At 41.3% G+C, this 288358-nt stretch overlaps 2 long non-coding RNA genes across 4 annotated transcripts; one reads left to right on the top strand and one right to left on the bottom strand.

The window, feature by feature from the left end:
• Positions 1-30960: 30960 nt before the first annotated feature.
• LOC124519883 (uncharacterized) lies at positions 30961-219625 on the bottom strand. 3 transcript variants are annotated; one of them, XR_006964213.1, is made up of 3 exons: positions 219530-219625; positions 162321-162410; positions 30961-31875 (listed from the first exon to the last, which is right to left on the bottom strand). It is a non-coding gene; the product is annotated as an uncharacterized LOC124519883 (long non-coding RNA). The 3 variants fall into 3 exon arrangements; XR_006964211.1 differs by lacking the exon at positions 219530-219625 and adding an exon at positions 219069-219403; XR_006964212.1 differs by lacking the exon at positions 219530-219625 and adding an exon at positions 218235-218551.
• An 11543-nt stretch (positions 219626-231168) lies between these two features.
• On the top strand, positions 231169-239407 carry LOC124519882 (uncharacterized). Its single transcript, XR_006964210.1, has 3 exons — positions 231169-231697; positions 236324-236495; positions 236780-239407. It is a non-coding gene; the product is annotated as an uncharacterized LOC124519882 (long non-coding RNA).
• Positions 239408-288358: the final 48951 nt, after the last annotated feature.

The raw sequence follows: 288358 nt of genomic DNA on the forward strand, positions 1-288358 counted from the left end.
TGCAAAGGGCTGCTGCTGTGCTCAAAATTCATCCTCTTGTTTGTCCTGAATCTCTGCTTCCCACTTGCAAAAAAATCATCACTAAAACCAAGCTATCCTTTTAGAAAAAGAACTTTCAGTTACCCATAAAAGGGCTTATCAGTTTTATGAATTTTTCTAGGCATCCAACCTGTTTGATCTCACCTCATATTCTGTTAGGTTAATCACAAGGCAAATCTGAAGAAGGGAAAAATTTATATACATTGTATTTTAAAGTCCAATGTAAACCAATAGCTGTAATTTTGGACTTCCTATAGCCTATGCTTCTATGCTTTAATGCAGATGATCAAGCAAGACTAATAAACATTACCAAAGCTATATGTTCATTTAAGGGGTATAAATATCCATGATGAATTTCTTAAACTTGTTACTTGGACATAGTTTTAGACTTACAGAAAAGATGCAAAAGTACTTCAGAGTTCCTGCATACCTTTAACCCAACTTCCTTTAGTGTTATAATCTGACAACTATAGGACATTTATCAAAACTAAGAAATTAGCATTGGTATAATACATTAACTAAAGATATTTTCCAGATTTCACTAATTTTTCTCAATAATGTCCTTTCTATGTTCCAGGATCTAATATAGGAGCCCAGGTTTCATTTACTTGTCACATCTCTTTAGTCTCCTCCATCTGTGGCATGTCCTCAATCTTTCCTTGCCTTCAGAGCCTTCACACTTTTAAAAAGTATTGGTCAGGCAATTCACTAAAATGTCTTTGATTTGGGTTTGTGTGGTGTCCTATCATGATTAGACTAAGATTATGCATATAGGGAAGAATACCACAGGTGAGAGGTGATCTTCCCCTCTCATAGCATCCTATCCAAGGATATAAAATGTGAGTATGTTTATTACTGCTGATGTTGACCTTGAGCACTTGATGTCTGCCTGTTTTCTCTAACCATAGAGTTATTATTTTTCTCTTTGTAATTAATAAATATTTACCTTATGGGAGATACTTTCAGACTATTCAAATATGCTGTTTCTCCTTCAATTTCATGTACAGCAATTATTATTATGGTATGCTAATGATGAATTTCCCTTTTCCTCATTTCGTCTACATGTATTAACTGGAATTCTTCTGTAAGGGAGAGTTGTTCCTTCCCTTCCATCGCATAACGCTTTTTATACTTGTGAACTGTACCTAATGCAAGAATTAAGCGAGGGGACACTCATATTGCAATATGTAATGCAAAACTTCCATATGTTCTAGAACTAAAGGATGAAATATAGGTTGCAGACAGAGTTCTAAGAATATAAGTCCCACGTAAGATATAATAGGTTAATAGTTTCACCTACCAACTTCCTATTTGTACCAGCAGTAAGTAAGATGCAAGGTTATTTCATAATCCATAGCCAAGGTAACCACAAGTGGTACAGTGTAGAATTACCTATAGTTGGGGAGCCTAGATGGCTCAGTCGGTTAAGCGTCTGACTTCAGCTCAGATCATGATCTCGCAGTCTGTGGGTTCAAGCCCCGCCTCAGGCCCTGTGCTGACAGTCTGGAGCCTGGAGCCTTCTTCAGAGTCTGTGTCTCCCTCTCTCTCTGACCCTCCCCTGCTCATGCACTGTCTCTCTCTCAAAAATAAATAAACATTAAAAAAATTAAAAAAAAAGAATTACTTATGGCCAAGGACAGATCCCCTAGAGGGCAATTAAAAGCATTTTACACAGTATCGCCAAGGGGACCCCACACAACTTTCCCCTTCCTGGGCTCTACTCAATCACTCACTACCAGGAGGCATGTCTCGTCTACATTATGAAGGTGGCCCAGTTACTTCCCTGGTGAGAGAAAATGATGTAATTATTTCATGTAACATACCTAAAGCTGGAAACAAGCAGAATGGAGTTCATTAAGGGCAAACCTATTTGGGGGGTTAGGGTGGGGCTATGACACACAGACACAATCTCACAACTCCTCTGAACTCAGTGTGCTCACACATCTTTGCTTTCTGCACACTAAAACAAAAATAATCATCACTTTCTGAAAAGTGATTTTAAGCTAATTTCCATTGCTCAAAAAGGTAATTCATATTCATAGTACAAAATTTAGAAAACTTAGACAAATTAGAAACAAAAGAACAAGGAAGAGAAAGAGGAAAAAGAAAAAGGAAAAGAAAAAAAAGGAAGAAAGAAAAAAAATGCATCCCAACCTCACAAACCAGAAGAAAGCACTATTAACAAGCTTGCTGTGTCCCTTCTATTGACAATTTTTTAATATGCAGGTATTTTCTTTTTTACAAAAATGGACTCACAATTTACCTACTTTATATCTAATACACTACATTTAATTGAATCAAAGGGGATAGTAACTGTAAGACCCTATTTTGTGTGTCAATAAGAAAGAAAAAGAAAACACAAGCAATTTTCAGATGTGACTATATCCCAGTTTGGAAGATATCACAATGGGGGGGGGAGGGTAACATGCTTCAATTAGACTATCTACTTGGGGTTTCTTAAATACTTCTCATGTTATTTATGTGGATCCTGAGAAACTTAACAGAAACCCATGGGGGAGGGGAAGAAAAAAAAAAAGAGGTTAGAGTGGGAGAGAGCCAAAGCACAGGAGACTGTTAAAAACTGAGAACAAACTGAGGGTTGATGGGGGGTGGGAGGGAGGGGAGGGTGGGTGATGGGTATTGAGGAGGGCACCTTTTGGGATGAGCACTGGGTGTTGTATGGAAACCAATTTGACAATAAATTTCATATATTGAAAAATAAATAAATAAATAAAGGTATAAAAAAATAGGTTAAAAAAATACTTCTCATGTTATTAAAAATGCCTTTCCCCATCATTTTAATAGCTATATATTGATATATATACACTGCCAAATTACCTCCAAGAAAGTTCACCCATTCACTTATTTACTCAATATTTATTGAGCACCTACTTTGTGCTAAGTGCTGGAAGTAGACCAATTAGTACATTAGAAGCGTCAGGGACTTGGGGAGACAGACACTAGTAAAAACAATCACATAAATATATCATTAGAAATTATGGTAAGGGGTGTGTGCCTCATAGACAGGCAGCCTACTCCTGCCAATACCCAGGGTACCCTTTTGGACAGTGACCAGCTGCATTCCTATCATTTGGCCCAGGGGTAGTTCTCTGAGCTCCGAACAGCCATCTCCACTAACAAAGGTCAAAACCTTTTGGACACAGAGCACTGGCACAGTTCCTCCCTCGGGCAATCTGGGGATAGATGGGAAGAGTCAGGTAATGTATAAAAATAACTGGATGGGAGACATCTTCTCTTGTTCCTCTTCACACCTAATCACAGTGTTAATGCAATGCCTCACCACTGTAGTTCTATAAATACAGGGCAAAAATTATTCAAGATAATTACACCACTCTCAATTAATGCACTGTTATAATGAGGGGGAAATGGCATTTTCCTATAAGCTAGATTATTTGCATGTCTCTAATAAGAAATGAAATTTGAGAAGCTGTGCAATCACAGATTTGCCTTTATGAGTGAAGCACCCCAAGTTAAGCAGGTGATGTCAAAGAGTAAAGAACAATATAATATATATTTAAATTAATCATAAGAATCTACCAAGTTCTTCTCTCTCACACACTTATTCTCAGATTATCCAAAACACTCTGCAAAGAAAAAAACAATCAGAAAAAAATCTTAAAATCCATACCACCATGTGCCTTGTTTATTATTCTGTTCCACAGTATGTCAGACCATGTTAAATTTATGGGACATATGAAAGGGCAGAGGCCAACAGGCCTGGACTTAAATTGCCATTAATAAACAGTCATTTTATTTTATTGCTGAATCAGTGTCTGGGCTCCAAAGGTCAAGGACTCAAATCCACCTTCAATTGCCACACCACCCAATCTTTAGCACTCTGACAATCGTATTTCATCTCACAGACAGCAGGCCTCTGGAGGACATACACTTCACCATGTGTCCATGCGGAGACCCCTAGCCATCTATTTCCTTCTGTGTCCTCTCACCCAGCACATGCCAGGACTGCTATAGTGAGGTCCCACAAGCAATCAGGGGCAATGTGCTATGTGTGAGTCAGCCCCAGTGCCACAAGAAATAGTGTGCTACACAGCTGGCTCTGTGTTACATTCCATCAGGTCCTGGGGTCTGCCCTAGCTCCACTCCAATTGCCCCTTGCAGAGGCAAGCAGAATGATTAAGCATGAGGGGAATCTGGGTAGCTCAGTGGGTTGAGTGTCTGACTCTTGATTTTGGCTCGGGTCATGATCCCAGGATGGTGGGATGGAGCCCTGAGTCAGGCTCCACACTGAGGGGGAAGCCTGCTTAAGATTCTCTCCCTCCCTCTCTCTTTCTCTCTCTCTCTCTCTCTCTCTCTCTCTCTCTCCCTCTGCCCCACCACCATGCTCTCTCCCTCTTTCTCAAAATAAATAAATAAATGTTTAAAAAAATATTCTATCTCAAAAAAAAAAGAATGGCTAAGCGTGAATGGAAATTCTGGAGCAGACCAGTTTAGCATGACAGGGAAGCATGTTCCCCAGTACGCATAGTCATCATGTGCTCCATGACGTGGATGGGACAAAGAGAACAACGTGTCATCCTTAATATATCATCCTCTCTTGGTCCTACATGATCTCAAATCCTTCATCTTCTCTGTAACAACAACAAAAAATGCCTAGGTAGCATCGTTCATGTCACTTCTTAATAAAGATGGATCCCTGCTTCTTGTTTACAGGTTACTGTCATTTTCAAGAAGCCAACTAACTTACAAAATCCAGCCCTTAGTACCTCAGCATCACTTTCCCAATTGAGACATGTGAGTCTTACCAGCTGGAAGTTGCCACAGTCACTTGGGCTTGGAGATTGGCCAGGTGTCATCAGTCAGGAGGGTTGGTTAGTAAGAATCCAGGGCAGATCTGTCTAGAAGTCCTGGGCATACCACTGTCATGAGGGGCAGCTGTCATGGCATACAGCTCTGTTAGACCACAGGATGAAATATGCTGCAAAACTAGAGGTGACTGTATCAGTCACCATAAAGACTGTGAAATTGATGTTTTGAAAGGTATATAGTAAGAATCTTCACAAAAACTTTTGCTCAGTCTAAAGAAAAGAAATTAGGGAGGAACCACCTGCTTTAGAGGAAAGGGTCCAGGAGCCCCTCGGTGCTCGCTCACACTCCCAGCACCATCACACACACTCCCACTCAGTGAGGGGCAGAGCACCATGCATGCCCAAACAAGTCAACAGTAGAAACTCTGAATGGCAAAAATGCTCACACATCCACATTTCAACATTTCAACATTTTTTTTTCATTTAAAAAATGAATGCCCATGGTTCTGACATATGAGGAAAAAAGACCTGTGGTGGAGATCAAATTATTGTGATAGTGTTGTCTTTGAGGAGGTGGTGACGAACTTTAGTAGTTTATAGCCTCCATTCTCAACATGGTACTTTAAGAAGATCACATATACTAGTTAAGGCAATGGGCCTGGGTACAAATTCCAACTGTGCCATCAATAAGCTGTGTTGCATTGTCTCTTCAAGCCTCAGTTTTTCACGCATAAAACAGGTTTAATACCTACTTCTTAAGGTGCTATGAAGATTACACAAGATGCTACACATGAAGTGCTTACCACAGTGTTTGATCCATGATTCACATATAATAAAATGGCAGCTAATAATATTGTATTTCATATTATCATTAGTCATTATCATCATCTGTTCATCAAGAAACAAATGTGAAGCCACAGTTAAGACAACCAAGCCATTTCCCAGGGGGTCTCACTGCATCAGGGAATAGCGGCATAGTCCTCATGAAAGAGGGGCACTTCAGGCTGCTATGGCACATCCACTTCTGTACCAATATATCTTCATTAGGTTTCTCTCGCACTACATTTTTTTCCATTACTTATATAAGATACATATTAGATTTCTGATTTCTGTTCTTTGCATGCATTTCTGAAATATCACAGACAACTGAAATGGATGTTAAAATGGGTCCTGAGTTTGCATAATTACTTTTTAAAAATCTAAAACAAATTTAAAATAACAACAAAAAATATTATTTTGGGAGAAAATCTTGCTTAGCAACAGTTCCCCATGAAAAGAATTAGGAGTTTTCATGTTCAGTAACTCAGCATGTCTCTCAACTCACACTGTGACAAGCACAATGGCTGGCACAGAGGATACTCACAGGAAGTAGATCATGCCAGGGAGGGAAGGTTGCCAAAAAGATTAATATAATCTCAGGCTGAGTGGTAAAGCCTAGAGCCCAGGTTGAGGTCACATATCACTGCACTTTCTGCCTTCAGACATCTGGACTTGGGAGTATAATGTGCACACATGGACACCAGCTTTAGGGGGCACTAGAAACAGTGAGAAAAGAGAGCAATGTGACAGCAAAGCCACCACAGAAAAGGGTGGCTTGTGACACAGCACACACACCTGAATGGAGGGGTCAAGTTCAGGATGTAAAACCACGTATCAGAGATGCTCGAGAAAGAATTCCAGTCTCCAAGGCACCTGTAAACCCTAAAAGACGTCAATCAAGAAATAGCAGAATATGACATTATTTGGCCTCTTAGTAAAATATACTTTAAAGGAGATGTAAAAGTCATTTCCCAGTCCATTTCCTACCATTAGCGTAGGGCGTGGGAATCATGATACTGTGATTTATAATAAGAAATACATTATATGATCTTAGTCCCTGTTTTTGACACAGAGCTCCTAAAAATCTTGGAACTTCCTAAGTGATAAGAGAGCCATAAAGATGTCTTTTGTTATTCATAACAAGCCCCTTTCAACCACACCTGAGTATAAGTTAATGAGGTGACTTTTGGAAACCCCTAAAAATGGGGACTGATTGCCAGGGGAACTAACTGTGTGATTAAGGAGGTAGAACTTTCAGCCCCACCTCTCAATATTTGGGGAGAAGAGAGGGGTTGAGATTGATTCAATCACCAAAGGCCAATGATTTAATCAATCATGTCTATGCAATGAAGCCTCCATAAAAACCCAAAAGGACAGGATTCAGAGAGCTTCCAGGCTGGTGAACACAAGAAGGTTCTGGGAGAGTGGCCCCCCAGACAGCATGGGTGCTCCACCCCTTCCCACATACCTACCTTGACCTGAGCTGAAGTCAGCGCATTTTAACCAACTGAGCCACTCAGGCACCCCTCATCATATTTTAATATTGCTATCTTTCTAAATTTTGACTGTGTCAGCCAAGGACTGAGCAATTCCTTCTAGCTCCCTGTCATTTCCAAATTTAATAAGCATGCTTTTTATCAACTTGACAAAATCCCTGAGATACAACCATTAGACAGTTCCCACCTGGTTGACACTTATTCATTTATAAACATTCTTTAGGACCACCAATTAGGAATTCAAATTAGAAAAAAAAAAAAAGGAATTCAAATTATGAGAGAGCCCCCAATCATCACAAATATTTGGTGTTTCATTCATTCAATATATGTTTACCTACTTCTGTCTATAAACAGCACTGACCTAGAAGCTCTAAAAATGTCTGCAAAGTGTTAGGAAGACTTATATAAATTAGAACTTTTATAACTCTTCTTGACAAAAATACACCTAGATTTGGCATCCCAAAAGTTACAGTGTTGTTCACTTTTTTTAAATCTAAGAGACTTTAAATTTTTTTGTAAGTTTCTTTTTAATAAAAAAAAATCACTGCAATACAAAAAACATGTTTTTGAAACTTACCTGGACTATAAAAAATTATTCAAGTTACTGGAGGTAAAAAAAAAATCTCACACTTCAAGATTTAGCTATTGGGCAACTATCATCATTGCTAAGCAATGAGTTTCTGAAAATGGGATGTTTATAATGAAAGTATGAATTCAGGTCACAGTAGCACAGTCCTGTAACAAGGGCAGCAGCTTTGGTTTTGAAGAAAGGACAATAGGCTGTACCTGACTTCTTCAAACAAACAAGGAAACTCATGTAGTTACAAGCAAAGAGGAACCAAGAGCTGAAAGCCTCAAAAGAAGAGTTGGAAGAGAAGGACAAAGGATATTTTTGGTGCATATCTTTTTAAAAGGCGGTATTTAATGCTGAAAATATCATGAAAAGTGCATCAGATGTTCTCATTTTAAGTGAGAAGAGACAAAGTATGGCAAGATTAAAAAGTGATTTGGCAAAGTGCCATTGGTACTGATTCCCATCGCTATTTTATTATATACTTGCCCCGCTTAAGGACGAACCACCCTTGGAAATTGTGCCTGTTAAGTAATCCAGAAATCTAAGAAAAATAAATTCCAACATGAACTGGTGATGATATTACCTGCTAGAGGGTGGCATTCTGAAAGGATGGATAATGAGAAATAGCCTTCGTCTTGGCTGAAGTGAACCCCGTACGGAAGAAAAGAACAAGGGCTGAAGACATTCTCTACATGTCTGGCCCCAAATGACTACAGCCTGCATCTGAGGAACAAAACTGTGAGCACTAAGATGCAAATGTCTGTCATGTCTTTCATGTTCCTCGACCTCCACTAGAGAGCACAGGCTCTCAGGCTCTCCCCAGGCTTGAGAAGCTCATCACGTGGAGTATCTTCTCTCCAACTAGACTGGCTGTTCTGTTTCACATTTCTCAGCCACTAACCATGAGAATTTGCTCCGCCACCACCTGCAGTTGTTTCTCTCACACTGTATCAAAACGTCTGAGCCACGTGCTTAGAAAGTGCCAAGAAATAAAAAACCTGAAGTCTAAGAACTGACCTTGAATATAGGACTGTCCTAGTGGACTCAGTGTTTGGAAGATAGACAATTTTTTAAAAAGCAGTGATTCAAAATAAAACATAATGTACTAAATATACAGCAAACAGTGCTACCTAAAATTTATAGATACTTACCCAGATTCTCTCCCCTTTTGGAGAGAACTTGAGAATCAAAACAAATTAAAACAAAAGCCCAAGGATCACCCATCTGCCCAGTCCATTCCAGGGCATGTGACCATCCAAACAACCATCTTGCCATTCAAACACCAACTTTGTTGTGAACCCAAGGCCTCTGTCCTTGCTGGGCCCTCTGCCCAGAACTCTCTTTCCATCTCCACATTCTTTCTCCCTTCCTTTTCCTTAGAGAGGCCTTCCCAGATCATCCTATCAGCAACAGCATTCCCTGTCACTCTCTCATCTCTGCCCCCCACCCCTTTATTTTCTATAGGATTTCCCAGCTATCTGAATCACATGATGTGTTTGTTTACTTCTTATTATCTGTCTCCCAGCCAACTTGTAAATTCCTTGAACGCAGGGGCTCTGTCTTATTCACCCCTGTAATCCCAGTACCTACTATGGCTCCTATTATATAGCAAGTGCTCAATAAATATGTGCTAAGTGAATAAATCTAAAAGTGGACCTCAGGTCATGGACTCATAAATAAACCACATCCATTCCTCAATCATCCTTAAGGCAAAAGTAAGGCCTCCTCCTGGTCACTGTTTTTAGAGGATATAAGAGAGAAGAGAGATTTGTTCCCACACATGCTCTCAATCCTGATCAACTTATAAAAAATACATGTGAACAGAGCTGGGTTTGTTATTATCCTGGTTCATTTCCAACCATGGACTCCCATCATAAATACTCTTTTCACCATCTTAGAGGGTCTCCTTCTCTGTTGCCACATTTAAGAGTCTTGTCTGCTCACCTGTGAATTGGGCTACACAAATAGAGGGACAAGCCTGGTGCCAGCAAGTCTGGGCTCCACACGGAGCACCAAGTACCAAGCCCGAGCTTCCCAAGGGGTGCAGCCCTACCCTCACCCCTCTGGACTTTGACCCAACTCCAAATTTCTGCTAGAAACAGAAATCCCTTAAGGCCCCCAGGATCTTAAAGGGATACAAGGAGACATGTAAAACACCCTTACGGTACTTTTTTGATATGCAGAAATAAAATCTCAAAGTCTTGCGTGCTTCCCTTTTTTTTTCCACACTAAAAATTAACTACAAGCAAATATGACATGAGCACACTGCCCTAACGAAGACTGCCATCTAAGTAAACTATGTCATGCTTTTATTAAATGAAATGCTCTTTTGTTTCTTTTTTTAAAAGTTTATTTATTTATTTTAAGACAGTGCATGTGAGCAGGGGAGGAGTGGAGAGAGAGGGTGAGAGAATATCAAGCAGGCTCCACGCTGTCAGCACAAAGCCCGACATGGGGCTCAATCTCACAACTGTGAGATCACATCCTGAGCTGAAATCAAGAGTCAGATGCTTAACCAAATAAGCTACCCAGGCACCCCGTTCTTTTGTTTGCTAAGTCCTTTCATCCTTATATTCCCAGCACCTAGCTCAGAGTCTAGCATAAAATTCAATAAAAGTGAACAAGACAATTAGTGCTGATTGTCTCCAGCCCCAAGAGTGTTCTTTATATCTAGCAAGACAACAAGAGGAAGATTAACAAAAAGATACAGAATTCAAACTGTTTAGCAACACGTATGTTTAAATTACATTTCTGCCTTATTATAACATATAGCAAAAAAAATGTATTTAAATGACAAATATGTAATAAAGATTCACACTCTAGTAGGAAATTAATCTTCAGTGAATGCATGGGGAACACTTAGTCACATGGTAATATTAAATTCAAATTACAAGGGGTATCCAAGATTCAGAAGTCTGTTTTCTTATTGTTGTTTGACAAATGAACTAGAAAAGCACATATTGACATGAGTTTAACCCATTAATTCCAATACTGTTGCAGTCATTCAAAACCCTTTGGAATGGCTCTTCTGGAAATGTCCTCAGAACCCATGGGCAAATATGATGCCACATATAAACCTGCTGATGGTGGACTGAGGTTTGCAGAGGCAGGAAAAATTCATCTGGGGACCAAGTTGTGTAAATGAGGTGAATCTATGCCTAACAATTGCTTGTTGCCATAAAGTAGTACCTGCATAAACTCATGTATTTTCCCAACAACTCTCTTAAGTATATTCTATTACCATTATTCTCATGTTATAGATGAGGAAAGTGAATCACAGAGTGGTTAAGTTACTCACCCAGTGCCATAAAGGCTGCTATAAAAGAGCCAGGATCTGAACCCAGGTAGTCTGGATCACAGACCACATGTGCTTAAGCATACTGCAATTCTATCTATCTCCACCACAAAATATATATAGCGTCTTAAGATGACTGCTATTTAGAATATCACTCATTTGGATAAAAAAGCTTTAGACACCTCTGGGAAGTGTCAATGTATAGGATATGTATATGTTATGATTGGGAATTCAGTGAAAGGAGCTCTTTCCTTCATAGGAGGACAGTAAGTTCTAGGTATGAGAACCCTTGGAAGGAGGTCACGAATCTAGCACCATCTCCATTGGTGGGCTTTACATCCTAGTCTTATGAGAGTTCATAGGACCAATCTTATAAGTAGTTATGAAATGCTAAACAGCGAAAGAAAACTGGAGAAAGAACAAAGCTAGAGGCATTACACACCCTGATTTCAAACTATATTATAAAGTCTTAGTAATTAATATAGTATGGTATTGGCATAAAAACAGACACATAGATCAATGGGACAGAAAAGGGAGTCCAGAAATAAACCCAAGCATATATGGTCAATTAATATACAACAAAGGAGCCAAGAAAATGCAATGGGGGCAAAGATAATCTCTATAATAAATGGTGTTGAGAAAATGGACATCCGCATGCAAAAGAATGAACCTGGACCACTATCTTACACCATAGACAAAAATTAATTACAATTAATGGATTAAAGACTTGAATGTATGACATAAAACCATAAAACTGGAAGAAAACACAGGCAGAAAACTCCTTGACATGATAAACATTTTGAATGACAAAATATATTTGTAAACCATGTATCTGCTAAGGGACTAATATCAGAAAAATGTAAAGAATTCATACAACTCAACAGCAAAAGAACAAACAATACACTTTAAAAATGGGCAGAAGATCTGAAAACCATTTCTCCAGAGACATACAGATGGCCATACACACATAAAAAGATGTTCTACATCATCAATCACCAAACAGATGCAAATAAAAGCCCCAATGAGATATCACCTCACACTTGTTAGAATAGCTATCTATTATCAAAAATATAAAAAGTAACAATTGTTGGCAAAGATGTGAAGAAAGGGGACCCTTATGTATTGTTGGTGGGAATGTAAACTGGTGTGGTCACTACAGAAAATTGCATGAAGGTCCCTCAAAAAATTAAAAATAGAACTACCATTATGACCCAGCAATTCCACTCCTGGGTACTTATGTGAAGAAAACAAAAACACTAATTTGAAAAGATTTCCCCCACCCCCCTCCCCATCATGTTCAAAGCAGCATTATTTATAAGGCAAGATCATGGAAACAATGTAAGTGTCCACTGATGGATGAATCAATAAATAAATTGTAACACACACACAGGGATATTAACCACAAAAAAAGAGTAAAATCCTGCCATTTGCAACAACATGAATGGACCTCAAGGGCATTATGCTAAGTGAAATAAGTCAGACAAAGACAAATACTACATGATCTCTCTTATATGTGGAATCTTAAAACAAAAACAGACAAAAACCCCACCAAGTTCACAGATGCAAGGAACAAACTGGTGGTTGTCAGCAGTGGGGTGGGGGTGGGAAAAATGGTGAACTGGTTGTTGGTGGGTTTCGTTAGCTTAAATAAAAAGAAAAAAACCACCTAGTTCAACTTCTTCATTTTAACAATAAATAAATTGTTCAGAGATGTTAACTGACTTCCTAGGTATTTTACATATGGTGGGGGGAGAAGAGATGAGGGGGATTTAAAATACATGATGTGTGTGTGTGTGTGTGTGTGTGTGTGTGTGTGTGTGCACGCGCGCGCATGTAATATCATTTCCCACTAAGGGCTTGTGATGAAGAGAAACAGATGAGGCTGTCCCCTATGACTGTCCTAATTTGGCCCTATGTATAGACTTTGACTTCTGGGTGGGTGCAGTCTACCCTTGACATTACTGACTCATATTTTCCTTCACTTTCTTACTCTCTTCCTTCTTCTTATAACTATTCCTTTCACTGTTCATCTATTTTTGTCCTTCCTTAAATTCCCTTTATTTCACAATCTACAATGCTGCACTGATGGAGAGATTTTACCAAGACCAGGTTCAAGTTGGGGACGGTGCTGGAAAAGTCAGAGACCATTTCTGGTACAACAACAACTCCACCCTGTGCCACATTCTCTTGCCATCATTTCTGTACTTGAAAACACAATAATGTTTTTCATCACAGACCTTTTCATCCTCCAAGTTCATTATCCTCTTTGTAACTAAATGATCTATATACATACTTCAAAGTATTAGGAGAAAAAATGTATCATGAGAAGTTGATGATACATACACCAGTATTTTAACAAACTCTTGCTAAGTAAAGCATAAAAGCAAGCATGCAAGCTGGGTAAACTTATTGTAAGGCTGATGAACAGCATGCTGAATAACCAGGTCTAGGAAAGCAAGGGAATTGAGCACTAAAGTGACATATATTGGGGAACTCCTGTGTTCTCTATGTTAGGAGCTGCCATCAGATGAGTCCATTCTACCTACCTCCTAGTCCTGTGTGTCCCTGCTCACAATTAAAGCTCCTAGAAGAGAGAGCCTGATCATTTTGGCTTAGCTTGTCTCTGGAATCCTATGATTGACAGATCACTAGAATCAAGTAGAGTGGCAGGACAGCTCCCACAAAGGCATGGATGCTGGGAAGGAAGCAGAAACAAGAGAAGTCTCTGCCTTCTAATTACTGGCTGTACAACATGCACACATGTCTTTATTTCTATAAACATCATTTGAAAATATTTCAAATATTATGCAAACATTTTGGGAAAAATCACTAAATAAAAAACCACTCCCCTCACCCCACACTTCCTGAACTTCCTACCCCAAGTTGTCCATGTAGTGAATTCCCACTAGTGACAATTAGCACAAAATCTTCTATTAAAATACAATCACTCCTAGCAAGGCCCTTTCAACCTCAAGCTGGAATCCATGGGAGCTGAGAGGAGTGGGAACCAGTGAGGAGGGCAGAAGCAAAGCAGCAGAGCTAGCCCAGTTCCTCTCTCTGGACCTGGATGGGCTGATGGACTGTTTCCAGCAAGCATAGCCACATGGAACCTCCTTATCTGTTCTAAACCAAGGAGTGGACTTTGGGGGTCCTCAGAGCTCAAATCCAGGTAATATCGGACTTTTTCCAAAAGAACCTGAGTAATCCTCCAAGGAAGCAGGCAGTAAGTGTGGAGGTTAAATGGAGGACCCAGAAACAAGGCATTGTGAGTTTGCCGAGGCAACCTTCTGCTAACTCTAAAGTCTAGCCGAGGATAGCCTGGGCTGGCAAAATACATAAGGCACCCATACCAAATTCCTTCTGTTCTAGCCCTGACTACGGTCTGCCAAAAGAGCTCCCAGATTTTCAGCTGGATGTTGGATAATATCAGTTAGATTTCTAGAATCTTTAGTTACTCCCAGAATCTGCTCTCAAGTCTAAATCATGTCTTTCCTCTCCCTCTGACCCAGAAACGGGCTTCATTTCCATTCCACAGTCACTCTTGCTCCCCTGCAGATCCTCCTCTGGGCCCAGGAGGAAAGGAAGAGGAAACTATCTGATCCCAAATACTCTCCTGGGCATCAGGACCACAGCATTGGCCTCACTGCCTCCCCTCGCTCTGTCATGAAGACAGCAGTGGCACTGGCCCAGCCATCTCACTGAGTTTGGATCCATTTTCCCACTGCTCTACCTTTTCTAATCTAACACATACTTTTCTGTCAGCTTGCTCCTTATACCCTCCTTGACCCACCTCTCCCTTTAGCCCTTTTCTCCTTTCTCTAAACTTCTTCATGCAAAGTTGTTTATACTCCTTGTCTCTGCTTCCTCACTGTCCATTCATACATCCACCCCTGACCCCTCAGGCCACATCCTGACGCCCTCCCCTGATTGGCTTCCTCCTCACTCTGGCTGTGCCCTCCACATTTCCAGTGTCCTTGAATACTGAATTCCACAAAGTCCTACCCCGATCCTCTCTTCTCAAGCTATATACCATCTTTCCATAACTGTGTTCCTTCCGTCTCTTGGCCTCAATTTTTACCCCCCCCCCCCATTCCCAGTTATAATGATGAAAAGTAGACCCAGGAGCTTCCATGTATTCCACTGTATTTCCACTAGAAATATGGTGAAGCTGTGTGAGACCCAAGATAAAAGAAGAACAACTTCTAATCCTGAAGCTCCTGCAGGCCTCTGTATCCATGGAGTAGATGGCCCCTTTTCAGAAAGGCCTAGTGATGGACTCTGCCTCTTGTATGTTAGTGGGTTCTGGGTTGGTCTGGAAGCAGAACACAAGAGGAGGCATATAATAAAGTGCAGCAATAGAACTCAAGTCTCTGGACAGGCTTTACTGCCTCCAGGACATAAAACGTGGGCTCCTTGGGAGATGTCTGTGTGTGAGCACAGTTGTACAGCAGTCACCAAGAGAAGTGAAGACTCAGGGAGAACACAGGGAATACAGCTTCAGCTCACACTGGCCCAGAGACCTCAAAGGGAAGTATGCTCTGGCGCATCATCCACCATGGACTAGGCAGCAATGTTATATACAGGGTTCATGGGTCCTGCAGCCTGCTCTGTGAGGGAAGAGGGTAAATCCTAGGGCAACACATGTGGGTAGGAAGTGGGGTTTCCCTAAAAGACAGGAAAATGGAGATTTACAGGGAAGGGCTTCATGAAGGAGGAAGGAGCTCTCATTCTGAAGAGATAAGAGAGGGGGCAGACCCATAGAAAAGAAAGGGTAGGAGTAGGCTGCCCCATGAGAAAATCATCTGTGAAGAACTTTGCTTTTCTCTCAAATTATGTAATTGTCTTACTTGATTTTAAATGTTTTTTCCCTAAACTGTAGCTCCTACTGGCTATCTGCAGCCTTTGGTAAAGCAGGCCACCCACAGTCTTATGTTAGTATTATTGCAGGGTTCAGATGGCAATGGAGAGCTGGCTTCAGTCCCTGCAAGAACAGCTCCGCCACAATGTTTTAGGGGAGGGCAGCAGTGCGGTTCTCACTATGGCAGACAGAGGGGGTGGGAGGCTCAGAGTGGAGCAGGACAAAAAGGGAGGTGCTGTGGCAGAGAGGCAGTGTCGGTGCACACAGAGAAGGAAGGGTTGTGAAATGTGCTCCTTTCTGCAGAGGTCGGCTGCAAGGAAGGGATGCAGGTATCTGCAGGACACACAGTGCTCTAAGCTACAAATGATTCCCAAATCCCCGCATCCATCCTTGATATGGTTGGATATGCAGGTTCATATCCAACTGTCTGCCTGTCTTTTCCACCATGATGTCCCAAAGCACTTCAAATTCAATACATCCAAGATTACACTTGAGGGCTTCCCCACAACACCTCCTCCTCCTACATGACCTGCCTGAGATCACTCACCCATTCTCCAGGTGCTTCAGCAAGACATCTTAGCATCAGTTTTGACTCTTCCTCTCCCTCATACCCTACTCCCAGCCAATCACTGTTCAACAGAACTTACCTCTGAATCGTCTCTCACTTCACACTGCCACTGTCTGGGGCCTGCTCACCCATCACGCGATCTCTACCACCATGTAAACTCTAACTCTGGCTGGACGGAACTACCACCCAGGCTCTTCCCACTCATCTCTGGGCTGTTGCTGCTGTTGCTCCTACTGCCAAGTCTTCCTGGGACTCCCTCCTACTCCATTCTACTCCCTCATTTGGCCAAGTCCTACTTCTGATCTCTGTTTCTAAATCATTTCTTATTGAAAGCCTTTCTCTGATACCATGATGTAGTGCAGGTAACAATACTACGTAGGCCATGGAAATGGGTCTTGATGACAATGGTTCAGCCCCTTGTCCAGGTCCTCTCTCAGGCTTTATGCTCCTTGGGGATCAGCTCCTACCATGCCCAGAACACACTAGAAACCCAACAACTACTGCAGATGGAATGGATGACTTTGGTTTCCACTTAGTGGCTCAGCCTCATCAGCAGAGGTCTATATAGCCATCATTTTTAGGTGCAGTGTTTAACATGGATGAAACAAGGTGACACAACTTAATTCTTCAATATATAATCCCTACTTCAGCTAAGAAGTTGTAGTATTTTGATAACTTCACTTGGCAAACATTTCCTTTATAAGGAAGAGACACAAGGTCTGCCAAGAAGGAAAAGAAAGGGAAAGGGAAGGGGCGCCTGGGTGGCTCAGTCGGTTAGGTGCCTGACTTCAACTCAGATCATGATCTCATGGCTTGTTGAGTTCAAGCCCCGCATTGGGCTCTGTGCTGACAGCTCAAAGCCTGGAGCCTGCTTCAGATTCTGTGTCTCCCTTTCTCTCTTCCCCTACCCCACTCATATTCTCTCTCTCGCTCTCTCTCAAAAATAAATAAACATTAAAAAAATTTTTTAAATGAGAGGGGAAAGGGAAGAGGATGGGAAGATGTGACCATCAATCACAACTTGGTTTTGGTCACTCCGTTCACCTTTTCCAAAACACTGAGTTGAGCAAATCCCACAAGGTTGTCCATGGTCGTACAGCCACCTGAACTCCACAGCCAGAAAAAAAGCACATAATGGCTTTTAAAACAATGCAATTTCAAGAAGAAAATAGCATTCCATAAGCTAAACTTATACAACTTGCTGTCTGCAGATTATTCTACCTCTTGGTAAAAACTACATTTATGATGTACATATCTTAACTTCTTATTTTTTTGTCTTAACCACTCTCGAAGGCTGGCAGGGGTTCACAAATCTCTCGACCATACTTCTGACTTTGAACAATAAGGAATAGGTTCTTTGTGTTCAAAAGGAGAGTGTGTGCCTTTGAGATGAACAGACAAAAAAGCTAGTGAGCCTTGTCCAGTCCATCAAGGGAGAAGGTGAAAGGGAATTTAAAAACATCCCCCACCCCCCGCCCCAGCTCAGCATTATTTATGACCAAGCACCAACTTCCTTCTGCCCGGCCTCCTTTGTGTCTACCCTTTCTGGGACACCGTCCTCTGCTGCCAGAGCAGCTCTGATACAGTCACTCCCCAGCTGGGAATCTTCAAAGGCTCTTCACCCAGTACCAAATAAACTCCAAATCTTCATTCTGACTCCGCGTTTCCTCACGCTCCTGGTCATGAGCCACTTGTGTCTGCACTGCTTCCACCTCGATTTCCCTCTTCCTCTGCTTGAAATCTCCCTACCTGGGCTCTGGGCTCAGCTCATATTCCCTAAGCTACCCCAGGAGCCTGCATCTTCTGAACTCTCAGAGAGTTTCACTGGTGCCTTCCTCAGCATTGAACCTTCTGCTTCACATGGTAGCTGTCCTGTCCACATGTGCTACATATCTCTCCAAATAAAACAGGACACCAAGGTTGGGAGACACACCAAATTAATTGACATTGCTCCTCCATTCCAGGCCAAGAGTAGGTGAGCAACAACAGATAGACAACAAATAAACAAGCAACACTTACTAAGGGTACTTCAGTGAAGCCAGAAAGACAAGGTATTCATCCGTGGTGCAACTGAAGACTAAGGCCACTATGCTGATTTATAAACAAAAAGCAAAAACAAGCTCTGATGAGTTTCTATTATTCATCAACAAAAACTTCTGAAGTGTCCCCTTCCCTCATCTCTCCCCTATACTCCACGGCCGGGCACCCAATTCAGCAGTTCAGTCAACAGCAGGAACATCATACTTCTTTTTGTTTATACATCTTAAATTAAAAAAACAACAGGCGAGGAGCTCTCGAGTAGCTCAGTCAGTTAAGGGTCCACCCAACTCTTGATTTCAGCTCAGGTCATGATCTCATGGTTTGTGAATTAGAGCCCTGCATTGGGCTCTGCGCTGACAACATAGAACCTGCTTGGGATTCTCTGTCTCCCTCTCTCTCTGCCCGTCTCCTTCACTTGCTCGCTCTCTCTCTCTCTCTCTCAAAAATAAATGAATATTTTAAATAGTAATAATAAATAAATAATAAACAAACAAACAACAGGTGAGAAGAGAAGATGGCAGTGGAATAAGAGGACCCTAGATTCATCTCATCCCATGAACACAACTAGATTACTTTCAAATCATCCTAAATACCCCAGAAATCAACTTGAAGACTGATAGAACAAACTCCACAACTAAAGGGAGAACAAACTCCACAACCTCAAACAAGTGTAAACATGTACAGTTTTGTAGTAATAAAAAATAATAAAAGTTACTTTTGACAAAAAAAATAAAACACAACAAACTTTACTTTCAAAAAACATTTACTTGCATGTACATGAGTTGGTGCGATGTGGTTTGCTGGCAACTTCAACAGACCTCATCAAGCCCTCACAACAGCCCCATGAGGGAGGTACCATGCCCTTAGAGACATAAGTAAACATCCATACTCATTGCCACATAGCTCCCCAGTGGGGAGACAGGGCTGATCCAACTGTGGGGTTAACACCTCTTCCACCGTGCCATACTGCTGCAGAGTTTATCTTCCAATTATAAACATTTCATGCAATAGAAAACCTCCACTGCTACAAAAGCCATACGCAGCTGTTGCAGAGATGGTACAGAGAGTGAAGACCATCCAAGTAAGCTTTCCCATCACTATTCAGAGCCAGAAAAGTCACTCTTTTAGTCAGGGCATCAGCCATAAGTAAGGTGATCATATATATAATTAATCGTTCAAACCAGGACATTCCTGAGAGTGAAAGGAAGCACCACCACAACAGGCATACATGGGGACACCTGGCTACCCTACCTAGAGCAAACCTCTGATGAGAAGAGCTCTCAGTTATCTAAACATAATTATCCGAATTATTCACTCTTGTGCAACATTTTAAAACTTACACAGCACTTTCCATATGCTTTTTAAAATCTGGCCCTGTATCCCCACCTAGGAATGTGGGCATTTAAACATTTTCCATCCTACAGATGAGGATGGGTTCAGAGAAATAAAACATCTGTGAAGGTGCATGGCTGCCAGGTGGAAGAGCCAGCCAGACCCAGTGCTTGCATGTCTACCATTCCTGTGTGCCCTGATGTGCTCTCACCACTCAGCTCACTTTCCAAGAGGCCATCTTCTGGAGGTAAAAGACAACAGCACTGGCAAGTGACAGGAAAGGGAGAGGGCACCATCGCAAGACAAACAAGAGGTTTCCAGCAGGGCACCTCTGTGGGACCACAAGGGAGAGAACAAACGACAAGGGTGAGTTTTCCCAGTGTTGGTTTTTACTTGACTAAGTCTAATGTCATAGACCAATATATTAATATTTAACATTAGAAAAAATTTGGGGCCAGGAGCGCCTGCGTGGCTCAGTTGATTAAGCGTCCGACTTCAGCTCAGGTCATGATCTCCCAGTTCTTGAGTTCGAGCCATCGCGCTCTGTGCTGACAGCTCAGAGCCTGGAGCCTGCTTCGGATTCTGGGTCTCCCTCTTCCTCTGCCCCTCTCCTGCTTGTGCTCTGTTTCTCTCTCTCTCAAAAATAAACATTAAAAAATTTTTTTACAAAATAGTTTGGGCCAAATAACTGCCCCACCTCCAAAACAGGAAAGTTGCTCAAAACTAGATGAAGAAACAACAGAGGTATAACAACTGCACATTAGGTCCTGTACTGTCTCTTCATGCATCACAAACCCACAGAAGGGCAGGATAGGGACAAAATTAACTGCCAAATACATCCATAATCCCCTCACCCCATTTTGGCCTATAGGGCCCAGCACCTCAACCACCTAAACGGTGTCCACACTACTTACATGAGACCACATGGCTAGGTTTAAGTTGTAATTTGCCCCCCTGCTCACGTCCATCCTCTGTGAATGTGCCCGACATATGAAATAAAGATTACAGGCAGGCACAGAGGAGGCCTAGGTCTAGCTGGAGAAGCCTCATCCCGAACAACTTGTCTCTGAGGCAGGCCAGGCCTATCTCCACATCAAGGCCTCAGCAGATTCCAGGGGATGTCAGAGCACAGCTAGGAGGGCTTTACATCACGGCATAGACACCATGGAAGGAAACAGGCAGCCTGGTCCAGCACTGTCACTTAGGTTCTCTCTTTAGCTATCAGTTGTATGGGCTGAGATCATAACTACTAATTTAGAGGGAAAAAAGCTGGGCTCCGGATTAAGTAACTTACCCAGATCTCACCCCAACAAATGGTAGGACTTACATCAAAACTCAGATCTTATGATGGGGGCACCTGGGTAGCTCAGTTGATTAAGCATCCGACTTCGGCTCAGGTCATGATCTTGCGGTTTGTGGGTTCAAGCCCCACATCAGGCTCTGTGCTGACAGCTCAGAGCCTTGCTTCAGAGTTTATGTCTCCCTCTCTCTGTGTCTCTCTTTCTCAAAAATAAATAAACATTAAAAACAAACCTCAGAGCTTATGAGCCTAAGCCCATACTCTCTCCCATCCTGTGTGTGAAGGATGATCTGCTATATGCTCACAAGAGGTGTTCGCCAGACTCTCTATGCTCTGGGTCCAAAAGAACCTCTTCCTACACTCTGAACTGTTACCCAATGTCTAAGCATTGAATGGAACACCACGGGGCAGGAGCAAACCAGAAGCATGAGGCAGGCAGATTTTTCTTCCATTCTAGAATATTAGCCAATATCTCCAAATAAATGGAATTTTTCTTAATGTTCATTTAATGTTTTTATAAGGAGAAAAAGACTTTGTGAGAAATGAGGTTTGTATTGAAAACATACCAGCTAGACAGTTGAACGCTAAATGTACTGCACTGGCTGCAAACACAGAGGAAACACAGGTGTTCCAGGGCTTCTGCACGTGCTTACTTGCAGACACCCTAAAAGACTATCACAGTGACAAGACCTACTCCTGTGTGGTCTGAGTCTAGAATTAGAGAAGGTAAACAAGGCTGTAAGCCCATATACTAGAAGCTACAGTTTATACACAGGCTATGATTCTATCATACTATGTAAAAAAAAAAAAAAAATGTCCTTATAGGCCAAGTTTTCTTAAATATACAACTATAATATGCATCTCTCCATAAACTAAACCACCTCTCCAAGAGAAGCATTTGGATCATAGATCTCTGTGGACATTGATAAGCTGGAAGGGAAACACTTCCTGACAAAGGCTGGCCTTGGCCATAGTCCAGTCATGGCATAGTCCAGTCATTTGTGTTGATTATGGCGGTTGTAGGTTCTAATCTTAGCTACTCATCTTATCAGAGGTGTTACCTTCGCTTAACCTGTGCCTGTTTTTCCTCATCTGTCAAAAGCGCTTCACAACAGCAACTATTTTGTAGAATTGTTTTGAGGCTCGAATAAGAGTATAAAGTGCTTAGAATATTGCCTGGCACATAGTAATAATTACTATCATTTACTCAGTCTCCATAACCCTCACTCCAACGAAGCAAGGATAAGGAATGCTTACATTCATGGCATACTCAGTCAAACCTGGATGACAGCAGAAAGCCATCAGTGAACGTGTAACGGGTTTGTTTTTTTCTTAAGTGTTTATTTTTATTGTGGTAAAAATATATATAAAATTTGCCATTTTAACCATTTTTAGGTGTACAGTCCTACAGCATTCTGTACATTCACATTGTTTTACAACCATCACCACCATGGGTCATTCTTCTTTCACTCCTAAATATTCCAAAAGCAGAATCACATAAAAACTGGTGAGGTTAAGAGGTAGGCATGTAAAAGATTTTCTAAGTTAGAAAACACACAACACTATCTGACAAACACTTACTGTGTGAGTTCAGTTTCAAGCTTCAAATGCCCGTCTCTCTCTTTCTCTCTCTATGTCCCTCTTGCCTTGCATTGATTTATAAAGGAGAAGGACTATTTCTCTCTGCATGCTTGGGATCCAGCTCCAGCACAGACAGACCTGTGTTTCAACTCTGGCACTGAGGCTTGCTAGACAATGTGGCCTCAAGCAGGCTTACTCTGGGCCTGTATTGTTCCCTTACAAATAGACCTGGCATAATACTTATACCTCCTAGGGCTGTTCCAAGGAGTGAATGAGACTGTATATGTGAAAGCACCTGGCAGAGCAGACAATTAATCTTCACTCCTTATGTCAGCTCTGTGAAATACCGCATCTGAGATCATGGATAAGCAATTCCAAAGGGCAAGGAAAACATCCTTAATTTTCTGAAATTTTATCATAAAAGAAAATAAATTTAAATAGTAAGACAGCATAGTTTCCCCATCTTACTACTGATACAGAGGAGCCCTGAGCCCAGATGCTACCTACAGGTATGCAGGGCCACATACTGTCATCCTGCATCTGTAACCAAGAGGTGTCTTCCTCACACTGCTCTGGAAATGCTCTAAAATACCCAAGTCAGCTGAGAGGGAAAAAATGTCCATGTTACCATATTCACTATTGCTGGTTAAAATTTTTTAAATAGAACCATAAAACATCTACACAGATACCAAACATGTTTATTTCTGCATCCCTTTCAGAGTTTTCACATTTGAACATAATGTTATGAAATAAACACATGCAGACCTGTAACTCCAACTTAGACCCATCAGGGCACACACTCACGACCTGTGATGACTGCACAGGATCACTGCCCCACAAACCATCACCCAGAGCCATCTCTGAGTAAGGCAGGTAGAGTGACTTGAGTGCAGAGACAGAAATCATATTGGGTAGAATATAAATGAGGGAGAGAGGAAGCTATATGCTGAAGATTTCCATAAGCAGAGAGGCCAGGGGGTCTCAGCAAAAGACAGCCTCTCTAGACCATGCTCCCAGGTCCACAATAGCAGTGATGCATCTGCTCTGCACCGAACATCTATATCCAGGGGGAAGGATCATATCAATCTGCTCTGAACCCCTCACAGGCATGGCATGAGCTCCCATCAAACATTTGCTAAATGAACCCCTGCTTTCTGAGGCCTTTACATGTAGCTAACCTCTTGAAGATGGTGATAGGAGAAGAAAACCACTTACTGAGCACCATCTATCTGCTAGGCTCTACAGTTGATACTTTACATATGTTACTTCATTTAATCCTTACTAAAATCCTACTGACTAGTTATTATGATCTCCACTTTAGTGTTGTAAAAGGTGTGCTTCAGAATAGTCAGCTAACTTGTCAACATCACTGAGTAGAAATTTGGGGGAAGTTCAACACGGGAATGGCTACTTCTACTGGAAGCCAGGCCTTTTCTGGCCTCTGGGCTCATCCTGCAGTGGTAAGCACAAGATAGTCCAAACAAAGGATTCCAAACCCTCTGCACACCAATACAGCAAGAATCTAGGACCCGAGAAAGAAATTCAAGGGGTCACATGTTGAAGCAGTAACCTGGTTTCTGTACAAGTCTTTGATTTCTCCAGAACTAAACCATTCTTTACAGGGGTAACTTAAACATCCAAGTTTCAGAAGTATGATGGTCAAAAGCCAACATTTTTTGAAGAACCCTAAGGAGATTTGTAGGTAGTTTTTGACCCTGGATATTCAAGGACAAGGAATTCTTCAAACCAGCCTTGTTGACTTTTGTGTGTATATCCTAAAATCCAGCAATGAGTGCCCATCATCACTTTGAGTCACCCTTTAGGATGCTCTGCTCAGAATTTAAAAGGCTGGGAAATGGAAAGGTTCAGCAAAATAAAAGTATGTCAGATTAAGCAGCAATTTGAGTGATTTCAACTTTATAATTCCTATATTTGTTTTGATGTTATAGCTATTTAAAAGCTATAAACATAAGGATTTTATAACTATATTTATGTTGTACATATTTAAGTAACCTTAAAATAAATACAGTTTCAAGCAATACTGACATTACTTCTTATCCTTATTTAAAATGGGTATATACACTCTTCAGGCATCAGGCTACCATAATGCCTCTAAAAAAGATGATCATCTTTGTCACAGTAGGAAAACTCTGGAAACAGTGCAGAATAGTTTACAGGAAAGAAAATGGAGATGCTTTAGGAGCTTATTAGAAAACAATTTACACATAGAAACAATGTTATTAAATAAGGGTTACGTTTGGAACTGAGGACCAGATGCCAGGCTAAATAGGGCAATGTAAAAACCAAGCACACACACCACAGTGTGTTCTGATAGCTCTCTTAGTAAATCTAACTTCCCTCAAGCCAGAGCATGCAAGATTTTACAAAAAGCTATTATTATCAATCATTTCTATATCTGTTAAATTACAAGTAGGAAGATCGTCTGGGCTTCTCTCACGCACATCACAAAAGATGTCATGGAACTGAGACAGACCCTGAAGTCAGAAAAATTGTAGAAGGATAAAGTCTAAGGGAGATGAAGAAGTGTTAGCAAAGGCATTGAGGTATTTAAAATGTAAAAACTATTTGAGGATGGGCAAGTAGTCCAGTTTGTCTGGAACTTCAGTCACAGCAAGAGAATGATGGAAGAAAACACAAGGGAACTTTGAACTCCAGGCTGAGGAGTCTAGACTCTTTTTAGGAAACAAGAAACCATGAAAAGTTTGAGGACAAGAGAAGGTATAATTAAAGCTGCATTTTAAAGTATGCTGGCAGAATGAGCCAAGGGGGAGAATGGAGGCAGAAGAAAGATTGCCTCCTTACCTTCTTTTCATCTGCAGCACATTACACACGTCTGGCAAGAGCTCTGCTTCACTAGTGCCGTGGGACAGTGACACCCAAACCTCAGCTAGAAGGAAAGCAACATCACAGACTGGCAGCATGTGTTGTCCCTCTGTGTTTTGCTTTCTAAAAAGCCTTCAATGTCTTGTCATTTGGGAAATGCTGCCCATTATCGCCCATTAGGGACCTTCATATTCCAAGTTTCATATTAAACACTTTGAAAAGTTCTACAGTAAAGAAACCAATTAAATTTCTTCCTCCAAAATTTGGCCATGAATCACTCCCCCCCCCCCAGCCCCACCTCCCTTTAATTGATAAACAGCTCTCACTATCAACTAAAACAAGCATCCTTCAGGCAGATATGGAAAGTGTGAGCTAAGGTCATCCATGGTCGGCACACAGGCACAGCCTCAAAGGGGTGAGTAATAAGCTCAAAGTCTAGGTGGCTCAAGATCCTTCGGGGCTGTTCAGAGCCCTTGGAATAGTGTAGCGCTGGTCAAGCCTCCAAGTAAGGCCACGTCCATCCCACACAGGGTCCCAGCACTCAAGCTAGTGTGAAAGATTTCCATGGAAAAATAAGCATCACAACAACTCCATTTAAGTGATTCTTTCAATTTTTTGGTTCTTAGTGGCTAAGAAAACACAATCACCTAAATTCATAAAATAGCTCTGTTTCGGATATCTGAAGACTATTAAATCAACTCTCATTCTTCTCCTTTATGAGTGATATAACCTTAATTTATTTAACAACTAGGTCTGACCATCCTTTTCACAAGAAAGACTTGTAAATTCTATAGGAATTTGGTTCATTTATTTAGTCATCCAAGGATATATGTTTCTTCTAACACTGAACGAAATGATTCCAGAAGCCCAAGAAATTTAATTATGCAAAACAGTATTTAAGGGTGTCATTAGTGGTGGGGAGGGAGCAGAATCCTAACACTGGCATCTTCTTTAGGATGTAATGGTGATAACCCAGGCAGGATGCTTTCCAAGTCAGGAGAAAGTACAGCAAACCTCAGATGAAATCTCCATCACTATTAGGACACTTCAACAGAGAGCTGACTGACCCAGCCTGAAAGGATTCCCATTTCTCTATGCCCAGAGGCACCAGGGTTGCGGGGGGGGGGGGGGGTGTTCTTACAAAAGTCTTATCTTGCTGGCATCTATTCATCTACATTATTGCTTCCATGAACTAAAGCCAGACAGAGACTATCTGAAAGAACAAAAACAATGAACTTAGGATGCTTGAGTTTTCACTGCCAAAATGAAACATTAGCATCACTGTTGTAATGATGGCACTCAGGTAGGCTCTACAGCATCATGCTGCAAAGAGCTCCATAAACATGCATTAATCTCATGACACCCTGCAGTGCAAGCAGGGCTGCTCCATCTCACAGCTGAATGGCAGGAACAGGCCACAGTAACTGGGAACAGGCACCTGGAAGAAATGGAGCTCAGCACAGTCTCAGAAGCTAGGACCAACCAATCCCTTTGAAAATTCAGTCACAGGGGTGCCTGGCTGGCTCAGTCAGAGGAGCATGTGACTCAATCTCGGGGTTGTGGGTTCGAGCTCCACGTTGAGTGTAGAGATTATTTAAAAATAATAAAAATCTTTTAAAAATTCAGTCATAAACCTTAATAAAGTTCACATCTTTGAACTCCATAATTCTAATTCTGGGACCTTAACCTAAGAAAATAGCCCAATACACAGAAAAGCTTTTTGCACAACAGTGTTCATCAAAGCATTATCTATAAGGGCAAAAGCTGTCAAAAACTTCAATATCCAATAATAAAAGCACAATTTAAAAATTCAAGTACACATACATAAAGAATATGATGTAGCAATTTTAAGGCATATTTCTAAAGAAAATGCTCGTAATGTTAAAGGGGAATGATCAGGTTATAAAAGTGAACACATGTTATAAAAACAGTTTATAGGAAGAAATGTACACAGGAAAAAAAGATAGAAAAGATGTAAGCCAGATGTTAACAGTGGAAAGCTTCATATGGCAAGGCTATAGGATGGGTAATTATTTTTTTCTTGCAATTTGTCTGAGCTTTCCAAATTTGCTTACAATGAATAGGTATTACTTGTAAAAGAGAAAATTAAGTCTTTTTTTGTTATAAAATAGTGCCTAACTGATTAAAATCATTTCCAAATTACATGTGCTGAGAAAACTTACAATAATGTGTAAATTCTTATATGCAAGAATAGAAAATCATAATTAGGAGGATGAATTTGCAATATGTATCCATGGGTGTACACCTATATTCACACAGGAAGCAAAATGTAAGAGGGGATTTGAAAGACACAGGCAAACCAGCAATGGCATGGGGACAAAGGGGCTTCCAAGCTCCCACCAGCCGTCACAGTAATTGCACTCACTGCAAAACAAGCAGTGGGCTTGCCATGCAAACACAGCTTCATACTGGTCTACCAGGCTTCCCTCCTGGCCAGACTGCAGCCCCTAAGTACTTCTTTAATAGGCATCCTGAGCCCTCCAGACTCCCATCACCAAGGGAATTGAAACCTAAAATATAAACTAACAAATTTTTTTAAGTGGAAATATGGTTAACTGTATAATGACTTTGTCACACTCTAAGACAAGATTTAAAGCCAAGGACAAATGCTTTAACCCCTTCACCGTTTCAAATATCGAAGGCAAGACTTTTTTCCACTGGCCTAGAAAATCCACAAAATCAGTGCATCTTCAATTCCAGAAACTAAGACATCAGCACCTTTAGTTGCCCTGGGATAAGAAAAGTCTAAAATCAAGAAACATAAGAACGGCAAACCAACTAAGTGGGTGGGCACCAGCCTCTGACTCACCTCTAAGACTACAGCTTTACTGCATTGCTTGGGCAGGGACAGAGGATCGGCCCTTTCATCCTACATCATAAGTAACTATTACCAACCATGTGGGGAAAGAAAGATGAGAAGAGCAGGCAAAAAATAAAAATGATGAGCCCACTCCACAGGGACCCACTCCAGAGAAGGCTGGGTACTTCTATCTCCTTTATTCCATCACTGGTTATTTCCCTAGAGAAAGTGGGGCACTAAAACCATTGTCCTACAGGTACTTGTGCGCCTGGCTCTTATAACTAATATCCAACAATCCACAGCTTCCTTGAGAATGTGCAGATTATTCAATCACCTGTGTTGAGGAAATGGGACAAGTCAGTTCCTTTTTTCAAGTACTGACTCTCCCAACCCACCCTCTCCTCTAAACTCTAACCACCACTCTTTGTACAGTGTTGGCTCTCACAGCTTGCCAGACTTTCAAATGCACCGAGCACCTGGGGATCTTGTTAGACTATAGGTCCTGGTTTAGCAGGGCTAGTTGATGCAATTAAACCCCACTCTCTGAGGGGGAGACCCAGGCAGTGGTAAGGCTCTCCAGGTGACCCGCATGTGCAGCCAAGTTTGCATACAGGGCTAAGACATTTCAAAAGGCCACCAGCCTGGTCTAACTGCTGGCTCTGAGTGTGCCCCTGCATCAACAATACCAGCACACACACACAGGTAAAGCACATGGTAAGCTCTCTAAAATATTGGCCATGGATATTATTTTACTACTACTACCAATATGATTATTATTCAGGTAGGCTGATGCAACTAGGAGGAGGTCAAATTTGTAAGGAAATAGAGTTCTTCAGTAAATTATAATTTAAAAGAAGTTCAGAAAATATGAACTGGGGAGGAGCCTTGAGAGGGTGGCTAAAAGCAAATGTAGGAGGAGGTGACCATGGTTCTGTGCCCATAACCAGGGCAGTAACAGTCATAATTACAGCTGCCATTTTCTCGGGCCTTAATGTTTCAGGCACTGTCCTAACTACTGTGAATTTTCCAGGCAGAACCCAGTGGTTTCCATTATTCAGAACCAACTGTCTCAAGGCCCCAGGCTCAAGATGGCCTGGGATCTTGACAGAAATGGGGGATGTCTTCATTTTTCCTCAGAAAATGAGGAAACTGGTGAGGACTGGACACAACTCTGTTAACTGTGAACCATGGCAGACTAATGTCAGGCTCAGGAGAGACTGTGTGTAGAATCCAATGGGGTGCCCCCCTCACCTCCACTCCCTGGTCAGGCCCCTCTAAAAGGCTGACTGCCCAAGAAGGCAATGGCAGTAAAGTAGGAGTCTCAAAAGCCATGCAGGGGGAGGCAACAACTACAGGAGCTTTTCACCTCCTGGGCAGGCATTGAAACAGCTGAGGAGCGTGAACACGAGGCTAGTCTACATTTTGAACCATGTGCTGCTCTTCCTCCAGTTCTTTTTGTTACCTCTTCCTCTCAGAATTGCTTTAGGAGCTTCTTTCCTTACACCTCCTGGTTGCCTCTCCTCCCCAGATGTCTTCCAGAGAGTGGGGAAGAAGAGTATGCTACCCTTCACACAGAATAGAGAAAGTGACATTCCATGAAGGAGCAGCTCATGTGACTGAAACAGCTGAAGTGGACCCATTAAGGGAGGACAGGAGGACAGGGTTTCCAATCAGCCAGACTGGAAGTCTGAGATGGTCTAAAGCACTCAACTTTGTATGCTTTTCTGAATCTACACTTAAATACAGTTTCATTCATTTTCAAAGGGCTGTTACCACCCCAAGAGGACCGTCCCCAGCACAGCCCCCAGGATGAAGGCTCCCATGTTATAGACACAGATGGTGACAGTCTAAGGAGCTCACTCAAAGTGTGAGCACAGAGTGCAAGGACTGGACTGGGCAGCCAGGCTCAACCCTGTAACTCCACATTAGGAAAGAGCCAAGGTCTGGAAAGGATCGAACTCCATACTCAGCACTCACATATGTAGTCTCATTTCTTCCCCAGAGCAGGGAAGTTGAGTCCGTGTCCATCTTCATTTAGAAATGAGCAAAAGGAAACAGAAAAAAGCTCAATGACTGTCCAAGAGCAGAGCTCTCATCAGGGGAGAGGGCAGAGCCCCAATCCAAGTCTGTGTGGCCCTCAGGCTGAGCCACAACCTCTCCAGGCACACAACAACCTGACCTGCTCTCTCCACAGAATTTGAAATGTTGCAAACTTTTAAGACTCACAGGACCAGAGAATGTGGTCACTTGTTGTGATTATACTACCATCTTTCCTTAAAAAAAAAAAAAGCCCAAAAAACTATCTTCTTATATAAAAATGTTTCTCCTTGATTCCATTAGTTTCTTTAACTTCACCGCCCCCATTTTATAAATAAGGAGGCAGAAGCCTGGGATGTTAAGTGAATCTGACAAGGAACAAGGACCCAAATTCAAAAGGCCCTGTGTTTCAGGCCATGGGTCTGGGGCGTCAGCCAGACTGAGTGGTTCCCTGCAAAATGTGCAAACTGGCAGCCAGTGGGCAAAGCAATGTCAAATAGTGATGCGGGGCTTCTCCATAAGCTCACTTACATGAGAAGAATCTCAACTGAGTGGTTAGTTCAGCAGAATTTCCACCCCCACCACCATTTGCACACAAATAAATCTGAGAAGGAAAACTAAAGATGGGGAGGGAGAAGTCACTCATCATCAATAACTTTATTCCCTCAGAGAGTCTTCCCACTTCTGTAAAGAAAAACATATCCTCTATGCATAGCTCTGCAAGTGACATATTTCCTTTAGAGAACAATGACTTGCAGAATATTGTGTGTGCCATATTACTCGACAAAAGTAGAATCATATAATGTCAAATGCTTTTTCAAATTTCTATTTAGAGAGAAGAAAAACATACTATTATTTTGTCAAAATCAGTCACCATGGCAGCCTGAGCCCCTTGACTCTGAATTGCCTTCAGTTCATAAACATAAATGCATACTCATTTTATAGAATTGTTTGTTACTTTATTACCTACCAACTAAGTTCAAATAAAGTTTTAAGCGTGGAGAATTCTCACCTGTGAAAGCATTTGTGGCCTGAAAACCAGCTTCCTGCATACTGCTCCCCAGACAAGCCTGTGCTCCAACTCTTAAGCTATCCTGTCAAGAGAAAACTGCCTGGGCGAGGCCTCAGGTCACTTCCATCTTAGCTTGTCGGAGTCCATCGCTCTGCCCCGTCCGGCTTTTGGTAGCATCTGATGCCCACCTGTCCTGCTCCCAGACCCTGAGAGCAGGTGGTACCTGGGACGGCACCCAGTCCAGCAGCGTGCACACTTGGGGCACACAGTCACGTCAGCCGTCCAGCCAGAGGGTGAAGGCCATGGTGAGCCCAGGAGCAGAGGAAGCTGTCCCGCTGAGACCTGCTTTCCCACCTTAGAGTGAGGCCCTCCTCAGCCACTTGGCAGCCAGCATCCTCCACGGGTCTCAGCCGCTCTAAGGGAGCTCAGTATGGTCTGATCTGCTGCTCTCTGTGCTTCGCCTCTCCCCTTGCTGAAATTAAAAAGAAAGAGATCACTTTCCTGATGACCTGTAGGAACATGAAATTTAGTAGACCCATTGAGGCCAAAAAAAAGAGAAAAAGAAAAAGCTACCCAGAGCAATGTTCATGGTCACGCTATGGGCACTGGAGGAGCTCTGGGGAGGCGGTAGGTGCACCACCTTTTCCTGAGTGCCTGTGAAGGGGCAGGGAGCAGAGGTAGCTTTTACTTGCACCCCAGAAAAAAAGACAGAAGACAGTATTCACTGCTCCGAGCCTCTCTAAGAATGGCTACAAAGGCCATACAATATTCAAATGTCTTTCCCTCAGTTACTTGTAGTTCACAGGTACCCTGAAGAAGAAACCCATTTCCCAAGCTTGTTCCTGAGGTCTTAGAAGTGAGGTCTGAGGTTCCTATCCACTGCTGTCAGTACTCCTAGAATGACTTGTGTTGAGGAGTTTTAAAAAATGACTCTCAAGGGGGAAAACAAAGGCCTATAACAATATTTTAAAGAGTGAGAAGGAAAAGCAAGTTTAATCTGAAATTTTGCATTACCTATTACACACCATTATATAATATAAAAGCATTTTACAAAATATTTCTCAGATACTTTAGTGTTGTTATAGTATACAAGAAGCAACACTAATAACAAGAACGTTAGAAGCCCAAAGATGAGACTTTTTAAAATAGAATCCGAATAGGACTCTCCAGTATTAGAGAAAAATCTTTTTTCCATTATCAGCACTTCACTCTAATCAATTCATATCGATCTTTCAAAAATATAACCTTATTCCTCTTTTTCACCATCAAACTAGAGGAAAGAAAAATAATTTCAGAAAATGGCACATAACAGAAAAGAACACTCTGTTAAGCCCTCTTGTTGTAAATATAAAGTAGTAAAGGAAACATCACTAATGCAGGCTAGCTATAAGGAAGACCTTATGTATTAATGAAGTGCTGTAATTATGTTAATAAATTCAATTGTATTGCCTTCATGTACCTGCAGTAACAATCACAGTTAATAAGGTGTAGTGTACCACAAGTCCTTAAATTTAATGAATAGGTGGAAAAAATTATTCCAATTAAAATAATTTATGCAAATGGTAGTTCTGAAGTGCTTGAAAATGTGACAAAACATTTTTTTCTCTGAATTGAAACATTCCATGTAAAATGACCAACACACACAGTGTGAGCATCCTAACGGCCTACACTAACTTCTAAAGTAAACTAACCACATGCACTATACCTATCAATTTGAGGAAATGGAAGTGCCAGAAAAAAACAAAACCACCTGCCCCTATAAAACCTCTATCTTCTTTGCCCTTTGCTATGGTGCTTTCAAAGCACAGAAACAATAGACTTTACTTGTTCTTTTTCTTTAAACTCAGAGACAAACGAAGCGTGATGAGGTTTTTGTTACTTTATCGTGGGCTTTCTGTTTATTTTATTTTGTTTCATTGCAAAAGGTATGCTACCTCAATTTTTAAAAACAAAATCAAGCTATCCTATATCACATTTCAAATGGCTATGGAAAAGACTGAGGCAGATGTGGACCAAAATGGAACAAACAACAATTTTTTTTCTTTTCTTCCTTTTACCATCTTCATCATACTCACCAATTCTTATAATGTCTATTTATTTTTGAGAGAAAGAGAGAGAGAGAGTACAAGCGAGGAAGGGGCAGAGACAGGAGGAGACACAGAATCTGAAGCAGGCTCCAGGCTCTGAGCTGTCAGCACAGAGCCCGCTGTGGGGCTTGAACCCATGAGCTGTGAGATCATGACCTGAACCGAAGTTGGATGCTTAACCAACTGAGCCACCCAGGCGCCCCCACGCTCACCAATTCTTAACTTTACTTCTAAAAGAGAAGTATGGTGACAGGTGTCTAACAGCTCAAATTGGGGTCTCAGGAATGGTATTGGTCAGAACTTTTAGGGCAATGTGTAAACTGATAAAGACCAGAGGAACACAGTATTATCCCATTAATGAGTAACTTTCAAATTCCTGCATATACTCAGTCTCCATAAATGCAATTTTTAAGTTAAAATGAAACTGTAACTTCCATAAAATGTTTTCTTCCTAACTACTAACACATATTCCTTTTGTAGAAATATACAAGAAAGTAGCAAGAGTGCCCAGGACCTGAAGACTCTGTTCTGTTCAGTGAGGGACCCACGCATCCAGGACAGGGCAAGGAACCCAGTCACGCTCAGTAAGAAAGTGTCAGATGACCCAACAGGCTGGGGAACAGAGGTGGATGACTAGAACCCAGAATTAGGAGAAGCAAAGCACATCTGCTTTCACAGCTTAACAACCAACCAAGAATCAGCAAAAAAGGCAGAGAAACAGAACAAATGGTGGTCTCACCCACTTTCCCCATCTAACCCTCTCCTATGGCTCTTGCTCATGATCCTTCTCACCTTCCAATCACAGCTCAAATGTCCCTGGTCAGAGAGGCCTCCATGATCATCCCCCAGGATAAATTCCCAGCCTATCTACCCAGCTTCCCAGTACTTGCCATAGTCACAGCTGCATGCAGGGGTCCTGATCACTTAGCACCCATCTTTCCTGCTGGACTCTAAGTGCATTGAAGACAAGGACAGTGACTGACTGACTTTCCACCTCCCTTCAGCAGCTAAGATACTGCCTGATGCCTGTTCTGCTGAATGAATGGAAGAATGGATGAAGGCCATTGGTGTTCGGAGGGGTACACACAGAAGAGCTCAGCAAACACTTACAAAACAAACCCACCCCAAGCAGTGAACAGAGGTAGCATTTCCTGAGAGACTATTCTGCACGGCTGGCTCAGAGCCTCTGAACTGGGAGGGTTCTCTGAAATGGTTTTCCTACCACCCACCGGTCAAGATGAGGCAGTGACTACCAGTGATCATTCCTACTCACTTCACAGAACGTCCTGTCCTATCAAGTAGAGGATAGGATACTGAGAAAGAAAAGAAAAGAAAAGAAAAGAAAAGAAAAGAAAAGAAAAGAAAAGAAAAGAAAAGAAAAGAAAAGAAAAGAGTAAAGAGAGAGAGGCAACTTACCCAGCTAGCAAGATCACAGAGTCATCCTGAGTCACACATTCAAGATCCCTTGCTACAGAAAGCAGGCTACCATCATCCTGTCTTTTATACACACACACACACACACACACACACACACACACACACACACACATTCTATTTATACTGGAAAGATGGACAGGCCTAACCAGGAAGTAAATTAATTCAATACTGCACTTGAAAAATGTCATTAAGTCCCTCCCACAACAGAGCAACAGTTACTAAGGAAATAGAGCACACCAAATGGAAAAACATCCCTACAGGAAGGGACTTTTTTTTAAAACATGAACACCCACAAAACCTAACCAAATAAGTTGTAGAATATGTTTTTGCCTTACCACTTATTCCTAAAAACTTACATGAAATGCAGTCCTCCTAGAAATCGCTGGGGAATGAAATCTTAACTGCATTCAACAGCTCACAGCTCTCACAAAACTACACTACAAAAATAGGCATATGCAATTCAGGAAACATTAGGGTTATACACTAGGCACAAAGGCCAAAACCCAGAAGAGAAAGCGAAACGAACTTTTTTAAAAATCTAGCAACATTCAAAAAATTTGTAGTGCATAAGAAATAAACACTGCAGCTTCATTTTTTATTTCCTCTCACTGTGGACAGACTGCTTCACTGGCCTAGTGTCGGTTACCTAGGTGATGGCTAGACTGAGCAGCCCAACGGGCTCCAGGCCGAAAAGACTCTGAGAGTTGAGGCTCTGTGCCTATGTCTGATGATCTGTCACTGTTCTAATCACCAAATAAGTCCTAGGAAGAAAGTCCACTGAGAAATGAAGAGACAGCTCTAACCTTGACAACACACACACACACACACACACACACACACACACACCATGAAAATTAATACATGAAGAGTCACTGCTTATGGGAAAAAAATCTCAATTACTGGCTGGTTCACTTAAGTTTAAAGGGGTAATGGACTTTCAGGGAGACAGATGTGACAAAAAGTAGACAGAAGAAACCTGAGGATCTGTTTCTAACCAAAGTCTGAATCAGGTGTCACCCTGGGAAAGAGATGTCACACTTACCCACATGAGCTCCTCAACCTCATGAACAGATAATCTGGACCTTGGCAAGTTTCCATGTCTCAACATTTCCTAATAGCATAAAAGGATGTCCTTGGAAAAAACACAGCCCCTGCCCTCAAGGCAGCCATGGGGCAGACAACACCAGATAGGACATCCTTCCCCTGGTTCTGGGCCCACTTACAGAACTTGGTCGAGTCCCTCAGCCTGTCAAACTCACACTTTCTCATTTGTGAAGTGAAGACATGAAACTTGAAGTCCCTTCTGAATAAGTCCCCCTTGAATATTCTGCTGTGGCCCTGTCTCTGGTCAAGGGAGACAGGACAAATGTGTATGAAAAGAACATAGTGACCAAATACAGAAAATCTGCACATAAACCCAAGTCTGAGAACAAGTCAGAGAAATGAGCTGCTTGCAACCAGGGAAGGCCAGGTTGGGTATTATAGATCCTTCATGCTACTATTAATTTCTATGATTCGGGGCTATAAAACAATTTGAAGTTGTATTATAAAAGCTATAAAGGGGCACCTGGGTGGCGCAGTTGGTTGAGCCTCCGACTCTTGATCTCAGCTCAGGTCATGATCTCACAGCTCGTAGGTTCGAGCCCCACATCGAGCTCTGTGCTGACGGTGTGAAGCCTGCTTGGGATTCTGTCTCTCCTTCTCTCTCACCCTCCCCTGCTCGTGTGTGTGCACACATGCTCTCTCTCTCTAAATAAATAAACTTAAAAATTAAAAACAAACAAACAAACAAACAAAAAAACATCCTAGCCCTGGGAAGCTTGATGGGCTCCAGATAATTAGGTCAGCATTTTAGGAAACAAGTGCAAAATCAAATATACACACAAGCTGCAAACTGGAAAATGCAGTAATTATATTAGAACATCCTTTAAAATGTCACTTTGACAAATACAACACCTGATAAATCTGAAGGACTATAGTCTGAGGTTCTACTCAAACCAGGTGGGAGAAAGTTCCCCTCCCACCAAATAAGCAAATAGGATACTGTCCCTAGTGAATCAGGAAGTCTGTAACTATCTCCTCATGCTATCTAGGAGCAAAGGAAGCAAGAGGTTGTCTATCCCACCCCTTCATTTTATGGAGGAGACTGAGGTTCATGGAGGAGAGGCAATGTGTTGAAAGTGACTGTGATGATAAAGGCAGAGCTGGGAATGAAACCAGGTATCAGTTTAGGCCCAAGCTCCCAAGTTCTCCCGTTCACACAAACTGGCCAAAAGGAAGAAGCTGAAAAAGGGATGTGGTACACACCTATACCACTACCAATGGGGACCAGGGAATCCTGAGAAGTTTTCCACTTTCCCAGGCCCACACCACAACACCAATGTGCTAAAAAGAAAAGTCAAGGAAGGGTCGGGAGCTTGGTACAGAATCAGAATGTACACTGAAGTTTCACCTGACACAGTCTGAGCACATCATGGTCACCTCAGCTGTGAACGCCAGGCAAGCAGAAGGTGGCTGCATGAGAAATGGTTACCCCTCCATGCCTGGTACAAGGGGTACAGACTGGCCACACTAGGGAGTTGGGCTTGAGATGCTCCACACTTAGCACTCTCCCCCATTCCAATTGTCTTCAGATAAAATTAGCTTGCAATGGGCATGACAGGCAAAGAAAAATGGGCTCCCACAGGGAGCTAACAAGTGTGAGCAATAAGGAGGAGGAGCTGTCCTCTGGTTCTTCGGTAAGAGTAGGAGAGAGTGAGGACTGAGGAGCTATCTGTGTGAAACAGTGTTTGTCCTGCCCATATGCACTCCCCACACCAAGCCACTCCCTGCCCCAGCTAACAGCAGCCTTCCATACAACACCTAGGCCTTGCCTAAGACAAGCCCTGCTCTCTGTCCTACAGAATGCTGTACAAGCTGCATCCTTTCATTCAGTATTTCAATAGCTCTTTGTGGATATTACTCTAGCAAGGTATTATTTTAGATGATGGGGAAACAGGAGTTAACAAAACAAACCAAGTTCCTGTCCCCATGGTGTCTATGCTGTTTATGGAGCTGTTTCCTAATGGAAACCTTTTCTTGCTAATGTTTGTATCTTTAGCATTGACCATGGGGCCTAGGATACAGCAGGTGTCCGATAAATACAGGTTATACTGCACTGAATCACATATGAGCTTCAGCTTGATCACCCCCTTGTCACTCTTACTACCTCTGCTCTATATTGGCTGCACAAAGTCCTGACGCATGGTACACAAAGAGGCTGCTAGCCACAGGGCACTCAAAGCCTAGAGGGCATTCTGTGAGAGAAGTTCCAACTAGAAGTCTGGAGCCCAGGCAGTGCCAACCCCTCCACTATGTAAAAGACACTCAAATGAGAGCTTTATACACCAACAGGCCAGAGGACAAAAGGCCAGGTTGAGTCAGACTGCCTTGGGTTCACCTCATTCTAGGCTATGTGTGATTTCAGTAGTTACTTAACCCCTTTGAGCCTCAGTTTCCTCATTTGTAAAATGAAAGCAACAGTGGAACCTACCTCATAGAATTCTTGTACATTTAATGAGGAAACATACACAGAATACTGGTCTCTAATAAATGGTAAAGAAGTAATAGTTGCTACAGTGATTATAACTCCCCTCAGCAGATTGATAAATTATGTCTTTAAAGAGTATTCCCTCCCACTTTTCCAGTTTCTAATTGACCTAATGAGACAAAAAATGGATTTTATCTCATAGTTCCTCAATTGATTTGTCTTGATTTATTTTTTTAAAGTTCTCAATAGATAAAAATCTAAGCTTAAAATCATTTTATATGAGCTAAAATTAATAACAGAAAGAATCAGGAGAAAGGATACAAAATTAGACAAAATGTGTGGGTGAGATATTTGGTATGAAATGTGGTAGAATAGTAGAAGAAAAAATAACAAAAAAGAAACTTGCCTTTAAAAGGCAAAAGATCCTCTTGATACTCAATTTTTTTCATGTTTCATATTGAACATCAAATTTAAAAAACAGCAAAGACAATAATAAATGAACTTAACCAAGGTTTTACATCTCTTTGCCAGAAAATAATCATGTAGGGTCCAATCTTCCAATTTGACTTTATTCCATCCTTTTCCCCATTTGGTTTGTTCCCTTTGTAAAGTGCTAACTTTTTAAGCCCTTAATGTTCATTTCTTAAGCTTCCAAAAGGCCCAAGAATTAAACTCTGCACGAGGATATCCTACCAACCCCTCCCAACAGCTTGATAAACCCAGCTCTCTTCTATGAAACAGCAGGTTTTGGAACAGAAACACCATCACTTTAAAAGCTAATAAAAATTGATCAATAATAGAGCCAATGCTCCCTATAGAAATGAAAGATCTATATAATTTCAGTCACTTGCATTAGCAAAGGTTTCCTAAACATCCCTTGTTTACAAAGCTCCAAGCCAGCTCCACATTTGCATCTTTAATCAAAACACATAGGGAATGCTGAAACTTTCATTATATAGTTTTGTCTTATTTGCTTGTATTCATTTTCTGACAAATATATTCCTTTAGAAAAAAGAAAACTTTCTGTTTTATCATTTTTGTAAAGATGTTATCTTTTTAAAGTAATCTCTACACCCAGCATGGGGCTCAAACTTACAACCCCAAGATCAAGAGTCACATTCTTTACTGACTGAGTCAGCCAGGCACCCCTCTGTTTTATAATTTTTTACAACTCAATATCCAGTTTGAGGTGGGTTGTGTTGGATAGAAATACTTTGACAATACTTTTCTTAAGATATTTCCAAAGAAAAGTCTATATCATCTGGGACAGATAGGAGAAAAGAGGGATGTATACTGAACACCTGACAGGCATCTCCCCAACACCTGGGGACTGCGACACTCTGACTAGTGGCCAGCAGACTCCACTGCTCAATTTAATGTAGTTGCAACTGTGGGATGGACACACACACACACACACACACACACACACACACACACACACATACAACTGTTGAGCAATTTGTGCCCTGGCAGAAAGACTCCTTATGGCCTAAATACGCCCATTACAACAAAATTTAGGGGAATCCCACTTACCTCCAGAAAGAGAAGACAGTTCCTTCCTATTGTCAGCACAGCAGACATAGACACAGACCCATCCCATATCCTTTTAGAACTTAAACTTCCACTCAACACAGTACTGTTTCTATCATTTAAGGAAACCAGAAAAATGATATGTGCTGGATCACACACCATCCTACTAAGATCACAGATTCCCTGAGTACCTTAGAGAAAACACATGTTGTCATATGAGAGTGAAAAGATAATCTCGAGAGCAACCTTTCAAGAATGACTTGGAATTCAACTGGAAAGCTGTCATTTGAGACATACCAAATTCTGGAAACAGAACTCATTTAGCCCAGTTAGCATTGGTGGAACAACTTAATCTGATCACAGAAATTCAAGGAGATGAACATTTCAGCAGATGTCTGAAGGACATAACACAAAATGGTACTGTCTGAGGTTGGCCCCCGGAGCTGATGTCACCGGCAGCAACCAGTCTGAGAGTGTGACAAACGAGCTCTCGGTGATACAGTTACGCACAATAATGAACGCTACATCTGTGAGAGGCCCCAGCACACCAAGCCATTTGACAAGCAGTGCCTGACTCCACATATATTAGGGAAACACTGATAGAGTTTCACGTCTTCCTGGAAGGCTGGATGAGGCAGAGCCATGAAAGTGCATCTGTCCTGAAGAGCAGCTGTTGAAGGGGACAGAGAATTCAGGGGAAAGGCTGCCTGGTATTTAACTAATGGGACTACACAAACCCTGTCCCTGTGTGTCTGGAGGCCTCCAGCCAAGCAGAAAGAGTTCATTAGACCAATTTCCGCTGCCTTGGTAACAAAGGCCTATGCGTGTGCTCTTACACAGTAAAAGCAAACGAGTGTTATTCATGGGGGAAAGCACTACAGACAGGTACTGCGTGTCCCACCCAGCAGCCCAGAGGGCAGTAGAAACCTGCCCTCTTGCAGTGTAGAACTGGTCCCTCCACAAGCCCAGTGTGACAGGAAGCAGTCTCCCATAGCACCTGACGCCAGGTGCTTGTAAGTTTGCTGAGTTTGCTCAGCTTTAGAAGCACTTCCTGGCAGCTACAGAAACTATCTCATTCTGAATAGTGTACTCAACCCAGCATCCTCGATGCTGAGTCAGTCTGTCTGTCTTATATGTACACCATCAGATCTGGACAAGAGAATTCTGCCACCAAAGAAAACTGCAGAACTCTGGCAGCAAGAGGAAATTCTAACTACCAAATTCAAAACCTGAAATCACTATTCATGTTCCCATCACTTGCCAAAGTTAGCTACACAGTGTCTGTGAGGCTTTTCATGATCTAAGTACACCATGGACCTCGCCAGCCTGACAGGCAACTTTCTCTGCATTTAAAATAGCATCTTCTTTCAGTTCTTCCATGTTCCTTCTTGAAATCTAGCCCTTATTTATTCCCTTCCCTTCTGGGCACATTCTAACCTCTAATCTGCAGTTGGGAGCCCTCAGCAAGCTTCTTCAGACAGAAGCCCGTACCTCCTGCTTCCACGTCCCCAGGAGGGTAGGAGGGAGGCACAGGTAAGAAGAGAACATAAGATGGGAGGGAAGGAAGAGACTTTTCCACAGTGTACAATAACATCACCCCACTCCCACCTTCCCATGGTCTAGTGAGTAAATGAGTTCCTTTAAACAGCAAGAATGAGGATTTAATTTTGTTCCTCCTATTGCTGCTTCTCACCAAAATATTCTCTCTAAACCACTGTTCCCCCAAATATTCAAAAGGAGGCATGCAATCATCAAAACTAAATTTTGTCCATTTTGACCTAAAAGCTAAATATATTGACAAATAAATTTAAAATAGGAAACACCCAAATGTAAACACACAAGGCTAATATCAAAAAGCATGAAGCTGCCTGTTTATCTGGGCTGGTTGGTTGGAAGAAATGATAGAGAGGGTGGGGCTGAGTGCTAAGACAGGCTCCCATTAAGTGATGAACTACTACAGTCAGGAGCTCTACAATACCCCTTGGCACCGACACAGCCACTCACTCTGTGGGCGTGCTGTGCTCAGAGAAGTAAGCACAGCTTTGGGGTCTAACAGAAGGAGCTTAGAATGACAATTCTGCTGAGCAGCCTGCTACACACTACTTGGGCCGGTTATACAATCTCTGTAAGACTCAGTGTATTCATCTGTCAAATGGGGCATTAATGTAACTGTAAGGCAGTGGCAATGACTAAGTGAGAAAATATAGGAAATGTACGTACATGGCACCAGAAAATCTAACAGGCTCTCAAAAAAAAGGTTAAGGCAATAATAGGAAGCAGCGAAGAAGGGCAGGAATGACACTACCTGTGGTTGTCTGACCCTTAGAAAATGCATCGAAGTTGAGGTCAGTTGACAAGACTGTAAGAGAGTTTAAAAAAAAAAAAAAGGACAGGGTAGGGGATAAGAAAAATAGAGAGCCTCAGTGGGACCCATTCAGCTCCACTCCGTGGCTGAATTCTCAAAGAGTTAAAATCTAGGGCCTGTTAGATTAGAAATCAATATTCTCATTTCCAAATACTTAAATAGGTCAACATCAGGGACATTTCACTTTGTCCTGACCACAGGCGAAAAGTCCCCCATCTAACCCAAACATTCACCTGACCCCTATTAATCTGCCCTACTTCACCCTACTACACCCTCATTCCTACCCCAACATGTAGAACTAGTCAATATTTACTGCACACCCACTAACCATAGGGATTCCCCACATCATAGAAATCACTCCTATTGAAGTGACTCATCTCTTCACTTCCTTTGGATAAAAACATGTTATTATGTTCAATAAAACCATACAAGAAATAATAGCTAAAGATGACATTTAAATAACTTATACCAACACCTAAAAATGGCTTCTTGGAAGAAAAGGAAATGATAGGCATTTTCAAGGATATTTTAAGAGCTCCATCTTTTCTCCTCCTTCTCCACCCACCTCCCCCCACAGATGAGTCACAGCAATATTCAGAGACACACGGGCCCCTGGCCTAGAGGTAAACTTGGGCAAAAGAGGGTTTTATAGTGAGGACGAAGGCTGCCATTGAAATTTAAAAGCAGTCTAGCTACTCTACTACCATCCTTTCCTTACTGGTTCCCATGGAAACAGACCTCAGATCGCCAAAAACAGGGTAAAGATAGCACCATGCCCAGTTTTCTTGCAATCTGTTTCCATGGGAACTGGAAGAGAAGAGAATGGAGGCTGGGTAGCTAGACTGCCTGCAAATCTCCATTCCCATCAGATGGAGATGCAGACAGTGTTGGCACACTGGTCCAACGGCCTGCAGGCTTCCATGGTCTCGTCAAGAATGATATTTCCACTCAGGGATGGAGTCTAGAGAAAGGGAACCTCACACCAATAGCAGCTGCAAACCTCCAGACACCCACTCAGCAGGTGATTCACCTTCTCGAACATTCCTTTACCAACCAGAGGTAATACATTTCAGACTAGTGGTTTCCATGTCTGGCTAGGCAGCGGGATCATCCCAGACCTAATGAAATAATATCTCAGGAGCTGGGACCAGGATTATGTAGTTTTTAATCAGCTCCAGAGGTGATTCTAATAGTTGGCCATTCTGGGAAACCAATGACCTAGACCAGAACTTCCCAAAGTTTACGGTGCTCATGGATCTTGTGGGGACCATGGTGAAATGCAGATTCCAATTCAGCAGGTCTGGGGAAGGGTCTGAGATTCTGCATTTCTAACTAGCTCCCAGATGATACTGATGATTCTACTACTTGAACCACATCTGAGTAGTGAGAATCCAGATTCTAGTGATTTGGCTCTAGAAACTTCTCAACTGACCAAAGATAGAGACTGCAGCCATTCCCACAGGAGCACCTTATTCCCATCTTCAGCCATCAGTCCACACCCAGGCAAGGCCTCTAAGACAGACAGCTTGGTGTTGGGGGCTAAACAGGAGTTGAGTCATGCTTTATATTACCATCCCTCTGTTTCCACTACCTCCAGGGACAATCCTACATGGATAAAATGGTAACAAAATAGTCAAAATTTATGTATAGTCCTTAGGGGAACCATGCTTGTCTCCTCCAAATCAGATTTCTCTAAAGGTAAAAAGCAAATTCTACATAGCTGAGGATCAATTTGTGGTGAAAAATGTATGAAATACTTAGAATATATTATCAAAGAAGAATGAAACTCCACATGTTGTTTTAAAAGAAATAAGAGATAATTTTGAAAAACTCTATAATTATAAGGAAATAACTCAGCTAGCCTTAAAATCCCTATTCTAGTAGAAAATGTACAGAGTAAGAGTAGGCTCCACATTTCAGCTAAAAGTATGAAGAGTAATACAAAAGTAATGTTGATTTCTATACTGAACCACAAAATAACTTTAAACCACATAAAATGCCAGTGTGTTATTCAAAAGCAAGTCACTGATTTTCTATTTTAAGAAATCTTCATTTTGCCTATGTATAAAAAGGGAGCTATTTCAGTTTGTTTCATTAAATACATTTTGAATCTCCTTCTTCAAAAAGCATAACATACATTAATCTTTGGAAATTAAAATATGAACAAAGAATTCAACTATAAATCATTGAATTATGTTACAAGCTTACTTGAAAAACAATCTTCTGATTCTAAAAATATAAATGGGGAAAAAGATCAATTCTTTGATTAGTCAGCACACACGTAACAAAGAGAGCTCAGCGTTTTGCAGAGTCCTGTAAGTCCTGCAGGCAGCCAAAGAAAACTTCGCACATACAGTCTGTGACACATTTTCATTCCAATGAGGCAAAAATATACATATATTTATTTATACATGCATATATAATGTCACACACAAACTTTAAAAAAAGCCATGAGTTAGTTTGAGACTCAGTTGCTTTTTAGGTTCCCAAAGCACATGAAGCCAGAGTGCTACAACTGCTATGATAAGAAAATAAAGTCATAATGAGGGATTTCTGCATTTGCTTCAAAGATAACAAACACACACACACACACAAAATAACAAATTAAACAGCTGCAGTAGAGGATGCCAAAAGGGTGTGAGCTGTTAAATGCTCCATTAAAAAATATAAAAATAATTGGGAATAAATGCAGAGTTGTTCTAATACAGCTCCACTGAAATCTGTTAGTCTGTGAGACCCTAGCCAGAGAATCAGTTGTAGGTATTTAGTGTGTACATGTGTTTGTTTACTTTGTGTTTACATGAAGAAGAAACTGGAGCTGGGCCAACAAACTTCCACCAAAAGGCCAGATGGTAAATGGCTTTGCGAGGCATACAGTCTCTGTCCCTGTTCCTCACCTCTATCATCACAGCATGAAAACAGCCACCACAAACACATAAACAAATAAGTGTGATATGTTCCAATAAAACTTTATTTACACAAACAAGTGCTAGCCAGGATGTGGCCTGAGCTACAATTTACAAACCACCGGACTAGACTATAAACTCCGTAGTTTGAAGGAAATGTCTTATTCAACACCCTCTCCATAGCTTTAGGTAAGGGAAGAGAAAAAAAGGCTGCAGGAGCTGTCTTGTATCCATTTTTCAGTCACCCCTAAGGAATTCCTTGGACTCTTCCTAAATGTTCTAGCATTTCCCAGCACTTATATTTTAGCCCTGTACAGCTGCTAGTAATTAACATATAATAATTACTTGTTGTGTGCTGTGTTCTCTGCATCTTGTCTTGTGCTTTATTGCATTTATCTTGTTTCCTTCACTAGATTCTAATAGTCCCAAGGGCAAGACTTTGTAATTTGCACTTTCCCTCAGAATTTAGTTTAATGTTCAGCAAAAGATACTGCTGACAAATCCTCCCCACCTCTCGAGGGGAGGTAAAAAATGGCTAAACGGGGGGAAAAAGACACTACCATCTTTTATGTTTACCACCAATATGACTGGTAGAGAGGACGATCTTCAGGTCTACCCTATGAAGACCAAGTACATAGTGAACATATTCATTAGAACTTCCTGAGGGCTAGGGCTGGCCTTACCCAATTGTGTCCTCAGACACTGCACATGGAAATATCTACTAAATTCAATAGTATGATGAACTGTATGGTGAACCAGGCTAATTTCTTACACTTGAACAAAACTGTGGAATATGGGAATAGGAAGTGCTTTTAGATATCATCATCCAGTTCAACTCGTCCCACATAAACAGAAATTATGGCTCAGATATCACCAAAAGTTATGCAGAGCTGGGCCTAGAACAGAGCATAAAATTGAGCTAGATCCCAGGCTCTTTTAGATACAATAGAGAAATTCCTGATGTTTTAGGGGATCCTATAACAAATCTTCCTCATAAATAAAAGCATATGCATTAGTAAAAAGATGTTTATTCCCTAATTGAGCAGTTCCTTGAATCTGGGTTCTCACAGACTCAATCTGCCTAGTGGAAGGCATACCAGTCACTACTTACAGTGTTCATACAGGAGACTATGACAGTCGGAAGTGACACAGCAGAGAGGATATACAGTTGTGGCTTGGGATCCAGGAGGAGCAGGGTATGGAACACCATGCCTCTGGAGACAGCCTCAATCTTAGAGCACAGGAGACACCATCTCGTGTCTCAGCAGCATTTCACAGACCTGGGTCCTCAATCTCAGTTTCTCTGTATGCTGTTCCCATGAAGCATCAAATTAAGATGAACACAGGCAGGGGCGCCTGGGTGGCTCAGTCAGTTGAGCGTCCGACTTCGGCTCAGGTCATGATCTCATGGTTCGAGCCCTACAACAGGCTCTGTGCTGACAGCTCAGAGCCTGGAGCCCACTTCGGATTCTGTGTCTCCCTCTCTCTCTGTTCCTCCCCGGCTTGCACTCTGTCGCTCTCTCAAAAATAGATGATGATTTAAAAAAACAAAACAAAACAAAAAAAGATGAACACAGGCAGCAATTTCCATGGCCACTTAATCCCAAAGGAGGAGAGTCTTTTCTGCAGCCATCTCTACCTCCCACTGCTGTCTCAAGAACAACACTAGCTCAATCGAAAATCTTGTTAACATAATCTGATAAGAAAAGGTAGAAGGATCAAAAACCATGAAGGAGACATGACCTACATCTGAAAACAAAGTAAGGTCTGATGTCACAGAAAATGGCCAGCTCCCTGGACCATTCCAAGCTGTTTTTCTTCCTTCCTTCCTTCCTTCCTTCCTTCCTTCCTTCCTTCCTTCCTTCCTTCCTTAATGTTTATTTATTTTTGAGAGAGAATGAGACAGTGTGAGGGGAGGGGCAGAGACAGGGGGAGACAAAGAACCTGAAGCAGGCTCCAGGCTCTGAGCTGTCAGCACAGAGCCCAACGCGGGCCTTGAACCCATGAACCATGAGATCATGACCTAAGCCAAAGTCAGATGCTCAACCAACTGAGCCACCCAGGCGCTCCCCCCCACCCCCCAGCTGTTTCTTTCAGCCACTCTGGCAGTACAGGAAATGGAAAGAGCATCATCTTTCCCATTTTTACTATTGTGCTTTATAGGAGTGATACAAATACTAAACTATGTAGGGTCCATGTAAAATGCCTGACATAGAGCAGGCACTTACTAGTATTACTATTATACTGAGCACCATCATAATGGGAATCATTAAGGACAGTCAACACAGTCAACTCAAGTAAATAAAAGCAATAAAACTAGTTTTCAACTAGTTTTCAAATAATGTGTTCACATGGGGCTCAGTGGTGACCATGTTCAATCCCAGCCTAGATTCTCAGTGATTCTAGTTCTCCATATCCACCCTTCACCTCTTCCCCTTTGTGTCCATTGGAACATGAACAGAGGCCACAAGTCCATTACACCCAAAACTGTAAGTTCCTATAGGACAATGTTTTTCAAACTGGGTTGTGACCCATTAATGGGCTATGAGATTAATGTTGTGGATAATAGCCAGTATATATACATTTTTTAACACAAAGTACATCTCAGAAAGTAAGGGTGAGTACTGCCTCAAGAAACTTCTGTACAGTGATAGATATTGTGGGTACTGGTATGTGTGCACTGGGTCACAATGTAACATTTACTTCTTACTGTGAATCGTGGTCAGGATATAAAATTCACTTCCTACTGAGGAATACTATGCTACTAACACAGATCAGCAACACAGCTCCCTGTGTGAAAGGCCACTTGTAATCAGGAATTTAATTATTGTGTTGGCTGAATACTAAAAATGTCCATGCACTAACTACTCCATACTAATGGAGACATATTCTAGTGAAAAAATCTCAAGAACTCAAAATCTCCCCAGAACCCCCCATAGTTCCAAGCCTGAGCCCTGCTTCTGGGTAGCCAGCATGGCTGGTCTGAAAGTGATGATCTTCACAATTATCCCTGATTTGAAGATGAGGCAGAAGACATGAGAGAGGCAGTCTAACTGTGTAATCCCACTCTTTATTTAAAAGAAACCTGTCATCAGAGGGGCGCCTGGGTGGCTCAGTCGGTTAAGCATCCAACTTCGGCTCAGGTCATGATCTTGCAGTTCGTGACTTTGAGCCCCGCATCAGACTCTGTGCCCGATGAGCTGAGCTCCGACAGCTCGGAGCCTGGAGCCTGCTTCAGATTCTGTGTCTCCCTCTCTCTCTGACCCTTCCCCTCTCAAGCTCTGTCTCTCTCTCTCTCTCAAAAAAGTAAATAAACATTAAAAAAAAAATTTAAGAAACCTGTCATCAGAGGAAAAGACACTGAAGGACAGCATATTTATCTATAGAACATGAAGTTCATTTTCAATATTTATTAAGAGGTAGTAAGAGCATTTACCAAAGATCTGGGAACCCTGAAGTAGCTCTCTGAAATGCCAATCTGATCAGGTTGCTTCCCTGCTTAGTATTCTTCAGTGGCTCCCCACTGCCTGCAGGATGTAGTTCAAATTCTGAAACATCTGGAGCCTTTTGTGGTCCAGCTGCTGTCTCCTTTTCCCCAACTCATCTCCCCGAATTCCTGTGCAAATCCCATGTTCCAGCCATCCTGAGCAACTCCACAAGATGCCACGGCCAGCCCAGTGCCTGCAGTGCCCTCACCAGCACCTCCCCCATAAACACATACAACCAACCTGAGCCTCTTTCTTGCCTCTGGGGGCTCCTGCCACATGCAGCCCTTTCTAAAAGCAACTGTCATCCCAGCATATTTTTCAGTTTTCTGTCTCTTTCAGGCTGAGTGGCTTCTTGAGGGCAATAAATGCCTATCACTTTGCCTCCAAACACAGGGATCCAGGGGTAAGAAGTGCTCCATAAATACTTAACTGAATGGAAAAAGACAAAACTACTCTTAGAGGGATGGGGAGTGGTCATTGCTCTTCAGTTTGCCTATGCCCTACTTTTATGAGCCTGGCATCAACATCTGGATAAAGTACACCGTCCTATAGCCAGCCTTGGCCTTTCCATTCGTGATTTTGATGTCCAATTTACTGCTGGACACACACAACTGACAGCTTCCTCTGGCAGAAAGAACTATGGCATATAACATTTTCCTCCTTCTCCACTGACCCTCCACCCCACCTAGACATAAAGTCAAAACACTAACCAGCAGGTTGACCACAAAAGGGAACAGATAGCACTTAATGCTGACAGACAGCTTCCAAGGTAAATACTCTGAGCTGATAAGGACTGTTACAAGTAACAGGTAAACACACCTTCATGATATATGAAAACTATATAGTTATATACACATTATATACATGTTATATGTTGTGCATTACATATTACACACAGTACATACATGAGGATATGTGTGTGGAGACAGACATAGAAACAGAGATAAGGAGAGAGACAGAACACATCTATTAATTAGGATGGATTAACACATGGCACTGGGCAGGGTTGGGGGAAGGCACACATAATAGGTTCATCTCAACAAGATGACGAGTTCACTCCCAAAACCCAACAGATGACTGTGCTTGTAAAGTTATAATAAACACTAGAAACAGCAGCAACTACAAATGACAAAGCCATTACTGGGAAAAAACAAAAACAAAAACAAAACATTTGCATCTGGTAAGCTCTCTGTAACAATGTGATGTGACTCCACCCAGTGCTTGAGCACCCAAAGCATTCTCTCCACTGCTGAGCCTGCTCAGGCCTACCCACCTGGGGTAACAGAAACTCATCACTTCATGAGTAAGCCAGGTCACTCACCTGCATGAGCCACTGGCAGGTACGTAAGGTGGGCCTGCTTCAGAAGGGATTGGGTGTGATGAAAAGACAGGAAAGCCTGTATCTTTGTCCTTGCCTTCCAAACTGGACCACTTTTGAGCAAGAGTAAATCTCATCTTCTCATATGGGGCAAGCCCACCCTTTTAGCTCAGGCCACAACCACAGGGGAAGTCCTATCTGTTTCTTCTTATGTACAAAGGGGATATTACCACCCAAGGAGACAAGAAGGAAGAGGAGTTGCCCTAGTTGCTGCTACTGACAAAACCTTGGCCCAGGTAAAGAGTCATTAGTGTTTTTAATCCAATAGTGTAAACTTGTTAGGACCTGGAAACAATGCTCACTGCTACAGTGGATTTGTCCTTGGAGATTCTATCTCCTTCTTCCTGTATTAACCCTCCCAGCTTCACATATCTAAGTGTTTCAGATGAAAAGGGAACTGTGAAAGATGGCACATGGCTATTCATTTTGCACAGCACTAGCAATATGATCAGTGGGGCTAAGGGCATCTCAGAGCCTCCACCCTGCCCCAAACCTGAACCTTAATGCCCGTCCCCAAACCCACTCCTGTTCATGGCACCCTTGGCTTCCTGCCATATTTGCTATCTACATACCCCTGTACCTCCAAGTGAGGTGTGAGGAGAGAAGGGTAACACTGATCTTTTTTCATGAAAGATGTGTCAAGAATTCTTTCTTAGCCATTGGCTCTGAATCATACTTCAAACCACAATAAACAGATACTAGCAGAACCCAAATGAAGTGTTTACTATCATTATCCATATTTGATAAAAAGTATACTGAAATTCGCAGGGAATTAACTTGTCCAAAATCATCTAATATCAAGTAATCATGAGTGAATGAGCCAAAAACACAAACAGAAGCTGAGAGGAGAAGTTCACTGAGGGGAAAACTTACAGAGAGCAGTAGTAGGCTACTTCAATGAACAAATCAAAGGACACCTAATGGAGGGTCCAAAGCATCACTACAAGTAGGGCAATAAAGCAAACAAAGTCACAACAACAGAGAGCAAGGAACACACACCAAAAAATACCTCTTGAAAGGCCAGGCCCTGGGCAGTATATGACCCCTCTTTAACATAGTAGTGCTCACAGGTGCAGGGCACATAACAAGCTTTTAAAACACATAAGGGACAGAGAAGTAGCCAAATGATGAAACAGAAGAATTCTCCTCAAAAGAAATTCCAGGAAGAAATGACAGCTAAATAATTGATCAAAACAGATATAAACAATATAACTGAACAAGAATTTAGGATAAGAGTCATAAGATTAATTGCTGTGCTTGAAAGAAGCATAGAAGACAGCAGAGAATCTATTGCTATAGAGCTCAAGGAAATAAAAACTAGTCATGATGAATTTTAAAATGGTGTAAATGAAGGGCAAAATAAACAGGAGGCAGTGACAGCAAGGACTGAAGAGGCAGAGGGGAGAATAAGTGAAATAGAAGATAAAATTATGGAAAAAGATGAAGCTGAGAAAAAGAGATAAAAAAAAATTCTAGACCACCAGGGAAGAATTGGAAAACTAAATGACTCAATGAAACATAATAATATCTGTATCATAGGAGTTCCAGAAGAAGAAGGGAGAGAAAGGGGTGGAAGGTATACTTGAACAAATCATAGCTGAGAATTTCCCTAATATGGCGGAGGAAACAGACATTGCACAGAGAACTCCCTTCAGACATAACTTGAATCAATCTTCTGCACAACATAGCATAGTAAAACTGGCAAAATACAAAGATAAAGAGAGAATTCTGAGAGCAGGTAGAGACAAACGGGCCTCACCTACAAGCATAGACACATAAGAGTAGTAGCAGACCTATCTACTGAAACTTGGCAGGCCAGAAGGGAGTGACAGGACATATTCAATGCATTGAATAGGAAAAATATGCAGCCAAGAATCCTTTATCCAGCAAGCCTGTCATTAAGAATAGAAGGGGTTATAAAGGTTTTCCTAGACAAACAAAAAATGAAGGAGTTCATCACCACTAAACCAACCCTATAAGAGTCCAAAGGGGGATTCTGTAAGTGGAATCTTGCAAAGACCACAAAGAACCAGAGACATCACTACAAGCATGAAACCTACAGAAAACACAATGACTCTAAATACATATCTTTTAATAATGACACAGAATGTAAATGGACTAAATCCTTCAATCAAAAGACATAGGGTATCAGAATGGATACAAAAAAAACCAAGATTCCTCTTTTTGCTATCTACAAGAGACCCATTTCAGACCCGAGGACACCTTCAGATTGAAAGTGAGGGGATGGATTGAGAGGAGAGAAGATGGCGGCGTAGGAGGATGCTGGGCTCACCACGTCCTGCTGATCACTTAGATTCCACCCACACCTGCCTAAATAACACAGAAAACCACCAGAAGACTAGCAGAACAGAGTCTCTGGAGCCAAGCACAGACAAGAGGCCCACGGAAGAGGGTAGGAAGGGCGGCAAGGCGGTGCACGCTACAGGGCTAGCGGGAGGGAGCTGGGGCAGAGGGACAGCCCGCCGGCCAAGCAGAGACCCTGAGTCTGGCTTGCAAAAGCAGAGGGGCCAGACGGAGTGTGTTCAGACAGTGAGCGGGACCTAACATCTGGAAAGTTATAAGTTAACGGCTCTGCTCAGAGAGCGGGAAGGCTGGAGGACAATGGGAAGGAGAGTTGCTGAGCCCCAGGACGAAAGAGCTCAGTTTGGCGGGGAACAAAGGCGCTTGCCAGCACCATCTCCCTCGCCCATCCCCAGCCAAACTCCCAAAGGGAAACAGTTCCTGCCAGGGAACTTGCTTGCACCGCGCAAACACCGAATGCTGTGCTTCTGCGGATCCACACCTCCCATGGCGGGTCTGACTCCCTCCCACTGCTGCAGGGCCCCTCCCAAAGAGGATCACCTTAGGAGAAGTAAGCTGAGCCTGCCCCTCCCGCCCCCCATGCACCTTGCCTATCGACACCAGATAATACACCAGATCCCCAGCACCACAAGCCTGGCAGTGTGCAAGTAGCCCAGACGGGCCACACCACCCCACAGTGAATCCCACCCCTAGGAGAGGGAAAGAGAAGACACACACCAGTCTGACTGTGGCCCCGGCGGTGGGCTGGGGGCAGAAATCAGGTCTGACTGCGGACCCACCCACCAACGCGAGTTATTCAAGACAACACAGGGAAAGTGCCCTGCAGTTCTACACCACTCCAGGGACTATCCAAAATGACCAAACAGAAGAATTCCCCTCAAAAGAATCTCCAGGAAATAACAACAGCTAACAAACTGATCAAAAAGGATTTAAACAATATAACAGAAAGTGAATTTAGATTAATAGTCATAAAATTAACCGCTGGGCTTGAAAACAGTATAGAGGACAGCAGAGAATCTATTGCTACAGAGATCAAGGGACTAAGGAATGGACAGGAGGAGCAAAAAAATGGGATAAACGAGCTGCAAAATAAAATGGAAATGTCCACGGCTCAGATTGAAGAGGCACAGGAAAGAATAGGTGAACTAGAAGATAAAATTATGGAAAAAGAAGAAGCTGAGAAAAAGAGAGATTAAAAAATCCAGGAGTATGAGGGAAAAATTAGAGAACTAAGGGATGCACTACAGAGAAATAATCTACGCATAATTGAGATTCCAAAGGAGGAAGAGAGAGGGAAAGGTGCTGAAGGTGTACTTGAAGAAATAATAGGTGAGAACTTCCCTGATCTGGGGAAAGAAAAAGGCATTGAAATCCAAGAGGCACACAGAACTCCCTTCAGACATAACTTGACTCAATCTTCTGCATGACATATCATAGTGAAACTGGCAACATACAAGGATAAAGAGAAAATTCTGAAAGCAGCAAGGGATAAACCTGCTCTACCATATAAAGGGAGACCTATAAGACTCGTGACCGATCTCTCTTTTGAAACTTGGCAGGCCAGAAAGAATTGGCACGAGATTTTCAGTGTGCTAAACAGGAAAAATATGCAGCCGAGAATCCTTTATCCAGCAAGTCTGTCATTTAGAATAGAAGGAGAGATAAAGGTCTTCCCAAACAAACAACAACTGAAGGAATTCGTCACCACTAAACCAGCCCTACAAGAGAACCTAAGGGGGATCCTGTAAGACAAAGTCCCAGAGCGATCGCTACAAACATAAAACATACAGACATCACAATGACTCTAAACCCATATCTTTCTATAATAACACTGAATGTAAATGGACTAAATGCGCCAACCAAAAGACATAGGGTATCAGAATGGATAAAAAAACAAGACCCATCTATTTGCTGTCTAAAAGAGACTCATTTTAGACCTGAGGATACCTTCAGATTGACAGTGAGGTGATGGAGAACTATTTATCATGCTACTGGAAGTCAAAAGAAAGCTAGAGTAGCCATACTTATATCAAACAAATTAGACTTTAAATTAAAGGTTGTAACAAGAGATGAAGAAGGGCATTATATAATAATTACAGGGTCTATCCATCAGGAAGAGCTAACAATTATAAATGTCTATGCACCGAACACGGAAGCCCCCAAATATATAAAACAATGACTCACAAACATAAGCAACCTTATTGATAACAATGTAGCAATTGCAGGGGATTTTAACACTCCACTTACAGAAATGGATAGATCATCTAGACACATGGTCAATAAAGAAACAAGGGCCCTGAATGATACATCAGATCAGATGGACTTGACAGATATATTTAGAACTCTGCATCCCAAAGCAACAGAATATACGTTCTTCTCGAGTGCACACGGAACATTCTCCAAGATAGATCACATACTGGATCACAAAACAGCCCTTCATAAGTATACAAGAATTGAAATCATACCATGCATACTTTCAGACCACAATGCTATGAAGCTTGAAATCAACCACAAGAAAAAGTCCGGAAAACCTCCAAAACCATGGAGATTAAAGAACACCCTACCAAAGAATGAGTGGGTCAACCAGGCAATCAGAGAAGAAATTAAAAAATATATGGAAACAAATGAAAATGAAAATACAACAATCCAAATGCTTGGGGATGCAGCGCAGGCAGTCCTGAGAGGAAAATACATTGCAATCCAGGCCTATCTCAAGAAACGAGAAAAATCCCAAATACAAAACCTAACAGCACACCTAAAGGAAATAGCAGAACAGCAAAGACAGCCTAAACCCAGCAGAAGAAGAGAAATAATAAAGATAAGAGCAGAAATAAACAATATAGAATCTAAAAAAACTGTAGAGCAGATCAACGAAACCAAGAGTTGGTTTTTTGAAAAAATAAACAAAATTGATAAACCCCTAGCCAGGCTTCTCAAAAAGAAAAGGGAGATGACCCAAAGAGATAAAATCATGAATGAAAATGGAATTATTACAACCAATCCCTCAGAGATACAAGCAATTATCAGGGAATACTATGAAAAATTATATGCCAACCAACTGGACAACCTGGAAGAAATGGACAAATTCCTAAACACCCACACCCTTCCAAAACTCAATCAGGAGGAAATACAAAGCTTGAACAGACCCATAACCAGTGAAGAAATTGAATCAGTCATCAACAATCTCCCAACAAATAAGAGTCCAGCACCAGATGGCTTCCCAGGGGAGTTCTACCAGACGTTTAAAGCAGACATAATACCTATCCTTCTCAAGCTATTCCAAAAAATAGAAAGGGAAGGAAAACTTCCAGACTCATTCTATGAAGCCAGTATTACTTTGATTCCTAAACCAGACAGAGACCCAGTAAAAAAAGAGACCTCCAGGCCAATATCCCTGATGAATATGGATGCAAAAATTCTCAATAAGATACTAGCAAATCAAATTCAACGGCATATAAAAAGAATTATTCACCATGATCAAGTGGGATTCATTCCTGGGCTGCAGGGCTGGTTCAACATTCGCAAATCAATCAACGTGAGACATCATATTAATAAAAGAAAAGATAAGAACCATATGATCCTGTCAATCGATGCACAAAAGGCCTTTGACAAAATTCAGCAACCTTTCTTAATAAAAGCCCTCGAAGTCGGTATAGAAGGAACATACTTAAACATGATAAAAGCCATTTATGAAAAGCCCACAGCTAACATCATCCTCAATGAGGAAAAACTGAGAGCTTTTTCCCTAAGATCAGTAACACGACAGGGATGTCCGCTCTCACCGCTGTTGTTTAACACAGTGTTGGAAGTTCTAGCATCAGCAATCAGACAACAAAAGAAAATCAAAGGCATCAAAATTGGCAAAGATGAAGTCAAGCTTTCACTTTTTGCAGATGACATGACATTATACGTGGAAAATCCGACAGACTCCACCAAAAGTCTGCTAGAACTGATACAGGAATTCAGCAAAGTTGCAGGATACAAAATCAATGTACAGAAATCAGTTGCATTCTTATACACTAACAATGAAGCCACAGAAAGACAAATAAAGAAACTGATCCCATTCACAATTGCACCAAGTAGCATAAAATACCTAGAATAAATCTAACCAAAGATGTAAAAGATCTGTATGCTGACAACTATAGAAAGCTTATGAAGGAAATTGAAGAAGATATAAAGAAATGGAAAGACATTCCCTGCTCATGGATTGGAAGAATAAATATTGTCAAAATGTCAATACTACCCAAAGCTATCTACACATTCAATGCAATCCCAATCAAAATTGCACCAGCATTCTTCTCGAAACTAGGACAAGCAATCCTGAAATTCACATGGAACCACAAAAGGCCCCGAATAGTCAAAGTCATTTTGAAGAAGAAGACCAAAGCAGGAGGCATCACAATCCCAGACTTTAGCCTCCACTACAAAGCTGTAATCATCAAGACAGCATGGTATTGGCACAAAAACAGACACATAGACCAACGGAATAGAATAGAAACCCCAGAATTGAACCCACAAACGTATGGCCAACTAATCTTTGACAAAGCAGGAAAGAACATCCAATGGAAAAAAGACAGTCTCTTCAACAAATGGTGCTGGGAGAACTGGACAGCCAAATGCAGAAGATTGAAACTAGACCACTTTCTCACACCATTCACAAAAATAAACTCAAAATGGATAAAGGACCTGAATGTGTGACAGGAAACCATCAAAACCCTAGAGGAGAAAGCAGGAAAAGACCTCTCTGACCTCAGCCACAGCAATTTCTTACTTGACACATCCCCAAAGGCAAGGGAATTAAAAGCAAAAATGAACTACTGGGACCTTATGAAGATAAAAAGCTTCTGCAGAGCAAAGGAAACAACCAACAAAATTAAAAGGCAACCGACGGAATGGGAAAAGATATTTGCAAATGACATATGGGACAAAGGGCTAGTATCCAAAATCTATAAAGAGCTCACCAAACTCCACACCCGAAAAACAAATAACCCAGTGAAGAAATGGGCAGAAAACACGAATAGACACTTCTCTAAAGAAGATATCCGGATGGCCAACAGGCACATGAAAAGATGCTCAACGTCGCTCCTCATCAGGGAAATACAAATCAAAACCACACTCAGATATCACCTCACGCCAGTCAGAGTGGCCAAAATGAACAAATCAGGAGACTACAGATGCTGGAGAGGATGTGGAGAAACAGGAACCCTCTTGCACTGTTGGTGGGAATGCAAATTGGTGCAGCCGCTCTGGAAAGCAGTGTGGAGGTTCCTCAGAAAATTAAAAATAGATCTACCCTATGACCCAGCAATAGCACTGCTAGGAATTTACCCAAGGGATACAGGAGTACTGATGCATAGGGGCACTTGTACCCCAATGTTTATAGCAGCACTCTCAACAATAGCCAAATTATGGAAAGAGCCTAAATGTCCATCCACTGATGAATGGATAAAGAAATTGTGGTTTATATACACAATGGAATACTACGTGGCAATGAGAAAGAACGAAATATGGCCCTCTGTAGCAACGTGGATGGAATTGGAGAGTGTGATGCTAAGTGAAATAAGCCATACAGAGAAAGATACCATATGTGTTCACTCTTATGTGGATCCTGAGAAACTTAACAGAAACCCATGGGGGAGGGGCAGGAAAAAATAAAAGAGGTTAGAGTGGGAGAGAGCCAAAGCATAAGAGACTCTTAAAAACTGAGAACAAACTGAGGTTTGATGGGGGCTGGGAGGGCGGGGAGGGTGGGTGATGGGTATTGAGGAGGGCACCTTTTGGGATGAGCACTGGGTGTTGTATGGAAACCAATTTGACAATAAATCGCATATATTGAAAAAAATAAAAAATGAACAAAAATAAAAAAATAAACAAAAATAAATAAATAAATAAATAAAGAAACAAACAAACAAATAGGGTAAATTCACAAGTTAAAAAAAAAAAGAAAGTGAGGGGATGGACAACCATCTATCATGCTACTGGATGTCAAAAGAAAGCTGGAGTAGCCATACTTATATCAGACAAACTAGATTTTAAACTAAAGGTTGTAACAAGAGATGAAGAAGGGCATTATATCATAATTTCAGAAGAAGAAATCTAGAAGAGCTAACAATTATAAATGTTTATGCACCCAATTCAGTAGAACGTAAATATATAAGACAATCACAACATAAGCAATTAATGGTAAGAATGTGGTAATTGCAGGGGACTTTAATACTCCACTTACAACAGTGTACAGATCACCTAGGCTGCAAATCAATAAAGAAGCAATGGCCCTGAATGATACACTGGACCAGATGGACTTGACAGATATATTCAGAGCTTTTCATCCTAAAGCAGCAGCATACACATTCTTCTCGAATGCACATGGAACATTTTCCAAGATAGATCACATACTGGGTCACAAAACAGCTCTTAATAAATATAAAAGAAATGAGATCATAAAATGCACACTTTCAGATACAGTGCTATGAAACTTGAAATCAACCACAGGAAGAAGTTTGGAAAACCTCCAAAAACATGGAGGTTAAAGAACATCCTACTAAAGTATGAATGGGTCAACCAGGCAATTAAAGAAGAAATTAAAAAATATATGGAAACAAATGAAAATGAAAACATGACACTCCAAACCATTTGGGATGCAGCAAAAGCAGTCCTAAGAGGAAAATACATTGCAATCTGGGCCTATCTCAAGAAACAAGAAAAACCCCAAACACAAAATCTAACAGCACACCTAAAGGAACTAGAAACAAAGACCCCAAACCCAGTAGAAGAAGAGAAATATTAAAGATCACAGCAGAAATAAACAATATAAAATCCAAAAAAACAGTAGAACAGATCAAGGAAACTAAGAGCTGGGTTTTTGAAAAAATAAACAAACCTGATAAGCCCCTAGTCAGACTTCTCAAAAAGAAAAGAGAGAGGACCCAAATAGATAAAATCACAAATAAAAATGGACTTAACACAACTAATCTCTCAGGAATACAATGATCAGAAAATACTATGAAAAATTATATGCCAACAAACTGGACAACCTGGAAGAAATGGACAAATTTCTAAGTACCCACATACTACCAAAACTCAAACGGGAAGAAATAGAAAATTTGAACAGACCCATAACTAGTGAAGAAATTGAATCATTTATCAAAAATCTCCCAACAAATAAGTCCTGGGCCAGACGGCTTCCTAAGGGAATTCTACCAGACATTTAAAGCAGAGTTAATACCTATCCTTCTCAAGCTGTTCCAAAAAATGGAAATGGAAGGAAAACTTCCATACTCATTCTATGAAGCCAGCATTACCTTGATTCCCAAACCAGACAGAGACCCCACAAAAAAAAAGGAGAATTACAGGCCAATATCCCTAATGAACATGGATGTAAAAATTCTCAACAAGATACTAGCAAATCGAATTCAACAGCATACAAAAAGAATTACTCACCATGATCAAGTGGGATTCATTCCTGGGCTGCAAGGCTGTTTCAATATTTGCAAATCAATCAATGTGATACAGCACATTAATAAAACAAAGGATAAGAACCATGTGATTCTGCCAATAGATGCAGAAAAAGCATTTGACAAAATACAGTATCCTTTCTTAATAAAAACCCTCAAGAAAGTCGGGATAGAAGGAACATACCTAACTATAATAAAAGCCATATATGAAAAGCCCACAGCTAATATCATCCTCAATGGCGAAAAACTGAGAGCTATCCCCCTGAGATCAGGAACACGACAGGGATGTCCACTCTCACCACTGTTGTTTAACATAGTGTTGGAAGTGCTAGCATTAGCAATCAGACAACAAAATGAAATCAAAGGCATCAAGATTGACAAAGATGAAGTCAAGCTTTCACTTTTTGCAGATGACATGATACTATACATGGAAAACCCAAAAGACTCCACCAACAGTCTGCTAGAACTGATACACGATTTCAGCAAAGTCACAGGGTACAAAATCAATCTATAGAAATCAGTTCCATTTTTATACACCAATAATGAAGCATCAGAAAGAGAAATCAAGGAACTGATCCCATTTACAAGTGCACCAAGAACCATGAAATACCTAGGAATAAGCCTAACCAAAGATGTAAAAGATCTGTATCCTGAAAACTATAGAAAGCTTATGAAGGAAATCGAAGAAGACACAAAGAAATGGGAAAACATTCCGTGCTCATGGATTGGAAGAATAAATATTGTCAAAATGTCAATACTACCCAAAGCAATCTACACATTCCATGCAATCCCAATCAAAATTGCACCAGCATTCTACTCAAAGCTAGAACAAACAATCCTAAAATTTGTATGGAACCACAAAAGACCCCAAATAGTCAAAGTAATATTGCAGAAGAAAACCAAAGTGGGAGGCATCACAATCCCAGACTTTAGCCTCTACTACAAAGCTGTAATCATCAAGACGGTATGGTATTGACACAAAAACAGACACATAGACCAACGGAATAGAATAGAGAACCCAGAATTGGACCCACAAATGTCTGGCCAACTAATCTTTTACAAAGCAGGAAAGAGTATCCAATGGAAAAAAGACAGTCTTTTTAACAAATGGTGCTGGGAGAACTGGACAGCAACATGCAAAAGAATGAAATTAGAACACTTTGTTACACCATACATAAAAATAAACTCAAAATGGATGAAAGACCTAAATGTGAGACAGAAAACCATCAAAACCCTAGAGGAGAAAGCAGGCAACAACCTCTTTGACCTCAGCTGCAGCAATTTCTTACTCAACACATCTCCAAAGGCAAGGGAATTAAAAGCAAAAATGAACTATTGGGACCTCATCAAGATAAAAAGCTTCTGCACTGCAAAGGAAAAAATCAACAAAACTGAAAGGCAACTGACAGAATGGGAAAAGATATTTGCAAATGACATATCAGATAAAGGGTTAGTATCCAAAATCTATAAAGAACTTACCAAAGTCCACACCCAAAAAACAAGTAATCCAGTGAATAAATGGGCAGAAGACATGAATAGACACTTTTCCAAAGAAGACATCCAGATGGCCAACAGACACATGAAAACATGCTCAATGTCACTTATCATCAGGGAAACACAAATCAAAACCACACTGAGATACCACCTCACACTGGTCAGAGTGGCTAAAATTAACAACCCAGGAAACAACAGATACTGGCTGGTGAGGATGTGGAGAAATGGGAACCCTCTTGCACGGTTGGTGAGAATGCAAACTGATGCAGCCGCTCCAGTGTGGAGGTTCCTCAAAAAATTAAAAATAGAACTGCCCTACGACCCATCAACAGTACTACTAGGAATTTATCCGAATATACAAGAATGGTGATTCATAGGGCCACATGTACCCAATGTTTATAGCAGCGCTATCAACAATAGCCAAATTATGGCAAGAACCTAAATGTCCATCAACTGATGAATGGATAAAGATGTGGTTTATATATACAATGGAATACTACGTGGCAATGAGAAAGAATGAAATCATGTCATTTGCAGCAACATGGATGGAACTGGAAGGTATTATGGTAAGTTAGTAAGTCAGTCAGATAAAGACAGATATCATATGTTTTCACTCATATGAGGATCTTGAGAAACCATGGGGGAAGGGAAGGGGAAAAATTAGTTACAAACAGAGAGGGAGGGAAGCAAACCTAAGAGACTCTTAAATACAGAGAACAAACTGAAGGCTGATGTGGGTGGGGGAGAGGGGAAAGTGGGTGATGGGCATCGAAAAGGGCACTTATTGGGATGAGGACTGGCTGTTATATGTAAGTGATGAACCACGGGAATCTACCCCAAAACCAAGAGCATACTTTACACACTGTATGTTAGCCAGTTGACAATAAATTACGTTAAAAATAAAAAATAAAGAAAAGAAAAAAGAAAAGTAAAAAAGAAAGAAGGGGAACACTTCCCACTCTTTGCGAGGAAGAAGCTCTACTCCTTTCCAATCCTTCCTCCCTGGTGATTAGCTCCAGGCAGCTACCTCCAAACACTCCTCACCATGGACTCCCTGAGTCACAGACCCTCAGGCTATCAAACAGTTCATCTTACAGACGACCCTGGGGTCACCTTTTAATCCTGATGGGTATTTCAAATAATACTTCAAAATGAAAATTGATATGTGTACATATTTACTTATACTATAATATTGTTTCATATCTATTATAAGGCTGGTCTTTCCCCCACAGTCAATAATTCTACTCATTCCTCCTTTATAGACAGGTAAGACAAATATCAGAAAGGCCAAAGGCTTTGCTGAAGGTTGCAAGGTTAGACTGTAACAAAATTTGGCTAATAGGAGCTCTTCCCAGTGGAAAGCCAGCATCTTTGTGCCAGGGCCGCAGCAATCTCAGACATCCCTACCACAAAAGAATAAGAGTAATAATGCCCCCTCCCCTGCCTGGGGGTTGGGGGTCTTTCCTGCCCTTAGGAGATGCTCCATGAAACCATGTCTGCCCAGAAGCTGGGCAGCTGGATCCAGCACCTATAATAATAAATAATAAACAAGAAATAATATAAAACAAAGAAAGCCAATCAATTTTTACTCCACCCTTCCCAATTAAAATGGTTCAGATAGGGCAAAAACATAAATGGGACAGAAAAAAACCATAAAAGAAAACCCTAGCACTTGGTTAAATGAATAAACTCAGGTTTTAAAAGGGAAATGGTGGTGGATAGATAGATAGATAGATAGATAGATAGATAGATAGATAGATAGATAGGAGGGAGGAAAGAAGGGATAGGACGGAGGGAGGGAGGGAGGAAGGAAGGAGGAAGGAAGGAAATAGGGCTTGGTTGGTAAGGAGTAAAGATGACTTAGTTCACTGAGGCCTGGGGTCCCACCACCCTCCCTGTGACCTTGGATAACTTCTCTAATCTCAAGTTCCTCACAAGTAAAGGGAAAGATTGAACTAGAACCCTAGCAGAGTCCCTTTCCACCCCAAAATGTATGAAAGAAGAAATCTGTGAAGAGCACAAATTAAACCACTTATTAATATTTTCTACAAGGTTCAAACAGGTCCTAGGCTAGGAACACCTTCTAAAACTTAGGGCATTCCTAAATACAAAGTATCTAGAGAAATAATATAAATTAAATAAAGCAGGTAAGTGCCATGGAAGCATCTAGAAGAGCACCTGGCACACAGCAGGCTCTCATCTACCTAGACAGATGAACAGGACAAAGGGACAACAGATAGATGACAAGTGAAAAAAACCATAGTTTTTTATGAGAAAAAACTGCTTCATATCTATGTTTTTAATATTTGTCCAATTTAGATATGATTTGTAAAGTTCTGAAGTAGGCCAGGCAATTAGTAACTGTAGCTCCCTAAACATAAAGTAGCCACAACTGGGAAGCTCTTGATAGGGAAAAGTCTGTTATAAGATGGCCTACAGGACTGACAGGGAAATTCCTGTCCCCAGCCGAAGACTCCCCTTCTGGGTTCTTCTTCCTACCCCGCTTGCCATGTGCGCACCAAATTACTACTAATGCAGAATGCGACGTAACAGACTATCAATTGTTCCTTCTGCTTATGCTCGGACTCAAGATCTCTGGAGAGTGATCTCCTCTGAGCCCATCAGTGTGAAATAAACCTCCTGCCTTCTAAGATCTCTGAGTGCCACTTGGTTCTTCCACCAGGTGATCCAGACCAGGTTCCATAACACTCCCACTTCTGATGGCCAGAACTGCCATGGGCACTCTCCCCATCCCACTGTAGCACCGGACATCCAGGTCTTCACCCTCTCCTGGTCCCCTCTTTGTGTGTCTGTTTTTCCTCTCTTTCTTTTGGTGCTTCTTACTCCTCGGCTCATCTCCTAAGTGTTGGTGTTCCCAAAGTCCCATTGTCAGGCCTCTCATCTCCCTCTAGAGACTTACCTTCATAGCCATCACTGATAACCCCAAATCTGTAACTTCAGCTCATAAAACTTTTCCTGAGATCCAATCCACTCCGTAGATAGTCTCACTTGCTCATCTCCCAAACATACCCAATTTTAAGACATCAAAAACAAACCTTTCCTCCAAAGCAAACCTGTCCCTTCTAGTTTTATACACCCTGACTTAAAACAAAAGGTATGGTCATCCTAAAAACTTTATGTTCCTGACTTCACTCTCAGCCACCCATGTGCCTACCAACCCCCTTCAGTCCACTCTGTTCACACTGCCATGGCTATGTTTCTATATCCCTCTCTCCAGGGCTTTCCTAGATGGAAGCTGACTGCGGTTCCCCAATACTTATGGTATGATGTGTAATTCCTGAGTGTGACTGACAGAGTCCTTTACAGTCTGACCTCTCCAGACTATTGGCCTGCCCTCTACCCAGGTCCTACAATCAGCCACACTGGGTCTGTTGCCTGTCCCTCAACTCACCAGGCTCCTTCCTGTCCCAAGGAATGACACACCCAAGTCTGAGCCTGTGACCTCTTTCATTCCTTCCCTGACTGCCAGTCCCTGTGTATCTGGGGGAGTCCTTCTTAAACTTCATGTGCCCTCCTCTGCCAGACCTACTACATCCCACCAGCTGTCCACACCACCTGACACACAGCCTTCTCACGCTGTCACAGGCCACTGGTCTCTCCCACCCACACAGCGATTCTCAGACTTTGCATGGATCAAAACCATCTGGGGAGTTTATTTAAAACTAGGATTCCAAGTTCTATCACAGGCTGTGGTTCAGTGGGGCTCGAGTGGGTTATAATGTGCATTCCCTCACATATCCAAAGGACTTTCATATGGACAGCAAATAGGATTACTGTACATGACGCTCATAGTCAGAACTAGGACCACTGAGTGAAAAAACTGGCTTCTACTCATTGACAGGGAATAAATTTAAGTAATTTAGAACCATGCAAAACTGAAGTGGACTGCTTTATGAGGCAGTAGGCTCCCCATCACTGCAGCTGTTGGAGAAAGGCTGAATGACCACATGTCAAGGGTGTTGAAGAGGAATTCATCCATCAGATAGGATTGCATCAGAGAGCCAGGAAATGCCCTTCCACTTCTGAATGATTTTATAAAACAGTAATTGTGTATGGGTTAACCCTTGTTGAATTTCACTCACAGACCTGTTGTTAACAGTGACCTTAAGGACATACCCTAAAAAGAACAAATGATTCTCTCAGATACCTACCATAAAGACCAGTCATTACCCAGACTCCCAGAGGAGCCATTTATAGACAGAGTTTCAGGAGTCAAGGCCAGTATTCATCAGCTCTGCCTTAAAAATGGGACTTGAATCTCAAGCATTCTTGCTACTAGAAGCAATGAGCTAGGAAGGTTTATTGTTTATTTTTTTATTTGTTTATTTGTTTTAGGAGGGATTAAACCAAAGATAAAATTTATTTTTTTTATTTTTCTTTCAAAGATAGAATTTACATGCTAAAGATCAAACCCTCATATTTATTCAGATGGATTTTTTCTCATGTTGAAGTTTATGATATCAAATAAATATATTTCAGAGCCTGCTCTCTAAGAGCTTATAAAAATGGTAAATCCAAGGATAAGGAAATACCAGTGTTCAAAAATCAAGTATTTAATTTTAGCTGAACATTCAACAAGCATGATTTCTCCACAGAAGAATCTGTGAATCATTCCATTAACTGTCTTTAGGGAGACAGTGTGAGAAAGAAACTATGCTCCAAATTATTCTCTCCTTTCATTTAAAAGTAAGCAGGGTCTCTTGCAGAACACTCATAGACTTTGAGATAAACACTCAATTCACTGTGAGTTCAGAACTTATAGGAACAGGGGCACCTGGGTGGCTCAGTCGGTTGAGCGTCTGACTTCAGCTCAGGTCATGATCTCATGGTTCATGAGTTCAAGCCCTGCATTGGGCTCTGTGCTGACAGCTCAGAGCCTGGAGCCTGCTTCAGATTCTGTGTCTCCCTCTCTCTCTGCCCTTCCTCTGCTTGCATTCTGTCTCTCTCTAAAAAATAAACATTCAAAAAAATTTTTTAAAAAAGAACTTATAGGAACAGATATTTACTTTGAATTTCAAATAATCAGTGTTTCCTTACAGTCAAAATAAATAAATAAATAAAACCTGCAGGGAATCTTTGTGATTTGAGACAGACAGCCCTTTTGAGTGAAATGACTTCAGTCTAATGGGTTTTTACAGGAAGTATATTTCAGAATCAAATCAATTTATTCTTATGACATTTCCCCATGTCTAGATACAAACTGAGTGTTATCAGAAAAGGAAACTGCCAGTGAAGAGTATTCAAATGCACAGGCTGTCTTCTAAGTAACACGGTTTAATTTTTCTTATGAGCAAAAAAAAAAAAAAAGTGGAGAAGGTTTTAATGAATTTTGCCACTCTCTACAGAGTACTACAAATATTGAAAATTATCATTTTTGTAACAGTGACTACAGAATTAAAAAAGCAGCCTGACTGTGGTAGAATTATCTATCTTGTTTCCCACAGCCCGGCTTCCATTCTCAGGTGGCATGAATGAAGACATGTGAGGGAAACAAAATTGTCCATGTATCTAGAAGAAGACAGCACCCAGATTTAGTTAAGAGAGCTTTCTATTTTAGTAACTCTTGTAGAGCCAACACTCAAGGTGAAGAGCAAAGGACTGATGCTGACGCACCGAGGGCACCACTATGCAGGAGACCTTTCCAAGGATGGACACCTGTCTTCCAGGGGGAAGAACACACAAAACAATACGACAAAGTTTCCTCAGTGGCTCCTATCTACATTTACCTTTCCCTTCCTATGTGCTTCACTCCCACTGTCTGCAACACACCATGAGCAGCTTCTCTAACTACTTGTACTGTAGAACTTAGCAGCACAGCACATACTATATCCTCCACTGACTGCTTTGAGGGTATGCCTTGTCTCCCTAATCAGACTACACACTGCTGAAGGTACAAGGACATTGCCCTACGTTCCCCCCATCTACTCCCTCTGAACAGTTCACACACTTCAAATGTAGCAGGTACTCTATCAAATACACAGTTTAATACTACCTGCCTTTGGGGTTACTTGCCCCCTTCCTTCCCGTATTCAGTGAGGAATTACTGAGAGACTCTTGCACACATGACACTATTCAAAGCATCGCTGTCTTCAGGTACGCAGGAAAAGGAGAAAAAAGTGCCTCCACTGAAGATTTTTAAATTGATGTGCTATTTGTATAACATATGCCTCTACACAAAAAAATCAAACAATACCTGTCATTAAAGACATTTCTAAAAAACAAAAAACAATAATGTTCACTGTGGGAAAGAATGGAAAATACAGGTAAGTAATTTAAAAAATTAATACTTAACCTCCCATCATCAAAGCTAACCAGTATTAATATCTTGGTATATCCTTCATATCAGTTAAATATGCATATATATTTTTTTAACAAAAACAGTGTCATACCACAGATTATTATATAAAGTTTTCATTTAATATATGTTAAAACTCATTCTATGTTAATTATTCTTTGGAACAGAACATTTATATGACCTCGGTATATTTGAAGACAATCTTCTAAAGTTCAGAATAAAACTCATCGTCACTCCTTGCTGATAACAAGATTAGGTCTAAAAGAGGGGCAACAGGGGCACCTGGGTGGGTCAGTCAGTTGAGCGCCGACTTAGGCTTAGGTCACGATCTTGAGGTTCGTGAATTTGAGCCATGCATCGGCCTTTGTGCTGACAGCTCAGAGCCTGAAGCCTGCTTTAGAATCTGTGTCTCCATCTCTCTCTGCCCCTACCCTCCCCTCTCAAAAATAAATATTAAAAAAATTAAAATAAATAAAAGAGAGGCAGCAAAGAACATGCACAGTACATGAAATTATTTAGAGGCTTTTAATGCTGACAGGCATCACAAAAAGTAAAGTGTCAAGTCATATTACTATTCCACCTAAAAGAGCACTCTAGTGCTGTTGATCTGGCAATTAAAATGTTGCACATTTTTTAAAATGAGACTCAATTATAATTATAAAGACTTAAGGTATCTATGAGATCCCAACCAATATTTATTTTATTTTTATTACAGTACTGTTCCTGACACTACATATTTTATTGTGGAAATGAGAACTACTATTATCATTGTCAGCTGTCAAAACACTTCCTAAAAGCCTAGGTCATAAGCCAACACTAACTCAAAGACAACATGATAGTTAAAAATGCAAAACTGTCCTCAGAGCTGACTCCTAGGCCTCTCTGACATAATGCCTAACAGGTTTTGTTCTGTTTAGACAAAGCTCTTTTTGGTGCTGGAATAATTAAACCACACAGGCACACTTGAGAAATCTGCATTTTAATTTCTACTATCATTTTCCTTTGGTGCAGTCAATCCTAAAGACTTTCATTAAGGGAAGCAACTCACAGCCTGCCCATCCACCCCCATTCTCCATTCTTCTTATTCTCAAGCCTTTCTGCTGGGTGACGTCTTTGTGATTAACCTGATAACTACACACACAGAACTGGTTAGAAACATGATTAGTTTTTTCCCAAAAGATGAGTCAAGCTCTCTATCTCAAGCAAAGAAAGAAAAAAATCGTAGTTTTCCAATTAAGCTCTTCTCTGAAGGCATAGAAGTATTCAACAAGCTCATATCCAGTGATCCACAGACTTCTCATGTAATTTTCATAATGGAAGCCAGAAGAAACCTTCCTGCCCTTAACACAAATAAATACTAAATCTCACTCAAGAATAATTTATGATGTTTATCATCTTTGTATTCCCCTTTTCATTTCTATTAAATTGGTCTCCACACTGTTAGATCTAGGAAGCTATTTTCTGCTACTTTTACCTTTTGAATTTTCTACTTGGTTTATTCAGTTTGTCTTCTAAAAGGCATTTATATTTCTACTCAGGTCCAGCTGGAAAGATGCAGGTGCATACCTGAAGCAAGTAGATTGAGATCTTAAGGTCACCTGGGCTGTCCTGCCACGGCAGTATTTCAGAATCAGACATCGAAACCAGGTGGACTCTGGGGTATTCCTAAATAGCAGCTCCCCCTACCTACAGACTTTATTGGTATATTTCAGAGTTCCACGTGGAAGGTTTATTTGGACTGCAAAAGACTCTTGAACGATAAGGTCACCAGAACACTATACTGGCATAAATACATGAAAGTAAAATGGTGACTCACATGCAGAAAAAACAAGAAATGTTCTAGTACAAGCTGTGAGAATATCACAACTGCTGCCAGACAGTCCTACATAAGCTAGTACGGCACACAACTAGCCTCAACAGAAATGTCAGTGTACAAGGCAAAGCAACTATGCAAATTCCAAGAATGGCCTTTTTTCTCTTAACACCTCTGCTAACACCATATTCCAAGTACATGTCTTTGCCCATCCACCTTCTCTGTGGGTAACAATCACAAGTTTATGTTCCCCTTACCCATTACTGTACAGTCAACATGTGCCAACTGTGTCAAAGCCTGGTGCTGACAGGAATAAGATCAGGCATGCCTGGCTCTGCCATGACCCTGTGCTCATTGACCAGGGGCAAAACCCTCATGAGGGACAACACAGTGTGTAGCTGACATCATGCTAGAAGAGAGATGCCCTTAATGAGAAACATGCAACTCATTATTTCTCATCCATCATACTGTTGTAACAGGCCCTTCTCATCTCTGTCAGTGTAGTCTTCACTATAGTGATAATACCTGACATGGATGAGGGTAACAATGATGTCATCCAGACAACCCATGAGATGACATGCATGTGAACTGATGAAAGAACCCACATGGAAAGGCCCAGAAAGGTGATACAAAGCAATACAAATCTGGCTCAGGGCCATAGTGATGTTGGCTCTCCTGTCTGAGGGATTGTGCTTAGAGCCCATGGAATCACCCCCCTAAGCGAAGTGCAAAAAAGAAGCACTTAGAATTTAAGGAAAGAAGTATTCACTCTTCCTCAAACCCACTATCTCTTCCCTACTAGAATTCATCACTAGAAGAGCTGGCACGCTGTGTATACTAAAATGACAGAAGAATAAGAACTTAGATTCAGAGGCATATTTTTTTAACTTTTTAAATGTTTTTATTTATTTTTGAGAGAGAGAAAGAGCACACATAAGCAGGGGAGGTGCGGAGAGAGAGGGAGACACAGAATCCGAAGCAGGCTCCAGGCTCTGAGCCGTCAGCACAGAGACCAACATGGGGCTCGAACTCATGAGCCATGAGATCATGACCTGAGCCGAAGTCAAACGCTTAACTGACTGAGCCACCCAGGAGCCCCATTAAATGTTAATTTATTTATTTTGGAGAGAGAGAGATTGTGCGTGCGTGGATGAGGGACCAGAGAATCCCAAGCAGGCTCCGCACTGTCAGCACAGAGCCTGATGTGTGGCTCGAACTCAAAAACCTTGAGATCATGACCCAAGCTGAAATCAAGAAGTCTGATGCTTAACCTTAACTGACTGAGCCACCATGTTTAGTGAACAACAAAAGGGAAGCCCTGAGGCCACATCTACTATCTCCTTGATGAACAATTAGGCTCCTTTCACAGGGGTTGCTTGGTACTCAAAACTTGAAACATGTACTACTATCTCTACTCCCTCTCTCTATAAGCCAGTAACTACAATGCACCCGAGCTGAACATTCAAATATTTTTTGCAAACCTAAAACGCAATTCCTTTTTTTCCTTCTTCTGAAAGGCAATTCTTTTTTTTTTTTTTAAGTTTACTTATTTACTTTGAGAAAGAGAAAACAAGCTGGGAGGGGGAGAGAAAGAAGATTCCCAAGAAGATTCCACACTGTCAGCACAGGGCCTGATGGGGAGCTCGAACTCACAAACTGTGAAGTCATGACCTGAGCCAAAACCAAAAGCTGGATGCTTAACTGACTGAGTCACGAGGCACGAAAGGCATTTCTTAACACAAAATTTGGTGAAGTTGTTATATTCATATCCCACCCATCTGCCTTCTCCTCATAGGGTAAAAGAGACCAAATTCAGTGGGGAGAAAAGGAGAAAAAAGATGGGACAAAAAATATCAGAGGGGTGTCTGGGTGGCTCAGTCGGTTAAGCAACCGACTCTTGATTTCAGCTCAGATCATGATCTTGCAATTCTTGCCTTCAAGCTGGCATCTGGCTCCACGCTGGCAGCACAGAGCCTGCTTGGTATTCTCTTTCTCCCTCTCTCTCTGCCCCTCTCCCACTTGCATTCTCATTCTCTCTCTCTCCCTCAAAATATATAAACTTAAAAAAATACATACGTATATGTATATATTTCAGAAATTCTCACTGGGGCCATGAGCGGACACTTTCATATCCCCTCTTACTTGCATTATGAAAAAAGCAGTGCATGTCAGTCAGTCTTTCTATTTTTACTCAGTTTCCACTCCTGAGAGGCCCTGTATGAGAAGATGTCCATCTACCCTTTCAGTGGCCTTTTCACCTTCAAGTAATAATACTAGAGAATTTTTTGAGCCAAATTATCTTTGTAAATAAATTTAAATGGCCAGTATGGGGCGCCTGGGTGGCGCAGTCGGTTAAGCGTCCGACTTCAGCCAGGTCACGATCTCGCGATCCGTGAGTTCGAGCCCCGCGTCGGGCTCTGGGCTGATGGCTCAGAGCCTGGAGCCTGTTTCCGATTCTGTGTCTCCCTCTCTCTCTGCCCCTCGCCCGTTCATGCTCTGTCTCTCTCTGTCCCAAAAATAAACAAACGTTGAAAAAAAAAAATTAAAAAAAAAATGGCCAGTATATTTAAAGACAGAAATTGGAAAATCCACATTATATTTACTTATGTTCTTTTCATGGCTAGGCATGGTCATTTTGTAAGTATGACTTGAAAATTCCATGAGTTAAAACTGCAGGCATCTTTTGTCATACTTACTTATTTTAGTACTGATATCTATAACAGAGGCCCAAAGTCTAACAGGGCAAAACACATGATAACACGGAGACCAAAAACTACACAGAATTATCACTGAGAAATATTGATAACTGTCCTTGCAAGGTACACTGTAATGCTGCATATCTCTTCACTTGTATTTATCCAGCTACATACTCAATTAAATTACAACCTTCCTGAGAGCAGAGAACACACTTTTCTGGAAAGAGAAATTCTACAGGTTATTTATTCTTGGTCTGACCCTAAAATAAACCTGCTTCCACAGTGGCTCAGAGATGCAATTTTTTTCTCCACTGATAACAAGAGAAATCAAGAAAGTGGAAAGCCTGGGTCTTGGATAAAGAGAACCTGGCTGAGAGCTTGGGAGGCCACACCTTGTTCATCACTCCAGAGAGATACCATTCTCCAAAACTGGCTACAGCGTGAAGTTTAAGTCTTTTGATTCCATGGCCCACCCACAGCTCACATTCTCTATGCTCCATCAGAAAGTGCAAACACCTTAGTCTCATTGATTTCAAAGGCTAACAACAGTCAGAAAAAAATTAATCAATTTCCAACCGTGTCTTAGCTATATGCCTATTGGTTGAAAGGAAATCTTTGAAACACACATGCCGATCTCAAGAATAGTGTCATGTGAGGGTTGAACAGGTTGGAGGAATGTGTACCCTTTGCAGCTGTTGTGTCTAGTTTTCACCAAGATGTGTTTAATGTAGCTGTCACCAGAAAGTTTCCTTCCTCGGGATAATATTTCTGATGACGTACCAACGTTCCTATCATTCATCATATATGTGATTATAACATCAAACTCAACTGGCAGTGTCTCCTTATTAGGTATCTGTCCACAAGAGACAACTCTCTGATAATTAAATTCTCAAAAATGAGCTCACAATCATGTTTATCTGCCATAAAAAATGCCTTCCCTGCTATTATTACATAGTAAATGGAAAGCAGAGTATTAAAGTTCACAGGTAACAATATGACTTTGCTTGTAAACTAACTTAAACAGTTGTAAAGACAGGTACACTCAGGACACCTGGCTGGCTCAGTCAGTAGAACATGCAGCTCTTGATCCCAGGGTTGTGAGTTCAAGCCCCACATTGGGTGTAGAGATTACCCAAAAATAAAATCTTAAAAAAAAAAAATTAAAAAGACAGGGAAGTTCATTACTTGACAAGTCCATCCCACTGTTGGACAACTTCAACTGTCAAAGAAACAACCTTCCAACGATGGAGCAGAATTTTGCTTCCCTATACCTTGTACTCACAGGCCCTAGAATGATAATTCCAATGCTAAAACCCCACTTCTTTCACCAAAGAGCCACTCCATTTATATAAGGCCTCTGTCTTACAAATATGGAGTCCTCTCCATCCTTGGGCTCCTCAGTTTACTTCTCGTGTGACATCATGTCCAAACTTTTTAGTGTATCATCATCCATACTTTAGCATGAAACCTAAAACTGAAAATAAATGTGGCCTAACCAATGTGGGTTTCCATGGGGAAATGACAGGCACTGATTAGACACTAGTCTTCTATGAATGCAGCATGAAAATCCATGGGGTTTTGTTTATTTTCAGCTGCCTCATATTCTTGATATATATCATAGTTTTTAGTTTTGCTGTGTTCTGTTTTACTACTAACCCCTTCTCCATCTAGTCCTTTTCATTTTCCCATCCTAAAATTATGTAACTTGGTTTCTGAACCAAAATACAATTCAAACCTGCATTTTCACCCATATTAAATTTCATCATATTTGTGTTAATTAATGTTTCTAGCCTATCAATGCCATTCTAAATTATGACCCTTTTATAATATATTTACTGTTTCCAGATAGAAAGCAAAAATAATATAAAAACAGGGAGGCGGACAAAACATAAGAGACTCTTAAATACGGAGAACAGAGGGTTACTGGAGGGGTTGTGGGAGGGAGGATGGGCTAAACGGGTAAGGGGCATTAAACAATCTACTCCTGAAATCATTGTTGCACTATATGCTAACTAATTTGGATATAAATTTTAAAAATTTTAAAAATATATAAAATATCTGTCTTAGTCTACTCAGGCTGCTATAACAAAAACCCTATTAATTGGATGACTTATAAGCAACATGTATTTCTCACAGTTCTGGAGGCTGAGAAGTCCAAGATCACAGTGCTGGCAGATTCAGTGTGTTGTGTCTGCTGAGAGCGTACTTCCTCACAAACAGCCATGTTCTCACTGTAACCTCACACAGAAGGCACAAGCGAACTCTCTGGTGTCTCCATTTTAAGAGCAATAATTCCATTCAGAAGGCTTGGCCCTCATACCTAATCACCTCCCAGGGGCCCCACCTTTTAACACTATAACCTTGGAGGCTAGGATTTCAGCATATGAAGTTTGGGGGCACATTCAGACCTTAGCACCATCGTTCAAAACTTTAATTGCTGAAAAACTCTAAATGGGACAGGGCAAGAATATCCCTTCCTCCGAAAACAACTATTTTTAGTAATCATAATTGGTGGTTATAGTGTTAGTATTTTTCCTCTAGCTCTGCTGTACATGTAAAATGAGATAAATCAAAGGAGTAAGCATGAGATATTCTAATTCCATCATTCCTCATATCCTTGAGAACCAGGATTTTTAGTATAGAAGAAAGGAGATAATGTAATACAGAAAAGGTTAGGTAAAAACCCAGTAATCCTGAAATTCTAAATTTGAATTGAACATATTAAGATAAATTCACAAGGCCTTTTTAATCTTATACTGTGTATATATGCCTAGCTCTATTCACTGAAAAGGCCTAAAAACAAGAACGTAGTATCAGTGAGCATCCCTAGTATTCAGACTATGCTCTTAAAATGCAACTTTCCGGTGCGCCTGTGTGGCTCAGTCGGTTGGGCGTCCGACTTGGGTTCAGGTCATGATCTCACAGTTTGTGAGTTCGAGCTCCGCTGCAGGCTCTGTGCTAACAGCTCAGAGCCTGGAGCCTGCTTCAGATTCTGTTGTCTCCCTCTCTCTCTTCCCCTCCCCGACTCATCCTCTGTCTCTCCCTCTCTCAAAAATAAATACACATTTTTAAAAAAACTTAAAAGAGTAGACAAGCAGACATTACATGCCTCCTGATAAAAGAACACAAATCATCTTCTAGACCAAATTCTGAATCTTCCGGATATAGCTACCAATTTACAGGAATTATAAAGGACAGAGAAACGTGCTGAATTGCATGATGACTATGCAAGTACCAAAATCCAGAGTGAAGGAAACTATAGGTCAATAGGGCCCAGGTCTTTAACAAATAAACTTAAAGGAAAATAAAGGTATAAAGGGAGAACTTATAAATTAAAAGAAACTTAAAAGACTTATCCAGTTCTTTTTAAGTATTAAAGATTTAATTATAAATTTGTATGATAAAATCATAAAGAAATGCCAATAAGCCATTATTATAAAAGACAAGATAGCAGTTACTTTCGGAAGGAAGAAGGGAGAAATAAAATGAGATAGGAAAGGGGTGCATATGGGGACTTCTTGGGTGGGTGGCAAAGCTCTATTCTTGTTGTCAGTGACAGTTACAGGTATATTCACCATAGCATAATTTACTTATCTATAAATTTGTTCCATATGTTTCTCTTAACTGTGTTTTATCTTACAGTAAATTAGTAATTAGAAGTATTATTTTTAGTATTTTTAGGTGCACCTGGGTGGCTCAGTCAGTTAAGCGTCCAACTTTGATGCAGGTCATGATCTCACTGTTCATGAGTTCAAGCCCTGCATCGGGTTCTGTGCTGACAGCTCAGAGACCAGAGCCTGCTTCAGATTCTATGTCTCCCTCTCTCTCTGCCCCTCCCCGACTCACAAGCATGCTCTCCCTCTCTCTCCCAAAAATAAACATTAAAAAGAAGAACTATTATTTTTCATTTTAAATAAAATGCCTGTCTTGCTTTTTTTTTCCTTCTATAACCCTACATCTTCTCCACTTGACTTATGATAAAACACATAATAAAAGTGGATAATTAGAGGATTTTTTTCCTCAATTAAGTATGCTAAACTGCCTGAAACAATGCATTTACATTATCTGAGTCCGTTGCATGCTTGGTTTATTGGCATTGCACCCATCCTGAGGCTGTGGGCACTGTCTCCCAACAGTTTACAGATATCTTGGCTGAATGGGAGCCACCACCCTCAGAAGTTGTGCCCAATGGCCCACCCCCATACCTCAGCACTTCCAGCCCTCAGGCAACCAGTAGCCAAAGAGTGACTGTAATGAGTACAAAAGCCCTACCACCTTCCTCAAAATAAGAGCACTTCATGCTGAGGAGACCCCAGAGGATGGTGCCGAAGTAGACTCTGGCTGAAACTACTTATGTGTTTAGCTCCTCACCCTATTGTCCAATCCTGCTCTCCCTAACCCCCTGTTCCTGAGCATATGTTCTCAATAAATCATTTGCAACTGTATTGCTGTCTCAGGCTCTGCTTCTAGAAAACCAACTTAAGACTTGAAAATGAAAAGTCCACTTTTGCAATGACCAAAGTGACTTTGGCATAAAAGAAGTAAACTACTGATAGGTATGAGAAGTCTCAGCAAATCATAATGAGTAAGCATTTTGTCATTCTAGAAACACTAAATGCCATCAGCATGTCTCAACATTTTTCACTACTTAATGTGGGTGATTAAGTAACTCTCTCATAAGACTCCCTAATAACTGGCATCTAATATCAACTCCTTAAGAAAGACAAAGAGCAAAGGGTCTTAATTTCTCTTGTGAGTTGATTACCAGAGCCTTCTGTTAAACAGCATCTGGAGAACCATCCAGGTTATCCACATGGAAAGATCAAGTCAGCTTCTCACTAGATCTCCAGATTCATCAAGTCTCCAAGTGCTCCTAAGTTTTAAGCACTGCTAGGAGTATCCAATTTTAGATAAAATGAATAGGTAACGTCTGATTAAATGAAACAAACAAACAAAACTTGACAACATAGACCTAATTGGAGGAGCACTCACAGCCTCTAAAAGTTTCCCTGTGCCAAACATTCTTTGCCACAGTGTGACAGTATGACAACTTTAATCTGTATATTTAACATATTACTATCAATGTGTCAAAAAGGCATGGAAGTGAGGTGGAAACAGCCACCTCTTTCCATTCATTTTAGTTTCAGGGGTCCAATTCAGTCACTCTGTGTTGACACCAGGTTCCAGACTAGACAACCATAAAGATGGATATTGGTGGGGCGCCTGGGTGGCTCAGTCAGTTGAGCCTCCGACTTCAGCTCAGGTCATGATCTCACTGTCTGTGAGTTCGAGCCCCACGTCGGGCTCTGTGCTGACAGCTCAGAGCCTGGAGCCTGCTTTGGATTCTGTGTCTCCCTCTCTCTGCCCCTCCCCTGCTCAAGTTTTGCCTCTCTCTCTTTCTCTCTCAAAAATAAACAAAAATTAAAAAAAAAAAGGTGGATATTGGTGATATTGGAGATGGCCTCTGGAAACAAGGTACACCCTAAACTGCCACGAACTCACTAAAGGCCTATAGTACATCTATCAGTATCTAACAACATGCACCCTTGCCTTTCGATCAGTATTGAGAGGCAAACTGTACACTGAGGAAGACTTCAGCAAATCCTCGGCAAAATGATTTTGGAGTATATTTTACAAGAAAGTTTGCTTTAGATCTATTAACAGATTCTGGGTTCAGAACACCAGATGAATAGTCTCCGAATCACACAATCAGAAGGCTCAAATGGTCATTTACTGATTCTCCTTCCTTCAAGAAGCACAGTATCTAAGTCATCACAGGCCCAGTTCCATTTGCACTTTAACAGGCTGTGTATACATCAGTTCAGACTACCTCTAGTTCTCTACATCTTTCCATCACAAAAATAAATGTAATTTCTAATTGACAGTACCCTATGTGAAAACTAAAGACTGGAAACCCAATAGCAGTTGGAAAAGATTCCCATATTATGGCTGATTGCCCAAAATCAGACAAAAATTCATATCACCACTAAGAGCAAATTTCATTTTTGTGAATAAAAGGAAGTGGCATTGCACTTATATCAGCAAAATGAAAACTTTGATATGAGAAATTTTACTGTAAAACGTTGACAACTTCATATTGCATTTTTAAAAGTAGTTAAATAAACTAAATGTCTATAGTCATTTGAGCTAAATCATTGATGTATTACTTGGGCAAACATCTGGAGAAGTGATGTCAGCAACACAGCAAACTAAGAGACTCCAGGCCCTCATTCATCCACAGAAACAAAAAACACACAACTTCAGACTGGCTACATTAATTTTACAGAAGCTGCAGAAAACAAAAGTCTACAGCAATCAAGCAGCAAAGGACTGATCAAGAAGCCACATTCAAAGTAAGAAATTTCCTGGCACTTTTATTCACCGTTGTCCCAAAACCTTCTAGCTTGGCATGGCCTTAATCTGGAAGAGGTGGCAACCCAGTTCTCAATTTCCTCTCTTGAAACAGAAGGAGCAGATGAGACCTATTTTGCAAAGTTCTAACCTGTCTGGACACTGGATAATGAATTAGTCTCTGTGTCACCTAACTCAAAGCTCCAACAGCACAAAACCAACACAGCTTGGATCTAAGGCTAGGAAAATTGCTAGGAAATAGAAAGCAGCAGTAAAGGCTGCAGGGAGACTATAAGATGCATAGATGCATGTGGCAAGAAATTTATAGAGAGGCATATAATAGAAAATGAAAGGTCAAGAGAAAAAAATCAAGGTGAGAATCTTAGAGAATTAAGACATTTACAAGCAGTATATATGGAAAAATCAAGAAAGCATACACACAGGCCCAGGCAAGACACATATCCAGAAAAAGCCCAAAAAGCATTAAGCCTTCACAACTTAGTAATCCCAAATTCATAACATGCCCAACTAATCAATGAAGGTCTTCCCTAGGAATTAAGCCACTATAAAAAGACACGGGGAAGTGGCTGGGATTTTTTTTGCCAAATGCATAGTTTTATTTTACTATTTTATTTAAATATATATATATATATATATATATATATAAATTATGTATATATTTATATATATTTAGATATATATTTATTTTATTTTACTATTTTACTTATTTTATTGCATGCAATAAAAATAAGGCATGCAAAGAAAGCATAACTTACACAGTGATGTCTGTCAACTATATCTCAATAAAACTGGAGAGGGAAAAGCCAGGAAAACATGGTTCATTTGAAGGAATAAAATTAAATGGTAAAAACTTTCCTGAAGAAACACAAGAAGTACACATACTACATAAAGAATTTAACACAAATGCCTTAAATATGTTCAAAGAGCCAAAGGAAACCATGAACAAAGATCTAAAGAGAATCGAGAAAACAGTACATGAAAAAAAAAAACAAAACAGATACTATAAAATGGAACCAAAAAGAAATTCTTAAGTTGAAAAACACAATAACTGAATTGAAAAATTCCCTAGAGAGATTTAATAGTGAACTCCAACAGGTAGAAGAAAGAATTAGATAACTTGAAAATAGGTCATTTGAAATTATTGAGCCAGAGAAGGAGAAAAAAAATTGAAGAAAAGTGAACAGAGCCTAAAGAACTTAATGACACCATCAAATGGACCAAAATATGTACTATGGGAGTCCCAGAAGGTAAGGAGAGAAAAGGCAGACACTATTTGAAGAAAAATGGCCAAAAATTTCCTAAATTTGAGAGAAAAAAAACATAGACCTATAACTCTAAGTAACTCAACAAACTCCAAACAGGATAAATACAAAGACACTCACACCAAGACACATTATAATCAAACCACAGAAAACCAGAGAGAGAATCATGAAAGCAGCAAGAAGAAAACAACCTATTACATAAAACAGATCCTCAATAAGATTATCAGTGGATTTCTCAGCAGAAATCTAGCCAGCCAGAACACCGTGCAATGATAAATTTAAAATGCTGAAAGGGGCGAAAAAGTGTCAATTAAGAATTCAGTATCTGGCAAACTGCGTTATTTAAAAATGAAAGGGAAATTAAGACATTCCTAGATAAACAAAAGCTAATATAATAGATAATAGAGTTCATTACCACTAGACCTCCCACTCCCAAGAAATACTAATGGGAGTACATCAAGCAGAAATGAAAGGACAACAGATAACTCATGGCCATACAAAAATATAGTTTTCTGGTAAACACATGGACAAAAATAAAAACCAGTAATATTGTAATTTTGGCTTATAACCTTTTTATTTATCAATAGGACTTAAAAGAAATGTCTAAAGAATAAGTACAAATCTATGTTAATAGGTACACAACATAACAAAGGTATCATTTATGACATCAATAACATAGACTAGGAACAGAGGTTTGTTTTTTTTAAGTAGAATATTTATATGCAATGGAGTTTAAATTGGTACTAACCTAAAACAGATTGTTATAACTTTAGGATATTATATGTAATCTTCATTGTACCAACAACAAAAAAAATCTACAGACTATTTACAAAAGTAAATGAGAAGGAAAGTAAAACACATCACTACAAAAATATCAACCAACAACAGTAATGGAGGAAATAATAGGCAAAAATGCTATAAGACAAACACAAAACAGAATAAAAAGTTCTTCCCTATCACAAATGGATTAAGCTTTTCAATTAAAAGACATAGACTGTCAGCGTTTGGAATTTCAAAAAAAAAAGATCAAACTATATTTTGTCCATAAGAGACTCACTTTTGTGTGTGTGTGTGTGTGTGTGTGTGTGTTTAAGTTTATTTATTTACTTTGAGAGAGAAAGAAAGAGAGTGCATGTGGGAGGGACAGAAAGAGAGGAAGAGAGAGAATCCCAAGTAGGCTATGCACTGTAAGCACAGAGCCCCATGTGGGGCTCAAAGTCAGATCCATGACCTGAGCAGAAATCAAGAGTTGGATGCTTAATTAACTGAGCCACCCAGGCACCCCCATAGGAAACTCACTTTGGATCTAAGGACATACACAGCTGAAAAATATTCCATGTAAATACTAATGAAAAGAAAGCAAGAGTGGGTATACAAATGAGACAAAAAAAGACACTAAGTCAAAAATTGTTACAATAAATAGAGAAGATAAAACAAACAAACCAAAAGGATGTAACAATTATAAACATATATGGAACAACATCAAAGCTCAAAAGTACATGAAGCTATATTAACAGAATTAAAGAGAGAAATTAGGTCTAAAATAATAGATTTCACTACCCCACCTTCAATAATGGATACAAAGAAGACCAATAAAGAAACTCAACATTACAACCAACAGCACCCTTAGCAGACATACACAAAACACTCCACCCAACAATAGCAGAATACACTTTTTACAAATGCACATGGAATATTCTTCATTACACAACATTTGTTAGAACACAGAACAAGTCAATGAATTTTTAAAGACCGAAATCATATAAAGTATCTTTTCAACCACAATGGGAAAAAAAAATAGAAATCAATACCAGAAGGAAAAGTTAGATTCACAAACTTGAGGAACCTAAATAATATGCTCTTGTTTGGGTCAAAGAAAAAATCCTAAGAGAAATTAGAAAAGCTCTTCAGACAAATGAAAATAAAACACAACATACTAAAACATGAAATGCAGCAATGTTAAGACAGAAATTTATAGCTATAAACACTTATATTTAAAAAAAAATTTAGGGGCAGTGTACCTGGGTAGCTCAGTTGGTTAAGCATCTGATTTCAGCTTGGGTCATGATCTCATGATTCATGAGTTCAAGCCCCATGTTGGGCTCTGTGCTGACAGCTTGGAGCCTGCAGCCTGCTTTGGATTCTGTGTCTGTCTGTCTGTCTGTCTCTCTCTCTCTTCCCCTCCCCCACTTGCTCTCTCTCTCTCTCTCTCTCTCTTTCTCAAATATAGAAACTTAAAAAAAATTTTTTTTAAGATCTAGGAGCACCTGGGTGGCTCAGCCAGTTAAGTGTCTGACTCTTGGTTTCATCTCAGGTCATGATCTCACAGTTTCATGAGATCAAGCCCTGCAGCTGTGCTGGCAGCACAGAGACTGCTTAGAATTCTCTCTCTAGCCCTCTATCTCTGCCCCTCCCCTACTCACGCTGTCTCTGTCTCTCTCAAAATAAATAATAAACTTTAGAAAGATCTAAAATCATCAATATAACTTTACACCTTAAGGTACTAAAAAAAAGAACAAATTAAACTCATAACTAGAAGAACAAAAAATAATAAAGATTAGAGATAAATGAAATAGAGAATAGAAAAACATTAAAGAAAAGTTAACAAAACCAAGAATGGATTCATTGAAAAGATCAACCAAATTTTCACACCTTTACCCAAGAAAAAAAAGAAAAGATTGATACTAAAATCAAAAGTGAATGTGGAAACACTACTTGTTTTACAGAAATAAAATTACATGCCACATAATAGACATCTAGATGGTATCCAATTGGATACCTAAATGGATTCCTAGAAATACATAACCCACAAAGACGGAGTCATGAAAATGTAAAAAATATGAAAAGACCTATAACAAGTAAGGCAACTGAATTAGTAATCAAAAAAAAAAACCTCTCATAAGAAAAATACCAGAACCAGATGTCTTCACTGGTGAATTCTACCAAACATTTAAAGAATTAACACTGATCCCTCTCAAACTCTTTTAAAATAATGAATATGAGCAAACACTTCTTAATTCATTCTATGAGATCAGAATTACTCTAATACCAACACCAGACAAAAACACTATAAGGAAACTATAGACCAATATCCCTTATAAACACTGATGCAAATTACCAGCAAACCAAGTTCAACAGCATATTAAAAGGATTATACAACATAATGCAGTAGGATTTATTCCTTGAATGTAAGAATTATTTGCATAATCAAAAATGATGTCAAGGTAATATACTATGTTAACAAAATGAAGGATGAAAAAAACATGATCATCTCAATTGATAGAGAAAAAAAGTGACAAAATTCAACACTGCTCATGATAAAAACACTCAACAAACTAGGAACAGAAAGAAAACCCTGTAACATTATTGAGATCCATTTATGAAAAACCGCTAATATCATACTCAATGGTGAAAGACGGAAAGCTTTTCCTCCAATACTGGGATCAAGACAAGGATGCCTACTGTCACTATTTCTATTCAGTATAGTACTGTAAGTCCTAGCCAGAACAATTTGGCAGGAAAAAGAAATACAAGGCATCCAAATTGGAAAAAAAATAAAATAAAATGATCTCTGTTCACAAATGAAATGATCTTATATGTAGAAAATCCTGAAGATTTTTCACAAACACAAATAAAGAAAGCCTGTTAGATAAGTGAATATGGTTAAGTTGCAGGATACAAAATCAACATGGTAAAATTTATACACTAAGAATGAACAATACAAAAAGGAAATTAACAAAACAATTCCATTTACAATAGCATCAAAAAGAATACAGAATACTCCTAAGCTGCAATGCAAAGGAGGCCCTGAAATAGGGAAAATAAAACTATCAAATGCCTCTGTCTTTCCTACCAAACTATGCTGCTATGTCACAGGTATTATAAATTAAGCATAAACAAAAGTTTTAACTATCTTATGAATTCTTCAGAAAGAATATCTTTTGCTTATCCAACCCCAAAGCAGACCAAAAAAAAAAAAATCCCCTAGACTCACCAATGTCCTCTTCAGAAGAAACAAAGTCAATGGAAAGCATCATTTGAAAACACCATCATCATCCTTGTCTACTCTCCACCCTCAATCTCCCACAAATCTACCCAGCTAAAAACAAACAAACAAAAAAAAGCACATAAGCCAGAAATTGTGTATAGGGCCCATATGCACAAACAACTAAGTCTGATCCTAAGATGTCTTAAGAGTTAGCAATTAAGCCTTTAAATACACAAATACACACACACGCGCGCGCGCTCATATCTATCTATCTATCTATCTATCTATAGATACAGACATATATCTATATATAGATATATCTACAGATAGATATCTAGATACAGACATATATATCGTCTGTATCTATAGATAGATAGATAGATAGATAGATAGATAGATAGATAGATAGATATCTACCTACATATATAGAGAGGGGAGGGAGAGAGAGAGAGAAACAACCATTAATAACCTCTGAAAACTAAACTGTTCTTCACAGAAATATAAAGATGGAGAACATGGCAATTCAATTCTATTTTTACCAGAACCTTATCTTGACAAAGTAAACACATGTGTGAGAGTAACCTTTACACTCTCAGAAGCATTCACAAACAAATCCACAAATGCTATATTCAAGAAGGGCACAGCAGTGTTCAGGGCTGAGGATCCTGTCAGAGTCAACAGCAGCAATTACTGTTTTTAGATCTGTTTCAAAAAGTACAACCACCCTAAACTTGTGAAACTAGGAAAGATTAAAAAAGAAATCATATTTTACCCACTCATCCCTTCTCTCCAAAGAATGTCTGACTGGAGGTCCCCTTAAACAAAACAAAGGGAGAGCACATATTATATTAGTGAGTCTACTTCTAAAAAGGAATAATCAAGGTAGAATAGAAAGGAAGAATGATGGGTAATATAAAACATCATCGTGTTCAAAGAAGTTGCAAAAAAGACAGCAGAAGAAATAGAGAGCCTTATCTATCTATAGTCTTCTTTTGGGGCCACAGAAAGACGGGGGGAAAAAATGGAAGGGAGGGAAGATACTTGAAGCTGTAGAAGATCATGAAGTTCTTAATGTTCCAGTAAATTAAGCTTCAAAAATTTTCCAGGACCATTACTTGCTACTTAAAGGCACCTACCTCTGTGACAAATATCCAATGAGAGTAAGATTTCTTTGACCATATAACTACTCTCTGTTGTGAGTATACTTCCAAACCTGAGGACACATAAGGTTGTAGTGACAAAACATAAGCTAAATTTTAAACTTAATTTTGAATCCTCACTCTGCCTTTTGCTGGGTGGCAATTTTCAAGTTCCTTAACTTTCAAGAAACTATTATCCATATCCTTATCCATAATAATGGAAACAACAGAACTTTCTCCTCCTCTGGATATTAAACAAACACAAAAGACAATGAAAAAAAAAGTTACATGGAATTTTCAAACATTATTTTCCTTGCAACTAGGAGATAGGTGCAATCTACAGACTTCAAAATATCTGTAATAACTACACAAGCAGGTGAGACTAGCCAGAAAGAAACAGGGGGAAGTGAAGAAAAGAAGCACAGAGAATTACAAAGGACTCAGTGTTAGAAGATTCCAAGCATCATACGTGAAAACATACTTGAAAAGGTGAAGAGCACATCCTGAAGAACAAAAGCTATATCCTACATTTGCAACAATGGGTGCAAGAAATGGTAGGAGCCAGGTGGTAGCAGAAGCTCTCCAGGACTTACAAAGGTTCAAAGAATCAGAAGAGATGAGACTATTCAAAACATTTCACAGCTGGAAAAAAAAATCTCATGAATGAGCCATATTTATTGGAAATAGCCCTATCTCTGTTGCAGCAGAGATGGAGGGAGGCTCTGGGTTGTCAAACCTGGAAAGCTATACTGAAAGCTTCCCCATACCACAATACATCTTGAAAAAAACCTGGATTCAGAAAGTCCAGTGTACTCAGTGATGAGTAGTAAAAAAAAAAGAACTGGAGAAGCAATAAAAAAGGTATTCTACAGAAAAAATGTAAAACCATAAAACTTACCAACAGACAAGGAATACTCCCTAGAATGTTGCCACAGGTCAAAATAGTATCCAAATATTTTCCAAAAATTTTTAAAACTTAACAAGGAAATCATCTCTATGAAAACCAAGGGGAAGGAAAAAGACTACAAAGTACAAATGGAAAAATTCAAGATAGATATGGTAAGAATCAAGAGGAAGGAAATAAAATATGGCTGGCAGAAATCAGAAAAGAAATTTTAGGGGAAGAAAAAAATCACAGAAATGAAAATAAATTTGAAATGAGCACAAAACAGAAAAGATACCTCAGAAAATAAAGGAAGGGGCAGAGGGTAGGGATTTAAAAAAAAAAAAAAAAACTGAACTGAAGAAAGACTTAAGAAGAATTGGGGAGAAAAATGGCAGATTCTGAAAAATGGCAAATGAGATTCAACATATGTCTCTAAAATATTTTTAAAAGATAATAGAATGAAACAAATACTTAAAGACATGATTCAAGAAAATTTTCCTGAATACAAAGATACTTAAATGGATATAATAAAAGGACACACAAGGCAACCTATGTCACAAGGAAACTGACCCAGAATTGTCAACCATCAGGCATAACTTAGTAAAACTGGACATAACAAATTTGGACTTTCAAAATAAGAAAAAAATCTTTATGGCAGCTAGACAAAAAGAAAAAAGCCAAGTCACCTATCAGATGTAAACACATTAATCTTGCCTGATAGTTCTTTACAATAATAGCCAATCTCATAAACCAGGAGAATAAATCTTCCAAATACTTAAAATGCATAAGCAAATAAAGTATGAACCAAGGATTTCATATCCAGCTAGGTATTCCTTCAAGTACAAAGCCCACAAACTAATAGTTTTGTATACCTCAGAACTCAGGAACTATTGTCCCACTGAATCCAAGAGACAACTGGGCAAAAGAGCTGTCAAATTCATTTAACTGTAGAACTGAGATTAAAACAAATATAAAGATTAAAGGGATAAGCCAAAAGTAAATTTTATAATGTATGACAGTGTAAAAATGATACAACCAGCAAAAATTGGGGCAGTAAAGAAGAAGCAGTATAAGATGGTGAGATATAATGTAATGTCACTGATTGCCTAGTGGCTGAAACTCAAAAGATATCATTCAAGTGTAATGAAAAAAGTAATATGTATAACCTTATCTAACAATACAAAGGGAAACACTATTAGACAATATGATTGACTAATATCAAGTGCCAGAAGGGAAAGAGGGGTCAGAGAGGAAGAAAGATATAGGCTAAACAGCACTGCTCACTTTAGAAGTTTCTCTCAAACAAAAGAGAGGAGTAAAGGTATTTCATAAAGCTGTAATAAAAAAAATTACTACTAGAAAAAAACAATTATAAATAACAAAAATAAAACATAAAGTATAAAAAGACCCCATAGTAAGACTTACAAAACTCTGAAAACAGAAACCATAAAATAATATGAAAGAACTCAAACAAAACATGTAAGCATAAACAGTAGGTCACATAATGAAAAAGACTTAAGGTAAACTATAAAAACAGAAAACATACAATGTAACAGAATTTATATCAAACATATCTATCATGTCAACAACAAGCTAAAATCCAAACTAAATAAGCTTAACTCACCAAATAAAACTTATTCAGATGAGGTCATAAAGTAAAAATCAATTCATCCTCAGCAAAACAGAAATAGAGGGGAACTTCTTTAACTTGACACAGAACATCTACAAGAAACCTACAGCTAATATCATACTTAATGGTGGGAAACTAAATTTCCTATTAAGATCAGAAACATGGCAATAATGTCCCTTCTCATCAACATCGTACTGAAGTCCTAGATAATGCAGTAAGACAAGAAAATAAAATAGAAGGTATATGATTGGGAAAGAAGACATAAAACTGTCTTTTTTTTTAACACATAACATGATTGCCTTACAGCAAATCCAAACAAATATAAACAAACAAACAAACAAAAAACTCTTAAACCAAATGATTAAAGTAAGGGGGGGGGGGCCTGTGTGGCTCAGTCGGTTAAGCATCCAACTTCGGCTCAGGTCATAATCTCACAGTTCATGAGTTTGAGCCCCTCATTGGGCTCTGTGCTGACAGCTCAGGGCCTGGAGCCTGCTTAAGATTCTGTCTCCCTGTCTCTCTGCTCCTCCTCAGCTTGCACTATGTCTGTCTGTCTGTCTCTCTCTCAAAAAAAATAAATAAATAAACATTTAAAAAAACCCAAAAACCTTTAAAGTAAGGTTGCAAGATACAAGGTTAATACAAAAAAGTCAATCACCACCCTACTACCAATAATAAACAAGTGGAATTTGAAATTTAAAACAGTATCATTTAAACTAACACCTGCAAAAATGAAATTAGGTATAAATTTAACAAAATATGTATAAGATCTATAACAGAAAAACTACAAAACTCTGGTGAATGAAATCAAAGAAGTAGGTAAATCAAGAAATATTCCATGTTCATGGATAGGCATACTCAATGTTTTAAGATGTCAGTTCTTCCTAACATGATCTATGGATTCAATGAAATCTCAATTAAAATCACAAGCTAGTTTGTGAAAATCAAAAAACTGATTCTAAAGTTTACATGGAGAGGCCAAAGAATCAGAATAGCCAACACAATACTGAAGGAGATGAAAAAAATCAGAGGACAGACACTATCTGACTTTAAGACTTAGCATGATACTGATGAAAGCATGGATAGACAGATCAAAGGAACAGGATAAAGAGCCCAGACAGACCATTTAAATATAGTCAACTAATCTTTGACAGAAGAACAAAGGCAATACACTGGCAAAAAAGCAGTATTTTCAAGAAATGATGCTGGAAAAACTGAAAATCAACTTTGCAAAAAAAAAAAAATCTAGACATAGACCTTATACTTTCCACAAAAGTTAACTCAAATTGGACCATAAACCTAAATGTAAAATGCCAAACTACAAAACTCATAGAAGACAACATTTAGAGAAAATCTAGTTGACCTTGAGTATGGTGATGACTTTTGAATATAACACCAAAGTCACAATCCACCAAAGAAATAATTGATAAGCTAGACTTCGTTAAAATTTAAAACTTCTGCTCTGTGAAAGACAATGTCAAAGGGATGAGAAAACAAGTCATACACTGGAAGAAAATATTGTGAAAGACATGTCTGATAAAGGATTGTTATCCAAAATATACAAAGAACTCTTAAAACTTGACAGTAAGAAACAAACCAACCTGACTAAAAAATGGGCAAAAGACCTGAGCAGACACTTCATCAAAGATTCACAGATGGCAAATAAGCCTATGCAAAGAATGCTCCATATCATAAGTCAAATTAAAATGAGGTATCACTACACATGATTGGAATAGCCAAAGCCCCAAACACTGACAACACCAAATATTGGTAGAGATATGGAATAATAGGAATTTTCATTTATTCCTGGAATGAATGCAAAATGATATAACCACTTTGAAAGACAGTCTAGTATTTCCTTACAAAATTAAACATACTCTTACCTTACAATCCAGCAACTGCACTCCTCAGTATAAACCCAAATGAATTGAAATCTTACATTCACACAAAAATCAGCACATGGATATTTACAGCAGCTTTATCCAACATCACCAAAACTTGGAAGCAACCAAGATGTCCTTCAATAGATGAATATATAAATGAACTATGGTGCATCCACATAATGGATTATTAGTCATCACTAAAAAAAAATGTGATTTTCTTAAAGCCATGAAAAGACATGAAGAACTATCAATGCACATTACTAAATGGGAAAAAAAAAGCCAACTTGAAGAGGGTACTTACTATAAGATTCCAACTTTATGACATTCTGGAAAAGGTAAAACTATGAAGACAATAACAGAATCAGTGCTTACCAAGGGTTGAAGAAGGGAGGAAAGAATAGGTAGAGCACAGAGGATTTTTAGGGCAGTCAAAATGTACGATACTATAATGGTAGATACACTTTATTACACATTTGTCAAAACACATAGAATGTATAAAACCAAAAATGGACCATAATGTAAACCATGGAGTTCTGTTGAAAATCACACACCAATGTAGGTTCATCAATTGTAATGAATATTCCACTCCACTATGGGATCCTGATAATGAAGCTGTGCTATATGGAGACAGGAAGTATATGGGAAATCTCTAACATTCACTCAATTTTCTGTGTACTTAAAACTGCTCTAAAAAAATCTATTTAAGGGGCACCTGGGTGGCTCAGTCTGTTGTGCGTCCGACTTCGGCTCAGGTCATGATCTCGCAGTTTGTGAGTTCGAGCCCCGCGTCAGGCTCTGTGCTGACAGCTCAGAGCCTGGAGCCTGCTTCAGATTCTGTGTCTCCCTCTCTCTCTGCCCCTCCCCCACTTGTGCTCTCTCTGTGTCTCTCAAAAATGAATAAATGTAAAAAACAATTTTTTAATCTATTTTTAAAAAATTCAACCCATAAAGGGTTGTTTTGCTCAACTTGAAAATATTTGAAATTTTGAATGAAATAAGTTTCTAGGAAAATATAACCATTTACCAAATTCATACCAAAGATGTATTAATTGACTGACTGCCACATAAAAAAAAAAAAAGAGAAAGAAAGGTGTCAAAAAGCTACCTGCTTAAATAGTGCCAAACCAGTTCCACTACAGTAGTCAATTATTTGCTCCAGAAGACAGAAAATAGAAACTATTTTTTATAAGAAGCAAATATAACATTTGATACCAAAACAAGTGTATATTCACTTACTACATTCAATTTAAAAATCATAAATCATTATCCAATATCAACTAAAAAGTGTAATATGATCAACTGCCATTTATTTAGGAAACAAAAACATATTTTAATATCATACATTTATTATTATAATTAATTATATTGGTCACACTTAATAAAGAAACACAAGATACAAGGCTAGGAATAAAGATACCTCCTACCACCAATACATTTAGTTAACACTGTACTGGAGGTACTAGCCAAAGTGATCTAATAATTGTCAGAAAAGAAACTGAAGACCCTGTTAAAAACTGGAAAACAGAAGGTAAATAATGGCTATTTGCAAATAAAATGACTGTATACCTGGAAATTCAAGAAAATGGTGGGAAATACTGCTACAAATAATCAGATCTTAATCAGTAGCAATAAAAAAAATATGTATCCAAATTAAATACCAGTAAGATTTATATATAGAAAACTTTAAAATGTAACTGATGGACAAAAAATAAGACCTGAACAAATGGAAAGATATACTATGATCTAGAAAAGGAAGACTCAACACCATAAAGATGTCAGTTCTCAAAAATGTATACTTTTATCATATCCCAATAAAAAATACCCACTTTTTTTTCAACTACACAAGTTTGATTCTAAAGCTAAGATGGAAGGGGCACCCGGGTGGCTCAGTTGGTTGAGCGTCCGACTTTGGCTTGGGTCGTAATCTCATGGTTTGTGGGTTCGAGCCCCACATCAGGCTCTATGCTGACAGCTCAGAGCCTGGAGCCTGTTTCGGATTCTGTGTGTGTGTGTGTGTGTGTGTGTGTGTGTGTGTGTGTGTGTGTCTGCCCCTCCCCTGCTTGTGCTCTTTCTCTCTCAAAAATAAGCATTATAAAACTTTAAGATGGAAAAACAAAAAAATACAACCAAGGAAATTGGAGGGGAGTAGGAAACTATCAGATATTGACACATGAATAAAGACATAATAATTAATAGATTAATTAAATGAAGAAAAATGAACAGAGATAGACCAATGAATTTATATAAAAAGTCCAAAACTAGATCCAAATACAAATGGTAATTTACCGTATGATAAAGGTAGAATTTCAAATCAGTAACAAGTAGACTGTGCAATAAATTGTATTAGAATTGGATAACTATCTGGAGGAAAAAAATGGATCAGTAATTTATACCACAGCAGGATATATCCAAATGGATGAAAGAATAAATTTTTTTAAGCCTTAAAATTAAAAGAATGCATGAGAAAATTCCTTTGTAACTTCAGAAGACCCTCCTAACTATGGTTCTAAAGCCAATAGTCACAAAAGAAAGATTTGATGGACAGATCTGACCACAGGAAATCAAAAACTTACACATGGAAGGGGGAAAAAAACGTAAGTAAAGTAAAATACAAATGAAAAAATGGAAGGAAATTTGTAATGCATATCACAGCAAAAAGGTTAACCCTTTTATTATATGAAGAGCCCCTAGAAATCAATTAAGAAAGATGACCAGGACTCTAGTATATTGCTAATTATGATGTAAATTGGTACAACCCTAAGGAAAAGCACTAGTACTAACTACTCAATATTTAAAATGCATACACTCAGGGTGCCTGGGTGGCTCAGTCATTTAGGTGTCTGACTTTGGCTCAGGTCATCATCTCATGGTTTGTGAGTTTGAGCCCCACATCAGGCTTTGCAGTGGCAGTACGGAGTATGTTTAGGATTCTCTCTCTTTCTCTGTCTCTCCCAAATAAAAAATTTTTTAAAAATAAAATAAGTGCATATAATCTTAACCAGTTCCACTCTGGGAACGCACCCTAGAGATGTACATTTACATGTAGGAAAATATGTATATATAAGATTATTCATGGGGCGCCTGGGTGGCTCAGTCGGTTGAGCGGCCGACTTCGGCTCAGGTCATGATCTCGTTGTCCGTGAGTTTGAGCCCCGCGTCGGGCTCTGTGCTGACCGCTCAGAGCCTGGAGCCTGTTTCAGATTCTGTGTCTCCCTCTCTCTCTGACCCTCCCCCGTTCATGCTCTGTCTCTCTCTGTCTCAAAAATAAATAAACGTTAAAAAATTTTTTAAAAAAAGATTATTCATTTTAGCATCATTTGTAATAATACTAAATGACGACATGCAAATAGACACTTATCTATTTATATGGCATTGAGTAAATAAATTCTGGTGTATCCAGTCAATACTATGAAGCTGTTAAAAAAGAATGAGGCCGGGGCGTGTGGCTGGCTCTGTTGGAAGAACATGCAACTCTTGATCTTTGGGTGTCAGGGTCCTAAATTCAAGCCCCAAACTGGATGTAGAAATTACTTAAATAAAAACTTTTTTTTAATTAAAAAAAAAAAGAATGAGACCACTCTCTGTGAACTAATATATAAGGATTTTCAAGATAAACTGTTAAGTGAAATAAAGCAAGGTGTGCATAGAATCCACAATTTGGCATAAAAGGTGAATAATAGCATATTCTATATTTGATTTATATGCTTAAAATTTTAGGATGTGTATACAAGAAAATAAAATGGTTAAATACTGAGAAGTGGGAGAATTTGATGGATGGAGAATAAGGATGGGAAGGAAATTATTCAATAAATATGTTTTTGTATGCTTCTGAGCCATCTGACTACAAGCCATATTCAAAAAATTAAAGTTAAAAGTGAACACAATATATTCCACAGAGCTGTGAAAATATTAGAAAGACGAGTCCCTAACACAAAGAAGATGCTCAATAAATGTTAAGTTCTCCTGCTGTTAGCAGGATAAGGATAATACTACAAAGCATAGTAATGACAAGCCCAAAACCAAAGCAAGAGGGCCATGAAATGATGTTGGACTCTCAACATCCCATATGGAAACCCAGTGAGGCCTAGGAGTTGGAAAACACTTCTTTTTTTCCAACCCTGTGTTCCTCAGCTCTCTGGGCCATTTCAGAGATCCAGTTTCCAGCACCTTCAGTTTCTCATAATTCATTAGCCACTTCCTTCTCATTAAAGTGACAGGGTGCCTGGGTGTCTCAGTCAGTTTAACATCTGACTTCAGCTCAGGTCATGATCTCGTGGTCCAAGAGTTCAAGCCCCATGTTGGGCTCTGTGCTAACAGCTCAGAGCCTGGAGCCTGCTTTGGGATTCTGTGTCTCCCTCTCTCTCTGCCCCTACCCTACACTCTGTGTCTCTCTCTCTTCCTCAAAAGTAAACATTTAAAAAGATCTTTTTAATAAAAAGTAAATAAATAAAATGAGCTCATGTCCCCCTATATTTAGAAACAAACTTTCCTGGGGGTGCCTGGGTGACTCAGTCAGTTAAGCATCCAACTTTGGCTCAGGTCATGATCTCACAGCTCATGAGTTCGAATCCCAGGTTGGAGCTAGAGCACGCTTCAGATTCTGTAACTCTTGCATCTCTCTCTGCCTCTCCCCCACTCATGCTTGCTCGCTCTCTCTCAAAAAAAAAAAAATTTTTTTTAAATAAAAAAGAAGCATGCAGTCAATGTTAGTCACTATTATTAAAAAAAAAAAAAAAAAAAACAACTTCCCTTCATCCTACTAGGCCATCTAGTACTATTTCCATTTGACACCAAAATCTTTAATTGAAAAAAGAAATGCAGGATGCCTGGGTGGCTCAATCAGTTAAGCATCTGACTCTTGGTTGTGACATCAAACCCGCATCAGGCTCCACACTGAACGTGGAAACTGCTTGGGGTTCTCTCTCTCTCTCTCTCTCTCTCTGCCCCTCCCTCCACTCTTGCTCATGCTCTTTCTCTCTCTCTCTCAAAAAACAAAACAAAACAAAACAAATGCAAGCACCACAGGACAGGAAAACTCCTTTTTCTCCATCTTCCTCTTCCAACTTCCTTAAAATTTGGCTTTCTTGGGGCGCCTGGGTGGCGCAGTCGGTTAAGCGTCCGACTTCAGCCAGGTCACGATCTCGCGGTCCGTGAGTTCGAGCCCCGCGTCAGGCTCTGGGCTGATGGCTCAGAGCCTGGAGCCTGTTTCCGATTCTGTGTCTCCCTCTCTCTCTGCCCCTCCCCCGTTCATGCTCTGTCTCTCTCTGTCCCAAAAATAAATAAACGTTGAAAAAAAATTAAAAAAAAAAAATTTGGCTTTCATTTTGAAGACTTGACTAAACTTGCTCTTCATGATTCCCCTCTTGCCATGAGGACAACCTGTTCTCAGCCAGTCCTTATCCAATTTTAATCTTTCTACATGGTGATGCTGTTGCCAGTCCGCTTCTTAAAGTTCCTTCCTTAATTTCAGCAATACCATATTCTTCACTGATACAAGTACTTGTTATCAATTAAGGGCTAGACACTGTGTTCCAATAACCTCATACAGCTGTGGTGACAATTCATGGGTTGATACTCACAAATGTTTAGAAAAGTGGTTCAATCACCATCATCATTGTTACTATCAGCATACTTATAGCATCATTTATTTAGAAGACAAGAGGATAACCAATCAGACTCAGGGAGATGAAGATCTACACCTAAGTCCTCAGCCCACAGATGAGAGTCAAACAGAAAAGCAATGGGCCCATAACAAAATGCTAACTTTTAAGGTAAAAGAAGGATCCCTGATAAAGGGAGAATCACATATCAAAGAAGTAGTTCACTAATGACAGCAATAATGATGATGACAATGATGATGATAATACAGTGCCTACTGTACTATTATTATTGAAGCACTTGCTAGGTATGATAAGCATTTTTTAATATATTGTCTCATTTAACCACATATAACCTCCTGAGGTATGTATTGCTATCCCCATTATACAGATGAGGATATTGAGATTTACTCCAAAGCACATGGAAGTTTCAAGATGACTGAGTACTCAGCAGAGTTGAATGCAACAAGTAAGTCCAGCTGAACAGGCCTAAAAAGTATACAACATGATCTGCCAACATGAAGGTCACCATGAAAGCGATTTCAGTGAAGTGCACAGGAAGATGCTAAATTGCAAGCCACTAAAAAGTGAACAAGATGCGGGAAATAAAGACAGCCCTAACCATCCTTTAAGGAGGTGAACTACAAACAGAAGGACAAATTGGCCTACAGGGTGGGGGGCTAGGGGTTGTGTCAGTTATTGGTTTGGGATCTGGGGTGCCACTGGGTTGAGCTGGGTTTGGTGGAGTTGGGTTTTTTTGGGGGGAGGGGTGTTTGCTTGTTTGTTTGTTTTTAAGTAGGCTTTATGCCCAGTGCAAAGGCCAATGCAGAGCCTGAACTAATGACCCTGTGATCAACACCTGAGAAGAGATCAAGAATCATAAACTTAACCCACTTAACCTAATGAACCACCTCAGGGTGGTGTTTTGATTAGAGTAATTTGTAGGCTTACTGCACTCTCCAGATCTTCCATCTCGGTCTTCTCTCAGTCCTCTTTGCTGGTTCAAAGACCTAACATCAACCTCCCACAGATATCCATACCTGTTATTTCAAGTCTCACTTTGCATGATAGGGACTCAAGGTTTGAGACTATTGGCTGGGTTCCAGGCTAGCCCTTCCAAGTGGCCTAGTAACATGCACCTGGTTGTCCCATCTTCACCTCAAAATCAAAATGCTCAAACCTGAAGCCAGCACTGAAACCCACGAGTCTGTTCCTTTTCCATCTTCCCCAATTTCTGTCACTGTTCTTTATATATTGTAGGTGTTCAACAAATACTAAGTAAATCATTTCTAAACCTTGTTCCCTCAAAAATACACTGAGCCCAATGTGGTTAGTGGAGCTAAAGGTATACAATTCTTTTTCAAGATATGGCATGTGAGCTCTGACAACTTTTAAAAGATTACATCATTACCTGAACCTAAGTCTTTCCTTCTTTATTATAAATGGACACTAAGGAAGAATATCCATACAAAGAGGTTAATAAAATATTCAAAAGTAGTCACTGGAAACCCTATGTCCCATATACATTTAACATCATTCCCAAGAAATCTGACCCCATATGCTAAATATTTTACATCTTATCAGAAATGGAATCCTCTTTTTTGCTGATACACAATTAAGAAAGAATTCCAATCATACAGCTAAAATAGAATCAAATATTCATCTCAGTATATCCACGAAAGTATAAATGCTACAATTTATAACAATATAATACATTACCAGAAGTTTCTGTTTATGGTGATATATTAAGATATTTTCATGAAATGTATTTAAACACCCCAAGAAAGCTTACATGGTAAAAGCACCTCACTATTTTTTATTTCTCCTAACTAAATATAAAGAAAGGCATACAATTCAGATCCTTTAAAATCCACATACAAATCATCCACCAAAAAAGAAAAACAAAAAAAATTGAGATTAAGGTAGCTTAACAAAACTGGTACAACAAACAAGGTGTTTCAGCATTTTTTTAAGTTTATTTATTTTGAGAAACAGGGCGAGAACATGAACACGGAAGGGGCAGAAAGAGAGGGAAAGAAAGAATCCCAAGCAGGTTCCCTGCTGTCAGCACAGAGCCTGACACAGGGCTTGATCTCATGAACCATGAGATCATGACCTAAACTGAAATCCAGAGTCAGAAGCTTAACCACCTGAGCCAGCCAGGGGCCCCAAGTTGTTTCAGTATTAAGCCATATTGGAGCTTGAAGCAAAAGGATACCAGCAATACTAACCTTGTGTCTATTTAAAATTTTAATATTTTGTTCATCATGGGCTTTGGTAATAATTTTGATTTTTTAAAATATTCTTTATCTTGACCACTGATAATAAACTTTTGGTACCTTCTTAAAGTTGGTGCCTGACTCTAGTCCTAGCTCTTGATACATGATTTAAGGGGGGAAAAAAAAGAGCAAAGAGTACTAACATATTGTATTTCCTGCTTAGGATACAAAAATGATCTACTTATATAGCCCTTGTACCTTTGCATTAAATTGCCATTTAAAGACATCCATCCCTCTCCTAATTGCTGGTCCTGCCATTTTACACAGTACAAGTTCTCACTTCTAGGAGCTTATAATAAAAAAGGAACATCACTAGTAGAAGCAAACACACAAAGAACATGTAGTCAGAAAAACAAAAATGCACAGAGATATATGTCTTAAAAAAACATTCTCTTTTTTTTTAATATGAAATTTATTGTCAAATTGGTTTCCATGCAATACCCAGTGCTCATCCCAACAGGTGCCTTCCTAAATGCCCACCATCCACTTTCTCCTCCCTCCCACCCCCCATCAACCTTCAGTTTGTTCTCAGTTTTTAAGAGTCTCTTATGCTTTAGCTCTCTTCCACTCTAACCTCTTTTTTTTTTTCCCTTCCCCTCCCCCCTGGTCTTCTGTTAAGTTTCTCAGGATCCACATAAGAGTGAAAACATATGGCATCTGTCTTTCTCTGTATGACTTATTTCACTTAGCATAACACTCTCCAGTTCCATCCACGTTGCTACAAAAGGCCATATTTCATTCTTTCTCATTGCCACGTAGTATTCCATTGTGTATTTATACCACAGTTTCTTTATCCATTCATCAGTTGATGGGCATTTAGGCTCTTTCCATAATTTGGCTATTGTTGAAAGTGCTACTATAAACATTGGGGTACAAGTGCCCCCATGCATCAGCACTCCTGTATCCCTGGGGTAAATTCCTAGCAGTGCTATTGCTGGGTCATAAGATAGATCTATTTTTAATTATTTGAGGAACCTCCAGACTGTTTTCCAGAGTGGCTGCACCAGTTTGCATCCCCACCAACAGTGCAAGAGGGTTCCCGTTTCTCCACATCCTCTCAAGTATCTATAGTGTCCTGATTTGTTCATTTTAGCCATTCTGGCATGAGGTGATATCTCAGTGTGGTTTTGATTTGTATTTCCCTGATGAGGAGTGACGTTGAGCATATTTTCATGTACCTCTTGGCCATGTGGATATCTTCTTTAGAAAAGTGTCTATTCATGTCTTCTGCCCATTTCTTCACTGGATTATTTGTTTTTCAGGTGTGGAGTTTGGTGAGCTCTTTATAGATTTTGGATACTAGCCCTTTGTCTGATATGTCATTTGCAAATACCTTTTCCCATTTCGTCGGCTGCCTTTTAGTTTTGTTGACTGTCTCCTTTGCAGTGCAGAAACTTTTTATCTTCATAAGGTCCCAATAGTTCATTTTTGCTTTTAATTCCCTTGCCTTTGGGGATGTGTCAAGTAAGAAATTGCTGTGGCTGAGGTCAGAGAGGTTTTTTCCTGCTTTCTCCTCTAGGATTTTGATGGTTTCCTGTCTCACATTCGGGTGCTTTATCCATTTTGAGCTTATTTTTTGTGAATGGTGTAAGAAAGTGGTCTAGTTTCATTCTTCTGCATGCTGCTGTCCAGTTCTCCCAGCACCATTTGTTAAAGAGACTGTCTTTTTTCCATTGGATACTCTTTCCTGCTTTGTCAAAGATTAGTTGGCCATCCAATTCTGGGTTCTCTATTCCGCTGGTCTATATGTCTGTTTTTTACGTGACACAAATATACATTATCCAAAAACAATCTGGAAGGTATAATGTTAAATACAAAAAGCAAGAGCCATTTTTCAAAAGCAGGTTTGAAATAAATTCCTTTTATTAAAAAACAAGAATTCAAATACGAAAATGCAATTTTTCACAGAGTATTTTTGGAAATAAAGTCACTGTTATAATTATCCAAAGCCAACAGCTGTAAAATTGTATGGAAAAGACTAGAAGAGAGAAGACACAAAGAAACTAATTCAGAGCTATAAATAACCACTTAAAATTTGAGGGCAATTAATAGAGTACAAAAGAGAATAATTAAATAGCCACTAAAAGCCAGACAAACTATGGCTTTTATGAATCATGCAGTCATAGAAACAGGTTTTGAAAATGTCTGCTACTACATCTGAGATCACCGAGTAGTAACTTTCAAAGAAGGAAGCTAAAGAGGGAACCAAATAATAAACAGATTTCTGTGGTGAAAAGCAGTTCCTAAGCACGCAGACTCAGAGATTCAGGGGTAGAAAATAAACCTGCTCTTCAATGAACTACCTGTTAGGCCAGGTAACAAATGGGGAGCCAAATCTCTCAGAACCCTAAAGGAAGCTCGGGATGAAAATTACCTTCTGCTTGCTGACTTTATAAACATGCAGGGAGAAAGGGGGACAAAAGATTGCTTCGAAAAGAAGCTGCGAAATCAAATATCTCAAATTATGCTCTCCTTACAAAGCTCACTTTGGCTCACTAAAATACTGTGTTTACTCCTGTCTCCAATTTACTTTTCCCTGCTCCCACTAATTTATCAGAAATCATTTTATCCACAGACACAGGCAAGGCTTCACAGGTCCGGTAACAGAAGGGTCAAGTCCTAAAGGATTCAATACAGGACAGGACCCAAAACCATTCCTACTGAGCTATATAATGCTGAGCTTTACATTTGAATACAGTCCACCTGATGCTGTGGGCATTCACACTATGTCAAAGGAAACAATGAAGTCAAGAAACATCTCAAACTCAGAATTACCCTACTTCTCACCCTAGTTTACCCCTTCCTGCCATGTTACCACCTGGCAGCAGTATTCCTCAAACCTTGACTGTTCATCAGATGAGAATTACAAAAACAGACTTTTCACCTCCATATAAAGAAGAGGTTTCCAAAATTAGAACTGTCCAGAAATAGGATTATGCTCCCTACTTAGGTGGTGAATTCTCTAATACTGGAAGAGTTCAAGCACGGTCAAGGGTAACCACTCGTCAGAGTTCAACTGCAGAAAACTAACTATACCAAGAGATTCAGTACTGTTCCTGCTAACAGTTCCTGCTACAATTCTAGGAGGAAAGAAACATTCACATGATGTATTTAAAAACCAACAAGAGCAACAACAAAAGATCTTTTCCCTAAACTAGAGGATGCATTTTAAATATTTTAATTTAAAAGGTTCCCTCCTGGGTGCCTGGGTGGCTCAGTCAGTTAAGCTCATGATGTCAAGGTTTAGATGTCAAGTTCTGTTCCCGAGTTCGAGCTCAGAGCCTACAACCTGCTTTGGATCTTGTGTCTCCCTCTCTCTCTGCCCCTCTCCCGTTCCTGCTTGCTCTCCCTCTCTCTCTCTTTCTCTCAAAACAAAAAAATAATAAACATTAAAAAAAATCTAAAAACAAAATCTATAAATAAATAAATAAACAAACAAATAAATAAATAAATAAATAGTTCCCTCCTAGGATAGATATAGCATAAAAGTAAAAATAAAGAAGAGGCTATTTGTTTTATTTTTTTAATGTTTATTTTGGAGAGACAGAACAGTCTTAACCATAAGAGACTCTTAAATACAGAGAACTGAGGGTTGATAGGCGGCGGGGGGGGCGGGGGAGGGGGAAGAAATGGGTGATGGGCACTGAGGAGGGCACTTGTTGGGATGAGCATTGGGTGTTGTATGTAGTGATGAATCACGGGAATCTACCCCAAAACCCAAGAGCACACTGTATATACACTGTATAGCTAACTTGACAATAAATTATAATAAAATATGAAATATCAAAATAAAATAAAGAAGAGGCAACAGGATTATGTCAACACAAGACTTCCTATGGGGTACCTGGGTGGCTGAGTCAGTTGAGTGTCTCACTCTTGATTTCAGCTCAGGTCATGATCTCACAGCCGTGATCAAGCCTGAGATTGAACCTTGTCAGGCTTCATACTGGGCATGGAGCCTGCTTAGGATTCTCTCTTTCCCTCTCTCTCTCTGCCCCTCTCCTCTGCTCATGCTCTCTCTCTCTCTCTCAAATAAAAAAGTTTTAAAAATTAAAAAAAAAAAAGTCATAGCATATTCTGCCTAATTAGATTACCACAATCTTGAAAGCAAAATGAGCAGACTCAGAAATGTAGCTAAGAGACTTGAAAATGAAAGCTACTGAAGAGTTTCTAATGCAATATGCAATAAAGTTCATTATTTCATCAGAAAGTTGGTGTCTCAGGATACCATAAGAAGTAAGTATGGTTCTGCAGCAATGTAGACAACATTGTTCCTAAGTCAATACAAAAATGTTTTTATGGTATGTGAATCAGCCACTGGGTTTGGTCTTGTTTTTCACCCCTTCTTACATTTGGGAATATAAGTCAAGAACTCTTTCATTATAAAATTATTATTTTTAAAAAATAACAAAAATTCACCATAGTGATCCTGAGTAATGCCTCCTAACTTGAGCATTAAACTTACAAGTTTTAGAGCCAGAAGTCAATACCCTAAAATGCACACATTTAGAAGTCACTTCATTCAAAGTTACCAAAACTTCAGTCACTTGAGTGCCCTCTTCTGTTTTTGCCACAGCTACAGACCAGCTATAGCATTAAAGTTCTCATTGTCATCCAGTGTCATTTTAAACTCAGATGAAGGGGGAAAAAAAAACAGGAAATGTTAGACTATTGTTAGGCATTTATTGTAATTTCTGAGGACACACTAAAGATCCACCATTAATGCAAGCTCCATGCCAATCAGAAGGGGAAGCATCATGTGGTGCTATAAAGTGGGGACTAACGGTAAGGCATGGCCTCACCTCTAAGAAGTCCAACTCCTATGTCAGTGAATACTCCTAACACTGACACATTACAGGAACAATCACCTTACTTATGGACAAGCTTTAAAAGGCCAAGTAAACTGGTATCATATGATGAATTTTTTTCTTCAAATAACTTTTATTTTTACCATATAAATAATAAGTATTCACAGGAGAAAATACAAAAGTACAGATAAACAGACAAAATAAAATCACCCATAATCCTTTTATTGACAGAAATATTATTTCTATTTTGTTGTATTCTCTCAGATTTTTCCTATATGAATATAAACATTCACATTTTTAAGTGAACCAGAATCATAGTGTACATACTGTTTTGTAACTTGCTTTCTTTAACAGATCCCATGTTCAATGACTACAATTCAACAGTATTGTAAGATCTTCTAGTGGCATCACAGAAAATACACAGGTGTACTACCAATTACTCAACCGGCCCCTAACTGTTAGAATTGACAAAAAGATGGGAGGATGACCAATTTCAAATGTTAATTTTTTTTAAATGAGGGATGCCTCCTAGTGAAAAATATTTGCAAATCCACCAAAATGAATCCAGACAAACATGAAACACTCTTTCTTCTTTAAAAAAAAAAAAAATCTCAGTAACCAAGCAGGCAAGCATCTTCCATCCAAGTTGCTCTTGGGGATGTGTAGAGTTGAAGACGTTGGGAGTCTTCACTCTCCACTGACTGAAATGGTCCCTGAGACCTTTGGGTACACTTGGAGGTAACTGAAGGACTATCCCTTTATGGTTATAGATTCTGCTTTTATAATAAATTATCTTCCTTAGGAATTGACTTTATCATTATGAAATGTCTCTATCTTTAGCAATGCTCCTTGCCTAAGCCTACCTCATCTAATATTATATATAGCTACACAACTTTCTCTTAGTTGGTGTGTTAGCATGATCTATCTTTTTCCATCCTTTTACTTTCAACCTTTCTCTATCCTTTTATTTAAGTTATGTCTACTGTAAGACACAATTGGTTTTTTTTAATACTCTGAGCAGTAATTGTTGTCAGTTAAATGAAGTACCTAACCCAGTTGCATTTCATGTGATAATATATATAGGGAGAAACTGACCATGTTACTATTTATTTTCTGTTTCTCCCACCTGTTTTCTCTCACCCCTTTCTTACTTTCTTTTTGACTCTTCAAATACTTTTCATCATTTCAATTTCCCTTTTAAATCCCCTACAACTTATACATTATTATTATTTTAATGATCACTTTAGAGTTTATAACATACACTCTAAATTTAGAGATACCTCATTTTATTGTGCTGTGAAATTTTTTCAAATTGAAAGTTTGTGGCAATCTTACATCAAGCAAATCTATGGGTGCCATTTTTCCAACAGCATTTGCTCACTTCATGTCTCATGAAGTCTCACATTTTGGCAATTCTCACAATATTTCAAACTTTTTCATCATTATTACATTTTTTAAAGTGATCTTTTTTTTTTATTTAGAAAGCATGCAAGTCGGGGAGAAGGGCAGAGGGAGGAGAGGGAGACGGGGAGGGGGAGGAGGAAAGGCAGGGAGAGGAGGAGGGGGAGGGAAACATGAGGAGGAAAGGGAGGGAGAGGAGGAGGGGGAGGAGGGAGAGGGGGAGAGGAAGGAGAGAGAGAATCTTAAGCAGATTCCACGCTCAGCACAGAGCCCAATGCAAGGAGGGATCCCACAACCCTGGAATCATGACTTGAGCTAAAATCAAGAGTGGGACACTCAACTGAGCCATCTAGATACCCCTATGATCAGTAATCTTTGATGTTATTACTGTAATTGAATTACTGTATAAGAAAGTAAACTTGACTTGGATCTCTGCTTCTCTCACTATAGGATTATTCTCCTCACCTCCCCCACTGCCCCTCACCCATGTGTTTCTGTCTTTGTGTCTGTTCTCCACTTCTTCTAAAGACACCAGTCATACTGGATTAAGGACCAATCATCCTTCACTATGACCTCATCTTAACTAATTACATCTGCAAAGACTCTATTTTCAAACAAGGTCACATTCTGAGGTACCGACCATTAGAAATTCAACATACCAGGGCTTCTGGGAAGATGGCAGCGTAGGAGGACGCTGAGCTCACCATGTCCTTCAGATCCCTTAGATTCCACCCACACCTGCCTAAATAACCCAGAAAATCACCAGAAGACTAGCAGAATGGATTCTCCAGAGGCAAGCGTAGACGAGAGGTCCACGGAAGAGGGTAGGAAGGGAGGAGAGGCGGTGTGCGCTACACGGACTGGCGGGAGGGAGCGGGGGTGGAGGGGCAGCCCGCCCGCAAAGCAGAGCCCCCAAGTCTGGCTGGCAAAAGCGGAGGGGCCAGACGGAATGTGTTCTGACAGCAAGCGGGACTTAACATCTGGAAGGTTATAAGTTAACAGCTCTGCTCTGAGAACGGGATGGCTGGAGGACAACGGGAGGGAGAATTGTTGAGCCCCCAATGACAGAGCGCAACTTGGCAGGGAACAAAGGCGCGTGCCAGCGCCATCTCCCTCACCCATCCCCCAGCCAAAATCCCAAAGGGAACCAGTTCCTGCCAGGGAACTTGCTTGCACCGCGCAAACACTGAATGGTGTGCTTTTGCGGATCCATCCCTCCGGCGGGGCTGACTCCCTCCCGGTGCTGCAGGGCCCCTCCCGAAGCAGATCTCCGAAGGAAAACCGAGCTGAGCCTGCCCCTCCCGCCCCTGTGCACCTTGCCGATCCACCCCAGATAACATGCCAGATCCCCAGCACCACAAGCCTGGCAGTGTGCAAGTAGCCCAGATGGGCCAGGCCACCCCACAGTGAATCCCGCCCCTAGGAGAGGGAAAGAGAAGGCACACACCAGTCTGACTGTGGCCCCAGCAGTGGACTGGGGGCAGACATCAGGTCTGCCTGTGGCCCTGCCCACCAATGCAAGTTATTCAAGACAGCACAGGGGAAGTGCCTCACAGTCCCCCACCACTCCAGGGACTATCCAAAATGACGAAACAGAAGAATTCCCCTCAAAAAAAATCCCGGAAATAACGACAGCTAATGAACTGATCAAAAACGATGTAAACAATATAACAGAAAGTGAATTTAGAAAAATAGTCATAAAATTAATCGCTGGGCTTGAAAACAGTATAAAGGACAGCAGAGAATCTAATGCTACAGAGATCAAGGGACTAAGTAACAGCCAGGAGGAGCTAAAAAATGCTATTAATGATCTGCAAAATAAAATGGAGACAACCACAGTTCAGATTGAAGAGGCAGAGGAAAGAATAAGTAAACTAGAAGATAAAAATTATGGAAAAAGAAGAAGCTGAGAAAAAGAGAGATAAAAAAAATCCAGGAGTATGAGGAGAATATTAGAGAACTAAGTGATGCACGAAAGAGAAATAATCTATGCAAAATTGGTATTCCAGAGGAGGAAGAGAGAGGGAAAGGTGCTGAAGGTATACTTGAAGAAATAATAGCTGAGAACTTCCCTGATCTGGGGAAGGAAAAAAGAATTGAAATCCAAGACACACAGAGAACTCCCTTCAGACATAACTTGAATCGATCTTCTGCATGACATATCATAGTGAAACTGGCAAAATAAAAGGATAAAGAGAAAATTCTGAAAGCAGCTAGGGATAAACCTGCTCTACCATATAAAGGGAGACCTATAAGACTCATGACCGATCTCTCTACTGAAACTTGGCAGGCCAGAAAGGAATGGCAGGAGATCTTCAATGTGATGAACAGAAAAAATATGCAGCTGAGAATCCTTTACCCAGCAAGTCTGTCATTTAGAATAGCAGGAGAGATAAAGGTCTTCCTAAACAAACAACAACTGAAGGAATTCGTCACCACTAAACCAGCCCTACAAGAGATCCTAAGGGAGATCCTGTGAGACAAAGTACCAGAGACATCGCTAGAAGCATGAAACCTACGGACATCACAATGACTCTAAACCCATATCTTTCTATAATAACACTGAATGTAAATGGACTAAATGTGCCAACCAAAAGACATAGGGTATGAGAATGCATAAAAAAACAAGACCCATCTATTTGCTGTCTACAAGAGACTCATTTTAGACCTGAGGACACCTTCAGATTGAGAGTGAGGGGATGGAGAACTATCTATCATGCTATTGGAAGTCAAAAGAAAGCTGGAGTAGGCATACTTATATCAGACAAACTAGACTTTAAATTAAACGTTATAATAAGAGATGAAGAAGGGCATTATATAATAATTACAGGGTCTATCCATCAAAAAGAGCTAACAATTATAAATGTCTATGCACCGAATACAGGAGCTCCCAAATACATAAAACAATTACTCACAAACATAAGCCACCTTATTGATAAGAATGTGGTAATTTCAGGGGACTTTAACACTCCACTTACAGAAATGGATAGATCATCTAGACACACGGTCAATAAAGAAACAAGGGCCCTGAATGAGACATTGGATCAGATGGACTTGACAGATACATTTAGAACTCTGCATCCCAAAGCAACAGAATATACGTTCTTCTCGAGTGCACACAGAACATTCTCCAAGATAGATCGCATACTGGGTCACAAAACAGCCCTTCATAAATATACAAGAATTGAGATCATACCATGCATACTTTCAGACCACAATGCTATGAAGCTTGAAATCAACCACAGAAAAAAGTCTGGAAAAACTCCAAAAGCATGGAGGTTAAAGAACACCCTACTAAAGAATGAGTGGGTCAACCAGGCAATTAGAGAAGAAATTTAAAAATATATGGAAAGAAACGAAAATGAAAATACAACAATCCAGGGGCGCCTGGGTGGCGCAGTCAGTTAAGCGTCCGACTTCAGCCAGGTCACGATCTCGCGGTCCATGAGTTCGAGCCCTGCGTCAGGCTCTGGGCTGATGGCTCAGAGCCTGGAGCCTGCTTCCCATTCTGTGTCTCCCTCTCTCTCTGCCCCTCCCCCATTCATGCTCTGTCTCTCTCTGTCCCAAAAATAAATAAAATAAAAAAAAAAAAAAGAAAATACAACAATCCAAACGCTTTGGGATGCAGCGCAGGCAGTCCTGAGAGGAAAATACATTGCAATCCAGGCCTATCTCAAGAAACAAGAAAAATCCCAAATACAAAATCTAACAGCACACCTAAAGGAAATAGAAGCAGTACAGCAAAGACAGCCTAAACCCAGCAGAAGAAGAGAAATAATAAAGATCAGAGCAGAAATAAACAATATAGAATCTAAAAAAAACTGTAGAGCAGATCAACGAAACCAAGAGTTGGTTTTTTGAAAAAATAAACAAAATTGATAAACCCCTAGCCAGGCTTCTCAAAAAGAAAAGGGAGATGACCCAAAGAGATAAAATCATGAATGAAAATGGAATTATTACAACCAATCCCTCAGAGATACAAGCAATTATCAGGGAATACTATGAAAAATTATATGCCAACCAACTGGACAACCTGGAAGAAATGGACAAATTCCTAAACACCCACACCCTTCCAAAACTCAATCAGGAGGAAATACAAAGCTTGAACAGACCCATAACCAGTGAAGAAATTGAATCAGTCATCAAAAATCTCCCAACATATAAGAGTCCAGGACCAGATGGCTTCCCAGGGGAGTTCTACCAGATGTTTAAAGCAGACATAATACTTATCCTTCTCAAGCTATTCCAAAAAAATAGAAAGGGAAGGAAAACTTCCAGACTCGTTCTATGAAGCCAGTATTACTTTGATTCCCAAACCAGACAGAGACCCAGTAAAAAAAGAGAACTACAGGCCAATATCCCTGATGAATATGGATGCAAAAATTCTCAATAAGATACTAGCAAATCGAATTCAACAGCATATAAAAAGAATTATTCACCATGATCAAGTGGGATTCATTCCTGGGCTGCAGGGCTGGTTCAACATTCGCAAATCAATCAACGTGAGACATCACATTAATAAAAGAAAAGATAAGAACCATATGATCCTGTCAATCGATGCACAAAAGGCCTTTGACAAAGTTCAGCAACCTTTCTTAATAAAAACCCTGAAGGAAGTTGGGATAGAAGGAACATACTTAAACATCATAAAAGCCATTTAGGAAAAGCCCACAGCTAACATCATCCTCAATGAGGAAAAACTCAGAACTTTTTCCCTGAGATCAGTAACACGACAGGGATGTCCACTCTCACCACTGTTGTTTAACATAGTGTTGGAAGTTCTAGCATCAGCAATCAGACAACAAAAGAAAATCAAAGGCATCAAAATTGGCAAAGATGAAGTCAAGCTTTCACTTTTTGCAGATGACATGACATTATACATGGAAAATCCGACAGACTCCACCAAAAGTCTGCTAGAACTGATACAGGAATTTAGCAAAGTTGCAGGATACAAAATCAATGTACAGAAATCAGTTGTATTCCTATACACTAACAATGAAGCAACAGAAAGACAAATAAAGAAACTGATCCCATTCACAATTGCACCAGGAAGCATAAAATACCTAGGGATAAATCTAACCAAAAATGTAAAAGATCTGTATGCTGAAAACTATAGAAAGCTTATGAAGGAAATTGAAGAAGATATAAAGAAATGGAAAGACATTCCCTGCTCATGGATTGGAAGAATAAATATTGTCAAAATGTCAATACTACCCAAAGCTATCTACACATTCAATGCAATCCCAATCAAAATTGCACCAGCATTCTTCTCAAAGCTAGAACAAGCAATCCTAAAATTCATATGGAACCACAAAAGGCCCCAAATAGCCAAAGTAATTTTGAAGAAGAAGACCAAAGCAGGAGGCATCACAATCCCACACTTTAGCCTCTACTACAAAGCTGTAATCATCAAGACAGCATAGTATTGGCACAAAAACAGACACATAGACCAATGGAATAGAATAGAAACCCCAGAATTGGACCCACAAACGCATGGCCAACTAACCTTTGACAAAGCAGGAAAGAACATCCAATGGAAAAAAAGACACTCTCTTTAACAAATGGTGCTGGGAAAACTGGACAGCAACATGCAGAAGATTGAAACTAGACCACTTTCTCACACCATTCACAAAAATAAACTCAAAATGGATGAAGGACCTGAATGTAAGACAAGAAACCATCAAAACCCTAGAGGAGAAAGCAGGAAAAGACCTCTCTGACCTCAGCCACAGCAATTTCTTACTTGACACATCCCCAAAGGCAAGGGAATTAAAAGCAAAAATGAACTACTGGGACCTTATGAAGATAAAAAGCTTCTGCACAGCAAAGGAAACAACCAACAAAACTAAAAGGCAACCAACGGAATGGGAAAAGATATTTGCAAATGACATATCGGACAAAGGGCTAGTATCCAAAATCTATAAAGAGCTCACCAAACTCCACACCCGAAAAACAAATAACCCAGTGAAGAAATGGGCAGAAAACATGAATAGACACTTCTCTAAAGAAGACATCCGGATGGCCAACAGGCACATGAAAAGATGCTCAACGTCGCTCCTCATCAGGGAAATACAAATCAAAACCACACTCAGATATCACCTCACGCCAGTCAGAGTGGCCAAAATGAACAAATCAGGAGACTATAGATGCTGGAGAGGATGTGGAGAAACGGGAACCCTCTTGCACTGTTGGTGGGAATGCAAACTGGTGCAGCCACTCTGGAAAACAGTCTGGAGGTTCCTCAAATAATTAAAAATAGACCTACCCTATGACTCAGCAGTAGCACTGCTAGGAATTTACCCAAGGGATACAGGAGTACTGATGCATAGGGGCACTTGTACCCCAATGTTTATAGAAGCACTCTCAACAATAGCCACATTATGGAAAGAGCCTAAATGTCCATCAACTGATGAATGGATAAAGAAATTGTGGTTTATATACACAATGGAGTACTATGTGGCAATGAGAAAGAATGAAATATGGCCCTTTGTAGCAACATGGATGGAACTGGAGAGTGTGATGCTAAGTGAAATAAGCCATACAGAGAAAGACAGATACCATATGTGTTCACTCTTATGTGGATCCTGAGAAACTTAACAGAAACCCATGGGGGAGGAGAAGGAAAAAAAAAAGAGGTTAGAGTAGGAGAGAGCCAAAGCATAAGAGACTCTTAAAAACTGACAACAAACTGAGGGTTGATGAGGGGTGGGAGGGAGAGGAGGGTGGGTGATGGGTATTGAGGAGGGCACCTTTTGGGATGAGCACTGGGTGTTGTATGGAAACCAATTTGACAATAAATTTCATATATTGAATAAAATAAAAATTAAAATTAAAATATTAAAAAATTTTTTAAAAAAGAAAGTGAACTTAATAAATGTGTTTTCTTACTGCTCTACTGGCTGACTGTCCCACCATTTTCTCCCCCTCCTTGGGCCTCCTTATTTCCTGGGACACAACAGTATTGAATCTAGGCCAATCAATAACCCTACAAGGGCCTCTAGGTGTTCAGGAGAAAGGAGGAGTTGCAGGTGTCTCACTGTAAATCAAAAGTGAAAATGATGTGGCTTACTGAGGAAGGAAGACATGTCAAAAGCCAAGACAGGCCAAAAACGAGGCCTCTTGCACAAAACACAGTCAAGTTGTGAATACAAAGGAAAAGCTCTTGAAGAAAATTAAAAGTGGAACTCCAGTGGACACACGGATAATAAGAAAGCAGAACAGCCTTATTGCTGATACGGAGAAAGTTTTAAGGATCTAGATAGATCAAAGTAGCCACAAGATTCCAAGCCAAAGCCTAACTCAGAACAAGGCCCTAACTCTCCAATTCTATGAAGACTGATAGAGGTGACAAAGCTGCAGAAGAAAAGTTTGAAACAAGCAGAGGTTAGTTCATGAGTTTAAGGAAACCATCTCCATAACATAAAAGGGCAAGGTGCAGCAGCAAGTGCTGATGTAGAAACTGCAGCAAGTTATCCAGATCTTGTTAAGGCAATTCATCAAGCAGGCTACACAAAACAACAGATTTTCAATGCAGATGAAACAGCCTTGTTGTATCAGAAGAAGAAGCTATCTTGAACTTTCATAGCTAGAGAGGAGAAATCAATGCCTGACTTCAAAGCTCCAAAGTTGAGGCTGACTCTCCTGTTAGGGACTGATACAGCTGGTGATTGTTAGTTGAAGCTAATGCTCACTTACCATTCTGAAAATCCCAAGGCCCTTCAGAATTATGCTAAATCTACTCGCCAGGGCTCTATAAATGGAACAACAAAGCCAGAATGACAGCACATCTGTTTATAACATGGTTGACTGAATATTTTAAACCCTCTGCTGAAACCCACTACTCAGAAAAAAAAAAGATTCCTTTCAAAATATGACTGTTCATAGACAATGCACCTGGTCACCCAAGAGCTCTAATGGAGATACACAACGAGATTAATGTTGTTTTCATTCCTGTAACGTAAAATCCATTCTGCAGCTCAAGGAATAGGAGTAATCCAACTTTCAAATCTTATTATTTAAGAAATACATTTCGTAAGGCTATAGCTGCCATAAATAGTGATTACTCTGACAGACCTGGACAAAGTAAATTGAAACCTTCTGGAAAGGCTTCACCATTCTAGATGCCATGAAGAACACTCATGATTCATGGAAAGAGGTCAAAATATCAACATAAACACAAGTTTGGAAGAAGTTGATCCCAAACCTCACAGATGACCTTGAGGGGTTCAAGACTTCAGTACAGAAAGTAACTGTAGCCATGATAGAAATAACAAGAGAACTAGAATTAGAAGTGGAGCTTGAAGGGGTGACTGAATTGCTACAATCTCACAAAACTTGAACACATGGGGAGTTGCTTCTTATGGACAAGCAAAGAAAGTGGTTTCCTGAGATGGAATCTACTCCTGGTGAAGACTGTTGAAATGATTTAGAATAGTACATAAACAAAGGATTTAGAATAGTACATAAACTTAGTTGATAAAGCAGTGGCAAGGTTTGGGAGGACTGACTCTAATTTTTTTTTTTTTTTTAAGTAGGCTTCACACCCAGTGCAGAGCCCAACATGGGACTTAAACTCACAACCCTGAGATTAAGACCTGAGCTGAAATCAAGAGTCAGATACTTAACCAACTGAGACACCCAGGTTCCCCAGACTGACTCTTCTTTTTAAAGAAGTTCTATTGTGGATAAAATTCTATCAAACACAATCCCATGCTGCAGAGAAATCATTCATAACAGGAAGAGTCAATTGGTGAGGCAGTCTTCATTGCTGTGTTATTTAAGAAATTGCCACAGCCACCCCAACTTTCAGCAACCACAACCCTGATAAGTCAGCAGCCATCAATATCGAAGCAAGACCCTATACCAGCAAAAAGTTTAGAGTAGCTGAAAGCTCAAATAATGGTTAGCATTTTAATAAGGTACTTTTAATTGAGGTATATGCAAGATATTATTTTGTTGACACTCTATAGTCCATACTCATGTAAAATTATCTACATGTTTATTGTTTTTGTTACTCTTCATTTCTTCCTATACTTCCATGCTTCCATCAGGAATCATTTCTCCTTCTGCCTGAAGAGTTTTCTTTAATATTTCTATTACTATTGGTCTTCTGGTGACAAATTCTCTCTGCTTTTGTCTGAAAATGTCCTTTGGTTGCCTTCATTTTTGAAAGATATTTTCGCTGGGAAGTGAATTAGATTGACAGTTACTTTCCTCATCAATTTAAAGATCATTTCATTGTTGGGGCACCTGGGTGGCTCAGTCAGTTAAGCGTCTGACTCTTGATTTCAGCTCAGGTCATGATCTCACAGTTTGTGGGTTCGAGCCCCATGTCGGGCTCTGGGCTGACAGTGCAGAGCCTGCTTGGGATTCTCTCTCTCCCCCTCTCTCTGCACCTCCCTGTTTGCTCTCTCTCTCTCAAAATAAATGAGAGTAAACTTAAAAAAAAAGATCATTTCATTGTCTTCTCATTTCAATTATTTTTGTGAAAAGCCTGCTCCCAGTCCTACAATAGCCCCTTTAAAATAATGTTTTTCCCCTCTGACTGCTTTTTTTTCAGTTTTATACTTTTATTTGATAATCAGCAGTTAGTTCTCATCCACGTTAACTGTAGATTTTTGAAAGTGGCGACAGATACATAGGTAACCAATGTATAGAGCTTGTTTGGTGACTCTTCAATCTTTGTTATGTTTTCTAGACAACTGCACATGGATACACTATGGAACATTCCTTATTCCTTTGGCCCATACAGCTTTGTTCAACCTGTTGTCAATGCACACATCTGGAATTCCCATATCCTTCATGGCAAATTTCCAGAATCTTTGAGTACCCAAGGGACAAGCTTTTTGAACCCCACTCCATGGATGCACCTGTGAATGCTGATGGTGTATTCTCTGGTCACTACGTCACTGATGGCAGAACAGCTCTTTCTTCTTGTCACCCTTCTTTGTGGGAGCCATTCTGCAGGGCCCTGGTTAGAAAGCCCTCTGGCTGCTTTTTCACACTTTCTCTTTGTGTTTTGGTTTTATTATGATGTCAGGTGTGGTTTTCTTTGTATCTATCATGTTTGGAGTTTATAGAACTTCTTGACTCTCTGACTTAACATGTTTAGACAGTTTTGGATTAATTCTCAGCCAGTATCACTTCAAACATTGCTTCTACCCCAATCTGTCTCTTCTGTCAGTATTTCCCTTTACATGCACACATGCTGGATCATTTCACCATATTTCATACGTTCTTATGGTCTATTTTTCTACTCTTTTTTCTCTCTATGCTTCAGTCTGGGTATTTTCTATTGACCTATATCGCAGAGTTCACTAATTTCCTATGTCCAATCTGCTATCAAATTTATCTATTTAATTCCTCATTTTTTACTGTATTTTTCATTCCAGGCACTTCTATTTAAGCCCTTTTTTATATACGTTCCTTTTGTTTGTGAAATTCTCATCTACTTTCTTGAACATATTAATGACAGCTCTTTAAAAATCTGTATCTAATTATTTTAATAGCTGGATCACCTGTTGCTCTTTTCATCATCAGTTTTTACTTTTTTTTTTTCTTTTAATCATTTAGCCCTATATCCCAGCATGCCTGTTGCTTTTTCATTGAATGCCAGACACTGTGTATCTAAAACTAATAATATGAGATTCTGGCTAATGTTATGCTTCAGGGAGGATTTATTTTTGCTTTCTGGCAGGCAGTTAGAATGGGGACAGATCACTGTAACCCACTCTGAGTTAAACTGGTTCAAAGCTACCTTTCACTCTTTTGTGAAGGATGTCCTATTCTCAGGTTTACTCTTATTCCTGGATGAGGCCAGGCCCAAGCAAGAAGGCTAGGGTACTTAACAGGTCTCTTTTTCCTTGGCAAGTCCTAAACTCCAATTTTTGTTTTCCCAGATCTCTAACACTGCCTGTTAAGACTCCCAGCCTTTAAGAATAACTTTCTCTTCACTATCTAGCTTGTGAGCTGTTAACACATCTGCAAATGCCTTGAAAAGAAGAGCAGTGCAAATTCTTGGGCTCATCTTAACATTCTTCTCTTCTCCCCTAGCTCCTAACCTCTTAAGTGTGCACAGCCTTCATGGCTTCAACTCCACGTTTTGTCTCCCCAGCACCATAAGACTGTTAACAGATCCATTAATGGTCCCAGCTTCTTGGAAACCACTTTCTGTTTGATTTCTTTGCTTGTCTATCCCCACGGCCCTTAAGAATCAGCAAATACCTCAAGTAGAAAAGCATCACAGAATGTTAGCTTGATCAGTATGCCTCCTTCTCTTCAGGACCCTAGTCCCTCAAGTCCTGCCCACTTTTTTTGTACTTCCAGCTTTTCTAGATAGCTTTGTAGTAAAGTTGACCTATAAGCTACTTCACTTTCACTAAAAGCAGAAATGAACTACTGCTTTAATTTTTGGAGCTCTGTCCTATCCAGATATGCTTCTTTCTTCTTTTTGAAGCTGCTCTAAAAACCCCATAGTTAAATCGCTGCTGATTAAAAAAAAAAAAAAAGTCTAGATAAGCAGCATCCAATTATTTCAAATATCCATCAGAACTCTACCCAGGCCCACTACATACACTGCCCTGCTCTGGTTACAACTCTGACCATTTCCTGGGGGTTGACAAACTTGGATTTGCCAACTCTCACTGCTGGGTTCTCTTCTACATATGATCCAACATACTTACATCTGGTTCAACCAATTTTATCTTATGGCAGAGTCTTCCTTTTGGACCCACAAGCTCCATATTCCTAGTCACTACACCACATAATGAGACCCAAACATAAGACTCAACTCCACCTTTCTCAACAAATCTGCCCATACTCTCAACCCAAGTCAAGCACCATCCAATGTTTGTATTCCAAGTTTTGAGACCCACCTCCCTTTTCTCAAGTCCGAGCTATGAACTCTGACATTAAGCAGGTCTTCACTTTCAGGGGAGAAAGACCAGGTATTTAAGCTCTGTTGTGTTGGTCTCAGCCTACTGAAGTGATATGCAATACAATGATTTATAAGCAATATTTGATCATTCACATAACCAAAATATATTTCTCAGATATATTTGGTCTTCACCCATAGTTCCCAAAAATGCTTCAGAGTCATGAAGGTGAAAAAGATGTCTGATTATTAATAAAGGTGACTTCTGAAACCCACCCAAGGGCAGAGACTCCCCTCCAGGGAGAGAGAGGGGCTGAAGATTGAGTCAGCCAATGGCCATGATTCAGTCAATCATGAGTATGTAATGAAGCTTCCATAAAAACTCAAGAGGACAGCCTTTTTGTCATTTTTTCACAGACCTTCCATGGATGGGAAACCAGAACACTTCCACATGCCACTGAGGCAGGCTAAAGCTCCACAAGGACAGAAACTCCTTTTATTTGGGACCTTGCCCTTGTATCTCTTTTTCTGGCTATTGATTATATCCTTTATTATATCCTTTAACAAACTGGTAAACAGAAGTGTTTCCCTGAGTTCTTTCTATAAGCCACCTAGCAAATTATTTGAACCTAAGGAGGAGGTCCTTGGATCCTCCAATCTGTAGCCAGCTGGTCAGAAGCACAGGTAACAAAAAGCCTGGCATCTGAAGGGGGACAAGGATGCAGTCTTGTAGGACTGAACCCTTAGCCTGTGGAATCTGATGCTATCTCCAGGTAGATAGTGTCAAAATTGAGTTGAATTCTCAGACACCCTGCTGCTAGCAACAACTACACATACATATGTACATTCTCTCTCACGCGCACGCTCTCTCTCTCTCTCTCACACACACACACACACACACACACACACACACACACACACACACACACAGTTTGGAAATGACTGTAAGAAACTTAAAAGAAATGCTGTGGGTAGGAATGCCTGACACACTCACCTGGATCACATACTACATGTGGCAAGCCTCCCCACCCAGACATTTACCCAAAGTCAATGTGGCCAAGAAAGCTTTGTGGTTCTTATTATGACTGCAAGATGCACCTAAGCAAAAAAACCATCAGGGAACCCTGAAAAATGAGATTTATTACTCAAAGTTCCTGGAGGGTACATGACAGTCCTGAGGGCCACACAGCAAAGTCAAAGGTAGAGAGAGAGATGTAGGGCCCACAGATCTGGTGCTCTGCCTTTACTAGGGTCTGAGGGTGGGGGTTAGGGTTTCATGGGCTCACTCTTTACTGGTAAATATAAGACATAACTGTGTGAATTAGGGAACAGGAAGGAAGAAGTGGGGTCACTGAAGTGGTCAGTTATCCAGGTTACCCAGGGCTTTCTAAGAAGAACTTCATGGATGGAGGCAACCTGGTTCATATATATGAAATGGTGAAGGAGGTGGGGTTTTCTGGTTTACACCCTTTCAAGCAAAGCTTCCTTCCCATGGACTTCAGGGCACAGAACCCCATCATCCATTATTCACGGAGCCTGCAATCTGGGGTTTTGAAGCCTTGAAGCCTCATTAAGAACTCTTATGGCCAGGGGCACGTGGGTGGCTCAATCAGTTTGGCATCCAACTTCAGTTCGGGTCATGGTCTCACAGTTTTTGAGTTCGAGCCCACGTTGGGCTCTGTGCTGACAGCGCAGAGCCTGGAGCCTGTTTCAGATTCTATGTCTCCCTCTCTCTCTCTCTCTGCCTCCCTCCCTTGCTCACACTCTGTCTCTCTCTCTCTCAAAAATAAACACTAAAAAAAAAATTTTTAAAGAACTCTTATGGCCTGATGGGACTACCCAAGAGAAAATAGGTAGAGCTTTCTTCCTTTAAGCCAATGACCTGAGACCCTCTGAGCACACCTGGGAGGGGGAGCAGCTCTGATGGTTTACACAAAGTCAGTCTACCTACACCACCCAGGAAACGGACACCTGCTTAGATACACAGGTCAACCTTCTGACAGGAAGTTAAAAAACTGGTTTCATGGTTACCTCTAAAACATGTAACACTCACGTGTCATGCTTAACTATCACTAGAAAGTTTTAAAATGCACTGGGCCAATGGGGACCACTATTTAATTCTAGTTGATGACACTTTTTCAACAAATGTGTGCTTTTTAATGCTGCTATCCAAAATACACATAGGTTATTTTTATTCCTCACACAGGTACATATTATTAAAATAGTAACAGCCACATCAAAAAAGTGTTAACATTAAGAGAACACTTTCAGGAGAGAGGCTAACATGGTGGAGAAGTAGGGGAAATCCATACTTCCCATGTCCCTCAAACAAAGAAGTATACAAGCCAAAGGACTTTGAACACCAGAGCCTGGGAGGAAAGGAGACTGAATCTACTACGAAGAAAATGGGAAAGCTGTTAAAAAGATAGGTGGGTAACTGTGAATTGGGGGAGATAAAAAAGGGCCACGTGGGCACAGAGGGGAGGGACCCCCTTCTGCTGAGAGACAAAGGGAAGAGAAAGAGCCGCTAGGGAAGTGCAGGACCATATCTGGATAGTAGAAAGACCTCGGACTGAGACTGAGGGGGATCCGATCTCTAACTGCAGAGCTTTCTTCAGGCTGGAGCCGACTCCCTGTTCGTGCACCTGGGGAGGAGGGGAGCCAGACCTGGGTGCGGTGGTAGGTCAGGGGCTCAGTCCACAGTTGGAGAAAGTGGTTCCTTCCCTGGAGGGCTGCATAATAGTACAGAACCTGCCTGCATCTGCCACCCCCGGGTGCAGTGGTTGGGCCGAGGACACAGTCTGCAGGAGGAAAAGGCCGCCTTTTCCCTCGTGTGCTGTGGGAAAAGACAAACGCTGCCTGCATCCACCACCCCGGGGGCTGGCGGCGGCGAGAGCAGTGGCTCAGTCCGCAGGAGAAGGCGGTCCTCCCTGAAGTGCAGGGACACAGACAAAGCCAGCCAGGACCACATATCCCCTCACTGAGAAGTGCTTCCCCAGTGCCAGAGCGCACGGAGCAGGACTTTGAATCCTAACCAAGGGCAGGGTCAGGGGAGTTGGCGGTGAGAGAAGGACCACCCCGTCTGCACCCGTGGCACAGTGAGGACGACTCAAACTGAGTCCACCAGGTCCGGCTCCATGGCGAAGAGACTGGGGGGGGGGGGTCACCATTCCCCCACCACTACCACCACCACCACCACCAAGCCCGCCTCAGGGACCAGTCCTGGGGTCCATAGTGGAGGTGGGTCCAGATTACGCCAAACCACGCCCCTCAGCACTGGGTAACTGCATATCCACCTGAGTGGCACAGACTCTGCGGACACCTACTCCCAACAAGTGATGCAGCACTGCCTGGATTAACTCTAGGTCAATTCTGGATATTTACATATATTCCCCCACACACATACCATTTCTCCTCCTTATCTCTTCCCTCCCCTAGGCTGGTTACTCTGGTTATTGGTCTGTCTAAACAGACATACTTAATCCATTGTCTTGATACATGTTCTACACTTGCTTCTTTACACTCCTTTCTCTTTCTCTCTCTCTCTGGAATAATCAAGCCATGTAGTTTCTCTATCTGGGTAACTTTATTTTCGTTTTGTTTTCCCCAACTGCTTCTTTATTTTCTTTTCTCTCTCTCTGGATTAAGCCTTTTAGTCCTTCTGCCTAATCAATGTTTATTTTTTTCTCCCCCGCCCCCACTCTGGTCATTTCTCTCTTTGTATGTGCTCTTCCAACAGCACTGCCTCAACCCTCTTTTTTACTTGTAGTAGGTGTTTTAGGGTTTTTTGTTTTGGGTCCTTAGGTTTTTGTTTTTGTTTATTTGTTTGTGTGTTTGCATGTTTTTGTCTCCTGTTTGTCTGTTTTCCTTTACAGGGCTACTGCAAGGAACAAATCAAAGCACACCTGGTGGAGGGTCCAAATTATCACTATGAGTAGGGTAACAAACTAACCAAAGTCACAACAACAGACAGCAAGTAACAATCCCTGAAAAAACACCTCCTGAATGGCCAGGCCCTGGACAGTGTATGACCCTCCTTTAATATAGCAGTGCTCGCAGGTGAAGAGCACACAACAAGCTTTTAAAACACACAAGGGACAGAACACTAGCCAAACTGATGAAATGGAAGAATTCTCCTCAAAAGAAATTCCAGGAAGTAGCGACACCTAATGAATAGACCAAAACTGATTTAAGCAATAAAACGGAACAAGAATTTAGAATAATAGTCATAAAATTAATCGAGGGGCTTGAAAAAAGCATACAAGACAACAGAGAATCTATTGCTACAGAGATCAAGGGACTAAAAAATACTCATGATGAGTTAAAAAATGCTATAAATGAGGTGCAAAATAAACTGGAGGGGGCCACAGCACAGATTGAAGAGGCAGAGGAGAGAATAAGTGAATTAGAAGATAAAATAATGGAAAAAGAGGAAGCTGAGAAAAAGAGAGATGAAAAAAATCCAGGAGTACGAGGGGAGAATTAGAGAACTAAGTGATGCAATCAAATGGAACAATATCCATATCACAGGAATTCCAGAAGAAGAGAGAGAGAAAGGGGCTGAAGGTGTACTAGAACAAATCATAGCTGAGAACTGCCCTGATCTGGGGAAGGAAACAGGCATTAAAATCCAAAAGGCACAGAGAACTCCCTTCAGATGTAACTTAAATCAATCTTCTGCAGGACATATCATAGTGAAACGGGCAAAATACAAGGATAAAGAGAGAATTCTGAAAGCAGCTAGGGACAAACGGGCCTTAACATACAAACATAGACACATATGAGTAGTAGCAGACCTATCTACTGAAACTTGGCAGGCCAGAAAGGAATGACAGGAAATCTTCAACGTGATGAACAGAAAAAATATGCAGCCAAAAATCCTTTACCCAGCAAGTCTGTCATTCAGAATAGAAGGAGAGATGAAGGTTTTCCCAAACAAAATCTGAAGGAATTAATTACCAATAAACCAGCCATACAAGAGATCCTAAGGGGGACTCTGTGAGTGAAATGTTGCAAGGACCACAAAGTACCAGAGACACCACTACAACATGAAACCTACAGACATCACAATGACTCTACACCCATATCTTTCAATAATAACACCAAATGTAAATGGACTAAATGCTCCAATCAAAAGACATAGGGTGTCGGAATGGATAAAAAATAAGACCCATCTGTTTGCTGTCTACAAGAGACTCATCTTAGACTTGAGGACACCTTCAGATTGAAAGTAAGGGGATGGACAACTATCTATCCTGCTATTGGAAGCCAAAAGAAAGCTGAAGTAGCCATACTCATATCACACAAAATACTTTAAATTAAAAGCTGTAACATGAGAGGGAGAAGAGCATTATATAATAATTACAGGCTCTATCCATCAGGAAGAGCTAACAATTATAAATGTCTATGCATCAAATTCAGAAGTCCCAAAATATATAAAAGAATCACAAACATAAGCAACCTTATTGATAAGAATATGGTAATTGCAGGAAACTTTAATACTCCATTCACAGCAATGTATAGAACATCTAGAGAGAAACTAAATAAAGAAACAAGGGCCCTGAATGATATATTGGATCAGATGGACTTGAAAGATATGTTTAGAACTCTGCATCCCAAAGCAACAGAATATACTTTCTTCTCGAGAGCACATGGAACATTCACCAAGATAGATCACATACTGGGTCACAAAACAGCCCTTCATAAGTATAAAAGAACTGAGATCATACCATGCACACTTTCAGACCACAATGCTATGAAACTTGAAATCAACCACAGGAAAAAGTCTGGAAAACTTCCAAAACCATGGAGGTTAAAGAACACCCTACTAAAGAATGAGTAAGTCAACCAGGCAATTAGAAAAAAAAGTAAAAAAATATGGAAACAAATGAAAATGAAAATACAACAATCCAAACGCTGTGGGAAGCAGCGAAGGCAGTCCTGAGAGGAAAATACATTGCAATCCAGGCCTATCTCAAGAAACAAGAAAAATCCCAAATACAAAATCTAACAGCACACCTAAAGGAAATAGAAGCAGAACCCCAAACCCAGCAGAAGAAGACAAATAACAAAGATCAGAGCAGAAATAAACAACATAGAATCTAAAAAACACAGTAGAACAGATCAATGAAACCAAGACTTGGTTTTTTGAAAAAATAAACAAAATTGATAAACCTCTAGCCAGGCTGCTCAAAAAGAAAAGGGAGATGACCCAAATAGATAAAATCATGAATGAAAATGGAAGTATTACAACCAATCCCTCAGAAATACAAGCAATTATTAGGGAATACTATGAAAAATAATATGCCAACAAACTGGACAACCTGGAAGAAATGGACAAATTCCTAAGCACACACACACTTCCAAAAACAAACAGGAAAAAATAGAAAACTTGAACAGACCCATACCCAGTGAAGAAATTGAATCAGTTATCAAAAATCTCCCAACAAATAAGAGTCCAGGACCAGATGGCTTCCCTGGGGAATTCTACCAGACATTTAAAGCAGAGATAATACCTATCCTTCTCAAGCTGTTCCAAAAATAGAAAGGGAAGGAAAACTTCCAGACTCATTCTATGAAGCCAGCATTACTTTGATTCCCAAACCTGACAGAGACCCAGCAAAAAAAAGAGAACTACAGGCCAATATCCCTGATGAATATGGATGCAAAAATTCTCAACAAGATACTAGCAAATCAAATTCAACAGCATACAAAAAGAATTATTCACCATGATCAAGTGATTCATTCCTGGGCTGCAGGGCTGGTTCAATATTCGCAAATCAATCAATGTGATACATCACATTAATAAAAGAAAAGAGAAGAACGATATGATCCTGTCAATCAATGCAGAAAAAGCATTTGACAAAATTCAGCATCCTTTGTTAAAAAAAAAAAACAAAAACCCTGAGAAAGTCGGGATAGAAGGAACATACTTAAACATGATAAAAGCCATTTATGAAAAGCCTACAGCTAGTATCATCCTCAATGGGGAAAAACTGAGAGTTTTCCCCTTGAGATCAGGAACACGACAGGGATGTCCACTCTCATCACTGTTGTTTAACATAGTGTTGGAAGTTCTAGCATCAGCAATCAGACAACAAAAGGAAATCAAAGGCATCAAAATTGGCAAAGATGAAGTCAAGCTTTCACTTTTTGCAGATGACATGATACTATACATGGAAAACCCGACAGACTCCAACAAAAGGCTGCTAGAAATGACACATGAATTCAGCAAAGTCTCAGGATACAAAATCAATGTACAGAAATCAGTTGCATTCTTATACACTAATAATGAAGCAACAGAAAGACAAATAAAGAAACTGATCCCATTCACAATTGTACCAAGAATCATAAAATACCTAGGAATAAACATAACCAAAGATGTAAAAGATCTGTATCCTGAAAACTATAGAAAGCTTATGAAGGAAATTGAAGAAGATACAAAGAAATGGTAAAGCATTCTGTGCTCATGGATTGGAAGAATAAATACTGTTAAAATGTCAATACTACCCAAAGCAATCTACACATACCATGCAATCCCAATCAAAATTGCACCAGCACTCTTCTCAAAGCTGGAACAAGCAATCCTAAAATTTGTATGGAACCAGAAATGACCCCGAAGAACCAAAGTAATATTCCAGAAGAAAACCAAAGTGGGAGGCATCACCATCCCAGACTTTAGCCTCTACTACAAAGCTGTAATCATCAAGACAGCATGGTATTGTCACAAAAACAGACACATAGACCAATTGAATAGAATAGAGACTCCAGAATTGGACCCACAAACATATGACCAACTAATCTTTGACAAAGCAGTAAAGAGTATCCAATGGAAAAAAGACAGTCTCTTTAACAAATGGTGCTGGGAGAACTGGACAGCAACATGCAGAAGAATGAAACTAGATCACTTTCTTACATCATACACAAAAATAAACTCAAAATGGATAAAGGACCCGAATGTGAGACAGGAAACCATCAAACCCTAGAGGAGATAGCAGGAAAAAAAAAACCTCTCTGACCTCAGCCACAGCAATTTCTTACTTGACACATCTCCAAAGGCAAGGGAATTAAAAGCAAAAATGAACTATTGGGACCTCATCAAGATAAAAAGCTTCTACACTGCAAAGGAAACAATCAACAAAACTAAAAGGCAACCGACTGAATGGGAAAAGATATTTGCAAATGACACATTAGACAAAGGGCTAGTATCCAAAATCTATAAAGAGCTCACCAAACTCCACACCCAAAAAACAAATAATCCAGTGAAGAAATGGGCAGAAGACATGAATAGATACCTTTCTAAAGAAGACATCCACATGGCCAAGAGGTACATGAAAAGATGCTCAACGTCACTCCTCATCAGGGAAATACAAATCAAAACCACACTCAGATATCACCTCACGCCAGTCAGAGTGGCCAAAATGAACAAATCAGGAGACTATAGATGCTGGAGAGGATGTGGAGAAACGGGAACCCTCTTGCACTGTTGGTGGGAATGCAAACTGGTGCAGCCAGTCTGGAAAACAGTGTGGACGTTCCTCAAATAATTAAATATAGATCTACCCTATGACCCAGCAATAGCACTGCTAGGAATTTACCCAAGGGATACAGGAGTACTGATGCATAGGGGCACTTGTACCCCAATGTTTATAGTAGCACTTTCAACAATAGCCAAATTACGGAAAGAGCCTAAATGTCCATCAACTGACGAATGGATAAAGAAGATGTGGTTTATATATACAATGGAATACTACTTGGCAATGAGAAAGAATGAAATCTGGCCATTTGTAGCAACATGGATGGAACTGGAGAGTGTTATGCTAAGTGAAATAAGTCACGCAGAGAAAGACAGATGCCATATGTTTTCACTCTTATGTGGATCCTGAGAAACTCAACAGAAGACCAGGGGGGAGGGGAAGGGAAGAAAAAACAAGTTACAGAGAGGGAGGGAGCCAAAGCATAAGAGACTCTTAAATACTGAGAACAATCTGAGGGTTGATGGGGGGTGGGGGGGAGGGAAAAGTGGATGATGGGCATTTAGGAGGGCACCTGTTGGGATGAGCACTGGGTGTTGTATGGAAACCAATTTGACTCAGCTGTAGCAATTTCTTACTTGACACATCCCCAAAGGCAAGGGAATTAAAAGCAAAAATGAACTATTGGGACCTCATCAAGATAAAAAGTTTCTGCACAGCAAAGGAAACAATCAACAAAACTAAAAGGCAACCGACGGAATGGGAAAAGATATTTGCAAATGACATATCGGACAAAGGGCTAGTATCCGAAATCTATAAAGAGCTCACCAAACTCCACACCCGAAAAACAAATAACCCAGTGAAGAAATGGGCGGAAAACACGAATAGACACTTCTCTAAAGAAGATATCCGGATGGGGCGCCTGGGTGGCGCAGTCGGTTAAGCGTCCGACTTCAGCCAGGTCACGATCTCGCGGTCCGTGAGTTCGAGCCCCGCGTCGGGCTCTGGGCTGATGGCTCAGAGCCTGGAGCCTGTTTCCGATTCTGTGTCTCCCTCTCTCTCTGCCCCTCCCCCATTCATGCTCTGTCTCTCTCTGTCCCAAAAATAAATAAACGTTGAAAAAAAAAAAAAAAAAGAAGATATCCGGATGGCCAACAGGCACATGAAAAGATGCTCAACATCGCTCCTCATCAGGGAAATACACATCAAAACCACACTCAGATATCACCTCACGCCAGTCAGAGTGGCCAAAATGAACAAATCAGGAGACTATAGATGCTGGCGAGGATGTGGAGAAACGGGAACCCTCTTGCACTGTTGGTGGGAATGCAAACTGGTGCAGCCACTCTGGAAAACAGTCTGGAGGTTCCTCAAATAATTAAAAATAGACCTACCCTATGACCCAGCAGTAGCACTGCTAGGAATTTACCCAAGGGATACAGGAGTACTGATGCATAGGGGCACTTGTACCCCAATGTTTATAGAAGCACTCTTAACAATAGCCAAATTATGGAAAGAGCCTAAATGTCCATCAACTGATGAATGGATAAAGAAATTGTGGTTTATATACACAATGGAATACTACGTGGCAATGAGAAAGAATGAAATCTGGCCCTTTGTAGCAACATGGATGGAACTGGAGAGTGTGATGCTAAGTGAAATAAGGCATACTGAGAAAGACAGATACCATATGTGTTCACTCTTATGTGGATCCTGAGAAACTTAACAGAAACCCATGGGGGAGGGGAAGAAAAAAAAAAAGAGGTTAGAGTAGGAGAGAGCCAAAGCATAAGAGACTCTTAAAAACTGAGAACAAACTGAGGGTTGATGGGGGGTGGGAGGGAGGGGAGGGTGGGTGATGGGTATTGAAGAGGGCATTTTGGGGGATGAGCACTGGGCGTTGTATGGAAACCAATTTGACAATAAATTTCATTAAAAAAAAAGAAACCAGTTTGACAATAAATTTCATAAATAAAAAAAAATAATAAGAGAACACTTTCTAAATAAATTGTCTGACATAGTTTAAAAATATAAAAACAATTACCATTTTTTCCCAGAGCCCTTAGCTCATAACCCCTTGCTACCTCTAATTCATAAAATATTCCACTGAGTCAGGTGAAAAATAGTCTTTTACAAACAAAAAACCATACTCTTGAATACAAAGAAGAAACTAGTGGTTGTCTGAGAGGAGATGGCTGAGGGGATGGATGAAACAGGTGAAGGAAATTAAGAGTACACTTATCATGATGAGCACCGAGTGATGTATAGAATTGCTGAATCACTACATTGTACACCTAAAACTAATAACACTGTATGTTAATTATACTGGAGTTTTAAAAAATTTTTAAATAGTCTTTTAAAGTGTCCTTTCTCATCTACTACTTGATGACTGAAAATCCCAGTCTGCTAGGAAATATGCCAAAACCACTATAGATCGTACCAAGATATTTCCCCTTGAGCCCCACTGATTCTCAAATTCATTACCAGGATGACATGAAGATATTGCTTTTTCACCTGATACTGACAATTTGAAAACATGGACTTTGTGCTAAATTTCTTCAGAAGATATTACTAAATCATGGGCTCAGATCAGTGAAAAGACATTTTTTGGATGCACCTAAATTCACAATAAAATAATAATGATTTCTCCTGCTTCCCTCTGTTTCTGACTTCCAAAACATAAAAAACTACAAAAAGAAATTATTGTCCTCAACCCAAGCACTAAAATATCAGTCAGGGGAGGAGAAGATCAGGCCACCCCTGCACAGGGTTGGTTTAAGAACATGGCCATGCAGACTAACATGAGGTAAAGATAGCAAAGGCAAAAATAGGCAGAAACCATCATTGTCCTGAAAATCCTTACAATTTAGAAGAGAAAAAAAAAAAAAAGAAAGAAAACAGCTGTGAACAATTAAAAAGCAGTACATCAACAGGTGCAAAATGTTCTTGTTCAAATGAAATGCACACATGAGTGCCAAGGAGACTAACTTTGTGTTCCCATTGCAGGGTAGACCGGGGGGGGGGGGGGGGTTGGGGAACAGTCCTTTAAACAACTGTTTACCATGAGGAAGTCAGGTTCACTACAGAATAAAAACAACCCGAATTTGCACTTTTGCCATGCGAAGAAAATGTTCAAGGGCACATGTGAATGGTACTTGCAGCCTATAACCACTCCCTTATTACCACATTGCTAAGGCAAGGGGCTGCCCACTAACTAACTGTTTGTGGCACACAGCTGGGGTATAACTGACTCCAGCCTCCAATGTAAGGCTGGCTGAGGCTAGCATCCTTACCCAAACAGGTTGGCCATACATCATCTGCTGATCAACACAGGTCTCTGTGAAATTAAGGACACAAAAAGGTTTGCAAGCTCGTTCTGTCTTCCAAAGAACAGAGATGGGGCCAGGTGGGAGGATGGGTGGACAAAATAACAGAGCCTCTCTAGTAACCCCTAATTCTGTGAAGCACTAGAATCTCTTTAGCATTTCATCAACAAAAATCCTTACGTATGTAGATCAAGCCCCACAGCTGAACACAAAGCAGACCAACCCCTCCTATTGTTAACAATCAGTAAAAAGCTCAAAGGTAAAGAAAAAAAAATGGAAAATCCCACATACAAATAGAACCTTGTGTTCCTTTTACATTATTTTATTACCATCTCTTTTAAGCTATAGGCTTAAACAGCCAAAAAACATAAGACATATAATGCACTTGAGGCTTAGGAAGTTTTCCCCACTGGTTTTATCATTGTAATTATTTAAGGTATCTCATTCATATAACCTTAAGAGGAAAATTATGCAGTAGTTTAACTGTGAACTCATTTTTTTTTAACAGTGCTTTCCTATAGTTCCTTTAAGTATATAGCTTCCCCTGGATTTTTATTTTCCAAATTAGCCAAGGGCAGCCTGGATGACTCAGAAGATTTTTTCCAAAGCAACCTGAAATTGTAGGACTCCTTCTGGTCAGACCTGGGAGCATTTCCTCTACCTCCAGGCTAATCTACCATCTTTCCTAAGCAGGATGACAAGGAAACCAGAAGACATCGCCAATTGTCACCATCCCTAACATATTCAGTTTCTGAAGACCTCCATAAAGGTTATTTTTTAGTCTCCCCTGTGCACAGTAATAATCCACTGAAAACATCATTCACTGTGGTTTGCATCCCTGAGGATGACACTGGAGTAAAAGTCACCTCTGCTGGCCAATGCAAGTGGTGCTACCAATGGCCAGGAAGAATAATAGTCCCTGAGAGTCTGATGGTAGATAGCTGCTGGCATCAAAGAGACTTGATAGACATCAGAGCTTCTTGTTTACACCACCACCATCAGCAATAACCGCCCAGCACTGCTCCCAGGAAAATGAGTACTCTCTCATTTTAAGGATGGATCTGTAGGCAGAAGGCCCTGAGTGGCCTCTGCTGCCCCCCCCCAAAAAGACTGAAAGTCTTATTGGGAAGCACCCAATAAACTGACTCAACAGTAAAATGGGCAGATGGATGAATGAATGAATGAATGAATGAATGAATGAATTTGAAATATAAGATAGGAAAGTCATATGGATCTTCTCCCTTCCACACTTAACAGTCAAAGCTTTTAATATGTTGTTATTTTTATAACAGCCCTCCAGGTAGACAGTGTTCTCTTCATTTTGTAGAACAGGGAACAGAGCTTCAGTGAGTTAAACAGTTTAAGACCATAGTAATTAATGCTAAGGGCAGAACAGGAATTTGAACTTCTATCTCTCTGGTTGCAAAACCTGTACCTTTCCAACACATCAAATCACCTTCTTAAGGAAAGTTTAACTCTGCAAAGTTTCCCAAGTAAAATAAAACAATAAGCAAAAGTAAATATGTTATTTTCAGGATTAAAAAAATAATATTTCTCAGACTGTCTACTGTAAATAACATAAACCAAAACATGCCAAAACACAAAACTGAAGATCAAAACCCATCTGGAAGGTGTTATTCCAGATGGAAACAGCAAAAGAAACCTGCAAACCTCAGACCCAGAGAGAGGAACTCAAGCCAGGACCACATATAGAAGAGGAGTCTAGGCGACAGAAAGGCTCAGGGCCAGCTGAGGCTGCCTCCTCCAACCCTCCCTCAGAGGGAATTTACTGGTCATTCCACTCCAGGGCTGATGGCCTCTCTGATCACATTAGACTATAAAATCTCTGACAGCAAGGACTGTGACTTCCACCTATATATTGTTTTCCTACCATGACATCTCTCACCACACTGCACATATCACAAAGATTCAAAAATGTTAGTTGGATTAATGTTGAATTAATGAATGAACAAATGAATGGCAAACTCTGTAAGCAAATCAAATATAATGACAATAAAAAACAAAAAACCTGAAATGCTCCCTGGCAATGGAAAGGGTAAGGCTTTCTTTTGGTTATTAGAGCAAACACAGTCCTGCTCTTTTCTTTCCTCTGACTGAAAGCCTGAGCAGGCCTACCAGCATCTCCTCTCTTAGTCTTGATTTGAAAGAAGTGGGTAATGCCATCTGCCAATCACAAGCACTACCATCTTGGCCATTTATCTAGCTCTATATTTGTCCTGATGTGATGTTAAGTGATCACATTGTCATTCTATCAATAGTTTAAGTTCACTGAAAGAATTCTTTGGAGAAGGTGGACCCTGTGGATTGAAGGCCATGTGGATTCAAGTCACAAAGAAAGGCAATAATTTCCCCCCTCACACACCAAATTCACTTCTGGGTATCCTGATAAATCATAAATAGAAACTATTTTTTTAATTTCATATTTGGCCAGTATGGTACTGGCACAAAAACAGAGACATAGATAAATGGAACAGAATAGAAAACCCAAAAATGAACCCACAATTATATGGTCAATTAATCTTCAACAAAGCAAGAAAGAATATCCAATGGGAAAAAGACTATCTCTTCAACAAATGGTATTGGGAAAACTGGACGGCAACACACAAAAGAATGAAATTGGATCATTTTCTTACATCACACACAAAATAAATATATAATGCATTAAAGACCTAAATGTGAGAACTGAAACTACAAAAATGCCAAAAGAGAACATAGGACAATAATTTCTTCGACATCGGCTGTAGCAACTTCTTTCTAAATATGTCTCCTGAGACAAGGGAAACAAAAGCAAAATAAACTATTGGACTACATCAAAATAAAAAGCTTCTGCACAGTGAAGGAAACAATCGACAAAATTAAAAGGCAGCCTAAAGAATGGGAGAAGATATTTGAAAATGCCATATCTGACAAAGGGTTAGTATGCAAATATATAAAGAATTTCTAAAACTCAGCACTCAAAAAATAAATAATCCAGTTAAAGAATGGGCAGAAGACATGAACAGATATTTTTCCAAAGAAGACATACAGATGGCTACCATAAAAGATTCTCAGTATCACTTATCATCAGGAAAATGCAAGTTAAAACTACAGTGTGATATCACCTCATAGCCGTCAGAACGGCTAAAATCAACAACACAAGAAACAATGAGTGTTGCCAAGGATGTGGAGATAGGGGGACCCTCTTGCACTGCTGGTGGATATACAAACTCCTGCAGCCTCTGTGGAAAACACTATGGAGATTCCTCAATAAGTTAAAAATAAAACTACTCTATGATCCAGCAATCACACTAGTAGGTATTTACCCAAAGAATACAAAAATACTAATTCAAAGGAATGACTGTACTCCAATGTTTATAACGGCATTATCTGCAATAGCCGCATTATGGATACAGCCCACGTATCCATCAACTGGTGAATAAAGAAGATGTTATATATACATACAATGGAATACAATGGAATATTACTTGGCCATCAAAAAAGAATGAAATCTTGCCATTTGCAATGACAAGAGGAATGGAACTAGAGAGTATTATGCTAAGTGAAATAAGTCAGAGAAAGACAAATACCATGAGTCCACTCATATGTGTAATTTAAGAAACAAAGCAAACAAGCAAAGGCCAGGGCAGGGAGAAGCAAACCAAGAAACCAGACTCTTAACTATGGAGAACAAACTTATGGTTGCCAGAGGGGAGGTGGGTTGGGGAGATGGGTTAAATAAGTGATGGGAATTAAGGAGTGCACTTGTTGTGATGAGCACCTGGTGATGTATACAAGTGTTGAATCACTGTATTATACACCTGAAACTAATATTACACTGTTAAAAAACTGGAATTTAAATAAAAACTTTTTTAAAAAACTTGATGTTTGGCAATAATTTGGAAGTTAAGTCACATGGGAATTTTATATCACACCAGCAGCTCTAACAATGCCAATTTTGTGACAATTTATGAAATAGTTCATATAGCATAGATGCTCTTTGATGAACAATGGTCTCCCACAGGCCAGCCTTTTTGTTCAAGAGTGTCTGTGAGGAAGGAACTCATGAAACCAAGCAGGATGTTCACTTTTCATCACATAGCTAGGCTTCTGAAAGTGCTCTGGCAAAACTTCCCAATGTTCTCATAATTTCCAAATTCAATGAGCATCATTCAGTCCCTGTCTTATATGACCTCTCAGTAGCATCCAATGCTCTGACAGCACCTGCCTGTTCCCCTCCACAGTTATCAGGACACCACTGTCCCAGTCTCTCTCTGACCATCGATCATCTCTGACACCCTTGCAGGCATCTCTTCCTACACTGAGCCCTGAAAATTTGCTACTGCCCAGCATGCTGTCCTCAGAAAATCATCCATCCTGAATCTTACTGACTTTACCTAAATTTGCTTACCAGTGGAGAAATACTAAATGAAGGACAATAGGAAGAAGGGAGTGAGAGGAGGAAGGAGACAAGGATAAACCACAGACTTGCTCAACTACACCTATAAAACTGGCAACCACACAGCCAAGACTCAACTGTATATAGAATTTAGTTGAGGCTGTCCAATGGCAGGAATTCAAGGCCTAATGCTGAAAAGTCACCTTCATTTGCTTAAAATGACATACAGTTAAAACAGCTGCCTGTTAACAGACAAGTACAGCAAGACAGACTTACCACAGTTGACAAATATAATACCCAGTATAAGCTGATAACAGCTCCAGCAAGGACAGGCAGAATCCTCAACAAATCATTTTTCAGAGAGGTAGGCACCAGACTAGCTGGTATTTTTCAGTCTTAAATATAGTCATCCCAAAGTCTCTCTCTCCAATCTCTCCTGTTATCACACCCAGTGTCCCTCAGACCACACTCTCAGCCCATCTTCCAGGTCGCAGAAAATGCTTACTCCACAACGATGGATTATATATAAGATCTTATCCTAAGTGATCAAGGTCAAATTGGTGTTCTGAGACCAATTCCAATGTGTGGGTGCAGTGTTGGGGGCCCCACACAAACAACCAAGCAATTCTCAGACACCAACAGGGTGTCTAAGGAGAATTCAACTCAATTTCTGACACTATATACCCACAGATAACAAAGATCCCATAGTTTAAGGGCTCAGTCCTGTAACACTGTTCTTCCTGCTACTTCACGGGTCAATTGCAGGACCAGGTTGTCACCTGTCCTCCTGACCTGCTACACATGAGAGGTTCACACAACCTCCTCCTTGGACTTCAGATGCTGGTCACAAATCCAGGTTGTTACCTGTTATTTCTGACCAACTAACTATAAGATCAGAGATTCCCAGGACCTCCTCCTCAGGTACAATTAATTTGCTACAGTGGCTCACAGATCAGATAACTGTTTCATTACAAAAGGATGTAACTCAGAAACAGCCAGATGGAAGAGATGCATGGGGCAAGGTGTGGAGAAGGCTCAGAGATTTCAATCTCTCTCCAGGCGCTATGCTCTCCCCAATCCCTGGGTATTCACTAACCTGGAAGCTTTCCAAACACTGTCCTTCAGAGTTTTTACAGAGTCTTCATTACATACATCACATTGATTAAATCATTGACCATTGGCAACTGTGTCAACTTCCAGGCCCTCCTCCCTCCCTTAGAACTAAAAGTTCCAACCCTCTAATCACAGGGTTGGCTCCATTGGCAACCGGCACCCCCATCCTTCAGTGCTTTTCAAAAGTTTCCTCATGGGCACCTGGGTGGCTGATGGGTTAAGTGTCCAACTCTTGACTTCAGCTAAGGTCATAATCTCATGGTCCATGAGTCCAAGCCCCACACTGGGCTCTACACTGACAGTGCAGAGCCTGCTTGGGATTCTGTCTCTCTCTCTCTGTCCCTCCCCTGCTTGCTTGCTCTCTCTCTCTCTCTCAAAATAAATAAAAGATAAACTTAAAAAAAAAGTTTCCTCATCTATATAACAAATGACACCTTTTATCACTCTCAATGCTTAGAAAATTCCAAGAGTTTTAGAAGCTATAAACCAGTAACTATGAACAAGGACCAAATATATATAAGAAATACATTTTGGTCACATGAATAACCAAAAATATATTTCTTATAAATCACACCACAAAGGTCTAAGTTATCTCACTGACCCTAATTTGTTTTTTTAACGTCTTTAACGTCTTTACCACATGATTATTAAGAGTACTATCAAGCCTATAGGAAATGGGGTTCTGTATCTTATCAAAATCCTCCCCATGAACCAACCCCCAAATCCTCAGTAAATTCACACAAAGAAAAATAGAATTGTAGGTAATAAACGTAACAGGCCTGGCACATCTAAAAATTGCTTGCAAAAGAAACTGGAACCAGAATGAATAGAAAATGACACATTTGTAGTTATTTTTTCATTGGCCAAATCACCCTCGTCCAACTCAAGAATTCCCAAGGCAACTTGATGGGTGTTTGTTACACCAGCATTCTAAGGCACTCTAGACTGACATCCAGAGCCACACCCTACTTACCAGCAAAGCTGAATGTTCCCTTCCATGACAATGCATGGTCCCACCAGGCAGAATCACTCACAGGCCCCAGGGCCACATATAGCCCTCTATAAATCTAATCTGCCCCACTGAGAATATGTCCTTCATTTTCCATTTTGGGTGGCAATTATAATCTCTTTCCAGTTATGGGAAATGGAAAAATGTACTAAGTAGATCAAGAATAGGGGCGCCTGCGTGTCCAACTCTTGATTTCAGCTCAGGTCATGATCCTAGGGTCGTGGGATCGAGCCTCATGTTGGACTGTGCACTGAGTGTGGAGCCTGCTTGAGATCCTTCCTTCCTTCCTTCCTTCCTTCCTTCCTTCCTTCCTTCCTTTCTTTTCCTCTACCTCTCTACCTCCTCCCCCACTCATTCTCTCTCTATAAAATAAATACAATGAAAAAAAAATTTTAATAAAATAAAGTCAAGAAGAAAGGACAAAAGCAAATTATGTAAACAAAAAGCAAATATAATTTGAATAATCTGTGTTATTTTTAGGTTTTAGAAAGAGAAACCAACAGAATTTCTAAAACCAGTTAATCTTAAACAACCCTGTGATTCTACAGCCAAGTTGGAAATTCCTTCCTAACTATGACTCAAAATCCAGAAGCCACAAAAGAAAAGAATGATAAATACATAAACATCAAAAATTCCAGTCTGGCAAAAATCAGTTAAAATACAAATGACAAAAACTTGGAAACAATATTTGCAAGTTTTATCACAAAATCTAATTCCCTAATATATAAAATGCTTCTAGAAAGGCATGAGAAAAAAAAAAGTATCACAATCCACAAATAGAAAAGGCTCTTATAATCACATCAAAGATGTACAACCTCACTCATAATAATAGAAAGGTACATTAAAACTACATTTAGGGAGTGCCTGGGTGGCTCAGTTGGTTAAGAGACCGACTCCTGATTTCAGCTCAGGTCATGATCTCACAATTCATGAGATCAAGCCCCTCACTGGGTTCTGGTGCTGATAGCATGGAACCTGCTTGGGAATCTCTCTCTCTCTGTCTCTCTCTCTCTCTCTCTCTCTCTCTCTCCCTTCCCCTGCTCTCTCTTAAGAAAATAAAATAAAATAAAATAAAATAAAATAAAATAAAATAAAATAAAATAAAATAAAATAAAATAAAATAAAATATAAATGGGACACCAGACATCTGGAGGGGAGGGGAGGAAGGGGGAGAGGACAGATGAGGAAGGAAGCTTTTCCTACACGCTGATGTGGAAGGATCTCCAAGACATGTTAAGCATAAAAAGCGAGGTGCAGGAAAATGGGTAGGAGACGTTTTGGATAGACAGAGGGTGGTGATGATTAATATATTTTCAAATTTAGTTATAAATGTATAAATAAATCCTAGAAAGATACATAAGAAACTAATAACAGTGGCTATAGAAACAGGGACAGGGGCAGAGTGAACAGAAGTAGACTTCTCAATGAATACCTTTTAATAATTTATTTTATTTTTGAACCATGTAATGATACTACCTAATTAAAAAAAATAAAATAATAATAATAATAGCTTTTTAAACATGACATTACAGTTGTCTTTCATACTAGATTCCGTCTCAGCAAGCTAAGGTGTAAGAAGATTATGAATCCACTTTGCTCAGATGATCCTTTTGTCTCCAACATCATTTACCCCTCCCCATCCTCAGGGGATCCTTAATATTCACTCACAGTACTTAGTTTACCAATCCTCTATCTTCAAACCTGTTTCTACACAAGGAGTTTCAGAAAAAAAGAAATTATTCTTAAACCTCATAGTTTGAAACCAAACACATGGAATCCATTTTCCTAAACCTGCACTCGGCAAACCTGAAAGAGCTGAAACCTCTTGGTTTGAGGACAGCTGGCTGCTACTGTTGCACAGGGATGAGTCTGAAAGACAACCACCTTCCCTAGTCTCTCCCCCAGTACTTTTCCAGGTGTTCTGACCCACACCCTGCCCTGTGCCACACCTCCAGATGTATCTAAGGTTTGATGCCTTCGACAACATCAAACAAAACTGGATCTGAGCATGGAAGCCTCCAAGCCACCCACAGGTCCTGCCATGAAAGACTGTGCTGGAGTCCAAGATAACCCACTTGGATGGAGGTACCTGGATCCAGAATTATACTCAAATTTTTCTAGCTGTTTACCTTTACATCCTAAAAATTTCCAGAAATGATTTTCCCTGGTGACAAACTGCATTCTCTAAAACCTTAGGCCATAGTTTTTGCATGACTCCTTGGCCTCTGTACAATTAAAACTAGTTCTTTCTTATCATTGTATCTTACAGAGCAATTAGGACCACATTAATTCTTTTCTATTAGAACCCAGTGCTCCTCTATCTAAACCTTTTATCAAGAGATCCATAGAACAACACTTGTGCTTTAATTCACAAGAGTGCTTTATTTTGTTTTGTTTTAGCTTCCTTCCTTTTTTGTATCATCTTGGACAGTGAGGGGCAAGAAAGTTAGTTTTGAAAGATTTAGCTCACATATAAAATAACTCCTTTTTTCATTCATCAGAGGGCAAAGTTAATCTATTTCCCCTTTAGTGGATATGAGAAGATACATGGGTAACCCCAAGATGGCCAGCCAGGCATCGAGAACACGTACGGTGTATAGTCTAACACATACTCTCCTTATGCTACACTCCTGCCCACCTCCTGCCTTTACTGTTGGCAACTATAGGGTCAACTGATCAGCCAGAGTCAAACAGCCTTACACTGCTGGAGAAATCTAGAGAATCAGTCTATTCATTAAAGACTACCCCCCAATAAATCTTTCTAAAAAGAAGGAACCAAAAGCTTTCCTTTTGGACCATGGCCAAGTTCTCATTTTACAACCAGCAGCAGGTCCCAGCATTCCAAAACAGAAACAGTAACTACATATTTTCCTCTTTTCCCTCTGCAGCTGGGGAGTAAGCATGAAGTCCTGAGGGAGAGACCACAAGGGTCTCCAGGAGCTTTCTCACCAGCGGCCCAGTTACAGGAACAATTGCAAACATTTTCCTTTCATTCCAGCAGTATAAATTCCCAAAGGGCACTCCTCTGCATTTGGCCTTCATGCACATCAGTTAATACATAAACTAAAAATGTGAACTATCTCCCATGAGTAACACTGAAACAGGTAAAACAATGCAAGCCTCCTTAACCTATCCCAAAACTACCTGTTCTCCTTAAGTATCACTTACCTTAGGTAGCATCAAATCCTTCTTGAAGCAGTTGCTTTTTAACAGTTTTCTTGGAAACTAAATACTATAGCAAGCTGTTCCTCCCCTCCACAGAGCTGCTTAAAACTAATAATTGAGCTGCAAACACCAGCTTTGGCAAACTTTGGCTACAGAAAACCATTAATCTTATGATGGCATTTTAGAGGTCTCCACAAAATCACATTTCCAAATGAAATAAACCCCAGTCTCCCAAACTGGACTGCATTGGAACAAGGAAACAAACAGCCAGAGACAGCAATGAATTACAAATGGCATGCTAATTACCAGTCTACATCCAGAAATAGCTGAAGACTGCAGGATTTTTGTTGTTGTTGTTGTTGTTAAAATAACTACAGCCTTTATTCTAGGGTTGGGCAAAAGCATCTGATTTATTCAAATGCTTCAGCTTCTAAACATAATCACATTTATATGTACTTCTCTAGCAGGGGGAGTGGATGGAGAGAAACTCTGGGGGCTGGGGCATGGGTCCCCAGAGACAGCAGTGCTACCGGGCATGTCACCGGCATCACCAAACCCACCCAGTGTAGCTGACACAAAGGAAAAGGGGACAACACAACACCTTCTTGCTTGCCCTGTTTGTTAAGTGGCATCCATCTCAGACCCTACAGAGAAAGGAAGGGGACAGAGGAAACCAAGTGTCTACACGGTGTCTTTTAGCACTTTCCTCTTGTTTTCCACGGTACGTGAATGACCAGCATCAGTGCCAGAGTTTTACAGAGTTTTTATTAGAATCCTCCTGGTTTCAAGATACAACTGCTAAAAAGAAAAAGTGCATGAATATGAGAGAAACATGGTCATTTTGTTCATTTATCCTTAGGGATAAGGACAAGATGAGCATCTCTCCATGCCTGTGTGAGACCAGCTTAAGAGATAAATAGCTCGTCCAAGGCTCCTATTCATGCCCTACAATGTTTACTTTCAGAATCTGGAGTCTGAGCCCTATTGAAAGACTGAGCCCACCTTATCCCCCACCCCAACCCTCAACCTTCTATCACCTTATTACCCTGCTAAATATGTCCCATCCTCCCACCCCTACTCTCAAATTCCAGAATGTTCCAGCAAGGTAATCTGGTCCAGCAAAAGTTCCTCCAGGCTTCATGACGCTGTAGGCAAAGGGTGTTCTTGGGTCAAATAAGTTTAGGAAATTCTGGGTTAAACATCACTGAGGTTTTCTTTATTGCAGGACTTCTCACAGTGTCTAATAAGCCAATGGTACATTAAGAATCTCCAAGAAAGGGATTTAATAGGCAGCATTTATAAATTCAGTTGACTAGAAGATCTTTTCTTTTGCCCACCTCCTAAAGCTACCCTGAACACATGCTGGGCTAGCCTCTGGCCCACCTTCTCCTTCCAACTGATAGGCAAACATTTGCTGAGCACCTACTCCTGCCAGGCACATGCTGGATGTCAGGGATATAAACATGGAAAAGACACATACTCCTCCAGGCACTCATGGCTGAGGATTTGGAAACTCTGCAAGGTGAACTGCTCAAAGTCATGCAGCTAGTTAGCAACCGGTTTCAGAACTTGAACTAGTTGCCAGCTCCCTGTTCACCACACTTCCTTCCTTACCACACCCCATCTCTGATCATAAGAGGTGTTCAGCTTTAGAAACATAAGAGCAGATGAAGATCTCCATAGAGAAGCCTAAATCCTTCATTAAAATAGAACATTATGCATCCCCTTTGCCCACTTCATACTGTTTAGTGTTAATATAGCCAAGGAATTCTTGAGTACGGTGGCTGATAATATAAAGATGAAATAAACATACCAAATACCCTCATCCTGCTGTTGAGTACTCAAGCTTTCATCTCATGGCCAATTTTCACATACCCGTCCAAAAAAATAAGCTGACATGGTTCTAGGCATCTCCACTTAGCGACATGCTTAGGAGTAAAGCTGCCCATTGGAGACAGAACACTGCGCAAGTACAGGCACTGGTCCCTGCATACGGCCCTCCCTTGGCCATGTCCTTAGGACAGAACACCATCAGAGCAGAGGGTGCCCCTCTTGCTCCCAGAGCCCCCCAACAAAGGTTTGGGTTCCCACCACAACCATTCATTCTGCCTTGAGAGGTTGGACAGACAAGGGGGTGAGTTGGACATGGGAAGAGAAGCCACAATCTTCTCTGTGCCCTGGATAAGCCCCACCTGTAAGAAAGCACTGGCTGGGCTTTATAACCATGCCTCTCCAGAGACAAGCAAGGACCAGAAGCTGCGGCTGGGGAGGGTGGAATTCCTCAGGAGCCAAAACTTGTCAGGCACTGGGTAGAGCCAGATGGGCTGTGACCAGCTGTTCCTATCTCCAGTAGATTCTCCTGAATGCAGGCATTTTCTCTCCAGACAGAGCCAGCAACTTTACCGATCTGTGCAGGCATCAAGTGAACACAGATAGGCAACCTTTCAATCCACCCCCTATTTTCAGGGGAACAACATCCTCATTTATCCTCTAGGAGCCCAGGTGCAATGGACTCCCCCTTGTTTCATTCCCCGTACAAGAGGACCCTAAAACACACCTCACCACCAATGCAGACATCACCAACCACCATCCTGAAATTCACCTGTAATTTTCATGTCTCCCCACTAAAAACTAAAAGTTGCATCACAGAGGGCTTTAATCTTGAATCCAGGACTGACTCAATAGTGCTATAGTCCTGGTTCCACACAGTTCTGGCCCATGTCATCAATTACTTGGGCTTTTCTCTTCCACTGAAGGAGGGAGGTTGAAGGGGTTGGAGTGTGTTACCCACTTGACTTTGTGAGGAAGAGGCAGGTCTTCCTAAAACAAAACTCTAAAGAAAAGTTTTTACTTTGAGATCTCAAATAGGCACACCATAAACTTTAAAAGGTCTACCACTGCTATTAAAATTTGTTAATGTCCAGAAAGAGCCTGGCCCAGCATTAATCTTCCATAGCCACTCACACACATGCACTGTCCATAGCAGCAGGTACAGCTGATTGTGAAGGTTGCTCTAATGTTCCTATACTAACTTGGGCATTGTAAATGGCCTTCATTTTTCAAAGGAAATCAACACCCTCTTTTATTAACTACAAATGTCATATAAGAAGGCTACCTACATGCTACATAAAAGCCTCACTCTAAGCATTCCATCCTTGAACTTCAGAGGGATTGATGAAGAAAGGCATCCCACGGATGTTGCCCCCAAAATTTCAAAAATGGGAGTAATTTTGAACAAGCCTACATGCTCAAACTACACACTACACATGACTTACTGACTTTTCCTTTCCCAGAATGTGACAACAGGGTCCACTGATATTCCTACTTATCCAGACCTCAGAACAATCCCAAGTTGAAGCAGCACTAGAATACTGCACCCCAGATACAACCTAACCCCAAGAGCTGTGCCCTAGAGATGTTCTGATGAAAGTGCATTTTTATCCAAACCCCTTGGCCCCAGGCCCCACAGGCCAGTGAATTTCTACCGGATTCTACAGAATTCCAGTTTCCTGTTGATAAATGCTGGGTGGCTCTTCTGTCTTTAAAAACTAACCACTGGAGCACCTGGCTGGCTCAGTAGGTTGAGCATGCAATGCTTGATCTCAGGGTTGTAAGTTCAAGCCCCACGTTGGGTGTAGAGATTACTTAAAAATAAAATCTTTAAAATCAATAAAAGCTAACCACCCCCTCACTCATGTACTATCTCATCTTGGGACCAGAGCTCTGCCCCTGAACAGGGGCAGGGAGGCTGCTCCTCCATAGTCACCTGGCTCCCCCGTGGCTATGCTGCGCCTCTCTTACTGCAGTGCCCCTGAATGGCCCCCTACACGCCTGTTCCAGGGGGCCCTCTTAGTCAGTTCCTGCAAATAGGAGAGGTCCCACTCTAGTTCCAGGTTTAGTCCAAATCCTAGCCCAACTCCATATGCCTTCTTGTCTAAACAATCAAAGAAAGCCCTACCCATTGTCTTAGATATAACAGACAGCCTGGTAGAGACTCTAAGTTAGACTTGAAATCTGTACACCAATATCATGGCTCTGGCATTCAAAAAATGATGTTTTAATAACTAGAAGTGGTACTTGCCTTCAGTCTGGTCCCTATGTTACCAGGCTCCAGTAAAGAGGGTTGAATTGTCTTAGCCCTCTATAGGATACTAGGAAAAGGGCTGTGTGACTTCTACTGGGCCAGAAAACACCAAAGAGCACAGTGCCATTCCTCTCCCTTCCCCTCCACCCTCAGGTCAGCAAAGCAAAGTACCCTCCAAGATGCAGAGATCCTCAGGGCCCCAAAGTCACTCAGTCTCAACGCCCTCTCCTATGAACATTCTCCCATAGCCAGTCATGGGGATCTGGGGACTTCTCTTATCAAAGAAGGCAGTAATTTCCTTTCAGACCATGCAGCAAAATGAAAACAAATGCCAGGGAGAGAACATTAAGCAGTGAATGGTGTACCACAAAAGGCCAGGTACTTCATGTACAGTATCTCCCTCAACCCTATAAGAAAGCTATGTGAGTTTAAGGCATTAGCTCATTTTACAGATGAAGAAACTGAAATGCACAGAAGTGAAGGAACTTGCCCAAGGTCACATAACTAGTAATTGGTAGGCCCAGAAATCAAACCCAGGTCTGTCTGCCTCCAAAGATCATAAACTTTTCACACAGCCACATGACTATCACCTTGTAGAAAGCACATATTTTTTAAATGTTTTAAATTTTGTAAATATTAAAAGACATGGGTGCCTGGGTGGCTCAGCTGGTTGAGTGTCCGACTCTTGATTTCGACTCAGGTCATGATCCCAGGATCGTGGGATTGAACCCCACGTCAGGCCCTGTGCTGAGCATGGAGCCTGCTTGAAATGCTCTCTCTTTCTCTGCCCCTCTCCCCCATGCTTTCTCTCTAAATTCAAAAAAAATAATAGAAATATTTTTTTAAATATTAAAAGACAAATACACAGGAAGAAAAATAGTTGTATGAAAATCATGAAACCATGGGTGACTTTTGCCTTTTTCTTTGTTTCTAAATTTTCTTGCTTTTATTGTTTAAAAATTTTTAATTTTTTTTAATGTTTTTTATTTATTTTTGAGAGAGAGAGAACAAACAGGGCAGGGGCAGAGAGGGGTACAGAGAATCTGAAGCAGGCTTCAGGCTCCGAGCTGTTAGCACAGAGCCTGATGCAGGGCTCAAACTCACGAACAGCGAGATCATGACCTGAGCCAAAGTCAGACGCTTAACCAACTGAGCCGTCCAGGTGCCCCTTATTTAAAAATGTTTTAAATTAAGTAATAAAATGCTAGTTATAAATCAAAACTGCATGTATATCAGTGAACAAGTACTTTCCATTAGTTCTATTACAATTTCTTAAGAAAACAAAATGGGGCCTGTCAGTTATCAAGTGCTATTCACTGAAGGGCACATGAAAGGCAAGGACCCCTGTCCTTGCATGGTCAGAGGGGGGCTATGTGATTGGTCTTGATCATTTCTGGGCTAGATCCTAAAACTGCTGCAACAAGACTTTCCAGAGTTCCCTTTCCCTACTTTATGCTAGCTTATATTTAAGAATTCCAAAAGTTTCCATTTGAAATGGCCTCTTGCTAAGTAGATGTAATCTACTACATTCTATTCCTGCTACAATACAGGAATACAGGAGGTCACGCCTCCTTTCCTTGGCATAATGCCGCAGATCACCTTGTGGGACTGAACTGAAGGGACAGGAGCAGGGACAGCCTAACAGAAAACAAGGAGCTCTAGACTGGTAGGCAGCCGCACTGGCTCTGCTCCTGTGTCTACAGCAGGCTGACTACACGGTTCCACACAAGCCACTTCACCTCTCTAGGCTTCAGGTTTTCCTCTTTGTATAATACAAAAAATGGAATCAGTGATCTCTACAGTTACTTGGAGTTCTAAAACTGACTTTATGATTTCTGCCTTTGTTCATGCACAGTGTTAACTTTCACACACAAACAATAAAAAAATCGTATAATCATTAAAAGCACACACATGAAAATACACATGATACTTTATTGGGAAGGTCTTAACATCTGATAGGATATGCATATTTAACTAACAGTGGCTATGCCATTTGCTCCAGGTATTCAAGAGCATGTATTAGCTGAAATAACATCATAAAGGTTCTCTTCCCACTTGGAAGTCACCAGACCACGACCATTGTAACTCCTGAGTATAATAATGCTAAACATTTCAAGGTGCCAGATGACCCTTTAAAACTCATTCTACTTCTTCCACAGGTTTAAGCTTATATACAAGACATTTGGATATGTAAAGTTATGTTTAATGTTCCAAGTAGTCCTGGGTGGCAGCACAACCATAGGCTGACATGTGGGGAGATGCTGAGGGAGCCCTGTACCCACACTGGGCTTCCAAATGTAGGAGCCACTGGTTTTCCCTTCAGGTTCAGGCACTGTGTGATCTCCACATGCATGGCTTGATAGGGTAATGATTCTGTAATAGGTACTCTACAGAAGAATCAACTTCCAAGGTTTTCCCTATGACAGATCCATCATAGCTTTCCAAATGTTGGGCACATTACACAAGGTTATTCATCTTGGTATGGCAAGAACAAGCCATTGTATGACAGGAAATTCCAAGCAAAAGAGTAGAGTAAATATCTTGAGTTTCTACAAAGTCCAGATGTCAACAAGGGCCCTCACTACTGTTGATATCTTTGTTTAAGGAACTTTTCTTAGAAAAGCTGTTGGTTTAATTCCTCAGTTGCAAACAAAGACTCCACAACTTATTTACTTCTTCCAGGGCAAGAAGGGTTTATCTACAAATCAAATGCTTAATTTCCATTGTACTTGACTACTACAAATTTTTTTTACGTATGTCCCTAAAATCTGACTAGCCATTCCCCAAAATGTTCTTCATTGCTGAGCATTTTCTAATAACCAATGAACAAATTCTGGTGAACAATTCTGAGAGAATTCACTTTTATATCCATTGAGAATACTCACAATTTCTCAGCTCTTCTAACAATCTCTCAGCTATTCCATGTAAGACCAAATGAAAAAGATAAACATTTTTTTACTAGTCTACACAACAGGCTGGTACTCAAACAAGTAGGCAAGCTTCACTAACATCAATTTCTATGTAAAAAGTGTACAACCAGAATTTTCCTAGCAACCATTAAAATTATCATTTTCAACTCAGCTTACAATACCCTCCATCCACACCCTGCAGTGTAGAATGAGGTCTGATCTGAAAGGGGCATAGGCTTTCACTTAAAGGCTCAATCCACCATTTACTCAGGGTCTGACCTTGGGCATGTCATTTAACCTCTCTGACTTGTATTTCCTAGCTTGTAGTTGAGGTTTTTGAATATCTCTGATAGCTTTGGTCCCTTTCAATTCTGAAGAAAAAGATACAACTTGTTCTTTTGTTAATAACAGCTTTGAACTACCACAGACCTCATCCTTTTGATGACAAAAATCTCTTGCTATAGATTCAGATTGAATGATTAAGCCTTTTTAAGAAAAGGCCATTTATCATAATTATCTCTTATTTAAGCCATTTCTAGTCAGGTCCTTCTGATATGCTCCCAGCCTACAGCCTCAAAGTGACAGTCACCTTGACCATCATCAGCCCTTTCATCATGGGCAGTAACTAGCATTTAACATGTACATTTCTCAGCTTACTTTATAGAATTAAACTTAAATAGCTAGAGGTTAATAGGAGAACCACTAGGACAAATCTGTCATTCCAACCTCACAAATAATTTACCATAAATTTAGAGATAGCTACCACTAAACTTGTACTAAAGAACTCCTCCAGCCCCCACAAGTCTGTGAGCCTGACTCCTGAAAGATCCCTAAAGAGGATAGGACTAGCTTCAGACAGTGCCATTAACATACGATTTTCTGTGACTTAAAGCAAGGTACAATGCAATATTAAAAAAAAAAAGTTTAAAGGTATACTTTAAAAGTACCTTCAGAGGGTGATCAGAAGAGGTGACAATGACTAATGAGTTAATACTGACACCTAAAAATTCATATGCACTGTGAAAAAAACGAAGAAGGAAGGTGACATTCATTCAAGACTTCTATTTAATGAGGCAGTCAAACTTTTTTTAAAAAAAGCATCTTGAAGTTATGATTCAATCCAAAAGTGAACAATAAGACAACTGTCTTCCTGTATTTCCTCTTCTGTGATGGCAATGAATATTCCAGTCCAGCCAAGCCAACTCATTTGTGCATGATTTGCATACCTTTGCATAACTTCTACACAAGTAGGTGTTCTCTTCATGCATCTAAATTTAATTAAATAATTTCAGTATCTGTTCAGAGATGGTAGAGGGGAAACAGAAGCCAAAAAATAACCATAGTCCAGCTACTGCTGACTTTCTCTACACACACCAACACATGAGATTAGCTACAGTTAGTCTATATGGCAAAAGCTTCACAGCAGCAACCTAAAAATAAGGTCTCCTCCACTAAATTAATATGTCCACAGAAAGATCAGTTTTCCAAAAAAAGAAAAGTGATTTAATTCCACAGAGGCCACAGAAAGGATATAAAATTGAATTATAAGGAATGCCAACCCATGCTCAATGCTTCAAAGGTCATCAAACTATGTGTAACCCTGTCAAGACCTAAACTATTGACTTCAGGTTTATTTATTTCATATGTCTACCTTAAAAGTTAAAAGGTCAACAATACAGTCTCACAGTATTCGTTTGACAGGGTAGCCACGCCCCAGAAACAAAGCCCCCCTGCTTCAGGAGCATCCTTACCAACACCCAGAATTGATCTCCTGGAGTAACCACTGCCTTGGTCATCATCCCATTTCCAAGTATCTCCTGGATTGGAAAGATCCCAGATCTCTCTCCAGTGGCCTTTGTTCTCCAGAATTATCAAGGAACAAAAAAGGATAGCAAATAAAAAAAACTTATATCAGGACTGTTGATCTCTCACAAAGTATAAGGCAGCTTATTGCTGCCTCATTTACTGTAAAATAAATCCTCCATATAATAACCAGAAAATAATGTGCTGCTAAATCAGGTGGAGAAAGCAGAAACCAAGAACTCTCTACCCTCCATGCTTCAGGATATTCAACCAATCATGTGGCTCTCTTCTGCTTCATTTTCTTCACCTCGAGGCATGGTTTTTAAAAGTTTTAACATTTCCATTATAAAATTTGGAGAACTGGATATGAGAAAACCTACTCCAAGAGCCTCTCTCCTTTCTCAAAATGTACTAGAGATATTTTATTTCATGTGATATTGCGAAGGTAAAGAGTGAAGAATATTGAGATATTTCTAGATGCTAAAGAGATTTTATAATTCAGGTTTCCCTGACCTTTAGTCATCTCAAGTCACACAGTCATATGAATTAGCTGGAGAAACAACACAGTAGAGCATGGCTCACAGAATCACAAATATGCATTGAACATATCTAAGAATGATATCAGTAAGCCAACCTACAGATAATCTATGTTCACATGAAGAGGCACTCAACACTGTTGACTGTTGTTACTGTTTGCCATATGCTTTTGAAGCACCTAAGACAATGAATCCAGAAAAAACATTAGGCCTTCAGAAATGCTTTATCATTACCTCCATCCACTCAACCATCCAAACAGCAAATAGCTCCTTGAGGACATGAAACTTCTGAATCCCATAGCGCTTCCTTGTCACTGCTGAGCCCCTGGATGACACACAACAAAGGCATGAAGACTCACTATACTAAAAGTACCCAACATCTAACACTTCTTATTGGTAGCCTAGAAGGGAGAATCTTGTTTCACTGGGACATTTTCCAAAATTTCACCTGATTGGTCAAAAGCTAGCCCAACATATTTGGGGGCAATACTCCTCTGGTAAACACAAAACTCCTATGCTATTGCCACTGCTTGCGACTCAGTTCTAATCTTAAGTATAAAAAGCACAATTTTCAAAAAAAGAATTGTAGGGGTGCCTGGGTGGACCAGTCAGTTAAGCATCTTAGTGATTTTGGCTTGGGTCATGATCTTACCATTCGTGAGTTCAAGGCCCATGTCAGTGTGGAGCCTTCATAGAATATTCTCTCTCTCTCTCTCTCTCCTTCTCTCTCTGCCCCTTCCCCTCTCTCTCTCTCTCAAAATAAATAAATAAAAACTAAAAAAATAAAAAAAAAAGCAAGCAAGCAAGCAGATAGTCTGGTTCACTGACTATTTAGGAAAAAAAAAAGAAGAAAGAATTGTAAGCTTAAGAATGCAGGAGAAAACTACATTGGTTGTGAGATGGCACATTTTTTCCCCTCAGAAACACTGCTTTGTTAAAATTCAGGAATTCTTAAAGATAAATCACATTTATATTGAATGTGACCCTACTGTTCCAAAGAATCTTAAGATCTTAGTTGCCAATAAATCAGTTGCAATTCAGACCAGGCCAGTCTGCAGAGTTTGCTGTAAGAGTAAGATGGGCTGAGCCTGTGAGGAGGTGAAAGTTGCATGAGGGACCTGGAGACCTGAGCCAGGACCTTGCTGCTACATTTACATGCTCTGTAACCACATGCAAATCATTATAGCTATCCGAGCCTTAATTTCTCCAACTACACAATTCAACTGGGAAAAGGTTTTTAACAGGACAAATATTTTATGGTTTCAATCAACAAGTATTCAGTAATTATTTACTAAATGAGTGAACATATAAAATGAATGCAAAAACTAACAACTTATTTTGCTTTCAGATGCCCCTCTATGTGGCAAAAAAGGCTTTGATGTTCATTATTATCATTTATCATTTTGTTTTCTGGAGCACTACAGACTGGGCCTCAGCCAGAAAGATGTAAAGATGTTAGTGAACACCGACTGACAGGACAAGAGGAGGAGCGGTGGATATATATGCCACTACTCAGACTCTCTTCAGGGGCTATTTTGCTGTGATTCAGAGGCCCAAACTCCACCCAATCTTGACAGTCCATTTTAGTTTTATTTAGGTTTTTACTGCCTATAAACTAAGAAAATACTTAGAGTTTAGTTAGCCTCCAGAAATTAAAATCTGCGTGTGTCATAACAGATCCAGATCTGGCCTCTACATGGGCTAACTTTCTCTCAGAAAGCTGTGGTACAGAGCAAGATCTCCAGATATGTGCCCTGGTGCTGGCAATGACAGTCCTTATACAGACTGTACCCTCTTATATTTTTATAGGCCTACCCTAGAGGCAAAGGTTTGGTAGAAATCAGCTATGGTTTAAAATTAGAAATAAGACTTTTTCATTTTTCTGGTATACTCTAACTTCTTAGAATATACCCAGAGCTTGATCTCTAATTAGTTTCATATTTCACTAAGTGTTTCACTGCTACCCACCAATAAGGAGTAGGTCACACAACTGATGATGGATGACAAAACTTTCAGGATACCCTGATCTGCTTCTTATCAAGAAGGAAATTATGCACATATTAGTACAGGAATAAGGCCCAAAAAGATGCCAAAAACAAACTCAAATCTTTTTTGTTAAGAATATATGTCTGAGGAATGAATAAAGAAAAAGAGAAAACTGAAAAAATGGAATCTTTAATAGCTGGCCAAGCAAAACTTGTATAGTGTTCTCATGACTTCAGGATTGTTTCATCTAAGTTAGATATGCAAAAAGGTATATGTTGAAATAGTAGGAGAATGCTTAGGACATAAACAAAATCAGATCAGTGAAGAGGCAGCTCTACAAACTCTTAAACTGACTGTATTAGTCACAGGTTCTCCAGAGAAACAAAAGCAATAGGATAATACACGTGCATGTGCACATAAGAGAGAGAGACAGAGAGAAAAAGAAAGGAAACTGATTATGAAGAACAGGTCGCACAATTAGAGAGGCTGAGAAGTCCCAGGATCTGCTGTCTGCAAATTGCATATACAAGTAAGCCAGTAACATAATTCCAGTCTGAGTCTAAAAGCCCAAGAACCAGAAAGCCAACAGTGTAAATCCCAGTCAAAGGGTAGGGAAGACCAATGTTGCAGCTGAAGAAGGCAGGCAGGAAGCAAAAGGGGAAAATTCATCCTTCCTTCACCTTCTGTTCTATGCAGGCCTTCAACAGACTGGATGGTGTCTACCCACAATGGGGAGGGCAATCTACTGTGTCCACTAACTCAGATGCTAACCTCATCTGGCAACACCCTCACAGACACACCCAGAAATGTTTAATCTAGGCACCCCTGACCCAGTCAAGTTGACACACAGAATTAACCATCATACTGACTACAAGATAAACATTTAAGACACCCAAAGTACTAACACCTTTCCGTGAAGAACCATGAACAGAAAGGAATCCCCAACTCCAATTTCTCTTCAAGAATTATGGAACTGAGATCCCTGAGAATCATGGGGAAACAAAGTCATCCAGTCAATGATAAAGAGGAAGGAATGGATGCTCCCGTCAACAAACAGGAGGCATCAACTGTTCAGCCACACTCAGAAGTACTGAAGTCTTCTACAGGATTATCACCCCACCCAGTTTCTGAACCCACCACATCTACCAATGCATAAAAACCACGCACTGGATATGGGAAAGTTATATACCCAGGGCTGAGAATCAGTCTTGTTGTCCCAAACTAAAAATACAGAATGTTCCAGTAATTTCCCCAGAAGTTGTTGCACCTCTCATATGATCCCCCAATGTTCATATGAAAGACTAAGATAGAATATGGTTCTTCCTTAGGTAGGAGGAAGCCTATATTTTAGCATGATTGATTCTTCACCCCCAAAACTTCAAGTTCAAGTACCAAACTTCAACAAATAAGAGTTTACATCTGTTGGTCTGCAGTACAGCTCTTCTCTTCATAACTCTCTCTCCATGGCAGTCCCCACAGCTCAGGACTGGACACAGCTGGGTCTGCAGGTGAGCAGAGCCCTCTAGAACAGAGACAGATGGACCCCAGATGATTTTACCAATCTAGCTTTACTTTGCAAAGTACTACATTGGACAACTAGCAATTCTTAATCACAGTCCCTATTTATGCTTTCTCCACTAAAAATTAAAGTTCCCAAGGTGCCTGGCTAGCTCAGTCGGTAGAGCGTCCAACTCTTGATCTCAGAGTCATGAGTTCAAGCCCCACAGTGAGCATGGAGTCTACTTGAAGAAATAAAATAAGGGCGCCTGGGTGGCTGAGTCAGTTAAGCATCCAACTCTTGATTTCAGCTCAGGTCATGATCTTGGCTCAGGTCATGATCTCAGTGTTCCTGAGTTTGAGCCCTGTATCAGGCTCTGTGCTGACAGTGGGATTCTCTGTCTCTCTCTCTCTCTCTCTGCACACCCCCACCATTACCACACGCATGCACTATCTCTCTTTCCCTCCCTCTCTCAAAAAAAAACTTTAAAAAAATAAGATAAAATAAAAATTTTTAAAAAGTTCCCAAAAGATGGAGTCAATGTTTTCATTCAATTGTACATTAAAGACAGATGACACTTCTCAAGAAGGTTTGAAGTGATTAGACAATTAGTCATCTAATAGTATTAAGTCTCACATTTACACATTTATAAATCGTTAAACCAGTCAATGTACTGCAATCTACAATACTCTATTAATTCCTTCTGACATTGTAACAGTCATCAGAAATCCTATTATATGCCTCCTGTAATCTCTCATTCCCTCAGTTTATTCATCTATGTAATAGGTACAACTGAGAAAAAAACATAATGTGATTTAAGTCCCTAAGAAGTAATCCATTAGAACTCAACAGAATAATACAATACAAGCTCAGAGCATATTCAACGTTTATTTATTTTTGGGACAGAGAGAGACAGAGCATGAACGGGGGAGGGGCAGAGAGAGAGGGAGACACAGAATCGGAAACAGGCTCCAGGCTCTGAGCCATCAGCCCAGAGTCTGACGCGGGGCTCGAACTCACGGACCGCGAGATCGTGACCTGGCTGAAGTCGGACGCTTAACCGACTGCGCCACCCAGGCGCCCCCTCAGAGCATATTCAAAACAACAGGTGTAGTGTTGGGACCCTTACAGTTATGTGGAAAATACCAGTGGAGCATTCTCAATTTCTGCAAAGCAGAACACAGCCTAAGTTCCTTATGAGGTCAACTGGTCCTTATAACAGCCCTCAACGCCAAAATGCCCAAAGGCCCACATGATGCTGCTTCCACAGTGTTTTAGTTCTTTTGTCAAAGCTCCATACTTATTTTTTTCTAGGTAGTGTTTTATTTTTTTTTTAAGTTTATTTATTTTGAGACTGAGAGACAGAAAGCATGTGTGCATTCTGGGGAGGAGCAGAGAGAGAGGGAGAGAGAGAGAATCCCCAACAGGCTTTGCACTATCAGTGCAGAGCCCCACAAAGGGCTCGATCCCACAAACCATAAGACCCAACCCAAGCTGATATCAAGCGTCAGACACCCAACCGATAGGGCCACCCAGGCGCCCCTCTGGGTAGTTTTTTTTTTTTTTTTATATATATATGAAATTTATTGACAAATTGGTTTCCATACAACACCCAGTGCTCATCCCAAAAGGTGCCCTCCTCAGTACCCATCATCCACCCTCCCCTCCCTCCCACCCCCCATCAACCCTCAGTTTGTTCTCAGTTTTTAACAGTCTCTTATGCTTTGGCTCTCTCCCACTCTAACCTCTTTTTTTTTTTTTCCTTCCCCTCCCCCATGGGTTCCTGTTAAGTTTCTCAGGATCCACCTAAGAGTGAAACCATATGGTATCTGTCTTTCTCTGTATGGCTTATTTCACTTAGCATTACACTCTCCAGTTCCATCCACGTTGCTACAAAGGGCCAGATTTCATTTTTTCTCATTGCCACGTAGTATTCCATTGTGTATATATACCACAATTTCTTTATCCATTCATCAGTTGATGGACATTTAGGCTCTTTCCATAATTTGGCTATTGTTGAGAGTGCTGCTATGAACATTGGGGTACAAGTGCCCCTATGCATCAGTACTCCTGTATCCCTTGGATAAATTCCTAGCAGTGCTATTGCTGGGTCATAGGGTAGGTCTATTTTTAATTTTCTGAGGAACCTCCACACTGTTTTCCAGAGCGGCTGCACCAATTTGCATTTGGGTAGTGTTTTAAATGATTCTGAGTAGGCTATTGTATCAGCAAGTCTTAAGTGCTTTGTTAGTGTCACCAAAATACAGGAGGTATGGTCTATTGCCGAAGTTGGTGAGAACTGTTTATTGTGGCCCTTGATTCACTTTATAGCAGTGGTTTCAAAAGCATTTTTCATTTGTAGTCACAATATTGTGCAAATTACTTTATGGATCCTTTTGTTTAAATTGTTATGTTAAATAAGCATTAATTATTTATTAACATTAAATTAATTAATTTTAATAAATTGATTTAATTAATTAAAATTAAATTAATATTAAATTAAATATTAACTGCTTAATTGTTAATTATTAAATAAAATTATTATGTTAAATAAAATATTATTTTGTTAAAATTGCATTATGTTAACAATATTTTAGTATGAAATAGCCAAAGTTGTATAATTCTGGGTTATATTCTACTTACATTTAGTTAAGGAATAATAAAACCACTATGTTTTATCAATCAAAAACAAACCCACAGAACACATTAAAATTGTTACATAAGTAACTCTTTTCTTCCAAATGTGAGAGGAATATAAATTGATAAATTATTCCCATCCCACCTTCTTCATGGAATACAGTAATCATTTTTGGAGATAATGATAATAGTTTCTGGTCATTTATCTGATAGTTTCTAGGTCTATATTAGATTTTCTAAAAACTCTAGAAACTTAGATAATTATACTAAAACTAGCTTTACAGGTACATTTTGCTTTAATCTCTTTGCCTCCTTTGACATAAAGTTTTTAACATTTTTCTCTGTATTGAACCAATGTCATCAATGATTCTTTAATTGATCTTCTATTAATTATTCTTAATTTTACGAATTTTATATTAGTTACTACCATTTTCTCTGAAATATTTAATTATCTGATTTTAATTTAGACTAAGTCCATTCCTCATAATAAGTGTTTCTCTCTCCACTCACCCATACTAAGTTCCACATGAAATCAGAATAGTAATAGTAATAAGAATTTGGGCGCCCCCTCCATAATGTGAGAACAGATGGTGGAGAAAATGTATAAGCCCACTCAACAGAGTCAAATCATCACAGCCAGGGCGTGAGACAAGAATGTAAATGAGTATGTACAGGCCAAGAATAGATTATTTATCCAAAAGATGTCACCACCCCCTCACCCATCTTCCAAAGTAAAGCAAGAGCTCATTTCTCACATCCCTATTTCAGATCCAACCCAGGAGATACAGAACACAAAATCCATTTTATCCTTACTTTTGGTTACCTAATATTCATTAAAATGCATTTGTGAAAGAAGACTGAGTACAAAGCTCTTGAGTGTTCCCAATTCTAATGGCAGAATATCAGCAAGGAAATTTTCCAATCGCATTTAGAGATGGAGTGAAATTCTTTTTTTCCAGCTTTATTGAGGTATAACTGACAAAAGGGGTAAAATTCTTAAAAGTACTTCTAGGTAGTTATAGGAGGAAGATAAGATATTAGGTTAGGGGGTTTTGAAACCAGGAGTTCACTGAACAAAATCACCCAAATTGAAGGTTAACTATAATAATGCATGCTTTAGGGTTACTTTTTTTCAGATGATATAAACAAGAGTGAGTGTGAGTTGCAACAGGCCTCAAGGCATCCAGGTATAGACAAGAAATGCTTTGGATAATGGGTAGACCAAGAGGAAAATCTCTATGGCTGTACTAATGAGGTGGAAGGATACACAGTACTAAATGTTAAAGTTTAACAACTGTTTTCTGACAACTCAAGAGACAGACAAAAACTTAACAGAATGGATGATAGTCACGTATAAGACAAGTTATATATTTGTGGCCTACATGGCCTTTTCAGAAGTCCTGCTCTCTTATTTGTTTTACACTTTTGTGATGATCATGCTGATGACCCCCAAATCTCCATCTTGTCATCATGACCTCTCCTAGCCTCAGACCGCTTGCTGTTTAACCTCTAGCCATCTCCCCATGATGTCCTACAGGCATGCCAGTCAAGAAATCTCATCCTGGGTGAGCTCCACCTCCTAAGTTGCCTGTCTCTACTCATACCATCTTCTCATTTTCCCAAGGATGACGCCTAAAAGTTATTTTGGAATCCACATTTGCTTAGTGGGCACACCCAAAGCCTCTCGGTTTCAGGCCCTCTTCTCTGTCACTACTACCCAGTTCAGGCCTTCTCACCGCTTCCCTGGAAGAGCCTCCATGCTATGTTATTCTTTCTGGCTGGTCTGCTTAGCTTCTGTCTCTCCCCTCCATGTACTCCTACCCATGGCCACCAGACTCGCCTTCCCTAAACACGTATCTAATGTCATCTTCCCTGAAAAATGCAAAATGGTGTTCCCCACACTACAGGATAATCTATGCAGAGCATTCAAATACTTTATGGTCTGGTCCCAGGTTTCTTTTCCAACCTTATCTCTATCTCTTGTCTTCCTTCTCAAGCACCCTACCCATTTCTATTCTAACACACTGTTAGTTTTCCCACACCCACACATTTGTGTGAGACTTTCCCAGTGTTCAGAATGCTCTCTCCTTACTTTTGTCCACCTGGAAAACTACAGTTTTAAAGTTTAAGACCCACTTTAAATGTCACCACCTCTTGAGTGAACCAACAAAGCTTCCTAGACAGATGTACACATATATCTCTGCCCGGGGTCCCCTTGGACACCGTGCTGAGCACACGTCACCAGGGACTAGAACTAAGGACATATTGTGGGTCTCCTCCATCATATCATGCATCCCACTGTAAGGCAGGAACTGCTTCCCATTCATCTTTGTGCCCAAGTTCTTTTCAGAGTGCCCAGCTCTATAAATGTGTGTTAAAGATAAAGTATATCCAAACAGCTGTTTGTGATCCTTATTTTCCCATGGCTCTTCTTCCAACAACTTCTTTTCTTGGTGACTTACAAACATCTTCATGTACTTTTGAAAGCCAAAGTCTGCCCAGATTAAGATGAGCTTCTCTATCTTCTCACATATTAGTTTTATTTCTCAATTTGATGGAGGCATTTCACACACTACAGAGAATGGAAGCATAGTAAGTAGGTAGGCTCCTAAGGGTGAGTCTACCCTTACAAGCTGCTGTACCACACAGAATGAACTGATACTGTAAACTTAACATGAAAACCTTCCTATTACATGATTGTTAGAAGTCGCTCTAGTAAAAACTTATGAGGAATTCTTATTACAAAATCATGTATTATTATCCTGAAAAGGTCACAATTTATTATTTTTCCAATATTCAGGAAATACAAGAATCTGACCAGAAATTTTCCCATTTCTGTATTTCTTCACATTTCCTGACGATGCCCCTTATTAGCAGCCCTGACAAAACAAAAGCAACTTGTAGGCTAAGTGGGTTGTTCCTGGAAGTTGGCATCTGGCTCTATTTGGAGTCCTGTCTAAAGAATAATGCCTCAGAGCACCTGGGTGGCTCAGTCGGCTGAGCATCTGACTTCAGCTCAGGTCATGATCTCACGGTTTGTGAATTCTAGCCCCAAGTTGGGCTCTGTGCTGACAGCTCAGAGCCTGGAGCCTGCTTCAGATTCTGTGTCTCTGTCTCTCTCTGCCCCTCCCCTGCTCACACTCTGTCTCTCTCTCTCAAAAATAAACAAACATTAAAAAAAAGAATAATGCCTCACTCAGAAACATGTGTTAGAGGCTTATTGGCCACTGATAATATTTATTACCTCTGTAATACAGTTCTCAACTTTACTCTTTTATTTCCCCTTAATTAGTTTATATTTATAAATCTTGTAGTTTCAAGTAGATTCCCTCCACACTTCAATATACCTTTCTTTTGAATTCCTAACAGAATCTACTTGGGAGTGTGCTTTAAAAAATAAGTTTTGGGAGTTTTAATTTTTTTTAAATGAGGATACCCAAAAAAACTGAAAGCAGGGATTCAAAGAGATATATGGACACCCATGTTCATTAGCAGCATTATTCACAATAGTCAAAAGTTAGAAGCAAGCCAAGTGTCCAACAATGAAAGAATGGATAAACAAAATGTAGCATATCCATACAATGTAATATTAACAGCCTTAAGAGGGGAAGAAAATGCTGACACATGCTACAATGTGGAGGAATAGAAGATTTAGGAACTAATTAAAGATCAAAAATCAGGTAACTAACCTAAATAGTAATAATTTCTTTTAGTAATAACTCAAAAGTACCATTATGTCTTGCAAAGCAATAAAAAACACTTCACAAACCTACTTGGACCCAAGAAACAATTCTTTCTCAAATGATGGCATTTTCTTATTTTTATGAGATCACTGGGGGTACAGGGCGATGAGTGAGGTAATGGAACATGCGGCAGTTGCCAGACTCAACACCAGAGGAAGTAGAACTCCCTGCCCAGTCACTGTACTGTGTAAATGCAGCTCAACCCAAGTCTAGAAGTAAAAAAGCCAAAGCATTATATTCTTGGAATGTAACAGCACAGGAAAAATTTTAGAACAGAACAGAACCTACATAACAGGTAGCAACTTAGAAACTTTTAAAAAATTAATGCAGACTCAGGTCAGAGAGTGCTTAGGATGAGTACTCCCTGCCCAAATGCCCCATTTCCAAAGCGTTGCTGTGGAAGACAGAGAAGTGACCATTGTAACTCACAAGCCCAACAATACCATGGTCCCCCTGATCCTGTAGCTCTGTGAACTCAATAGAACAACTTCTGTTCCTCAGTGGAACATGCAGACCAGGGAGTGTAAGTACCACTGCTGACCTGTCCTAGGCACTCTCTCCTACATGATCATTTAGCCACTGTCATGCTTTGTATTTGTAAATTATCTGTACCCTTATTCAGCAGTCTTGTCCCCAAAATACGATGGGCCCAGTTAGACTGAAGGTTCTGAAGCAGAGCACTGCTGAGCACCCCCAACACCCACAGCAAGTTGTGAAAGCCAAGATGAAGCACTCTTGTTGCCTGACGTTTCCTCCACCATCTATCTCCAGACAAGTATGTCCCCCAACTTCCCTACTGTAATCTCCAGGTGTAGGAAAATGTGGAGAACCATGCAAAGTAGATCCCAGGAAAAGAGGGAAAAACCATTAAATGTCAGGCTGAATCCACACAGACCCCAGACATCCTAAAAGCAGCAGACACCTCTCTTCCCTGAGCTGGCAAAGTTAACCGAGCAGCCTTCAGCAGGAACCATCTCCAACACAAAAACAAATATTACATGAAGTTCAAGAAGAAAGCCTACAAAACAAAACCCCAGTGGAAACCTCCAACAGTCCCCTTTTTTGTTAGGTTACACAATTTATAACTGGATCCCTCTCCTCCCTCTGCCTGTCGACATCTCTCTCTGCCCACACTCATTACATTTCCAAAATGATTTTTCCAAGTTAAATGAACTTCACGTCTCATGCTCTACTGCGAATGCTCTTAACCTTTTTGGAGGTCAAAATCTTACTGAGAATCCCATCAAAGCCTTGGCTTTCTCTGCAGGAACAGGCACAATTTCAAGGAATTCACATATGTCCTGGGTCCCCTGGAGGTTAAAAACCTCTGTCCCAGTGGCTGCTTCCTTCCATTTCCATTCTATGTTGAGTTTGAGAAACATTTGGCAACCTACCTCCATTTGTGAGAATTATGTAACTAACAAATTTCAAAAATCCATAAGGACTCCTTTTGATAGGGTGGCCCATCCACCCCACTGATATCAAGACTCTAAGGGAGGTCACATAAGCTCAAGAGGTTCAGCCAGTCTGACACACAGCAGCCCTGAAGGATGACTCCCTCCCAGATTATGATACCTGCTCCCTGTGACTGCCCTCACACAGGTACCAATGTGACTTTGTGGGGACCGCTGAGACTCAGTCTGTTACAATTGGCATCAGTTGCCACAGGCAAGTCATCACAAGAACCTGACCTTGGTAAGCACATTTTACACTTGAGTGCTGTTCATCCGGGTGACACCAAGCGGGGGTTGGGGAGGCAGGAAGACACACAGTGACAGTGACAGTGCCAGAGCATGCTGCCAGGCATGGCCCCCCACCCCACAGGCTGCAGAAGCTGCCTCACCCACACAGAGAGGCCGAGCCCACAAAGCCAAACTTCTGAGCTGCTGCTGAGACTCCCATAAAAAGCAATGCTATTTCTAACCACCCTCACCATGGAAAAATACACATGCCACCAAGCAACCCAGAATCTCTGAAAGGTTTATTTTTATACTCTTCCCCACGCCCCCTACTCTTACCTCCCCCACAAAAATTTTAGGTGGAAAATTTGCTAGCTTTTTAGCAGTTTGACACAACTGTGCTAGGCATGGGCTGACGAAGCTGTTAGCACACTCCTTTTGATTTTAAAGCAAAATGAAAAGGTATTTTTCTGATACAGCCCTGAATGAGTCTACTTTAAGAAAATAATATAGTCCAATAATAGGAGGACAGAATCCAACAAATTAGGAAAAGAAAATTCCCCAAGTTCCCAGACCACAGACAAAAATGACAGATAACAAGTTTCTCTTCCCTGTCTCTAAAAGTGGTGCTCCTGCTTGTTGGACTTCCTTTTCACATTGCTGGTTTTTCCTAATTCAAACATGGCACAAAGCATCCCTGATGCTCTTGCTGAGTTTCGATTTTTCTTTTGCCACTCTTAAACTTAAATCTAAAGAATGAGGGGAAAGCGGTGAGATGGACTTCAGACCTGAGGCCCCTGACACAGAGGAGAGAGAAGGGAAAGGAAGTGGGAAGCAGAAGGGCCTGAATGAGGCCTCGAGAACCCAAAAACTCTTTCAGAAGTCCAGGGGCAACCCGGAACTAGTCAACCTGGGATCTGTCCCAGGACCCCTCCCACTGGGAACTTTGGTGTCACTTCTCTAATGACAAACTAGAAAGCCAGAGAGGCACCGGTCCACCACTGTCTGGCTTCTCACACAGACAGGAAGTTTCAGTGCAGCCTTTGAATGATCCTAACCTAATTGTAAAGCAGAGTTTAAATTTTCCTTCAAGTTAGGGAACCTCCAGCACAATATGGTCATTTATACCACAGCTCCAAATGTTTTTGTTTGATCACATTTTCACAGTTTAATCTATTTTACTGTACATGCCAAGGAAACATCTGGAGAAAATAGGCATTGCTTTATTTACCAGTGTAGAAAGCAGGGACCTACACTCAAAGGTGTTGCTTCTCCCAGCACTATTGATCCTCTTTGGTTTTTAAACTTTAAAAGTTTAAATTTAACACAAAGCCAAGAAGTCAGGAATGCCAGGCTGGTTTCTGAGGTGATGTTTTAATGCTGGAGTATCTCCCCACTGGGACCACAGGTCTTATGCAGGAAGACTTTCACAAGGCTCCCAATTCCTCATCAGCTACTTCAGGTCCTTTAAGGACCTTAAAGGAAACCAAAAGAGAGGTGGGGTTTTCCCCATCTGAACCTTTTTTATCTGTGCTGAGAGCCAACCAGATCTAAGTCTGAGATTTCATTCTTTCATGACAAAGACAGGAAATAGTGCAAAAAGCTTGAATTAGGGATTTCTTCACCTATATCCCAGAGGCACTGTGCTCAGTCAAGTCACCAGCACCAGCAGTCCACCACACCTGGCTCCAGCAAGAAGATGCCTCAGGAAATTCCTCAGCAAACCTCCTTCACCCTGAGAGAGGACAGAGAGGTCCGCGCCTCTGCTCCTTCTCCTCCTCTGATCCTGCCAGCACATGGTGCTTGAGTAAGAGCTAGTATTTGGATGGCAAATAACTGGCATTTTATTGAACTCCCACTATGCATGAATGCCGAATGAGGCATCTTCACAAAAATCCCACAAGATAAATATTATTCCATTTAAAGAGGAGAAAAGCTCAGACTCAGAGAGGCTTAGGACTTGTCAGAGTAAAAACGTGAATGAAAGTGGCAAGGACAGAATTTGAGCAAAAGGCCGTGTTTCCAACTACACTTTACAAATGTGACACACCGAAGAGGCATCTGTCTTCAAATTTATCGGAGAGGTTAAAATTTTGAAATACATTTAATAACAACCTAAACATGGGACCCAACTCCATTTTAGAACCAAGTCCAAAAAACCCACTGTTCAGTAAGACAAGCACATTCTGCAGTTAATGCAAAAATCCAGCCAAGTAATTGAAGCAGAGTGGTAATGCCACCTGTCCATCTTATCAGCACTTAGGAATGTCTCACGGTCCAGCTGTGAGCTTTGAGAGACAGAATTTTACAAGTAACAAAGCAAATATAAATTCCAGGACAGTCAGCTGTAAGAACCTATTTTAGAGGTGTGAAAGTTCTTGCAACACCTCAGAATCTAAGTATGTGCTTGAAAGTGACCCGGGATACACAAAGCAACATGCAGTTCTGCAGACAGGGGTCTGTTCTTCAGCCATTCTAATGTTCATAAGGAGCAACAAAGCTTTGTATTTCATTTAAAATCCATATAGAGGAATGTAGTCAAGAAAAAGTTTTCCATTACCAATTTTGAAAGTTACTTAAAATAGCTGACAGAATGAGGTAACTCCATATATGGGGGGAAATCAGGTTTTTATGTAATTTGCAAGTATATGTCTACATTTGTCAAAATTTTATAAATCAAGCTGCACTGTCCTTAGGAGCATAGTCCAGTGGTAGCTCTGGTTACCCAGTAAAATTCTAAGTGAAGATGGCTTTAGTTTTTGGTGAGTAAAGTTAAAGAAAACTGTATCTGAGATGATAGAAAAGAAACTAAATTATGCCTGCACTCTCTTCGGCCCTGGTAGAGATGAGTTGCTGCCTCCCACCTTAAGGTGGTGGTGGGTATGCCAAATTATGGAAGAAAAATAGCACAATTCATCAACACTCACCAAGTAAGGGAAGGTAAGGGATTCTCAAAATGCTGCCCTATGAGGCAATAAAGAATCACATGAATAAGAAATATTTTGTCAGTCACCGAACATATCTTTAAGGCACATAGCTGGAATACTCCCCATGAAAGCTTACCACCTACCCTGGAATAGCACATCAAATGGGCTTGAAATACCTGATAGTAGAATATCTGAAAATAAAGTATCTGAATAAAATATCTGAAAGTAAAATATATTTCAGATATTTAATAGTAAAATCTACTCAGGAAAGAAACACATACAAATTGCACCCACTCAACAACAGAAAGGAAATGCACCCAACATGGACTCAGAGAGTGTGGGTTGTTACATACCGCGGGCTTCATAGCACTTAGTTTTAGGAAGGTTCCAAACTATGAAAAGTCCATTTAAATTCAAGGGTCTGTGTGCCTCAGTAAGGGAGCACATTAATAGATTGCCTCATCTATTTCCAAATGCAACCACAAATAAAAAAGCTTGGATATGCTCCAGTGGGGGAGGGGAGTGTCTTTATCAATTCATTTCATTTGACAAAAGTTTTACTGAGCTCCTTTGTACCAGGCACTGCTTTAGACAGTAGAAGGGAAGGAGGGAGATTCTTGCCCTTTTAAAGCTTACATTCTAATAAGAAACTTGGAATAAACAATGAGTCATACCTGGCATATTACATTTTAGGAAAAACTTGCACCTTATATTTTACAGAATTTCTTACTTTCCTGAAGACTCTCATGTATTTTTTCATTTAATGTTCCCTACAGCCTAGCAATTAGGCAGAACAAGAATCACTAAAATCAATTAAGAGTTAACAAAACAGAGGCACCAAGAGCTAAAGAGGTACACCTAAAGTGAAAAGCTCAGGGCAGGCAAGCTGAGGCAGGGTAGGATGCTCCTGGCACCCTCCCAGCACCTTCACTGACTGTCCCCCAACAAGGGCAGCCTTTGAATTGATCTTTGGGTCTGAGGATGTCCAGAGATGACCAAAATACATAGGGATCACCTAAGCTTCCAGATAACCCAATGCTCACCCACTCTCCAAAACAGAAACACACAGGCACACAAATGTAAGACCAAATGCAGCAAATTAGGTCACCCCCGCCCCCCCACTTCACAGTATAAACCATACATGCTATCAATACAGGGAAAGAAAAACCTACCCACCTGATATCACAATAGCTAAGAAAGAGAAAGGAACTAGTATTTATTTAATGTATGCTATATGCCAGATGCTGTATTAAGTATGATGGCTCATTTATTTCTCATGGCAATCCCATTGTTATCCTCATTTTATGAAGTAGGAAATCAAACAAAACAAAGAATTTAGAATGAGAAAGAAAGAATCCCATTTCCCACTGACCTTAAATGTTTTTAAGTATCTGGGCTTTAAATGCTCAGGCTCAGCAACAAATACAAGTTGAACAGTAAGACTATTTTTTCAGTAAATCTAGAAATACATATTTTATATACATTCACAGCCCAAAGTGAATTATAAACAAAAAAGAAAAGCCACATTCAATCTGATATCATGCAACTTTCCTCGTACCAGAAAAAACTAAATTAGTAAATAGTTTTTGTGCCTAGAAATTACACGACTTTCTTAAGAGGTACACCATCTCAGAACAGTTAGCGCTGTGACAAGCTTTGCTTCACAAACATCAAAGAGAAGAGTCTTAAGTTCTACTCACCTTTTAAGCTGTATGAAAAAGATGTGAGTTCTTGAAAATGGTCCAATCAGGAGATAGCAGTGTGATGTTACAAATATAGAGCTTGAACTGCTAAAAGGAAAAATAAAGAATTTCAGTGAGCCATTTCATGGTTTCTCTTAACAGACTATCCCTTTCCCCAAGTTCCAAAACAGAGTTGAGCCACAATTACTAAAATGAATAAAAGAAGAACACAAAGATAAGCATCAAATAATGAAGAGAGAATTACAGCAAAAAAATCTCAGGTAAGGGACATACTGAGGTAGGGACAAAATCCCCCTATCAGTTCTCTAGCATCCACAAGGGGCCCCTGTTCTTATCTTCCAAACAAAAGAGATATGATTCATTCTCCAAACACACAGACCTTTTCTTCAATGAAGGACCAAGAACAAATAATGAACAATGTCCTTATTGGATTTGGGGGGTGGGGGGGTTTCTAATCATAGACGTACTAAGTATGGCTCTGTAAAGCCCACTTTCTTTCTTAACAGTCCAAATCATCTTGTAAGCACATGGATCCACACAATCCTTAACTGTAAAGAGAGGCAGGCCCAGTGGCACCTTTTTCCTCCCATGCGATATGTTTAATTCTGCGGAAGCAACACTGACCCCTGCTTAGTGAAGACCCTAGGGTGAACATCCATGGTTCTGTCTGAAAGACTTGTCTTTCCACCTGCCTTTCACCTTGCAGGTAGAACATCCTCCAGTCTGGAGCTCTAGACTTTGTCCAGTTCCAGTTCACACGATCTATCACGATCATCCTCACCCCAACTCGACGAGTATGCTCTGTGTGCATCACACACTCCAGGTCATATAAGGTGACTGCCTTGTGCCTTACAAAGCAGTTTCAGGTAAACTCAGTCAGCTCTGCCTCAGATACCACAAGCACCTCTCAGCACCCAGCCTGCCAATGTGTAGGATTACACTCCTGTCCAAGGTTGAATAAGCTACCATCTGTCTAGTTTGTGTGCTATAGTGTCCCCTCCAGGAGACTTGTCCCTCAAAGTGTGTTCCTGCCATATGTCACTCCTGGGTGATCAGCCAATGCTAAGACATCCGGATAAAAAATGACTACGTCTAGCCAGAGGATCCTGAGAGATTCCTATGGAGGTCCACCCTGAACACATGAGCCTAACAGGTCGCTGTTTTTATGTAACCCCTTACTATCAATACTGTGAACCCACAGACATTACTTTCTCCTCCTGTTTTCTATCTGCTAAGAGAAGAAACAATCCACTTCTGGTTTTCCAAATAGTAGTTTTTATTCCCCAACTGGGACTGCTATCATCAGTCTTCCTAGGGTTCAAATGTTCAGATTAATTGGGAAAAGAAGTTGGTGAAATAACCAGAAATGTACCTTGGTGGGCAAAATTACTCTTGAGTGCAGGCAAACCTGTGACTTGCTTCTAACCAACAAAATATGGCAAAAGTAATGACATGTCATTCCCTTGATCAGGCAATGCTATATAAGACTCCATCTCAGCAGACTAAAGAGTGACAGACTCCCTTTCTAGCTCTGAAGAAGCTGCTATATCGTGACAGGGCCTGTGAAAAGGCCACATGGCAAGGAACTGCAGAGACCTCCAGGAGCTGAGAGAGAGATATCCAGCAAAGAAAAAGGAACATCAGTCCGATAGCTACAAGGAAATGAATTCTGTCAACAATTTAAATGATCTTAGAAGTGGATTCTTCCCACTCATACCTCGAGGCCCACACCTTGATTGCAGACTTCTGAGATCCTGAGCAAAGAACCATTTAAGCCATGCCCAAACTCCTGACCCATGGAAACTATGAGATAATTTATGGGTGCTGGTTTAAGCCATTAAGTTTATGGCAATTTGTTATGCAGCAATAGAAAATGAATTTAACTTCATAATTAAGTATAGGGATATACTTAAATACATATATATTACATGCATCCGTAACTGGTACAACTGAACAACGCTTCCTACCTGCCTCATCCAGCCATAAGTGAAAATTTATTTCTCCTTCTCGACAATGAGCTCCTGGTGGACAAGAACCACATCATCATCATCCTGGCATCCCCTTAGAGTATGTGACACCTGGGAGGCCCTTAACATTTTTTTAAATAAACCAAATTAAAAGAGTTATGATTTGTCGATCTCTGGGTTTACTGCAATAAAGCCAAAGCAATGGAATTTATACAATCCTTCAAAGCAGAGCTCAGAGCCTCTAAATTAATTTTTTTATGTTTTTATTTATTTTTGAGAGAGAGAGAGAGAGAGCAAGTTGGGGAGGGGCAGAGAGAGAGGGAGACACAGAATCTGAAGCAGACTCCAGGCTCTGAGCTGTCAGCACAGAGCCCGACACGGGGCTTGAACTCACAAACCTCAAGATCATGACCTGAGCCAAAGTCGGACGCTTAACCGACTGAGCCACCTAGGTGCCCCTAAATTAATTACAAAATAGGTGGAAGACACAGCCTCATGCTCTATCCCCAAATGTTGAATCCACAATTACTCCAGTACAGGTTAATTCACTATACCTGTGAACCTGAGTCAATGCTTACAAATGTTTCTCAGTAGTCACTACTTTTGCCAAATACCATTGCCACTTTTCTGGCATTTAGCTAAAGGTTAAAAACAACACCACAACAACAAATCCCTAAGAAATTTTCCAAAGTAAGAATTTGTGACTCACTCTTAGTTTTCCATTCATATCAATCATTCACTCCCAACCAAAATGGAAAAACCTGTGTAAGTCAAAAAACCCAACTCTAATTATGAAACAAAATGCTAATCCAACTTCCTGACGAAAGGGCTTTAACATTTTTTTATTTTTAATTTTTTAATTTTTTTTTTATTAGTTTTGAGAGATAGAGTGTGAGCTGGAGAGGAGCAGAGAGAGAGGGAGACACGGAATCTGAAGCAGGCTCCAGGCTTTGCGTTGTCAGCACAGAACCCTACACGGGGCTCAGACCTGTGAACCCCAATATCATAACCTGAGCCAAAGTTGGACACTTAACCAACTAAGCCACCCAGGCACCCCACGATTTTTTTTTAACTGATGCTTTTTAATTCTTTTAAGCAAGATTTTACTTAAGCCCAATTTATTTTTTTAGTGGGTATTTTTGGTTTGTGTTTGTTTGTTTGTTTGTTTGTTTGTTTGTTTTGAGAGCAAGTGTGTGAGCAGGAGAGGGGCAGACAGGGAGACAGAGAATCTCAAGCAGGCTCTGCACTGTCAGTGCAGGAGCAGGGCTGATGCAGGGCTCGAACTCACCGAACTTTGAGATCATGACCTAAGCTGAAGCCAAGAGTCGGACACTTAACTGACTGAGCCACCCATGTACCCCTTAAGCCCTGTTTAAAATAAAAGTTGCATATGTAAATATATTGTTTCTGCTCTCCTTAAGAGATAAATTACTGTTTTTTATTATAAAGAAGACTGTGACTAAAGCTTTATTTTAGATTTTGAAAGGATTGGTTTAATAAAAGAGTGATTTTAAAACATCCAAATCAGTTAAACTACTTAAAAGACACAAAATAAAAACTTCATTCACTACTCTCCTGAAATCTATATGCATGATTGTATTATATATTCCAACTCCCCCATAAATCACTCAGTAAACCTTAACATTATCTCCAGGGTTTACTCCCTGGTGCTGAGCCTCTCAGGCAGCAGATTTCTCTCACTCAAGCCAAGAAAAATGAAAAACACCAGTTCCATGACATAGGAGGCAGAGAATTTCAATAAATTCACCTCTTCTTCTCAGCATAATTTTAACTCTCTTGGGCCCAACTCTTCTGTGTGAAAATAATCAATGACCCACTACAGGGAACTGAAGGGGTCACTGAGCTGACCCCTCCCCGTGCAAAGAAAGAAACAGACCCAGTTTATAGTCCCCACCCTGTTCCCTCCACCCTCAGTTCTAATAAGTGCATGCCTTTTCCATAATCTCACAAATACAGCTCAACACAAACTCCAGTGCTTCAAAATAAGAAGACTGGGCGTTAATATTATGCCCCCACAAAGGAAATTAAGCCTTCAGAAGAATGGTTCACCCAAGAGAAAGACCCTAAAAAGAATTAATGAACATAGACCCTCAGAGAAGATGCTGGAAGAGTTCCTCACACATGTACCATGCCATGCTGCTCTAAATATTTGAGGAATATTAAGTGATATTCCTAAGTGATAAAGTATGGTCCTGTGGGGATGATGATCTCACTAGCCTCAAACCATCTTCTTCTGAGTGCCATGATCCTGACACGTTTCCAGAAGTTTACCTAGTACTGTAGGTTGAGTGGCCACAGTTTGAGAACCAGGAGCTAGTGAGAGGCAGCGCAAGAGGCAGAGTTGCAGATATTCCTGGAAAGTAATATGAAGCAAGGAGGTCACCTCCCTTGCCCCAAGGAGATACATAAGTGGCAGGAGACTGAAAAATCATAAGGGAAGAGAGGCGCATTTCTTCTTAACCTTCACAGCATTCTCACTCTCTTTAAAATAAAGGAAGACATTTGTTGCAGACAAAGGTTAAGAGAGAAATCTAGTTGCATGCTTTCTTTCTCTAAAACAGGCCTGGCTCCAGCTAGGAACTGGAGTCATTTAAAACACAATGATGCCTGGAGACGAGAGAGCCATTTTGTGTAAATTATAAGTTGGGAGACGAAAAAACACAAAGTAGTAGTTAATATACTTATTTGGTGCTACGGAAACAGATCAAGAAAAACAGAAAACAGAGGTCTCCTTCCCAAAACTGTACTTGCTCTACATCATTTTTCAGAAATGTTGAGACGTTCCTTAAGGATGGAACTACACTTCTACCACAGATGCATAAAAATTTTTATCAGGCATGTCTTGAGGGCATAAAAGGCACGTGTGCATTTATTCAACCCATAACTGCCATACAGTTGGTGTCTTTCTCTGGGGGGCTGAGTTCAGAGTAAACTGATGCCAAGAAGTACTGGGCCAAAGGTATGTTTTTGCAGCCCAAGTACCAAGCACAAGGATCTCTCACTAGCTGACTCTGCCCTGGGGAAGGGTCAGGCCGTCAGGGAGCACCGCCAGCAGCCTCCCGGCAGAGCCCAGGGTGAAATGCAAAGCTAATGAATACAGGCTCCAGCCTCAGGGCCAGAACTAAGAGTTTGACAAATTGCATCTTAACAAAGCATCACCGACCATTTCATCCCTGCCTTTCAAAATCCAGGAATGCACTTGAAGAGGGCGGCTTTGGGCAACTCCCAGCCAACAACGAAGCCAGCCAGGACCAGGACTATCGAGAGGGATCCCAAAGCCAGCCGCCTTCTGTCGGCTGTCTAGCTTACTTCTAACAGAGATTTCTGTTCCCAAAATAGAAACGAAGGACCTCTTTAAAGCAGATGCAACAAAGAAACAGTCCCACTTTGCTTGCCAGGAAGAAATAAAGCACGGCAATAGCCACACCCAAAAGTCATCTCTTTTGGAGCACAGAGGACCATACAAGGGGACATTTCCTGGGGTATAGCTGAAGTGGCTAGCCTTCTCAAAGATCTGGCCCCCAAAGACCCTCGCGGGGTGCAAATACTGGAGTAAGGCAGTGCAGGGGGGCTCCCACACTCACACTTCCTCCCAGCCAGCGAAGGACAGGAACAACTTCGAGGGCTGCACTCACAGGGCAGTGGAGCGGCCAACGGACCTTCACAGGCTTCCCTGCCCCGCCTCGCCCTTCAACCAAGGAAAATCTTTCAATCAAAGCAAAAACAGTCCATCTGCCTATGGCTAAACAGGTAGGTTTTCCTATCTTCCCTGCTGTTTTGGCTTGAGCTCTTCAGGCTGCAAAAGTTCTGAAGCTCCCACAGCTAAGCTTTATAAAGGCCTGAACTACCTACGAGGAAACTAGGACAAAGCCACCCTTGGGCAACCCTGCACAGCAAGACAGCATCAAAGCCAACATGGCATCCCAGGCTCCTGCCGGGTAAGGTGACTGACGCATTCACAAGCGCACAGATGCACATGAGCGCGCACGCACAGTAGTAGGCACGCGCGCAGGCACAAGCTGAGTACGCTTGGAAAATCTTAAGATGGGATGCTTCAGGACCCGTAAAGGCAGAACTAAATGTTCCAAAGCACAAAAGGTGAAAAAAGTTTTTAACAACGCTAGCATGAGCCCCTTCAAGAAACAATAACAAAGGGGATGATTTCTTTTAAGTGACATTCAAATCCAACAATGAAGTTTCCTAGATATTTCCAAACTGGAGGGGGAAAAGACAAAGGCTGACACCTCCACAAAAGATCACAAAATACTTTAAAGTAATGAAAAACTTGATCATTGTTAGGGTGTCCTTGGAACCACAGTAGAGGGGACGGCCATCTTGCCAGAGCAACTCAATGAAAAGCCCCTAGCAGCATGCCAGAATGAATTGGAGGTCAACCAATCACCGAGCGACAGCACGACCAGACGCGAAAAAGACCCACCGGGACCTAAACCCGGAACCGCTGCAGCTTAAAAACCCCACCCCACCACACCTGGGGGCGACTTCCCTGACTCCTCTCTCTCTCTTCTCTCTCTCTCTCTCTCTCTCTCTCTCTCCCTCCCTCCCTGAGTCACGGAACCTCGCCTGAGACCTTAGTTTCCAAATAAAGCCTTTGACTGATAAAATTTTTTAGCCTTTGACTCCTATCTTTACCCTGCCTTACGCCTGACCCTAACAATAATGACTGGGAGACATCAAGATCCTCTTTTGCTTCTTAAGCAATGAAGTACTGTCTCATTTCTCAAGCATCCTGGAAGGAGTTCTCAGGGTCAAATTATACCCTTTAAAGCATACTAGCGCACATCCAAATGGAGATGTTACCATATCCGTTACAAGCCAAAACAGGAATCAAACACTCAAGTCACTATCGCAGGAACTCCATGAGCATGTGGACTGGGAGAGTAAAAGAGCCACAGACACAGCCTGCCCTGAGTTCAAATCCAGATCCACCACTTACTGCTTGCAACACCAGGGCAAATCACGTCATCTCTGAGACACAACAGCTAACAAATAAAGATAAGGTTATCTACCTTGCAGGTCACGGCACGGTGTTAGAGAGACTGTAGGGGCCTTAGTATTTGATCATAAGTATTAATATAGTCAAATGATAGAGCAGCATTGCTTCTGAACAGAGAAAACTGGATGCTAATACATATGACTCATAACAGAAGTACCTCTATCCAAAAGTCCCCCTGGTTTACCTCACCCTCCACAGTCCTCCTCTTTCAGTGTTCCTGGGCTGTCTGCATATACCCTTCCTCATGTTTACTCAGGACTCCTCCATGAGAATACCAACTCTTAAAAACAAGTCTCACATTTTCTGGGTTTTTAATACAATTCACTTCCTTCCTTGTACCCCCCCACCCACCCACCCACCGTGCAACGCCCAACCATACATGTATCTCCATAGCTGGCATTCCCCAGAATAGCAGCCTCAGAGGAAGACTTGAGGTAAACTCCCACCTTTCACATCTTACAAGCTCTCACACTTGATGCCTCAAGCCCTGTCCCTTTGTGTGAGTGAGAAAGAAACCAAGGAGCAGAGGAGGTGAAGCATGCTGACCAAGTCACACAGATTGGTCAAGTCCCAGGGGCAAAGATCTGGGCCTCTTGCTTCTCCCACCATGCCATTGGCATCTGCTTATTACAGAGCCTACCTCATAAGAAAGAACAATTGCCACTGACATTATAAAGATAAATGTCCAAATGACCCACATATCCTACCACACAGCACTGGGCCCTGAGGCTTCAACATGCCTGACAGCAAGGCAGGCCTGCTTCAAGAAACAGCTCTGCATACTCAGGATTCTGAGTTCTGGCCCAAGTGTTCTGTTCTCTGCCCTTTTTGACCTCCTGTTTGGATACTTAATTAGTTATAACAAGAAAAAATTAAACAGATAAAGATACTCAGGCATCTCGGTCATTCATTTCTAGGTAATAATAGTAACAATAACCATAAAGCTAACATTCATTTAACCTTTGCTCAGTGCCTCCCACCGTGTGGCACGCTATGTATGTTATCTCATTTAATCCTCACAGCAACCCTGTATGGATGTTATTAGTATCTCCAGTTGACAGATGAGACAACCAGAGTCTAGAGAATTAGGTGATTTGTCCAGGGTCATACAGCTATCAAGAGGCAAAGCCAGGAGTTGAGCCCTATTCCATCCTACTAGCAGATCCACGGAGAAATCAAAACAAATGGTTATAGTAAGAAATAAAGCACAATGAGGTATCAAAAAATGAATATGCTTTGTTCTTGGGAATTCCTTTGAAAACTAAGGTGTATTTTTGTTGTAATATTCTCTTCAAACTCAGACTTTATGATTCTGTTTGGAAACAGCAACAAGTCATTCACCAATAAGCACACTTCTTTCAGACCCTTTTGGTCACTTCCTGTGAACACTCCACAGGCAGAAACAAATGTGAATACTGTGGAACTACATTGGCAGATGAGAGTCCTGACCCCCAAAGACTGGCACAATGGGAGGGCACAGCGAGGACTTCTCAGGAACCACAACAGACTCAGTCCCAGGCTGGTGAGGCAAGCAATATTTTTGGAGACCCATTATGTCTCAACTTTTCTACCACATACCATCAAAAAATAAAAAGGACCCACATTGTTATTTCTCTGAAATTCTAAAATTTAGTATGGAAAACAGGACAAACATAAATAAGTCTGTGCTGTTATCATAAAATGTCAAGACTGGTTTTCATATGCCAAAGATAAAAATTGTTCTCAATATTTTACTGACCTCTATTAATATTTAACATTAATATAGACCTAATTCTCTGTAGAAAGCTGTTTTATGTACTAAATCCCTAGTACTATGAGGGAGCAATGCTAAATTCCAGGAAGAGACCAGAGAAGTCACCACGTCATGTGAGGTGGAAAGAAGAGACCCAAGTATGTCAAACTCCACACTCAAATTCATTAACCATGCACTCCACTGGCAGCCTGTATGAGCACCCACCAAATGCCAGACATGATTCCAGGCACTTGGGCATATCAGTGAGCAAAACAAGGGTGGAGAGTTGAATGATAAACCTACTCAACAGGTAAATTAAGCAACTTGCTCAGAAATTGTAAGGGCCATGTAGAAAGGCAAGGGCAGAGCAGAACAGAGGACAGCCAGTACAGCCAGAAGGAAACAGTGCCAGAGAATGCTCCCTGAGAAGGTGATATCTGAGCAAGGCTAGAAAGGGGTAAGGGGGTCTGGCACATGGATGTTTGAGAAACAACATTTCAGAAAGGGGTCCAGGAACAAAGAAGCAGCGTGGCTGGATGGAGTGAATGAGGGCAAAAGCATCAGGAGATGAGGTCAGAGAGGCAGTGGGGGGGTCACAAGAGCTTGCAGGCAATTGTAAGGACTTGGCATTTACTCAAGAAAAATGAACATCTAGTGAGTCATGCATTCATTCAACAAGGACTTACCAGATGTTAAACATGCCAAGCCCTGTGCCAGACGCTAAAGACATAGGAACAGAAAGAAGGTTGAGAAGAGGCAAAAACTAGACTCCTCAACCTTCAGTGGTAGCTAAGGTCTTCTTCAGTACACTAAGTAACCAAGAGTACATGCCTGGAACCTGGAAATGAGCATTCAGTGGGCTCAAAGGATGCCCCTCCATCCTTTACACGTATACAGGTCCTGAGCATTTACCATGAGAACACCAAAAATACAGAAGATCTGGAAGTTGTATAAATCAGCAGTGAAGATCAAATGAAGTCCAAAATCATTTTAGTCTTGACTATACCTCATTAGATTCTAAATATTTAAATCTATTGGTGGTATTATGATAGCTCTATATCTACAATGGTTTAAACAACATAACACCCTATATTTCCCAATATTTATAAATGGCAGAATGTTTACTCTTCATTGATAGCTAGATATTTATTTGTAATTTTGGTAAAGTAGGCCAATGATAAACCTCTCTTTGGTCTTTCTCCTTTATTAAACTATATAGATTACATCTTCTTAATACTTCCTCTGTAACTCACCTGTGATACTAGTCATTTTGTACTTTCAAACACTTTAATACATTTATTTGTGTATATATACATACATCTATACACATACATATATATATATAAATGCATATATGTATATACATACACTGAGTTGTGATATTAAATATCTTTATATACAAATGTATATAAACACATGTATAACTTTTTTTTAAGTTTCTAAAACCACTACTTAGACTTATTATGTGAACTGCATTCTATCTTCTCTTCTTTTGCACATCACTTTTAGAATGCTGGTGTGACCTACTGAAAGGATTTCATGACCTGCCAATGAGTTGCGGTGCTAAAACACTAGTCTAAGCACTTAAGTAGTTAAGGCACTGAACTGATTAAAAACTATTAATTAATTAATTACCTCACATTTGTCACATCAACTATCCCCTATTTTGTCCACCTACCCTCAGAACCTGCAGAGAAGAGCAAACTCTAGTCTACTAGTAAAACTTTAGAGTGTCCTAAAGGATGATCCTTCACAGCACAGTCCTGCAAGACTCATGACTAACCAGAAAGCAGAAAGGAGCTAACTGTTCTCTGCTGGAGGCAAATAGAAAATGTATCTGCACTTATGTGCATGAACTTGTCAAATAAAGTCTCCAGTATTCTGAAATAACTTAATGAAAACACATTCCATTGCTAAAGGATTTTTTTCTTTGGCTTCCAGTGCTTTGATAAACTTGTAAATGGTCATTAAAATAGGACCAGTATTGGGCCACCTGGGTGGCTCAGTTGGTTGAGCGTCCAACTTCAGCCCAGGTCATGATCTCACAGTTCGTGAGTTTGAGCCCCGCGTCAGGCTCTGTGCTGACAGCCTGGAGCCTAGAGTCTGCTTCAGATTCTGTGTCTCCCTCTCTCTCTGCCCCTCCCCAGCTCATGCTCGCACTCTGTCTCTGTCAAAAATAAATAAACTCAAAAAAAAAAATTAAAAAAAAAATAGGACCAGTATAAGGTTGCCTAGGTGTTTCAGTCGGTTAAGCGTCTGACTTCAGCTCAGGTCATGATTTCATGGTCAGTGAGTTCAAGCCCCACATGGGGCTCTGTGCTGACAGCTCAGAGCCTGGAGCCTGCTTCAGATTCTGTGTCTCCCTCTCTCTCTGCCCCTCCCCCACTCACACTCTGTCTCTCAAAAACGAATGAACATTAAAAAAATTTTTTTAATAAATCAAATGGGACCAGTATAAGCACCACTCTGCATTCCAGTGTAGGACAGATTCAGACTCGGAAGGTCTGTAGTCAGCCCCAAGATTCTTCATTTCCAACAAGCTCCCAGGGGATGCCAATACAGTGGTCCAGTAACATACCACTAAAAAGCACTGGGTCATTTACAGATCTAGGTAGCCCTCCTTAGCCCCCCTAATAATATATGTTCAAACACATAGCACAGGGCTCTTGGGTGGCTCAACGGTTAAGCATTTGACTCTTGATTTTGGTTCAGGTCATTACCTCATGGCTCATGAGATTGAGCCCTGCATCAGGCTCTGCACTTACAGTGCACAGCCTGTTTGGAATTCTCTCTCCCTCTCTCTCTGCCCCTCCCTGCTCTCACTCTCTCTCTCTCTGAATAAATAAATGAACATTAAAAACAAATACATCAGAAGTGCCTGGGTGGCTCAGTCAGTTAAGCATCTGACTTTGGCTCAGATCATGATCTCAAGATTTGTAAGTTCAAGCCCCATGTTGGGCTCTGAGCTGACAGCTCAAAGCCTGGAGCCTGCTTCAGATTCTGTGTCTCCCTGTCTTTTTCTGTCCCTCTCCCGCTTGTGTGCGCTCTCTCTCTCTCTCTCTCTCTCTCTCTCTCTCTCTCTCAAAGATGAATAATAAACATTAAAAATAAATAAATAAATAAAAATACTTTTAAAAATACATCAAATACACAGCAAACCCCCCCCCCCAGCAGACAGCACCTGCTGCGAAGGTGGATGTTTAGGTGATATCCGCAAGCATTTTAATGTGGGTTTCAGGTGATGGCAACCCATCAATGGTGGTAATAGAAAGGGCCACTGGGAAGAATGAAGTGAGGGAGTTAAAGAAACACAGAGAGGAAATCGGCTTGGAAAGCAGGACCAGGCCACCTACAGAAACCTATGACGATTTACAGATGAAAAGATAACATCTATTTGGAAGTAACCCATATAATACCAACTTGGATACACTAAAAGTTAACCATGCTATGTCTAACAGGCTTGCTGGAGCTCCAGCTGGCTGAAAAACATATATTGATGATGAAAACCATCATTCAAAAAAAAAAAATGTCCACCTACCATATTTTATTTGAAAGGAACACAGATGTTCCAGATATTCCTAGGTTAATTGGTCCTTTTAACTGAAATTAGATACATGGTTCTACTACATCATTAGAGGTCAAGTTTAGAACATCAGCCAATTGCTTATATTCCAGTAGGTCACAGTTGTTGTTTTTATTTTGTTTTTTAAGATTTTATTTTTAAGTAATTTCTATACCCAGTGTGGGGCTCAAGCTCACAACCCCAAGATCAAGGATCATATGCTCTACTGACTAAACCAGCCAGGCACCCCTGCTGTTGTTTTTAAATTACCATATTCCTCTTCATTTTACACAATTCTTAGAAAATATTTCCCAGCCTTTTCTCCATCAAATCATCAAAAAATAACTATTGGGAATTGAAATTCCACACATTTGGAGGTCACTATTACCCAACTAAAGTCTGGACATGCTGTTCCACATGTTACTGAACTAATAAGGGTAAAAATAAAATTCCAGAAAAGGCAAAACCTACACTTTTTACCTAGAGCCTTCTCTTATTTGAAGCCATGCAGCCTTTCCTCATTCTTGTGGGTTTCATTAAACTAAGAAGCACAGAACACTGTAAACTGATTTGCTACTTTCCATACCTGCTGCCAAATTTCCACTTCTGCAAAACCAATTTCAATCAAAAAAAAAAGGGGGGGGGGGAAAGTTAATCTAATTCTTCACATGGTCCAATTTATTCAGAATTGAGGTAAAAAGTTGGAAGAAAGGAAAGCAGTAGTTGGCAAATAATGCAAATGTTAATTTCTTGTCTTTATTTTTTAAACCGGTACATTGTCTCAGAATTGTTTCCTCCTCTTAGCTCTGGAAAGTTTTTCAAATGTGGACATTGCCAAACAATGACCTTGTTATAAGCCAAAGTTCAGTTATTTTAAGGAATTTACTACCTTTTAGCCGAACGAGTTCTCATGGAAATCCTTCCAAACCACTAACTTTGTTAAGAATTTTTACACGTTTACAATATAATGTTGTATAGCTTCTAAAAATGTTAGGGTTTTACTCTGTGCACTACTTCCGCCTTTAAGAAAGCAGTATAATCTAAAATTGGTGACATAGGAAAGACAAAGGAACACTTAAAAGGAAAAAGCATGAAGTAACTTTGGTGTAGCAACGTTGTATGACGGGAAAATCAAGCCAAAGGCAGGATGCAATGCATGCCGTAGGCTCTAGCTGCTAAGTACTAGACAGAAGAGGGATTTCGAAAGCATCCCATTTTGCATCTGCTGACTTATGAAAATATCTCCCCCTTCCTTGGTGTCTTAAACAGCAAACTCAGGTATGCATGTAAAGACCAATTGGCACCATGTTTTCAGATCCTTAGGTGAAGTAAGTCCCACTTAGTTAGCCAGAATCGAAACAGCTGGGAAATCCAAAACTGGAATTTTTGTGAAAAGGAAAATAATTACAACCACAAGAACTTAACACACAATGCGACTGGCCAACTTCCCAATTACAATGGCTTGCCAGACAGGAGGCAGAGGGGAAAGGTGAAGGGTCAGGGTCAAGAGGAGAAAGCTAGAGTAAAAGGCCCAAATGGGAGAGGAGGGTGACGGAGGAAACTGAGGCACCAGAAAGAGAAGGGACTCAGAGAAAAGGCAGGGTCAGCACTGTCTGCAACCCATCAACAGAAATAACAAAATATTCTGCCATGTGGTATGAAAACAAAAGAAGCCAGTACAACACTGTGGTCTTAGCCTTAGAAAAATCTCTCTGCACGCACCTCTTGAGAAGTGTAAGAATTAAAGTTTGATGAAGGAATGCACTGGCCTGCACACTACTTAAATCAAAGCTCAGGAAGGACAGTTAAGGACTCACAGTCTGCATTAGTCCTCCTGGCAAGGCAACCTGTTCCCTGCTACCACAGGCCCCAGGGAAGCCTCCAGACGAGGCTGGGCAGTGCTTACCAGGGGCGGGGGTGGGGGCCACCACTGGCCTCCACCAACCTGAGTGAGGTTCCACTACCTCTGCTTCAAACTCCCAGGGAAGCAAACGGGAGGATGAACAAGTGGCCGAGCTGCACAATGCATCTGAAGCGAGTCTAATTCATCTCAAGCTGTGTGGTGTAGGAGCTGGATCTGAGTGAAAACGGCTCGTCTCAAGCATGCGGTCCCTGAACAGGTTACTTTAGAAAGTGAATGATCATGCACAGGCTATTCCCCTGCAAAACTTCATGGTCCTGATAAAACTGTCCTCATTCTTCTCAGATCCCCACTACGACATGTGACAGGTGGAACTGGTGCTGCTGATTTCAAAATAAGTAAGACAGACCATTCTTCTGGTAATTTTTAATGTTGCAGGCCTGTGTACACGCACCAAAAACAAAACACACACACACACACACACACACACACACACACACACACAGTCACTTCAAGTATGAGTCTTCAAAAGTACCAAACATTTCTCTGATAATTTTAAAGTGCATGACTCTAGGGGCTCCTGGGTGGCTCAGTCAGTTGAGCATCCGACATCAGTTCGGTTCATGATCTCACAGTTCATGAGTTTGAGCCCAGCCAATGGGCTCTGTGCTGACAGTTCAGAGCCTGGAGCCTGCTTCACATTCTGTGTCTCCCTCCCCCTCTCTGCCCCTACCCGGCTCACACTCTCTCTCTCTCTCTCTCTCTCTCTCTCTCTCAAAAATAAACATTAAACAAAAATTAAAATAAAAAATAAGTAAAAGTGCATGACTCTACACTATCACATGCAGCGAATGTTTCTAATTCAGTTAATTATTTGGGCCTTCCAAGTAAAAGTACATTTTTCAAATACACATATAACTGAAGACTGGTACACAGTGACTTCAGACATCTTCATAATGCAGAATTGCCGTCTGACAATATTTTTACCAGCCTCTCCTCACCCAGGCCTTGCCAAAGATCCCCTGTTGAATCTAACCAAGAGCTAGAGCAGAACTCAGACAATGATGTTATTATGGGAAGAGATTCCATGTGAACACAGATCTATCGTTCAGTTAACACAGATTTTCAACCTCTCTGGAACGTAAAAATTGCAACTTTTAGAATTGCTCTTACTCAGAATTCTGTTGTTCATTTCAGTTCTACACCAAATCAGTGACTCACCACCCTCTGAGGTTGTGATGAAAACTGTAGCTAACACCCTGAAGGCAATTCCGCGGGGTGGGGTGGGGACAAGGCTCCGGGGATGTGAGCAGGAGGCCAGCCAGGACTTCAGAGCTGGGCTTCCTTTAAAGCAGCTCCCTTCCTTCCACTAAAAGCTTTCACCGGCTGCATCTCAACACGAACGCCACTTCAGCTGCTTCCCTTTGATCTGAGATGATCATTTTGCCAATTAAAAAGCAACTCATTCTCAGCCATGCCCAGAACTGGAGAAGACAACCACTGGAGACCCTCGGAATCCTTCCCGCCTCTGGACATGGGAGCATCATACCAGGAGAAAAAAAAAGAAAAGCAAAAAGCAAACCCCTGAGTTTGGTGCCTCCCTCCGTCTGTGGTGTGTACTTGTCTCCAAGACTATGCCTGTCTACATCAACCTGGAGTCTGAGGCAGGGGGCTTCGTGCAGGAGGAGTACAGCATCTGCCCTGACCTCAAGGAGTCCATAGTCCAATACTGAGTCTCAAGCTGGGTGGCCAACTGATCCAACAATTTGCAGTAAAATGGCCTTCTGTGTTTCTGGATCTAACGGAGGAAGGCAGGAGGGACCAGGGCAATTGCTACTCAGAACAACTACAAAAGGGCCTGACATTCTTATTACAACACACACTCCTGGGCACCACCTCTCTTTCTGAGTCATAATCTATAATCTCTTGGGACAGAGCCACGGGAATCTGTATTTTTAATGCGTTTCCTCCCACCCCCCACCAAATTCTCAAACATACCAACATTTGAAAAACAGGTCTAAACCCAAATTAAACTGATGTGTGTAGGAGAGGAGGCTGAGGGACCAGAGGTGGGAGGGATGGAGACAGGAGGAGCAGGCCTGCCAGGCCCAGCTCCAGGGCACCCCCTACCTGGGGTGGCTCAATGTGCCTGAATGCCAGATAAACAGGACCCACCACCCACGGAGCAGGTGGTGGGGGGAGGGGTGGTTAAGTGACAAGTCCTGGGGTGCACACCCCACCACCAAATGACTGACAGAAGCCATCTTACCTTTCTTGGGGAGTCAGGGCTCAAGTGAGATCTAATTGCTCTAGAAAAATAGAGATGTAGCATGCCTTGCTTCTGAGTGTCACGGAACAATTCAGTCCTGTTCTGCATCTTAACAAATTAAAAGGAGCCCAAAAAAAGTGTTCACCTCTCCCGCTGACATCCAGGCTGCATAACAGAGGAGGCGGCATTCCAGGCAAAGGAGACAGGAAGAAGGTCTACGAGATGTCTAGAGAAATGGGATGAAACAGGAAGCAGTGGGAGAGGGGCCTGGAGTCAGAGACCAAATCAGGTCACTGTGACCCAGTGGCTACTTTGCCCTTGGAAGGAAGGCAGTGACACTTGTCAGTTGTGCAGGCCAGGTCAACTACAGTGGTGATTCTCAGAGGGGGCGCCAGATCAGGAACATCTGCATCCCCTGGGAACATGTGAGAAATGCAAAGTCTCAGGCTCCACTCCTACCAATCAGAAACTGCATTTTAAGGAGCCCTCATCTGAGACCCTTGTTCTAAAGCGCAGGGAAGAACACAGGAGGAGGGGAGAGAAAACCAGTAGTCAAAGGTGGAGCAATCTGTCCAGAGGCTGCTGCAGAAGTCTACACAGGAAGCACGAAGAATCTAAGGCAGTAACTACATGTAGGAAGGGGAAAAGCCATGTGAAAAAATACTTAGAAGTAAAATCACAGGACTTGGTGATACAGAGGTTGGATGTGCAGAGAGAAATGTGGGGAGCCAGAACAAGTCCAGGTTTCTGGCCTGGGTAACCAGCTTTAAATCAGGTGAAAGAGATCTTTTATATCATTGTACAGATAAATGTGCCAATGTCTGCCTCAACCTTGAAACACTCAACTCTGTTTATAAGCCAGCTTGGAGTCTTCCAGATTCAGGAAGATTGTATTTAAATGCTTTTATAAAACAGCACAGTTGTGAAATGCACCCATGTGCTTTCTTCTGATACATTCTTCAACTATATTTTTCAGTAATGCATCTTGGAAAGCTTTATAAACAAAAATCAATCCAGATTCAAAGTCTTGGAAGAAGGGGAAGGCTATAGAGAAATTACTTCACACAATCCAAAGTACAGCCATTGGCAGAGAAAAGTATGAAACACTGCTTAATGCTCATGATTTTGAACAGAAAGAAAACACAGAACGTTGTCTAATACAAAACACATGGTAAAGGCTTCTCTGCCCAAGAATGCTATTTACCTTAAGTTATTAGGCTCAAGATATTTATGGGGAAAAAAAGTCCATTCTTAATTAGCCATACTCATAAGGGATGCTGTGTAATTGAACAATGGCAAATGCTTCAAAAATAATTTTTGGCTTTATGAAATGTTTTTACACTCATCGTTAAATACGGGTGTGTCTCATGTTCTGGATATTTCCTTTTAAAACAGCAACAAGGCCCACTCTGAAGATGTGACTCCAGGGAGCTGGGAAGCTATCCAAAGTCTACATCTCTAGGTCCTGGCCTTCCTTTGGCCACTTAACACAAAGCAGTCATCTGACAGGACTGTCAGGTCCTATGGTCCTTGGTTGTACAGGGCCACTGACAGCCACATTTGTCCGCCTCCCACCACTGCTCTTTGAAATGGCATCCAACCAAGCAACAGCAGTGAGTCTGGAAAGGGAGGAACAGGGTCTGATCTGTCGCAGGAGAGACAAGGTCACATGCCCTTCCCTGACGCCATCATAGCACCCTACAGACTGCTCGCTGGGGTATCCTGCATGCAACAACCGCCTTACAGACTTACTCCAGAGTTGGAGAAGCTAAAGTTTAGCTATAACTCAGTAATGACCTTCAGACAGAAAAAGAGCTAATGCAGTCAGGTGGACCTGTGTCCTCACTTATAACCATTAACACTTAGGATAGGCCAGGCATGTTTTAAGCACTTTACATTATTAACTCTTGAAATCTTTATAAGAACTCTATGAGGTGGGTAATGCTATTACCAACATCCTCCTCTTACAGACAGGAAAATGAGGCACTGGCAGTTTGACTGACTCATGCAAGATCACACAGTTAGGACTGGGCAGAGCTGGGATTTGAACCGGCAAGTGGGGTGAGGTATCACCATGTGTCACCACCTCTCTCCTGGCCAGCTCCTGCCTCCATGAGCCGAGTCCTTCGCCTGGTGCCCTTGCTGGCCTTGCCAGGCTGCTGTGAGATCAGTGAGATCAGAGATGGAAGGCTGGCTCATGGGGCTCAGGAGTACACAGCACGGGCACTGTTCAAACTTCAGTTCCCATGTACAAAACTCACTGGGAACCACACCATCCCCATGGCGTCACCCCCATTTCCTTACTTCCGCTTTACTCACTCCCAGGCCTGGCTTTATGTGCACTCCTGCCTCCACAGCCCCCACCATCATTCCCTTCCTAACGGACAGCACAGGCTGTGCATTTAGGCCTGGAATGATCCCACCAGCCTACTAAGCCATAAGTCTTGTCAGCCTTCAGTACCAATGAGGTCTTTAAAAATCTTGAAGCTCGTTTCTGAAATTCAAAAGTAGGACAGAAATACTGTACTTTCTAACAACACTGCCTAAGTTCTTACCCGCAGTTTCATATCCCAGGTGGGCTTCTCACTAGCTCTGTGGACCTTATCAGGATTGTCTTTGGGAAACAGCTGCCAAAACAACCCCCAAAAGTTCCAAAAGTCAGAGGTTGAAACCAACAGCAAGGATTCTTAGCCCACAGCTTGAAATGAACTGGGATTTTTACAAATACTTGCTAAAATCTACCCTGTCGCAGGCAGAGCATTTTCTTGAAATTATCTTTCTATAAATGAAGAGACTCAGAGTGCTCTAACAACCATTCACCAGGAACCAGGAATCCAAGTCCTTGGCTGCAAAACCACATTCTTTCTTGATAAACAATATAAAGAAAAATCTATCATCTAGTAAGCAGAACAGCAAGAACCCACTGGTCTGTTTTTCTACCAGTAAATGGAATGTTGGGACAGAGTTTTGCTACTCACTGGTGCCAGGACTAGATGCCCCCAGCATCTCCTCCTGGACAGTGCTCTGCTCACCTCACCAAGCCTACCACACTAGGACACAGTGCATTGTAGCTGGACTCTGGAAAGCATCCCTACCACCATTTGGTGAGCATGCCCTTGCCTAGAGGAAGAACACAGAGGGATGGTCAGTATGCCAGAGAAGGAATGGTGAAAGCAAGTGAAGCCATCCAACCTGGAAGAGAGGGAGATCAGAGAGGGCATCAGAAGTGTCTTCAAATATCTGCCAACATGGATGAAAGGCAAACTCTGCTCTGAATCATAGGCCGGAGGAGGCCAGGAGGAGACACATTTCAATCCAGTCTAGCAGTGTTCCAGCTGCTGTACCATCCTCAAAATGGGCTGCATTCAGTGGTGATGAACTTCCTGTCCCCAGAAAGGTTCAAACCAAGGATGGCTCCTTTAATCAAGCAATATAGCAGAGGTAATTCAAAGTTGGATGGGTGTAGGTGACTATAATGTCTATGAGACAGAAAGTCAAAAAAGACAAGTCCTAGAAAAAAGTTCTAGAAAAAAAGACATCTGCAAGGAGGCAAGGAAATAGTGGGAGAAAGAATAGCAACAACAAATAACACAATATGAAAAAGGAAATAAGTGGTTGAGTCACAGAAATGCTATACTTTAGAATCTCACCATTCCCCACTAATTGTATTATACCCCCATTCACACACCAAACATGAACAAATTTGGCCAAGTTCATGTAAAACCAATACTACTCAGCTATTGTCAAAACAGATTAGAGAAAGATTTGCAAAGTGCCCTCTTACATTTTAATTGTTCATGACACTATATAAAAGACAATCTTCTCCAGTTAGGTTCCTAAGGCAAAGAAAGGCTTCAGAACTCCCAAAAGGGTTGCTGGAAAGCCAGAGAAGGTTCTATGTCAAGGGAGCTATCTGTTACGCGAGAATGTTTGCAGTCTTGGCCAGAAAGAAGCTCAAGGCAGCAAAGTGTGTATTTCTAAAGCTGCAGCACAAGAGCTTGTACATGAAAATCAGTAGGTCAAAGCAATGACCTTTGATAAAAGGCAGTATGTGCTCTTAGGAAATTATTTGAAAATAAATTATAGCCTTTTCTCTTTAAGAGGAAGGTAGAATGCATGCTCCTTGAATTTTGTTAGCAGGATGGATGGATGGATGGATGGATGCATGGATGGATACATAGATAGATAGATAGATATGATAGATAAATAATATAGATGATAGATTGATGGTTGATATATAGGGATAATAGGTAGAAATAGATGTAGATGATAGATAGGCAGACAGATATACAGACAAATGGATGGATAGACAGAATCAGATAATAAAGATAAATAATATGATAGACAAGGCAGGTAGGTGGACAGATATAGTTGATAAAGATGATAGAAATATATAGGGATAGATGATAGAAATACAAAAAGTCAGATAAACTCAGAAAACAAGCTAAAGAAACAATTGGGAAAAAATGAATCAAAATCATCTAACAATCTATGTAACAGAACATTCTAGGCTTGTCGTTTATTTAGTATTTTAGTACCTCTCCAAGAGCCACAACTGTGGGATGTTTTAGCATTTAAAACTCACTCTACCCAAAAGTCAGAAATTAGGAGGTAGCCACAAACTATGCAAATTCACCTTTCATTTCAAACACGTGAAGTTGCATAAGTGCTACAAGAAAACAGCAGTCTCTAACAACAGAGTTTGTTTCAGGAACATGCTGTCATCCTGATATGAGCATAAGATGATAAGCTATAACCTGCCCCAGGACTCACTGGTGTGGCATAGCATTGGATCCAGTTATGTATGGCAGCAGCCCAGTCAATTCTGGATTAAAATTAGGAGTCCCCAGTAGAGAGCATTTTCAGGGAAGACTTCGTTTTAAAGAGGTTAAAAGTCCACTTGTTTGGGCATAATCCTTTCTCTGCCTCACTTGACCATTACTGGTAATCTAGCCAGGGAAAGAGGAAATCTGTACCATGAGAGACTGAACCACGGCCTTAGTAACAAGCTAGAAAGAAATACTATTGGCCTAAATACTGAATTAATAAACAACATATTTATTAATTACAAATTTCTATAAGATGTAATCAGATCACAAAAGCTTTTAAGGGACCTGGTAAAAGAAGGAAGGGCAATTATGAAAAGAGACTAGACCTTCAGTGCACGGGTGACAGATTATTCCATCCCCTGGACTTTCCTCTAGTCATCTGTACACACTTGTTTAAAGAGACTTGAATTGTGAAGTCATGAAAGCAAAATGTTAAGTATATATCCAAATTCAGTGACCATAAAGTCTTCAAGAAAATGTATCACATTTCTAGTGTTTTCACTATTGTCCCAATGGCTATCTTACTAGCAGATTCCATTTTAATGCTAACAAGAAAGAATTTCATAGAATTTACTGATTAAAACAGAGTTTAAAAAAGAAAACCCTTCCTGTGTCTTTAGAGACGTGCCTCTTCATTGTCAAGCAAAATGTTCTGGAAGCACAGAAGAGAAGTAGGGCCACTTCTGATAAAGGGGTCTGCCATCTGGACCTCAGCATTTTGCAACTATCTGTCCTTGTTAGAAAAAATAGATTTGGGACAATGACAATGAATTTTCTTTTCTGAATATTAAGTAAACAAATGAAAAGGGATTAGAAGCTGACATAAGACATCTGACATCTTTTCAACCACTATCTGGCCAACAGATATGTTCTAATCTTTACCCACCATTTTCTACCTGTCAAAACTAACACTCGCTCTAAAGCAGGGTTTCTTGACCTCAGTACCACTGACAACTAGGGCTGGATGATTCTTTATTGGGGGAGCTGTTGGGTGCATTGTAGGACATTTCCAGGATCTCTTGTCTCTACACACTGGATGCCAGTAGCACCTCCTGCCTCCCAGTTACGATGACCAAATGTGTCCAGACAGTTTCAAATGTCCCCTGGACAAAACTGCCTCCAGTTGAGAACAACTGCTGTAAAGCATCCAGACCCACAATAAAATACCCCACCAGATCATTTAGTTTCTCACTAAATGAGCCCACAGGCTACACTCTGAACCCCAGACAACCATCTTGCAAATGTCTGCCACGAGCACAAGGTGGATGGGGTAGGACAGATAGGTCAGGACAAATGCACCGTAATCGAGGGAAAGCATCTGCATGCCATATCCTAACAGTGATGAGAACACGGAGCACAGCACCACCCCTGAGTCTGACAAACACTATCATACAGGAACAAAAGCTGAGGCACTGGATACCTCTGTATCCTCCCCATTGAGAGAATGGCTATATCTCAAACTCATGCCTTAATATTAGGCTTCTGAAGATCATTAAAACAGAGACAATTTTCAAAACACAGCTTTTCCACAGGAACCAGGCCATTTTCACTCTCTACAATCCAATTCACCAATTTAAAAACCAGACTCACAGTATACATGCTTGGGCCCTTCTTGAGCTGGGGCCATGAGGCCGTGCATATATCCTCCCAGACTCTTCCACCGCTACTTGATTTCGAGGCAGCACATTTTTAACTGGAAATTATTTGTGACAGCTCATAAACAGCTCTGAATACAAACCATTGTCAAAGGATGTATTAACAAATTTGCACTTCTCAGAGTTCCCACACAGGCAATTTTCTCATCATTCTGACAAGAGAAATGTTTAAGGAAAATGGAACAAACAGTTCTGAGATCTATGGGCAATGTTTTCCAAATAAGTGCAGCAAACAGCTATTTCATTTCAGCAATATGAATTTCCTTTCACCCCACCAAGTGCACCTGCAGCACTGGATGCCCAGACACCTGGACTTCCCCCTTCCACTCACTCAACCCCACCAACTTTGACCCTCTCCCTAGAAAAGAGAAGGCTCTCTATTGCATGCTAGAACGCACACCAGCTTACCAGGGGTCTCATTTGCAAAAGTCTAAGAAAGCATCCACAGGGCGCCAGACTGCTGGAAATGCTGTTGGGGGTGTTCTGTAACTCGACCCTGTTCATACCAGCTCTGGATTGAAACCCAGCAGACCGGATGAAATGCTGACCCCAAAAGCCAGAAGGATTCAGAAACACATACAATTGTTCTCACTCAGTGCTTCTCAAACTGTAAGGTGCCCGAATCCCCCCAGAGACCTTGTAAAAAGGTGGGTTCTGATTTGCAGGTCAGGAGTGGGGCTGAGAGCCTGCATTTCTAACCAAGATCACAGGAGGTAACTCAGATAACAGGGCCAGGAAAGTGACTCTAACTTAAAAGATGAGTGATATCTACTCCCAACATAGCTAGGACCTACCTCAGATACAGGAGGATGTTTTTAAAGGAAGCAAACTGATTTATATTCACCCAAAGTTCCCACCAACTGATTCAGGGCAGTTCATGGATCTCAGTCCTGTCAACATATACAATCACTGTTCTGATTATTGATAGAGCATTAAAACCTTGTGTGTGTACAGCACCCCTTCCCCTGGGGAATCCAAGTCCCTTAAATTGAATCTTGCAAAGAAATTCCATTTGATTTCTGGACAACGATTAACACTCATAATGTCCTAAATAAGCAGCACACTGTTTTCTAAAAGGTTATTGAAGGACACCTGGGTGGCTCAGTCAATTCAGCATCTGACTCGTGATTTTGGCTCAAGTCATGATCTCAGGGTTGTGACATCGAGCACATATCTGGGCATAAGATTTTTTCTCTCTGGGGCCCCTGGGTGGCTCAGTCGGTTGAGCGTCCAGCTCAGGTCATGATCTCACAGTTCGTGGGTTCAAGCCCCACATCGGGCTCTGTGCTGACAGCTCGGAGCCTGAAGCCTGCTTCGGATTCTGTGTCTCCTTCTCTCTCTGTTCCTCTCCTGCTCACGCTCTATCTCTCTCTTTCTCAAAAATAAATGAAGATTCAAAAAAAAATTCTTTTTAAGATTTTCTCTCTCCCTCTCTCTGCCCCTCCTCCACTCATGTGCACACGCACACACTCTCTCTGTAAAAAAAAAAAAAAGTTTAAAAAATAAAAATAAATAAAAGGTTATTGAGAACAAAGATTAAGCAGAAACAAAAAGAAAACAAACCATAGTAATAAAAGTAAGTCAAAATACCACTACTAGTAATTATTATCACTTTTCATTATAAAAAAAAATGTCTTCTTATAAAAAACAACAAAGTAGCTCCTTCCCTAATCTTCCCCGTTCTGATAAAATAAAACTCCAGTTGCTCAACCAAAAGCTCTAACGAACGCTTGTCTTTCTCAGCCCTCAGCAAATCCTCAAAACTCCACCCTTCCAAGTCCTGATTCATCCTCTCACCTGGACCACCCTGGCCTGGGAAACCATCATCTCCAGAGACCTGATACTGCAACAGCCTCCTGTTCCATCACCCACTTCACTCCGAAGAGATACTCAAGAACCTAAGCCAAGAAACTACTCTGCTCCACGCCTGGAATGGCACCCTTTCACCATAACCCTCCAGGGCCCTCCAGGACCATGCACACACATGCACATCTGGCCTCCCTCCTCTCATTCTCCCCCCTGCCCCCCTTGCTCCTCTTCAGTTACATTGAGGCCTTGCTCAAGGCCTCTGTACAGAGTTCTCTCTGCCTGGAAATCATTCTAAATACCCACATGGGCCACTCCCTTGGGTCCCTCCTCAAATGTCACCTAACTGCTAAAGCCTTCCCGGACCCCTATACTCAGAACCCCACTTTTGTAAACAGCGGAGTTTTACAGGAATACAATATTGGATGTATGTGTAAGGGCAAGCACTTTATTTATATTTTTAGGCCCAGCTATACCTCCAGATCAGCTGAGCGGCCTCAAAGCAGCCCTTGCTCTGTCTGCACCCAGTCTTCCCAGACAGTGCAAGGGGAGACCCTCCATACCCCTGTCCACTCTCCACACTGCAACCTGTTTACCTAGAGCCTGTCATCCTTCAGCTTCAAGAACTCCACTGACTTCCCAAAGCCTACAACATCCCACAGTCTCAGTAGAGGAAACCCTCAGGCCTCCTGTGGGAACCCCTATCCTGGCCTGACTCACTCCCTGTCCATGCCACTTTCCATTCCCAGTTGCTGAGTCTGTTCCCCTGCCTCTAGTGTAAGCACATGTTCTGGGCTGGCTCTTCTCTCACCTCCAGAAATCCCCATCCACCCCTGGAAACCAGGGAACCTCTCTCTCTCTCTCTTTCTCTCTCGTGTTTATGTTTGCCCTCATTAGCTCTCCCAGAGGCAAGTCTACATCTATCCACAGGACTGCTTGATCCCTGCATTCTTCCCACTTCACCAGCAGCTCTGTGAGATCAGGCTGAACTCGCTGAGTCCGTGAAAAGGTGGTCAGAAATTCACGCAAAGGTCTCACGATCAGCGACACCTGAGTGTAAAGGGTCACATGCTCTGTGCTCAATCAAGAGAGCCTGTGTCCATTTTCACAGAGAAGAAATGAAATATCATAGACCCTGATCATTAGAACTTAAAAAAGACTACTCTGAATTCCAGCTTTTTCTGTCTCCATTGAATACATTCCTTCCTTCATTCTTTCTTTCCCTCTCTTATGTGCACAATTCACAAGGTAACACACACTGTACCTCCCTTTACAAATTAACCCCCATTAGCATCATGTGCCATAATCAATCCCAAAAGGAACCTTGCCTGCTGGTATTAAATCAGTCATTAGAAAGACTTATTAGCCAATCTAACGCTAGTTTACCTGCAGGCTTAGAAATGTCATCAAAGAGCAGGGGGAAAAGAGAAGAAAAAAAGGATTTTCAAAATATTACTCTTCCTAGATTCTCACATCTCTCTAAAGAAAAGAAAACAGAACAAATAACACACTTCAGTAAACTGCCTCAGTATATTCATGCTAAGAATGGCAGCATACAAAAAAGCATCGGGCCCCACTCACAACAACTGTCTCTGGTCACCTGGAGGCTCTGTCTCCTGCTGCCCATTTCCCATGTCCTCAGCAGCTCCCTCCACTTCTCTCCTGTGGCACCTCTCTGCACTGACAATGCATCAAGACTGAAGGCAACCAACACTGGCCACTCAGGCCTCCCCTGGGACAGCCAGCAGTCTGATCCCGTATCAGGAGCCAGGCCAGCCAGAAATCACTCAGACTTGGGAGCGGGGGTGGGAGTGGTGGTGTGCCAGGAGTAGGCAGGCATGGACCCTGGACCCTCTGGCTGCCCCAATTTCTACATGAGCACATGTTTGTCTCGTGCCATCTGTTCTCTGAGGCCCTGTGGTGCAGGCAGTGGTTTGGAAAACAAGCAGAACACCCAGATACAAAATAGAAGATAAACCTAACAAGGCTATACGGATACTAAACTAGAACAGGGCCCAGGTTCCAATATTCCTCTGTAGACATGACTGTGGATGTGAAAGGAAAGGGCAAACGAGGCTGCTTCTAAATGTTTCATGTAAGCCTTACTTGTAATATCAGCCAATGGCATCTAGTTTCTCACACTGGCTTCTCCACATTTTTCAACAGCCTTTACACATATATTCAGATATTTGCCACACACGTCATCTCTGAGATTGCACTCTGTAAGTGTGGACTAATTCACGTGAGGACACTGTGACACCACAGACACAATATCACAGTTGTATGTCACAGGCACATGAAAAATTCTTCACTATATACGTGTAATGAATTCCTAATTCTTGAGATGACTAAGTACAGAAGCTGGACCCTGTCACCCACATCTACAGCAGTCTCAGTGCTTAACACTGCACGGGACACCCACCAACTCCCAATCGAGTAACTACAGTGACAACCCCGTCATCGGTCTTGGTTTTCTATTCATAACTGTAATAATCTTAGCAATGACTACTGGAAGTATGCCTCATGTGCATCAAAGGCTACCTGAGGTCAGTCACCAGGTCAGATCAGGGCTGTGGCCCCCTTGGGTCGCCAGTATCTGGCTGCATGGGGCAGAACGTACACAGTAAACAACTGTTGAAGGAATGAACGTATATTTGCATTTGAGCTTCAGCAATAATGTCCACCTTTCATTAAAACTCATTTACAGTCTCCAATACGAGGAGACTTCCAAAACATACTGTCTCTCACTGGAAGACCCAAGTTCCCTTGGAATAATTGTTTCTATGCAACCATAAAAATAACATTCTTTTCAATTTGCATCAGTTAGTCACCAGAGTTGAGTTTTCATAGAAGCCATACACTTGTTTTAAAGACCAGTTAAGAAAGGCATCCTAGCCTCCTCCATTGAAGGCCAAAGGTCAGGAATGCCACATTTGGATTAAGCAATTGTTCCTCAAGACATCATCTCCTTAAAATGTAAATAATCCCAAGGGGTCAGTTCTGAAAACACTAACAGCTATTAACACCTTGGTGTGAAGTAGTTTAGCAGTGAAACCCATAAACCTATTTATTAGTAATCTGGTGGTCACTCATTCATTCAACAAACAATTACCAGATAACGCCTAATGAGGATAATGACTGTGCCCAGGACCAGCCAATAACTGGGGGAAAGCACAAGAAAGACAGCTCTGCCAGCAGAAAGGAGGAGTACATCTGCAGCAAGGGGTAACTCTTCAACCCATCAGCATCCAAGAGGGTGATGTAAGGATCCAGGGCATCTGGGGAAGGTGTAATATGGAAGTAAGGCCATTGTTCTCCTGTGAGAGCTTGCCCTTTAGCCTGGCTCTTAGTCACACATCTCAAGAAAAATGGACCTTTTCTTTTTTTTTTCAACGTTTTTTTTTTTTTTTTATTTATTTTTGGGACAGAGAGAGACAGAGCATGAACGGGGGAGGGGCAGAGAGAGAGAGGGAGACACAGAATCGGAAACAGGCTCCAGGCTCTGAGCCATCAGCCCAGAGCCTGACGCGGGGCTCGAACTCACGGACCGCGAGATCATGACCTGGCTGAAGTCGACGCTTAACCGACTGCGCCACCCAGGCGCCCCAAAAATGGACCTTTTCTTGAGGTCATGCTGGGTCACAACGAATAACAAGCACAAACTGGAAGTGACAAAGGCTCCAGAGAGACTTTTCCAACAATTCTTTCCCCATGTTCCTTGCATGTGAAGCATTCTTCTTGGAAATTGTGGGAAAAAGCAGGAAAAAGATCAAGCCAAGTCTGCATTTTAAAGGTGCATGCAGTAGCAATTCTAGAACATTAAGGAGAGACCGCATGACCATGCCAGGCAAGACTCTACAGGTCATGGGTACACACGTGGGAAGGGCACTGCCAGGGATCACAATAACCCATTTAAGGCCGACTTACTTAACAGGAAATAAGATTTGGTGGTGACAGAGTGTGATTAGCCATACGCTGATCATGGCTGAGAATGGGTAATGACCAACTGAGACACAGTTTCTTGTTCTCTACTTTTAGAGAGTTTGAAATTTTATCATAATAAAAAGTTAAAAATAAAAGTTGTTTAAAGAATAAAAAAGAGCAGTGGCTAAATGTAATGTGGCATATTGGATTGGATCCAAGAACAGAAAAAGGACTTTAGTAGAAAAGCTAGTGAAATCAATATCAAGTCTGTGGTATTAGTTAGCAGTTCTGTACCAATGTTAATTTGATACATGATCAAATTATCACAATGTTAATGTGATAAGTATGCAGTGGTTATGCAAAATGTAAATATTAGGGGAAGCTAGGTGAAGAGTATATAGGAACTCTCTGCACCTTCTTTGCAACTCTTCCATAAATCAACAATTATTGCAAAGTAATTGATGGAAAGTTAAAAAAAAAAAAGCAATGGCTTAGTGATAGAAAGGGGAGGGATATCCATGTTAAAATCCTGCAGCCACCCTGAAAATGTAACCCATAATACCAACTACTTCCTGGCATTTAAAAGCTAGCCAGGTTGGAATTTAACAGACTGCCTGGTGAGAATGGATGTGTTCCAAATTATGATGTTTAAAGGTCTTGAGTTTACCCTGGTCTTTTTGTCCTTAGCATGCCATTACTGTATCTGTGTGGGATAAATATACATTTGCTTATAAAAATTAGGAAACATTTTTTAAAGTGCTTGTAGATAAAAAGGCATCACAGACTTTTGGGAACAAAATCAACCTAATTTTTTAAAATCTTGAGTTATAGATCTTGTGATCTACCTGCAAGACTATTTAACCCTGAGATTACTAAGTGCACATGTTCTCTTATTTCTACATGTGACTAACAGAACATCAGGAGTACAGACCACCAAGTCCTCCAAGTAAACCAGGTAAATGTTGCAATGGCAGCAGACAGGCTCTGACACAGCTCACTCTACAGTTCATCTCTGGAGGCCAGTTTTCCAAGACAGATAAACATGGGGAATTCTATCACCATGGATCATGCAGAACCCTGCCCACTCAAGCCAATAAACTGTAGTCCAGGCACCCGGGGGGGGGGGGGGGCTGCAGTATCTACATTTTACATTATGGCAGGGGCCACACAAAGGGAAGCAAACTGCACATAGCCTTGGTGTGTGAACATGCATCAATAATAAATCTCTCTCTCCTCCTCTCCCCATCACCAATGAAGCACTTTACAGAAACCTGACCACAGATTTCTGTGAGTGATTTAGACAAGTGGCCCGGGAAAATTCCACACGTGTCCCAAACTCAGGGCTGCAGAAACATAGTGAATGCACATCACCAGGTGCCAGACAGCTGAGGTCCTCAGGGCCAGGACCGATAGGCACAGTTTGATCTCTATACAGACAAAGCAGACAGAACTTGATGGCAGTGCAGGCCGCAGAGCACTTGGACCTCTCAGCCTGCCAGCACAGCATCCTATGCAATTAGCTCTTTAGTGAATGCTTTATGGTGATTTTACACGATATGGGTTATCTGAATTTATCATTGTTCATGCACTTTAATTAGCCTCTAAAAATACAGGGACCCAACCTTCATGCCAATCTTTGTTCACACATTGAATCCATTTTTAACAATGCATTTTTAATTTGCTCTTGAGCATCTACTTATACATCTGTCAGTGCCCGCCTTGTAATTCCAAGCAGAGACCCACTCTGCAGAAAAGAGTAATGGCAGCTATAGTGTTCTGAGCCCCTGAACCCCACTACATGATAGACACACCCTCCGCCCTCTGCAAGCCTTGTTCCCTTAGTAATCCTACTGCGCTGCAGACAAGTAAATGTGGAAGCCCAGGAGAAGAGAGGGAAAGAGCAGGCTCATGCTCACATTTGAGAGCCAGGAGCTGCAGTCTGTGCAGGTGATCTGGGAGACCATATCACTTCTCTTGCTCCTCTTGAAGCAGAAACAATCATGCTGCTTGCTTTCATCCCACATGGAAAAACTCTGCTATCCATGGTCCTTAGGAACAAGTAGAGAGCCAGGGCCCAAGATGTGGGTTTAAGGGACACAGCCCACACCTTCCTACCCAGATTAACTTGGGCACATCACTCAACCTCTCAGTTTCCACATTTGGAAAGTGAGGATGACAATAATATCTGTACAGTAAGCATTTGGCAAAGGTTTATGTGAATATTAATTAGGAGTAGTAGCATTTCCTGCTAGAATAAACTCAGCAAAAACTTTAGGCAGCTCCCCAAACTGATATTGCTTAAACCCAATGCATGAATAAAAAAGTCTCCCCTCACCTGCCTGTCTCACCTGCCCCATTATCTCTGGTACTAAGTGAGAACTCACTAACAGTGGGGCCAGGGTGGAATTAAGCATGCCTCCCATAGTCAGCCCTCCACAAGGTTCAGAACCTGCTGGGTGACACACATGGTGTTCTTCCAAATCCAGGGACACGTGGTCCCTAAAAGTCAGGGTTATTCCTGTGTATACACTTCATGCAAACCGCTCAACCCTCGAAAGCATTTCTTGACATTTCCCCTTATGGCACTGACTATGGCACAGCTCGACTTTCGGGAACCCATCACCTCCACTAAATGGAGTGTGTGCAGGTCCAGCGAAATGAGACAAATGATAATATTCGCCAAGCATCTCATGTGCATAAAGAGTAATGACCCCACTTTGAGGCATCTGGGTGGGTTAAACATCTGACTCGGCTCAGGTCATGATCTCACAGTTCGTGAGTTCGAGCCCTGCATTGGGCTCTGTGCTGACAGCTCAGGGCCTGGAGCCTGCCTCGGATTGTGTATCTCCCTCTCTCTCTGCCCTCCCTCTCTCTCTCTCTCTCTCTCTCTCTCTCTCTCTCTCTCTCTGCCCTCCCCCTCTCTCTCTCTCTCTCTCTCTCATTCTCTCTCTCTCTCTCAAAAATAAATGAACATTAAAAAAGTAACAACCCCAAAAAATCTGTGTCCATGGGACACAGATAATACATGTGCTTTTGTTTCTTCCAGAACATCTAACAAAATTGCTAATGAGGCATACAATACATGCTTTCTAAATATTTATTAAATTTAATTTTAAAATGAGTATTCCCACCTATCCCTAAACACAGAAAGTCTCAACCACAGGGTCAATCCATAAGCTCTGCTAGAAGCTCAAACTGCACACAGGAACAGTCAAATGTAAGTTGTGTGCAGTGTGTGTGCATATGCATGCATGTGTCTGAATGTGTATCAGCAAGTTTGTGTGTGTCTGAAAGTACAGAAGACTGTATGTATGTCTATATATGTGCCTGTACCTTTGTGTGTATCTGAACATATATGAGTGTACATCAGTCTGTGTATGTGTGTCTTTCAGGGGAAGGTAGGAAGAGGGATCTAAACTTTTGATGGCCAGGGAAATACAAATCAAAACCACACTCAGATATCACCTCATGCCAGTCCAAGTGGCCAAAATGAACAAATCAGGAGACTATAGATGCTGGAGAGGATGTGGAGAAACAGGAACCCTCTTGCACTGTTGCTGGGAATGCAAACTGGTGCAGCCACTCTGGAAAACAGTGTGGAGGTTCCTCAAAAAATTAAAAATAGACCTACCCTATGACCCAGCAGTAGCACTGCTAGGAATTTACCCAAGGGATACAGGAGTACTGATGCATAGGGGCACTTGTACCCCAATGTTCATAGCAGCACTCTCAACAATAGCCAAATTATGGAAAGAGCCTAAATGTCCATCAACTGATGAATGGATAAAGAAATTGTGGTTTATATACACAATGGAGTACTACGTGGCAATGAGAAAGAATGAAATATGGCCCTTTGTAGCAACGTGGATGGAACTGGAGAGTGTGATGCTAAGTGAAATAAGGCATACAGAGAAAGACAGATACCATATGTGTTCACTCTTATGTGGATCCTGAGAAACTTAACAGGAACCCATGCGGGAGGGGAAGGAAAAAAAAAAAAAGAGGTTAGAGTAGGAGAGAGCCAAAGCATAAGAGACTCTTAAAAACTGAGAACAAACTGAGGGTTGATGGGGGGTGGGATGATGGGTGATGGGTATTGAGGAGGACACCTGTTGGGATGAGGACTGGGTGTTGTATGGAAACCAACAGTAAATTGGCAGTAAATTTCATATATTTAAAAATAAATAAATAAATAGATAAATAAATAATAAAAATTAAAAAATAAATAAAAATAAACTTTTGATGGCAACATTTGCAGGCGTAGATTTAAATGATTCTATTAACCACAATACACTCGATATAGATCAATAAATAATTTGTAAAGATTTCAAAGGTTAATAGCAAAAAGAGAGGCACAGGTAGGTAATAGAGAAAATTGGGAGCCCTTACTATAATATTAATTTAATTTATGTTTGGCAATTAAGTTTACTAAATGATAGGTAAGTGGAGTTAGGCAGATGGAGGGATGGGGTGCTGATGTAAAGTTTGAGTGCTGTCCCCATATTTTGTCTCACTTTTCTTCCTCACAGTATGAGAGGTGTTATGCTCACTCACATAAGTTCATAACATGCCCAAGGTTAAGAGCCGGAAGTGGCAGGGGCGAGGCACAGTTCCAGCAGACTGGCCCAGGGCAAGGTGGCTCTCAAAGAAATCAAGTCCTGGTTGGAAAATTAAGATCAGCTGGGATCAGACACAAAGGCTCTAAGTGTTTCCAGCATAAAAGAGCTCAGAGACACTCAAATAGGGGATGCAGAACTGAGGAATACGGGAACAAAGGCACAAAGGCGGAGCAAGTACCAGGATTGTTGAGCCTCTACAGACAAGCAGACTAGATGCTCCCAGCAAAATGGAGAGCAGGCAAACCAGCAGCCAGCACTGCTGCTCCAGATAAGTCAGATGACAGTGCTAATTTGGACCTAACGGGGGCTCTAAGTGTTTAACAGCTGAAATTAAGTTGGGACAAGTGGGGTCAGAGCTGAGAGCAAGGGCACACAAAACTGTTAGATGATATTAAAATAAACTACTTGGAAATTACTTTTAGTAAAGTGAATAAAACAATACACCTTTGGCACTTAATTCTTATTTCTTATTCTACATACTTCAAAGACTGCATAATATTCCATGATTACCATATCTTACAACATAAAATATTATCAATCTCTGTATTATTGTTCTGAAAAATCCATTTCTTGACAAAAATCATTAGTAAGTGCTTGAAGGTAGTTCTCTATATCTGACTCAAGGCTATAAAGCTTTTGCCTGCCCTCCCATACGTAATTAGATGTCACTAATCACCCAAACACAGCTCCAGGCCTGAAACCAAAACACCAGTAGGAATTAAACCGCCTATTTAGAGAGCGCGTCCTAAAAACCTTAACCCCTTATCTGTAAAAGAAATGTGAACTGGTATTGGGGCCACTTGAAATTTCCTTCTCTTTGGTACAACTTGAAATACCAGAATTCTAAACAAAATTATTTTGATGGAATTTCCTGGACACTTTTAAATAAAGGATTCTAGTAAGTCAACATGTCTGAAGCACTTCTTTGTTTAATAAAACTGTTAAACATGCATTTTCTTTTTCCTAAAACCCTCAATCTTTTATTATTATTTTAACATTATATGTATTTTATAAGCTGTCTTTAAATCACTTCTGGAAGAAAGCTGAGCATGCAGAAAGAAATAAATAGAATGCAAGCAATACAGGCAGAGGAACACATACCAAACCCTCCTACGGGATCTATTCTCTGATGGAGACCTCAGTCTGAGTTACTCTCAATCATGACAAAACTAGACTCTGGGGCCTGAGCCTTCTTCCCACAGCAGAGGGTGGCCAGCATAGGCAACACAAACCATTCCAGACAGCCTAACAAGGTCATCCTGTCTCATGCAGGTGGCAGAAGGTATGGATGTAATTCATCCATTCTCTGGAAATCTAGCCTACTCTGTGGTACATGAGAGTCTCTCAGTCATTTATTTATTACAGTAAAATACGGAGATACAGCAGACAGTGGGGTAGTCATCTTTACAACCTTGGCCTCCAGCAGGAGTGGTTTTGATGTAGGATGTGCCTAGGAATGTCCCAAAAACCAACCTCCAGAAGGCCTCATCATGAGATGAACTGGGGTGGGGGGAGGGCTGGGGCGGAGGGAGAGTAATGGATATTTTGCTTTTGAAGGAAGAGCACTGCACAGCACCATCTTCAGCGGGAAAACACCAAAGTTTGGAGGGTCAGGCCTGCAACAGCCAGCTGGTCAGTGAGGGTGAAGAAGCTGTGAGGCTGGCTGACCATCAAGGCCCACAGACAGCAGCTTTTTGCCAAGAAAACCTTGGGCCTGAATTCACCTGCTACTCCCTCTGCACAAATGTTTGTCCCTCAGATATGTCCAAAGACCAACCATGGTAAAATCGATTTAGCCAAGGTTTTTCTCACTCTTTTCAGGTGGGACCTCCACCATCTCAATTCTCAAAGTATCAAAACTTTGCTTTTCATAGCGATGATGCATGTAAGAATTGCTGAAGAGTGTGTGGGTCACCGCTGAAGAACATTCTGGCCGAACTCGTGAATCAACAGTGATGGGAAATCACACTATGTCCAGCGTTGAACTTCACATGTCTTTGGGTCCTCATAAACTAGCACTGTGTCATATGAGGTGCCCAACAGGACACAAAACAAAGGAGGAGGGCACCAAGTCTGCTTTAAAAAAAGCCAATTCTCTCTTAGACAAAAAGTGTGAGAGTAGGCCACAATCTGCCATCATCCCCCAAAGCTGCTGTGTCTCATGTATGCATTCTCCCATTGATCACTGAAGGCCTACATGCACTAGGCCCTATGCTGGGCCTTTAAATGTAAGAACACACAGTACAGACTCAGAGTTTATGGTCCATGGGGAAGGCAGGCGTGAGCACAGTATATTTGGAAACAATAGTGTGAGCACACATGGACATCCACGCACACACAATGTACACACATGCATAAACACATATGCACACTAACATAGGCGAACACAACTATGAGCAAAGTCTGAGCAGAGGGGAGGGAAGGGAACTGCCAGCCCAGGGTGCAGACGTGGCCTTAGAGTGACTCAGGGGAAGAGGGAAGGTGAAGCAGCGCCTCCCAGGCCTCCCAGTCAGAAGACCCAGAGGAAGGACAGGGGGCAGGGAGTGCGAGCCTGGAGAAGGGCAGGGGTGAGGATGCTGAACCTCCAGCTCACAGCACCTGCCGACCAGGAACTGGTCCTTCAGCAAGCTAGACTATGCGATGCCTTTTGTACGCGAGGCCTTTTGTACATGAGCCCGTGACTCTTTCCAGAGCACATTGACCGTGCATGTAACACGTCTCCATCACTGAAATGGGTCTGAGTTGGATATTTTTAAACACTCGCCTATTTAACTACTGAGCAATGAGTCTCCATGTGCAAGGCTGTCTGAAACACAGCAAAGCCAAAGAAATATCAATACGCTTGCGAATTCCCTTCCTTGGCCAAACAGGAGCAGCCCCCCACACTGGCACAAGGAGGGCTTGCAGCGCCAGCTGAAGCAAACATAAACACTGCTGCTCCAGAACAGGTCAAGGCCGGCCCTGGGAGGGAACAGCTACAGCCACGGGCTTTCCAGTAAAGAAGCTAGTGCAGCCGCGTGGCGGGGCACACTGCAAAGGGCGTCTGGAGGCCCGCCAGCTATGGATGCGGGCTCCGCTCCTTCCAGGGCCACCAAGGAGAGACGGAGGACCTGCATCTTGTCCCCAGTCCACGCTGCTCCAGTCTGGGCTTTAAAGGGTGAAGAATGCAGTGTAAAAAAAAAAAAAGAGAGCACAGCCTTTCTGAGACTATTTAAAGTCCTCCGGCCGGATGGCTGGCCAAAGCCCCCTTTGGATAACCGCTACTTTCATTTGCTCTAAGACTGTACAATCATTAATACCTGTAATTCATCCTAACTAATCAAAATTCATACTAGTTAATTCACCAGCTAATTAGAATTTAAAAGGGCGCTATTGCCATTCAGGCCAGCTCATTTAGGAGCTATTGAAATCCTTATACAAGACGTAGGTGAAAAGGGAGAACGGAGTCTGTTTAAACTTCTAAGTGGTCCCTTCAATACCCTTTGTTCCCTCAAATCCCTCAGCTCAGGAGGCTAATCTCATTGGATTAGCTGCATTAACATTTCCAGTACCCTCTCCCCTTCCACCAGGCACCCCCACCAGCAAGCTGGGTCCGAGGACACAAATACTCTATCAAACCCACGGTTACAAGCAAACAGCAACTTTCTACACTCTGTGCAGAAACTGCCACTCATGTGGATCTGCTGGAGAAGGGGCTGGGGCCAGTGGGTTGTGGGCAAGACTGGCCTTCGCAAGCAGTCTGAATCCAGGCTCTATAAATGTGTATTTCCACGCTCTAAACACAGGCAGCCACCACTTCCATAGCACCTGCCGTGTGCAAGCCCCACCCCAGGCATCTCGTTTAGTCTCTCCAGGATTCTAAAAAATAACACACCATTGACTGGTACATATTTCAGCAGAGATTGGAACCCATGCTGGTGGGACTCCACAGCCCACATCCCCCACCCTGCACCAGGCTGCCTCTTGGTTTTGTGTATGTAAATTCCCTGATTGGCACATCTCTCTTGCTCATCCTTTCCTCAACTAACCAGGAACTCTCTGAAATAATCCAACTTATCACAGAAACTCAGCATACAGTGTAAGATATAGAAGTCTTCCTTTGGTGTGAAAATTAGCAACCCAAATAAAGAAAGCTTCAGTTCCATCCAAAGGGCTTTGAGAACATTCAAAAATAATAAAAGATTGCACAGCATAGGCAATTCCAATATCCTTCCAGGTGAGCAAAGGAATTCCAACAGGAGCTGACACCTGAAGGGCACACAACAGACAGGAGTGTGTTTTTGAGAGCAAAGACAAGGTGCTTCCACCTCATTCTACCATCAATCATGGCCAGTCCTTAGAATTCCGCCTCCAGTTCCTACCCTGGAAACTAACAAAGAAAAATCCTAGATCTGGTTTGGTGCTTGGGTGGCAAATACCCCTACAGCTCAAGAAAGGCAGATATTCTGGGTGTTGTTATTTTAAGTTTCTGTGTGCCAGTAGTTCCTGGGGTTTTAGGTGGGTTTTCAGAGCTCATGTTCAATGGGTAAGGACAGAATGGGAACAGCCCCATGCCACTGTCCATGTCCTCCACAATCAGCCCAAGAGTTGTGACTCCTGAGGAAGCAGAGTCTTTGAACTCTTGAGCTACGAGGGGCCCAGAGAGCCACCAGGCTCCATACCAGCCACCATTTGGAGACAAGATCTTAACAGCATGTATGATTGGAATACCACCCAACCCCACAAATGAATTAAATGGGTCAAATGAATTAACGCACAGGAAGTGCTAGACAGCCATGCTGACATGAAGGGTGTTCTCAATGGGGGCACTGAGGCCATAGGTCTTGAGTGTCCATAGTACCTGACCCAAGGCAGTCAAGCAATCCTACCACTGAAAGACTAGATCCTGAGTTGCTCACAGACAATGCTGCTTGGGGGCAGAACTGGGAACAAGAATCCATGTTTCCTGAATGTCTTCCAACTGCTTTTTCCATTAAGTAGAACCACCCTAGTTCCATTTGGTCCTGGGGCTGAGTGAAATTATCACCTTTGTCTCCAAGGCAAGAATGAAACAGCACACTAGCCAGCCATTGTCTACAGGTCCATCATCACAAGCATCTAAGCTAGAAGCTGAGGTGCTAACAGGCCATCCATGATGGCATCATAGAGCCAGGTCCTATCATATCATCAAAGGAAGTGGACAGGACACAACAGGACATGCAGTGACTCAGCCAGTGGTCAGGCTGTGGGAGCAACGCACCTTTGAAGAATTCAGTTCTCTGCTTTTCAAAGCAGACCCTTGCACCGTCTTATCTGATCATCATAATAACCTTACGAGAAAATAAGCATCGCCAATGCCATTTTCCAGATGAGGGAACCAAAACTTAGACTGGCCGAAGAGCACACCCCTATAAGGAGACCAAGAGCAGCAACAACATGGGGTCCCCAGACATCTAGTCCAGGGCCCCGACCACAGTTCTGAGAACACCACCAGTTCCAACCGGCTGGCTGCCAACCATCCCTAAGCCAGCATCTCCACCACTATGTTAGCTCCACGAGTCCTCCGGTGATAACTGAAGACCCAAAGACAAAGAGAAAACCTACTACTTTTCTTAATCACTTTGTTTCATCCTCCATAAAATGTAAAACTGAACTTTATTTGCATGCATCATGTCCCCACCATGACCCCAGTGCAGAATGTTAAAACCTCATCTCTAACTGAGATGGGACCATATTGGTTCTAAGCAAGTGCAGGAAGGGAAGGAGGCCATGGTTTCAAGGGGCACAGCAAAGGGAAATGAAAACAATGCCTCTCAAAGAGATGTCAGCATTTATGCAAAAGAAAATTAATTCCAACTGTGATAAAGGTACGATGCTATATACCCTGTTCAGGAAACATCCCTGCTCCACCAGCAAAGACAGAACCCCTTCAGACTGTCAGCAATGCACCCATCTCAGAGGTGACAACAGGCAGAGAGGTCAGAGGCTGTGGAAAGCAGTTTAGCATTGTGTCCTGCTATTAGATCAAAGCTAAATGGTGATTTGGGGGGGGGGGGCGGAGAAGATGGAATCGTGATTTTATGTGTAATTGTTTCCACATCTAATGAGAAACTCTGCTGTGCGTAGGACTGCCCAGCTTGGCTCAGGGAGCATGTGGTGCCAGATGGAACCACTCTCTGTAGAGAGTAAACCTTACCATCCCCATAGCAACTCCACCCGTGCTTCCAAAATGCTTAAAAAGACACACATCAAATTGTTTTCCACAATTTTTCAGAAATTGACTTTTTATTCCACGCCCTGAGTAAATCAAGTTCACTGGGAATTTTCTTGTTATATAAATGCTCATTGTAGGAAATATGGAAAAGGTAAAAAGACAGAATTTTTAAAATCATCCATAGCACTATGCTGGAAGGTATCTATTTTTAATGTTCTGGTACATTTCCTTCTGGTTGGTTTTCTGGATGGAGGTGCCTATGTCATTCAAATCAGATTTCTGATGGAGGTAAGACTGAAGCTTGCCCTCAAGAAAAGCCACCCAACCTTGGGCCGGACATGTGCCATTACTGCTCAGGCAGGACTGTAGATGTGTGGTCTGGATGGGATGGGAGAACCTGCAAAGGAAAGACTGACCTGTCCATGGCTGCCCTTCTCATCTGCAGGCCAGGCTAGCATGTGACCATATATCACACAAAAATAAAATGCTATACTACTCACCACTATTTGGAATTTGTCTTATTTGGGTTTTTTGCCTTGTTCCACTAGGTACTTAGTTTTCACATCCTTGTTGATTTTAAACCCAAGCAAGAAAATAAAACTCAAGAACACATATCTAATACCAGAATAAAAGCACAGTCAGATGTCTGGAAGATGAGTCAGACTTCCAGGTACCTGTCAACCACTTAGTCTTCTGTGAAAAGATGGAAAAAAGATTCACAGACCACAATTTTCTCTATTTTGAACTTTTCATGATCCCAAGAACAGAAGAAAACCAAGGAACCAAGCTGAGGGGAACCAAGCTTATAATAGAGACACATTGTCTGAAGAAAAAATGTGTACCTACAATGATTTTACTAAAATTAATAAATCTGATGATCTTTTACAGGTTTATCAATTGTCTTGAAACATATAAATAGTATCTACTTCATACATAATTTATACAGCTAGCAAGTCAAATGGAGGAGAGAAGGAAGGCAAGAGCCTGCCTAGAAAACAATTGCTTCTCCTGCCTCCAGCAGGTAGTTGACTTCAGGGAGAAATAGCAAAACAAAGTGTTAATGCAGGTGAGTAGAAAAACCATAGGAGACAAGGGGTGGAAGGGGTGACCACAATGATGTCACCTGGGATGTGCCAGCCTCATGTGCACCCCTTTCACTCCTGCAGCTGTACTTCAGCCCTTCTGGCAGAACTTTCTGTTTGCACTGAGGTCTGACCTGACCCATGGTAACTGAGGGGAGACACCCAGCACCCACAAGTTGCCCCACCCAGGAGGGAGTGGACAACTCGCCCGACGGCACTGTGTCCCCCTGCTGGCCTGTGCCCTGCCTGAGTTCACCTGCGGTCATGCACTGCAGTCCCGGGGCTGCTGTTGGGCACCTCCCAGAACAAGGAGCAAGGCAACACACCCGCCCTCCCGCACTTACTTTCCAGTGTGGGGGGTAACAACCAGCACCAGTGAACAGACGGAGAAAACTGGAACAGCATCCGGGCAGGGCCCAAGGTAAGGCACAGCCTCCTGACAAGGGTCACCAGACTGAGGCCTGAATGAAGCGAGGGACAGATGCATGGCCACCAAGGGGGAGTTTCAGCAGAGCAACCACAAAGGCCTGTGAGGAGGCACCGCAGAGGGAAGGCTGCCAGACCCCAGAGCCCCCAGCAGAGGAGCTACTCAACTGCTGGGCCCTGGCTCACAGTCTGCTGGGCTGAGACTAGACTCCAAAGTTGGAGGGGTTGCAGTCAGGAGACTCTAACCTGAGTGGGGAAGGGACACACTGAGCTGCTAGCAGCCATGCTGCTGACAAGTGAGCAGGTTTGAGGCAGAATTAGAAGACAGAACAAACACGATCTATTGATGGATTGAGGTGAGCTATGGAAAAAAAAAAAAAAGTCAAGGAGGACTCCAAGATGTGTGACCTGAATCACTAGGCAGACTGGAATATACTGTCACTGAGATGGGACAGTGAAGGGCAGATGGGGGAAACCAAAGGGACAAGGTGGATGGGTGTGCTGGGAATCAGGACATCATTGTTAGACATGGGCTTTAGAGATGCCCATCGGACAATAGAGACATCTGACAGATATGAGTTTGCACTTCAGAGTTTAGGGGTGAGATCCTCTATATATAGTTGACCCTTGAACAAGGCAGTGGGGAGGGGTACTTAACCCTGCACAGTCAAAAATCCACCTGTAAGTTGACTCCTCAAAACTTAACTACTGTTCACCAGAAGCCTACTGGTGACCAGAAGCCTGACCAACATAAACCACTGATTAACACATATTCTGTATGTCATATGTACAATACACTGTATTACTAAAATAACTTAAGCTAGAGAAAAGAAAATGTTATTAAGAAAATCACAATGGGGGGGCACGTGGGTGGCTCAGTCAGTTGGCATCTGACTCTTGATTTTGGATCAGGTCATGATCTCACAGTTCATGAGTTCAAGCCCCTCATGAAGCTCTGTGCTGACAGTGCAGAGTCTGCTTGGGATTTTCTCTCTCTCTGCCCCTCCCCTGCATGCACGTGCACTCTCTCTCTCTCTCTCTCTCTCCAAATAAATAAATAAACTTTAAAAAAAAAAAAAGAAAAAGAAAATCACAAGGGGGCGCCTGGCTGGCTCAGTCAGTAGAACGTGGGACTCTCAATCTTGGGGTCATGAGTTTGAGTCTCACATTGGGTGCAGAGATTACTTAAACAAATATGCTTTTTTGGGGCGCCTGGGTGGCGCAGTCGGTTAAGCATCCGACTTCAGCCAGGTCACGATCTCGCGGTCCGTGAGTTCGAGCCCCGCGTCAGGCTCTGGGCTGATGGCTCAGAGCCTGGAGCCTGTTTCTGATTGTGTGTCTCCCTCTCTCTCTGCCCCTCCCCCGTTCATGCTCTGTCTCTCTCTGTCCCAAAAATAAATAAACGTTGAAAAAAAAAAATTAAAAAAAAAAAACAAATATGTTTTTTTAAAAAAAAAAGAACATCAAGAAGAAAATATATTTAATTTATAGTACTGTATGGTATTTGTAAAAATAAATAAATAAACACGTGTAAGTGGACCTGTGCAGGTCAAGCCCATGTTGTTCAAACTGCATAATGAATTTCAATACAGGCAAAAGAATTCTGCCTCTAAGCTTCCCAGATGTGGGTATAAGGTTCCAGGTTTGGAAACCTCCATTGACAGATGAGGGAGAGACACCAATGAACACCTCTGAGAATGACTGTCCTCAGCAGCTTTGCTTGGCAGGCCTCATCATAGAGGTAGGGTGACCAGGCGCTCAGACACATTTGGAGAAGGCTGTCAATAAAACAGCACCAGAGACAGTGGCAAATAAGTGACAGAAAGGTGTATATCAAACAAGAGGGCACTCAGTTCTTCGGCCAGCTTGCAAGAGCAGCTCTTCTATTCTTTGCTGGGTTCTGCCTGCCATACTCCTCTCAACTCTGAGAGCAAGCCAGGAGAGCCCACTGACATCTTGCCATCCTCTCTCAATCAGTGAACAAGCCAATGAATCACGTAACCACTCTATTTTCCAACAGCAGAAAATATATTCAAATGCTATAGGAGACAAGTTCACTTTCTAAGCAACGGAAAGAGCATATCCCATCAGTACCACCCTTCAGGGCACCCATTTTCTGCAGAGGTAGAGCTATTTCATTACAACCTGTCCACATAACTCACCATGTGCAGCTACCAACTGAGCCTCAGTCCTTATTGATCACACAAACTAAATACCCAAGGAGACCAGAAAGCACTTCATTTGCCACCAAAACCATTGAACCATATCTACACCACTGTCAGGGGGTGTCCAAATTAGGAAAAGCCAGCAGACACTCCAGCCTGTGTCTCTATTACAGGCCTAGGACTGCTGAAGCAGGCTTTGAGTGCTTGGACTAGGTAGGCAGTCTCCACACACGGCCTCAGGGAGCGAGAGTTAGACACAGCACTTCTGAGGTCTGTGGAGGAGAGAGAGCAGAAAACTGCAAAGCAAGTGTGAACGGCGGTGTGAATGACTTCCACTTGGAATACAAGAAGGGGATCAGAATACTTGGCAACCACAGAGGAAGAAGCAGAGCCACACACAACAGTAAATAGCTGAGCAGAGAAAAGGGGCCGCTAGAGGTAGAGAGAGGCAAGGGCTGGGCGGAGGTGGCCAGGTGCTGGCCAAGGGCTGAGGCCACAGAACAGTCTTATGTAACCCGGACAAAGGGCCCCGACTCGGAATGAAAACTATTTTGCTAAAAGGAGAGAGACAGAACTGACAGCGACTTGCCTGCACAGCTGAACAAACTGATACCATGACAGAAGCCAAAACCACCTTGAAAAAAAGGAGCGCAGGCTGAGGACAGAGATCCCAAGTGCCCTGGACCCACAGCACACAAGAGGGTGTGCGCCTGCTCCGCTGTTAACAATGGCTGGACACTTTAGATTTGCCAGAACCTTCTACAGCTTTTTAAGTGCCACAAGGAGCTCACCGGTAAGCCTCCCTTTAACAAAGGACAAGAGATGAGAGGAGGCTTCCACATCCACCCAGGCTGCCCATACACTTCAATTCAGTGAGGTCTCTGGTCTGCACAGTCCACCTGAGGAAGGATTGCATGGGTGTTCGGCTGTACTTTTGAATTGGATTTTGAGTGCTTTACCCCACTCTTGAGCACTTGAGTGCTTTAAAATTATGTCGACTGAGTGCCTGCCCAGGAAGCAAGGGGCAAAAGCCTTGGTCCCAGCAACTTCAGAAATACCTCGTTATGTGGCTTGGACAACGACAGGACATCTCTTTCCCGTTAGGTTTTGCACATTAAAATAAACTCCAATCTGAATTCCACATTCAGCTAACGGCCACATTAGAGAAGAGTAAGGAACGAATCCATTAATTACACTTCTATGTACATTTCATTAATTATTTGTTCCTTAAAGCCAAGGAACCTGAAATTAGATATTGTCTATGAAAAGCTTTAAAAAGTTACAAATGTTTTGCAAATAGAAGGCATTGAAATTACCATATGAAAGGAATAAACCTGGCTTCCTGGTGTGAACTGCATGGAGGATGAAAAGTAAGCATTCTGTGAAATGTGAACAAATATTGAGTATTACAGAACTACAGTCAAGACAGAGTATCCAGTGCAAACAAACAGATTAAGGAAATAAATAGAAAGTAGGTCTCCCAACAGGCTTGTTTTTTCTTCACCGTTACTGGCTGTTGACTCAGTGTTCAGCAAAGATGGGATGAAACACTCCACAGCAGAACTGGTCTTGCCTACCTTAATCCAGCGCCTTGACACAACAAGAACAAAAATGATGATGACAACAGCTAACGTTTATCAGATCCAATAAGGACAGAGCTTCCAACAAACTGGTGTTCACCAAATACCCCTCTGTGTTCCCCTGCGTTGATCCACACCCTTCCAGCAAGCTGTTTTCTTCCTGTCATTGCCCATCTCAGAGGCACATATCAACTGCCATTCTTTTCCCCACAAAATCTGTCCTGAGCCCTTTTGCCCTTCCACCCGTCCCCGATGAGAGCCTCTTCCACCAACACCATCAGCATGGAGTTCCCTCCTACCTGCATGCTGCCTCACCGACTAACACCAACGTGTGTCTGACACACAAAACTCTGGCCATGATGTACAGTCTCTGAAGGCAGGCAGGAAAAGAACCAGTCTTTACTTATCCCTTGCAGCCCCCACAGCCCCCTTGACATATTAATTGAACTTGACCATTTTCATAGATGCACATGGCCTCTAAAACTGTTACCCCCACTCAGAGCATGAATAAACAATCTCAATTTCTTGACAATTATTTCTCTGGGTCAACAAAGCATTTATATTAGCATTTCATATTACCTAAACCGGAGCACAAAACCCCCACCCCTCGCCATACTCCAATAGTCATAAACTCAAGAAAAGGTGCCTGCAAAAGTGAGGGCAGCAAAGTGGCAAAATATGGCACATGGATTTTAAGCTGGTGGCACTTAAACACTAACAAATAATTTAGGATTTTCTTCACCAGGCTCACCCCTTCATGGGGTAAGTGCAGTTAGAGTTCTAAATTTTAAGAGCTATATGCATCACTATTAACCTGTGAAATAACCAGCCCCTTGCTTACCCTTACAGCTACTCTCTCTCATCCCTGTTCTGCACACTTGTTCCCACTGCTCACCAGTGGTCCCCCAATTTTCTTAAAAGATTTTTTATTTTTAAGTAAGCTCTACACCCAACATGGGGCTTGAACTTACAACCCCAAGATCAAGAGTCACATGTTCCACCGACTAAGCCATCCAGGTGCCCCAGTCCCCCAATTTTAAGAACATACTCCTATGAGCAAAAATGTACGAGCACACACATGGGTCATGTATATTTATCTATAAATTGACACACACACTTATACACCGAAGTTTGAAGCTCTGGTATTTGCCTTCCAGACCCCAGTGCACATAGCTTTCTCAAAGCCACTGACAGTGAACACTCTCTTCCTGCTTGTCCACCTGGGAAAACTGTGTTCTTTCACCAAGTCTCAGCCCAAAGTCAGCTTCTTCCTGAAGTCCTCCTTGACTGACCAGAGTAGACCTAGATGTCCTCCTTGCTCCTCTGGGATCTTTATACCTCCTCGTGCTGCCAGTACCCTGGCAAGGCCACCACCTGGTGCAGTAACCATTTGGGTACCTGCCTTCCAGCAGTATGGGGATAGAGCCAGTGCCTGGGCATCACAGTGCTCCACAAGAATGTAGAGCAGAGCAAGGGGTAACAGAAGCAAGCTGGCAGAGTTTACTGCCCTTCATACCCAGCCATCTCACTCTCTCCATGTACAAAGACTTAACTGACTTGGGGCTTAAATGGGGTTTCCCAATTCTTTTTTTTTTTTTAATTTTATTCATTTTTGAGAGACAGAGAGAGACAGATCGCAAGTGGGATAAGGGCAGAGAGCAATGGAGACACAGAATCTGAAGTAAGCTCCAGGCTCTGAGCTGTCAGCACAGAGCCCAATGCAGGACTTGAGCCCACGAACTGTGAGATCACAACCTGAGCAGAAGGCGGACACTTAACCAACTGAGTTACCCAAGCACCCCTGGGACTTCCCAACTCTTAACTTGAGACCTGATTATAAACTGCCTGCTCTTATTTGCTGGCTGCTTCCTGTACACATAGTCTACAGAGGCAGGAGCTGGGTCTCCATACCAGGCTGGGCAGATGCCTCACAAATCCTTAGCTGACTTAATGACAGCCGCCATTTACTGGGCACTCACCATGGTAGTTCACTGAGCCTCTCCCAACTGGTTTGCATAAGCATTATCTTACTTAATCCTTTTCAAAACCTAAGAGGTGGGCAAATAGTTGTTTTAGAGAAGAGCAAACTGATCTTCCCAAGGTCATGCAGCCTCCCAAGGGTTCAGTCAGACGAGAGCTCAGAAGATATAGCACCCCCCTCATAACACGTCTACTCAGATACTTCCACACACACTGGACAGCAGAGTGTGGACAGCAGAGTGCTGCAGACAGTGTGCTCAGGCCCACGTTTTTGCCCTGACATTGCTTCCTCAGGTGGGCCAAGTGGAAGGCCTGCTACATGGCAGATGCCAGAGTGGGAGCCATCCCCTTAGGCACACAAATGTGCCCCAATTTTTAAAACCCAATATATAAACCATGTTATAACAATAAAAGGATGCATTCACATTGCAAAGTAATGCACTAAGAGTTCCATTAAATAATTCCAACTCCATTTAATGTCCCACTGTATTTATCAGAAAACAAATATTTTTCTGGATTAAATTTACTAATAATTATGTAGTTATGACTGTATATATATATATATATATATATGTGTGTGTGTGTATATATATAATATTTATTATTTTTACATTACTCTTCAGATAAAAAAAAAAAATTAAGTCCCAGGACCTACCTCTAGTTTAGAAATAAAGATTCTGAATCTCACATTTAAATATGAATAGGATGAAAGCTAAGTTCTGTAAGGGTACAATATTTATCTTAATAGCTGAAGTAGCAGAAAAACAAACATTCACCCAAGCCATCCAACTGTAAACATTACCTCTACCTTTAAAATAACGCATGCATTATGTCCAAAAAGGCCCTCTATCCCTCCTAGAAAAAACAGTCTGGCATTTTCTCATTCTGCTGAAGGAACAAGCCAAATGCAGGAAGGTCAAATTAAACAAAAGTCTGTCAGACCCGCACACACCAGCCAACAGCAAACAGGGGGAAAGTACACAAGGTGTATTTTTCAGTCACCCAAAATGCCCTGAGTAAATGTTCCAGCAAACTATTCAATAACATCACTAGCACGCAACTGTCTGGGAGCCTCCCTCCCAATTGCAGAAAGGGACCAGCACAAGCTGCTCCCCTAAAGATACTGCCTGACCCCTTATGGTCAGACCACCTGTGCGGCCACCAACCAGCCCTGCCACCCACTGGCAGTTTTCTGCATACTCCATCTCCAAGGTCTTGGCACCATCCACACTGCCAGCCATGGCAAGAGTGGGTTTGTACCTAGAATGCAGCATGGGGTTGACGGCATGGCCAGCAAGGGAGTGATGCAGGCCAAGAGACAAATGCCCACGCAGAGCCTGGCACCATCCATGCCTGTGGTGCCAAGGATCAACTCACCTCAGCACAGAGGAGAGGACGGTGCCCACCTGGGCCCCGTGGATCTCGCACACTGCTCACCAGGTCATGCCACAGATGAGGCACACTCCCAGCATGCACCCCAGAGCACAGTAAGCCCTCACAGCTGCTGAACAAATGGATGCATGAAGGTGCATGTGAACATAACAAGCAAAATGGGACTAGCCCCCAAGATGCGGGTATTACATCTTGCTTCCTCCAACCAGCCCTGTGAATGGGCTCCCCTCCAGCCAGCCCGTCCCAGCCTCTCAGCTGAAAAGGCTGCCTTTCAAAGAATACAAAACTGATTTGCCCTTAGTTAATCAAAAACCTCCTAAAATGATTTTTCTTTTCTCTCAAGCTTCAGGAGCAATCAGCTTAGGAGGCCAGACACTGTTAATAGTAGCATGTGACTCTGAAAGGGCGCAGGCCTCTGCTGGAAGCAGAAGACTCTGCCAGATCTATGGAAGGGAGGAAGTGAGTGCCCTCTGCAGAGGCACCCACGTCAAGTGTTGAGCATCAGCCATCAGGTAAAACCTAAGAGAATTTTATGTCAGCATCCTAGGGGACAAAGCTAGGGAAGAGTGTGGTCTCAGAAAGTAGTCATTCAAACAGAGAGAAGTGACTGAACAAGATGGCACACCATCTTCCAGCAGCTGGCTACTGAATCCACTTTCTCTCCTGGTCCCCACTTCTCCCCTGCGAGTCCAAGTTACCCTCAGCGGGTAGGGTGAAGATGGTGGGAAAACCAGGTGCAGTTCTTGGCCATAAAATCCTCTAATTTTATTTTAAAATATAGTAGATTGTTTAGTGTCCTTAACCTACCTAAGTAGAATGTATCTCCAATTTAAAATAGCACAAAGGCTGGGGCGCCCGGGCAGCTCAGCTGGTTGAGCAGCCAACTCTTGGTTTCTGCTCAGGTCATGATCTCACGGTTCTTGGGATTGAGCCCCACCTCGGGCTCTGAACTGGGCGTGGACCCTGCTAATATTCTTTCTCTCTCCCTCTCTCTGCCCCTCCCCCACTTGTGCATAAGTGTGTCTATGTGTGTTGACACACACACTCTCTCTCAAAATAAATAAATAAACTTTAAAAAAATAAAAAATAAAAGTAAACTAGCACAAAGGTCTTCTCCGTCCCTGAGGAGATCATCCACAAACATCACCGTACTTGCCCATAACAAAACTCTGGCAAACAGCAGAACTCTCTTCACTTGTGATCCAGATGATATAGACCTAGATTCTTGTAACAAAAAGATGGAAAGGAAAATTTAAACATCATAACATTTACTGCCAAATTTGCACAGTTTTGTAATAATATTTGATACTGGCAAGGGTGAGCCACCCTCATATCTGTGGGAATGCAAAATGCCTCATGCTTTCTGAAAAGCAAGCTGGTGATAACTTTTGGAGGACCCTCTAAAAGTTCTTGTACCCATGAACTTCCCTTTTAGGAATCTATCCAAAGGATGTAATCAAAATGTTCAACGCAGTATCATTTATAATAGAGAAAACTGGTAATAGCGTCCCAAAACAAATTTTTAAAAAATAATAATATGACCATAGAGTAGAATGTTATAGTTATCAGCAGTGGTACTCTTGGAGAATATTTAAATTACATGAAAAAATGTTCAGGATTAAATGCTAAGTCTGAAAACATATACAAATTCTATACATGATTTTATACTTAATCAGTAAATAAGCCTAGAAAGAATCTACTAAACTATTAACAGTGGTCTTCTAAAGGTAGTAGAATCAAAGGTAATTTTAGTCATTTTTATTTTCTTCTTTGTTTCTTTTTTCTTCGTTTCATTTTCCAAACTATCGTCAGTGAGAATATAATCAGGAAAAAAAGAATTTCAGAGCCTAGATCTATGACGATGGGTTCAGCAAGCCTAAAAGACTGTAGAATAAAAAGTCTAGGTTCAACTAGAGTGGGCAGAGCTGGACTGGTGGCCAGTGTACCCAGGCCTCCACGTCTGTCCTTGACAGGTGGTGCTCACACCTGCCACACAGGCAGTGATGGGCGCATCCTGGGGGTTGATGACTATGATGCACCTCTGGGACACACCACATGAAAACATGGCTGCTCAACGCTGTGGAGATGGGGGGGACAGAGCACAGACCAGAACAGGAACTTCCAGAGGCCTGCACTGCCTCAACCCCAAGGAGAACAGCACTTGTCCAACCCCATCCAGGTGACTGCTGGGATCAAGTACCACACATTGTGTGGGCACCATATCATATAGGGGACAGCACCACCCCAGTCACCTGGCTTAATTCGGGGGCTGTGATGGGTTCCATTCCCTGCCCCACTGCCATGGGAAGGTTTGCAAACAGCTGAAGAACTATCCTGTCAGACCCAAGTAAATCTGGATCTCCTGCAAACTGAACTCACTTTAGGTTTCATAATCTCAAACAGTTAGGTTTGTCCAAGATGGACTATATTTCATGAAAAGTACACAGTGATGTGCATGGATGATTAATCTATGTCCTCATGGAGCAAAATAGAAAATCTTAAAGATATGATTATTTTTTCATTTTTCCCCCAAATGTGGGAAGCACATTTGGGGAACAAAACTAAAACCGTAGCATTCCACAAACTGGGGTGAGCTGGATCCTTCTGAGTGAACAAACGACTAAGTAGGACCTCATCCAGCCTCATCCCCAGACTCACAGCAGACAGAGGGCTTCTCCTCCAATGGCCTCAGTTCACCCTCCAGAAAACAGGTCCTAATGCTCCCACAATCTATACCCAGACAAGACAAACAGAAGAGGTTTTTAAGGAATGGCACAGAATACCTCAGGCAATAAAACTGCTGCTGATTTTATTTCATCTGTCTTTCAAGGGACTCAAGGTTCAATGTGGACAAAACAAAGCCACCAATGGCCTAATTCTCAAAACTCAGGCTCTTGTCACCAGCAAGACAGGCACAGAAAGCAGAAGCTAGAAATAAGAATGGGGACTGGAGGTGAGGGGGGGTATAATCAGTTACAGATGAAGGCAGGAAGGAAGAAGAAAGGGACAGAAAGGGTACTATCCTCCCCCTCCCAGCTGGTAAATGAATGATCTCTGATGAACTTCTGACTTGGGCCCAGCCTCAGGCAGCCTGGAGTCAAAGCCCAGACCCCAAAAGAGAGAATGCAAGGGCTTCCTCCTACTGACTCCACCCTTTATTTACAAGAGGTGTGACTGGGCAATTTCCGGGCTTCCTATTGCCTTCCTGAAAGCTGGGGATGGTAGCAGTACAGATGTCACAGGAGGGCTGCACTAAGGACTAAATTAGTTCATATGTGTGCAACACTAAGAGCAGCCTGGCACATAGTCAGTGCTATGCAAGTGTTTGGAACTGCTGCTACTATTCTGTGACCAAGTACCCTGGTGGAGGAGGGCCCGCCAGAGGTCCAGGAGCCCTTCCAAAAGCAGCCTGGCCTCCTGCCGTGGGCTCTCCACTCTTGCCTTCCTTCCGGAAGCAGTGAGATTTTACTATGGAAATCCCCTCCCCAACTCTATGCAGACGTTGCAGGCCTGTGGGGCCACAGACAATGAAAACAATGCTTGGTTGAGCCTCCACCAGCCATAGGCCCAAGCCCACTTCTGCAGAATGGTGGCTGTGCACAGGAACTGACTAGGCACAGCAGGAAACCTGCCATTCTGTGAATGCCAGGGGCAAGAAGTCCACACACCTACACAGAGGATGCTTGCCACACCTCTCAAGGAGGGATGACTAGCCAGGGGCAGATGGGATGGATTCTTTTTGCAAAATGGATGCAACGGCTCTACTTTGCAGAGAAAGGGACCATGTGGATGAGGACACACAGATGTTGCTCACACCTACCCAATTCCTGACCTTAACGTCACTGGAGTAGTCCAAGCCCTGAATCTTGTCTGCAAAGGGAAGAGTAAGTCATTTGGCAGGGGCCCAACTTAGGAGGTGGCTTTGTAATATGAGCAGTGTGTCCGCTAACAACTAGAGCAAGACCATTAAGTTCATTACACCTGTCACTCTGCCAGCTGACTATCCAAATTGCCAGAGATGAAAGTACATTATGCCCAAGGAGTGCCACCCAGCCCCCTCCCAGGGCAGCACACATACACTTATCTCAGACAATTTGTTCTCAATGTCTGCACCTGCAGAAAGAACGCAACCGTAAACAGCTTGAAACTTGGCTTTGAGAAAACATAGGGCCTAAGCAGCTGAGAACAAAGTTTAGTTACTTCCACAGCAGGTCCCTGGGAGGAAGACTAGGTGCCATGCCCCGTGGTGCACAGGGAAGAATGTGCTGGGGTGAGAGGAGGAAGGGGAAGGGCAAGGCGAGGGGGCAGAGCTGCCTAACAAAACGAAGGACACACAGCTGCTACGTGCATTCTGCTGCCCTGCAGCACTGCCAAAAATAAAAGCGAGAGACACACCCTTTTCATTTCCGAACCAAGTCACAGAATTCTAGGCAATAGGCAGAGGCCTTCCTCCCAGCTGCACATCCAACAGGCTCCCTGGGTGCGCAGCGCCCGACCGCCGGCTGCAGAGTGCGTTTGCAGTGCAAGCGTGTTGCAGACAGCGGTAATTTATTTATCCCTGTCATGTAACATTAGCAATCTGTCTGGAGCTTGGCAAGCACCAACTTGCACTGTCATATAAACTGTCTGACAAACTTAAAGTTTCGTAAATGGTTCTCCTCCAGCAGACAATAAAGCATCATAAAAAAAAAAAAGTTGTCATCTCTTTTTCTGTTCCTTTTCTCTCTTCCTCTTCTAAAAAAGAGGGAGGAGGGGAGAAAAAGAAAAGCAACAACAAAAGAACCTATGCAAACAGAAATGATCCCTCAGCAGGATTCTTAACCTTGAAAGTCTCAACGTTTTTCCAATGCCAAGTAAATGAGTAAATAAATGGATGGGGGAGGGGGGTGGCATGGTGGGGGTCAGTCATGAGGGGGGTACGGAGCAAAATCTGCAAAACAAAAGTACAGTCATTAAAAATTAATAAAGGGTGTGGACATCAGCTCCCCACCCCCTTCTGCTCATGGGGATTTGAGCCAGACATTCTGCATCCTCATTAAGTGGTGTCTGGAAGGCTGCCGGAGTTTTAGTGGGTTCTGGGAATGCCAATATATTAACCAGAGGACTTTTTGCATACCCTTTAGAGTTTTTATTCTAGAAAAGTCAACCATTTGGCACAGTGTAGCCTTATTTTTGTCCGGGAAAGCTCTCAGCTGCCAATCAAGAGAGAAATTATAGCTATGTTCTTCGTAATTTCCAAGACCTATCTGGAAAACAAGCCTGGTGGAAAGAAAAGTCCTCACAAAAACAGCTTAAAAGGCCAAAGTGCCATTTTTAGTGGAAATTCAGAGAAAAACAATCCATACTTAAATCACATGGATAAGAGACAACACAAACACTATTTTCAATTCCTCCTATGATAGAGGGAAAAAAACAATAGTCGCTGGGAATATGAATCCAATATTTCTGTAGCAATTAATAGTACAGGTGCTTGGGACTGTTTGCTTTAGTTGCGTAACAGTAAAGTGAATAACGCCACACACAAAAAAATCTCCCTAAAAAAAAAAAAAAAAAAATCTCCCTAAAATGTAGGCAGGTCTTGTGGCCTAAATTTCCAAATAGTAGGAAGAAGCTTTACATTCCTATTTTAAAACTTAAGATTTACGTTCCACGAACACCCATAATATAGGTCAAGGTGTAATTCTAGACTAACAAATCCCATGTAGGCAGAGAGTCACTTTGACACCAAAAAATAATGGCTTCCAGAAGAGTTTTCTGAGACAGGAAGGAAAGAAGGGAGCAAGGATAGAATGAGGAAGAAGGGGAGAAGGAAGAAGGGAGAAAAGGGCAAGATGGGACTACATAGAGATTTTGCTTCTGTTTATATTTAATACCCATGTGTCTACATCAAGTATGTTTAATGTTTCTAAAAACTTTCCAGGTTAATATGAAATGATCTTTCTTACAACTATTGCTCCTTGAGTTTTCTTTCTTCTCTACTAACTCTTACCCAAAAGGACAGACACATCATAGAAACTCCACAAGCCTAGATGATGAAAGGTGACAAGAAATATGGCAAGGACTACCAGAAAGATCTGACCAGCCACAACAGCATGTGTCACCGCCCCAGCCCTGAGAGTACTTGGGTTTCACATGATGACATAGAGCAGTCATCTCAAGCCTAGACCACAGGGTGACTGCTAGCTAGGCTACAGTGAAGGGATCTAGACGGAGCCTAGGGGTCTCCACTTGACATCAGGACAGAAACTACCCTCATAGAGCAAAAGTCATTCTCACCTATGTTCCCCTGTCCAGCTGGGAATTGCCCCTCCAGCAGCCCAGATGAAAAACAGGCAGTGTCCCATGAGCTACAAGGCTGTTCTGCCAGGCTGCTAAGTCAACCAAGACTACAGCACAGTCCCAAATTGTAAACACCTCTGCAGATGGGTCCTTGCTCTCAGTGCGCCAGGCAAGAAAACTATTCTTAGAACACCGTCAGCAGTTAGGGGGAAATATCTGTCTATGTATGTATATACTCTGGCGGGGGACAAGGCGGGGGAGGGACTTTGATTCTCAAATTATGTGCCAACAAATTGGCACAAAATCCCTTAATAAGCAGGTGGCACTGGCTGGGTTCCTCTGCAGGACCGTGGTCATGCAAACCAGAAGGATCCAAGAGACAGCCCTAAAACCCTGCTGGGAAAAGTCTTCTCCATAGTAAATACAAACCTACATGAACTAGAACCATGGCCAGTGACAACAAACTCTTCCCGGGGCAATAAAAGAACATTAAGAAATTAGAAGGGTCTTTTAAAACAAGGGAGGAAGGTAGCTACAACTAACACCATTACAGCAAATCCTTACCAGCATTTACAGTCTTGGCCCTAATTCCTAGCAGTGTGTTCAATGTCAACAGCAAAATGAAGCTCTTAAAAGAATTAAGCTTCCAAAGATCATGAGGAATTTACCCCTATGTTTTAAAAAGCACTGCTTTGCAAGGGCCATCAAATGGCATTCCAAGGTGGATAGGAAACCAAATATTATAACTGAATATATGTGCATGGGTAATATTCAGATCTCATTTGTCTCTGTAATGACTCAAGTTTGACATTATGATTCTTCACTGAACATAAAGAATATGTTGCAAGAGAAAACTGTGTAGAGTACAAAGGCAGATGTACAGATGACCATAAACTCAATATAAATATTAGAAAGGACTAAATAGTTTTATACAAAATGCAGAACATATCTTGATGCAATGGCAGTTTCTCAGAGCACACTCTACAGAACCTTCCCTGTTAATTCCGAGCTCAATCCAGAAGCTCTAGGAGAGATACAAATGGAAGAAAAGCTTTCTTGGCTAGCCAAACAAGGGGAAAGGGCCATTTTAAAGGGAAGTTTCCTAGTACTAGCCACCACCTCCACACCAGCCACAGGACCCACATATTTTTAAGGACCAAGGCTGCTCATCATCTCTACCCACCTCCACTGCAAGAAACTTACTAATAGTAGCTCTCGGAATCAACATTCTGTAACAGCTCATCTCACCTCACAGCTCACAATGCCTAGCACATAGTAGGTCATCAATGAATACCTACCACAATCTTAATTAACATTTAGAAAGCAGCACTGAATCATAAGTGGGGTCTGGGGATAAGTTGCCAAAGTAATTTGCAAAGCGAGAAAGGCAAGAGAATAGTTGGGACATAGAGAAAGAGAAAAGAAGCAAATCAAAATTATCCAGTTCTAGCTAATTAAAAGACTCTGGGGAAAACAAAAATTAAGCTAGCTTACGTGGCCAATGCCACTCAGCAATCATTCCTATGCCGGTTAGGAGCAAGGAAGCCCTGCTTACTTTAAAGAGTTCCTCGCTGTTCTGACCGGCGACACGGTGCCCCGCCAGCTAAACCCAGAACCAGGGCACTGGCGCGCCTTCTCCAGGTGCCACCCACCACGCGTCCACGTCGTCCTCCCGAAAATCTCTGCCTCAAAGGGAAGCCTCTTCCTTCTCCAGTTTAAAAAAATAAAAATAAAAAAAAAAAAGTTTTGAAACAAGCAAATGCCCTCTCCGTCACCACACTGAATTAACCTGAAGAGAACCCACTGTCTTCCAGTCGCGTACTTACGGGGCGCGCCCCCAACGCCACCCCGGGCGGCGCACCCGGTAGGGGTCGCGGGGAAGCCTCCTAGCGACTGAGCAAAGCGGACCCCACAACAAAGGCAAGTGCCGAGCCCGGGCTGGGTGCTCGTCGCTTCCTGTTTATTCCACCGTGAGGGTCAAAGAGAAATTCAACACACGCCTGCTTCCTCCGGGGCTCGGAGACCCAGCCTAAGTGTAATAGCAGCCGCCCCAGACAATCGACTTCCCAGCCAATGCCGGGAGCTCCGGGCGGCCCCGCGACAGACGTCAACGTGCGCGGGGGGACCCGAGCAGACGCCGGGTGAGGCGGGCCCCAGGGGCGCGGGGCGCGAGATGCGGGGTGCTGGGGCTCGGAGCCGCGGGCTGCGGGGTGTCTGGCAGCGGGATGCAGGGTTCAGGGTAAGGCCCGCTCCCGCCCCTTTTTCTTCCCGCAAACTCCCCAGGAAGGTCCTGCACAATCTTCCCGCTTCCCGCCGACCTCCAGTCCCCCCGCCTGCAGTGGTTCGCTGACAGGCCCAAGGGAACCGAGACCCTAGTTTGGGCAGTTACCTCGGCGCTGACCCCAGCCTCCCGGGGGTGCAGAATTAAATCCTGCAACCGCAGGACATCCCGCGCCGGGCACTGAGATTTAGGTCGGCAACGTTCCTCCAACGGAGCACACAAGCAGAGGCGGCCCGGCCTCCGTTCGGGAGTGCGGGGTTGCCCTCCCCACACCCGGCCCGGGCGAGCGCGCCGGGACGCCGCCGTGCCCACCGGCTACACTGCCTCAGACCTCGCGCACTCGTCTCTGTGGGACTCGTCCGGGTGGGGAGGACCCGCGGGGCTGGGCAGCTCCCTCTGGCCCCCGCCGACGGCGCAGGCTCGCGGACGTCCCGTTCCCTGAGCGTCCTGTCCCCGCGTCCTCCGCCCCCTGCCCTCCCCAACCAACGCCACCACCACCCCGCCTCCGCGCCGCGCTGAACTTGGGCCAGACGCCGAGACCACAACAGCCACCTCGGGTCTGCACTCACCTGCGGCCGCCCCTCCGGAGCCGTGGCGGGGGACCGCCTGCAGTGCGGCTCGCCCGGCCACCGGCCCTGCGGGCCGCGGGGGAGGGGCGCGGGATGCGGGGCCGCCGCGGCGGGGGGCGCGCAGCCGGCCGGCGGGGAGCGCGGCGCGGTGCGCCGGGTCTCTTTAAGAGCCAGGGACCTTACCCCCGGGCCTCCCCCGCGCTCCCCGCCCCCCTTTCACTTTCCCAGGGACTCGCAGCCTGTCTGGCGGCGGCTGCGGCGGCGGCTCCTCCCCGACTCGCAGGGGATCCCCGGCCGGCTGCGGCGGCGCGCGGGGCAGGCAGGGCCAGCCGCACTCGCCTGCCTGTCCCGCCGGGCCTGGCCCGCAGCCTCTGGGAGGGGGGAGGAGGGGGAGACCGTGCTGCGGCCGCCGAGGGAGGTGTCCCGCTTCCCGTCGCCGGAGGGGGGGAAGTGTTCCGCCTCCCGCCGCCGTCTGTCTCCAGCCGTAACTGTGCTCGCCGCGGCTGTGTCTGTCTCCAACTCCTCCAGTCTCTCCTCCCTCCCCATCCCCCTCCGCGGCGGGGACCCGGCGTGCGGCCAGGCCGCGGGGGTGGCGGGGGCCGCGGTGCTGGCGGCTGGTGGGCCGGCCTCGACCCCGCGCTCACGGGCCGCACCAACCTCTGCAGGCTGCGTGCAAGGAGCTGGGGGCGTGTGGGCGCCGAGGCCGCGGGACCCCAAGGCTCAGCCGGGCCGGCAGGCAGAACACACGGCAGCGGGCTTGGGCCTCGTGGGGCGCGCGCCCACCGCCGGCCGGACGGGGAACTCCAAGTGCAGAGAGAAGGCTGGCTGGCGCACCAGGAGGAGCCGGCTCGCCGGGGCGGGCTAAGGACGGTCTGGGGAGAGCAGGCCGACTTGTTCCCTGCGCCAGTTATCTCGCGGGCTATCAGCGCCCAATGGGCTGCGGGTCTTTGGACACCAGTCCCTAGACATACAGTAGGGCTGCAGGACACGTAGTGGAACCCATGAATCCTAGCTGAGCCAGCCCGGCCCGGGCTCCTCCTGACCCCACGTAGTCACCCCCTTAAGGATTCTCCACCCTTTATAAAGGGCAATGGCTCCAAAATGGAAGGTCATCCGGATTCTTCCTGCTACGAACCCTTTCTCCTTAAAGGACCTACAGCTCTCCTCCTCTGAAAGCCGTTCAGGACTTGAACTCTACCTGAGTGCAGACAAAATGTATTTTGTCCTCCAGCAGTAGTAGAATTGACAGCCAAGCAGTTTGGGTACTGCCTTAGCATAGGGCATTTTAACCCAATTTTATTAGAGTCGCCAAAATTAGATAATTCCCCTCTGCCCAAATTAAACCCCTGCAGACATACCAAAATATACTAACCTGGGATTTCAGGCAGGATCTAATAGAGGTGCAGCTAATTAAATTAATTTTCAATTTCCTGTAATGTCAGAGAAGAGAATCTTTTGAAAACTATGAATAATTTGTCAGTAATATTTTGGTTAGTGAAGCATTGGCTTAATTCAGCTTTCTCTAAAGAGCCCTCTGCTCTCCTCAACTTACCGTAATTGCTATGTAGAATTTGGTCATTCCTCATATGTAGTATAGTAGCTACCATTAATTGTGCCAAGTCCCACACTAAGTAGATTGTCTTATTTAGTATTCACAATAACTGAGACAGCCAATACTTTCCCATTTTGCAGACAAGAAAGTTGAGGCTATAAAAGATTTCGGTAACTTGTTCCTGGACCACAAAGAGATGGGTTTAAAATTCCTAACTGGCTGGTTACACAAAAAGCCTGGAGTTGAACCATACTGCCACCTACCTACAGTAGCTTTGACATCCAGTTCATTTAAGCTCAGCCCAGCCACAAGGGACAGGATCTGTTCTAGGCCAGGAACTGTGCTGGCGCCTGTAGAGAATGCCCAGGTCCTAGGCTGACAGAGGAGCATTTAGACTACAAGGACAACTTTAAATCTGGCTGCTAGGGTAAACTTTCATTAAATGAGCAGTGAACTAAATATTTAATACAGGTTATCTGAATCTGGCAAGTATATACTTATTAGTTTATATTTCATGTACATGAATGCATACCACACTCAGCAGCTCAGAGGCTGTGGTGTTGGAGAAACTGTTCTTGCCCTCCTGGGGTAGAAAGAAAAATAACTTTTCCCTTCTAAATGAGAAACTGCCCAGGAACAATGAAGAAGAAAATGTTTTTTCTAAGACCATGAACAATTTGTTCTTCTATTTCACTTGTGCATGATTTCCTTGTGTATAATTTAACCTTTTTAAATTGAGAGCTGAGTTTTAAAATCTTAACCTCAGTTTTATCATTTATGATGAATCTTAGCTCATCTTGCATTGCCTTTTCTTGTCTTCTTTAATTTATAACTAGAAACTGCAGGGCTCTATTTCTATTTCTAGAAAATAGCCATGACAGGAAACTGTCCCTGCATTTTCCACTCAGTCCTCCCTGTATTTGTTTTCCATTTCAGCTGTTCCTTCTCATACCCCTACACACATACACACATTCGCGCGCACACACACACACACACACACATTATGGCAATGAGAGAGTTAGAGCCTTTAGATATATGTTTGCTGTCTGTAAAATTCAACACAATTATATGTTAGCTTTACCCTGCCCACTAATAATCCATCACATTCCCTCCAAGGACCCAGACTGAAGCACAGGAGACCAGGACTTTGTTTTGCTCAAAATAGTGGATTATGTGTATTCCCAACACACAGAACTATGCCTGACCCTCACTAAGGATTCAAGAGCTATTTGGGGAATGAATGGAGCCTAGTATTGGGATAAACAAGTAAATAATATTGAAGTAAAATATCACTAAATTGGGCAGAAATCAACTGAAATTGGTTTCAAGTAATGGGGTGTGAGAAAAATTCTTTCTCAGTATAAATCCACTACAGTTTACCTGGTGTCGATTATATACCAACAATATTTATTCCATAGAAGGTCAATTATCTAAGGAGACAAAGATCAGAAAGGGCAAACATGAGTGTAGAGGACACTTTTAGGCAAAGAGCCATGGGATATAGAAAGGGCCCACACCGACCACCTGACTGCATACAGACAGGTCCATCAGGGACCCACCACAAAATATTCATAAGCCCTAACTAACCAATGGGGTGCTTACAACCAGGCACAGTTACCAAAAAAGGGAAAATTCCATACATCGCCATGCCTCCTCATCTTCCCCCTTTTAAAACAACCCTCCACCCACTGCCTCCTTGCAGACAGCCTCTCCTCTGCAGTCCAGTTCCCCCACACTCCTTCCCTTGCAGTGTATTCAATAAATTTCTATCTGCTTTGTTTTGCCTCGGGTGAATTCTTTCACCCAACCGGGGACCCCATCAGATCAGGAGAGACACCACATTTAGACACCACAATGAGCAAATGTTGAAAAAAGAGATTCTGAGGGCCCCAACTGACCACAAAATACATATGAATCAGAGAATATAATTCTGTTTTTTGGATCTCATGCATAACATTTAGATGAAACTTAAACTATTCAAAATGATCCTTCCTTCTCTTTGTACTTTTTAATTTAAATAAGAAATGGAGAGGAGGAAGTGAGAAAGAGAAGCTTGCATTGCAGGTTCTTCTAGGGAAGTGAGAGTCTCAGTCTAGCTAAATACTTAGACCCAAAATCCGTGGATGAGCTCAGCTCCAGGAGACAAGGATTAGTCCCATACTTCTCAATGATGGCATAGGCACGTTTCATCATGTTACTACTCTGCGCCATCAAACTGTGTCAGAGTTCAGTCTGTAAACCAGAGATAGTAAGTTCTACCTCACAGGGTCTGTTGTGAGGTTGGCTACATCCCTATGTACATACATATTATTCTCTGCTTCAGAGAACTACAAATGTCCCCACTGCTTCAGGACCTACAAATATTACTCTTCTATGGGTGGAGGTTTTATGGAGGAAGAAAAATTATTTTCCCTCTACCCTTCTAGGCTCTTGGCTAAGACACTTCTGTAATAAAAAGACCGATTAACCGGAGGAAAAAAAAATTTAGTAACATACCAAACCCCCTGCCCCGACCCCATACATGGGAGAGACCCAGGAAAACTGAGTAACTCTCTAAAAGAGCCCAAGCCCTGACCTTAAATAACATCTCCAGCTAAAGACAAAAGATGTTGGTAGGGGGAGACCAGTTATGGGATGAGACTTGGAAAAGCAGAGTAAACAAAGGTAGGATTGTTATGTATATTTAAGTCCTTGCCATCTCCATTGAGAACAGTTTCTAGAGATTTAGAGTCACCCTTCTCTTCCTAGTACAGAGAGGAGACACCCTTACAAATAGAGTTTTGCCTTATACATGAAAATGTCTCTTACAAAAGGGTAACTGCCTGGTTTTCAGAGCCTCTCTCTTGTCTGTTGCCTTAAAAAAAAAATAATCAGTCTAAAATAATCCTTTATGCCAAAGAAGCATATCTTGGGGTAGTATATTCTACTCCCCTTCTGTTTAAAATCACAAAAGACAGAAAGGAAAACGTTTTGCAGACAACTTCTGCTTTCAGCCTTGCTGCAATACTCTTCCTGGGAAAAACAAAAACAGTATCTGTCCTTTCTCCTTGAAGAGAGGGGGGTAGGTAGAGGAAAAGGAAAAATACAGCAAGGAAAAAAAATGTAAATGATTATTTCACAGATGCTCCATCCAGACATGTTCATGTATGGTATCTATACATCAGTTAACAAAAATAATGGGAAAATGGGGCACCTGGTTGGCTCAGTCAGTGGAGTATGTGACCCTTGATCTTGGAGTTGTTAAATTCGAGCCCAACACTGCATGTAGAGAGTACTTAAAAAAATAAAATCTTTTTTTAAAAAATGATGGAGCAATTCCTGGGCAATGACATGTGTATTTTCAAACCACTTACAATGATTAAAGTATAGTAAAATCTGCTTAGTATGAAAAGGCTATAGCAGTTCACAGCTTCTGCCTCTTCTGGTGCCCAGGTTGTCTCAAGTAACCCACACCAGGGCAGGGCATCTCAACAGCCTTCAGGATGTGATGTATGATCAAAAGCTGGGTGTAAAGTGGCCACTGTGGCCCCACCCTATTCCATTGCTTTCCTGACACATGGTCCAGGCAGCTCTCTACCAGGGTCTTCATTGTCAAGTTCAACGCTTAGCACAGTACCTGGCCCAAAATGTACTCCATAAGTATTAGCTTCCTTTAGTCCTTTTTCTTGCCAGCAAAGACAGGCTCTCTGGTGACTTTATACCCTGACAATTTAGCCATGCTGGAACCATGCTTCCCAGAATTCCCCTCCTATGGGGTTCTAGGTGTTGAAATAAATTTCCAGGCCCAAGATGGAGCCACTCCTGCTTTGGGTGCCTCATCAGCAAACGAAAAGCTTAAATAACTTTCGTGTCCCTGTAAATGCAGCATTTGATCCAAAATGCAGTATGTCCAGTCAGCCAGTCCCCAAATGCCAAGCCAACACTGGGCCTTCTCATCCCAAACAAGCCCATCAAGTATTTCCCATTTGTCTCTTCTTTTTTCTTTATACTTAATCCTATAAAAGCTTCTTGCCTTTGCCCCATTTTGCAGTTCTTCAAAGGAAACTGTCCATTTCATGAAATGTTGAAGTTTATTTGTACCACCTAGATTGTCTTCTTTTATCTTTTTTTTTAATATATGAAATTTATTGTCAAATTGGTTTCCATACAACACCCAGTGCTCATCTCAAAAGGTGCCCTCCTCAATACCCATCACCCACCCTCCCTGCCCTCCCACCCCCCATCAACCCTCAGTTTGTTCTCAGTTTTTAACAGTCTCTTATGCTTTGGCTCTCTCCCACTCTAACCTCTTTCTTTTTTTTTTCCTTCCCCTCCCCCATGGGTTTCTGTTAAGTTTCTCAGGATCCACATAAGAGTGAAAACATATGGTATCTGTCTTTCTCTGTATGGCTTATTTCACTTAGCATCACACTCTCCAGTTCCATCCACGTTGCTACAAAAGGCCATATTTCATTCTTTCTCATTGCCACGTAGTATTCCATTGTATATATAAACCACAATTTCTTTATCCATTCATCAGTTGATGGACATTTAGGCTCTTTCCATAATGTGGCTATTGTTGAGAGTGCTGCTATAAACATTGGGGTACAAGTGCCCCTATGCATCAGTACTCCTGTATCCCTTGGGTAAATTCCTAGCAGTGCTATTGCTGGGTCATAGGGTAGGTCTATTTTTAATTTTCTGAGGAATCTCCACACTGCTTTCCAGAGCAGCTGCACCAATTTGCATTCCCACCAACAGTGCGAGAGGGTTCCCGTTTCTCCACATCCTCTCCAGCATCTATAGTCTCCTGATTTGTTCATTTTGGCCACTCTGACTGGCGTGAGGTGATACCTGAGTGTGGTTTTGATTTGTATTTCCCTGATAAGGAGCGACGTTGAACATCTTTTCATGTGCCTGTTGGCCATCCGGATGTCTTCTTTAGAGAAGTGTCTATTCATGTTTTCTGCCCATTTCTTCACTGGGTTATTTGTTTTTCGGGTGTGGAGTTTGGTGAGCTCTTTATAGATTTTGGATACTAGCCCTCTGTCTGATATGTCATTTGCAAATATCTTTTCCCATTCCGTTGGTTGCCTTTTAGTTTTGTTGGTTGTTTCCTTTGCTGTGCAGAAGCTTTTTATCTTCATAAGGTCCCAGTAATTCACTTTTGCTTTTAATTCCCTTGCCTTTGGGGATGTGTTGAGTAAGAGATTGCTACGGCTGAGGTCAGAGTATCTTTTTTTAAAATACAGGCTAGGGATGCTGTCAGAGGAAGTGAAGCAGTGGCTGGTACCCGTGCAGGGTAGCGTGGGGCATAAAGCACTGTGAAGCCCATTCATATCCCTGACCTGCTCTCTCTTTGTCCCCTTACCCTGGTCCTGTGTCAGATGGCAGTGTGCATAGCCCTTTGGTAGCCTCTTCTACAGGTTGTCTGTGATGTTGAAGTTGAAGGGACAAAAGACAGACATGATTTGTTCGCCTTCATGGGCTTCAGGTTGTCCCTGTATGTTCCAGTCAGTTCCTCTTGCCCACTTCATGGTCGGCTTTCCTGCTTACCTGCTGGGCCTGCCAGCCCCAGATTCAATGGCCTTCCATGGGCTTCTCATGGAAGCCCTGATTCTGTATCACTTACAAAGAGTCTTATGATCTAACCTGACTAAGAATCAGACAACTATGTATCTCCCTATCTTAGCTAGTATTCAGTTGTTTGCAAAGAACATAACCTCCTCTATCTAGCTTTTTTTAAGGAAAGATGTTCCCCCCCAAAACAGGCAAACCACTTGAGAAGATATTTTATCAAAAAAAGATACTAAATAACCAATAAACCTGTAACGATGTACTCAACTCATTAGGGAAATGTTAATTAAAACCATAATGAAATAGCACACCCACTGGAATGGCAAAACTTTAAAAGAGACAATTTTAAAAGTTCACAAGGACATGGCACAACTAGAACTCGCTTGCATCCCCCACAATTCCACTCCCTGGAGAGCACAGCAAAAATGTGTGTGGATGTCCACCAAAAGGTAAGTACAAGAATGTTCATACCAGTTTATTCATTAATATTAAAAAGAAAAGAACTCGAAACAATCCAAATGTCCATCAGTGTATAAAGAATAAATGAATTGTGGTATGCTCATATAATGGGAGATCACACAGCAGTTTCAAAAATTTAAAACTGCTGGCACACAACATGGATGAGTGTCACAGAAACTTATTTGAGTGACAGAAAGTAAGTACAAAAGAATGCTAATGTATGATTTTATTTATGTGAAGCTCCCAAACAGGAGAAGCTAAATGACAGTGATAGAAGTTAGGATAGTGGTTACCTGTGGGTGGTATTAAGTGGGAAGATCCAAAATAGAACCCTCTGGAGGGTAAGGGGTAGATCTGGGTATGGTTGCAAGGGTGTATGCATGTATAAAAATTCATTAGCTGTGCAGTTAAAATCAGTGTATTTTATATATGTGTTATGCACTATAATGGAAAGTTTTGAAAAGGGGGGATTTATTGGATGTAGGAGGCCTTTTGTCAGGTGGGTGACTCAGTAGCAAGACCACCTTTCTCAGACATGGGGAGCATCAGAGAGGAACTATACCCACTCTACTATCCCCACAAACACCTCACACACCTTCCCCCTGCCATACAGAAGGTCTCGACTCATTTCTCCGGACTGAATGTCTAGCTGGTACTGAAGAAAACATGAGGCTCATTCACCCATAAGACATGTTAACATGGGCATGAAGGCAAGAGCCTGTATCTGATAGCATGTTTCCATCAATAAGGCAATGCCCAATGGAAGCTTCTATAATGTTCTTTTATAACCTGTTCTACCTGGAGAGTTGGTAACATATCATGGGACTTGAGGTCTGGATTATGGACGCCATTCTCAGGGGGTTCTCTGCTCCAACCAATTCAATCCATCAGATTCAAGAACTAGGCATTCCATTTAATTTCAGCTCAAATCATAAATTGGCTGTCCATTACATAGCAATGATTTCATGAAATATTAAAAGTAAAAAAAATAAAGTGCTACATAAAAATATATATATGTGGATATATGTCAACACAGCTGGTATATATGTGCATTTACATTCTGATATATGTGCATGTGTATATAAATATTGCTATTATTGCATCCATATCCATAACACACATACATACACACATTCTGAATCTACAGGTCTATATACTCTCTTTAGCACATTTTTCCTGAAGTGCCATCCCATCTTTTTTCTTATGTAGGAAGTATGAATCCCAGTCCACAAACCCAGATGTACAACAATGTAATTTTATTTTCTACTACTCCATATAATTTCTGACCCTAAGATTCCATTCTACAGAGCTGGTGGGAAACTTAACCCCAGTCCTTGGAGCCGCCCTCTCTCCGAATTTTGGCACCACGCTTGGGTATTTGGGAATGGTGGGACTGGGGGCAGGGGGCACAAATATTTCCATTGTACCATCCATTGTTGCCATTTGTGTGGCCACCTGAGATGCAGCAGCCCACCACTCCTGTCCCTTGGACACAGACATCTTTCTTGCTCCTGCCTACAATTCCATTTGCTTCTAGAAGTTCTTTGATTTGATCCTAGAAGCACTCTGTCTTCATCCACAAATCCTTCTCCTTTTTACCTCCCTAGGCATCCCCTGAGCTCTACTAGAAGCCTAGGATTTTTGAAAATCAGAAGCCAGGAAAACCCAGGCTATTCCGTTTTCAACCTACCACTTGTCTTGCTAATCCATTGAAGTACAAGGCAAGTTACTTGCTTGAATGGAGGAGAAAGGAAAGAAGAAAATAGGGGAACGTGTTTATTAAAGGTGTGGGGGACAGAACAACCCTCCCCACACACACACAATGTTCCTCTGTGCCTTGGTGGAACCTGTGAATAGGAAGATGTGATGCCTTTGGTATTGGGTTACTTTATACTTTCAGATAGGGAAGTTGTCCAGGGGTACCCAACCTAATCACATGAGCCCTTGAAAAACAGCTTCCTCTGGCTGGAGGCAGAAAAGGAAGGCAGAGATTCAAAGCATTGAGAGCTATTCCATGGCTCGCCTGGATGGCTCAAGTGGTTAAGCAGCCAACTCTTGGGCTCCAGTCATGATCTCAGTATTCATGGGATGGAGCCCCACATCAAACTCTGCGCTTGCAGCACAGAGCCTGCTTGGGATTCTCTGTCTCCCTCTCCCTCTGCCTCTCGCCCATTCATGTGTGCGTACTCTCTCTCTCTCTCAAAATAAATAAACATTCAAAAAAAAAAAAAACCATTGCGAGCTATTCCAAGTGAGAAGCAAATCCAGTGCCACCTTTGAAGATGGAAGGGGCCACATGGTAAGGGGTGTGGGAGACCTCTGGGAACTGAGTGAAGCCCCTGCTGATAGCCAGCCAGGATATGGATCCTACAGCCACAGGAAGGGAATTCTGCCTTAATCATGTGAGCGTGGAAGAGGTTCTCAAGTCTCAGATAAGAACCCCACCCAGCTAATACCTTAATTGCCTCAGATGAGACCCTGAGTGGAAAACCAGCTGCACCGGGTCTGGAATTCTGACCTGCAAGCTTATCAGTGGGTATTGTTTTAAGTCACTAAATTTGTGGTTAATTTGTTACTTGGCAACTTAAAACTAATATAGTAAGTTAAAATACAAAAACATTGTCCAACCAAATATGTTTTGTCCTGCCTGGTCCTGCCCCGTTAACAATCATTTCTCAAACGGAAAAGAAGGATGGTCGAAGGGGCTGAGTATGTAGCCTACCAGACACCAAGCTCTTATGGACACTAAACAAGCTTCTGGAACAGCTCTGGCTAACTCCCAGAGACCCAGTACATTTCTGGGTCAGAAATCAGAGCCAGATTCAGATGTAAGGACAAGCCGAGGACTGATGCAGAAAGCAATATTTTAAAATCTCACCATTTCAGGGCACCTGGATAGCTCAGTCAGTTAAGTGTCTGACTTCGGCTCAGGTAATGAACTCACAGTTCGGGAGTTTGAGTCCCACATCGGGCTCTGTGCCAACAGCTTAGAGCCTGGAGCCTGCTTCTGATTCTGTGTCTCCCTCTCTCTCTGCCCCTCCCCACTCATGCTCTGTCTCTTGCTCTCTCTCAAAAATAAATAAACAGAAAAAATTTTTAATAATAAATATGTGAATAAAATAAAATCTCACCATTTCAGGGGTACCTGGCTGGCTCTGTTGGTAGAGCATTGGACTCTTGATCTCAGGGTCATAAATTCAAGCCCTACATTGGGCACAGAGCTTACTTAAATAAAACAAAAATGGGGGCACAGGGGTGGTTCAGTCAGTTAAGTGACCGACTTTTGATTTCGGCTCAGGTCATTATCTTGTGGTTCATGAGATTGAGCACCAAGTTGGGCTCTGCACTGACAGTGCAGCAGAGCCTGCTTGGAATTCTCTCTCTCTCCATTGCTCTCTGCCCCTCACCGCCCCCCCCCAAATAATTAAATAAACATTATTTTTAAAATGTTAGAAGAAATGAAAAATAAATAAAAATATCATCATTCCATGCAAACTGGTGCAGCCACTCTGGAAAACAGTATGGAGGTTCCTCAAAAAACTAGAACTACCCTCTGACCCAGCAATTGCACTACTAGGTATTTATCCAAGGGATACAGGTATGCTGTTTTAAAGGGACACATGTACCCCAACGTTTATAGCAGCACTATCAACTATAGCCAAAGTATGGAAAGAGCCCAAATGTCCATCAATGGATGAATGGAAAAGAAGATGTGGTATATATATACAATGGAGTATGACTCAGAATCAAAAAGAATGAAATCTTGCCATTTGCAACTACGTGGATGGAACTACAGGGTATTATGCTAAGTGAAATTAGTCAGAGAAAGACAAGTATCATATGACTTCACTCATATGAGCACTTTAAGAAACAAAACAGAGAACATAAGGGAAGGGAAGAAAAAAATAATATAAAAACAGGGAGAGGGACAAAACATAAGAGACTCTTAAATATGAAGAACAAACAGAGGGTTACTGGAGGGGTTGTGGGAGGGGGGATGAGCCAAATGTGTAAGAGGCATTAAGGAATCTACTCCTGAAATCATTGTTGCACTATATGCTAACTAACTGGATGTAAATTTAAAAAAGAAAAAAAAATCTCATCATTCCATTTAAGACCCTTATAAAAAGGAGAAAACATCATCAGGAAACCCAGCTCTGCATTGGCTAGCTGTGCAGATGTGAGCAAGTTACTTTACCTCTCTAAGCTACAATGCTTCTTTTAGAAAATGAGGGACTCAGACTAGATGATCTCAGAGGTCCCTTAAGACCTTTCACACTTTCATTCAACAAATATTGGTTGAGGTCCTCCTATGTGCCAGGCCCTGAGCCAGGCACTGGGACTGCAGCTATGAATCGAAGTCTATTCACTGGACTCAAATTTCCCATAGGAGTATTTGACAGCTCAGGAAAAAGAGGGCTCCTATTTAAAAAAACAAAACAAAACAAACAAACAAACAAAAAAAAAAACCTGGGTGTTTTAGGCTGCTCCAGCTCTCACTATCTTCATCCTGCCTTTTCCAGGTGAAATCTCAGGTCAGGCCCACCCCACCATGGGCCATGGTGACTTCATCCACCAAAAACACTGGAAAGCCAAAATGGGTAAGTGTGATTTGGAAGAGCAAGGACTGTGAGGAATGGTAGAAACTCAACTCATTCTGTTTCAGCTGTTTTGGGCAAGAACCTCCCTTCAGTTCACTTGGCCACTGAAGGAGTGATTAAAAAACATTTAGAATCAAGGCCAACCCTTGATTAGGCCAAAAATGTTAAGCAGGCAACTTGTTCTCAGCTAGCTGCCAACTAATCTCAATTAAAGAAGGAGCCAATAGCTTGACATTTTTATAAAATGTTAAAATCCCTGGGGAAGTGCCCTGAAGGTAAACCAGTCTCAGAAATCTCTCAACTACATTCTTGCCAAGTGGTTTTCAAACTGTCCTCAAACTCACTGCTTTCTTGGGCAACCCTGTGGCCCATGCTGAGCTTTGGAAAGCTGGGTCTTGCATTGAGCTGAGACCAGGGTCCAAGCAGGCTTCTTCCCATTTCCCTGGCTCTTTGTGCCCAAGCAAGAGGACATCCTCTCTTTCCTGCCTGCCATGCTTTCCTTCTCCAGGCAGCAGTGGTTCTTCCAATCATCTCTTGTGTGCTGTGGCCTTGGGCTTCCTCATCACCCTGGCCACTCTTCTCCAGAAATTCCTGGCTGATCAGCTCCCTCCTGCAGTCTGGTGCCCAAAACCCAGCCCAATGTCATGTCTGGCTTTCACCAGTTAGGTCAGGTTGGTCACCTTCCTGGATATGGTAGTCTGGTTAGTGCAAACTGATATCTGTGAATTCATTTTAGCCACCAATTGCAAATAGCCTACAACTAAGCATCTAAAACCTCAAAGTTCTTTTTCAACAGGGTTCTTTTGATGGCAAATGATAAGACATTTGAAAAAGGAAAGTGACACTGAAAATGGAATTTTGGGCTCACTTTATCTGTGAATTTCAAGTGTCAGATGAAGTTTTAGGCAGGTCTGAAGCCAGGTCTTCAAGGAAAATGTCATGGTTCCGTCTGTCTCTCTCCATGCCACACTCCCTCTCTACTGCTTCAGTTGGGTCTGATTCTCAGTCAAAGCCTCCCCATAGTGTAGCAGTGGCCCCCAGTTGCTGCAGCATACCATCCTGTCAGCAGTTTCACAGCCCCAGTGAAAAACTACATCTATCCCAAGGTCCTAGGAGAACTCTAGCCTGGCTGACCACATGTTCACCCAAGATCAAATTACCAAAGCAGGAAAATGGGGTGCACTAATTGGTCAGGGCTAAGTTTTGTATTCACCCTTGTGTAAAGGGCTCCACAGAGAAAAGAGTGTTTCTAAGACCAAATGAAGGCAGAAGGAGCACTGCTTAGTCAAGAACAATAAATAGCCTGGGTGGCTCAGTAGGTTAAGTGTCTGACTCTTGTTATTGGCTCAGGTCATGTTCTCACTGTCTGTGAGATCAAGCCCCAAGTTGGGCTCTGCGCTGGGCGTGGAGCCTGCTTAGGATTCTCTCTCCCTCTCTCTCTGCCCCTTCCCCACTTGCTCATGCACTCTGTCTCTCTCTCTCTCTCAAAAAAAGCCAGTAAACATTCACTCTAGCCATGTCAGCCATATTCAAACCTTGCCCCCCACCCCGCACCTGTCCCAGGCCTGGAATCAGCACCAAGCTCAGTGCCTGTGCAGAGCAGTAACAGCCCTCTCAACATAGGTGATACTGCATGCTGCTTTGTAACCTTCTTTGTTTCACTTAACATTATAGTGTAAGCATTTCCTCAAGTTATTAAGACTTATTTATGACATATTTTAAGACATGGTTACTATTTCATGGATGTACCATAATTTGTCTAACTATTCCTCTATTGTTAGAGAATCATGTTTCTTTCTTTCTTTGTGTGTGTGTGCCTATAAATAATATACACCAATATGAACCTTTTTTACACCTTTTTTCATAATTCCTGATTATTTCTCTAGAAGGTGTTCTTAGAAGTTGAATAAATGTGTCAAAGAGTATTTCAAAGTTATTCTTGATGCATATTACCAAATTGTTTTCCAGAAAGATTTATATATGTATATATATAAATTTATATATGTATGGGGACAGTGGTAAGTGGTAACTTTAACCTGAAAACAAACCACAATGTATAAATAAGGTCTTGGCTAGCTCAGAGACTGAAACTTTCTGTAAATTATATGCCTGAAGAAAGTGGCTAGCCATGTCCAGATTAAATCTGGGGGACCGTGAACTGGGGATTTCTTGAATTTCTCAGGGATTTCTTGTAGTTGGCAAAGTTTGCATCAGCCACCCCAGCATCACAGTCTTGTCCCCTGTGTCACCCTCCCTACATGCCTCACCCATTTCCCCATCCATGCCCTTTCTAGAAAAAGCACTAACAACATCATTCACACTAAATGGCTGTAAGGTTTAATCCAGGGAGATTAACTAACATGAAATGAAGTTAAATAAATTAATTCCTCATTATGACCTTTCAGACATCAGTAAGCTGATTGGAAATATTCTTGGATAAACCTCCTTATGTCCCTGTAATCACAGAGTAAGCAGCTGCCTTTCCAAACCAGTCTTAAAACTCATCTTAGGGGCGCCTGGGTGGCGCAGTCGGTTAAGCGTCCGACTTCAGCCAGGTCACGATCTCGCGGTCCGTGAGTTCGAGCCCCGCGTCAGGCTCTGGGCTGATGGCTCAGAGCCTGGAGCCTGTTTCCGATTCTGTGTCTCCCTCTCTCTCTGCCCCTCCCCCGTTCATGCTCTGTCTCTCTCTGTCCCAAAAATAAATAAACGTTGAAAAAAAAAAACAAACAAACAAAAAAAAACTCATCTTAGTCCTGGGGGTGCCTGGGTGGCTCAGTCGTTTGGGTGTCCGACTTAGGCTAAGGTCATGATCTCGCGGTTTGTGAGTTCGAGCCCCGCGTTGGGCTCTGTGCTGACAGCTCGGAGCCTGAAGCCTGCTTCGGATTCTGTGTCTCCTCCTCTCTCTGCCCCTCCCTGCTCATGCTCTATCTCTCTCTGTCTCTCAATAACAAATAAATGTTAAGAAAAAAATTTTAAAAAAAACTCATCTTAGTCTTATATATGCTCAAGGACCCAGTGAATTGTAGGCTGAGTGGGTGATGTGTCAATGCCCAACAGTGTATTATGTATAGTATATCAAAGTATCAACAGGACATTAAAGTAAGCATTGGAAATTCTGATAATAATCTTTGTTGTACCAGAGGAAGGAATAGACCAATTATGTTAAAATAATTCTGTGCCAGTTACTGTTTATTGAGCACATATGAGCACACAGGCACCATGCTAAGAAGTTACATATTTATTTCATCCTTAAAAGCAAGCCTTCGGTCTCACGTATATTAAATGATGTGCGCACATCATACAACCGCTGCATCTGGCATCTGAATCCCAGGCCCACATCTTCCTGCCACATCTCCACATCTTGAAATTGGCTGCCCACAGTGGCTACCTGTCCTGGCCTCTCTAACATTAACATATCACATGAGGACACACATGTCCTCCTACTAATGTAGTATAATGTTATTAAATGAAAAAAATAGTTGAAGCTAATAAAATTGCTTTAAATTAATGAAGCCACTATAGTGAAATTATAATTAAAGTGTCTAACTCTTGATCATTGATGGCAACAAGAGCATCTTCCTCTGAACAACATCATGTGAAGTTAAGGCTGCAAATCCAGTCCTCTTTTAGAGTTATTTGCCCTCCCTGTCCTTGTCCTTATACCTAGTGGTGGACATGGACAGTGCCTGGTGATCATAACCATGTGAGGATGTTGCTGTCATTAGGCTCCCTTCAATCCCACCCCTTTCAGAGAGCCTGACATATCCTACTTTCCTTGGAGGCTTGCCCTCCACCTTCTTCCCCTTACCCCCCTCCTGTCACAATCACTACCACTGTTTCACACTTTTCCTCAGCTGTGTCAGGGGAAAAGTTTGAAGACCAACAGTAATATTAAAAATACCTACACTTGGGGCGCCTGGGTGGCTCGGTCGGTTAAGCAGCCGACTTCGGCTCAGGTCATGATCTCGCGGTCCGTGGGTTCGAGCCCCGCGTCGGGCTCTGTGCTGACAGCTCGGAGCCTGGAGCCTGTTTCAGATTCTGTGTCTCCCTCTCTGACCCTCCCCTGTTCATGCTCTGTCTCTCTCTGTCTCAAAAATAAATAAATGTTAAAAAAAATTAAAAAAAAATACCTACACTTGGGGGCGCCTGGGTGGCTCAGTCGGTTGAGCGCCCGACTTCGGCTCAGGTCATGATCTCACGGTGAGTTCGGGCCCCGCATCGGGCTCTGTGCTGACAGCTCGGGGCCTGGAGCCTGCTTTGGATTCTGTGTCTCCCTCTTTCTCTGCTCCTCCCCTGCTCACACTGTCTCTCTCTCAAAAATGGATAAAGATTTTTAAAAAATGTTTTTTTTTAAATAAAAAAATATATCTAAACTTGGGGCACTTGGGTGGCTCAGTTGGTTAAGGTCTGACTTTGGCTCAGGTCATGATCTCACGGTTCATGAATTCAAGCCCCACACCTGACTCACTACTGTCAGCACAGAGCCTGCTTCGGATCCTCTGTCCCCTTCTCTCTGCCCCCCGCCCCACCGCCTCAAAAATAAATAAACATTTTTAAAAAGTGCCTAAACTGTATAAATGTTTTATATTTTTAATGCCCACTCATTCTATCACTTTTTCCATCCAGCAAACTTGGCAACTACCTCCTATGAACTGAAGTCAAAACTTCAATGACATGTCTCATTTGAACTTCATTACTTTAAAAGGTATGATTTGGAAGATTTCACACAAAAAATTTACATTTCTGCCTCTCCTGGAAAATGAGAAGGCCTAGCTCTTCAGCCCTGCATCCCCACCAGGTAACCTGGAGTTGACAGCAGTATCTTGTGGGTGGTGTGGGCAGGCGTCCTCACTCACTCTCCTGCTCAGCTTTGAAGGGGGAGTGATATGGCATGATTCAATTTTAAAAAGTTTACCCTGGCTGGATGATGGACTTAGTTTGGATAGACACTCAGGTGGATGCACCCAGAATCTGATTGCTTCTCGGCACCCCACCACCTTCTTAGTATAAGCCACCAATCTCTCCCACCTAGACAATTATAACAGCCCCCTAACTTCCCTGTTCTGTGGTCTCTTCTCACAGGCAACCTGAATGGTACCTGATGAGAATGTACTCAAAACCTCCAATGGCTCCCATCTAACTTGGAATCCAACCCAAAGTCTTTCCCAGAGTCTACATAGCCTCTGCTCACCTCTCTGGCCTCTCCTGTCACCTTCTCCTGTGCTCCTGGCACATTCTGGCCTCCCTGTAGCTTTCCAGCAAGCCAAATGCTCTCCTCCTACCATTCACCTTTGCATGCACTGTTCCAGTCTTGCTGTCTTCTTGTCCTAGAGTTCAGCTGCCTGACAACTTCCCAACCCTGGCTGTCTGCTTCTGTTGCTTCATTCCCCTGCCAACTGAGATTGAACAGGATCCCATATCACTCCTGTCCTTCACCGTTGCTCCACCTCTCTGTTCTGTTTCATTCTTCACACATTACTAACTAACAGAACGTCTGTTTGATATCAGTCTCTGCCCTTGGCAAAATCTGCACTAAGAGTCTCTGCTGTGCCACAGAACCCAACACAGACACAGCACATGGGTGTGCACAGCAACTACTGTGGAGAGAGTGGCTGAGAAATGGTCCACAGCAGGGCTGTCTTGTGAGGCGAAAGGCAAGATCATAGGGATGTGGCCAAGGTAGTGTGGTGGACATGGAACAAGAAGCACTATCTGGAAGCTCTCCAGGACAACTGTGGTAATGGGCCTCAGAATGCTCTCCAGTCCTCTGATTTGGACAGCCACATGGAAGATGGTTGCATTCATCCAGAAGAGTCACCAGGAGCTATCAGGCTGGAGGGAAGGCTGTGAATTTACGTTTAGACATCGGACATTGTGTGGGAAGTACAAGATATAAAGATGCCAGAAGATGGACTTTCTACACTTGCTCTGAGATCTATCTGCTTAGTACAAAGGACATGAGAATCCATTGCTAACAGAGGAGTTAGATGCTCTGGATTTTGGGCTGGTAGCCTCTTTTTTCTGTATCAAGCAGCACCTGGCAGCAAAAGATGAGGAACACTAACCAAAGGGACTCTCCACACCTAGTAACCCTACTACCTACAGGCTGTTGAACTCAGGGTAGGACAAGAGGGCTCCAAGAAGCAACTGACTGACTCATCGATACAACTGTGTCCTTTAATAAAGTGAAGACTTGCTTTCTTTAAAATCTGAGGGCATCACTTTTTTTGACAGAAATTAGTTCAAAACCTTTATATGGCCACTGCAGCTTAATGGCAGGGGCAGCATTATGGGATTTGGAAAGTGGTATAAAAGCAGGGAGAATGAAGCCTCCCAGCTGTCAGGACAGCCTAATGGAGACATTGATATCTGGCTGCCTGGGAATTCTAGGGCCTTCTAGAAAATTTAGCACAGTGGAACTAGAAGGATATTCTTTCACACAATCCTGAGGATTTGTTGCCCTAGATGTAGAAAGAGATTAAAAATGAAAGTAAAGCATTGGCTCACAAAGCAGGCTTGGGAATGAAGTAAACGGCTAGAGTCCAGACACATGGCTACCATGAAAGATTAAACACAGAAGGCGCCACAGGTACAGGCAAATTACCTCCCCCCCCCCCCGACCACCACCAGTGAAGCCAGGATTCTGGTAACTAGGGACTTGTTTACAGTATAAAATAACTGAGAGAGTCCTCCTCAATTAAGGAGGAGGAGAGAGAAAGAGAAGAAGAAAAAAGCTTCATATTTTCAGAGATTAAATCCTTCCCATAGACCACAAAAGGGAGACCAATTACAGGAAAATTTCATTTTAATGGGCACTCTGTTTGAATATTATCACTATTGACTATGAGTAATTCTGTTTTAGTATGTGTGAGTTAAAACCTCTGCTTTTTCAGACAAGAGTACTTTCTGCCAATGAGCTGTGACTTAAAGCTGTGTGATTTGTGTAAATGTGTTGTAATTAATTGAGCTTTAAAAATTGACTTTGAGGGGTGAAGGTCTTGGAAATGGATGCTAGCTTGGAAAAAGGCACCTTCTAAGAGGTGATAAAAGATATTTAACTGACACGAAGCTCCTCTAAATTTATTTTGGTGGAGGCAATTAAAAAAAATCTGCGTATGTTTGAAAAAGACAAAATTTAATTTAAAAATATCTTAACATTAGAACAAAATAAAGACTGGCTTGGGAAAGTTAGAGTTGAATGAGAAACATCAGCATGAACTCATGTATTTTAAAGGGATTCTAATTCTATCACTAACAGTGTAACTGGGCAGCCCCACCCCCCAGGGCATAATCACAGTTTACAGCCTATGAGCCCCAAGGCCTACGTCTTTGTCTGTATTACCTTCCCCACAAATAGGGCTCAAAAATCCTTGAAAGATCATTAAATTTGTGTTAAGGATGGCAAAAATCAAGATAGGCCCAAGACACTTGCCAGAGAATGTTTTCTAAACTGTTTTGAGATATTGCTAAATAAAACAAAGAACCCACACTGACCATACTGCATTGCTTTTTCAAAAAGAAAGTACCCATTATAGTTAACTGAAGCATGTTAAGGCTGTGAAAAGCCATGAGATTTGTGTGAGTCATATACTCAAGTTCTGATCACCTAAGTTGACTATCTTAAATCATATTCAAGAATATAGGGGCACTTGGCTGGCTCAGTCCATAGAGCATGCAACCCTTGATCTCAGGGTCATGGATTCAAGCCCCATGTTGGGGGTACAGATCACTTTTTTAAGAAAGAATATAGGGCGCGTGGGTGGCTCAGTTGGTTAAGCATCTGATTCTTGGTTTCAGCTCAGGTCATGATCTCGCAGTTCATGAGTTTGAGCCCCACCTCGGGCTTCATGCTGTTGTGGAGCCTGCTTGCAATTCTCTCTCTCCTTCTCTCTCTCTGCCCCTCCCTTGATCACTCTCTCTCTCTCTCTCAAAGTAAATAAATAAGCTTAAAAAATATTTTAAAGAATATAAAGGTATGATTACAGTAAACTTAAAAAATAACCATTGTTTATGTCCTTTTTTAACCTTAAGGTAAAGTGAATTAATTATATGTTGGCAATGTAGGGATGCAGTTATTCAAAAACGAAGGCAAGCACAAGTGTACAAAATGGTATCTAAATGAAACTTTTATAAACAATTTTGAAAACTGAACTCTAGTAATCATGCTCTTTGGTATTTACCCAGTACACATACATATTTATAGCAGCTTTATTTATAAGTGCCCAAACTTGGAAGAAACCAAGATGTCCCTCAGTAGGTGAATAAATAAATGAACTATGGTACATCCAAACAATGGAACATTATTTAATAATTAATAAAAAGACCTATCAAGTCATGAAAAGACATGGAAGAACACCAAATGCATATTGTTAACTAAAAGAAGCAAATCTGAAAAGGCTACATATGATATGATTCCAACTATCTGACATTCTGGAAAAAGCAAAAAAACTATATGATTCCAACTATCTGACATTCTGGAAAAAGCAAAAAAAGTAAAAAAATCAGTGGTTGCCAGTAGCTCAGGGGAGAGAGGGATGAATAGGTAGAGTATGGGGGGATTTTTAGGGCAGTGAAACTATTCTATGTGAATAGACATTGTAATGGTTGATACATGTCATTATACATTTGTAAAAGCCCACAGAATGTACAACACCTGTTATGCCCAGAATTCGTGATCCCCAAAGACCACCAGGGAGCCGAGTCTGATGCAAAAGCAAAGAGCCTTTATTCGAGCTAGCTTGAGCTCAATCCCCTACCTGCACCGACGCAGCAGTGAGATACCTGGGAGAGAGAGCGAGTTTCAAAAGCACAAAGGTTTTATTGGGGTCTAGGGGCAGTTTATTGGTGAGGTAATGGCCGTGGCCTCAGCCGATTGGCTGGGGAAGAGTTGGAGTCCTGTTACGCAGGTCACCGGGCGTGTTTTGATGGGGAAGTCTGAACAGGTGAGCGGGAGGTTACTCAAGGGGAGGAGGCGTGGTCGAGGTGAAGGACACAGAACAAGATGGAGTTGGCTGGCGTAGGCCTGCCCTTTCACACCAAGAGTGAACCTTAATGTAAATTATGGACTTTAGTTAATAAGAAATTATCAGTATTGACTCACCAATATTGTATCAGGGCACGTGGGTGGCTCAGTCAGTTGGGCATCTGACTCTTGATTTCAGGTCAAGTCATGATCTCACAAACCGTGACATCAAGCCCCAAGTTGGGCTCTGCCCTGAGAGCATGGAGCCTGCTTAGGATTCATTCTCTCCTTCTCTCTTTCTGCCCCTCCCCCACTCATTCTCTCTCTCTCTCTCTCTCTCTCTCTCTTTCTCTTTCTCTCTCTCTCTCAAAAATAAATAAACATTTTTAAAGGTTTTTTTAAATGTTTATTTATTTTTGGATTATCCTGGAAGATGGCGGCGTAGGAGGACGCTGGGCTCACCGCGCGTCCTGCTGATCACTTAGATTCCACCTACACCTGCCTAAATAACCCAGAAAACCGCCAGAGGATTAGCAGAACAGAGTCACCAGACCCAAGTGCAGACGAGAGGCCCACGGAAGAGAGTAGGAAGGGCGGCGAGGCGGTGCGCGCTCCACGGACTGGCGGGAGGGAGCCGGGGCGGAGGGGCGGCTCGCCGGCCAAGCAGAGCCCCCGAGTCCGGCTTGCAAAAGCGGAGGGGCCTGACGGACTGTGTTCCGACAGCAAGCGCGACTTAGCGTCTGGGAGGTCATAAGTTAACAGCTCTGCTCGGAAAGCGGGAAGGCTGGAGGACAAAGGGAGGGTGAGCTGCGGAGCCCCCGGACGACAGAGCTCAGTTTGGCGGGGAACAAAGGCGCTAGCCAGCGCCATCTCCCCCGCCCATCCCCCAGCCAAAATCCCAAAGGGAACCGGCTCCAGCCAGGGAAATTGCTCGCTCCGCGCGAACACCCAACTCTGTGCTTCTGCGGAGCCAAACCTCCGGCAGTGATCTGACTCCCTCCGGCTGCCACAGGGCCCCTCCTGAAGTGGATCACCTAAGGAGAAGCGAGCTAAGCCTGCCCCCCCTGCCGCCGTGCACCTTGCCTTCCCACCCCAGCTAATACGCCAGATCCCCAGCATCACAAGCCTGGCAGTGTGCAAGTAGCCCAGACGGGCCACGCCACCCCACAGTGAATCCCGCCCCTAGGAGAGGGGAAGAGAAGGCACACACCAGTCTGACTGTGGCCCCAGCGGTGGGCTGGGGGCAGACATCAGGTCGGACTGCGGCCCCGCCCACCAACTCCAGTTATACACCACAGCACAGGGGAAGTGCCCTGCAGGCCCTCACCACACCAGGGACTATCCAAAATGACCAAGCGGAAGAATTCCCCTCAGAAGAATCTCCAGGAAATAACAACAGCTAATGAGCTGATCAAAAAGGATTTAAATAATATAACAGAAAGTGAATTTAGAATAATAGTCATAAAATTAATCGCTGGGCTGGAAAACAGCATACAGGACAGCAGAGAATCTCTTGCTACAGACATCAGGGGACTAAGGAACAGTCACGAGGAGCTGAAAAACGCTTTAAAGGAAATGCAAAACAAAATGCAAACCACCACGGCTCGGATGGAAGAGGCAGAGGAGAGAATAGGTGAACTAGAAGATAAAGTTATGGAAAAAGAGGAAGCGGAGAAAAAGAGAGATAAAAAAATCCAGGAGTATGAGGGGAAAATTAGAGAACTAAGTGATACACTAAAAAGAAATAATATACGCATAATTGGTATCCCAGAGGAGGAAGAGAGAGGGAAAGGTGCTGAAGGGGTACTTGAAGAAATAATAGCTGAGAACTTCCCTGAACTGGGGAAGGAAAAAGGCATTGAAATCCAAGAGGCACAGAGAACTCCCTTCAGACGTAACTTGAATCGATCTTCTGCACGACATATCATAGTGAAACTGGCAAAATACAAGGATAAAGAGAAAATTCTGAAAGCAGCAAGGGGTAAACGTGCCCTCACATATAAAGGGAGACCTATAAGACTCGTGACTGATCTCTCTTTTGAAACTTGGCAGGCCAGAAAGAATTGGCACGAGATTTTCAGGGTGCTAGACAGCAAAAATATGCAGCCAAGAATCCTTTATCCAGCAAGTCTGTCATTTAGAATAGAAGGAGAGATAAAGGTCTTCCCAAACAAACAAAAACTGAAGGAATTTGTCACCACTAAACCAGCCCTACAAGAGATCCTAAGGGGGACCCTGTGAGACAAAGTACCAGAGACATCACTACAAGCATAAAACATACAGACATCACAATGACTCTAAACCCGTATCTTTCTATAATAACACTGAATGTAAACGGATTAAATGCGCCAACTAAAAGACATAGGGTATCAGAATGGATAAAAAAACAAGAACCATCTATTTGCTGTCTACAAGAGACTCATTTTAGACCTGAGGACACCTTTAGATTCAGAGTGAGGGGATGGAGAACTATTTATCATGCTACTGGAAGCCAGAAGAAAGCTGGAGTAGCCATACTTATATCAGACAAACTAGACTTTAAATTAAAGGCTGTAACAAGAGATGAAGAAGGACATTATATAATAGTTACAGGGTCTATCCATCAGGAAGAGCTAACAATTATAAATGTCTATGCGCCGAATACCGGAGCCCCCAAATATATAAAACAATTACTCATAAACAGAAGCAACCTTATTGATAAGAATGTGGTAATTGCAGGGGACTTTAACACCCCACTTACAGAAATGGATAGATCATCTAGACACACGGTCAATAAAGAAACAAGGGCCCTGAATGAGACACTGGATCAGATGGACTTGACAGATATATTTAGAACTCTGCATCCCAAAGCAACAGAATATACTTTCTTCTCGAGTGCACATGGAACATTCTCCAAGATAGATCATATACTGGGTCACAAAACAGCCCTTCATAAGTTTACAAGAATTGAAATTATACCATGCATACTTTCAGACCACAATGCTATGAAGCTTGAAATCAACCACAGGAAAAAGTCTGGAAAACCTCCAAAAGCGTGGAGGTTAAAGAACACCCTACTAACGAATGAGTGGGTCAACCAGGCAATTAGAGAAGAAATCAAAAAATATATGGAAACAAACGAAAATGAAAATACAACAATCCAAACGCTTTGGGACGCAGCGAAGGCAGTCCTGAGAGGAAAATACATTGCAATCCAGGCCTATCTCAAGAAACAAGAAAAATCCCAAATACAAAATCTAACAGCACACTTAAAGGAAATAGAAGCAGAACAGCAAAGGCAGCCTAAACCCAGCAGAAGAAGAGAAATAATAAAGATCAGAGCAGAAATAAACAATATAGAATCTAAAAAAAACTGTAGAGCAGATCAACGAAACCAAGAGTTGGTTTTTTGAAAAAATAAACAAAATTGACAAACCTCTAGCCAGGCTTCTCAAAAAGAAAAGGGAGATGACCCAAATAGATAAAATCATGAATGAAAATGGAATTATTACAACCAATCCCTCAGAGATACAAACAATTATCAGGGAATACTATGAAAAATTATATGCCAACAAATTGGACAACCTGGAAGAAATGGACAAATTCCTGAACACCCACACTCTTCCAAAACTCAATCAGGAGGAAATAGAAAGCTTGAACAGACCCATAACCAGCGAAGAAATTGAATCGGTTATCAAAAATCTCCCAACAAATAAGAGTCCAGGACCAGATGGCTTCCCAGGGGAGTTCTACCAGACGTTTAAAGCAGAGATAATACCTATCCTTCTCAAGCTATTCCAAGAAATAGAAAGGGAAGGAAAACTTCCAGACTCATTCTATGAAGCCAGTATTACTTTGATTCCTAAACCAGACAGAGACCCAGTAAAAAAAGAGAACTACAGGCCAATATCCCTGATGAATATGGATGCCAAAATTCTCAATAAGATACTAGCAAATCGAATTCAACAGCATATAAAAAGCATTGTTCACCATGATCAAGTGGGATTCATTCCTGGGATGCAGGGCTGGTTCAACATTCGCAAATCAATCAACGTGATACATCACATTAACAAAAAAAAAGAGAAGAACCATATGATCCTGTCAATCGATGCAGAAAAGGCCTTTGACAAAATCCAGCACCCTTTCTTAATAAAAACCCTGGAGAAAGTCGGGATAGAAGGAACATACTTAAAGATCATAAAAGCCATTTATGAAAAGCCCACAGCTAACATCATCCTCAACGGGGAAAAACTGAGAGCTTTTTCCCTGAGATCAGGAACACGACAGGGATGCCCACTCTCACCGTTGTTGTTTAACATAGTGCTGGAAGTGCTAGCATCAGCAATCAGACAACAAAAGGAAATCAAAGGCATCAAAATTGGCAAAGATGAAGTCAAGCTTTCGCTTTTTGCAGATGACATGATATTATACATGGAAAATCCGATAGACTCCACCAAAAGTCTGCTAGAACTGATACATGAATTCAGCAAAGTTGCAGGATACAAAATCAATGTACAGAAATCAGTTGCATTCTTATACACTAACAATGAAGCCACAGAAAGACAAATAAAGAAACTGATCCCATTCACAATTGCACCAAGAAGCATAAAATACCTAGGAATAAATCTAACCAAAGATGTAAAGGATCTGTATGCTGAAAACTATAGAAAGCTTATGAAGGTAATTGAAGAAGATTTAAAGAAATGGAAAGACATTCCCTGCTCATGGATTGGAAAAATAAATATTGTCAAAATGTCAATACTACCCAAAGCTATCTACACATTCAATGCAATCCCAATCAAAATTGCACCAGCATTCTTCTCGAAACTAGAACAAGCAATCCTAAAATTCATATGGAACCACAAAAGGCCCCGAATAGCCAAAGGAATTTTGAAGAAGAAGACCAAAGCAGGAGGCATCACAATCCCAGACTTCAGCCTCTACTACAAAGCTGTCATCATCAAGACAGCATGGTATTGGCACAAAAACAGACACACGGACCAATGGAATAGAATAGAAACCCCAGAACTAGACCCACAAACATATGGCCAACTCATCTTTGACAAAGCAGGAAAGAACATCCAATGGAAAAAAGACAGCCTCTTTAACAAATGGTGTTGGGAGAACTGGACAGCAACATGCAGAAGGTTGAAACTAGACCACTTTCTCACACCATTTACAAAAATAAACTCAAAATGGATAAAGGACCTAAATGTGAGACAGGAAACCATCAGAACCTTAGAGGAGAAAGCAGGAAAAGACCTCTCTGACCTCAGCCGTAGCAATCTCTTACTCGACACATCCCCAAAGGCAAGGGAATTAAAAGCAAAAGTGAATTACTGGGACCTTATGAAGATAAAAAGCTTCTGCACAGCAAAGGAAACAACCAACAAAACTAAACGGCAACCAACGGAATGGGAAAAGATATTTGCAAATGACATATCGGACAAAGGGCTAGTATCTAGAATCTATAAAGAGCTCACCAAACTCCACACCCGAAAAACAAATAACCCAGTGAAGAAATGGGCAGAAAACATGAATAGACACTTCTCTAAAGAAGACATCCAGATGGCCAACAGGCACATGAAAAGATGTTCAGCGTCGCTCCTTATCAGGGAAATACAAATCAAAACCACACTCAGGTATCACCTCACGCCAGTCAGAGTGGCCAAAATGAACAAATCAGGAGACTATAGATGCTGGAGAGGATGTGGAGAAACGGGAACCCTCTTGCACTGTTGGTGGGAATGCAAATTGGTGCAGCCGCTCTGGAAAGCAGTGTGGAGGTTCCTCAGAAAATTAAAAATAGACCTACCCTATGACCCAGCAATAGCACTGCTAGGAATCTACCCAAGGGATACAGGAGTACTGATGCATAGGGGCACTTGTACCCCAATGTTCATAGCAGCACTCTCAACAATAGCCAAATTATGGAAAGAGCCTAAATGTCCATCAACTGATGAATGGATAAAGAAATTGTGGTTTATATACACAATGGAATACTACGTGGCAATGAGAAAAAATGAAATATGGCCTTTTGTAGCAACGTGGATGGAACTGGAGAGTGTGATGCTAAGTGAAATAAGCCATACAGAGAAAGACAGATACCATATGGTTTCACTCTTATGTGGATCCTGAGAAACTTAACAGGAACCCATGGGGGAGGGGAAGGAAAAAAAAAAAAAGGACGTTAGAGTGGGAGAGAGCCAAAGCATAAGAGACTGTTAAAAACTGAGAACAAACTGAGGGTTGATGGGGGGTGGGAGGGAGGGGCGGGTGGGTGATGGGTATTGAGGAGGGCACCTTTTGGGATGAGCACTGGGTGTTGTATGGAAACCAATTTGTCAATAAACTTCATAAAAAAAAAAAAAAAAAAAAGAAACTAGAACAAGCAATCCTAAAATTCATATGGAACCACAAAAGGCCCCGAATAGCCAAAGGAATTTTGAAGAAGAAGACCAAAGCAGGAGGCATCACAATCCCAGACTTCAGCCTCTACTACAAAGCTGTCATCATCAAGACAGCATGGTATTGGCACAAAAACAGACACACAGACCAATGGAATAGAATAGAAACCCCAGAACTAGACCCACAAACATATGGCCAACTCATCTTTGACAAAGCAGGAAAGAACATCCAATGGAAAAAAGACAGCCTCTTTAACAAATGGTGTTGGGAGAACTGGACAGCAACATGCAGAAGGTTGAAACTAGACCACTTTCTCACACCATTTACAAAAATAAACTCAAAATGGATAAAGGACCTAAATGTGAGACAGGAAACCATCAGAACCTTAGAGGAGAAAGCAGGAAAAGACCTCTCTGACCTCAGCCGTAGCAATCTCTTACTCGACACATCCCCAAAGGCAAGGGAATTAAAAGCAAAAGTGAATTACTGGGACCTTATGAAGATAAAAAGCTTCTGCACAGCAAAGGAAACAACCAACAAAACTAAACGGCAACCAACGGAATGGGAAAAGATATTTGCAAATGACATATCGGACAAAGGGCTAGTATCTAGAATCTATAAAGAGCTCACCAAACTCCACACCCGAAAAACAAATAACCCAGTGAAGAAATGGGCAGAAAACATGAATAGACACTTCTCTAAAGAAGACATCCAGATGGCCAACAGGCACATGAAAAGATGTTCAGCGTCGCTCCTTATCAGGGAAATACAAATCAAAACCACACTCAGGTATCACCTCACGCCAGTCAGAGTGGCCAAAATGAACAAATCAGGAGACTATAGATGCTGGAGAGGATGTGGAGAAACGGGAACCCTCTTGCACTGTTGGTGGGAATGCAAATTGGTGCAGCCGCTCTGGAAAGCAGTGTGGAGGTTCCTCAGAAAATTAAAAATAGACCTACCCTATGACCCAGCAATAGCACTGCTAGGAATCTACCCAAGGGATACAGGAGTACTGATGCATAGGGGCACTTGTACCCCAATGTTCATAGCAGCACTCTCAACAATAGTCAAATTATGGAAAGAGCCTAAATGTCCATCAACTGATGAATGGATAAAGAAATTGTGGTTTATATACACAATGGAATACTACGTGGCAATGAGAAAAAATGAAATATGGCCCTTTGTAGCAACGTGGATGGAACTGGAGAGTGTGATGCTAAGTGAAATAAGCCATACAGAGAAAGACAGATACCATATGGTTTCACTCTTATGTGGATCCTGAGAAACTTAACAGGAACCCATGGGGGAGGGGAAGAAAAAAAAAAAAAAAGGACGTTAGAGTGGGAGAGAGCCAAAGCATAAGAGACTGTTAAAAACTGAGAACAAACTGAGGGTTGATGGGGGGTGGAAGGGAGGGGCGGGTGGGTGATGGGTATTGAGGAGGGCACCTTTTGGGATGAGCACTGGGTGTTGTATGGAAACCAATTTGTCAATAAACTTCATATAAAAAAAATGTTTATTTATTTTTGAGAGAGAGAGAGAGAGACTGAGCACAAGGAGCAGGGAAGGGGCAGATAGAGAAGGAGACACAGAATCTGAAGCAGGCTCCAGGCTCTGAGCTGTCAGCACAGAGCCTGACACAGGGCTCACACTCAAGAACTGCGAGATCATGACCTGAGCTGAAGTCAGACACTTAACCGACTGAGCCACCCAAGTGCCCCAACATTTTTTAAAAAGCTTCAAAGAAAGAAACAATACTGTATCATAATAACACAAAATGTCAATAATAAATGAAATGGAGGAAAGAAGGTGAGAAAATATATGAGAATCCACTATACCTTCCACTCAATTTTTCTGTAAATCCAAAACTGCTCAAAAACTGAAGTTTATTAGTCAAAATAAAACTGCTAGTTTCTTGCCTACCCACTTCATAAAATGGAGTCTCCAATAGGAGAATAAGCCAATATCTTTATTACCACACACAGCTAGAAATTAAGATTGGTTCAACAACAAAGGTTTATCTATGCATCACAGGTGCAATAGACTGAAAAGATGGTCATCAAAGCAATCTCTAAGCTAAACCCAGGTATGTGTCCAACAAAATCAACATTCTTAATAGTTATTTTATGTTTGGCTCATTAATTATATTGCCATATTTGTTGCTTCAATTATCAAATTCAACCTGTTACAAAGTTAGTAGTACATATACTTTAAAAACTAGTTTGCAGGACAAGGGATTTGGGCTTCCAGTTAAGCATAGTAGATTAGCCTTGTGCTTTTATTGCCCCCCCTTCGAAAGTCCTGCTGAAGTGATAATAAAAGATTAGAAAAAGTGCAAACCTACAAGGTGTGAAACAATGGGAAAAGAGACCAGCTCAGTGCATCTCAGTGGATTTTTGGAGAATAGAAAGGAGATGAAGCTTAGAAAAACACCACAGAGATGGGTAGATCATTCAGTGAATCAATTTGTTGCAAAAACCTGTGAGGAATGGCAGGGGACAGTGAATGGGTAGGTGTGAGACTGGGAACAGGAGCATGTATAGAGAGTGATTTAACTACTGAGTCCCCTTTCCCACCCTGAGTAGCCAAGAGACCTTCCTCCTTTAACTCCCTCCTTAGAGGCCAAGCGTTATTCTCCAGAGACGTCATACCCCATGTGTGGGCACTAGACTAGAGGCAATAAGTGAAACAAGGAAGCATGATGATAAAAGTAGAGAGATGAAGTGCCCAACTGTGTGGCCCCTGACACTTCTTTCTGACCTGTTCTCAATCATTGATTCAACAAATATTTATTCAGTGCAACTTTGTGCCAGATACTGTTTTAGGGGATTCAACAGTGAACCAAACAGGCAAGTTCCTGATCCCATGGAGCTGGCATTCTGATAGGGCAGACAGGCAATAAAAAATATATCAAAAAAATGTATATATTTTTATTTTTTAATTTTTTAATGTTTTTATTCATTTTTGAGAGAGAGAGAGGGAAAGCATGAGTGGGGGAGGGGCAGAGAGAGAGGGAGACAAAGAATCCAAAGCGGGCTCTAGGCTCCAAGCTGACAGCACAGAGCCCAACACGGGGCTCAAACTCACAAATCGTGAGATCATGACCTGAGTCGAAGTTGGATGCTTAACCAACTAAGCCACCCAGGTGCCCCTATTATTATTATTTTTAATACAGTTTATTGTCAAGTTAGCTAACATATAGCATATACAGTGTGCTCTTGGCTTTGGGGGTAGATTCCCATGATTCATCACTTGCATACAATACCCAGTGCCTATCCTAATGAGTGCTCTCCTCAATGCCCATCATCCATTTTCCCCTCTCCTTTGCCCCCCCCCCCATCAACCCTCAGTTTGTTTTCTGAATTTAAGAGTCTGTTATGGTTTGCCTTTGTTTCTGTTCGAAACTATTTTCCCCCTTCCTTCCCCCATGGTCTTCTGTTAAGTTTCTCAAGTTCCACATATGAGTGAAAACATATGATAGCTGTCTTTCTCTGACTGACTTATTTCACTTAGCATTAATACCCTCCAGTTCCATCCATGTCGTTGCAAATGGCAGGATTTCATTCTTTCTCATTGCCAAGTAGTATTCCATTGTATATATAAACCACATCTTCTTTATCCATTCATCAGTTGATGGACATTTGGGCTCTAAAAACTGAACCAAAAGTGAAAGACAGCTGACAGAATGGGAGAAGATATTTTCAAATGACATATCGGATAAAGGGTTAGTATCCAAAATCCATAAAGAACTTACCACCCAGAAAACAAATAATCAAGTGAAGAAATGAGCAGAACACATGAATAGACATTTTTCCAAAGAAGACATCCAGATGGCTAGCAGACACATGATAAGATGCTCAACATCACTCATCATCAGGGAAATACAAATCAAAACCACACTGAGATAACCACCTCATACCAGTCAGAGTGGCTAAAATGAACAACTCAGGAAACTACAGATGCTGGTGAGGATGTGGAGAAACAAGAACCCTCTTGCACTGTTAGTGGGAATACAAACTGGGTAGCCACTCTGGAAAACACTGTGGAGGTTCCTCAAAAAATTGAAAATAGAATTACCCTACGACCCAGCAATAACACTACTAGGAATTTATCCAAAGGATACAGAAATGCTGATTCATAGGGGCACATGTACCCCAGTGTTTATAGCAGCACTTTCAACAATAGCCAAATTATGGAAAGAAATGTATATTAAAAGTACAAGTAATACTTGATGAAAACTGTAATAGAATAATGGGACAGACTCTGGGCAGGACTCTGCTTTTGAAGGGTAGTCAGAAGAGGATGTCAGAGGATGTGACACAGAAGCAGAGACTTGAATGCAATGAAGGCCCCACCAGAGAGTTGAGATAAGAGTTCCAGGCACCAAGTACAAAGGCCATGAGACAGACGCATGCATGGCTTGCTCCATGTACACGAAGGAGGCCAGTGGGTGCCTGACATGCAGTGGATGAGGTGGGAGAGATCCTATAGAGGTTCAAGATGATGAGAATATAAGATGGATCCTAAGAGAGACTGAGAAATCACTGGAAGAATCTGAACATATCTGCAGTCCATTTTAAATAACTCTAGATGCTGTGTGGAAAACAGATGAAGGGAAGATGGTGGAGTTGGCCAGACCTGTCAGGGGCTATCACAGAGCACCAACACCAGATTCCCATTACCACTAGCATACCAGTAGGAGGGAAGAAGATCTCTTTTGGTGCCAACAAATAGCCTCCGAGAAAAACTCTACCTACCAGCACCGGGTCTGATGCTGAAAGGTGCTAGAGCCCTGGTCATACCCCAAAGCTGTCCCCCAGGACACTGGACAAAAAGATCCCCCCACATGTACACACAGAGCTTCCAGTTCCCATTTTTTCTTAATTTTCTAACTTTTTTTAAAATTACGTATTTATTTTGAGACAGAGAGAGAGAGGAGGAGAGTCAGGCAGAGAGAAAGAAGGAGAGAATCCCAAGCAGGCTCCGCATTGTCAGCACAGAACCCAATGTGGGGCTCAAACCCACGAACTGGGAGATCATGACCTGAGCGAATTCAAGAGTCAGATGCTTAACCAACTAAGCCACACAGGTGCCCCAAATTTTCAAATATAAAATAATTCAAATGTATAAATACAAGAATAATAATGATACCTAATACCACTGGCAAGATAGAAACTGACACATTGCTTTACTTGTTTCATATCTTTCTATTTTGAAAAATGAATGGGTGAACTAATAAAAAAGAAAAATATTATAAATATAGGTGAAGTTCTCTTTCCTTCCTTACAGATAAACATTACTGTGAAGTTAATGGGCATTATACCCTTTTGCACTTTTATTAATTATTATTATATCTGTAACAATCTGAACTATTGCTTTGTGTTTTTAAAATTACATGATATCATACAGTATATATCTTTTGTAACTTGATTTATTCACTCAATGTGAATATATTTGAGATTTTTCCACTGATATGAGAAATAGCTTATTCATTTTGACTGTTGGAGAGAGTGGTATTAAATGAACAAACCACCAGTACACCAACCACTCATCCAGCACTTGAAATTTTCCAGGCACTAAGCACTTTATTTGTATTAAGTGGCTTAGTCCACAAAATGACCCTAAAATACAGTAACTATTGTGACAACCCTTTTAGAGATGAGAAAAACAGCTATAGAGAAATTAAGAAAATGGCTCAAGGTCACTCAGCTAGTAAATGGCTGAGCTGAAATTTGAATCAAAGCAGTTTGGCTTTGGACTTATCTTCTTAACCACTGTTCTGGAAAAAAAAAGTTATTTCCTATGTTTCACTATTATGCAGGTTGCTACACTAAACATTCTTATCCATGTAATCTTGTGTAAATATGGGAAAGTCTCTCTAAAGCAGACAACTGAAAGTAAATCATAGGATATGTGCATGCTTGGTGTGTATCATGAGTATTGGCCCCCAAAGATGTTTACATCTTAATCCCTGGAACCTGTGGACATGTTATGTGGCAAAGGGATTTGCAGATACAATTAAGTTAAGGGCTTTGAGATGAGAAGATTATCCTGGATTATCTGGGTGACCCCAGATAAGGATCACAAGGATCCTTATCAGAGGGAAGTAGGAGGGTCAGAGTCAGAGAAGGAGATGTGATAATGGGAAGACACCTAAGTGAGGGAAATAGAGAAGAAGAAGTGGAGAGAGAGAGAGAGAGAGAGAGAGAGAGAGAGAGAGAGAGAGAGAGGAGAGAGAGATTTAAAGATGCTACACTGCTGGCTATGAATATGGAGGAAGGGTCATGAGCCATGGCACACAAGCAGCTTCTTGAAGCTGGAAAGGGCAAGGAATCAGATTCTGCCCAGAGTCCAGAAAGAATGAGCCCTGCTGATGCATTTTGGACTTCTGACCTCCAAAACTATAAGAGAGTAGATCTGTGTTGTTTTAAGCCACCAAATTTGAGGTAACTTGTTACAGCCACAACAGTTAACTAGCACACCTGGAGTGTAGAAAGCTAGATGGTATGGTTGATGTGGAAGTGTGAAGGTAAGAGTATAGGATGATGAGATGGAGTTACAGAAGCAATGGGGGCCAGATGGGTCAGGCCCTTCTAGGCTCTAGTCAGGACAGTGGCTTTTATTCTGAGTGATGCAGGGAACACCCAAGGGTATAGCAGAGAGGAGTAAAATTATTTAACTTACCTTTAAGGAATTATTTCAGCTGCTAAGTAGAATAAAGAGGGTAGTGGGTAAAAGAGGAAGAAGGGTGACCATGAGCATATCCAAATCTGTGCCTCCCCGAGGAGCCAACATCAGAGGCTTAACACCACAGAGGGAATAAGTTCACTAAATTAATCCAGCCAGTTGCTGAACACAGACACAAACAAATAACAACAAACCCCAGGGTGGAGGTGGGGGACCACTACCCAGAGGTGCTAAAATATTTTATCTAAAGTCTCCAGTTTCTGGGGTGCCTGGGTAGCTCAGATGATTGAGCAACCAGCTCTTGATTTTGACTCAGGTCATGATCCCAGGGTCATGGGATTGAGCCCCACATCAGGCTCTGTGTTAAGCATGGAGCCTGCTTAAGATTCTCTCTCTCTCTCTCTCTCTCTCTCTCTCTCTCAATCACACATGCACACACTCTCCCTCTAAAAATAAAAAATAAAATAAAATAAAATAAAATAAAATAAAATGTCCAGTTTCTAAAGTTATGAAATGTGCCAAGAAACAAGAAAGCATGACCTGTATTCACACACACACACACACACACACACACACACACACAGGCATGCACACACACACCACAAACAAGCAGGGAACAGAAACTTCTCTTTAAAAAAAAAAACTAAGGAAACCATGCTTAAAGAAGTAAAGAAGAGTATGATGCCATTGTCATATCACATAGAGACCATCAATAAAGAGAAATATTAAAAACAACCAAACAGAAATTCTGGAAGCCACAAGTACAAGTGAAGTGAAGTTTCTTTGAGGGGGCTCAGAAGTATGCTTGAGCTGACAGAAGAAAGAATTAACACTCTAGAAGATAGGTTGATAGAGATTACAGGTGATGTAATTTGAAGAACTGGGAGAAAACTTATGAGAAAAAATGAACAGAACCTCAGAGAAGAGTGGGGCACCATCAAGCACAACACATATGCATAATGGAAGTATCAGGAGAGGAGAAAGAGAAAGGAGCAGAAAAATATTTAAAGTAATAATGGCTGGAAACTTCCAAATTTATTGACATTCCTAGACTCCAAGTAGGATAAGCTCAATGAGATCCATAAACACTTTGTGGTAAAAATGATGAAAGTCAAAGACAAGGAGGAAAATTTTTTAAGTTTATTTATTTATTTTGAGAGAGAGAGAGAGAGAGAGAGAGAGAGAGAAGGGGAGGGGCAGAGAGAGAGGGAGTGAGAGAATCCCAAGCAGGCTTCTCACCATCAGTGCAGAGCCCAACTCAGGACTCAAATTCAAAAACCGTGAGATAATGACTTGAGTCAAAATCAAGAGAAAGACGCTTAACCGACTGAGCCACCCAGGCTCCCCAAGGGGAAAATCTTGAAAGCACCAAGAGGAACACAACTCATCACTTACAAGGGAGCCCCAGTGAGAACATCAGCTGACTTAACCAGCAGAAACAGTGGAGTCCAGGAGGCAGTGAAGTAACAGTCAACGTGCTCAAAGGAAAAAAACCGTCAGCCAAGTATCTTGTAGACAGCAAAGCTGTCTTTCAAAAGTGAAGATGAAATAAAGACATTCCCAGATAAACAAAAACTGAGAGAATTTATTGTTAGCTAACTTACTTTCAAAGAAATAATAAAGAAAAAAATTCAGACTAAAAACAAAGGACCCCAAACAGTAATTCAAATCCACAATGTGGATGAATCTCAAAAATATTACATTAAGTGAAGGAAGTCTATATGATGACATTTGTATGACATATCCAGAGCCAGTAAATCTATAGAAACAGAAAGCATATTGTTGGTTGCTAGGAGCTGGGGGGAAGGGGAAAATGGTGGGTAACTGCTTAGCAAGTACAGGGTTTTCTTTTGGAATGATGAAAATGTTTTGGAATTAGAGGAGGTAGTTGCACAACATTGCATATGTACTAAATGCCACGAAATCATTCACTTTAAAATGGTTACTTTTGTGGCACCTGGGTGGCTCGGTCCCTTGAATATCCAACTTCAGCTCAGGTCATGATCTCACAGTTTGTGAGTTTGAGCCCCACATTGGGCTTGCTGCTATAAGCATGTCAGGACAGAGCCTGCTTTGGATCTTCTGTCTCCCTCTCTCTCTGCCCCTCTCCTGCTTGTGCTCTCTCAAAAAACCCAAACAAACAAACAAACATTAAAATGGTTTTATGTTATGCAAATTTCATCTCAATAAAAAAATTTGAATCAAAAATTTTAAAAAGAAAGTAGAGACAAAAATACAAAGAAATGAACATGAAGAAATGAAAAATAATATGGGGGGGCACCTGGCTGGCTCAGCTGGAAAAGCATATGACTCTTAAGCTTGAGGTCATGAGCTCAAGCCCCACATTGGTTGTAGAGATTACTAAATAATAATAGTAATAATAATAATAATAATAATAATAATATAGAGGGAGAAAGAAAGGAGATCCAATCTATATATTACAGGTTTCCTCAAGAGTACTCAAGAAAGGGGCGCTTGGGTGGCTCAGTCAGTTAAGTTTCTGACTTTTGAGTTTGGCCCAGGTCATGGTCTCATGGTTCATGAGTTCAAGCCCCACATCAGGCTCTGCATTGACAGTGTGGAACCTACTTGGGATTCTCTCTCTTTCCCTCTCTCTCCGCCCCTCCCCGCTCTCTCTCTCTCAAAAATAAATAAAAGTCAACAACAACAACAACAACAACAACAACAACAGCAAATAGTAAGCAAGAAAGACTAAAACATAGGCATTATCAGGCCCAATAAGAAAAATCCAATTTAAAAAAAGTATAAAGCTTTCCAGAGTTGAAACAAGACTTGGTTATTTGTTTTTCAGGTGTGGAGTTTGGTGAGCTCTTTATAGATTTTAGATACTAGCCCTTTGTCCGATATGTCATTTGCAAATATCTTTTCCCATTCCGTTGGTTGCCGTTTAGTTTTGTTGGTTGTTTCCTTTGCTGTGCAGAAGCTTTTTATCTTCATAAGGTCCCAGTAATTCACTTTTGCTTTTAATTCCCTTGCCTTTGGGGATGTGTCGAGTAAGAGATTGCTACGGCTGAGGTCAGAGAGGTCTTTTCCTGCTTTCTCCTCTAAGGTTCTGATGGTTTCCTGTCTCACATTTAGGTCCTTTATCCATTTTGAGTTTATTTTTGTAAATGGTGTGAGAAAGTGGTCTAGTTTCAACCTTCTGCATGTTGCTGTCCAGTTCTCCCAGCACCATTTGTTAAAGAGGCTGTCTTTTTTCCATTGGATGTTCTTTCCTGCTTTGTCAAAGATGAGTTGGCCATATGTTTGTGGGTCTAGTTCTGGGGTTTCTATTCTATTCCATTGGTCTGTGTGTCTGTTTTTGTGCCAATACCATGCTGTCTTGATGATGACAGCTTTGTAGTAGAGGCTGAAGTCTGGGATTGTGATGCCTCCTGCTTTGGTCTTCTTCTTCAAAATTCCTTTGGCTATTCAGGGCCTTTTGTGGTTCCATATGAATTTTAGGATTGCTTGTTCTAGTTTCGAGAAGAATGCTGGTGCAATTTTGATTGGGATTGCATTGAATGTGTAGATAGCTTTGGGTAGTATTGACATTTTGACAATATTTATTTTTCCAATCCATGAGCAGGGAATGTCTTTCCATTTCTTTAAATCTTCTTCAATTACCTTCATAAGCTTTCTATAGTTTTCAGCATACAGTTCCTTTACATCTTTGGTTAGATTTATTCCTAGGTATTTTATGCTTCTTGATGGGTATTGAGGAGGGCACCTTTTGGGATGAGCACTGGGTGTTGTATGGAAACCAATTTGTCAATAAACTTCATATAAAAAAAAATAAAAAAAATAAAAATAAAAAGATAATGAGGGGCGCCTGGGTGGCGCAGTCGGTTAAGCGTCCGACTTCAGCCAGGTCACGATCTCGCGGTCCGTGAGTTCGAGCCCCGCGTCGGGCTCTGGGCTGATGGCTCAGAGCCTGGAGCCTGTTTCCGATTCTGTGTCTCCCTCTCTCTCTGCCCCTCCCCCGTTCATGCTCTGTCTCTCTCTGTCCCAAAAATAAATAAACGTTGAAAAAAAAAATTTAAAAAAAAAAAAAAAATAAAAAGATAATGAAAAAAAAAAAAGAAACAAGACTTGGTTCATGGATTAAGAGTACTTAGCATATTTCAGATAAAATTAATAGAAAAAAGATCCATACTTAAATGATAACATTTTTATATTTAAGGATAAAGTGAAAAATTCTACAGGAATCCAATCAGAAAAACATGAGTTACCTACAAAGGAGTAAGAGTCAAAGTAGACTTCTCCATAGCATTAAGTTTCAGGAGAAATAGCATAGTAGGTACAGAAATTTGAAGAGCCAAATTTTTATCCAGCCAAATAGTCATTCATATATCATACAAGGTCTCAGCAAATATATTTCTCAAAAATATTTCTTGAATTATTGGAATATATAATATGTACTATATACATGTGTATTATGAATATACACTACATTGGAAAGCCAAATACTCAAGAAGAAATATGTAGTATAAGTTATTGTTAGTAAAGTTCAAAAGCAATTAAAAATGTAGATACTGAAACAGTGGTGCATTGGTAAATATTTAACAACAAGATCTGGGGTGCAAAGAAAAGCCCTGATTTATAGTGATTTCTGAATGTAGGTTCTAGCATTATGACTATTCCCAGCTATCAATATGATTTGACCAAAAAAAAAATTTAATCCTCATCTCAAATTGTATTAGCATAAACACATCAATATAAGAAACATCAAAACCTACTACAAAGCTATAGTAATCAAAACAGTATAGTACTGGCATAAAGTCAAGCATAGACCACTGGAATAGAATAAAAAGACCAGAAATAAGTCCTACATATATGGTCAGTTGATTTTTGACCAGGGTGCCAAGACCATCCAATATCAAAAAGATAGCCTTTTCAGCAAATGATTTTGGGGAAACTGGATATCCACATGCAAAAGAATGAAGTTGGACTCTTGACTAACACCATATAAAAAAGTTAACTCAAAATGGATCAAAGACCTAAATGTAAGAGGTAAAAGTATAAAAATTATTAGAATAAAACATAGGGGTAAACTTTATAGCACTAACTTTGGAATGATTTTTTGAATGGGACACTAAAAGCATAGGCAAAAAAAGAAAAAATAGATAAACTGGACTATATCAAAGTTAAAATCTTCTGGACATCAAAGAACATAATCAACAGAGTGAAAAGGCAACCTACAGAATGGAAGAAAATATGTGCAATCATATATCTGACAAGGGATTCATATCCAGAATTTACAGAAAACTACAATTCAATGACAACAGTGACAAAAAAACAACCTAGTTTTAAAAATGGGCATAGGATGGGGCGCCTGGGTGGCGCAGTCGGTTAAGCGTCCGACTTCAGCCAGGTCACGATCTCGCGGTCCGTGAGTTCGAGCCCCGCGTCAGGCTCTGGGCTGATGGCTCAGAGCCTGGAGCCTGTTTCCGATTCTGTGTCTCCCTCTCTCTCTGCCCCTCCCCCGTTCATGCTCTGTCTCTCTCTGTCCCAAAAATAAATAAACGTTGAAAAAAAATTAAAAAAAAAATGGGCATAGGATTTGAATAGACATTTCTGTAAAGAAGATATGCTAACGACCAATAAGCACATGGAAAGATGCTTACTATCACTAATCACTAGGGAAATGCAAAACAACAATGAGAGTATCTCACACCCACTTGGATGGCTACTATTTAAAAAAAAAAAAAGGAAAATAAGTATTAGAGAAGATAAATTGGAACCTTGTGCACTGTTGGTGGGGATTTAAAATTGTGCGGCTGTTGTGGAAAATAGTAAAACGTATTTAAACATATAATTAATTACCTTATGATCCAGCAATTCCACTTCTGGGTATATAACCAAAAGAACTGAAAGCAGAGTCTCAAAGAGACATTGGTACACCTATGGTCATAGCGGCATTATTTACAATAGCCAAAAGGTAAAAGCAACCCAAGTGCCCATCAACAGATGGATGGATAAACAAAATGTAGTATATGCAGAATAGTATTCAGCCTTTAAAAGGAAGGAAATTCTGACATGCTACAACATGGATGAACATGGAGGACATTATGCTACATGAAATAAGTTAATCACACACACAAAAAATACTGTGTGATCTCATTCATACGAGGTCCCTAGCAGTAGACAGTAGAATGGTAGCTGCCAACAGTTGGGGGTGTGAGGAATGAGGAATTAGTGTTTAATGGGTACAGAGCTTGAGTTTTTCAAGATGATAATAGTTCTGGGGATGGAAGGTAGTAATGGTTGCACAATAGCAATAGTGTGAATGTAGTTAATGCTATAGAACTATACACTTAAAAATAGTTAAGATGGTAGTTTTTGTGTTATGTATATTTCACCATAATTTAAAAATCATTTAATGTAAGGAAAAAACACACAAAGGAAAAATATTCATATTGATATTTGGGGGAAAATAAGATAGGGGCACCCCTACCAAAATCCCTGAGGAACTTAAACTGTAAAGGTTAACTAGAGAAGGAGGATCTGGCAAGACCTAGGAAAGAGCAGAGAGAGAAGCAGAAAACTTAGGCACTGCTGTACTCCAAAGACCAGAGAAAGAGGTATCAGGAAACAAGTGTGATTCTCTGAGTATCTGAATGTTGTGTAGCTCTCAGGTCAGCATATATTTTCCTTTTATCTCTTTAAAAATACCTATGTTGTTAGAGCCATCCTACAATCCAGTCATCACATGACTGGGTATTTACCCAAAAAGTTCAAAAACACGAATTCAAAGGGATACAGGCACCCCTATGTTTATTGCAGCATTATTTATAATAGCCAAACTATGTTTACCGACTGATGAATGGATAAAGAAGATGTGGAATATATATACAATGAGGTATTATTCAGCCATAAGAAAGAATGATATCTTGCCATTTTCAAGAACATGGATAAAGCTAGAGAGTATAATGTTAAGCAAAATAAGTTAGTCAGAGAAAGACAAATACCATTCGATTTCATTCATATGTGGAATTTAAGAAACAAAACACATGAGCACAGGAAAAAAAAAAAAAGAGGGAGAGAGACACAAACCAAGAACCAGACTCTTAACTATAGAAAACAAACTAATGGTTACCAGAGGAGAGGAGGGTGGGGGGATGGGTTAAATAAGTGATGAGTGAAATCACTTAAAAGTGTAAAGTTGAACACAAATCAAAATGGCTGTACTAATGCTTCAGGGAAGCTCAATTTTATTTATTTATTTTTTATTTATTTTTTAAATTTACATCCAAGTTAGTTGGCATTTAGTGCCAACAATTATTTCAGGAGTAGATTCCTTAATGCCCCTTACCCATTTTTCCCATTCCCCCTCCCAAAACCCCTCCAGTAACCCTCAGTTTGTTGTCCATATTTATGAGTCTCTTCTGTTTTGTCCCCCTCCCTATTTTTATATTACTTTTGTTTCCCTTCCCTTATGTTCATCTCTTTTGTCTCTTAAAGTCCTCATATGAGTGAAGTCATAAGATTTTTGTCTTTCTCTGACTAATTGCACTTAGCATAATACCCTCCAGTTCCATCCACATAGTTGCAAATGGCAAGATTTCATTCTTTTTGATTGCCGAGTAATACTCCATCGTATATATATACCACATCTTCTTTATCCATTCATCCATTGATGGACATTTGGGCTCTTTCCATACTTTGGCTATTGTTGATACTGCTGCTATAAACATTGGGGTACATGTGTCCCTTTGAAACAGCATACCTGTATCCCTTGGATAAATACCTAGTAGTGCAATTGATGGATCATAGGGTAGTTCTATTTTTAATTTTTTGAGGAACCTCCATACTGTTTTCCAGAGCGGCTGCACCAGTTTGTATTCCCACTAGCAGTGCAAAAGAGATCCTCTTTCTCCACATCATCGCCAACATCTGTTGTTGCCTGAGTTGTTAATGTTAGCCATGCTGACACGTGTGAGGTGATACCTCATTGTGATTTTGATTTGTATTTCTCTGACAATGAGTGATGTTGAGCATTTGTTCATGTGTCTGTCCACCATCTGGATGTCTTCTTTGGAGAAGTGTCAATTCATGTCTTTTGCCCATTTCTTCACTGGATTATTTGTTTTTTTTGGGCGTTGAGTTTGATAAGTCCTTTATAGATTTTGGGTACTAACCCTTTATCTGATATGTCATTTGCAAATATCTTCTCCCATTCCGTCAGTTGCCTTTTAGTTTTGCTGATTGTTTCCTTCATTGTGCAGAAGCTTTTTATTTTGATCAGGTCCCAATAGTTCATTTCTGCTTTTGTTTCCCTTGCATTTAAGGCGTGTTGAGTAAGAAGCTGCTGTGGCCAAGGTCAAAGAGGTTTTTACCTGCTTTCTCCTTGAGGATTTTGATGGCTTCCTGTCTTACATTTAGGTATTTCATCCATCTTGAGTTTGTTTTTGTGTATGGCCTAAGAAAGTGGTCCAGGTTCACTTTTCTACATGTTCCTGTCCAGTTTTCCCAGCACCACTTGCTGAAGAGACTGTCTTTTTTCCATTGGATGTTCTTTCCTTCTTTGTCAAAGATTAGTTGGCCAAACGTTTGTGGGTCTATTTCTGGGTTCTCTATTCTGTTCCATTGATCTGAGTGTCTGTTTTTGTGCCAGTACTGTACTGTCTTGATGATTGAAGCTTTGTAATACACCTTGAAGTCCAGGATTATGATGCCTCCTCCCTTGGTTTTCTTTTTCAAGGTTGCTTTGGCTATTTGGGGTCTTTTCTGGTTCCATACAAATTTTAGGCTTGTTTGTTCTAGCTCTGTGAAGAATGCTGGTGTTATTTTGATAGGGATTGCATTGAATATGTAGATTGCTTCGGGTAGTACTGACATTTTAACAATATTTGTTCTTCCTATCCAGGAGCATGAAATATTTTTCCATTTTTTTGTGTCCTCTTCAATTTCTTTCATAAACTTCCTATAGTTTTCAGTGTATAGATTTTTAACCTCTTTGGTTAGATTTATCCCTAGGTATTTTATGGTTTTTGGTGCAATTGTAAATGGGATCGATTCCTTGATTTCTCTTTCTGTTGCTTCATTGTTGGTGTATACGAATGCAACCGATTTCTGTGCATTGATTTTATATCCTGCAACCTGGCTGAACTCATGGATCAGTTCTAGCAGTTTTTTGGTGGAATCTTTTGAGTTTTCCATATAGAGTATCATGTCATCTGTGAAGAGTGAAAGTTTGACCTCCTCCTGGCCTATTTGGATGCCTTTTATTTCTTTGTGTTGTCTGATTGCTGAAGCTAAGACTTCCAATACTATGTTGAATAACAGTAGTGACAGTGGACATCCCTGTCTTGTTCCGGACCTTAGGGGGAAATCTCTCAGTTTTTCCCCATTGAGGATGATATTAGTGTTGGGTCTTTCATATATGGCTTTTATGATCTCAAGGTATGATCCTTCTATCCTTACTTTCTTGAGGGTTTTTATCAAGAAAAGATGTTGTATTTTGTCAAATGTTTCTCTGAATCTATTGAGAGGATCATGTGGTTCTTGTCCTAGGGAAGCTCAATTTTAGAGTAGCCTTTTTCTTCTCTTTCTCAACCCCCCACTCCTCCCTTCTTAGTCTTTTGTTTCAGGAACCCCTACCCCCCTTAAGACATGATATGACAAAGGAGGCCAGCAACAGGTACATAATTTCTGTCAAAACCAGCTAGATCCTGTATTTCCCTCAAAAACTCCCTGGCCGCTTCCTCTAGGCAGGCTTACAGTTTATTTGAAGGCAATAGCCTGCTGTAGCCTCCTGTTTAAAAAAAATTTTTTTAATATTTATTCATTTTTGAGAGAGACAGAGCACAAATAGGGGAGGAGCAGAGAGAGAGGGAGACAGACTCCGAAGCAGGCTCCAGGCTCTGAGCTGTCAGTACAGACCCCAACACGGGGCTTGAACCCATAAGCCATAAGATCATGACCTGAGCTGAAGTTGGATGCCCAACTGACTGAGCCACCCAGGCATCCCCTGCTATAGACTCCTTTATCCAGCAAAGCAATAAAGTTATTGTTTCTCTTTATCCAAACTCTGTCTTTTAGTTATATTTTGGCTCTGAAGCACAGAGGTTGGTTTTCAACAACATGGGGATTAAGAGTACACTTATTATGATGAGCACTGAGTAATGTATAGAATTGTTGAATCATTATATTGTACACCCGAAACTAATATAACACTGTATGTTAACTGTCGAATTTAAAATAAAAAGCTTAATTTTTAAAAAGGCAATGAAAAGTCTAGCTACACTATGATATCATTTATATAAAGTTTAGAAACACGTATATATGGTTAAGGAATATGATATATGCATTAGTATAACAACACAGGTAGTAGGAACATATTAATTCTGGTCTTTTATATGTTAATATGTCACTCATGCAAGTGAGTCACTGACTGACTTTTGTTCTAGACTGTCTTTTGAAGGATGTTTGCACAGTCAAAAAACTTGGAAGACAGAGATAGTGTCTCCTTTGAGGGCAAAGCCAGCCATGTTTATTGGCCGGTATAAAAGACTCAAGTCCCTAAACTCAAGGCTTCTTTCCTGTAATGCAACCCACTGTCTATGTAATTGTCATCTATCCCTCTATTGCATTGCTCTGTGAGAACTGGGGCTCAGAATATTAGTGCAAATAGGCTGATACTGTTATTGTCATGAGTAATAAATTGTTCTTTGTCTCTGACCTTGGAGTCTCATGTCTTCTGCCAACCCCCAAGAGACAGTAATAGCTAAGAGATAACAGAAAAATATATATCAGTCTCTGCTACCAGTTCCTGACATAAGGTTCTTGAAATTTTGTAATTTTCTGGGTGACATGCACCAGAAGCATCTTTTGTTCTAATACTTGGTCTTTGACCCTGGTTCCTGACACAGGGCTTCTGAAACCCTTATAATTTCCTGGGTGATAGGAGTGTCATTGTTCCAGTGAGGTGACTCTGGGTAGGCTTCTGGATGGCTCTTGGATGGCTCCTTTTCTCATCACCAGAAAGACCAAACCATAATTAGAAACTCGAAACATTTCATCCCTGACCCCCATTCTCTTGAGAAGGGAGGAGGGCTGAAAATGGAGTTAATGATAGATCATGCCAGTGTGATGGAGCCATAATAAAAATCCCAATAGTATGGGGTTTGGAGAACTTCTAGGTTGGCAAACACATCCACATAAGCAGGGTGATCCCATCTCCATGGGGACAGAAGCTCCTGGACTCAGCACCCTCCCAGACCTTACAATAAATATCTCTTCATCTGGCTGCTCACCTGTATCCTTTATCATTTCCTTTAATAAACTGGTAAACATAAGTAAGTGTTTCCCTGAGGTCTTTGAGCCACACTAGCAAACTAATTTAACCTGAAGAGAAGGTCATGGGTATCTCCAATTTGTAGCTGATTGGACAGAAGCTGTGTGGGTAACCTGGGATTGGCATCTAAATTGGGGTGGAGGCAGTCTTATGGGACTGAGCCCTTAACCTGTGAGAGCTGATTCTATCTCCAGGTAGACAGTGTTAGAGTGAGTTAAATTGTAGGATACCCAGCAGATATTACAGAGAATTGCTTGGTGTGGGGGAAAAAGCTCCACACATTTGGTGACTGTAAGTGTCAGAAGTGAAGTGTTTTGCGTACTAAAGTTAGACTCACAGGGAAGAAATACAACATAAGGAAGATCTGGACTTTACCCTACACAGGAGGTGGAGAACTAAGTTTTTCCTCTTACAGGCTAATTTATTAGTTCACAAGTGGGGTAATTTCAGTTTCTTCATAGTTCTTGACAGATACCTTCAGGGTTATGTCCAGGAAGGTAGGAATGAAAATAGAGTAAGAGAAGGGTCAAAAGAGGGCTGTAACATTTAATTTCTCAAGAAAAAGCTCTGAACAAATATAGCAACATTCTTGTATGGGTGTTTATTATATTCTTCTATATTTCTTGGTATGTCTGAAATATCTTAAATTTTAAAAGTTAAATGTACAATAAAAAAGTGAAACATCCCAGAGCAATATTTAACTTTTTTATTCCTCAGGTAATGTTCACAGTTTTCCACTGACTTCAAGCCACATATTAACAGAAAGAAAAAAAAAATCAACCAAGGGCCAATAGCACACTTATTGGGTTATTTTTTTCCACGTTTACTTAATATTAAAAGTAAAAGAATCTATTCATTTATTTGTTTTAATCAATAAAATGAATATAAATCCCTAAGAGTAACAAATAATGTAATATCTTCAGTTCCTTATTATGGCTAAAGGAGACAGACAACATGGGAAGGAATTCATAAAGGAAACAAAAATGAGAGAGAAAAGGAGATCAACGGAGAAAGATACAGAAAGAAAGAACATACGTTTTTTGTTTGTTTGTTTTTTACTTTAAACATGACAGTAAGAAGGAGCGCCTGGGTGGCTCAGTCAGTTGAGCATCCGACTTCGGCTCAAGTCATGATCTCGCAATTTGTGGGTTCCAGCCCCGCCTCTGGCTCTGTGCTGACAGTTCAGAGCCTGGAGCCTGCTTCAGATTCTGTGTCTCCCTCTCTCTCTGCACCAGCCCCCCCAACCCCAGTCACACTCTGTCTCTCTCTCCTTCAAAAATAAACATTAAAAACAAATGACAGTAAGAAAAAACTCTCACAGCTGTGTGCAAAGAGACATGTACAAGGATATTCATTGCAATAATGGAGTAAGAGTGGAAAAATTGGAAACTTTAAAAAAATTTTTTTTGATGTTTATTTATCCTTAAGAGACAGAGAGAGAGAGAGAGAGAGAGAGAGAGAACATTAGTGGTGGAGGAGCAGAGAGAGGGAGACAGAGAACCCAAAGCAGGCTCCAGGCTCTGAGCTGTCAGCACAGAGCCCAATGTGAGATCATGACATGAGCCAAAGTCTGATGCCTACTGACTGAACCCATCAGGCAACCCTGGAAACTCTTTAATGTCATCAACAGGAAAATGGATAAGTACATTGTGATATAATCACATAGTGAAATACCATTACTGGTTAAAATAAATGAACTAAAACTACATGTATCAACTTGAATAAATTTAAATAATGCAACAAGTGAGAAAAGGTCATATGTATACTATGATAAAGTATGTTCATCTTCAATTTTCAGTTCCTTCTTTTCTAGGTAGAGTCTTGCTGAAATTAAATTTTAGCGGCCATTTGTGTGCAGCAATCCCATCTCCTTTTTGGATAATCTTACATCATGCATGCCTCCTGCTGGAGATCTTCCTCTCTGACCCCATTTAACATGGGGGCAACATGTAGCCTAGACAAGGTCAATTAGGTGCTCTCAAGGGCTTAAGTGAGTGGTTTTTTTAAGGAAGTGGGAGCTACTGGAAGTCAAATTCATCACAAAAGGGATGCCCAAACCAGGTTAGGCCTGCTGTGTGTCCCCAGCTAAGTCTCCCTGTGCTCACAACTCCAGAAGCTCTCAGTGCTGGTCCTCAGTGTTCAAGCCTACTTCTTATTCTGCCATTGAGAACATGTGCCAGTACGTTTCCTTTGTGCTAAGAGAGATACAGTCAAATCCTGTTGTGGGTAAATAAGAAGATTGATATATTATAGGAAAAAGCAGAAGAGGGCCACCTGGCTAACCCAGGCAGTAGAGCATGTGACTATTGACCTCCAGGTCATAAGTTTAAGCCCATATTGGGCATATTGCTTACTTGAGGGAAAAAAAAAAGCAGAAGAGGGTAGAAGGAAAAGAGAAAGAAGGAGGAATAGGGATAAAGAGAAAGGAGGAAGGAGAAAGAAAGACACTGAACACAACTTTCACTTTTAAAAAAAATTTCGGGGCGCCTGGGTGGCGCAGTCGGTTAGGCGTCCGACTTCAGCCAGGTCACGATCTCGCGGTCCGTGAGTTCGAGCCCTGCGTCGGGCTCTGGGCTGATGGCTCAGAGCCTGGAGCCTGTTTCCGATTCTGTGTCTCCCTCTCTCTCTGCCCCTCCCCCGTTCATGCTCTGTCTCTCTCTGTCGCAAAAATAAATAAACGTTGAAAAAAAAAATTATAAAAAAAATAAATAAATAAAAATAAAAATAAAAAAAATTTCAAAGAGAAACTTTGCCAAATAAGCAGGAAAAATGTCTCTTTAGCAGTATTAGTAAGGTTTGCTGGCTAAGTTTTAAAACATGTAAAAAGATAATAACAACAAAGCAATTGTGACATACTGCCTACAAAAATTAAAAGGCAATGAAGCATATTTTGCAAAAAGAAGATTGCTGCTCTAGTTATGGAGGGTTTTTTCAAAAATATAAGTTGTCCCCCTCTCCTTGTCTGCTGGGAATATGTTCCAAGACCCCCAGGGATGCCTGTAACTGCAGATTGTACTGATCTCCATACATATCATGCTTTTTCCTGTACATATATACCAATGAAGTTTAACTTACAAATTAGGCACAGTAAGAGATTAACAAAAATGACTAATAATAAAATAGAACAATATATTGTGATAAAAGTTCTGTGAATGTGGTCTTCCTTGAAATATCTTACTGTACTCGCCCTTCTTGTGGTGATGTGAGATGATAAAATGCCTACGTGATGACATGAAGTTAGATGAATGATGTAGGTGTTGTGATGTAGTGTTAGGCTGCTGCTGACCTTCTGACCAGCTTTTCTGATAGAAAGCAAAACCACAGATAAGGAAGGACTGCTATATTAATACTATAATACCTTTTACATAAAGCTTAATAACTCTTTTCCCTTAGTTCTATGACTCAATTAGTGAATGGAGATAGATCTTTGGTAAAAAAAAAAAAAAAAAACAAAAGGGGGGCGCATGGGTGTCTCAATCAGTTCCACAGTTAGGCTTCTGACTCTTGATTTCAGCTCAGGTCATGATTTCACGGTTCGTGAGATTGAGCTCCACATTGGGCTCTGTGCTGACAGCATGCAGCCGGGTTGGGATTCTCTCTCTGCTCTGCTTTCTCTTCTCTCTGTCAAAATAAATAAATAAAGTTTAAAAGAAAAGGTAAAAAAGTACATTAATGTGTTATATAAAAAGGAAATAAATTATGTAAGGAAATAGCAGAATGAGACTTTTTTTCCTTATAGAAACCAAGATTGTTGTTGTATGCTTATAATTTATTATTATAACTATCAATTTAGTATTATAAGTATCAATATTACTCTTGATTGCTATACAACAAAGTACCCTAAAACTTGGTGGTTTAAAGTAACCACTTTATTTTTTTTATTTTTATTAAAAAAAAAATTTTTTTAACGTTTATTTATTTTTGAGACAGAGAGAGACAGAGCATGAATGGGGGAGGGGCAGAGAGAGGGAGACACAAATCTGAAACAGACCGCGAGATCATGACCTGAGCCGAAATCGGCCGCTTAACCGACTGAGCCACCCAGGCGCCCCGTAACCACTGTATTTTGTGCACATCTGTGTGTGTCAGGAATTTGGGCAGCTGAGCTGGTGGGCAGGTGGTCTCTAACCTGAGGGGCATCAGCCAGGATGACAGCCAGGAAGGAGCTGGTTCCAACATGGTTATTTTGCTCATCTGTTGGCACCTGAGACCCCTTGACTTCTCTCCCTCTATGGTGTCTTATCCTTATCTAAGGCCTCTCAAAGCAAGGCGTTTTCAGGATTTTTTCCATTTCTTACATGATGCCAGCTTCAAGAAGAACAAAACAGAAGCCATCAGTTTAGTCAAGGGCTGTGCCCGGATCTGGCCAATATCACTTCTGCCATGTTCTATCAGTCAATGCAATCATAGAGCCAGTCAACGGGGTGAAGGTATAGATCCCACTCTTGGTGAGGGAGTGGAAGCTCACATCACAGAAGAGCATGGGAAATAAAAGATATGGTTGCAGCCAACTTTAGAAAATCTAATTAAGCCACACTGGAAATAATGTTTGCTCTTTGTTAACTTGCAATGTCTTAGGATCAAAAGATCCTCAATTAGAAATACCAAGGTTTTTTTCTGTTTTAATTTTAACTTTATTTCTTTATATAACTTTGAAATTAGTAAAATCACAAGCGAAACTACCCAATGATATATATTTTGAAGACAATAAAATTTCTCCTCACTCACTGGATTTCCCCTTCCCTGATGGAACCAATGTGCCCTTCCATGTATTTCTGCCTGCCCATACACACATACACAAACATAAACACTCATAAGTGCAGATACTGGTTGGTGGTTGGTTTTAGAAAACTGGGGTAATAGTATGTATCTTGCCCTGCAACTTGCTAGTCTCTTACAAGATCATGGGCATCCCACCAGGCATGAACTAAATTAATTTTATTAACATTACATCATACTCCATGTTGGAGTATTTACTCAACCATTTCCTTTGTAGCAGAGATTTTTAGAGTCCATCAGTATCCTGCTACCCTTCTGGGCACACATACCTTGATGTTTGGCACCACCAATGGCCTCACTTCCAGGCTAAAACACTGCATGGCCTTTGTGAGTCCTGTGGCCTGCTCTTCCACTGTGACAAGTGTATATGCACATCCCAAGAGGGTTGCTCAGCCTGGCTCCTGAGAGGTCAGTGTAAGCAAAGATGTCCACTGTCCTGCTCAGGTGTGCATTATGAGCAAGAAATATACTTTTCTTGTTTTAAGTCATTGATTTTTTGAGCCAAATTAATTTATGTTGATGTTTGTTATGCTTTTTTTTGTTATGCTTATCTCTGTTGGATAAACTTATTTGTTGTTTATTTCTGTTGGATAAACTATCTAATGTGTACAGCCCTGTTGGTGCACATTAGATTGTCTGGGGTTTCTTACCACTACAGACAATGCTGGGGTAAACTTTCTCATACACTCCCTGGTAATTTCATTTTTTATAGAATAGACACCCAAAAGTTGATTGTTGGGTCAAAGGATTTTAAGTTGTAATAGATATTTTTATTTATTTTTTTTTAATTTTTTTTTCAACGTTTATTTATTTTTGGGACACAGAGAGACAGAGCATGAACAGGGGAGGGGCAGAGACAGAGAGGGAGACACAGAATCTGAAACAGGCTCCAGGCTCCGAGCCATCAGCCCAGAGCCTGACGCGGGGCTCGAACTCACGGACCGCGAGATCGTGACCTGGTTGAAGTCGGACGCTTAACCAACTGCGCCACCCAGGCGCCCCTAAGTTGTAATAGATATTTTTAGATAACATTCCTCAAAAGTTTTACCAGGTCACACTCCTACTAGCAAAGAAAAGATGGTTCTCATTCACTTTAATTTTATAATTTTTGTTGATTTGAGGAGCAAAAAAAGAAAAAAGAAAATATCTTATTATTGCTTGAATTTGCATTTACCACACCAATTTCCAGCAGTTCGCACTCACCAGTAATGTAGGGATGCATGATGCTTTTTAATTTTTCAATCCAATGGTTTTTATTTTTTATTTATTTATTTTTTTAACATTTTTATTTATTTTTGAGACAGAGAGAGACAGAGCATGAACGGGGGAGGGTCAGAGAGAGAGGGAGACACAGAATCTGAAACAGACTCCAGGCTCTGAGCTGTCAGCACAGAGCCCGACGCGGGGCTCGAACTCACGGACCGCGAGATCATGACCTGAGCTGAAGTCGGACGCCCAACCGACTGAGCCACCCAGGCGCCCCTCCAATGGGTTTTTAAAACTGCTATTTCATGATTGCTTTCATTTACATTTTCTCAACCAATCTTCAGATGTCTACTAGCCAGCTAAGTTTTTCATTCTGTGAAATGTCTAGGCTCTTTTATCTACTTTTCTAGTAATTGTCTTTCCTTATCAATTTATAGGAGAACTCGGTGTGCTAGATACAGCAAGTATTGTAAATGTTTTTACCCAACATACTATCCATCTCTTCTCTTTGCTTATATCTTCTCAGTGTTCAGTATGTAAAATTTATGTATTACAATACATCCACTGGGAAGATAGAAAACTTCTGGAGATAAATGGTGGTGTGGCTACACAACAGTGCGAATATGCTTAATGCCACTGAACTGTACACTTAAAAATGGTAAAATGTGGGGCGCCTGGGGTGGCTCAGTCGTTTGTCCCCCTTCGGCTCTCGGTTCATGGGTTTGAGCCCCCATCGGGCTCTGTGCTGACAGTTCAGAGCCTGGAGCCTGCTTCCAATTCTGTTTCCCTCTCACCTTGCCCCTCCCCCTCTCGTGTTCTGTCTCCCTCTCTCTCTCAAATATAAATAAATTTTTTTAAAAAGATTTTTTTAAAAAATGGTAAAATGATAAATTTTACCTTATGTATATTTTACAATAAAAAGAAATACATCTGACCTTTCCTTATAGCTTCTGGGTTTTCTTTCTTGCTTAGAAAGCTCTCTCCCATTTAAACTTAAATTATCTTCTAATATTATAGTTTTGTTTTTTACATTAAAAACTTCAATCCATCTGGAATTTACTTGTGAATATGACAGACATAAAGTATTGGTTTTCCAGTTATTTAGTCAATTATACCATCATGATTTTTCTCTTTTATTTCAATTAATAAACCTATTTTCTGGCTTTATTTTTATTTAATAATTAGAAATTGCTGCTGCATGTTTTCCTACAGAAGTCGATAAGTTATTATTTTTTTGTGAGCAGACTATGGGATTTGTATAATTGATAGGATTTCTATTCACTCTCAAGGAAAGAAATAAACAAATACATGTATAAATTAAATCATCCCAAATGGAGTTATTCTGTCTGGCACTCTTCTAAATATGCAATGGAGAGTATTTTTCTAAAAGACTGTACTCATGTAACCAAAAGGAAGTTGAAATTTGGCAATTAATTGAATTAATCAATATGAATGATAAAACAAAATGCATGTTGAGGCTTGAATTATTCACTTTGACTAATCTACAGCAGTTACAGTTATCCAGTTCAATTATTATATGTAGACATGACATAATCATTCTTGAATATTAGTTTCATGTTTTTATTTTCATTACATTGTTTAATATAACAAGATTAAAATTAAAATAATACTTCAAATTGTAAGTACTATGCAGCCATAGCTACGTCCCGTATCTAGTTTTTCTAGAATGTTATCGCTAATGAGCTACAATTGCTTGTGGGCATTTTCAGTGGACAGAGATGGAAGTATGGATTTTTTAAAAAAGCATGAGTGCAAGCAAATATTGCTGATTTAAATTTAACTTCAAAGGGACTTTACTTAATACCTTAATTTATCTTTGAATTATAATACTACTTTTATCTTATACTGAAAACCCTGGTTGCTAATAACCTTAATCCAACTACTCATTTGCTCTATCTTGATATGTACATTTCTAGACATTTTAAGATTTTTTTTAATTTTATTTACTTATTTTGAGAGAGGGAGAGAGAATCCCAAGCAGGCCCTGTGCTGTCAGAATGTAGCCTGACACAGGGTTTAAACCACAAACCATGAGACCATGACCCAAACCAAAGCCGAGTCAGATGCTTAACCAACTGAGCTACCTAGGCACCCAAGATAATTTTAATAAACATATGAAATACATAAATATCCATTTATGTTATATATTTTATAAATAACAAATAAATAAATAAACAAACAAATAAATAAATAAATAAATGTTTTTCAAAGTAGCAATCCTAGGAGTACTGAATGAGGTTGAAGATGTCTTTGCAGCTATACTTCTGTTTAGGAGATTTTCCACTAAGGTTGTGTAGTGTAAATACTGTGTTCTAAAGTCTCTTAAAATAATTACTTTTCTCTGCATGGATATGTCACCAACCAAACAGGGTCATTCATTTAAGTTTATCTTCGATTTTCAGGGATTGGTTTTTGCTTTTTGATTTTTTACAATATATAACATATTTTTTGTCTTTTCAAATTTTTGCTTAAATTCTAGTTAGCTAACATACAGTGCAATATTGGTTTCAGGAATAGAATTCAGTGACTCATCACTTACATACAACACCCAGTGTTCATCATAAGTGTGCTCCTAATACCCATCACTCATCTAACCTATCCCCCACCCCCCCTCCATCAACCCTCAGTTTGTTCTCTGTCATTAAGAGTCATTATGGTTTGTTTCCCTCATTTTTTTTATTTCCCCCCTCCCATATGCTCATATGTTTTGTTTCTTAAATTCTGCATAATGAATGAAACATGGTGTTTGTCTTTCTCTGACGGACTTATTTTGCTTAACATAATACACTCTAGATCCATCCATGTTGTTGCAAATGGCAAGATTCCACTCTTTTTGATGGCTGAGTAATATTCCATTGTATATATACATACATCTTCTCTATACATTCATTAGTTGATATATAACACATATATAAGATATATATCTTCTTTATCCATTCATTAGTTGATATATAATGTATTTACATGACCCTGAAGTCAAAACTATATGGCACATTCTATTCTGAGAAGCCTCAATTCCCCATCGTTGGCCTCCTCACTCTGTTCCTTCCCTCCCCTGCAGTGTTTGGGTTATCTTCCTCTTTCTTACAAATATGAGCAAGTTCGTATGTATGTGTTCATGTTTCTCTACCTTTCTCACCAAAAGTGAGCATACTGCATATACTGTTCTGCATCTCAGTCTTCACACTTCACAACGTGCCCCCAGGGATCCCTCTGTATCTATACATCACATTCCCTGGCCTCCCCACTGTGTGGGTGGACCCCAGTGTCCTGAGCTGGGCCCGTGACGGACTTTTTGCAGTTCCAAATGATACCATGATGAATAACCTTATGCCTCAGTTACTTTGGATTTTCACCTGTGTACCTTTAGAATAGATACCTAAAATATTATTCTATTGACATCAGATTTAGGGGAAATGTCTGACAGCTAAAGAATTGTGAAACTTAATTTTGAAACTGAAATGATCCTGAAACATTTTCTCAGCCCTTTCCACTCCAATCCTGCTGGATGGCACGTGCAGTTTCCCAGGTCCTGACTGGGCTTTGGATCCAGGGCCCTTGCACGTGAGGCTCACAGTGCTGGTGATCTGGTTACTGGGGACACCGTCTCCTCTAAGCACAGACGAGGCAGAGATGGCTAACTTCAGCATGATGCCAGGTGACAAAACACACAAACATTTCTCCTAAATACAAGAAGTGAATGGAAAAGATTTAGAAATTAGGTTCCAACTTTTATGTAATTTATATCCTTAAGTTAGGTAGCAATTATTGAAGCAATATAAATACAAAGAAGAAAGCACATAATCTATAATTCACAGAATGATGCATATGTATAAACATAGCATGGCTCCTTTATTTCATTAAATCTCTTTTTTTCCCCTTTCTTTGATGAACTTATACCTGTAGAGTATGGCATGGGCTTTTGTTTAAAACACATATAAGAATTATTAACTCTAGTTAACTCTACAGTGAGCCATAGCTCCCTGCAAAATGCCAGAAAAGTACTAATCAATAAATATGCAATAGATTTTTACAATGGAATTTTTTCATAAAAAACTATTAGGGATACATGACAGTTTGATCAAGAAAAAAAGAGCACAGGAGTTATGAATTAATTGATTATTTTCCTGTCAGAGTGTACCTGGCTCATGATCTTCCTCCTTTCTCGGGGAGTAAGGTGAGCCTTTTGGTAGGTGTATTAAGTGCATCAGGTAGTAGAACTTTGAAGCAAGCAGATTTTCAGGGCCCTCTGTCCTTCACTTGTAATGTTTGGGAGAGGACAGAGAAGTGCAGCCAGAGAATAAATGTGTGGCTTCTGAGCCTCATTTGCTGTCTGACCTGGGGACGCGTTCACCCCTCAGTTTTAGGTTCTTCGTTAGCAGAGTGGAAGTTAAGAAGGACTGTTACTGGAGTGCCTGGGTAGCTCAGTCAGTTAAGCGTCTGACTCTTGATTTCAGCTCAGATCATGATCTCGCTGTCCATGGGATCTGGCCCCCCGTTGGGCTCTTCTGCCCTGACAGTGCAAAGCCTGTTTGCAATTCCGTCTCTCCCTTTCTGCCCCTTCCCTGCTCACGTGTGCTCTCTCTGTCTCTCAAAATAAATAAAATAAGCTTAAAAAAAAATAATGATTGTTCTCACAGAAACACTGGATTTTTATTTTTTTTTATTTTTTTTTATTTTTTTTTTCAACGTTTATTTATTTTTGGGAGAGAGAGAGACAGAGCATGAATGGGGGAGGGGCAGAGAGAGAGGGAGACACAGAATCGGAAACAGGCTCCAGGCTCTGAGCCATCAGCCCAGAGCCTGACGCGGGGCTCGAACTCACGGACCGCGAGATCGTGACCTGGCTGAAGTCGGACGCTTAACCGACTGCGCCACCCAGGCGCCCCAACACTGGATTTTTAAAGTGAAAAAGTTTATGTGAGCATGTTCTTTTAAATGAAAGCACCATGAAAATGTAAGGTGTATTTGCCTTACACCTTTGCCTGGATTTTGAGCTTTGAGGACAGACGTTGGTCTCATCAGTCTGTGTCTTGAGCCTGCTGGGAACATGGCAGAATCTCAAATGTGTTCATTGGGCTGTGAGTCCCTGAGAAAGCACTGAGGTCTCAGGCAGGGGTATTTGTTCTTTGTTTGCCAATACTTCCTCCGAGATGGCTGGAGAGTAGCTGGGTATGTTAGGCAATTGTGCACGAAGGGGAGTTTTAAGACCAAGACCTAGCCCCCAACAGGAACTTCCCCTGCGGTTGGTTCCAGCCCTGGCCGTGCTGTGTGTTGCCTGCTTAGGCTGGATCTCTCTGTCTGCAGGCCTGGGTTTCCTTGCCTGTGAGAAGGCCTGCACTCCTTCATTAAACACGGATTCATTAACCACCTACCTGTGCCAAGCATGGTGGCACAGAAATAGCTAACAACGGCCCTACCCTGAGGAGCTGCCCTGTAGGAGGGAAGAAAACCTTGGAACTTGAGCTGTGAGGGAGTGTGACAAGGCCCGTACAGGCAGACAGGTGAGAATGGGACTCCAAGTGTCCCAGGGACAGAAGGTCTCTCTCGGCCCTAAGTCTCTGTAGGTGCTGGATTTACCAACCAGCTTCAAAGAAAGAGGCTCCCCCAAGGCCGACGCCCCCCAGAGGTGCCAGGGAAGTCCAGGCCCAAGCTGTCCTCAGCCTTGCCCTGCACTGCATGGTCCTGTGCTCCTTGGCTGGTGAGATGAAGAGCGGCGACCCCTCTGGCTATCCTGGCCTCCTCTGCACTGGCTGTCACCGGAGACACAGCTGGGCACACATCCTGGCCCTGGCCAGCTGTCAGCTCACAGCCAGTGAAGGAATGCATGTGGCCAGAGCTGGTCCTCATGTTGCGGTGGTAAGCAAACACACCTGAGCCCGAGAAGACAACGTGAGCTGCTACCCCCAGAACCCCAGGCCAGGGCCACCCCTCCAGGTGATTTGTCATTTGGATGTAGGCCAGGGTTGTCCCCTGAGCTTTTTGTTCCACTGACCTCCCCCAGGTCCTCCCAGTCCCTTGGCAGCCCTCACTGCCCAAGGAAGGGAAGGCTTGCTGATCAATTCCAGCTGAACTGCATGCCAGCAGGGCCACCTAAAACCACAGCAGCAATGATGGCAAATGTGTACAGATGCTCTGGGGTCCAGGTACACTGTGGCTATTGCTTTATTCCCATTATCTCAGCTAACCACCCAGCATCTGTAGAGAGATGATAACTCTATTATTATCAACCCCCGGGTACAGAGGAGGAAACTGAGGCCTGTGGAGGCAGTAAGAAGTGGTCAGACTTCAGATATGACACCAGAGCTCTGAAGGACCCTCCAGGCCTCAGTTGTGAGGGAAAACTTTTCGGATCTCCTCAGAGTAGAAAATAGCTTCACATCTGTCTCTCCATTTGAGTGTTGAAGGCCCTCCCTGTCACTCCTGTAATGGCAGTGTGTGCTGTACCTTCTGCAGAAGTGTTTTCTTTCCCTGGATGCCTGATGGGCCTGACACTCGGCCCTTGGAAGACTCTGGAAATGAACAGGAGGCTTATTAGGCCTGGAATCTGACTTTCAGCAGCCCAGCTCTCACAGCAAACCATACTCCTAAGTGACAAGGATGAAACCAATATGACAAGGGGGCCAGAGTACCTAACCAGAGAGATGAAACTGTCCATTGCGAGCAGACCTCACTGCATCTTCTGGCTGCATGAAGATTTGGGACAAAAATCTAATCCCTGATTAGCCTTATGTTTGAGTCACAACAAATCTTCCTCCTCATCAATGGTTACCCCATTGGTCAGTGTCTCCTTGGGCCCCTTAATTTTATGCTGTGGGTCCACTTCCACCCTCCTCACCTCATTACCAAAAGAAGAAATTTCCTCCCACCTCTGGGGCCTTACTGATGACTTTTTGGTCCCTGGATCCCATGGCTATTTGCCTCTAGGTCTATGTGCTCCTCACTGCCATCCATGGCCCTTCTGCTTTGACCCCTCTTTAAGAATGCCCAGCTCTCCAGTCCTAGTTCGGCATGTAAAGGACACTGTGTGCCCACCCAGATCCACCCTCAGGGGCCAAGGCTCCCGGGAGTGCCACCAAAAGACAGCTGTCAGCCATAGTCACCCAGAGGCCACTTTGGGCTTGGCCCTGGTCATCCTTCCTCACAGCCCCATCCAATGACCTGCTCACTTGGCAGTATAAAGGCCTGGTCTTGTGCTCATGCCTAGGACAACTCTTAGGGTCAGGAAAGCCACAGTACACTGCACAGGACTGGCTGAGGCTCCAGTGAGACTCTGTGGCATCTCAGCCTTTTCCCAGTTCTGCTTTCTTCTCCTCCTTCACATCAAACCCCACTTTGAGCCTGCTTTCTGGAGAACCCACCCATGCTGCTGGAAAGCTGCTTCTGGACCTTCTCCTGAATCCTCTCTGAAACCAGAGACTCTGCTCCATCTTGTGTTCTCTTCTCACCTAACATTACTCCCAGAGTTCATACCACTTCCCCCCCACAATAACTCAGCAGAACTCAACCTCCAGCCACAGCCTCTTTCCTGAGCTCCTAACCTACACACCCAAACTCCTGCTACTTGTCTTCCCCTGTTTGGGCTACTTGTAGTTCACACTTAGCCCCAAACGAAATACTAAACTCACTCCCCACCCCACAACTAACCCCCACTAGGGTCTCACTTTCATCCATACACCTAACTAACATGTATTAAGAATATTCTATGTGATTGTGATAATGAAATAACGTTTGCTAAATGCTTGCTGTGTGCTGCCTGCCATTCTAAGCTCTTTTCATGTATTGTCTCATGTCAACTACCCCAAACTGTGAGATAGATGCTTTATTCCTTCCTTTCTATAGATGAGAAATGGAGGCACAGAGATGTCAAGTACTTTGGCCAAAGTTACACAGCTAGTAAGTACAGAGGCCAGATCTGAACCTGGACAGAGTGATTAGACAGTTGGAACTTACAGCTCCAGCCACCAACCTCTGGAAAGATGAGAGAGGGGAAGTGGACTGGAGATTTAGCTCTATGAAAACTCTTTTTTTTTTTAAGTTTACTTATTTATTTTGAGAGAGAGAGAGCAGGGGAGGGGCAGAGAGAGAGAGGGAGAGAGAATCTCAAGCAGGCTCCACACTGTCAGTGCAGAGTTGGATATGGGGCTTGAATTCACAACCATGATATCACGACTTAAGCCTAAGTCAGATGCTTAACCATTGCGCTGCCCAGGCAGCCCCAGCTCTCTGAAAACTCTTAATGAGATTTGATGAGCTTCTGGGTTGGTCAACATCCTGGAAGGTGATGCACCTTCCAGGTGAGACAGAAGTGACTGCAGTCGGGACACTTTCAGACCTTGTCCTGTGTACCTCTACATCTGGCCATTCACCCACATCCTTTATCACACCCTTTATAATAAACTGGCAAATGTAAGTAAGTACAGGCACACTTCATTGTGCTTCACAGATATTGTGGTTTTTTTTTTTACAAATTGAAGGTTTGTGACAACCCTGTGTCAAGCAAGTCTATCAGCACCTTTTTTCCAACAGCATTTGCTCATTTCATGACTCTGTCACATTTTGGTATTTCTTAGAATATTTCAAAATTTTTCATTATTATTATATTTGCTACGGTGATCTGTGATCAGTGATTACAACTCACTGAAAGCTCAGATGATGGTTAGCATTCTTTGGCAATCAAGTATTTTTATGTACATTTTAAGACATAATGCTATTGCACATTCAATAGACCATAGTATAAACATAACTTTTATATGCACTGTGAAACCAAAAAATTCATTTGACTGACATTATTGCAATACTCACTTTATTGTGATGGTCTGTAACCTAACCTGCAATATCTCCAAGGTATGCCTGTAAATGTTTCTCTAAGCAAATTAATTCAACCCAAGGAGGAAATCATAGGAGCCTCTGATTTACAGCTTGTTGGTCAGAAGCACAGGTGACCATCTGAACTTATGACTGGCATTTGAAGTGAGAGCAGTCTAGGTGGGACTTAGTTATTAGCCTGTGAGATCTGATGTGATCTTCAGGTAGATAGCATCAGAATGGAATTAAATTTGTGGGACTTCCAGGGTACCTGACTGGCTCAGTTGGTAGAGCATACAACTCTTGATCTTGGGGTTGTAAGTTCAAGCCCCACATTGGGTGTAAAGACTACTTACAAATAAAATCTTTAGGGGCATCTGGGTGGCTCAGGCAGTTAAGTGTCTGACTTCAACTCAGGTCATGATCTCACAGTTTGTGGATTTGAGCCCCTCATTGGGCTCTGCAATGACAACTCAAAACCTAGAGCCCACTTGAGATTCTCTGTCTCCCTTTCTTTCTCTCTGTCCCTCCGCAATTTGTGCTCTCTCTCAGAAATGAATGAACATTTAAAAAATAATAATAAAACAAAATCTTTAAAAAATTTTATGAGACTACTAATCAAGGTCTGCTGAGAATAGGGTGATGCTTGGTGATGTGGAAAACACATCAGACTCTCTAAGCCTTAGTTTTTCATCCAGAAACAATAGTGCCTGTCATCTTGGACTACTGTGAGCAACCAACGGAGACTAGTTGTTGTTATTATCTTTTTGTAAAAGTTGATTTATTTCAACTACAACTCCCCCCCAAAACCATAGATAATTCACTCATTTCTCCCACCTCCAACCCCTGCTTCTGGTACCACCAATTTTCTGTATCTATGAACTTGGTATATATATATATATATATATATATATTCCACATATAAGAGAAATTATGCACTTTTTGTCTTTATTTGTCTGATTTATTTCACTTAGCATAAAGTCCTCAAGGTCCAACTGCATTGTGGCAAATGGCAAGATCTCCTTCTTTCTTATTGCCAAATAATATTTCATTGCATATATTTGTAGCACAATTTCTTTATCTATGGACACTTAGGTTGTTTCCACATTATGGCTATTGTAAATAATACTGCAATGAACATGATGGTGCATATATCTTTTTGAATTAGTGTTTTCATTTTCTTTGGATAAATACCTAGAAGTGGAATGCTGGCTCCTATGGTAGTTCTAATTTTAATTTTTTGAGGAACTAGCATAATTTTTTCCATAGTGGTAGTCCCAATTTACCTTCCCACCAACACTACACAAAGGTTCTCTCTTCTTCACATCCTCACCGATACTTGTTATTTCAAGTCTTTTTGATATTAGCAATTCTGACAGATGTGAAGTGATATCTCATTGTGGTTTTGATTTGCGTTTACCTGATGATTGTGATGTAGAGCATCTTTTCATGTGTCTGTTGGCCATCTGCATGCCATCTGCATGCTTCTTTGGAAAATATTCAGATCTTCTGCCCATTTTTTTAAATCAGGATATTTGTTTACTATTGAGTTGCAGGAATTCTTTATTTTATCCAAAATAAATTAGCCCTTTATCAGATAAATGATTTGCAAATATTTTCTTTCATTCAATAGGTTGCCTTTTCATTTTGTTGTTAGTTTCCTTTGTTGCACAGAAACTTTTTAGTTTATGCAATGCCACTTGTTTATTTTTGCTTTTTTTTAAGTTTTATTTATTTATTTGAGAGAGAGAGAGAGAGTGAATTGGGAAGGGCAGAAAGAGAAGGGGGGAGAGAGAGAGAGAGAGAGAGAGAGAGAGAGAGAGAGAGAGAATCTCAAGCACTGTCAGTGAGGAGCCCAATGCAGGGTTCAAACCCACAAACCACAAGATGATGACCTGAACCGAAAACAAAAGTTGACGCTCAACTGACCAAGCCACCCAGGTGCCCCTATTTTTGCTTTTGTTGTATTTGGGGTCAGATTCAAAAACTCATTGCCAAGACCTATGTCAAAAATTTACCATCTATGGTTTTTTTTTCTAGGAAATTTATGGTTTCAAGTCTTAAATCCATTTTGAGGTAATTTTTGTGTATGATAGAAGATAGTGTCCTAGTTTTGTTCTTTTGTATGTGGCTGTCTAATTTCCCCAAGACCATTTATTGAAGAGAATGTTCTTTCCCTATTATACATTCTTGGCTCCTTTGTTGTAGATTTATTGACCATATATGCATGGGTGTTTCTGGACTCCCTATTCTGTTTCATTTATCTGTATGTCTGTTGTTATGACAATACTTCACTGTTTTAATTATTATGGCTTTATGATATAGTTTGAAATCAAGGTGTATGCTGACTCCAGCTTTGTTATTTTTTCTTTTTATTATTTTTTCTCATGATTGCTTTGGCTCTTTGGGGTCTTTCATGGTTTTATACCAATTTTAGAACTCTTCATTCTATTTCTGTGAAAAATGCCATGGGAATTTTGACAAGAATTGCATTGAAACTGAATATTGCTTTGGATACTATGGAAGTTTTAACATTATTAAGTCTTCTAATTCATGAGCATGGAATATCTTTCCATTTTTGTGTGTCTTCTTGGATTTCTTTCATGAATGTCTTGTAGTTTTAATATACAGGGCTTTCACGACCTTGGTTAAATTTATTCCTAGATAGTTTGTTATTTTTGATATCATTATAAATGGGATTGTTTTCTTAATTTATCTTTATTATAGTTCTGTATTAGTGTATAGAAATGCAACAGATTTTTGTGTATTGATTTCATATACTGACTTTACCAAACTTGTTTATTAGTTCAAACAATTTTCTGATGAAGTCTTTTGGGTTTTCTATATATAATATCATGTCATTTGAAAATAGTGAAAGTTTTACTTCTTCCTTTTTTAAAAAATTTTTTAATGTTTATTTACTTTTGAGAGAGACAGAGTGTGAGTGGGGGAGGGGCAGAGAGAGAGGGAGATACAGAATCTGAAGCAGGCTCCAGGCTCTGAGCTGTCAGCATAGAGCCCGATGCAGGACTCAAACACACGAACTGTGAGATCATGACCTGAACTGAAGTTGAACACTTACCAACTGAGCCACCCAGGCACCCTTTACTTCTTCCTTTTTAATTAGGATATCTTTTGTTTCTTTTTCTTGCCTTATTGCTGTGGCTAAAACTTAACTATGTTTGTTTGTTTTTTCAATTTTAATTTTAATTTTTTAAAATTTACATCCAAATTAGTTAGCGTATAGTGCAACAACGATTTCAGGAGTAGATTCCTTAGTGCCCCTTATCCATTTATCCCATCCCCCCTCCCACAACCCCTCCAGTAACCCTCAGTTTGTTCTCCATATTTATGAGTCTCTTCTGTTTTGTCCCCCTCCCTGTTTTTATATTATTTTTGTTTCCCTTCCCTTATGTTCATCTCTTTTGTCTCTTAAAGTTCTCATATGAGTGAAGTCATATGGTTTTTGTTTTTCTCTGACTAATTGCACTTAGCATAATACCCTCCATTTCCATCCACATAGTTGCAAATGGCAAGATTTCATTCTTTTTGATTGCCGAGTAATACTCCATTGTATGCATATACCACATCTTCTTTATCCATTCATCCATCGATGGACATTTGGGCTCTTTCCATACTTTGGCTATTGTTGATAGTGCCGCTATAAACATGGGGGTGCATGTGTCCCTTCGAAACAGCACACCTGTATCCCATGGATAAATGCCTAATAGTGCAATTGATGGGTCATAGGGTAGTTCTATTTTTAGCCTTTTGAGGAACTTCCATTCTGTTTTCCAGAGTGGCTGCACCAGCTTGCATTCCCACCAGCAATGCAAAAGAGATCCTCTTTCTCCACATCATCGCCAATATCTGTTGTTGTCTGAGTTGTTAATGTTAGCCATTCTGACAGGTGTAAGGTGGTATCTCATTGTGGTTTTGATTTGTATTTCCCTGATGATGAGTGATGTGGAGCATTTTTTCATGTGTCGGTTGGCCATCTGGATGTCTTCTTTGGGGAAGTGTCTATTCATGTCTTTTTCCCATTTCTTCACTGGATTGTTTTTTGGATGTTGAGTTTGACAAGTTCTTTACAAATTTTGGATACTAACCCTTTATCTGATATGTCATTTGCAAATATCTCCTCCCATTCTTTCAGTTGCCTTTTAGTTTTGCTGATTTTTTCCTTTGCTGTGCAGAAGGTTTTTATTTTGATGAGGTCCCAGTAGTTCATTTTTGCTCTTGTTTCCCTTGCCTCCAGAGACGTGTTGAGTAAGAAGTTGCTGCGGCCAAGGTCAAAGAGGTTTTTGCCTGCTTTCTCCTCCAGGATTTTGATGGTTTCCTAAGACTTACCATGTTAAACTTATGTTAGTCTATGTTAAAGACATAGACTATTCAATACTATGTTGAATAAAAGTGGTGAGAATGGACATCCTTGTCTTGTTCCTGATCTTTGAGGAAAAGCTTTTAGCTTTTCACTTTTGAGTATGATGTTAGCTGTGGGCTTGTCATGTGTGGCCTTCATTATATTGAAGTATGTTCTCTCTATACCTGCTTTCTTGAGTTTTTTTTAGCACAAATGGACGCTGAATTTTGTCAAATGCTTTTTCTGCATCTATTGAGATGATCATGTGAATTTTATTCTTTAGTTTCATTAATGTGTCGTATCACATAGAATGATTTGTGGATGTTGAACCATACTTGCATCCCTGGAACAAATCCAGGGTGTAAGATCCTTTCAATGTATTGTTGAATTCAGTTTGCTAATATTTCTTGAGGATTTTTACATCTATTTTCTTCAGGGATATTGACCTGTAATTTCCAGTTTTTGTGGTATCCTTGTATTAGGGTAATTAATGCTGGCCTCATAAAATGAGTTCTGAAAAGTTCCCTCCTCTTCTATTTTTTGGAAGTGTTTAAGAAGGATTGGTAGAATTCACCAGTGAAGCTGTCTGGTCCTATACTTTTGTTTGTTGGTAAGTTTTTGATTGCTGATTCAATTGAAAGGAGTAGTACTAGTAATTTTCAATCTAAATTGAAAAAAATTCAGATTTTCTATTTCTTTTTTTTTTTTTGAGTGGGGAGGGCAGAGGGAGAGGGAGAGAGAGAGAGAGGGAGAGAGAGAGAGAGGGAGAGAGAATCTTAAGCAGGCTCCACATCTAGCATGGAGCCTGATGCAGATCCCCATCTCACAACCCTGTGATCATGACCTGAGCCAAAATCAAGAGTCAGGCACTTAACCAACTGAGACATCCAGGCACCCTCAGATTTTCTATTTCATCATGATTCTGCCTTGGTACACAGTATGTTTCTAGGAATTTATCCATTTTTTTCTAGATTGTCCAATTTGTTGGCATATAATTGTTCATAATTACCTCTTATGATTCTTTGTATTTCTGTGGCATCAGTTGTAACATCTCCTATTTCATTTCTGACTTTGTTTGAGACCTCTCTCTATTTTTCTTGATGGGTCTAGCTAAAGATTTCTCAAGCTTTTAACTTTTCAAAGATCCTATTTTTAGTTTCATTAATCATGGTCTTTTTAATCATTATTTCATTTATTTCTGCTCTAATCTTTGTTATTTCCTTTCTTCTGCTAATTTTAGGCTTTGTTATTTTTTGTCTAGTTCCTTGAGGTTAGGTTGTTTATTTGAGATTTTTCTTGTTTCTTGAGGTAGGCATTGATTATTATGAATTTTTCTTTCAGAACTTCTTTTGCTACATCCCACAAATTTTGGTTTTCTCTGTTTATTTCTCTTTTGATTTCTTCATCAACCCGTTGGTTCTTCAGTAGCATATTGTTTAATCTCTACATATTTGTGAATTTTCCAGCTTTCTTCATGTAATTAATTTCAAGTCTCATATCATTATGTTTAGAAAAATTGTTTGATATGATTTCAATCCTTTTAAATTATTAAGACTTGTTTTTTTAATTTTTTGAAACGCTTTTGTTTATTTTTGAGACAGAGAGAGACAGAGCATGAGCAGGGGAGGAGCAGAGAGAGAGAGGGAGACACAGAATCGGAAGCAGGCTCCGGGCCCTGAGCTGTCAGCACAGAGCCCGATGCGGGACTCGAACTCACAGACTGTGAGATCATGACCTGAGCCGAAGTCGGACGCCCAACCGACTGAGCCATCCAGGCGCCCCTATTAAGACTTGTTTTGTGACCTAACATGTGATCTGTCTTAGAATGTTCTGTAAATGTCTGTTAAGCCCACCTGGTCTAGAATGTTGTTTAAGGCTGATGTTTCCTTACTGATTTTCTGCCTGGATGATCTCTCCATTGATATAAGCAAGTCATTTAAGTTCCTTATTATTATTATATTACTGTCTGTCCCTCCCTTTAGGTTTGCTAATATTTGTTTTATATAGTTAGGTGCTCTGATGTTGGGTGTGTAAATATTTACAAATGTTGTATATCTTCTTGTTGGATTGACACTTTTGTCGTTAGGAAATTCCCTTCTTTGTCTCATTTCAGTCTTTGTTTTAAAGTCTGTTTTGTCTGATATAAGTATAGGTACTCAAGCTTTCTTCTGGTTTCTGTTGCATGGAATATCTTTTCCATTCCTTCACTTTCAGTTTGTATGTGTCTTTACATCTAAAGTGAGCGTCTTGTAGGTGAGTCTTTTTTGTTGTTGTTGAAATTCATTCAGTCCCTCTATGCCTTTTGATTGGAGAATTTAGTCCATTTACATTGAAATTAATTATTGATACATATGTGCTTATTGCCATTTTGTTCATTGTTTTCCTTGTTCCTTCTTCTCTTGCTCTCTTGCTTTATGATTTGATGACTTTAGTGATATTCTTTTCTCTTTTCTTTTTGTGTGTTTACCATAGGTTTTTGCTTTGTAGTTACCATGAGGCTTACGTAACTACTTATATCTATAACAATCTATTTTAAGTTGATAACAACTTAACTTTGATCTCATTGTAAAGCTCAACGTTATTACTTTCCCCCCTCAACGTTTTATGTTTTTGATTTCACGTGTGTATGACTTAACTAATTATTGTAATCATAGTTATTTACTATATATTAAACTTTTATACTAGCGTTATAAGTGATTAGTGAGTACCTTTACAACATATTCACATTTCCAATGAGATTTATTCTTTCTTATGTGTTCTTGTTACTAATTAACACCTTTTCTTTTCAGCTTAAAGAAGTCCCTTTAACTTGTCTTGTAAGCATTGTTTGATGGTGATGAACTCCTTTAGCTTGTCTGGAAACTCTATTTCTCCTTCAATTCTGAATGATAACTTTGATGGATAGAGTATTCGTGAATGGCAGTTTTTTCTTTCAGCACTTTGAATATATTGTGACAATCCCTTCTGGCCTGCAAAATTTCTGCTGAAAAATCCACTTACAGTTTTATGAGGGTTCCCTTGTACAGAACAAGTTTTCTCTTGGTGATTTTAATATTTTCTCCTTGTCTTTAACTTTTGATACTTTAATTATAATTGTCTTTATATGTGCCTCTTAGGGTTCCTCTTATTTGGACCCTCTGGGCTTCCTTCTTTAGGTTAGGGAAGTTTTCAGCCATTATTTCTTCAGGTAAGCTATCCACCCCTTTCTCTATCTCTTCTCCTTTAGTAGCCCAATATTGCAAATGTTAATCTGTTTGATGTTGTCCCATAACTCCTTTAAGTTACCCTTTTTTTTATTCTTATTTTCTTTTTGCTGCTCTGAGTTCCACTGTCTTCTTTTTTTTAAGTTTATTTATTTTGTGAGAGAGCGAGTGTGTGCATGTATAGGGGAGGCACAGAGAGAGAGGGAGAGAGAGTGTGTGCACAATAGGGGAGGCACAGAGAGAATCTGTGCAGATAGCACAGAGCCCAACATGCAGCTCAAATGCATGAACCATGAAATTATGACCTGAGCCAAAATCAAGAGTAGGATTCTTAACTGACTGAGCCACCCAAGTGCCCTGCTGTTTTGTCTTCTAGCTGACTGATCCTTTCCTATGCTTCATCTAGTCTGCTGTTGAACCCCTCTAGCATATTTTTCAGTTCAATTATTATATTCTTCAGCTGTGTGATTTCTATTTGATATTTTCTTACATTTTCAATCTCTTTGTTGAAGTTCTCATTGTGTTCATCCATTCTTTTTTCCAGTTTGTTTGTCTTTTTAAAAATGTTTTCATGTTTATTTATTTTTGAGAGGTGGGGAGGGGCAGAGAGAGACAGAGACAAAGAATCTGACGCAGGCTCCAGGCTCCAGGCTCTGAGCTGTCAGCACAGAGTCCAATGCAGGGCTTGAAGTCACAGGTCGTGAGATCATGACCTGAGCTGAAGTCAGAGGCTTAACTGACTGAGCCACTAGGCACCCCTTGGTGCTCTTTTTATAACCATTACTTGAACTCTTTTCAGGTTAAGTTACCTAAGTTTTTTTTCCTCTCCCCTGACATTTTATCTTGTTATTTTATTCAAAATGCATTCTTCTGTTTCTTCATTTTGTTTGTTGGTCTGTGTTGGGTTCTATACAGTAGACAAAACAACCTCCTCTCCCATATT

Source organism: Lynx rufus, unplaced genomic scaffold (assembly GCF_022079265.1).
Source record: "Lynx rufus isolate CCGP_SWC_20201006 ecotype Redwood Valley unplaced genomic scaffold, mLynRuf1.p SCAF_29, whole genome shotgun sequence".
Lineage (NCBI taxonomy): Eukaryota > Metazoa > Chordata > Mammalia > Carnivora > Felidae > Lynx > Lynx rufus.